General features: G+C 33.2%; 9 protein-coding genes and 3 long non-coding RNA genes across 17 annotated transcripts; 8 read left to right on the forward strand and 4 right to left on the reverse strand.

Moving 5' to 3' along the window:
- Window positions 1-910: 910 nt before the first annotated feature.
- Window positions 911-2376, forward strand: LOC123685460 (BAG family molecular chaperone regulator 2). Its single transcript, XM_045625167.1, has 3 exons — window positions 911-1137; window positions 1206-1427; window positions 1484-2376. The coding sequence occupies exons 1-3, from the start codon at window positions 1104-1106 to the stop codon at window positions 1834-1836; spliced, it is 609 nt and encodes a 202-aa protein (XP_045481123.1). The 5' UTR covers window positions 911-1103; the 3' UTR covers window positions 1837-2376.
- A 180-nt stretch (window positions 2377-2556) lies between these two features.
- On the reverse strand, window positions 2557-6380 carry LOC123685452 (inhibitor of nuclear factor kappa-B kinase subunit epsilon). The gene is made up of 2 exons (XM_045625156.1): window positions 5684-6380; window positions 2557-5002 (listed from the first exon to the last, which is right to left on the reverse strand). The coding sequence occupies exons 1-2, from the start codon at window positions 6105-6107 to the stop codon at window positions 3222-3224; spliced, it is 2205 nt and encodes a 734-aa protein (XP_045481112.1). The 5' UTR covers window positions 6108-6380; the 3' UTR covers window positions 2557-3221.
- An 8977-nt stretch (window positions 6381-15357) lies between these two features.
- Window positions 15358-28704, forward strand: LOC123685467. 3 transcript variants are annotated; one of them, XM_045625175.1, is made up of 4 exons: window positions 15358-15394; window positions 23071-23474; window positions 23573-23615; window positions 28535-28704. In XM_045625175.1, exons 1-4 carry the CDS (start codon window positions 15373-15375, stop codon window positions 28639-28641), a joined length of 576 nt encoding a protein of 191 aa, XP_045481131.1. In that variant the 5' UTR covers window positions 15358-15372; the 3' UTR covers window positions 28642-28704. The 3 variants fall into 3 exon arrangements, with proteins under 3 accessions (XP_045481131.1, XP_045481143.1, XP_045481135.1); XM_045625187.1 differs by lacking the exon at window positions 15358-15394 and adding an exon at window positions 22866-23027 and having other exon boundaries at window positions 23080-23474; XM_045625179.1 differs by lacking the exon at window positions 15358-15394 and adding an exon at window positions 22879-23027.
- A 4106-nt stretch (window positions 28705-32810) lies between these two features.
- Window positions 32811-35036, forward strand: LOC123685488 (DNA polymerase iota). 2 transcript variants are annotated; one of them, XM_045625209.1, is made up of 2 exons: window positions 32811-32962; window positions 33026-35036. In XM_045625209.1, exon 2 carries the CDS (start codon window positions 33085-33087, stop codon window positions 34744-34746), a length of 1662 nt encoding a protein of 553 aa, XP_045481165.1. In that variant the 5' UTR covers window positions 32811-32962; window positions 33026-33084; the 3' UTR covers window positions 34747-35036. The 2 variants fall into 2 exon arrangements, with proteins under 2 accessions (XP_045481165.1, XP_045481155.1); XM_045625199.1 differs by having other exon boundaries at window positions 33085-35036.
- Window positions 35037-35130: 94 nt separating this feature from the next.
- On the reverse strand, window positions 35131-40292 carry LOC123685497. The gene is made up of 4 exons (XM_045625221.1): window positions 40048-40292; window positions 39355-39534; window positions 36244-36345; window positions 35131-35499 (listed from the first exon to the last, which is right to left on the reverse strand). Exons 1-4 carry the CDS (start codon window positions 40198-40200, stop codon window positions 35362-35364), a joined length of 573 nt encoding a protein of 190 aa, XP_045481177.1. The 5' UTR covers window positions 40201-40292; the 3' UTR covers window positions 35131-35361.
- A 5689-nt stretch (window positions 40293-45981) lies between these two features.
- Window positions 45982-47095, forward strand: LOC123685536. Its single transcript, XR_006748319.1, has 2 exons — window positions 45982-46521; window positions 46571-47095. It is a non-coding gene; the product is annotated as an uncharacterized LOC123685536 (long non-coding RNA).
- A 54-nt stretch (window positions 47096-47149) lies between these two features.
- Window positions 47150-47900, reverse strand: LOC123685520. 2 transcript variants are annotated; one of them, XR_006748317.1, is made up of 3 exons: window positions 47809-47900; window positions 47619-47753; window positions 47150-47565 (listed from the first exon to the last, which is right to left on the reverse strand). It is a non-coding gene; the product is annotated as an uncharacterized LOC123685520 (long non-coding RNA). The 2 variants fall into 2 exon arrangements; XR_006748318.1 differs by having other exon boundaries at window positions 47619-47759; window positions 47809-47899.
- Window positions 47901-48020: 120 nt separating this feature from the next.
- LOC123685506 lies at window positions 48021-49379 on the forward strand. 2 transcript variants are annotated; one of them, XR_006748306.1, is made up of 3 exons: window positions 48021-48393; window positions 48443-48583; window positions 48637-49379. It is a non-coding gene; the product is annotated as an uncharacterized LOC123685506 (long non-coding RNA). The 2 variants fall into 2 exon arrangements; XR_006748312.1 differs by having other exon boundaries at window positions 48449-48583.
- Window positions 49380-50023: 644 nt separating this feature from the next.
- On the forward strand, window positions 50024-54440 carry LOC123672891. Its single transcript, XM_045607225.1, has 4 exons — window positions 50024-50739; window positions 50973-50990; window positions 52129-52405; window positions 54189-54440. Exons 1-4 carry the CDS (start codon window positions 50633-50635, stop codon window positions 54438-54440), a joined length of 654 nt encoding a protein of 217 aa, XP_045463181.1. The 5' UTR covers window positions 50024-50632.
- Window positions 54441-58092: 3652 nt separating this feature from the next.
- LOC123685547 (conserved oligomeric Golgi complex subunit 3) lies at window positions 58093-60922 on the forward strand. Its single transcript, XM_045625233.1, has one exon. It carries the CDS (start codon window positions 58304-58306, stop codon window positions 60731-60733), a length of 2430 nt encoding a protein of 809 aa, XP_045481189.1. The 5' UTR covers window positions 58093-58303; the 3' UTR covers window positions 60734-60922.
- A 3429-nt stretch (window positions 60923-64351) lies between these two features.
- Window positions 64352-173341, reverse strand: LOC123685561 (tyrosine-protein kinase Src42A-like). The gene is made up of 7 exons (XM_045625238.1): window positions 173141-173341; window positions 117076-118292; window positions 81463-81584; window positions 79982-80145; window positions 68836-69342; window positions 67298-67454; window positions 64352-66393 (listed from the first exon to the last, which is right to left on the reverse strand). Exons 2-7 carry the CDS (start codon window positions 118245-118247, stop codon window positions 66185-66187), a joined length of 2331 nt encoding a protein of 776 aa, XP_045481194.1. The 5' UTR covers window positions 118248-118292; window positions 173141-173341; the 3' UTR covers window positions 64352-66184.
- A 49264-nt stretch (window positions 173342-222605) lies between these two features.
- Window positions 222606-223064, forward strand: LOC123672901. Its single transcript, XM_045607238.1, has one exon. It carries the CDS (start codon window positions 222606-222608, stop codon window positions 223062-223064), a length of 459 nt encoding a protein of 152 aa, XP_045463194.1.
- The last annotated feature ends 28554 nt before the right edge of the window (window positions 223065-251618 follow it).

Below are 251618 nucleotides of genomic sequence, written 5' to 3' on the forward strand. Positions count from 1 at the left end.
TAAAGGAATTACTTTCTATCAGAATGCACACTTATTTATTTTGTATCCACACAATTATTTTGGAAATTGTTTTTAAATTTCTTGAAAATATGTATGGAACTTCAATATTCTGTTGGGTTTCTTCAAATCTTCGATGATTTTCATTTTATGCAAATATCATAAGACAATAACAGTGTAAACTGTAAATGAATATTTTACATTTTAGGTTAGAAGTTAGAACATAGATAATTCGAACTGCTGTGTTTAAATTTGCAACACTCGAAATTTGAGGTTCAAACTTAAAACCACAGACTACTAGTCTGTATTAGAACTGTCACAGATGAAAATTATTTATTTGAGAATGTAAGGTTAAATTGCAATTCTACGAAATTGAAATAAACAACGATATATTATAAATGCGATATAATAAATGAATGGATATGAATTATGAATATCAGAGCTAAGCTAATATGGGTGGTAGCGAGCTCAATTCGTTATGATTATCGAAAATGAAATAGAAAATCAAGAGAAAAATATTTAATCTTTATCGTCAGTGAAATTGGAATAACTCATTTATTGTATTATAAATACTACTTTCTCAACAAATGGAATGTTAAAAGTGAGTTTATGATGGTTTTTCCAATTTAGTAGCTTATTTCCAAGTTTCAAATTGTATATCTTGTAATTGCGAAAACTTCGGTGTTCCGGTTCCAGGGGTGAATTAGCTCATTATGAAAATTTAAAATGGCTATATCTTTTTAACAGGGCCGAATCGGAAAAAATGGTAAATGAAAAAAGTGTTTCTTTTGACCTCAAGAATCTTCGGTTAAAATATATGTACAAGTCAAAGACTCACCCTGTATAAATTGAGCGGAATGGCTAAAAATCTTTTACTAAGACCAAAATAAAAGAACCTCAAAAATATCTTTTTGAGGGTTAAATATAAATATTGACAGTACTAAAAATTCTAGAAAGTTGTTATTGGTTATTCTTATAGGAAATAATTGGGTTCGATGTTGGTTATTTAAATCTAACATTACTCTTTGATTTGAACTGCGGTTAGTTTGACAGGTTTTCGAAATAAATTCTGAAGTGGCCATTTACATTTCCAGAAGGATACAAGGATGGACGTTGATCCAATTCCTCTAACTCCTTCCAGTAAGTTTCCACTAACACTAGGTTTTCAATGATTCTTATGATTCAATATGAATCCTTCGACTTTGTAGGCAGCACGCATTTTTTTGAATGCCCATTACCTAGAATTGATGAAAATAATACCTTTGATTCTAAAACTCCAAAAGAGCGAGTAATTGAAATGTTGGATGTATTGGAGAGCCATGTAGAAAAGTTAAGAAAAGGAGCCTCTCAATTGGAGGAAGATAGAGATCAATTGTTGTCTTCAATAGATTCTGTTAGAAATACAGATATAATTAGTGAACTTGCAGAAAGTATCAGTTAAACCAAATATATTCTTATTGAAATACACAACTGTATCTATTTTCAGGCGATAGAGATGATATCAATCGCTATGCTGATAGGATTTTGAGTCGTTGTCTTACAGTTGAAGTGAAAATTTTAACTCAACGTGATAATTTACAAGAAGAAGCCCTGCATCAGGTGAATCATCTAATTGATGGCTTGATTATGTATGTTAAAACTGATGCTGATTTTGCCAAAGCAAAATGTCTCTCTTATATGAATGCCTGTTCATCCCATGTAGAAGAAGGAGTGACTGATAAAAACTTTGAATCTGCCTTACTTGGTTGTACAGTAGATGATCAGAAAAGAGTAAAGAAGAGGTTGCAAGGCTTGTTGAATTATTTTGATAAACTTAATAATGTTACTATGATTCCTTAACTTAGTATTTTTTTGATAATTTATAAGTGTTGTTGTATTAGCACTAGATTTCCTTCATAACCATCACTAAATTCTGGTAGAATTTATCTATAATTTAAAATTTACTTTTGAATTGTCTGATTATCAAACCATTCCATTGTGAAAAATTTAATAAAGTTATTTCTTAAAACTTGAAAAACTTAAATTTTGAATATCAAGATTTAGTTCAATATATGCTGTGATCATAATATTAACTTTGTCAAATATAGCTTCCCTATGTAGAAAACATGTTGTAAACAATTCACTTCTTATAAAACTATCTGAATCACCAAGGCTTAAGTTCTGCTTTCACTTTCAACAAAGCCTAGAGAGTAGAGCCTATATCAATATGAAAATTAGTAGATATGTATAATTTTTTAAATTTAGTTTTCTAATATATAAATTCAAATTTGTAGGTTTCTTGAAAATTATTATTACTTCAAAAATTTTCTCAGTAACAGTTTTTATTTGTACTTATAAAATAATTCTTTTTATACTGGAAATATATGGATTTCATCAATATCTGCCTCATTCATTATTTGTTTGCTATTCAAAAATTTAATTTATTGCTCATAAATTTATCAATTTTTTTACGGTGCCAAGATTTTACAGAATTTTTCAATTTAGTTGAAAAAATTCTTTAATGTATTTTATAAATCTCCTTTTCAAGGTGCAAAATGAAATAAAAACTATCAGACCAGCAATAGTACAAGCATTTTATAGAAATTATTATGTAAAAATATGACATCCAAATGCTTGAAACAATTACTTATTTGGAAAAATTTTTCATACAAAATTTATTTCTATTTACAATATTTCTTATAGAGTACCCATAATGACTAAATATAATAAAAAGTTGTCACAGATGATTTCAAATACTTATGGTCAATTGCACTAAAACCCTTCACAATAAAATCAGTTCATGCACTATACTTTTTTTGGTCAATATTGAATATTTTCCCTATTTTTTGTTATCAATATTTACTCAAATGTATGAATGTAGAGAATTTTAAAATGATGAAAAATGGTTTATAAGAGATAAGAAATATTTTCATAATAAAAAATTACCAATGTTCAAATCTAATAGTAGTAATATCCAAATATGCATCAATTCATAATAACGATTTGATGAAGGAACGAAAAGCAATTTTAGTTAGTATATTTTCTATATGGAAAAATGATGGGTACTACAATCAATTGGGCCAACATTTTTCAATTATCTCAAACTAGAAAATAACTGTTTTTTGTCAAGCACCTTCAATGAAGCAGTTATTTCTATGAATGTTAGGGTGAAACATACTTTTCAAGGTGTCATTGATATAACTTCATAGCAATTAATATTCTGGATTATTTAAAAAAAAAATTCTTTACAGAAGAGAATCTATTGCGAATGATTGTGAACATGTTAATTCATGAATTTCATTGAGCAACTCAGAATTTTTAATGAGATCCTTATTAATTTCATTTTTCAACATTTTTTGTGCTTCATACAATTTTCTAATACTTTGATTTCTTTTTCTATGATCTGTACTACTTTGTTTTGTAACATTCAATTGTTCTGTGATAACATCTGTGTATTCTAGTTTCTCAATAGTAAATGATTCTCCAAAGTTTCTGAGAGCTTTGTCAATATTATCAACATCTTTCTTGAGAATCATGGTGGTCTGCAAGTAAACAGTTTGAGCAATCTTGTACCAATCACTCAGAGCATCAGAAAATTGAGAATACTGTGGGTATACCTCTAACTCTAATAAATTTTTCACACGGTTGATAGTCTGTGTTATTTTAATACCCTCCAGTATATGGAATTGTTCATCATTGAACGAAAGAGTTCGAGTAGCTCGATCTCTCACTAGGTGCTGCCAGGAGTCCCTCAAATGTTCAACAAGAGTTTGGGCTTTGGCAGGTGCTTTAGTTTTCCACGGATTTACAGCTGACCTAATTGAAGTATCCCATTCAAGTTTCAAAGTATTTTCGACACTGTAACGCTGATGCAATTGGGCAACTTTGGAAGAACATTCGCTCAAAGCAGGATCAAGTTTTTCTATTTTCTTCGTATACTCAAGAGAGTCACCTTGAATATCTTTATTGCACAAAATACTTCCAATGCGTTTGGATAATTGGAGAATTTCTGCATTATTTTTATGAAGTTTATTCTTTTCAAGTAGATGTTGTGTTACAACATTCAATTCAGTTAAGTCAGAATTGATATATTTGGAGAAATTTTCAACTGCATACTCCATTAGTTGGGAAGCCCATGCATATCTTTCGATGTACCTCTTGCACAAATGACCAATGCTACAAGCTAATTTTGATTGGGTTGCGTCATTTTCTAAATGGACATTATCAGAAAACTTATGAAATATAGGAACTTCTACCGGTGGATCAATCACAACATTATTATTAATATCATTGAACAAAAATAAAGGATCCATTTCCGAAGTAACTGGAAAACCAGATGCTTTTGTTGTATCTTCGAAAAAACTGGAAAAAAGCTTTCCTTGAAAAATCATCAACTGGTTATCTTCTTCAATGTTGGTCTGTTCCTTTATAAAATATTGTAAATTATTATACATTTCATCTGGATGAATATACACTTTCAGTATTTGGGCTTTATTTACTTGAAAAATATTTACAGCTTTTCTAGACAATGCATTTGTAACTTCCTTGAAGAATCTATCAAATGTCCATATCTTATTCAAATCTAGTTCTAGTAAACCAGCTAAAAGTGGTGTTACAATTTTTTTCAAGCCAGCACTCAATTGACAACTTATAGGTAATTCTCTTTGCCATTCAATTGCACCATTTTCTGTAGTTTGAATACCTGATATAACACCACTCTCTTTTTTTGTAGTTATGTAATACATTGTTTCTTTATTTCTTCGTCCACCATAAGGCCTAAAAGGCAAGTTACCTGTAGCTACATGGTATATAGTAACACCAATAGACCATAGATCGATGGTAGCACTAAATGTCTTATTAACTGGTTTTCTCAACACAGCACGTTCAAACATATCTGGGTGTAAATATTCTTCTGTTCCATATAAAGATTTAAATTCTTCGCCTTCTTGAAGTTCCCTTGCTGCACCAAAGTCTGTTAATTTATACACTGTTGTGCCATCATCACAGATGAATTTCATTATGTTACCTGAAAAAATATTGTCTTGTTATATTTTACACCTTGATGTAAGTTAATTCATAGTGGTCAAACTTTTGAATATAAAGAAGATAATAATCCTTCACAGTGATATAGCTTCTAACGATTTTAATGCCAGGGAAAGATATAGTAGAGGACAGATTCAACCCTAAATACACAGTTCAACATTTTCTACATACCCTTGTGGGTACCCATATTATTCTTAAATTCACTAAAAGAAAAACCATTGCCTGACAATTATGGAGTTGGATAACAGGAAATTCAGTCTAGAAAGGTACTCCCAAAGCCCATTGATAGTTTATTGATTATAAACTTGTGCTGGGACAATCAAAAGCATGCACTGAATCAAAGAAAATTTCTGTGTTTGCCTTTATCCAAACAATCATGATTTATTTACATCAGATAATTGACTTAGTATAGAAAAAATAAGATAATAGTTCGCAATTGTTTTTGTGTACTTAGGCTATTTTCAGTAGTGCTAGAAAATAGCCAGCTGAAATTGAGGAATTTAATAAGTATATTACTCAAGTGTTGGTTTTGAAAGGCGCAAGTGACTAATTAACCAATTAAGTAGTATATCCTGAATTCTAATATTTATCTTTAAGTCTTGATTGGAATGAAGGAATCTATAAATATCTGAATTAAAAAGTTTTTCTTATAGTCCATAAATACCTGGTTTTAAGTCTCGATGAACAAGATTATTATCTCTTAAATGTTTCATGCCAGCCGTCAAGTGTTCTAAAACTAAAAGAAATTCTTTCTCTTCCAAACCATAAGTATTCTCAGGATCATCAAGTATATTAAAAAGACTTCCCCCAGTACAAAGTTCCATAACAATCACTTTACTTCCATTGCCTTCTTCTTCCTCAATAGCTAGTAATTTCACAATATTTTCATGATTAACTTTTTTCAACACGTCGAATTCTCTTATTTTCACTTCTTTTGGTCTTAAATGACTAAACTGATTGAATGTTTTCACAGCAACTGGCTCTCCATTTGTTTTGTTTACACCTTGATAAACAGCTCCTGTGGCACCTTTTCCTAGTACACTGGTTGTAGACCAAACATAATTTTGTGATCCTTTCAAACAAGCCATTTTTCAATGAGATACTCGATTCCAGAAATGAAAGTTAATCAGATTAACAAGTTTTATGTATTCCAGTGCTATAACGTTATTAAAAAACCTTTGATGAAAAATCATCTCTTCATGTTGAATTTAATCAGTTCATCAGGTCCAAATGAAATGTAAAATTACGTATATACTACTACTATTACACTATAGTCTTTATACAATGTTAATTACTATAATAACCATCCCATTATTTTTATTGTGGACATTGTGGTATATACACACAACACAATACAAGATCAATGTATTCTATGATTAAATGAAATTCCGAAGAACCACAGAATAAAATATAAAATACAATGAAAATAAAGAGAAAAGCACTGACTAAAATCAGCAATTTTGAAATGCTTGTTATTCAGGCTCCTTGGAAGAACTTTCAATAAAATAATCTGTGGAACGAGAAATCCGAAGGAAGTGGATACAATATAATATAATAATAATAATAATAATAATAATTTATTCACTGACTACATTACAACATATATACACAGTAAGAAAATACAAAACATGAGTGGAGAACATAAATGCTCACATAATAATAAAATCATGTATTATAACAAATAAAGGAGTGAATAAAGTGTTAATCACAGAAGCTTTAGCTACGAAAGCTATTGCTTGTACGTGATATAATCAACCTAGATTTAACTATCCTTTATTGACAAGTGAACGAACAAACTCAAAATACACAACAAAACGAGAAATATTTCTGCTTCCTGTAGTTCCACCTAGAACAGCCTTTGGCTGATCAGAGCAATCAATCCTGATCTTCCGATAGATACTATCCACTTCCTTGACATCTTTCTGAACAAACTTAAACTGTTGAGTTTCTTTATGTACGAGGGTAGCTGATTGAAAACTTTCGGAGCAAGGTAGTTACAGCAGCGCTGTCCTATATTCTTTTCACAACGGGGTATGTTTAAGGAGCTTGATCTATTTCTGGTGTTATAACAGTGGTCAACTGGATCGGAAGTAATTTTCGACTTTTTCATATTTATTAGCATACTGAGACAGAAGAGTTGTCTTATATCAAGCATCCCGGACTCCCTGTACAAACTATCGTTGGAGAACATGAGTGGTTTACCGTAAATAATTCTAAGTATCCATCTTTGCATTACATTTAAGTTCTCCAAATGATTATCATTCACGCCGCCCCAACCAATAATTCCATACGACAATTGTGGCTGCACTAATGCAAAGTACAGCAATTTCAGGTGTTTCAAGTCGAGGTAGTCTTTTAAATACTTAATTTTATATAAAATGCCTCTTAGCTTGTTGACGATACTTTTGATATGCATGTCCCATTTAAGGTGTCTATCGATCGTTATACCCAAATATTTGATGGAGTCCGCTTCCGGGATATGTAAGTTCGGTGTGACCATCAGGGGTCCAATATGTGGTAATCCACTCGAGTACGATGCGAATGGTAAATATCTCGTTTTCTCCAAATTTATCGTCAATTTATTGTACCTGAACCACATATCCAGATTACTGAAGTCCTTCTCGGCCTCAGCTTTCAGGGTGTTCCAAGAATCTGACTCACAAAACAACGCCACGTCGTCTGCAAAACAGAGAACTCTGCCTCTTACTCTGACACTCAACAAACTGTTTATATACAGTGTGAATAAAAGGGGTCCAAGAACCGTGCCCTGAGGCACCCCGTAATTTACATACATTGCTTCACTTAACTCTCCATTTACACTTACTTTTTGTTCCCGATCCATCAAATAACTTCTCATCATGTTGTAAATTTTACCTCTGAAACCGTATTTTTCCAATTTATTGAGTAGTTTTTCATGGGAGACTGTATCAAAGGCCTTAGAGAGATCGATAAATATACATAAGGATTGTTTTTTCTTATCTAGTGAGTTGTAAATACAGGATGTCAGGTGTCTGATTGCATCTTCGGTTGATTTTTCTTCTACAAAGCCATATTGAAATTGTGAGATAATTTTATGTTTCGTGCAAAATTTTATAATCCTCTTTTTCAATATTTTTTCCATAACTTTTGCTATATTGCTGATCAACGATATTGGCCTGTAGTTCTTCATTTCCAATCTACTACCTTTTTTGAATAGAGGTTTTATAATACCTGTTTTTAAACTTTTCGGGAAATATCCTTCATCAAAGCAACAGTTTATTAGGTGAGTCAGAGGTGCCTTTATCTCGTCAGATATATTCTTTAGAGTTTCCGCTCTTATGCCATCATATCCCGGTGCTGTTCCCTGCCGCAGTTTCACAATCGTCTCGTGGACCTCCTCGATGTTCGCAGGGGTGAGAAACAAGGAGCTTCTTACTGTTTTTTCATGTTCTCTATAGTTTTCCGGAACACTTATTTTTTCTGCATACGTCTGACCTAAGTTAGAGTAGTATGCATTAAAACTGTCACAGATCCGTTTCCCAGACTCCACCATTGTTCCATCTGCTGATACAATCTTTTCAATTCCTGTCTCAGGCTTCGAACGATTGCATATGTTATTTACACTGTCCCAGAGTGCCTTGGACTGGTTAACATTGTCCTTTATTAGCTTTCGTGCATAATTCTTCTTCGCAACTTTGATTAACTTTGCCAACTTACCTTTATAAACGTGGTATTCTGTCTTCAGAAGTGAATTATTCGGATCCTTTTGTAAATTTTTATACAGGTGCTGTTTTCTATTTATCGATGTGAGGAGCGCGGAAGTAATCCACTTCTTTTTAATATTTTTTTGTTTTTTTAACCTTATATTTTTAGTTGTTTTTTCGATATATGCACTTATTCTGTCAACAAATTCATCAGCCATTTCATCTATATTATGGACAGAATAAAATTTTTCCCACCTCTCCTCTCTCAAGTTTGTCTTTAGTGCTGCGTAATCTATATATTTTTTATTTCTAGAATCGGAATTGGGCTGTCTCGTTGATGTTGCATCCAAGTCCACAGTTAATGCAATAGGATAGTGATCGGTAATAATATGTTGAAAGACGTACGATTGAATTGGAATAGAAACATTTTCTTTCACATAGAAATGATCTATGCAAGTTTTACTTTCTGGTCGAGTGTAGTCATTTATGTGCGATTCATATCCGTATGTGTTCAAGATATTCTTGTATTCCTCAGAAAAATCTGAATTCGACATAAGATCTATATTTATATCTCCTGTTATAACATGCATATCGCTCCTTTCAACCGTTTGAATATATTGCTGCAAATCAATGTTGAATTTTTTTGGACATGTACTTGGGGGTCTATAGACGGCTGTTAAAATAGCTTTCTTAGATCCAAACTGTGTTGAAACTTCCAGAATGTTTATATTTCCTAGTTTCTTTATTTCGTGTGAAAAACTGATTTCATTCCTAATATAAACCAACACTCCATCGTTCTTATTGAGTGAACCCTCATTGTATAAAATGGTATACCCTTCAATCTGCAGCAAATTCAGGTCATAGACGAAATACGTTTCGGTGAGTACAATAATTTGAATATCGAGCGCAAGTTTATTCAGAAACAAAACAAATTCGTCCATATTTTTCATCGCACTTCTAATATTAAGATGTAAGATATTAAGTGGTGTTTGTATAGGTGGCAAAAAATGATCTATGTCAGGTATAATCTTAGCAATGATTGGTTCGTTCTTATATTCTCTAATGTATGGATCCATTTTGTAGCAGAAAACCCACAGAAAAAGCCAAACAACTTAATAGCCCAACGCAACAAAAATAAACAACAGGACAAAATACAACAAAATCAACTATTTCAAATCCTTTCTTTGTACGTTCAAGCGCAATCTGGTTACTCTTTCTGGCTTTACAATTTTTCTAGCAGTGTTTTCAGCCACTGGTGTGCTTTGCAATCGGTCGAGAACCGAGATCTCCTCGATATTTTCAGGAGGTTGAGCCTGAGTTCGTACTTCTTCCGGGTTATGTATTAGGGACTGAGTCGGGGTCGCCGGGTTGCTGTTAGTCCGGCGGACAGTGGGATGTTTTCGAGCTTCTTCTAAATCGTGGAGTGTATACTCTTTATTGTTGACTACAAGTTTATTTCCTCTAATATGACAAGTTTCTCCTTTTTCTCTTTGCTCGATCAAATATCCCCTAAGCACTCGATATTCGTTCCGCTGCTGTTCCGTCAGATCGTCTCTGATGGCAATACCACTGCCCTTCAATTTTTTGCAATGTCTGATAACCCCAATTTTCTTGAGATAGGAAACAAACTCAATTTTTACTGGGCGATTCGACTTTTTTCCTAGGCAATAAAAATTATTTATATCGCTTCTACCAATTTCTACCCCTAGCAGGTTATTCAGCTCATTGCAAATGAAATCCGAAGTAATATCATCATTGGGCTCTGTCCATCCAAAAACCACGATGTTATTTTCGTTAGATTTTCTTTCCAGTCGGTCTACTTTATCCCTCAGAGACACATTCTCCCGCTCAAGTGTACGAATCTTGAATTTCAAGTTTTCAAGTTCAAGTAATATATTAGATTCCGAAGCTTGTATGCTGCTTTTAATTTCAGTTTTACTGTTCTCAATTTTTTCTAAAATATTTTGTACGGTTTTATCATCCATTATGTTCAATTGATAGAAAAAATTTTATGTAATAGTTCTGTATTAGGCAACTACCATAGCAGGGACACAAACCGAAACAAAAAATGAGGACGTAAGGGGAGACTCACTTCACTTCCTTGATCACTTCAATGATCAGGGGAACCCCAAGCGTGGCACACTAACGGAGAAATTGACAACTGAATAAAAAAATTATTAATTAGGAAAGAAATATAAAATAAATAATAAAAAAACTTGATTGATTCAATTTAAATGTGTGAAAAAATGTGTATTTACTGGTTAGTGGTTATATGTTGAGTGCAGTGTTATTTCATTTTGGAAACTCGTTTGATTTTTTATTGCACGGTTCGTATGAGGCCCTTAAAATACTACAAGGGACAGAATAATATCGATCAATATTAGTTCAATAACTTTGGCGTCCGATAGAACAACTTTTTTCATGAAAAAAAGTCCATTATAAACTTATATCTCAACAAGCTTTCTTTTTCGAGATAGAGAGGTTATTGTTACAGTTTGAAAAAAAAATCAGTTTTTTATTTATAACTCTAATATTATTACATTCATTGTTTCAATTTTTAGGTATTGAAGTCTAAATAATGTAGGTAATGTTTCAAAATGAAGAAGTGTCTCCTGCTAAAATTAACCAGTGGCGTAGATATAGGGGTGCGATGATCATTTTCCTTGAAATTGATGTATTTCTCCATCAGTGTGTACATAGAATCTAATATGAAAAAAAAACAAACTGGTTTTAAATATTATCTTTATTATATCGATTTCAATTTTAAATTTTTAAATTTTAAATTTTTAATTTTTTTTAATTTTAAGTGTTAAATATTACCTATATTCAGCTATCGATTTCGCCAAAATACTTAATACCATCATCAGGCTGTCTGTCATGAAACACATGAAATTTGAAGCTTGTTGCTGTGTTTCATGACAGACAGCCTGATGATGGTATTAAGTATTTTGCCGAAATCGATAGCTGAATATAGGTAATATTTAAAACCAGTTTGTTTTTTTTTCATATTAGATTCTATGTACACACTGATGGAGAAATACATCAATTTCAAGGAAAATAATCTACGCCACTGGATAATTTTTGCAGGAGACAATTCTTCAATTTGAAACATTACCTGCATTATTTAGACTGTCTGTCATGAAACACATGAAATTTGTAGCTTGTTGCTGTGTTTCATGACAGACAGCCTGATGATGGTATAAGTATTTTGCCGAAATCGATAGCTGAATAAAGATAATATTTAAAACCAGTGTGTTTTTCTCTTCATATTAGATCATTTTCCTATTAAAAACCTAGGCCACTGTTTTTTTTTTTCGAGAAAATTATTTTATTTCTGAAATCAACAGCGCTCTACTATCGTTATTATATTTTGGTTTGGGGAAATTCTGTCGACTTCAGTTATATTTTCGATATGTAGAATATGTTAAAAATGAAAATTGTACTACTTATACAGGATAATTCAAATTTCCTTATCACGATTTCAGAGGCGTATTTTTCAGATCAAATTGGGACTTTTTTCTCCATAAACTTGTTTCCGCAAACGCTTCCTTCACCGAACTACTGAGCGTTAAAGTTTGAAGGTTTTTTTAGTTTTTTCTTCATAGCTTTTTCAGTTTTTTAGATATTGAGATCAAACTTGAACTATAGGTCACGTTTTAGGGTGCACATCATCTACTATGCCGAGTGATTGTATCAAGGTACTGGGAGATATTTTTTCAGGGGTGAGGTCCTTTTTCTCCCCATAAATTTTTTCTGTAGTACGCCGCTGGTGAATTCTATTTTATTGAATGAACTCTACACTGTGTCCGTAAAGTATGAAACAAATTCATTTTAGCTAAACAGACCATTTCAAGAAATAATCCTGAAACACGTCGATTTTTTATTTTAATTTACTGTATTTTGAAATAATGATCTAATATACTTTTGAGTAATGAAGTCACCGTCATTTTTTTTAAATAGAACACCTCCATTCTGTCTCAATTTTCGGATTGGGGGTAATTACCCCCCAATGAATATCGAAACCCTGAAAAAAAGTTACCCAAAAATAAAATATTTCATGCAATAATTTCAAATTGGTAATTTCCCAAATATTGCAAATTATTGGTTTTGAATTGTTACTACCCCCTCCATGAAAAAGAGCTATATCCGCCCTTGCGCGTTACTTAATAATCACACACAAAACTATTGTATTTTTGTCCACCCTGTACCAATTGGAATCAACAGGTGATACATTTTTGGAATCAGCTCAGCTAGAGTAATCGGAGAATTGAGACAAAATGGGGGTGTTTCATTTAAAAAAATTACGGTGACGTCATTACTCGAAAGTAATTCACCCTGTATATTAGATTATTATTTTAAAATACTGTAAATTAAAATAAAAAATCGACGTGTTTCAGGATTATTTCTTAAAATGGTCTGTTTAGCTAAAAATGAATTTGTTCCATACTTTACGGACACAGTGTATATTTTGTTCGTTAATTTTTTGTTTCTTGTTATTTTTACGCATCTGCGATCGTTATCGAGAAAAAAGTAATAACATTTGTTGTATTTCGTTACATATGATTGATATTTTTAACTAAAGATAGGAACCTATTATCACCAGCTTCCTTAAACGTGGATTAAAATAAGAAATCTGAATTGGTTCAAATTTGATCTTAATATCTCGAAAAGTGAAAGAGCTATAAATACTAAAACTAAAATAAAAAAATTTGAAACTTTAACGCTCTGTTGTTCATTACTTTCATTTTCAATAATTTCAAAACTGAAAATACTAATTAAACAAGGTGTTCCTAAATAAGAGGTAGGTACAAATGAAAATGAGTGATTCTCCGGATAATTTCAAGAAGAAAAAGTCCTATAAACAAACGCAAACGCTTTGTTTTCAAAATACGAGGGTGTTATGATTTTTTTTTTCAAGTTTTTTTTTCTCATAGCATCTCCAAAACACAAGATATTGAACTGAAATGTGGCATAGTTATTCTAATCAAGGGTGTTCATCAGGTGATTGCCAATTTCGATGGTAAATATACAGGGGTGATAATTTTTTTGGGAGTGTCACCGCATTCATTTTTTTCCAGAACTGTTTTGGTGGATCACTGGTAGTTTGAAAAAATGTGAAAAGAATAAGTTTTTCAATACTAAATTTTTTTGTTTCTTGTAGTTTTGTCGTATCTGCTAGCGATTTCGAAAAAAAATTTCAAACATTTCTCTCGAAATAAAAATAGAATTATATTAAATTCTCACGATATACGCGGAAATGTTTATTACGCACTTCTTCAGCCTCCTCCGACAATTGACCTATTGCTAGCAAAGCTTTTTCAATGATAGTTTCTCCATTATTAATATCGTGGTTTAATTGTTTTTAAATTATCATCACTAGTGTCATAGTTCGATAGTAAGTGATTTTCCAGATAATCGAGTTTTGCTTCAAAATTTGGTAAATTTTGGTCTTTCATTATTCCATAAAGGTAACTCCGGGTAACAGTTTTCACACTTGATGTTCCGGCAGTTTTTAAAATAACGAAAAACAATGATTAGCGAAATAATAAAAAAATTGAAATTTTTGTTGAAAAAAACTATGTCGTTAAAAATCGCCCTATTTTTATCATCTGCAAATTTCTGCAGGAACTTTTTGTGACATTTATACTGAGGAAAGGATGGTACTTCATGATAAAAAAAGAATAATCACGGGGTTTAACGGAGGACTGCAACAAATTAACTTTTGAAGCTTAAAGTTACTTCAAAATTTGTTTAAGAAAACACTCTTTGTTATATACTACGTAAATATACTAATTTTGCATTGGGGCTAAGTAAATTATATTAGAAATGAAGAATATTACCAGGGTTATCGAAATCCATCACTTTCACTCCAAAAACTGATACCGGTAAAGAAATATTTATGTTCAAATTTGTTGTTGTTTCAAACTCTGTGATCTCGAAGAAGAGCGCACTGGTTGATTGGTCAAGTTCCAACTATATCTGTGCACGCTCAGGATGTAGTTGGGGTGGTTATAATGAGTGATTTAGGATTACCTGGAATGTTTTCTAATCGACGATAATTTGTTTTAAATGATTATCGTTAGTTTTTAAAATCCAATTTTGGCCGCGTAGATGGTTAAAATTGACCTATGTGCGTTGTCTACAAAAACATTTTTTCGATTACCCTACCCCTCAAGAAAAAAAAGATCTACGCCCTTGTACTTTGATAAAGCGCGCGACTGTAAGTCCTGTAGGTACCTACCATCGCCCATCGGTACATGTCTAAAACCATTGGCAATGGAATTTTTGAAGTTATCCTATTAGAATGAGTCAGAAAAGGTAAGGTTAGGTATAGCAGTTGAGTTTGTCGGGCTTAATTTCCGATTTTGTAAATTCCTCAAATAACGGTTTTAAATGACCCTTCGTTTATGAATAACCAAGGACCAACGTTATTGGTCAAAATTCAAGAAGTGGGAAAAAATGTTCATGTCGCACAGAATCAGAAATCTTGTCAAGTCGAGGTAGCAGGATACTTCGTAAAGGTAACCACTACTAGTACGAAGTGAAGACCAAATAAGTTCTCTGCTCAAATAAATTTCAGTTTAGGTCGACTAGTGACAGTATTATCTTTTCAAAGACGAGTGTGGAGTGTCCAGAATAAAAAGATAGATTTATTCCTTACTTCAGGATAATGGTGTCTCTCTTGGAAGAGGGTAAATAATTTTCACTATAGGTTTAAAATTGCAAAATTCATAAAAGAGCCTTTGATTTAATAGTATGTTGTTAGGGCTATTATATTACCAAGCAGCCTAATGCTGCAATAGTGTTTTCCTACAACTGCTGGAAAGTAGCGTATTCTTCATAGCATACTCAACTTCAAAACTATGTATTGCTCACACTGTGAGAAATATTATTCCACACGGCACTTTGCCCACACCTCGCTTGGCTTTTGAGTCGTTTCTATGGAAACGCAATAAATTAGCACATACTGTCATTTCTGATTTGAATCAATCATTTGAATTATTGAAATTTGTGCAGTTGTAGGAAAAGTATAGAGTGCAACATGTGGAGAATAATATATTGTGCAACAAGTGGGGAAAGTCCAACTTTTCTCGCGAGTGTGGAAGCAAACACACGAGCGAGAAAAGGACCTTCACCACGTCCACATGTAGCACACTATACTTTTCCTACAACTGCACAAATTTCAGTAATTCAAGTAATGGACTTAATTCAAATCAGCATGGCCTTCGTTGACAGTATTTTCTAATTTATTGCGTTTCCATAGAAACGACTCAAAAGCCCAATGTCATTGGTCTACAAAGCGAGGTGTGGACAAAGTGCCGTGAGTAAGATGTCTAAAAACATGGTGAATGCACTCGTCAAATTTTGAATGCAATGACATTCGACCAAATTGAAAATATTAGTGTTAGTTCGTGGCGGCGCCGCAATGTCATACTTGTCATTTCCGTTGATTTTGATTGGATACATTAATTAAAACCCGATACTGACCAATCAAAAGAGATGTGTAATCGAGTATGATCGTGCAAAGTCGTGAAACAAAACACGAAACGTTTACTGGAATGAATTCAAATATTTGTAATAGAGAGAGTTTATTGGTATTTCAATTACAAGAATTGCTTCCATAGATCATAACTATAATGAAAGATATACATATAGGTACATAATGGCACAAACCTCGTAAATAATAAATAACAAGAATCTTAATTTGTTGATAGCGCTACCTACAGTTGACATAACGAAGCTTATCTAATATTCTCAAAATTGGCAAAACAACAGTTCATACACCTGAATTTTAGACATCTTAGCCGTGAGCATTAAATATTTTTGAAATGGAGTAAACTATGAAGATCACGCTACTTTTCATAGCAGTCATAGAAAAAGTCCTTTTCTCGCTCGTGTGTTTCACACTCGCGAGAAAAGTTGGAATTTCCCCACTTGTTGCACAATATACTAATTTCCTCACAATCATTTATGAATTTGCCATTTCGAAAATCTTTGTTACTTATCAAACAATTGGCACAGGAAAATCACAGAGGCAAATTTGCCATCCTTAACATTCGTGGCTTCAAAAATTTCAAGTCCTCAATGATATTGTTTTTTAATGGGAATCTAGTAGCTATTTGTTGACAGACCTCTATTTGAAATTCCATACACCTGAAATTGAGAAATTTTATTTAATCTATACTAAGATTTTCGTTGCCACTGAGAAGAGAATTCGCAACAGCTGCACCACAATATATATCGTCGATTTCTAAATAATTATTTACGTTTTTGCCAAATATTGTCGGTACAATTGAATAACGAAAATTTTTACATAAAATGAACCAATAATCATTTTACTTTCACACTGTAGTAGAAAACACCTAAAAAAAAAAACAAACTAATACCCAGAATCTCGAAAACAAAGCGTTTGTGGGCCCTTGTTTATAGGACCTCTTTTTCTTAAAATGATCCGAGGAATCTGTCATTATTGTTGTTTTTACCTCCAATTAAGGATCACCCTGTATACTGCGTGAGACGCAAAAATGTTTCGGAAAAAAGGGTGATGGTTTTGAAAGAAACGTCCATTTATGCCAGATCCTTTTCCATTTAATTTCCCCTTGTGGGGGTACGAGGGTCAACTTTGGAATTTCAAATAGAAACATCTGTTCTTTATTGCAGACTAGCTGACCCGCCGAACTTCGTACCGCCCTATAATCAAGAAAAATCTGTTACCTTTTTATCTGAATTAAGTTAATTACTTTATTAAGTATTGCTGTTGGTATATTAATAAATCAAAATTATTCCAAAAACAAAGTGTTAATTATTCTAATGCTTTATGATACACAATATTCTTAGTTTTATTTTCTGGCGCGTATATAAATAGTGTTGTTGGTATTCCGACACGGGAACAGGCGACAAATAACTGGCCATGTGAATAACATGAATTTTCAAGATTTCATTTTTAAACTTAAATGCCTTGCAATATTGAAAAACAACGTTCATTGGTCCAATAGCAACGATATGCAGTGTACTGTAGTAAATTTCTTTGTTATAATTAAATGCAGCTCTATAGGGGTTAAACGCAACACTTCTATTTTGTTGGTTCCGGTTCCATCGATTCCGTTCAACTTCATTCCGCGTTTCACGTTGCTCATCAGTTTGACTTGCTCTTATATTTCTTTGACTTGCAGCATTACGGGTTCTGCGACTTAAGTTTGTACGTCTAATTGTCGGCATTTTCAGAAACAATAATTCAACTGAAAATAAAAAAACTATAGTACCTATTTTTTTGTAAAAGTAAGAAAATGGTCTATCAAAACTTTAGTTTTGTTAGTTAGTTTAGTTTTGTTAGTTAGTTAGTTAGTGTTTGTTAACACTTCAGAAAAAAAACAACCATTGTGAAAAGTACACTAAGAAATGGTATTATTATTATTTGAACTGGGGTCGTTTTGCTTCGGTAAGCCTTCCGGGAACTGCGACCATGCAGATCTTTTGTTCACTACCCTACTCATTCATAGAAACCCAGGGAGGTCGTCAACGACGTTAATGAAATTGACAACATCCCTGGGGGCCTTGGCCATTACCTCTCTGGTATCCAGGACCGGCTTGCCCATGTGAATGGTTCTTAGGCCAGCCAGCTCTGGACACTTGCATATCAAGTGTTCAGCCGTTTCTACTTCCGATCCACAGAGCCTGCAAATCTCGTCTGCTGACTTACCGATACGGTACAAATGATGTTTGTACCGACAGTGCCCCGTCAACAGTCCCACCATCACCCGAAGCTCTGCTCGCGACAGCTTCAGGAGCTTTCTGGTGTAAGTAGGTGAAATTTTCACTAATTTCTTTGCCTGAGCAAGTCTAGGAGTGTTAGTCCAGTGGATTGTCCTACTGTTCAACTCCCATAGCTGGAAAAGTACACTAAGAAATGGTAAATGAATTATGTAGGTATTTTGTTATTTTAACTCCGACCGATATATTTGCTAAGAGCATGTAAACTACTACTTTGTTTTAATGTCAACTACGTGAGTATTACTGCCAGTGACACATTATTTTATTGAAAAAGTTTGCAAAGACCATGTAAACTACACTTCTTTGTTTTAATGTCAACTACGTGAATATTACTGCCATCAGTGACACATTATTTTATTAAATAAGTGAAATGTTCTAGTTTCCTGTGCAACTTTCGTATTTTTTTCTTACATAAGAATCTTCTCCTAATAATAACAAATACAACAAAGAAAGAATTAGTGAAATCGGTCCAGCCATTCAAGCGTGATGCCGTGACTAAGGGCAAAAGGGATTCATTTTTATATATATATATATATATATATATATATATATATATATATATATATATATATATATATATATAGATTCATATTTTATGGTAAAAAAACAAAAGTTTTCTACGAACAATTTTTCAGGAATCGTCACAGATGGATCTGCATTCGAATTAGAATTTTCCGTCGAACGACCTACATACCAAGTTTTCTGCTGAACTGTTTGTTTTCAGAACATGTACCTTTATTGATCTTTGCAAATGGCGAAATTATTTGTTTTTGGTTCAAAATACTTCCCATTCATTAATTAGGTATCAATTCAAAGAAGATTATTTGGAATCTAGTAGAAATCTCTGTCAAGCCGTTTTTTTTTCTGCGCAGAACGTCTTACATTATTTCAACAAATATAAAGGACAATTCACGACTAAAATTTCATGTGAATGATTAATACAAAGGATACATTGAGGTAGTTTAAACGGAAAATTCAAATTTGATTCTGAATCTGTGACGATTCGTGAAAAATTGTTTGTACATAACTTTTGTATTTTTTTGCAAAAGAATAAGAATCTGCAATAAAAAACATGGCATCTTATTTGAAATTCCAAAGTTGACCACACAAGGACGAATTAAATGGAAGAGGTTAAGGCATAAGTGAACTTCTCCTACAAGATCATCAACTTTTTATTCGAAACATTTATCCGTAAGATGTTTCATTTTCGAGATTTTTGACTGATTCAACTTAAAAAAAATTACCCGATATATATTCCAAAAACATTTATTGAGCTCAAGAAATACACAATTTCTTATAGATCTTGCCAGTATTTTTTTCCGAGAAAAGGCGGATAACTCAAGAACTAATCAGGATACCTCAGGAAAGGTACACCAAATTATCTATGAATTAAGAAAGACCTGTGAATATGCATTGAAATAGAAGATTCAATTCGAAAAAGTTGACAGTAAGTGAAATTAAAATCCAGCATTTCTGACAAAAGTTTGGGGGGGGGGGGCGATTGGCCTTGAGTAAATGTCGAATTCATTGACATATACAACAAATACAAAGCGGAACTTATCGACTTCAAACTTCGTTTTAAATACTTGTTGAGAAGAAGAGAGCAGCGAGCTATTGTTTTGTTATTCCAGGACAGGACTCCTCATTCAACGTGTTCAGGTTGAAAATATCTGAAGAATTTTTGTTTTACTTTTCAGAAAGGGAATAAATGCAGCTCAAATAGATACGTGGTATCATTCAATATTATCACACCCACAATTTTTTTATAATTTATTTTCAAATTTGGACTGAGCACGTAAAATTGAATTTATTATGAATAGCTCATGAACGACTAGAAATGAGAAGAAATTCTTCATGAAAAAACTTGTAATATGACCAACATAACTTACTTGGGACTTACTCACTATGGTTGTTTCCGACAATAATCTATAGTCGAAAAAAACTTAAATAAACCCATTAAAAATGAGGTAAGATGTAAAAGGAGAAGAAATTGATTGGGCATATTAAAATGATTCAGTCGTTTGCTAGTATGCTCTTTTCGCGAATTGCTGCATTAGATATAGCCCTCCAAATCATAACACTTTAATCGATAATCAAATCATTGTTTCTTAATATAACCCAACAATTTATTGTTCTCTTCACTATTCATCCATTATTGTTCTCATGGCCGCTCCTCGCGGACCTTGTAAATATAAAAATGTATCCTGAATTATCGAAAAATATGCGTGGACACTCGGAAGGGTTAAATATTGGATAAGATCCAAAATGATTGAAGACAGGTTGAATGGATTGGCATTATAATGCATATACACAGGACCATTTGCAGCAGTCTGAATTTTGAAAATATTATCCAAAGATACGCCAGTGAAAAAAATAGGAGACTAGAATTTGTTTTTAAGTTTTTAATATTTGATCATATGTTCTTATTCGTTAGGTGTAGTGAAAAGAAATCAATTTTTTTCGAATAGATGGCTTTAGTTATCTATATCTCACGTTGTACAAGTCCGATCGGGTTCTACTATACAGGGTGTCCCGTAAAGACCACGTCAAACCGAGGGAGAATGTAGATCAAAGGATAACCCACCTGCTATGACAAAATTCCTATAATAAAAGTCTTACCGTTTTCGAGATATTTTTTTTTTTTAAATAATGAATTTTCGCCCCTTTCAATAGTTTTGCCCTTACGGTTGGTACAATTTTACATCTTTCTGGATAATTTTTTCAGTAAAATATTGCTGAAGAATGATTTTAACGTTTACATTAAAAACATCCTCCGAAAATTTTAAAGGGTGGCTATGAGAAATATTTTTATTGGAAATTTTGGTAGTGGATTATTTTGTTCATGAAGTTTAGCCCATCGTAGTGGAAAAAAAATGTACCGAGCTACTGCTGCACATTACACCAATAAATTGTCTATTTTATAGTGATTTCGAAGAGGTATCACACAAGTCATTTGTTTTTCAAAGAAAAAAGATATGGCTGTTTTTATCCAAATGGGTACGTTTCTGACAAAATCAAGTTTGTCAATTCTGTTTAGAAATCTTCGATGTTGCATTACTTAGTGAACAATGGCAATTGTTTACGTGCGAAAATATTACTCGCATAATTATTCACCTCAACGAAATTCAATTTTGCCGGCAAATTTTGGAAAACATCATGCAGACTTTTATTATAGGAATTTTGTCATAGCAGGTGGGTTATCCTTTGATATACATTCTCCCTCGGTTTGACGTGGTCTTTACGGGACACCCTGTATGTCGTTAAAAAGATGAGATTTCGCACTACAAAAACTTCCTGACAGTTTTGTGATAAGTTGACCGAGTTAAGTTTGAGTGCACCACAAAGATGAATACTAGCAAAAAGAAAATACGCTATATTTTACAGTTTTTTTAGATAAAGGCAAAAATACAAGACAAGCGGCTGAAAGTGTAAATTTTTGAAACGCTTGGTAACAAGTGATGAAAAATGGATGATTTACGACAACGTCAAGCAAAAACGGTCGTGGTCGGAACGTGGTGAAACGTCGGAAACGGCCAGGAAGGTTTTGCTGTGTGTTTAGTGGGATTGGCAGGGAATTATCTACGAAGAGCTGCTCCTCTACGGCACAATTGCAACTATAGTTATCGAACAAAACATCGCATATTTGACCTAAATTGAATAATTCCAACTATGATAATGGATTTCTTTTTACTACACCTTATACTTTCTTGCGCCTGAATTTTTTAATGGAATGAATCTACTTATATTCATAAAATATGTGACTTTTTTTCACTTGTTTTTTCCCTACAAAAATTTTAGAAACTGAATATGATATGATTTACTAAAATCCATATATCTATAGAAAAACACTTGACCCAGTAGATACCTACAAAAATGTTTCTAACCTATAGAAGCCGTGACTTTCTATGACCCCCTCAAACATCGCCTGGATCCGCCCCTGCAACCAAGAAACTTTCAATATACATACAAATTGTTGAAAATGTTTTTATAGGTTTACCAAATTGAAAAATAGTTGTTTCTCAAACAAATGGTCTATTTTCGATAAAAATTCTGGATATCAATTCTATTAAAATACTTGCCAGATCTTACAAAATGAGGAAATTTTACTAATATGGTGGATTTATTATTCGCTCCTACTATTGTGTCATGTGACGTTTCTCAGAATTTGAAAATATTTAAGGGGTTAAAATAGACCTAAATTTATTTTTTACAATTTATAATATCATGTCATAATAAAGTTTAATAGTAAAAATCTGTAAATTTATTGTACCATCATAACTTTAAATAAATGTTTTTTATTATTATTATTATTAATATTTTTTTGGAGATTACTAATAAGTATCATTTCTCCTTGAATGCGCCCCTGTACTGCATTGAATATGTACAAGTTTGGCTTCAGTCGGTAGAAAACAGTTTTTTCAAATTAACACTGATAACCGCGACACTTAAGCGCTGTCTTCATTATTTATTATTATCGTCAAATTCTTCATATAATCTATCAATCTATTGTGAATATAACAATTAACTGAAGTTTCTATAAGATGGAGAACGAAGGTACTGAACTAAATATTGTCAAAATTTCTATTTTTCATTTCAGATTTTCCAGAACCAATTCAAGAAAAAAAACCTGATAATTTTTCATACGTCATAAATCACCCTCCGAAGTATGCATTACCTCCTTATCAGCATCCCAAATTTGCAACTCTGAGTTTGATAGAGCAAGTGCAAGTAATGTGCTCATATCATGATTTAATAGCTAACAATATAACAAGAGAAACAAAATACCGATATCGTGATTTCAAATATCCTGAACCAATTAAATGCCAACCAGACACTCTTCAAGTTTCAATTGAATCATTTAAATGCCAACCAGAACCTATTGAAGATTCAATTAAAGTCCAAGAATACCCTATTCAAGATTTTGCAGAACCAAAAGAAGTCTTCAAAAGAGCTACTCGAAAGAATTTAAGAAAGGTTCATTTAGGAATACGTTCAGATGAGGTACAGTAACTTGTAATTTCTATCATCCTGAAGTCTTGTGTTTTGAGTCAAAGTATTAAAATATAAAATTCTAATAATTACCGATCATTATTTTCTAGGTGGACAATTCTAAAAGATCCAATGAAGAAGAAAAAGTCAAAGGTATAGTAATTACTCCTTCAGTGATATTAACAGGAAATGTGAAGCCAAAGCTAATGAAAATTTTTAATTTGGCTAACATTAAAATAATTTAATATTTTTACAAGTGTTTGTGCAAGAAACAGTTATGAAGTTCGAGCGACCGCGAAGTATCATAGGATTGCGCGTAAACGATGTCAACACTGATGGCTCTGCCCAGAACGCAAGAGACATATGAATAATATAGTTTGAATGATTGACTTCGCTAGTTCGCCCAAAAATTGTGCTTGACATTTCTAAATATTAATTGACTTTTCGCATTTTTTTTCTTGATTTTTTAACGCTTTTGAAATACCCGCTTTATTCATCGCTTTGTCTTTTCGCCTACGCCTTTGTTAGTGTTTTTTCTACACCGCTTTAAACCCAGAAAGTTGGAGCTGATAACCCGCACCAAGGGCCCTGTGAAGAGCTGGGATTTGTACCAGAGACCATTTGTTCTTCAACCTGAAGCCCCATTTGGTAAGTCATCATTGTTGACCGCAATTATTATTTGCATTATTATCAAATATTTCGCTGTCGCTCCAACTATCCAACTACAAACGCACGCAGATATACAGTCCATTTTTCTCTCAAACAATACTGAGCTATCGGACGTAACAACAAGAGATATTTGGATACATAGTAACTGAAGAAAATAAGGCTTTTAGTATACAGGGTGATTCGCCTATTAGACGTTTATGGAAAACTAATCATAATTTTGAGCTGACAATTTTCATATTGGGGTTTGAGACAATGATCTTTCTCCCTAAATTATTTTCAGATCTCTACAACTTCCGGTTATACAGGAAACAGACTACTTCTAACTTATTTCAAATGTCATACCCCCTATATATTATTGCATTATTAGATAGTTTTTTTATGACAATTCCGGCAATATGCCATACCTTGGGTAAAAACTCAACGGTTCATGAGTTGATGGAATTCTCATAAAAAAAGTGTTGGCGATGAGGACTCACATTTTTTCGAATATTTCGGCAGAAAAAGCCGAAAAATTTTTTCTTTTTCGATTCTGCAAATATGTAGTATTATAAGACTATTTGCAGTTTGAGCCAAAAATGTACAGGGTGTTTATAAGAAGATCATGAACTTGGACAACTCAAATTCATCAAAACTCTAGATTTTCAAATTAGAACCTACATATTTCTTTTGTCATTTCAGTCGATTCTACTCTAAAAAGAGGGGGGTTACGTAAGTAAACCCTATATATAAAATGAATACTTTAAGAGTTATCGAGGATGAGAACTAAATTTGACATTTCAAGAATTGTAATGAATTATTCGTAATTGAAAATCATATTGGTTTATGGATTTATCAACAATCGCAACGAAAAATTATTGTTATTTAATTAAGGAAATATGAAATTTAGTTATCCAACAATTTTAGTTTCTTTCTGTGTTTTCCAGAAGTCCGAGACTACTCCACACAGTGAGGAATTGCGGTTTTTCCTCATTTAAGGTTCTTCCTCGATAACTCTTAGGCCCAGTTTCACCAAACAGCACTTGATCCCAGATTGATTAAACTCCGCTTGTTACTAAAGCAGGCTTAACAGTGTTTTCTGTTTCACCATGCATCAACCCGTCCGAAGATGATCGCGATTAACCAAATCGAGATTAAATAGTCTAACAATTTGGCAACGTTGTGAACGAAGGGTTATATAGTGTTCTGTATCGTATTAGCAGTGATGACCACCATTGGCGCTAGGTGTCAGGTGTCATTCATTCATAACTCATAACATTTCAAATCATTTGTCATCTTGTAAACAAAAAACAAAGTTAATTTTTGCCGAAAATGTCGAGTGATGTGCTTCGAAATGTCGAAAACTTGCAGAAGTTAAAAAGAAATTATCCCATTTCACAAAACCACACATTCTGGAAAAAAACTTTATAAGTAATTTTATTAACTTATCTATTTTTATTAACAAGTTGAACTGCTTCATAAATAATATTTCAATCAAACATATCAATAAATCATTCTTTGCAATAAATTTCATAAAACACAAAAACAAAGTTTACGTGTATTTTAAATGGGAAATATTGAGCCTATACATATAGTAATATATTTTGATAAAATTGACCCAAAAATTAGAAATTTCCGGAAAAATAATTACATAGACAAGAGTTCCATACTGATAAATAATTATTAATCTCAACTTGAAAGGTTATAATCCTCCAAAAATGGCCGATTAGTGCTAAATCGCGATTGGTCGATTAAATGGCGCTTTGGAGTGTGGTGAAACGCTACATTACATTAATCGTGATCTAAGGCCTCACTTAAGAGCCAAGTCAAGATTAAAGCATTTGGTGAAACTGGGCCTTAAAGTATAAAGTATTCATTTTAGATATAGGTTTGCTTAAGTAACCCCCACTATTTTTGTACGTAGAATCGACTGAAATAATGAAAAATATAGGTTATATCTTTAAGGCCCAGTTTCACCAAACAGCACTTGATCCCAGATTGATTAAACTCCGCTTGTTACTAAAGCAGGCTTAACAGTGTTTTCTGTTTCACCATACATCAACCCGTCCGAAGATGATCGCGATTAACCAAATCGCGATTAAATAGTCAAACCATTTGGCAACGTTGTGAACAAACATTTATATAGTGTTCTGTATCGTATTAGCAGTGATGACAACCATTGGCGCTAGGTGTCAGGTGTCATTCATTCATAACTAAGATGCATCTTATTCATAACTCATAACATTTCAAATCATTTGTCATCTTGTAAACAAAAAACAAAGTTAATTTTTGCCGAAAATGTCAAGTGATGTGCTTCGAAATGTCGAAAACTTGCAGAAGTTAAAAAGGAATTATCCCATTTCACAAAACCACACATTCTGGAAAAAAACGATATAAGTAATTTCATTAACTTATTTATTTTTATTAACAAGTTTAACTGCTTCTTAAATAATATTTCAATCAAACATATCAATAAATTATTCTTTGCAATAAATTTCATAAAACACAAAAACAAAGTTTACGTGTATTTTAAATGGGAAATATTGAGCCTATACATATAGTCATATTTTGATAAAATTGACCCCAAGATTAGAAATTTCCGGAAAAATAATTACATAGACAAGAGTTCCATACTGATAAATAATTATTAATCTCAACTTGAGAGGTTATAATCCTCCAAAAATGGCCGATTAGTGCTAAACCGCGATTGGTCGATTAAATGGCGCTTTGGAGTGTGGTGAAACGCTACATTACATTAATCGTGATCTAAGGCCTCACTTAAGAGCCAAGTCAAGATTAAAGCATTTGGTGAAACTGGGCCTAAAATCTTGAGTTTTGATGAATTTGAGTTGTCCAAGTTTATGATCTTCTTATAAACATCCTGTACATTTTTGGTCCAAACCGCAAAAACAGTTTTATAATACTACGTATTTGAAGAATCGAAAAAGAAAAAAAATATCTCGAAAAAAGCTTTTCCTGCCGAAAAATTAAAAATAAAAATTGAGTCCTCATCCCCATTATTTTTTCATAAGAAACCCATTAACTCATGAACCGTTGAGTTTTCACCCAAGGTATGGCATATTGCCGAAATTGTCGTCAAAAAAGCCATCTAATGGCAATAATATACTGGGTGTACCATTTGAAATAAGGCAGTAGTAGTCTGTTTCCGGTATAACTGGAAGTTGTAGAGATCTGAAAATAGTTTAGGGGGAAATATCATTGTCTCAAACCCCTATATGCAAATTTTCAGCTCAAAATTATGATTAGTTTTCCATAAACGTCTAATAGGCCATCCCAGTGAATCACCCTGTATAGTAAAGATTCTGATTAAAAAAGAAAAACATTATTTATACTCTTATTAATTTAAGTAAAATAAACTTTTCCCTAAGCCTTATTAAATCTATCAACCTTCAAAATTCGATTGAGTTGAGATTTTGAATTTGAAATAATAATTTTAAGTTGTGTGCTAATTTTTGTGATGATCACAGTAGAGAAACCATGTTTCTATACTGATGTGATGATCGTGATCATCAGAATCATAGAAAATTCACAAAGAATTTAAGAAAATTGTTTTGGTATTCCAGGAATGGACTCTTTCTGTTTTATAATGAATAAAATGGATGATACTTGGTAATGAATGAAGTAAAGAAAAAAAAAGAAGTACAATTTCCAAGGGGGTAATAATATCATACGATAATAATTATCTATCTGGTTAATGTATCAGCATTTCTGTTTTACTTTTCAGAAAGAGACTAAATTAATAATGCAGCTCCAATAGGCATTTGATATCAAATCAGGCAAATTCATCGCACCATCTTTCTATGAATTTTCAAATTTGGACAGCGCCCAAAAAGATAAATTTAATCAATTCAACTTGAATAAAAATAAATAACCCACAGTTGTTTCGGTAATTTCAGCTTTACTGCAGTCAAAATTTTGATTAGTTAACAAACTAATTAACCTTAGTGATGATAAAGTCAAAAACTTTTGTAATGTTTATTAAATCTGAGAGTGTAGAGAACTCTGAAATCATGAAGTCAACTGCAATTTTTACTTAAAAATTCAAAATTTGAGTCATAAATTGATGAAGAAAAAATTTAAACAATCTTGAAACTTTAACGCTGGGTTGCGTGGTACCGAAGCGTTTGCGGACTCATGTTAATGGAAAAAGTCTTATTTTGGCCTGAAAAAACGCACCTGAAATATTGTTACTGAGTTTTGAATCACCCTGTACAGTTTGAGGCTATATTACACAAAACCCATATACACTTATGTGGCCTCTAAATGCACATGAACGACCAAGCGCTGAAAAGCTACTCACTTTCCCCATTTTTTTATAATAATAAAGACCCAATCAATGTAAATTTTAAATCGAAGATTATGCTCGATTTTACTTGATTAAAACCAATCCAATTTTATTTTTTCAGAAAAAGAAGTAGAAAACAACGAGAAATCAAGTACAGAAACTGTATCCACCAACGGAAGCCATCATGAGAAAGCTACTGATGGTTATGAAAAACCATCACCACAATAAAATATGATGCAATGTAAAAGTGTATGTTTAATAGATGTTCCAAGGAGGGATGTGGTCAACGATGTGAGTAACTAATGATGGGTATGAATATTGTGTCTTGAATGAAATCGCAAACATTTTTTTATCCCCAATTTTCATTTTTATTTATTCTTATATTGGATATTATTATTATTCACTGAATCGGAGTCGTTGCGGCTCTGTTAGCCTTCCGGGAACTGCGACCAATTTGATCTTTTGTTCTTAACCCTACCTATTCATACGGACCCAGGGAGGCCGTCGATACAGTTAATGAAACCGACGACATCTTTGGGAGCCTTGGCTATTACTTCGTGAGTATACAGAACTGACATTCCCATTATCTCATGTGAGTGGTTCTTAGGCCAATCAGCCCCGGACACTATGTGTTCGGCTGTTTCTACTTTCTCTCCACAGACCCTGCAGATCTCATCTGCTGACTTACCCATGGAGTACAAAAGATATTTGCACCGACAGTGTCATGTCAGTAGTCCCACCATTACCCGAAGCTCAGCTAGTGGTAGCTTCTGAAGCTTCCTGGTATAGGTCGGTGAAAGCACCACAAATTTCTTTGCCTGAGCAAGACCCGGAGTGTTTCTCCAGAGGGTTTTTCTATTGTCCCATTCCCATTGCTGGACCACTGTCATTGGTCTTTTCCAAGCCCACAGAAGGGCTCAGGACCAACAGGTGTTAACCTTGATGCCCTTTTTGCAAACTCGGCTTTTTCGTTCCCTTCAATACCACAATGCACCGGTACCCATAGTAGAGTTACTTTATTCCCTCTGGCCAATTGTATATGGTATTACGGCACTCCCATGTCAGTAGAGACCCCTGGCTTTATGATTCCAGGGATCTCAGCGTAGCCTTGCGATCCGTATTGATGTAAATAAGCGCCCCTTTGAGGTTTCTTTTGAGACACTGTTGGGCGCATGTATAGACAGCTAGTGTCTCGGTTTGCAAGATAGAGGGCTCACTTACCAGGGATCTAGAGATCCTCGTTCTAGGCCCATACACCCCAATACATGTGCCTCTTTCTGATTTTGATACATCGGTCTTCCAAATGAAGGATTTTTGTCCAAGCGATTTACGAAGTTCATTGCACTGAGACGGTCATCAATGACCCTTTCAAAAGGTATTTCAAAATAGAACATAGTTGGCGTCACATCCGAAGGTTTTGCCAAGAGGTTTGAATATAATTGATTCAATATCTCCATATGTCCAATCAGTTTCTCCGACGGAGATTTCCATTACGGGATATTCTTATTGCTTGCAGTAAGCCACATTTCCTCACATGTAAGTGTAAAGGAGGCAAATCAAGTAAAGTGTGTTTTTTTTAAAGTTATAGAACTTTAAATTGCAATAAAACAACGATGGATTATTCGATTGATATGAATTTTATTTATCCGCAAGATAATCTTGTGGCATTACATTTTAAATATGATTTCTGGCATATGAACGACACGGCTGGCTCGGATGTAGTCCAATCTGGACGTCCAATTTTCGATTAACTTTTTCAACATTTGTGGACGTATATCGGCAATAACACGGCGAATGTTGTCTTCCAAATGGTCAAGGGTTTGTGGCTTATCCGCATAGACCAATGACTTTACATAGCCCCACAGAAAGTAGTCTAGCGGTGTTAAATCACAAGATCTTGGAGGCCAATCCACAGGTCCAAAACGTGAAATTAGGTGGTCACCAAACGTGTCTCTCAATAAATCGATTGTGGTACGAGCTGTGTGACATGTTGCGCCGTCTTGTTGGAACCACAGCTCCTGGACATCATGGTTGTTCAATTCAGGAATGAAAAAGTTAGTAATCATGGCTCTATACCGATCACCATTGACTGTAACGTACTGGCCATCATCGTTTTTGAAGAAGTACGGACCAATGATTCCACCTGCTCATAAAGCGCACCAGTCAGTTTTTCTGGATGTAACGGTGTTTCGACATACACTTGAGGATCAGCTTCACTCCAAATGCGGCAGTTTTGTTTGTTGACGTAGCCATTCAACCAGAAGTGCGCTTCATCGCTAAACAAAATAAAATGGACGTAGTCCGCGATACATATTCCGCACAGAACCTTTATTTTCGAAATAAAATTGCACTTTTTGCAAGCTTTGTTCAGGCGTGAGTCTACTCAAGATGAATTGCCAAACCAAACTGAGAATAAATCACTTGACAGCTGTTAAATCAGTCGCCATCTTGAACAGTAATGCCAACTTAAAGTTATATACCTCGAAAATAAGCACCCGTTATAACCTCAAGCGCTGCTGTGGGAGTTATGTGTATAGCCAATACCTCCTAGAAAACTGTCTAGTAGTCTAGGAGGTATTGGTATAGCTCCCATAACACCAATATACAGGCCAGCCTATGCAGTTTCTGCAGCCGGGTGCGTGTGGTGATCTCTTCAGTTTTTGTGCTCAAGACGCATAGGTGACAATAGGGCGTACTACTGCAGTGTATAACCACAGTACCATATCCGGCCTCATGCTCCATGACTTTCCAAACTTTGCAGATACACATGGCTGCAGTGATTCTGGAAAAAGTCTTATCATATGTTTCCTCGAGATATTTACACTCATTGGAAAATTTCAGAACCGATGGTCTGAGGCTAAGATTCCTTCTTCTAGTGAATGGAATCAGCGTTGTCTTTAAATGATTGACAGTTAGTCCTTCTTCCTCGCGCCAATTCGCAACGCACTCACTCATTTAATCCTCATGCTTACCTCTCATATACACCACTATTGGATAAGAAATACCCACACGTTGATCACAAAACTGTTCGGGTTGAGATTTTGCATATGAAAGGTTAAGATATTTCAACAAAAAAACAATATGGGAAACATAACATATGTCCGATATCAATCATTTAATGAAGTAAACGGCTTCAAAAGTTTCATCCATGTCAATTTGTGTGTTTTATTGATAACAAAAAGTATTCTCAGAAACAAGGGTAAATATACTTTCAGTATATTCATTCAGTTCATTGTCTCTAGGTATATTCTTATTGTCATGTTCTCTTAAACTAAAATTGTAGCAGAAATTTTCTGCTACAATTTTTTCGTTTATAAAGCGGTAATGAAAAAAAAAGTTAGAGATCTCTAAAGCTAAAGTTATCTTGAATTTTGGTTGATTGGAGGGTATAATCTGAATGAATTTCTTATGTATTCCGGTATTTATAATCAGCAAAATATATTCCCATCAGAAATGCTTAATATTACGTCGCACACGTTTTGACTTAATAAAAATTTTCCAGAAAAATGCTGCTTCTTGAGGTGACACCTGAAAATTGGAAAGAAAATTGAGCCAGATATTTCATATAGAGGATCTCAATCCAGGGAAAAAGTTGTCATCGCAGAAGAAAATTAAAATTGCTGTCTAATAAGCCAAAGTTGTCCATCCTTCTTTAATTCTTACTATTAATCACTTATTACTTACCATTAATTATTTTTTTCAATATATAAATTCAAAATGAAATTACCCATTTGTTTTTTTTCCTTACGTGATGATGAATAACGAAAATCAGAAAATGATTTTTTTCTCCGGTTAAGCCAGCGCCCAACTTGTGAACGGTAGTTTACTTTTTTCGATACTTGACAAAACTGGAAATAATAGCATTTTTTTGATTCGATTGTTCATGCCATTTGATTGTTTCTAAATTGGAGGTACGAAGAAAAATGAAAAATTCCTTGAATAATTTTAAGGATAGAATATCCTATACATGGGCTCGCAAATGTTTTGTTTTCGAGATACAGAGCGTTTCTTGTAGTCCTACTTTTTTGTGATGCTTATAACAGTTTATCTAATCTTTATTAATCTTCTCTACAGATTGGGTAAATAAGTATAAAATCTTAAATTAATTACAAATGAACTCACCTTCTATTACATTTCTATTATTTAGAGTTGCTTTTAAATAACGAAAATATTCAGTTGAACTGAGAAAAAAACTGTCTTCATTGTTCATAATATTCTTTCCCGAATAAATAGCACAAATGACCCCGAAATACTTCTATTTATAATGATCTTCCCTACATATGAAAATGAATTTTATAGAGGGCGCAGCCTACCTCTGAATCGGGAATAAATATATTATTATTCTATGGTTGGGTCCTTTGAATACTTTATATTCTATGGTAAGGTTAGTTTGACAATCTGAACCATCAAATGTCAAATACAATGTGAAAAAAAAATTACAAAAACTTTCAATCATTTTTGATAAACAAAAATATCTTTGAAATTCAAAGCAATTTTCAATTACCCTGGGTTTTCAGGAAATGCAAATTCAGAGACTAATTTCTACAAGGTAGGTTCATTCATTCAATTTTTTCCTTCATTTTTCTGATATTGTTTGTAAACTATTTTATAGATGATAAAACTAAAATGAATAGATTATTAATGGTTATTCCGTTATATAATTCATTTTAGATGAACGTTGATGAATACAAAGATGAACATGCAAGAACAATTATACATATTGATATTGACTGTTTCTATGCGCAAGTGGAAATCCTCAAAAGGCCTGAGCTAAAAAATGTTCCACTTGGAATACAACAAAAGAATATTGTAGTAACAAGTAATTATATTGCTAGAGAGTTTGGGATAAGGAAATGTATGTTACTCACAGAAGCAATGCAATTATGTCCAAACTTAGTCTTAGTAAATGGCGAAGATTTAAATGACTATAGAACTATGTCTTATAAAGTGACAACTTTGTTACAAAAGTATTCAGAGATTGTTGAACGTTTAGGTCTAGATGAGAATTTTGTTGATGTGACAAAACTAGTAGAACAGAAGCTAAAAAATACTGATAGATCTGCAGGTGATCCAAATCAAGATGTTACAAATATTGTTGGTAGCAATGATAGTTATTGTCAGTGTGGTTGTGAAATACGATTGAAAATTGGTAGCCTTATTGCTGATGAAATGAGAAGACTCATCCACAACCAATTAGGATTAACAAGCTGTGCAGGAATAGCTCATAATAAATTGCTTGCTAAAATTGTATGTTCAACACATAAACCTAACCAGCAGAGTATGCTTTTCCCAGATAGTGCTTTAGAGTTGATGTTAAGTTTGAATAATGTAGAAAGTATACCTGGGATAGGAAGAGCTACTTCTGATATTTTGAAAAGTCTAGGAGTTAGAACCGTTCAAGATCTTCAGAATGCTGAACTGTCTGAATTACATAGATTATTTGAAATTGACAAAGCAAAGTTTTTACAAAACTTGAGTTTTGGAATAGACAACAGTCCAGTCAAGAAAAGTGGAAAGCCATTAAGTCTAGGATTAGAAGATAGTTGTAAGTTAATTTGTGCGGAAAACGAAGTTAAAGAGAAACTTGGTGACTTATTGAAACGCTTGTTATTATTAGTTGAAGCAGATGGAAGACTCCCAAAAACAATAAAGCTCACTATACGTAAATTTGATAAATTAACAAATACTAGTAGAAGAGAAACTAAACAAACTAATATAAATCCTCAATTTTTTACTTCTGGATGTGTATCACAAATGAATCCCAATAATATTCAGAAAATTCTGATGATATTGATGAATATGTTTAGAAAATTGGTTCGAGTTCATAAGCCTTTTCATATAACTCTTTTAGGCATTTCTTTAGTGAAATTCAATGAAAGACCAAGTTTTAGAAATTCCATTGCACCTTTTTTGAGAAAAGACATTGAAGTACAAAGTATTATAAGTATTGAGAATTTAAATAGTAATGAATCCTCTCCTGAAAGTAGGACCCATTCTCCTTCTAGTTGTAGGGAATCTAGTGATCCAGAATGTGAACCAACTCCAAAAAGAACAAAGTTAAGCATTTTCAAAAGAAATTTTTTGGAGTATGACACATGTGAATCTCCATCAAAATTAAGGGTGCAAGATCTCCAGTTGACCTCTGATAGTGTTCAAAAAGTCAGATGTCCTTCCAGTATAGATGAATCTGTTTTCCGCGAATTACCTTTAGAAATGCAACAAGAGCTTTGGTCAGAATACAAAAACAGCCAAATCGATTATGCTTCATGTGAAAATAAGCCTAAAAAAATCAAAAGTACCAATACAATATTGAATTATTTTGTAAAGCAATGAATTTTGTTGAAAAGTTTTATTTAATTTTGAGTGAAATATTTTCCAAGATCAAACACATTCTAAAGTATTGATAAGCAAGGTTCTGCCTTTGTTGTCAATATTATATTTTTATACTTTTATATTTGTTTTATATGTTATATACAACATTCTCTTTGAAATTTGGAGCTTTTATGAATTTTTCAATTGTTCAAAAGTAGATGACATAATTTCCGTTTATGTTTCAATAATTATGTGCTATTATCATTTATTCATTTTTTCAGTATAATATTTAAGAAAATGAAAATTTTTTACGGAATATTTATTTTTATTTTTGGAAACCTTGTAAACCTCATAATATCCTTTTGATACATTAAGTAATACTACTCACTATAATATATAACAATGTTCTTTGTATATATCTTTAATGAAAAAAGAATTCAATTTTTAAATTTTTCACAACAAAAATGTATTCACTCAATGATTGTTCAAAAAGCAAACTAGCCTTTTTTTCATTGTTACTCTCTATAGTTCAGTTTCCAATCTTCAATTTCATCTTGCCTTATTTTGTTTTTTTAATATATAATTTTTTTTTTCTGTGTATTTTTATGTCTCCAATTCGTTTATGCTTAATAATGTTTAAGCAAAAACAGATTTACGAGGATCCATAGTTCTTCTTGAATTAGGCTGGGTGGGTTTTTCATCAACGAATCTGTACATTAAAAATATGGAAATGCATCCAACAACCGACATGAGATATCCACAAATGCCAACAGCCTGAAAATTCATTCTTATATTTTCGAGAAAAACTTTTTGTGAATTACTTTAAATAGGTTAGTTGACAGTATTGAAGAATCCAAAAAATGTTGAAAGGATTCTAATAACTGATTGTGTCAGTTTAAACATGGAGAGTAATAAAAATTTTCAATAAAATAGAAACAATCAGCCATGTTAACACAAACACCATGAGTAGATATATACGCTTAGAACATTAATATCTATATTCTAAGGATATACGTAATATAATATTCTATATCTATGATATAACCATAACCCTTAGAATATATATATAATTTAATTATTAACATTATTAATGTTCTAGATAGGTATAACCCTACCTCGTGATTAGTATCGCTTTGAAGTTTATTTGTTGCCGTTTCGATTGATTTTTGTATTATTTAATTCAATTGTTCGACGTTCACTCTTGGTTGAGTGATAAAATGAACAATAATGCAATATATCTTGTCAAGTTTTTTCGTTCACCATTACATACAGAAATTACGTCATATGACACCTATATATAAGTGTTTTTGCGCTAGATTAAAACTGAATAGAAAAAATTCCTCGTTTTGTCTTGAAACTTGTGATTATTGCCGAAATGAGGCCTTTTTCGGAAAAGTAGACATATTCTTACAGTACATGTGCTGTAAGAATATGTCTACTTTTCCGAAAATACCTACCTGCAGGTAGGTATTTCAAAATCTGTCATCTAGCCTATTATAAGATTAAAATTATACTCACTCCAATTATAACTTGTGAAAAGTCTCCTTTTCCACAATCACACATACTTGTTACGATAGAAGTTATACCAATGATCGAAAGGGACAGATTCAGTATTATGTCCTGTAATATTAATAAAATTCATTTCAGGATATTTTTTTGATTACAACTGTATTTAACGTTTTATTTTCTGTTTCGCAATCATAAAGAAAAATTCTCAAAATTAAGTATATGATAACATATGCAAAACCAAGGGCGTAGAAATAGGGGGTACGGGGGTAATTAACACCCCCCTCTCCAAGATTTCCAAAATATAAAATTTCAGATTTCTCTCAAAGACGAGGAACGAAAATTTCTCCATAAAATGAACCAATAATCTTTTTACTATTGATTAAAATCGACACGGCAGCAAAAAATCAGACCCTTTACCCTTTATTATTATCGCTTACAAGATGATTTCTTTTATTGCACTAAGAGCACTTCTATGTCCGAGGTTTATTATCTTCTTTTATCTATCCGCTTTGTCAGCTTCTCCCCTTGTTTTGCCATGTGTGATTTTGGATTCGTCATCGGTATACACTTATACCCTTTGTTTTCAGTTATCAGAGAACAGAGTTATGTGTTTCATCTGAATTGCAATTTATTTGTGAAGATATCAGTTTTGAATTGACTATACAGGCTGTTCCTGAATTGGAGGTAAAAACGAAAATGTCAGATTCTTCGGATCAGATGAATAAGATTTTAAAGTTCAAGTTTTTTCTAATATAGTTCGTTTCCTCCACAAGATATTCAACATAAAATGTGCCACAGATATTCCAATTTAAAGTTTTCATCATGTGATCTGGTGATATTTTTCTGGATCTTCTTTTCTTTTTTCCACCAGATTTTTTTTTTTTTTAACTGGTAGTTTAGAAAAATATAAATAGAAAATCTGGTCCAGTGCTAAACTTTTTGGTTTGCAAACAATTCTTCAGTAATCATCATCAGGAAAATTTAAATAATTATACCTAAAGATCCAGTAAGTTGTGATGAATAAATTAATTATAAGTTTTGGTACAGTATATCCAAAATCACTTGGAGGAAGCTGAATATTTCGATTATACAAGGGTTGTCCAAGTTTCCAGGAATTCCCTTGAGACCAGTGAATTTGTTGCCTTACAATACTCAAATAAACCCCGGTTTTTAGCGGATCGCGGTCCCCACTTCAAAGGGCCAAGCATTTTTATGGACTAGTTCAAGTGACTTTGGATATACTATACCTACTTATTTACTCAATCTGTGGAGACGACTAATAAAGATTCGATAAACTGTAATAAGCATCACAAAAAAGTACGTACAACTACAAGAAACACCCTGTGTCTCGAACCAAAACAAAGCGTTTGCGGGCCTATGTTTATAAGAATTTATTCCTAACAGTTTATAGGAATTTGTAAATTTTCTCAGAATCCCTATAGTGAATTGTTTGACATTTTTTCCTCTTAGTCGGTAGCATGCATATACGACAAAACTACAACAAACGGAAAAGTGTAGTACCAGACCAAAGTTTTTTTTTTTATATTATTATAAACTACCGATATTAATAAGGGGTGACAAAAGAGTTCCAGAAAATTATAGAGGTATTACATTGCTCAGTTCGGTGATGAAACTCTTCACAAAAATCATAGAAACTATAATCTACAGATACATAAATATATCAGAGGAACAGCAGGGGTTCAGGAGGAACAGCAGGGGTTCAGGAGGAACAGGTCAACATTGGATTCCATCTTCATACTGAGGCAAATCACGGAAAAGTCAATAGAATACGGAAAACCTGCTTTCCTCTGCTTTATAGATCTCACCAAGGCTTTCGACAATGTAAGACTCAAGGATGTCATGAAAATTCTAAAGGATAAACAACTACCAACACCTATATTAAAGATTGTGAAACAACTCAACACTGATACCTCTACACATATATCTGTAACTGAAGAAATTCGAACTCCTACGAGTATAAGACAGGGAGATTCATTAAGCCCCTTACTCTTCAATATCATAATGGACCAAATAATACATCGCGTCAAGAATTGTGGAATGGGATATAGACTAAGCACAGGGGCTATAAAGATCGTTGCTACGCCGATAATGCGGTGATCTTGGCTGAATGCGAGGATGACCTACAGAGACTATTATATTCATTCTTCCTAGAAGCATGCAACTTCAACATGCAAATATCGATCACAAAAACAAAATCAATGGTCATAAGCAAAGAACCAAAATGATGCAAACTCGTCATGGCAGACCAACCTATAGAACAAGTTATGTCGTTCAGTTATCTTGGCGTGGAGATATCCTCGAACCAAGATAGAACACACGAGGTTCGTAAACAGGCAGATAAAGCATGCAGGGTTGCCGGTGCACTTCGCGAAGTCATATTCAACAACAAACATATGAGTAAACATTCGAAAGCCAGGATCTACAAAACTTGTGTTCGACCCATCATGACTTACGGCATAGAAACTCGAGCAGATAACAAGAGGGCAAAATCCATCCTAAGAATGAAGATACTGAGAACCATATCTGGATACACGCTGAGAGATAGGAAGAGGAACACAGCCATCCGAGAGGAATGCCAGACTCAGGACATAGCTAAATGGGGAAGAAAACGACGACGATATTGGAACGACCACGTCAGCAGAATGGACGCAGGCAGAATTGCTAGGATAGCCCGAGACGGAATCCCAGAGGTACCAGAAGACCAGTCGGCAGACCCCCTAAGCGCTGGAAAGACTCCTGGATATCTACATCCACCGAGGACTTAAGTGGAATATAAAAGCCCTAGGCTTAAATTGAGAAGAACAAGAAGAAGAAGATAAACTACCACTGGTCAACCAAAAAAAAAAGTTCTGGAGGAAAGGAGCGGGCACTGTTCCAGAAAAATATCACCGTGTAGATTTGCTTTCAAAATTAGCAAATCGCATGAAAACTTAACTTTAAGTGAAATATCTTATGAATCAAACATTAACAACCTGTATCTCGAAGCGGTTCCTGCAATGGCGCAGCCAGGATTTAGATTAAATTCAATATAAGGTCAACATTTATAGTTGATATCCAAGGTCATAGAGTCACCTATCTATACTTACAAATGAAACTTACAATTTTCACCCAAACTGTTGGGTTCCTGATTGTGCATCCAGAAGCAAATATAATATACAAAATCAATAAAACAGTTGATGCAGCTGTTACAGAGGAAGGTAATAAATAGGGGTACCATGAAGACGTTTCATCGCATAAGGATGTCCCAAAAAATAATCCTAAACTGGCTATCAAACATACCTGAAAATTTTTATTATTTATTATTATTGTTATGTTACCTAAGTCGATCAATTTTTGAAGAGAGATCATAAATAATTGATGAAAATTTATAATTGGATTTTTTTATTACCTATTTAAGAAAATAACTCTACTATTTGACTGAATTCAAAATTCTTGTTCTATTGCAAGTGAATTTAAAGTTCAAAATTTTGATTGTATATGCCATACTTATGACATAAATAATTGGATTTTTAATGAATTATAATCTTTCTTATACCCTAGAGAAGGAGAATATACCTACGCAAAAGTTGAAACTTTAAGTGTACTCACAGACAATTACATATAAAAGACGATAAAAATCAAAACTCTCATGATACGAATATTTTTCAACCTTAGGTGGCCATTTCGGCAAAATGTTATAAGTATTATATTTTTTTTATTGCGAACCACTTGAAATTTGTCACTTTTTATCGGATACACTCTGTATATACATATATTGAATAATTTTAGTCACAAAAAAAATTATACACTAACCATAGCTCCTAATTTTATGATTCCCGGTCTTGTGAAAGGAAATTTCCCACTTTCCAATTTGTTTTTTATCACTTCATCGTATGTTTCAATAATTGGCGCTATTCTCATATATAAGGACTTTCTTGGTTCACTGTTTTCTTTTGCTTCAGTCATATCGATTGTTTAATCTTGAATTTTCAGAAATAGTTAACGGTAGGTATATGGTGCTATTTGGACTTGTCATGATTATATCTAATCATTCAATACGATATTAAAACTTGGTGAACCAATTTCGAACAAAAATAAATGTTATCTCGAGATACTTGAAATGATAAATGGATTATGCAAAAATTTGATTTTCGTGATTTAAAAATTATGTTGGGTACTAGTAAATCATTTCAATGTTCATGTTGATTAGTTCAGCAGCTATATGGAATAATTAGGTATCATCAAAATTTGCTAGTAGTCCATAGTTTCATTTCGTCAGTGTTCATTTAAAATTTCTCTACTGGAAAATAATCAGGGGTATTCTTAGCAAATCAATTCAAATTATAGTTACAGATAGTACCTAAAATTATTGATATAAATTGAATGTCGGAAAAGTTCAAACATTGTGATCAGTTAAACTTTTTATCTACCGAGATTGTTTTCGAGTTGTTGTAAATTCAATTGATTGGAGGAAAGAGAAAATATAATTGTAATGAAATAATGTATATTCAATTAATGAGCCCCTTGAATATTCTATACTTATCAAGAATGTAAGTATGAGAATTTGGTGTAGCCTGAAAATCCTTTATTATAAGATGGTCTTGGTTTTAGGTATTCTAGGTATATTTTGTTGTCACCATTATAGTTATCTCATTCCTTATGTTCTTTTATTGTATTCATCAATGATTTCGCTGTTTTTCTTAAATATTTGAATAGGTAATAATTATATAAATTTTCATCAGAACATATTATTTATTTTTCAAGATCTGAAGTCATGATCCAAAAATTTTACTTCACGATAGATTGGTGGTGTAGGATCAGAGAAACAGGAAAATGATACTCTGTTAGTTCGCCGACGTTTCGAAAAAATTTATTTCCATCCTCAGGGCTCTACAAAATTTACGAAAAAAAATTATTTGTAACATTGATGAAAGGTGTTTACAAAAATAAAGAAAAAATGTTATTGACTAGAAAATATCACAGAAAAGATGGTCTGGCATAATTAAGACATACAATGAAACATTATACAATTCAAAAGATTTTTAGTTCAGAATAAAAAGTAATATACATACATATATAGGTATAAACAAAGTACTTACAAGCTAGACAAATGTATCATCCCAAAATCATCTCATTCAAATTCAAATCATTCCTCCAATATTTCACGTAAAAAGAGATCATAATAAAAATTATAAATAAATATTGGAGGATTGATTTGAATTTTAATGAGATGATTTTGGGAAGATACATTCGTCTAGCTTGTAAGTACTTTGTTTATACCTATATGTATGTATATTACTTTTTATTTTGAACTAAAAATCTTTTGAATTGTATAATGTTTCATTGTATGTCAGACCATCTTTTCTGTGATATTTTCTAGTCAATAACATATAGTAATGCTCATCTTTCCTTTATTTTTGTTAACACCTTACATCAATGTTATATACAAATGATGTTTTCCGTACATTTTGTAGAGCCCTGAAAATGGAAATAAATTTTTCCGAAACGTCGGCGAACTAACAGAGAATCATTTTCCTGTTTCTCTGATCCTACACCACCAATCTATCGTGAAGAAATTATTTATTTTATTTGTCTGAGCCTCTTGATGGGTGTTTACCGAATATTACTTTGTCGAATAGACCTTATTGCGTATAAAATTGTGTATACTAGACTACTAGAGTGATTCACCGGGATGACCTATTAGACGTTTATGGAAAACTAATTATAATTTTGAGCTGAGAATTTGCATAGAGAGGTTTGGGACAATGATCTTTCTCTCTAAAATCTTTTCAAATCTCTACAACTTACAGTTATACCGAAAACTGACTAATACTTCCTTATTTCAAATGGCACACCCAGTATATTATTGCATCATTAGATAGCTTTTTTGACGATAATTTCGGCCATATGCCATAACTCGGGTAAAAACTCAACGGTTCATGAGTTAATGGGATTCTTATGAAAAAAATGGTGGCGATGAGGACTCACATTTTTTTTTTAATTTTTCGACAGAAAAAGCTTTTTTCGAAAAAATGTTTTTTTTTTCGATTCTGCTAATACCTAAGTATTATAAGACTCTTTGCGGTTTGGACAGAAATGTACAGGGTGTTTATAAGAGAGTTATGGACTTGGACAACTCAAACTCATCAAGATTTTCAAATTAGAATTATCGGTTGATCGAGCACTATTGAATTACCCTGTATAACATGCTTACAAACTAATTTTGAAATGGATTTTTTTGAAGTCTTGGGAGAAATAATTACTATTACTCCAAGCAGTGTTGAATCCAGAAAATTTTCTCAGGGGTGCAGTTTCAACATCTTTGTTTTACAGCGTATTCGACTGGCTGCACCAGTTCGAATTAATTCGAGCTAATTATGTCATTTAGCACTACGAAAACTATACGCTATTAGATGGTGAAATCGGCACTAAGGGGGTTAGGCAAAAATTGTTTTTGATTCAACACTGACTCTCAAAGCGCGTTCGGTTATTACCTCGGACCGCTCGGACTTTTCTGAACCGTTCGTTTATTACATCCAGATTGAGGGGAATACACACATCTGGAGCGTTCGGTAAAGATATCTGAGCAATCAGATGTCAATCTTTTTCGTCGGACGTTTTCGACCTAGCAAAACGATTTTATCCACAGATAGCGCGTTCGGCAATAGCATCTGAGAGCGGACGGATATTTTAGTCACGTGACCACAGATATGTCGGATTTTACAGATTTATCTGTAATAAACGAACGGTACAGACATTGTTTAAGGAGAAGATAGTTAGTTACTTCGGTTCAAATATCATTGGAGGATATTGGGCAATATCGTTAGAGGGCGCCACTCCGGAAGAGGCCCAACATGATGGGTTGCCTATGTGCAATGTTGAAAATTCAGACGAGTATTAATTTTTGGGTATGGTGAACAACAGATGTCTCTAGTGCGTTTCTTGTTCAATCTTTATTCATCTTTCTGTCGTCGAGCAGGCATCCGAAGAAATTCTCTTGGTCGCAATAAAGTTTTATTACCCTTGCCGCATGCCGGCTAGCTGCATGAAAAAGGGTAGAGTAGAGCTATTGTTCGAATCGTATTTTTGGTCATAATATTGTTTTAAAAGCTTCGTCGTCCTACCTTCAAACAGAAATAAAAAAAAAATTGGCACGGGAAAAAAATTAGACATTCTATCTCTGTTGGCAGGTAACAAAATATAACTTTCTCGAAATTACTTTTTTTCCCGGGAAAAAAGTGAGTGTAAAGATTATATGTATAATCAAAAAGCCCAATTACCATATCGTCGGCTAAGAGTGTAAATCTGCTATGTCCATAATGAAAAATTTTAAAGGAGACCAAAAAAACCGTACAGTACAGTGTTATAATAATAATAATAAGAGAGTTTATTCATGAAAATACATTCAATAAACTCTATTGAATGTATTTTCATGAATAAACTCTCTTATTATAATTATGACACTTTACTATACGGTTTTTTTGGTCTCATGTAAAATTGTTCATTATGGACATAGCAGATTTACACTCTTAGCCGACGATATAATGGTGTAGGGTGTTACATTTCAAATTAATTAATTTTCATTATATAATTTTAATTCGGAGCTCCGTAATCAAACTCGATATACTTGGAAATAACGAGCTAGAAATTATTTTCAACAGTGTATACCATATTTGTTATGTGTACACTGAACGAGAAAATCATTGATACGAAATGCTTATTTTCTCTTTTACCGATTAAAAAAACAAAGCAAGTAGTAATCGAAAGTTTAATGTTTGCTGATTATATATCCCCCCAAGAAATTATTCCACAATTTTATCAGATATTTCAATTTCTTTGAAAGAAGGATTTTTTCAATATTTTGTTGTATTTACATAATAAAATATTTCAGACGATTACAAAAATATTGTTTGTATATTAAATTCGTTTTGCCAGAACTCAATCGAGAGCATTCTAATCCGCATTCTCATAAGCCATTGAAAACAAACTCATTTCACACGAATACAAAAAAACTATGTATTTCCCCTTTGATCAAATTCGAGGTATTCTGAAGAAACTGAAAATACTTTTAATCAGATCAATACAAGCAATATCCGAAATTCCCGCAAAACAACATCAAACCCTACGAAGGTTTACCTCCCCCAAAATAGAGATTTCTGTTTTCCTTCAACAGAAACAAATAATGTTTCTGCAGATAGCTCTTACATTGCAGATCTGGTAGATCTTCCATCTATTGATGAGTTTGAGGACGGAAAAAGGAAGAAAATTATGGAAGAAGAAATCAAATCGTTGAAAGAAAAACTACAAAAATCGAGGAAAAAAAACAACAATCTGAAAACCCAAGTGACTGAAGCTAAAAAAAGAATAAAGAAACTCCAGGTTTCAAGAAAAATGCAGCCAGATACAACACTTTTGCCAGAATTTTCAAGAGCTATAGTTGCAATGCAATTCAAATCTCAAAAACGGAAATTGTGGACGACTGATGAGAAGAAAACGGCTCTTAGCATATATTATAAGGGACCTGCTACGTATAAATTTTTGCGTAGGAAAAACGTTGTTTTACCAGCCATTTCTACATTGAAGAAATTCCGTTCCTTTAGTTATAAGAACTTTTAATGTTGACGTCTTTTGTTATCCTGTATAAGAATTTGAAAAATAAATCTTGTTAAAATTTCATAGCTTGGTGTACTTCAACTTCATTGATTGGAAACCTTCCGAGGAATCTGGAATATTATTCAATGCTTAACGCCGATCTGAGAGGGGAAACTTATATGGAATTTTATAATTTTATTTTTCATGAAAAATCTCTTTGCAAACCAAAATTCGATATTATTTGAATCAAATATTCAGCTGAAAAAGTCTTATATGTATATTCATAAATTAAACATTCACGTCCTATCACAAAACAAAAGAGAATAGTTTTTTTAAATCAAATTTTCTTTTTCTTTTGGCAGTATTCCAATATTTTAGTTACCTATTTGAGGTAGATAACCTTGACATGAAACTATTCACTGATAACAATTTTACATAATCAATTAATTAAATTTAAAATTCTCTTTTCGAAAAACTAAAAAATAATCTTATATGTACTTATTTTTCTCCAATCACAGTATTTCTTTTCAAACGCAAATCAGATCATACATTCCCTTCACGATTTTCATTTCAGATAATCCGGTCCAGAGATAACGTGATCACCGCAAAATTGTTTTTTTTTTGCGGAGCTCTAGGAGATCGGCGATAGCAACATTCGCGAAGATTATTGTGACAAATAAAAAATATGTTAATATAAGGTTATTATAATATGTACACCAATTTTCAAATTAATAAATTGAATAGTCTGCGCGAAAAAAATTCTTGAAAATCCGTCTTTTTGAAGCCTTCTAACTGTATGTAAGCCCTCAATAGAATGAGCGAAATCCGATAACATAAACAAACCCCGTTACGACCAAAGCAATAAAATCCCAAGCTCGAAACCTGGGTCATAAGTCATAAACTCAGTACTCAGTCTATTCAACATCGAAGTGTTTCTACTTTACTTGGCTCCGATTATTTACTCTTCACGTCAAGTTTTATACCCAATGTAGAAACCTCTTTACCGACAAATGATTATAGAAATAGCCGCCTAGAGGGCGCATTAGGATGGACCCAAAAATTCTGAGTTTGCCACATACGCACATCCAATGCCCTTTGCAGGGCGAGTAACCAACTATCTTCTCCTTAAACGCTTAAACAATGGTACAGAGCTTCCTGAGCTTCAGCTGTTATGTCAGTTCTTTGATATACGCATGTGGCGCCCTTCGTGGCTAAATGAAATGAAATCATTAGTAAAACATAATCAATATTCATAATATTCACTTTTATTGTCTTGCCTGCTGAAGAGGCGTTAGAAATTTATGCTTTTTTTAACTATACTAAGAAGTTTTGAGTTGATTTTGTTTTCAATATTGAAAAATTCTGAAGGTATGGACTTTAATATTATTAATTATTTACTGCAAGAAATTCACAAATTCATTGCTATGTAGTTGGTTGCCACAATTCATATTACAATAAGAAAAAGTAGCTCGAGAAAGAAGGAAAGATATGGATTATTAGTGTGAGAAGAGTTTGATAAGAATATTTGAGAAATGATAGCAAATGTCTCTCATCTAAAATTTATTGTAGTGCTGATCATACTTTGAGAGAAATGGCAACCTGAAGTATTCCATAAAATATGCAGTGCTCATTTTGTGTGAAACGTGAGGAATAATGGTCATGAGAGAACTTCATTTAACCCAAAGATTTGTAGAGGTTGTTTAAATTATGTTCCGTTTATCTAATCTCATTCTACTCATTTCAGAAGTATAAAAAACGGATACCTAATTCCTCTACAAAAATGAAGAGATATAAAAGAAAAATGGTCTGATCTAGTAGAAAGTATATTTCCAAGGAGGAATCACTTTTAAAATCTCCATTCGTTTTATGAAGACAAAAATGTTTCAATGGAAGTTTAAGGAGGAAAAAAGGAATTTTCATGTCAAATTGATCCAAGTGATTTGGAAGATGATATCTTTTTATTTTCATCAGTAATTTAATGGACTATGGTGCCAAGGGAATGTGTGATGGGATAACTTACTGCCATAGGATAAATAAATGATATGTAAAATCAATGCAGTATTTGATAATAATAATAATTTATTTGCACACAAGAAATCCATGAAAAGATACGCCATCAAAAGTTTACATGGCTTGTCAATCAAAAAATCTTAAACTATAAATGAATAGTATTAACAGTCATTGTAATGAAAAAATAAATATGTTTGTAGTTACAAATTATCAAATAATATTTACAAAAATGATTCCTAAATAAATCACTCAACCTGTATATTGTATGATCCAATAGCAAATCCTTTACTCTCTCACTAATAACAACTGGACTCAAATTTTTCAATAGTCAAGAAGTTATAACATGTATAACTTCAGACATGTATGATTCGGAACTTTTCTTATTCTGGATGGTCTTATTACAGCATAATTAAGGCTTGGAAAAATATCTTTCTAATTGAAAAATTCAAACTTTCATGCTACACAATGTGTAAAGCATATTTTTAAAATAAATCATTTCAAGTTTTAAGAATTATTTTTTTGTGAATTCTTCATCAAATGGCTCACTAACAGTTTTGAACGTCTTATCACCAGATGAGAACACTATAGAGTCGCAATTTTTCAAATTCATAATTGCCATACTTAATCAGACTCTAGCATAATGTTTATTCATTCTTTCAAATTAGCTGGCTTTTCCTCTTCTCAAATATTGGCAATGATGCTCAGTATTTTCAGCAGAAATAATTTGACCTGAAATTATAAACAATTATAAAAATAATCTCTATAACTTACTAGAAACTTACCAATGAATAGACATTTGATTTCCAATAATTTCACTGACTCCCCATTCTTGAAAATAACACCATTCAGAAAAGCAACAAGCCTCGGGTCCAACTGACAAACTTCAAGTCCTTTTCCTGAATATGGTATTTTTTTCTCTGAAACTTCCGTATGATAATAAACTATTAGCTGACACAAATATAGATATAGTACCTTGAATACACTGATCTGGCTTTATATTCCCATAAAAATTAACATTTCGTCGTAGTTTGTATTGAAAAATTTCAATACCTAACTTGTTATACTTCTTTGATTGGATTTTAAATAAAATTACGGGTATGGAATACAGATAACAAATGAATAGGCAGTGTGTATATTTTTGGAATGAGATATCTGGTGGTGACTTTGGAAAATATCATTAGTAAGACTTTGGGGACAGATAATTTTTTCGTGTAATTATATAAAGCGTTGTGCATGTTCAGTTTATTCAGAAGAGCGATGGACATTCAAGCTAGGGATATAAAGAAAAAGGCCAAGCTTTTAAAAAAGCTGACCATGTTTACAATATATGAAGTGGACTGGTTTCATTACTTCTAAAGAAATGAGACAGACTTCAGTGAATTTTCCACCTTATTATATCGAAATTATGTAATAGATGAAGCAGAAGAAATTTACTCCTTCAAGGGTATCGACTGGGACGTCAGTGTCCCAGAAGTATTTTATAAATGTCCTGTTCGCCAATAAATATACCCAGCATGGAATCAATTGGGAATATAAAGCCAGATTAGTGTATTCAAGGTACTATATCTATATTTGTGTCAGCTGATAGTTTATTATCATACGAAAGTTTCAGAGAAAAAAATACCATATTCAGGAAAAGGACTTGAAGTTTGTCAGTTGGACCCGAGGCTTGTTTCTTTTCTGAATGGTGTTATTTTCAAGGATGGGGAGTCAGTGAAATTATTGGAAATCAAATGTCTATTCATTGGTAAGTTTCTAGTAAGTTATAGAGATTATTTTTATAATTGTTTATAATTTCAGGTCAAATTATTTCTGCTGAAAATACTGAGCACCATTGCCAATATTTGAGAAGAGGAAAAGCCAGCTAATTTGAAAGAATGAATAAACATTATGCTAGAGTCTGATTAAGTATGGCAATTATGAATTTGAAAAATTGGGACTCTATAGTGTTCTCATCTGGTGATAAGACGTTCAAAACTGTTAGTGAGCCATTTGATGAAGAATTCACAAAAAAATAATTCTTAAAACTTGAAATGATTTATTTTAAAAATATGCTTTACACATTGTGTAGCATGAAAGTTTAAAATTTTCAATCAGAAAGATATTTTTCCAAGCCTTAATTATGCTGTAATAAGACCATCCAAAATAAGAAAAGTTTCCGAATCATACATGTCTGAAGTTATACATGTTATAACTTCCAGACTACTGAAAAATTTGAGTCCAGTTGTTATTAGTAAGAGAGTAAAGGATTTGCTATTGGATCGTACAATATACAGGTTGAGTGATTTATTTAGGAATCATTTTTGTTAATATTATTTGATAATTTGTAACTACAAACATATTTATGTTTTCATTACAATGACTATTAATACTACTCATTTATAGTTTAAGATTTTTTTGATTGACAAGCCATGTAAACTTTTGATGGCGTATATTTTTATGAATTTCTTGTGTGCAAATAAATTATTAATATTATCAAATACTGCATTGATTTTACATATCATTTATTTATCCTATGGCAGTAAGTTATCTCATGACACATTCCCTTGGCACCATAGTCCATTAAATTACTGATGAAAATAAAAAGATATCATCTTCCAAATCACTTGGATCAATTTGACATGAAAATTTCTTTTTTCCTTCTTATTGAAACATTTTTGTCTTCATAAAACGAATGGAGATTTTAGAAGTGATTCCTCCTTGGAAATATACTTTCTACTAGATCAGACCATTTTTCTTTTATATCTTTTCATTTTTGTAGAGGAATTAGGTATCCGTTTTTTTATACTTCTGAAATAAGTAGAATGAGATTAGATAAACGTAACATAATTTAAACTAACCTCTACAAATCTTTGGGTTAAATGAAGCTCTCTCATGATCATTTTTTCTCACGTTTCACACAAAATGAGCACTGCATATTTTATGGAATACTTCAGGTTGCCATTTCTCTCAAAATATGATCAGCACTACAATAAGTTTTAGATGAGAGGCATTTGCTATCATTTCTCAAATATTCTTATCAAACTCTTCTCACACTAATAATCCATATCACCATATCTTTCCTTCTTTCTCGAGCTACTTTTTCTTATTGTAATATGAATTGTGGCAACCAACTACATAGCACATAAATTTGTGAAATTCTTGCAGTAAATAATTGATAATATTAAAGTCCATATCTTCAGAATTTTTCCGTATTTTTCAATATTGAAAACAAAATCAACTCAAAACTTCTTAGTATAGTTAAAAAAAGCATAAATTTCTAACGCCTCTTCAGCAGGCAAGACAGTAAAAGTGTATATTATGAATATTGATTATGTTTTACTAATTATTTCATTTCATTTAGGCACGAAGGGCGCCACATGCGTATATCAAAGAACTGACATAACAGCTGAAGCTCAGGATGCTCTGTACCGTTCGTTTATTACAGATAAATCTGTAATATCCGACATATCTGTGCTCACGTGACTAAAAAATCCGTCCGCTCTCGGATGCTATTGCCGAACGCGCTATAAGAATTGAACGCTTACAAATCAACGAGAGCGTTAATGCACTATCTATATTCTAAGTGGTGCATAAACCCACCATATAGAGCATAGACAAATATTCATTTATCTATGTCATTATCTACATCTACTTATCTATGGTTGTTATTTCTTCATGAAGAGTGTCGTGGGTATATAAATATTTTTAGTCGGGGAAGAAAAGACAAGCTTCATGCTTACGTGCACATTTCTCGAATTGTACTTGTACATATTTATTTTCACAATTAAGAATTTACGAAGTGTTGAAGCCAGAAATGGAAACATACTCAAAAATTTTCCTAGATGAAATTAATCATCACAGAGTAAAGATTGAAATGGGAGAAGATGATAGCTATGAAAAAGGAAACTCATTTGACTTGGAGTAAGCATTCATTAATTTTTCTTGATAATGTAGGTCAAATTTTGACTTTTTTCACTTTCACTTTTTTCATTGTAAAAAAAGTTATTTCTAGAAAAAAATTGGCATATTGTCTCTTCAGTTAAGTAGATGTGTTTTACGATTTTGAGAGTTTTAATTATTTCTACACTGATCTGTTTTGGTATTAGTTCTGTTTGTAGTTCTCGTTTTCTAATTTTGTCTTGTTCATTTTTTAGCCAGAGGAAGAGTCCAAAGTAAGCTCAAAACTGTAGCAATATAGATCTTTAAAAAAGAATCCATTGTTTGCCTTCAATCCGATTGATTTCACATATCATGTTTACAAGACAACTCCCTATTAGTCTTAATCTCTTGATTTTAATGAAAAATGTCAGAATATATTGACCATCTCTTTTGTTTTGAATAATATAAAATATTTAGTTACAATTTGCTTGGGGTAGAGCTTATTCAAATTGTTTAAACCTCTTGAAAAATCAACAAAAAAGAATCTTGAAAGTTGACAAGAACAAAGTTGCTCGGGACGTCCCCCTAAATATTGAAAAATTGTTTTTACTGGAATCACTGAGATACCATTACGGAAACCTTAAGAGTGAATTTCTAAGATCAGGAAGTGTCACTAGAAACAAGAGTATTCAATTACCTATAAGATACAGGACTGTAAGTTCCAAAAGTAGCATTGTTAGAGCAATAGGTGTTTTCAACTCTCTTCCAAATGCACTCAAGGTTTTGGATGATGGTTATTTCAGGAAGAATAAAATAAAGAGGTGGTTTGCGGCTGAGTTTCATTGAATGTTGTTTATTTTTTTTTATTAAGGCAATTTTATTTCATTTGCTGGTATTTGATAATTGTTGTTACTTTTTCTGCTTTTGTTATTGTTTAGTTCTTGTTGGCTACGAATTGTGCAAATACGGTTGATCTAAATCGAGCTCACAAACAGGCAACTTGATTGCCTCTGTGAGATGCACATCATTGTATTGTGTATTTTCCATCAATAAATAAATAAATTTAATAATAATTTTCTCTATTTTGCAATAATTTTAATTATTAAAATTTATTCAATTTGAAATTGTGTAGATTAGATCTTGAATATTTCAATAATGTCTATGAAATAAAGTCTTATTGATTCCTCTATTATGTGATGTTGAAATTTCTCTTTCAAATTCTCTAACTAGGAAAATGAATGTAGTTTAGCAACAATACTTTTTACAAAGACGTCACACTTTGTGAAATATTCCTTTGAAATATCTTTTTGAAAATTCGATTTTGTAGAAGAACACTTTTGAATGAAAATTTTCAGTGTTTGTTGAAATTGTTTTCTCTTCAAACCTCTTATAATTGAAAATCAAAATGTTACAATTATTTTTTGGTTCTAGTTTTCAGGACACAACTGATTGGGGGCATATTGATGAAAAGACTGAATTCATAGATATTGTTCAGCATTACACTGATGAGAATGGAATAAGATCGTCTATTAAATATGAAAAAGGGGAATTGGCTTTAAACCAGAAAAACAATCTCGAAGGGCATATAGATGCTGTCCATTTGAATGAAAGAGATGATTATGCAGCCAACCATAAAGTTCAACTCAAAATTCATATCGATTCTGTCCATTTGAATAAAAAAAAACATAAATGTTACTTATGTGATTATGCAGCCAACCAGAAACATGTCCTCAAAAAGCATATAGATTCTGTCCATTTCAATAAAAAAGAACATAAATGTCACTTATGTGATTATGCAGCCAACCAGAAACATGACCTCAAAAAGCATATAGATTCTGTCCACTTGAATAAAAAAGAACATAAATGTCACTTATGTTATTATGCAGCCAACCAGAAACATGACCTCAAAAAGCATATAGATTCTGTCCACTTGAATAAAAAAGAACATAAATGTCACTTATGTGAGTTTGCAGCCAAACAGAAGAATACCCTCAAAAAGCATATAGATTCTGTCCATTTGAATAAAAAAGAACATAAATGTCACTTATGTGATTATGCAGCCTACCAGAAATATGACCTCAAAAAGCATATAGATTCTGTCCACTTGAATAAAAAAGAACATAAATGTCAGTTATGTGAGTTTGCAACCAATCATAAAGTTCAACTCAAAATTCATATCGATTCTGTCCATTTGAATAAAAAAGAACATAAATGTCAGTTATGTGAGTTTGCAGCCAATCATAAAGTTAAACTCAAAATTCATATCGATTCTGTCCATTTGAATAAAAAAGAACATAAATGTCACTTATGTGAGTTTGCAGCCTATCATCAACATGTCCTCAAAAATCATATAGATTCTGTCCATTTGAATAAAAAAGAACATAAATGTCACTTATGTGAGTTTGCAGCCAATCAGAAGAATAACCTCAAAAAGCATATAGATTCTGTCCATTCGAATAAAAAAGAACATAAATGTCACTTATGTGAGTTTGCAGCCAATCAGAAGAATAACCTCAAAAAGCATATAGATTCTGTCCATTTGAATAAAAAAGAACATAAATGTTATTTATGTGATTATGCAACCAATCGGAAGAATAACCTCAAAAATCATATAGATTCTGTCCATTTGAATAAAAAAGAACATAAATGTCACTTATGTAGGTTTGCTGCCAATCAGAAGAAAAACCTCAAAAAGCATATAGATTCTGTCCATTTGAATTAAAAAGGGCATATGTGTCAGTTATGTGAGTTTGCAGCCAATCAGAAGAATAACCTCAAAAAGCATATAGATTCTGTACATTTGAATAAAAAAGAACATTAATGTTACTTATATGATTATGCAGCCAACAAGAAAGATAATCTCAAAATTCATATGAATTATGTTCATTTGAATAAAAAAGAAAATGAATGTCACTCATGTGAGTTTGCAGCCAATCAAAAAAAGACCTCAAAAATCATATAGATTCTGTCCATTTGAATAAAAAAGAACATAAATGTCACTTATGTGAGTTTGCAGCCAATCAGAAAAATAATTTCAAAAAGCAAAAAGATTATGTCCATTTGAACATAAGAGAATTACTTATGTGATTATGCAGCCAACCGGTAAGTTTACCTCAAAGTTAATATGGATTCTGTCCATTTCAGTAAAAAAGAACATAAACGTCACTTATGTGAGTATGTTTCAAGCGTGAAAGAAACCCTTAAAAGACATAAAATGTGTCCATTTGATTGAAAAATCTCAGAGGAAGAAAAACATAGGAGTGGCCTTAAACGTAAATGGAGTTATATTGTAATGAATTGTAACAGTAATATGATAAAGTGAGGTAGAAAAACAACAAACCAGCAAAATTGACAAATAAAGGTGCAGTGAACATTCCAGTGGCGTGGTTAATTGTTTCTTAGTAAGGATTAATATTACAAAAATCGATATTTAACTGGAATATAGAATATAAGTGAATTTTTATATTTCAAAATGAAAACTATCAACGGAGCGGAGACCAGAGCTGAAACGTCTACAACAAAGAGGATATTGCGAACAACTGAAAAGGAAGACCCTTAGAACAATAACGGGATACAAACTGGCGGACAGACAGAGAAATTCTGTTATAAGAGAGAAGTGCCAAGTGGACGATGTGGTCAGATGGATAAGGAAGAGGCGGAGAGAGTGGAACCATCATGTGAACAGAATGAGCTTAGACAGAATGGCAAAGTTCACCAGGGGACAACAAACCCCCATTAAATGACCACTTAAGCAATGGTGAGATAGCTGGCAATCCAGGTCACAGGAGACGTAGACCAGAGAAAGCAGGCCATCCAAAGTTTTGAAGGAAGGAGTCATACAATTATGATAATAAGAACATGTGTTACTACAATAATAATGAATACTATACAGCAAATTCCCACTCTTTATAAATATATATATATATATATATATATATATATATATATATATATATATATATATATATAGTCAATAGTATTTTCTTTATTCGGAAGTGTCAGGTTTTTAATGAAGTTGTTTAGTTCATATAAAAAAATATATAATTATACGTTTCGGAGACACTCTCCTTCTTCAGTAAAAATGACTCATCTGATAGTTTACAATATGAAATATTAATTAAAATTGAGCCTGTAAAAAAACATAAACATTTAAAATAGTATACTCAATAGTTTACTTCACAAAATGAGTTAATTAAAATAAATGTATCCCACCTTCAATTTCTCGTCATTTCACAATATTGGAACGTGAATGTCAAAGTCAGTCTTCTTTGGTATGTGTCACGTTTTAGGTCTTGTCTTCTTCTTTTTGTTGTGTCGGTTTTTTAAGGAGTGGTACATAAAATTGACTGAGTTGTTTTACGTCTTGTCTATCATTTACTGTTTTTTCCAAGTTTGATTTTATGTGTATCATCTCCCATATTTCTCTCTGTTTTCGTTTTAGCTCTATTGTTAGTATTTTTGTCTCGTCATAGTCGAATTCGTGTAAACTAGATTAGACTTCTTAGTATTCCGTGCAAAAACTGTGACAAACAATACATTGGACAAACATCACAGAGATTACACGACAGACTCAACGCTCATAAATACACAAAAAACGCAACAACGGCACTAAACAAACAAAAAAACACGAATTCGACTATGACGAGACAAAAATACTAACAATAGAGCCAAAACGAAAACAGAGAGAAATATGGGAGATGATACACATAAAATCAAACTTGGAAAAAACAGTAAATGATAGACAAGACGTAAAACAACTCAGTCAATTTTATGTATTGTATATATATATATATATATATATATATATATATATACAGGGTGAGTCTTTGACTTGTACATGTATTTTAACCGAAGGTTCCTGAGGTCAAAAGAAATACTTGTTTCATTCACCATTTTTTCCGATTCGGCCCTGTTAAAAAGATATAGCCATTTTAAATTTTCAAAATGAGCTAATTCACCCCTGAAAACCGGAACACTGAAGTTTTCTCAAGCATAAGATATACCTTTTGAACCTTGGAAATAAGCTACTAAATTAGAAAAACCATCATAAACTCACGTTTAACATTACATTTGTTGAACAAAGTAGTGTTTATAATAAAATAAATGAGTTATTCCAATTTCATTGACGCTAAAGATTAAATATTCTTCTCTTGATTTCTATTTCATTTTCGATAATTATATATATATAAATTTTTGACCATGTTATTCAAGTTTCGAAGCCCTGATTCGAATCTCTCCATAAGATATTATTCATAGTTTCAGTTTGATTCAGGCAGTGGATAAATTGAGGTACGAAAAAATGTTAAAACTTTCACGTAAAAAACTATATGCTATTGCATTTTTACTGGATGAAGATGAAACGAGAGAAAAGTCAGTAAGAAGATTTTGTGTACACCCAATATTCAAAAACAGAACCAACTTGTTTCAATTTGCCGGCAATTGACCTCCAAATTTATTCTCTTCATTAGTGATTCAGAATTTAGATTATATAGAATTTCCAGCTCACGCACTAAATATATTAATTTTTCGGAATCCATTACCAACGAAAATAACGTGTTCCAGAACTAAGCGCAACTGTCTGCTAATTCACATTATCCGTTCAGACACTTTCCGACATGTTCATACAGACTGGACCCATACGACATCAGACAAAATATTCTCTCGAAGAATACGGAACGGATGGCGAATGACACGATCGGTTACGGACAGTGTGAATTACTCCATAAGAAACGCATCAAATTATATTTGTCGTAAACGATTCGCTTGGTGTCTGAAGCGATACTTGTCGGATAATATGAATCGACCTTAAAGATTTCATCGTGTCATGAAATATCCCAATTTCTCAGAGAAAAAGGTTTGACCTTGCCTGACTCATCATTTCATTTTATTCAAGAATCAATAAGTGTCATTTTTTATTCAACTAAATATTTTCACTAGTCGTATTATGTTATTTTGTCTAATGTTTTGTAACTAAATGTTTGCATCTCAAAATTTTATACATAACTAACTGCTCGCTCTGGCAACCCAAAATGCATAAGGCGATATTCCTTTGATGAACGGAAATCCGCCATTAGTCAACTTTAGCGTTCGTGCCGTCAAAGTTAACCAACAAAACCCATAGACGTATCATAAGGAAAGACAAGGGGTTCTTGTTATTACATTTTTCAGGTTTATTATCTCTTCATTCTCATCATATTACTAGTTAGTTGCGTTATTCTGTAAATGAATATTGATTATGGGACATCAAAGGAAAAAGTCATTTTGTTGATGATTGTTTTTATCAAACTCCAAAGACTAACGTGAGACTACATCCCATTGCTGTACCAACAATTGTAGTAGATCGTTTAAAATATGTAAGTAAATTATATTGACAACCATTTTCCGAATTATATAAATGTTTTACAGTTCCCTCGATTTTTGTATAAGTTTTCATTTCAAGATTTAATGTTTTGTTGATTTTTATTCTGTCCACCCAAGGATATTTCTTTATTTATGATAAAATTTGCTAACCAAAATCATACATTTTTTCTATGTATGTTTGAAAATTATAATGCAATAGTGACCAGACCTTCGAAATGTGTGGAAAGTGCTGTAATGGATCATGATTATTTATATTCAATTACTGGATCCTCAGGTATGGCTGGACCTTCATCTACATCCAAGCTTTGTGGGAATTTTCATTTAGTTCATTTATCTATTTATCATGTTGGGAAAGAGAATAATATATTGGTTTTTAATACACGAATTGTTAATTTTGTAGAATTTGACAACTAAACAATATTATTATTACATCAGTTAGAGGTTAGAGAGCAAATTCTCACCTCTCAAAACCCCACTCTGAGTTACAGAATCTACTCATTATAGCAGCCAAATTTGTTTATCAATTCATTATACCCATAGTACATTTATTAAGTGTAATTGCTCAATTTTTAAATTTATTAATAAAAATTATTTTTATTATTATTATCATTCATTTACCCCATCTTAAATTCGTTCAAATCAATTCCATTTGTTTGTGTTTATCAATTCATTATACCCAGTACATTTATTAAGAATGATCGTAATTGCTCAATTTCTAATTTATTAATAAAAATTATTTTTATTATTATTATCATTCATCTATCCCATCTTAAATTCGTTCAAATCAATTCCAAGCTGTCCTTTACAAAACTTTATAAGATATTACTTCAAAATTTAATATAGAATCGTATATGTGAAGTTTGAATAAACCCATATCAACCAGATTTATTCATTATTCCATTATAGTACATACATTGCTAATTTTTGTAATTTTTCAATTCGTTAATACAATTTATTAATTTATATTAAGTTCAATGTACCCCTATATCTACATCCTTGGTGTCGGTAGCCGCTTTACGTTTTCATACCATTGATCCGATTACAATTTTTTGACTCGGTAGCGGTAGTCATAATGCATAAAGAGAAACAATCATTGATAACCTATAAATTAATTGTTTTCTTGTCAAACTGGAACAAATTTCACCATTTATTATTATGATTTATATCCAAATAGTGCCCAAAATGAATTGATTCAATTACATTCTTTATAAATTCAGTTTATATTGTCTGAATTAGAATTTCAAAAATGAGTAATCAAATTGTTGATCCAAGTGGAGATCAAATTCAAGAGAACATAGCTTGTTGGCAAGATCCAATAAATCCATTGGCACCATTAACTGAGGAGCAACAAGATTTGATTTATCAGATTGAAGATATCATTAAAGAATGTTACTTCGGAGATGAATTATCTGTGAAACATGCAGAATCGCAAAATCAGACTAAACCACCTCTAATAGATTCAAATAAAATGTTTATAAAATGGTTCACACGAGTTGAAAATGAGGTGAGAAATGAAACAATGAATGAATTCCAAAGTTACTATAGTAAATTGAAAAAGCAAGATGCTGATGTGGAGAAATTATTTCAAAATGCCTGTGAATCGAATATATATTTGGAAACCCTCCTTCAAACTCATAAGCAAGTAATCACAAAGACTGATTATCTGCATGATTTAAGTGAAGATTTAATGAAGCAACAAAGACTTCTAAAAACTAAAAAAGAGGAATTGAATAACGAACTGAAATATTTTATCAGACCAGAAGATTTATCAAATGAGATAAACAATGTTAACTCTAAATCGTTCACAGAAACCTTAGATTCAATAATCGATAGTATTGATAACTTGAATATTCGGCAATGTTACAAAGAAGCCAGAATATATAAAATGAGAAATGAAAGTCTTCTGATATCACTATTAAATGAGGTGTACAAATTATTTCATCAGGTGATAACAGAAGCAAGCAGGCAGATTATAGACCCCGAAAATAAATCTATAGGCATTGCAGACCACGTGGCTACTAATGATTTGAATGCAGAAACTTCATATTCTTTGTATTATGGGAAATTTCAAAGTGCAGCACATAAAGTTGCCATAATTATTTCATATCTTGAAGATAATAATGATAAAAATGAAAACTTCAAGAATACTCTCCTTGATTGTCACAAAATGTATCTTTCTGAAAGATTACCTTTATTAACTGCAGCTGTATCTAAAGCTTTGAATGAGATTAAAGAAAAATATAAAAACGATTATAGCATCTTATTTAGATCATGTGGATTATTTGTAATGAAAGTTTGTCAGGATGAAGTTAATTGTTTCCAATATTTTTTTAAAAACTCATCTGAACAATTTGATAATTATCTTGGAGTATTATGTCAAAGTTTATATGATATTTTAAGGCCTTGTTTAATTATAGTCAACCATATTGAAATCTTGAGTGAACTTTGTGGAATTCTGCGAAAAGAATTGTTGAGTGACAGGGTATTAAGTAATACATCCTTAAAGAAATACACTGAAACGATGAATCAATTGTTGGAGGATATAGAAGAAAGATTAGTATTCAGGACAAACATTTTCTTCCAGCATGATCTTCTAGGATATGTTCCTTCTTCAGGAGATCTTGCGTATCCTGAAAAATTAATACAAATGGAAAACATAGCGATGGAACTTCAAGAATATCACAGAACTGAATCTAGATCTTCAGTTGTATCTTTAGAATCTCAAGAGGTTTCAAATATAAATGCTGGATCAGTAAATCATTTCCGGTCATATACTGGTAATTCACCAGCAGATCTTCATGCTATGTGGTATCCAACAGTTAAAAGAACTTTAGTTTGCTTGTCACGATTATATTTTTGTTTAGACAAGGAAACATTTCAAGGTTTAGCTCAGGAAGCATTAGCGATCTGTATCAAGACTGTACAAAAAGCTGCTGATTTGATTTCTAAAAGAAAATCAAAAATTGATGGATGCTTATTTCAGACTAAACATTTACTAATTGTTAGAGAACAGATAGCACCTTTTCAAGTAGATTTCACAGTAAAAGAAGTAGGTCTGGATTTTAGTAATGTTCAAAAAGCTGCCATGCATTTGATAAGCCATCGAGATAAAATATTTTCTTTTGGGACCAATAATGCATTATTGGAATTTCTATTGGAAGGAACACCAAAAGTGAAAGAATACTTAATAGATTCACGTAAGGAAGTGGATAAACAATTAAAATTCTCTTGTGAAGAATTTATTTCATACTGTACAAATCTTCTGGTGGGTGATTTGTTGAAATTTTCAAATAATGTGGAAAATTTTATGAGAGCGCTTGAATTACCTGTAAATAAAGAAAACACAGATGTTAAAAATCAAGAGTGGGCAAGACCTGTACAAATATCTAAAGTAGTGAATGAAACTCAAAAGAATATCAAAATCAAAGTACCAGAAATTCAAAGATCAATGCAACTATATTTAGCTAATCGTGAAACTGAGTTCATTCTATTCAGACCTATTAAGAATAATGTTATAAATGCGTTCATTAATTTGGAACAAATTCTAACAATCCATAGATATTCTTCTGAAGATCAGCTGCTTATAGGGTGTCCATCTGCAGTACAGATAGGTGTTTTGCTTTCATCTGTTTCCTTAACATCTGAAGTTGAGAAAATAGATAGTATTAATAATTGAATTCATTAACAATATTTATGTGTAAATATCTTTGAAATTGGTAAAATTTGTTGCATTTTTGTTATCTATATTGTTCATTTTAGAAATGAAAAAATGAAAAATTAAAATTACATTAAAATAATAAATATTATAATATATGTTATATAATATAAATATATCTATGGGATTAATAAAAGAAAATAAAACGTATAGTCAAGTGTTTTTATTTATTTTCTTTTATTAATATTGAAAGTATATTTCACTAAGGGATATGCGAGGAATCAATTTCGAATATCTATGGGAATTTGATTTTGGTATAACTAATATCTGTGAAAATAACTTAAAATAAAATATTTGTAGTAATATAATATTTCATTGTAACAGTATATCTTGACAATATAAAATAATGATAAATTTTATTAGTTCATTATTATTCAATTAGTTTCAAAACATATTCATTTTTGATCGCTCGTCTCCTGAACAGATCGTTTTATCATTCGGTCACAATGTCTGTAATTTTAGAATTTGATCCAGAAATGGTCTAATAATTGGTATTCTCCATTAGTGAATACTTGGCCGAAAAATTTTTATGGTTGTGTTTATGGCCAGTGGCGTTCGCAAAGGGGAGGGGGGGATATGTCCCAGGTCGAATATCCATTATAAGTCACAACGCCCAATAATTTAATTGTTTGAAAATTTAATCAAAGAATTCATCAACCAGCGGTTATATCAAAAGGCTTGTTCTGATCTGACTATCGTTGGATGATCATCATTTACTTATGGGCTAAAAATTCCAAATTGATGAAATAAACAATCGGATAAAAATTAATGATCTTTATATATCCCCACCCCAAGGCTTAAGTCTGGGTACGCCACTGTTTATAGCAGAAAAAATAGAGAAAAGCGGAATTGGGTCTAGGCAGTCAAGTGACTAAGCAAGTCAAATCTGCCAAATATACAGAGGAAAGAATCACTATGTTTAGTAGATATATGTCCAGGGCAGGGGTGGATACATGATTTCTTCAACTCGAACAGTACCAAATTCTCATGAAAATGAAAAAAGGTCTTTTTTTCAACTAGCATCATTATTACTTCCCCTGTATCCGCCCCTGGTACAGGGTGTCCCAATTTCGATGCTCACTGGAAAAGCATCTCGAGAACTATAAGACTAAGAGAAAAAATCTTTGAGGACCCCTGAGCTCTTTTTTTGAGGAAATCAAAATCAGATCATAAATATACTAACTGACAAGAAACTGCAACACCCAGAAGGAGAATTTTAATTATTTTTTTGATAAAATATAGATAGTATAGCAAGGAGTGAAATGATTGAATTTGGAGAAGAAAATCGCAAAGGGTTGTCATTTCGAGAAATCTCTAACCGTACAAACAGACATCCAACTACTGTTATGAGGTGTTGTCAAGCGTGGTTTGATAATATCGAAAATGGAAAAAGAGTAGGGACTGGACGTCGAAAGGGCACAAATGAAGTTCAAGATCGACGTCTAAGACTTATGGCCATTAGAGACCGATTTGCGACAACTCGATCGAACAAGGCCCTCCTGTAACTGTCGGCATGGTTTACCTGCGGATAAGGTCTTTTGGACTGCAGCATTATCGACCCCATCTAGTGTTACCTCTGACGGTTGAGCATTACAGGCAACGATTACAGTGGTGCAGAGAACGTCAACATTGGAATGTGGAATGGCATCAGGTCTTCTTTTCTGATGAATCTTGATTCTTCCTTGGTGATGGCCAAAGAAGGGTTAGACGACGTCGGGGAGAAAGATGTGAACCTCAGTTCGATGTCATGTATGTTATGGTATGGGGTGCTATTGCACATGCAAGTAGGTCACCTTTAATCCTTATTCTAGATAATTCGACAGCGCTGCATTACCTTCAAGAAATGTCCGACCTCATGATGCCAGAGTTAGTTTAAACCTTTTCGACCTTGCGACCGATGTGAATCTTTTGCCATGGGCGCCCATCAGATCCCCCGATCTTTCGCTCATAGAGCATGTTTGGAACATCATGGGTAGAAGGCTTGGAAATTTACGCCAGCCCCCACGGATTTTGGAGGCTCTGAGACATGAAGTACAGGTAGCTTGGGATAGTATCCCTCAAGAAGGAATAGACCATCTTATTTATTTATTTATTAACGGTACTACCATTATACAAAGAGAAAAAAAAATTAAGTGGATACAAAACATACAAATGAAATATTTCAATAATTACAATTATAAGGCACACAAACTTAAAAATATCATCAAAATGAGACAAAAAGAGCTTACAAACTTTATTGCATCAATGCCGAGTCGTGTTAGGGAGTGGACAAACACATTATTAACACATTTATTAAAAAAAATTGTAAACCCTTCGTCTTTTTCTCCAAATTTGAATCATTTACTCCTTGCTATACTATCTATGTTTTGTTTTTTTCAGTGATTTTTATGGTTTATGTGATACTCCTAACAGATAATGGAAATTAATTACCGTTTTAGAGATATTTTATCAACGCAGTTTTTTTATATTGAATAATATAAAGTTTATTTCGAGATTTAATTCATATTGTGTTCATGTTTTATTGTAATTTAGTTATATAAAGGGTGTTCCCAGAAGAAATTAATTATCGATTCTGAGATATCAAAGAGTGTTTTTTAAATGAGACACTCTATATGATTGGATTACAATTCTACTATGAACACAATGTGAATTAAATCTCCAAATAAATTAAAAATATTTATATGCATATAAGATGTCCCATTCAAAAATTTAGACGATAAACAACAATATCTTCGAAACAGATGACATTTTTGAAAAACCGATAACGGAATATTTTTCGAGAAATCTGCCGCTAAAAAACTGCGTTGAAAAATATAGGGTGTCCCATTTGAAAAAACACCTTTGCTTTATATCTCTAAAATGGTAATTAATTTCGATGATCTGTTACGAGTATCATATGAACCATAAAAAGTACTGCAAAAAACGTTTTAGAATTTGTTGCATATCTCGAACAGAAACCAAGATATACTGGAATATTTGAAACAGTAATTTTTCAGAAACGCTTTTTAACTCTAGAACGAATCAATATATCTATAACGTGCTTCACATGACTCAAAATAAAAATTGTTATTATTATTATTACCTATGATCTGCTTTCTACTTTTCTTCTATTATTTCGAAAAAAGAGCTCTGGGGTCCTTGAAGACTTTTTCTTTACGTCTTACAGTTTTCGAGATGCTTTTAGTGTTCCTTTGAAACAAAACAAGCAGAATATGTAAAAATATTTACTTATTTGGTTTCATTTAGGATTAAGTAAACTTGTTGGTTGTAATTTCTGGTTTTAAATTCTCACCAATTGAACACATCACTTAGATTAAAAGATGATAGATTATTTGTCTATAATGATCTGTATCACGCAAGGACCATTCCATAAATTGTGTGTTATCATCCTTCAAGAATCTTCAATCTTTGGTCAATATTGCTTGAGTCCTCTACGGTTTATCTATCTTCAGTATCATAATTCGTCAACATATCAGGAAGATGACTATATTTTTCACATTTTTCACTCTAATATAGTTTTTAAAACTATTAATTTGAACTTTTATACATCTTGCAAATTTCAAGGGAAATTAAAAAAAATTAAATATTCATTTTTTATTAGCTATGACTTAATGTGTATAATACAAAAAATATTGTATAATGTGTATAATTAAAAATATAAACAATCTAACTCTGTAAAACTAAAAAAGTTGGATGATTGAGAATGATGAAAAAGATGTTTTGAGGTGATTGAACTTTATCCATTTCATTCACTAGATCATAAAGATAAAAAAATAAAGGAACTAAACCAATTCAATCACATAGTTGTAGTTCTCATAATGTTATACAATGTTTGGCTGTAAAACTTCTACACAAACTTCAAGTACAAGCAGATTTAATTGATCTTTTTTCCTCAGACATTTTTTAAAATTATCTGAGTAGTACAATCAAACTCAATTTTAAGGAATGTCCTCCTTTACAATTAAAAATTTAACAATATAAATATTACAGATTGATATATTCCAAATTACAACAAAAATTATGCAAAATCTTTCATGTAAGTGTTTCCAATTCTTTTGTTAAGCAGAGTATTTTTCAATAACGACTGCTTTTTAGAGAAACATTTATCGATAAGAATACTAAAATTGGTTTCAATTTGTCAAATCTATATGAACATTTGTCGGTCAACATTTTAAATTTCATCAATTGTTCAATATCTACATTGTGACCTATCAAAATACCTTGTATAATGTTGTTTATACCAGGAATGTTTTATGTATTGTAGTACACTGAAAATCAGTACTGAAGTATGAAGCAAATCGCAAAAAGTATAGTGGTTGAGAGTGTTGAGGCATTAATTTTGAAATTTTAATATGGGCATATAATATGGGTAGTTATGATACAAATGAGAATTGTTATGAACATCAGAATTACTATGATGATTGATTTCTGATATGATATCAATATTATTCTTACATAAAAATATTGTTCGCAATGAAAATTTCTTAAACCTAATGAAGATTTGCTTCTTACTATAAATGTTTGCAAAAATTATTTTTATTGCATTTATTCAACCATGAACTGCTTCTACCAATATATGATACAAAAATCGATTTCATTTTAGGCAGTTCTTTGTGCATTCATATCAACTCAAAGCAAAGCACAATATTCATTTCAAATGACTCCTTTTTAAGAGCAAAATTCACCACTTCTCCAACTTTTCAACATTAGCAGATTTGGAAGTAACATTTATGATTATGAAGCATTTACATATACTTCAATATTTAGAAACCAAAATAGTATTTTTAAAATTCAATCAGGAGATGAGTCCAGAAATTAAAAAATTAAAATGAGCAAATATAAAATGAAATGTTTTAAATGCTGAATTTTCATGACTGTGTTAGTTCCATATCAGCATATATATTAATATTTCATTCACCATAATATACAATTCAATTTGTAGAGAAAAATCTCAAACATCAAGAAAAATTGTGCTTCACACAAGAGACAAAGATAAAATATATAAGAGGAAAAATAGTGATAAAAAAGGATATGGCAACCCGAATAAAGATAAAATTTATGAGTGACTCAAAAACAAGTGCTTTTAAACAAAGTTGAGATTTGGAATAATCCACTCCATTTGAATTTAAATTATGAAAAGCTTGAATACTTAAATGTTTTCAATGTCCAAATTGACAACTTAGATGAGTAGAAACTTTGCAAAATACATAAACGACAAGAAGAAATATTTGAAGGAATCCACATTGAAATTGGAAAAAAATAACAGTGGTTTGCCACATACCATAGCATCAGTAAAAAGTTTTTACGGAATATCTATCTATCGTCCCACATAAATAGATAACCACCACCCCCTTAATGGTAATGTATATCAATTGAATTACGTAACCAATCAGCAGGGGGGTGGGCGTGACCTCAGTATGCTGATGCTTCTTTGTATTCAGAGCCATCCATTGTGAAGAAGTCTTCAAGTTTCCATTGTAAGGTTTCAAAGGTTGGTCTCTTCATTGGGTCTTTGTTCCAACATTCCAGCATTATATCATAAAGAGCTGGTGGACAGCAGGCAGGTGCTGGCATGCGGTATCCATGTTCTACTTGATGCAACACCTCAGCATTCGTCATACCTAATCAGAAAAAAATGGAATGAGTCATGTGAAAGAATGAAGAAACATTTTGTGTATTACTAAAATGGTATTTTACTGGTATTAAACATTTCTTGATTGTCATTGAATACCACTAGTACCACTACTCTCTGATTTGTGTTTTTGAATACATTGCAAACCATAGTTATTCACAGTTTAAGCCCTTTAGTTAGTTAGTAGTTGACGGCATTAGAAGTGCTATAAGTAGAAGAACTGATTTCTTCAACATACTTTTTTGGCAAAAAATTATTATTACTTCCTTGTTTACTGATCCTGCAAGCTTTGTGAACTATTTGGAGATGAAAAAAATTTTTTTAATTAAATTCAAAATTTCCTCTCGCAATATGCATTTAGGAATATTTTCAACAAAATTGAGATCAACTGATAAACCATATATCCCCATATTGTTATTCAAACTAAAGACTAGTTGAGGAATTTATACAAGAAGGTATTACTATTTTAGCCAATTGGTTCACCGCAGTTGCATACATCAAACATACTGGGGAATATGATAGTGGGCAATTTAAGCAGTTAGCTTCAGTATGACCAAATAGAATATATATTTTTTTTCAAATACGGTGGTAATTTTTTTTAATGCTTGATGATTTTGAAGAAGCAATCTGTTTGATACTCTCCATTATAAAATTGTGTTCAGTTAAGTTGTGCATGAATTGGAAATATCTATTTGTTTTTTAATTCAACAATTTTGTACAGTACAGTACAGTTGGCCTATATACCAAATGTATTTTCAGTTATAAATAATAAAAATAACATCACTAGAATATTTCATCAACAAAAAATCGCAAGAAAAATAAAACAAAAAATTTCAATGATCTCGCCAACCTATAGATTTTTCATTTCAGAAGAAAATTAAATGATCACTTACCTGGATATGGAATTCTTCCATATGTAACTAATTCTGTGAGGAGAATACCAAAAGACCAAACGTCTGATTTGATAGAGAATTTACTGTAGTTTGCAGCTTCTGGTGCGGTCCATTTGATGGGGAACCTTGCACCTACTCTCGCCTCGTATTCATCTTCCTGAAAAAATAGTGATGGAACATTAAAATTTATTCAGAATAGTTTGAAATTATTTCAATATTCTTATCAAAAAGTGAGCAAGGTCCAATATGCAGAAAACAATCATATTTTGCAATTATTAGGCCAATTGAAAAGTCCCCGGTCTGATGCACAGATGGCGGTGCTAGTATAAAATCCATATGTGTAGCTACTTTTGTTATTTGAAAAAAGATGGAGAAAAAATTTCGTGTGCTGATAAAAATTGGCTTGATGAAGAGTTTCCGGGGTCTGCACCAGGAAAACCAACCATCATTGATTGGTATGCTATGTTTAAGCGTAGTGAAATGAGCACCGAAGACGGCGAACGCAGAGGACGTCCAAAAGAGGCCTGTCTCCGACGAAAAAAATAAAAAAAGTTTACAAAATAATTTTGAATGACCGCAAAGTGAAGTTGATCGAGATAGCAGAAATTGTGAAAATATCATCTGAACGCGTACATCATATCATTCACGTATATTTGTACTCATATGAGAAAGCCGTGTGCAAAATGGGTGCCGCGCGAGCTCACAATCGATCGAAAGCAACAACGCGTTAATGATTCTGGGCAGGGTTTGAAGCTGTTTAAGTGCAATAAACCTGAATTTTTGCATCGATATGTGACAATGGATGAAACATGGCTCCATCATTTCACTCCGGAGTCCGATCGACAGTCAGCTGAGTGGACTTCACACGATGAACCGAATCAAAAGCGAGGAAAAACACAACAGTCAGCTGGCAAGGTTTTGGCATCAGTATTCTGGGATGCGCAAGGTATAATATTCATTGATTACCTCCAAAAAGACCAGACCATCAACAGTGATTATTGTATAGCGTTATTGGACGTTTGAAGGATGAATTCGTTAAAAAACGGCTCTTTGAAGAAAAAAAGATGCTCTTTCATCAAGACTATGCGCCGTGTCACAAATCAATGAAAACAATGGCAATGGCTTCTGCATCCATTTTATTCGCCAGATCTGTCCCCCAGCGACTTTTTACTGTTCTCAGACCTCAAAAGAATGCTCGCTGGAAAGAAATTTAGCGCCAATAAAGAAGTAATCGCCGAAACTGAGGCCTATTTTGAAGCGAAAGACAAATCGTACTACAAAAATGATATCTGAAAGTTGGAAGATCGCTATAATCGCTGTATCACACTCGAAGGCAACTATGTTGAATACTAAAATAGAATTTTGCCAAAAAAAATGTGTTTTACTATGGTAGACCGGGGACTTTTCAATTGGCCTGTTAGCTTGTTGGTGTCATAATTTTGTAATACTCGTATATGATGGTTAAATTTTTTTTTCGCACAAATGTCATTACTAAAAATCAAGAAAGTTAAGATAAGTGCAAATGAAAATAAAGTTACCTTGATCAGTCTAGCAAGACCGAAGTCTGCAATCTTCACAACTGTTGTATCTGCTACCAGAACGTTCCTGGCAGCCAAATCCCTGTGTATGTAATTCTGCGATTCCAAATAAGCCATACCAGCAGCTATTTGGGCGGCCATATCTATCAGCTGTGGCAACTTCAAGGTCTTTCCTTTGCCCTGGATGTACTCTAGCAATGATCCGTTTCTCATCAATTCCGTTATAATATAAATTGGTTCTTCTACTGTACAAACAGCGTATAATTGGATAAGTTTGGGGTGTCTCAGTTTCTTCATTATCTGGGCCTCAGCGAGGAAATCTTTGGGGTCCATTGTGCCGGGTTTGAGCGTTTTTATCGCCACTGGCGTTGTGTTGTTCCACATACCTTCCCACACTTCGCCAAACTGACCGTGACCAAGTTTTCGCACAAACTTGAGAGAAGATCTTTCGATTTCCCATTGATCCCTTGTGCGATGAGATAGACCTTCTGGTTGGGGCTTTTCGATCTAAAACGAATAAGGACAATATAATCAAACAGGATAATCATCATATTGAATGAACGATTAGAAGCAAGGCGATAGTGCAAATGATATTTTCAATTTTACGGACCATACGTAGAAAGAAATGAGGAAAATACTGGTGGAAAGTCAGGAGCTTTTAACCGCTCGTTCAATTGTGCGCCCTTTGAAGCACAAGGATATTATAAATTTGGTCGTTTCCAATTGATCTCTTCCTAAATTCCTAGTTTGAATCGGATTAAGGTTCTTGAATATGTATCGACATTCCGGCTCATATTCAGAAAAATAAAGTGGATGAATTTAAATCGTTATATCGTTAATTTAATTATGAGGATCTCCCATTTATTAAGTGTTACTTTCAATTATGATTATAAGTCCCTAGTTTATTCAACTCAACTCCTCAGAAAATGTTGAAAATAATAAATCCGTAAATACTAAATCATTTGAAAAATTAATAGAGTTGGAATTTTCTTGAATGAGTTTATATTTTCTTTAATTTTGATTATTGTAATGCAAATGTATGAGTAAATAAATGTGATAATAATGACTGAAAAAAGCAAAATAAAAAAATTATTTTGTATTGAAATTTTGAAGATTTATAATTAAGGGAAAAATCTTAACCTAACCTAATTTAGCTGAGTTATTCTTTTTAAATTGATAGTATTATTTAATTTTCTAATGTTATTGATTTTAAATTTATTAAAAATAATAACTCCATTAATTGAAATCAAAGTGTACTTAGGTATACTAAAAAGTGAAGAGTTCAGAAAAAGAGTGGTTTAATATTAATAACCTCAATATTCAAGCAATACTGTTAGTAAAAGAGTCAATATTCTCTGTATGAATGTATGAGGTGTGATTAGTAGTCGTTTCTGGAGAAATGGGCCTATTTGGAATATGAAAATTGAGGTTATATCATTCAATATTCTCTACTGAAGTATTTTTGTGAATTGAATATTTGCGTGTAAATTTTAGTAGCACAATCATATCAGAATACCATAATTATATTTCCTCGCAAAATTCAAAACGGAATCATTGAAAAACAGAATAGTTTTTTCTCACAATTTTCGGTATAATATTTGAAACACCCAATGATGATATTTCTTGAAGTCAAAATATTCCTTTTCATATTATTTATTTTATTTCAATTTATTATATTTCCCCAATCTCTAACTTAAGAATAAAACTAGAGTTGAAAAAAAAAACGTTCAAAAGTAAATACTTCAATTACATCACAGAAGAAAAAAATTCATTTTAAGCAAACTGATTTAATTTTCTTCACAACCAGAATTTCTTAGGTGGCAAAAATATTTTAGGTTATTAGAGAATATCGATTTATATAAGAATTCTCAGAATTCAAATAGAAGTTTCTCCAAGAAATTAGAAGTTTTTACAGAAACGTCAAATATGCACTTGGACTTGAGACACCTTGTATTCTTGTATACTTGACTTGATGTCCGTGCTTTCCTCTTTTTTATATTCTTCTTGAATTTTCTATAGTTCTGACGCCGCTATCGAAATGAAATTTTGCACGAAACTTGAAATTGATTTTCTAGGTATGTCCATGCGAAATCTCAATTGGATCTATAGTGAAATATTTTTCCAATATTCTTTTTGAATATTATATGATTATGATAATATGGAATATGCAAAAAGCTTGAAGTTGTTATTTTATACATGTATATACACTCAAAATCTCAACTCCGTCGGTTTTGTGATCACGGAAATATAGGGTATTTTTTCTCTATTTTTCCTTTTTGAGCATGATCCTGACTAGAATTGCAAAACAATAGGGGCTTGTCACCTATCTAAAGGGGATGATCGAACACTCATGCCTTTGCTTTCAAAAAATATTTCCCTCCTAATAAAAATTGACCTGCCTCAGTACTTGAATGAAAGGAAACACGCAACTACACTGTTTTGTGTGGGTCACCTTGTATATCTATCAGAATTTCATTCATAAACTAATTTGTTTTCAATTGAATATTTATAATTTCCAGAACGAATGGAATAACTCAAATAATTTCATTCAAATGTCTGTAAACCGATGTTATACAGGATGTTAGTGAATAAGTGTGACAAACTTTTGGGGTCGATACTTCTTGAAAAAACAATGACATTTTGCTACATAATTTTTGTTCACAAATGCTTCGTATTCCCACATACGGTGTGTTAAATCTGACTATTTATTCATTGATCTCAATTTTTTGAAAGGAAAAATGGTAAGCAACTGAGAAATTTCAATAAAAAATCATTTTTGAATTGCTCGTTCTTTTTGTGACCAAAAATCTCTCATGTCTTCTCAGTATCGGACGTAGTTTTATTGCAAAAAAAAATGAAACATCTCTACTTGGATACATGATCAAGATCTAATAATACAAAATTCGTTAAAGAAATGAAAAATAAGTTTCATTTTTTATTTGCGTGAACGGGGAATTGAAAAATGATTTTAAGATTGAAAGTTCAGTAGGTTTTTTTTTTGGTGTTTCAATATATCCTTCATTTTAATTTTTTATTTCATATTTTATTTTTCTTTTACCATTCATTGGAAATAGGTTATGTGTAAAAAATTCTTTGAGCTAAATGTCGCCTATTTGTATTTGTAATTGGCTTATGTACTTCTTTCTGCATAAATAGGATTATTATTTTAAATATCTCAGTGGCGTGCCGTTTTGTCTGAAAAAAAGAGATCAGTATCCGTATGTGCATCAATGATGAACATGCAATTCTTATTTGCATCTCAATAAATGGACTACCTCTTGAAATTCACCAAATTTCATTCGAATATCTCGATCTGTTTTAGAGCAATAAATAAATAGTCATTTTTTAAGAAAACACGAAGCATTTGAAACAAAAATTATAATTTTTGGTTGCTTATAAGCAACCTTTCATTTTTTCTCCATACAGAATAACCCCATAAAAAATAAATATTTTTTGATTAATAAACTTGACTTAGAGAGTAACTTTTGAACACAGGATTTTCGATGAAAAGTTTTTGGTTGAATATAATTGTACCCAAGAAATATAACACGAACCATTTTACCTAAAATTTGAAACGGAACTGGTTTTAGACCCTTGTTCCATGATCTACTATTCTACATAATTAATACGCAGATATTGTTTCTTATTCCATTAAAGTATTAATTATATGTATGCAAATGCTCACTAAGCTTAAATTGGTTTTGTTTGTATGCAGTTTTTTCAATTGACATTCTACCAACTAGATAGTAGATGCACGGAATATTTTTCAGTTTTAACACTGAGATTTATTTTCTTTGAAACATTTAAGTCTTCAAAAATAATTAGGGCAATAGAACTATGTTGAGTATAATAATTGAATACGTTTCATGATAATCAATATACAAGTTCTGGCAATACATATAATATCTGAGAACTGAAGATAGTTGGCTTCCTAAAAAAAAAGGCCCATTTGTCAATTAAAAACTATTATTCATTCACTAATTTAATAACCTACTAACTAGTGGGAGTAGTGTTGCGGATAAAAATTTTTTTGGATGTTAGATTTGAGATTATATCATGAAACAAATTGATTAAAAAAAATGCCAACATTGCAATAAGATATATGTGAGATCTATTAAAAAATAAAGTGTAATAAAATGAACATAATATAGTGAATCGAAAGAATAAAGACAGCATATAACTAACTAAAAATCATTTAACACTCACTACATGAATACCATAATCTAAACATATTATTGAAACAGTAGTGCCTGCTAATTGCAAATGATATAAAAATCAAATCGATAACATACCTCATAAAAACAAGTACTCTGCGTAAAAGCAAAGACAAAAAAATTAGTTGAAGAATAACGCACAATTTTTTTAATGTACTACATAATCATTTCGTTTGAAGTAAAACTTTGCAATATTCGGATCAAGTAATAAAAGAGTTCAATAACATTTATGTATAAAATTATAGAGTGAATGTTCAGCACATATGAAATTTAGCTATAGTCATCATATTTAGTTAGCGAAAAAAGAACTACTGAGTTCGGCCTAAGGTAGGAATTATTGGTTTGATCTTTTAGGATTTGTTAGTTGATTATATTTGTTTTTGTTCAAAATACATCGCCTTCTTAGTTATACCCCTTTGGTATCAAGTTATCATTTAATATTTACTTTTGGAAATGAATAACAGAAAATTAGTAAGAAGAATACTACATCTTCATTGGACATCAGCCTAGTTTTCAAAAAAATTAAATCTGTGAATTCAAAAGGTTTCAGAATGTATCAATTTTTTTATAATATCTGATCAGATTATTGTAAAGGAAAAAATAGAAAAGTAGCAGACATATTTCTTTAATGTTTTCATTTGAAATTTATGAGGTTGTAATTCATCAACCAGATTATATTATTTCAAATTGTTCGAACTTTCGAAGAGTGGCTTCATCAAATAAGAATTTTAAAGAGTTTATGTTCATGTAATGTTTTTCATCCCGACTCTGATATTTATAGGATTTAAAAAAAAGTTTTTATGAATCTATAATCATAACGAGCGTTCATTTAAATTAGTGGTCAAGTGTGCTGTGGAGAATTTAGAGTGGATTTTTTGTGATTAAAAGTAGCGCTTAGCTTGGACCATATAACTAAAATTTGTTTACATACTTCGAATTTGGGTACTATACACTGTGTCCGTAAAGTATGGAACAAATTCATTTTTAGCTAAACAGACCATTTTAAGAAATAATCCTGAAACACGTCGATTTTTTATTTTAATTTTCCGTATTTTAAAATAATAATCTAATATACAGGGTGAATTACTTTCTAGTAATGACCGTCATTTTTTTTTTAATGGAACACTCCCATTTTGTCTCAATTTTCCGATTACTCTAGCTGAGCTGATTCCAAAAATGTATCACATGTTGATTTCAATTGTTACAGGGTGGACAAAAATAACAAATTAAATCTAAGCAATAATTAAAACATTCACGAATACCAAAAAATTTGTAGTACTAAACTGTCATTGAACACCAGTAATTTACTAAACAAATAATGACATTTCACAAAAAACTAGACGACTATGTTTTTTTTTTAAATTGATAAGAAATAATTTCTTTCATATTCTGTCTGCTAGACCCTAAGTACCAAACATGTTTGGAAACAGCTCACTTTTATTAATCTAAAAATGTAACAAACTACAAGGTGTTAGATTCAAACCAATTTCCGCTAGACAATAAGTATTTTTGATAATATTGTTAATTCAACTAATAAAGAATGTTACGCGTTACTTTATGAGCACACACAAAACTATTGTATTTTTGTCCACCCTGTACCAATTGGAATCAACATGTGATACATTTTTGGAATCAGCTCAGCTAGTAGAGTAATCGGATAATTGAGATGAAATGGGGGTTTTCCATTTAAAAAAATGACGGTCATTACTCGAAAGTAATTCACCCTGTATATAAGATTATTATATTGAAGTACGGTAAATTAGAATAAAAAATCGACGTGTTTCAGGATTATTTCTTAAAATGGTCTGTTTAGCTAAAAACGAATTTGTTCCATACTTTACGGACACAGTGTATATGATACAATAAGCTGAGCGATGCTTGTAAACACAGAAAATCAATTCTAATTTCTCCACAGAACTCTTGACCAATAATTTAAATGAACGCACGATATTACGATTAATCCTACAAAATTCACAACACAATATAAAGATGTTGAATAATATTAAATAATGGGTGGAACTGGTATCAGATTCATTAGCATAAAGTATAAAATAAAGCATATAATAGATATATGGGTCAAAGAGTTGGGAGCTTTTTAAAAACATGAGCAACTGGGTTTGAATTCAGGAGAGCATGCTTAATTTGGGAATTATATTTTATGCCTAAAATAAGTATCTTTTTTTATCAAAAGGTACATGGAACTATGCAAAAACAATTCTAACCTTCAGTATAACTATACCCATGAGATAAGGCACACATGTATTTACCAACATCACAAACTCCAAAATGAATCATCGGAAACAGTAATATGTTCTGCTTCGCTATTTTATCGTCGAACTCGTGGATAATTGTTACCACGGTTAAGACATAAAGGTATCTGTTGAATTGTTAACAATTCGTCGATAGCAAAAGACGATATGAGCACAACCTGGATTTGACGTAATATACATGGTGGTAACTACAATCGGATTTCTTATTTCCTGATTAATTTGTAGTCAGCAGAGCGTCGAAAGAATCGAAGAATTAATTACAAGATATCGAAATGGAGGAACAGAAATTAGTCTTCCACAAACATTATTTCTGCTGCAATTCTGGACACACGGTCATAATTAAGTTGGAAGAAGATTGAGGAAAGAAATTTGAAAAGAGCACACTTCCTGGCAGAAGCGGCGAAAGTGTGAACATCGTTGGAATAATAGTACTCTGAACTTTTGTAGAGACCGTTTTAAGATTTGTTCTGTGGCTGTAAGAATTATATACAGAGTGGCCACTTTTTTAATGGAATTGTATTGGTAACTTTAAAACCATAAGAGTTAGAAGGTCGGTCAAATGGAGAAAAAGTTGCAAGCTCAAATCGAGATTGTTAGGGCCGGTTATTGAGATATCATAAAAAAAGTAAATTCTGTCATTTTGAAATTCCTTTTTTTCCCACCTTAATTCGAAAATTATCAAAAAATGTTACAGGAAAATTTTATTCGACAGTTAATCATTCTCAATTTGACGTAATCAGATTTCTTATCCAACGTTTCGTACTCTCTGGGCCACCCTCAACCTAATTTTTTTCAATACGGACCTGCATATTTCATGACACTTTTCGAAATAACTTTTAACGCTGAATTTAACGATATATCATACAATGTCATTCAAAGTTGATTTTTGGGTTATTTTAACCCTTATCCAAATTTACTGGTGTGTATGTAAGAAAAAACAAGTCTATCAACGATATCAATGTTCTGACCCAGAAAAAAAATCGAGAATTGTGGCCAGTGAATGGAATTTATCAAAAACTGATGTTAATAAAATAGTCAAGAGACGCGAGTACAATGATTTTAAATTTGAATACCAAGCCTTGTAATCATATTGTAATGATCTCAAAATAAAGTTCGATTCTGTAATTTGTTTCAATGGAACAAATGACAAATCCAACAATAGTGATTTCTCGCGAGAAGATTGAGAATGTATTGGAAGGTATTCAAGGAGACAAAGCAAATGTATAAGAAGTATGGGTTCCAGAACCGTAAAGTGCATTTTACAAAATGGTGGACATTTCGAACACTTACTTCATTAATATTCATTTTCTTTCGAATAATCATTTGATTTTTCTTTCATTGAATGATACTTTCGTTTAATTATTATGAATTGAAATATGTGAATAATTATTACTGGTTTCTTGCTTTGATTCTAATATGTTCCATTTAGTTCAAGATGGGTAAGTTGATTTTTTTATCGAAATGTATTGCATGTTGTTAATTAAACTAAAAGTACCTAAAGGTAACACAGATCCTATCCAAAGAAAATTGGATGAGGGTCAAAATCACCTGAAAATCAACTTTGGGTCATTCTTTGGGTCGGATCTGTAGTGAATGCAATTTATCAAAAACTGCTGTTAATAAAATAGTCAAGAGACGCGAATACAATGATTTTAAATTTGAATACCAAGCCTTCAAAACTTATATCATAATGATATTAAAATAAAGTTCGATTCTGGAACAAATGACAAATCCAACAATAGTGATTTCTCGCGAGAAGATTGAGAATGTATTGGAAGGTATTCAAGAAGACGAAATAAGCAAATGTATAAGAAGTATGGGTTCCAGAACCGTTAAGTGCATTTTACACACTTTTCGACACTTACTTCATTCATTTTCATTTACTTTTGAATAATCATTAGATTTTTCTTTCATTAAATGATAATTCGTTTAATTATTATGAATTGAAATATGTAAATAATGATTACTTGTTTCTTGATTTGATTCTGATATGTTCCATTTAGTTCAAGATGAGTAAGTTGATTTTCTCATCGAAATGTATTGCTTGTTGTTAATTAAACTAAAGGTACCGAAATGTAATACAGATCCGACCCAAAGAAATTTGGATGAGGGTCAAAATCACCTGAAAATCAACTTTGAATGACATTGTATGATATATCGTTGAATTCGGCGTTTAAAGTTATTTCGAAAAGTGTCATAAAATATACAGGTCCGTATTGAAAAAAATGAGGTTGAGGGTGACCCAGAGAGTACGAAACGTAGAATACGAAATCTGATTACGTCAAATTGAGGATAATTTACTGTCGAATAAAAAATTCCTGTAACATTTTTTGATAATATTTGAAATAAAGTGGGAAAAAAAATCAAAATGAAGAATTGACTTTTCTTATGATATCTCAATAACCGGCCCTGATAATCTCGATTTGTTTGAACTGCTTGTTAATGCTTCTATGCATGCAACTTTTTCTCTATTTGACCGACCTTCTAACTCTTATGGTTTGAAAGTTACCAATACAATCCTATTGAAAAAGTGGCCACTCTGTATATGTCACTAACTGACAAAGAAACTGCAACACAGTAAAACATAAGTAGTAGGTATAGCAAGGAGTAAATGATTGAAATTTGGAGAAAAAAACGAAGGGTTTACAATTTTTTTTAATAATGTATTTGTCCACCGCGATTATCTATACACTTCCCAACACGTCTCGGCATTGATGCAATAAGATGGTCTATTTTTTCTTGAGGGATACTATCCCAAGTTAACTGTACTTCATGTCTCAGAGCCGTGGCAGCTGGGGTAAAATTCCAAGCCTTCTACCCATGATGTCCCAAACATGCTCTATGGGCCAAAGATCGGGGGATCTGGGCGGCCATGGCAAAAAATTCACATGGGTCGCTTCGAAAAAGTTCAAATTAACTCTGGCATCATGAGCTCGGATATTATTTTGTTGAAATATTGGATTCTCGAGCCGGTAAGGTATGGCTCCACTATTTCTTGAAGGTAACGCAGCGCTGTCATGATACCTCGAATAAAGAATAAAGGTGACCCACTTGCATGTGCAAAAGCACCCCATACCATAAGGCCTACTGTCCGGTGTACATGACACGCTCAACATCAAACTGAGGTTCACGTCTTTTTCCCCGACGTCGTCTAACCCTTCTTCGGCCATCATGTGCATCCAAGGAGAATCGATATTCATTAGAAAAAACGACCTGATGCTATTCCACATTATAATATCTACGTTCTCTGCACCACTGTGATCGTTGCCGGCGATCCTCAACCGTCGGAGGTAACACAAGATGGGGTTGATAATGCTGCAGTCCAAATGGCCTTATCTGGCGGTAAACCAATCGGACAGTTACAGGATGGCCTTGTTCTCCTAACCACTCATCAGCCGAAGATCCAGTTGTCGCAAATCGGTCTCTAAAATGGCCATAAGTCTTAGACGTCGATCTTGAACTTCATTTGTGCCCCTTCGACGTCCGGTGCCTACTCTTCTTCGATTTTGGGCATTATCAACCCACGCTTGACAACATTATAACAGTAGATTTCTGTTCGTACGGTTAGTGATTTTTCGAAATGACAATTCAATAATTCGATCTCTTTCAATTTAACTCAGCTGGCGATAAATTCCACGTACACGTGCTCTAGGCATTCTAACAGCAACTAAACATCGAATTTTGATCTTTTTGAACAGCTGGTTTGTTGTAAAATTTAAAAAACTTTTCAAAAAAAGGACTACAATATTTAAGTAACAAAAATTGTTTATATGAAAAAACCTTCATGATTTTCTTCTCCAAATTCAATCCTTGCTATAGTATCTATGTTCTATCAAAAAATTCTCAAATTTAAACATCTCTCTTGTCAGTTAGTATAGTTCATTATATCAATAATTACAATGGACCACAATGCCATTTTCCATGCTCGTATTGTTCAGAATGTTACCCCAGCATAAAAGAAAACAAAAACGTTCACAGACCCGCAAGGCCGGTGACAGTTCCACAAAGAATAAACTTTCAAATTCACTTAGCTGGCGATGAATTCCGTGTACACGTGCTCTAGGCATTTTAACACCAACTAAACATCGACTTTAGATCTCCTCGAACAGCTTGTTTATTATTTATTACTAAGAATTAGAGGAGCGTAAGAGTACACGGATCACTCTTGAAGGTGAACATGCTGATGAATGTGAATAATTGATTGAAGTATTGCTTTTGTACAACCTCTTTGTACCTCGTATGTAAGATAGGAAATGGGATAAATCTATTGTAGGGTTCTCTACTTCGAGTTAATGTGTTATATTTTATATAATATGCAGAATATAGATATTCTGTGATTAGTGTATGATTTGCCGAAGTTGTATAGCAAGTGTTAACTTGTAATAAAAAACCGATATAACTTGGTGCAGGAAGCTCAAGGTTCTACATATCAAAAAGGATTGATCCCTTCCTAAGTATAAGCATAACTTATTTTGCTGAAGATGTATACCGAAAATTATTGAACACTGAGGAATGCTTTTAAAACACCTACAATACATAGTGGATCATAGCTTCTCTAAGCCTGAATGTCAAGTTGAGCGCATAACATGATATGCAAGCTTGCTTGACCGGATTGTCATTTGTAATATTGCATTTTTGAAGTTCAAAAAAGAAGATTCTTACCTGTACACATGGTTTGCATAGATTAACACATAGGCCATCTGCATCGTTACTATAATGATCGACCAACTCTTGTAGTGTTCTGAATGTTGTTCTTCTGGCAATGAAGAATCCTCCTTCATCCAATTGTCTTATTCTATAATGCTTCACGGTGTCACCGTCGCGAACTGAAAAAAACGAACGAAGCATAACATTATATGTATGTATCTCAGAATAAAAAAGATAGATAGAGGGAGCATATGTCATTTTCTGGAAGCAAATATTGTCCCCAACATGGAACTATCAAATTTGACATGAAGCGCGCGGAACTCAATTTCATTACGATAATCATGGGGATATCCCGGACATAATTCCACATCAACGCCCAAACCGAATATTCACGGATTCAAGGTCATGCTCAGTTTTTCGTGGAATCAGCTCGGCGTAGTGTATTATGAGTTGTTAAAACCGACTGACAGTGATTGTTATCGAACGCAATTAATGCGTTTGAGCCAAGCATTGAGAGACAAACGGCCGCAATACAAGAGAAACATGATTTGTATGTGATTTTACAGCATGACAATGCTCGATCCCTTGTTGCCAAAGTGGTCAAGACCTACTTGGAAACATTGAAATGGAAAATCCTACCCCACCCGCTGTATTCTCCAGACGTTGCTCCCTCGGACTTTTTTCGATCAATTTCATACGGCATGGCTGACCAGCTCTTCTGGTCTTATGAAGAAGTAAAAAATTGGATCGTTTCGTGGACTGCTTTAAAAGATGACCAGTGTTTTCAAAGCGGGACTCGTACGCTGCCCGAAAGATGGGAGAGAGTAGTGGCCAGCGATAAACAATACTTTGAATCATAAATGTATAATCAGTTTTTTAGAATGAAACCTCGAAAAAAAGTTGTACGCCTATGTATTTGTTGTATTATAATATATTTATTTACTTATCAGGGTTTCAACCATTCAGGTAGAAATAAATATGGAATTAAATAGTAAATCGATTGTTCAATATAAAAAAAAAACAAGACAATTGGCAACTATAACACTTTGGTCTTTGAACACTTTGAAAACCTTGTAATCACATCGTCCAGTCAACATCAATGTCCATGTGAATGTTCAGGAGGACAGAAAACGCTCCCTTTATTGTTGTGATGGAATAAATAAAACAGTCCAAGTGAATAACACTCAAAATTGTATTTTACGTGAAATGTAGGCAAAATTTCTGTTACAAGGAGGTTGGACTTTGAAGGCTAAACAATATAACCTCACCTGATCTAAAACACATATGGACCATCATTGGAAAAACCTTTATTCCAAAAATGAATAAGAATACCCCAAATCCTTACTCGACAACCTCGAATTGATTCGAAAGCAGTAAAAAGCCGGGTTGTGTAACATTTTCATTCCCAGAACAAAAGTGAGAAGGAGGTGAAATTGAATTCCACTCAATGGCAATTTCTTTGAATACCACAAATAATTATAAAATGAAATACTGACCTGATAACGAGTAGTCGTTGTGTCTGCTTTCCGAGTCTCTTATAAGGAAAGCACCATGTTCGTTTTCTGGTAAAAGGAGTTTTTTCTCTGCCTCGATTCGTTTGATCTTGCGGAAGTACCATCTGAAACAAACATTTGCATTAATCGATGTTGAACTCTCACATAAAATGTATAGACTATTTTTCTTTTATTTTTCATTCAAACAAATATTCATGAGTAATCATAAATATTCACTAAATATTTATTGATTATTCAATGAATATCCAATGACTATTCAGTGATTATTCAACGAATATTCAAAATATATTCAATGATTATTCAGTTAATATTTATTCGAATATTCCTAGCCATATATTAGTTCTTTATTTCCATATTTGTAACTAGTAACTTCAAATTGAATAAAAAATCTTTTTAAAGATAGATATTGGGAATCGAAAAACTTAATCATATTTATTTGAATGAATACTTGCTTCTACATTCTACATTCTATTGGAAATAAAATATGTGTACTTTTATTGAAGAGATTGATGGAATTCAAATTGTATCACATTAATTTCAATATACAGGGTGATTCATTGGGAAACGGAAAAACTTCACAGGTGCATAGGTGGCACCAGGGCGGTTCTGGAGATACCCCATTTATTGGGTCTTACTGTCTTCGTATCCGAGATACAGGGTGTTTTATGAATTTTGCCCGTTTCTTTCTGAGGCCATATCAAACGAACCTCCTGGTATATTTTCCTCATATTTCATAATTACGGATTCAATATTTTTGATAATTCATTGTTTAAAGTCACTTCAAACCCCTTTCAGGTATCCAAGTTCTTAAAAACTTCACTTTTACGATGAAAATTTGTGCAGTAAAACTGTCTGCGCGAAAATTTGAAGTACACGTCTCAGTTTAGTTTTTAGTGGTGTTTCCGAATATTAAAACAGATTTTCAATATTCCGGTGTGTTGTTTCGAGGATTCAAACGATTCATTATTTTTTGTAAACCCTGACCTGGATTTTCAATGCTGTTATTGCATGATACGTTTGGGCTCTCAATTAGGAACATATTTGCCAAATATGAAGAAAATAAACCGGGCGGTTCGTTTGATATGGCCTCAGTAAGAAACGTGCAAAATTCATAAAACACCCAAGACCCAATAAATGGGGTATCTCCAGAACCGCCTTGGTGCCACCTATGCACCTGTGAAGTATTTCCGTTTCCCAATGAAACACCCGGTATATATAATTTTAAGTGATTTTAGTATTAATAAAATGATTTGTTCATAGTAATTTATAAAAATCCGTTTTAATTATTACAGAAAAGTGAGTAAATGATCATTTAAACTTTCATTAGTAACTTCACGAATGAAGAATAACTACTCATCACTCAAATAACTACTTATCACCAGTCCTATCGAATAAATGAATAGTATCGAATATTCATGAATATCCAATTATTCACTGAATACTCAACTCAACTCGAATAGAGAAATTTTTTTCTTTATTTCAGTATCGTAATGAGTTCATAACTATACTGAAAACAGTGCTGTAATGAACTCATTACACTGACATCCGATCCTATCAAATTTCAACACACGTCAATTGTCGATATAATATAATTTGGATATAGTGAAATGATTTGCAGAATTATTCGCAATTTCTCTCAATTCTGGTGGTGTTAAATCGAATAATTCACGAATTTAATGCGTAATTATGAATTATTTCAAAATTCCGTAATTTGTCAATTTTATTAACAGTCCCGCCAACTGCCAAGATACAATACAAAAGTCACTAGGATGTATAATCTGAATTTTTCATTGAATTTCGACAATATTCCAGAAATTTCAAGTGAAATAGAGAAAATATCGTCTAATACTCGTAGCGGCAATTCCAACACCCATGCGTTCAAGAATTTTGCATTCGTGTTGGAATAGGAGCTCATTCTGCAACTTGTTTTAGAATATACTATCACTAAAGGTAGCATCTGTTCAATAAAGGTATAATGACTAATATTTTCATTTATTGTTTTCGCCCAATTTCAACATAAAGTAACTTAGGGAAGGTGTTATCACAAAAAACAACTTTAACAACAATTAATAAACCCGCCGTATAAAATCATAGAGATAAGTAACTCACCAATTTTCCGTCCGTATAAACAATTTTCTGTGGTTCAGTGCCCTCTGTCGGTTGTAACACATTTCGACGTGCCCCGACTGATTTTTCAGGTAAACGACTCGCGAGTGATGAAAGAGTTATATTTATAATTGATCATGTTTATTCATTCGCTTCAGCCTACCGAAATGGTATTCTGATCACGCCTAATTAGATAGCGAACGAAAGTAAATTCACTAGATGTCCTACACAGCAGTCGCTACAGTAATTCCAACCAACGTGACACGGAAAGGAACTGCCGTCATTCAAGTGTTTCCTCCGATCTATCGTTTTCGATAGGGAACCCCCGGAACGGGCATAGAAAACTCCGCATCAAAAGGTGATGTGATGAACCATAGAAGTTTTCTTATCCATCAATAACAAGCGCGACGTCTGGATGTCAGCACTGTCAAAGGTGTTATAATTGACAATACGCCATTTCAGTTCTCCTGTCAGTGTTCGGAATCCAAACAAACAAATTGTGATTCAAATTAGTACGTTGTCGTTGAAGAAATTGGCTTATTTTGATAAATAAGATTATTTGAGGAATGATTTTACAATTAATTGAAAGACAGAAGGCCAGTAGGTTCGAACTTGAAGTTCAACTAATAAACACAGCTTTTTACAAAATCTGGGGAATGATACAGGATTCAAACTTACTGGTATTAACCTCGTTCCTTCTGTCTATCAATTAATACTGAAATCGTTAATCAAATACTCTTAATTATGAAAATAAGCCAATTTCTTCAACGGCACCGTACTAATTTGAATGACAATTTATTTGTTTGGATTCCGAACACTGACAGGAGAACCAAAAATGGCGGTGTGTGACTGGGTTATATGTATAGAGTAATAAACATAGATAGAGGGAGTATATGCAATTTTTACATGTCCCCAAAATGGTTAGATTACGTTGTCGGGTTGTGATATATTTTAAATCCACAATTTTATAATATCGTTATGAATGTATATTATATTGAATGAAATATATTTATTTGAGTGATTCCCGATTAAATATGCAAATTTGAATATTTGGAATCTGATATTTTTCCTAATTGTCGAATTTATAATAAGCAGAATATTTGTTATTTTCTGTATCTACTCGTACCTGCTGAAATCCAAGGTTTGGCAACTTTTGCTCTCCTAGTGTCATCGGTTGTTTCACGTCGTTTGGCGCGCTTGAAGTTTGTTTTCTGAATTTCTGATATATTTAGGTATTTATTTCAATATATTTTGAGTTGATATGAAACGTTGATTCACTATGGGACATAAGAAGTACGTTCTTTGTGGAGAAACTCGCGAATTGAGTGAAACATCGTATCTCTGATATGTTATTACATTTTCCATCAAAAACACGTCATTGAATCTCTGACGACGCCAAAATCAGTAATTCCTTGATGTCTAGAAATTAGGGATGTAACCCGATTCATAGAAACCGAAGTCGAATACGGAGTTTTCAATTATTGTGATTTTTGGACTTAGGTTTCGGATATAGGCAAAACAAGCTGATTCACAAATGATTTATTTCGCTACAGTTTCGGATCCAATTCGATCCTTCTTCAGGCTGCAATAAAAATTTTAACATATAAGGAAAATAGATTATGAAATACAAGTATTTCATATACTTCCGATTCAAAAGTGTCGGAACCGAAATCGGAAGTGTCATTTCAATCGGATATTCCGAATTTTCGGAATCGGAATCGAAGCTTCGTAACATCCATACTAGAAATACTTGTGTGCCCTGTCAGTCTTGAAAAAAGATTAAGATAAAACTAGAGCCTTTTGGAGGAACCAGCATTCTTGGATTGTAAAGAGATTTCCGGTACTTTATACGATTTCCGCATTGTTTTCTATGGCGCTCACATCGAATTCCGCTGTCGGTTGCAAGGAAAGATTATTATATTCATTACATAGCGTTTTCTAAGGAAATACATAGAGGTTTTCGCTGTCGTTTCCATGGAAATATGGCCATTTTATGAGATAGCGGAAGAAAAGAGTAGTACTGGGATCCCATGTTACTTGATACAATACGTGATTTAGAAATAATTCTAAAAATTACTTTACAAAAGTACTTTAAATTTAGAAGCTAAATATGAAAGAAATTAAAATTACAGAAGGCCTTATTGCTCAGCCTTCCAAGAAAGAAAACATAAAAAAACAATAGAATTGCAATATGGAAATCAAATATGTTCTTCGATGCTTCTTAATGTGACATTAAATGATGGTAAACAATCTCTATTTTCAGTATTGGTAAGGTTAAATTCGATATTATTTCTTCCTACATAGAAGTGAGACTTTGTACGATATGGAGAACACTGGATTTAAAATAGCATTTTGATTGTCTTTATGTTTGTCTCACAAATTCGAGTTCGATGACACTTGATCAATGTATATAATTTCACGTTTTCATTTGTCTAAAATAAAATATATAATATATAGAAAAATATATATAATTTCGATAAATAAAATTGATTTTTCACATTTTAGAGCTTTGACTAGCGGAAAATATTAATCTGCCAATATCTTATAAGAGGTGTATGAGATAGTATCTTTTAACCTTCCCCAAAAAAAAATATGTATAGACGTTAGGTCAGGCGACCATAGCGGCCACCTATTTGGAACATGACTTCAGAAAAATAATGATTATGCTATATTTTTTTTTATCTCTATCGAAATATGTAGGAATATACGGGGTCTTCCATTTAAAAAAAATCATAGCGATATCTCATGAAATATCAGTTTGCAGAAAATGCAATTAACGTCATTGAATTCTACGTAGAAAGTTGCCGCTAGAATGTTTCTACAGAAATGAAAAATTTCGACAGAAGAAAAGTTACAGCAATATTTCTAAAATCAACATTTTCGAAAAACACCCTATAACTATGTAACGGTAATAGCAATGCAGTTGCTGTTTTCGCAAATGAGTTTCCCATGAAAATTGGGCCTCAGACAACGACATCAGTTTCCGTCTATCTAGTATAGAATAAAAAAGTGTGAAAGTGAATTCAAAAGTGTCCAGTTTGACCCACCCTGTACAGCTCAAAGAAATACTGGTTTTGAGGAGTTTTTGAATTTTATAAGTGAAAAATCGAAGCCAAACTTTGATTATATAATCTCTAATTAACATGTCCCTAGCCGTCCAATGAAGAAATGTTTTCTCTTTAACAAGTCTCACGGTAGGCGCTCCATCTAACATTTCACCAATATAATTCATGTGATCGATTCGTCTAATTTCAACATCGTATCATCACTGATTCTCAGATTTGCATACATATCACCAACTATATAGGCTATGCATAATAGGAATTTTTCTCATAGTTGCAAGCCATTTGTTATTGCTCAATATCTGTCTATATGGTAATAAGACAGACGATCGTTCATCAAGTGAAGAAGAAATTTGCATTCTTCTGGACTACATTTCGATAGATTATTTACCTGTTTCAGAGCGTGTTGAATAAAGATTTTTAATTTCGAAGGTCAATAACTTCAATAGCATCTTCGTTTTGTTACAGGCTGGTTAATGTATGGAAATATGTATGAGGAACTTTGTATTGTATGTCGATGGTGTTGTCAATAAATATAAGAAATTGTATTCTACAAGATATCTCAATTTGGTATCAATTTGGACTGTTTCGTTGGATTTTGACCACGATCTTTGTCACTCGACATTGTCATTGTCAAGGGGAGTTTCTTCCTCCTCGCCACATAATCTGCACACATCATTTTCTGCTAGAACCTTTCTTATGAGGTGTTTCCTAAGGCGACAATGCTCTGTGAGGAATTCAATGAGAATTCTTGCTAAGATACTTCTTAGATCTCGCATTGTCAAAATTTCGAAGAAACTTTTTGGAATGATCCAAACCAGAAAGATCCCGCCAGAGTGTTTCACTTCTTTTGGTTTTTTCCTTCACCTGAAACTCTTTCTTGTGTGTACAGGGTGGGAAAATAAGCGAGGTAAGCGGCTATATCCCATAATATTGTAGAGACTTGCGGTGAAAAAATTTACCACTAAAGTGTACAAGAAAACACACTGGAAATTATTTTGAAGTTCATACCTCTACCGCTAGGGGGCGTGTTAGCTATCGTCGATTAGAAAAATGAATTTTACTCGAAAATGTTTCATATGAAGTTGAAGAAAAAATATCATCACTGTAATCCTTGGAAAATTCTCCATCTTTTTGAATTGTCACTTTCGATTTTACGACATCAAATAAGGGTAGGTGAAAGGGAGAAATCTGACTGATTGAAACGCCTGTAACTTCGGTTTGGCTCAACATTTTTGGGCAAATTCGATCTCGTCTGAAAGATAATATCTTGTTGATTGAGGACAAAATATACTAATGTTGAATTAGTTTTTGCTGCTTTCGATAGGGGGCGCTAAGCCATAAGTTCATTGTTTTCTTCATTTTACTTCGAAATTTCAAATGTAATGATAGGATTTTCTTGACAGAAACAGAAATTCCATCAGGTTCCTGCGACCTGCAGAACGCCTGAAGCTATGGCTTTGCGACCTTCTGGTTTTTTCATACAAATTTGATGAGATTTCTGTTTTTGTCAGAACCTAAAGACACAATTTGGTTTTTCGCAGTGCATCAGTTGAAGTATATCTTCTTTCGGCGATAACTTCAGAACGCTTGACTTCAGGTTTTTTCATGCAAATTTGATGGAACTTCTGTTTCTGTTAAGAAAATCCCATCATTACATTTGAAATTTCGGAGTAAAATGAAAAAACAATGAACTTCTAACTTAGCGCCCCCTATCGAAAGCAGCAAAAACAAATTCATCATGAGTATATTTTGTCCTCAATCAACAAGATATTATCTCTCAAACGAGATCTAATTGGCTCAAAAATGTTGAGCCAAACTAAAGTTACAGACATTTCAATCAGTCAGATTTCTCCCTTTCCCCTACCCTTATTTGATGTCATAAAATCGAGAGTGACAATTCAAAAAGATAGAGAATTTTCCAAGGATTAGAGTGATGATATTTTTTCTTTAACTTTATATGAAACATTTTCTAGTAAAATTCATTTTTCTAATCGACGATAGCTAACACGCCCCCTAGCGGTAGAGGTATGAACTTCAAAACAATTTCCAGTGTGTTTTCTTGTTCACTTCAGTGGTAAAATTTTTCACCGCAAGTCCCTACAATACTATGAGTGGATCCTGAGATATGGCCGCTTACCTCGCTTATTTGCCCACCCTGTACATTTGCCTAAACCACAGAAAATTTTCTGGCCAATGAAGGGAGTTTGTGTTCCTTTTCTGGCAACTGTGTTGGCTTTTCATTCCCTCTAATTCCCAGATTAAAAAGACCTTGTTATTTTTTCCTATTTCATTGAGTTTTCTTTGTCACTCCAATACCATCTTAGAATCGATGATATGTGAGCTCAGTGCTTCGATTGCAGCCTGACTATCAGAATGTATCGCTATATCGCATTTCTGATAGTTTCTTGCAAGGTTAATGTCTATACATCTTTCTATTGCAAGTATCTCTGCCTGAAAGACACTTAGACAGCGGACAATCGATATTGAGCATTTGGTTCCAGTACCCGTCGTGGTTTTGGAACCATCTGTGTACCATTTAATAATATTCTTTGAACACTGACTCTGATTGAATTTTATTTTATGTTCTTAGTCTTGATTTTAATTTTCTTCTTGTGATATTTTGTTCAATTGATAACTTTATTATTACTTTATACCAGCATCGGTTATTACTTCATAATTTTTAAATAAAAATATTCCGAAAACGGTACATTGTTTCGAGTTTTACCAGGAGTATCTTTTTGGTGCAGAATTGAATTAAGCTAACTTGAAATTTTGATAAATAAGGGCCAATGGATGGAGTTTGTGTCCCTTTTTTGGTTAGTATGTTGGCCTCTTCATTTCATTAATTCCCAAGTGGCTGGAAACCCAGACTAAGAAAACCTTGTTGTGCTTGCCTATTTCATTAAATAATAAAAATCAATTCTGAACTCCTCGTTCAATTTGTGACAAGAAAATCTCTCACGCCATTCTTTGGAAGAAATAAACAACTTAACTTTTTCATTTACATAATGAATTGTCTTTTATTTGATAGTTCCTGTTTAATTTTTTTTTTCATAAAAAAGGTGCACCATAATATCTAAAACAAAATCTAATCAGTGGACGAACGCACCAATATTTCTAGACATTTCATATATGACATAAATTATAATATCCACCGCTTCAGTGAAAATTTCCTAAGAATTTTCTGAATGAGAAATATGTTCCACATAGAACACCAATCAATGGTAAATATTTTAAAATTCTACAGAAATATCAAACATTTCGTCACATCAACCTTGTGGGTTACGCAGAATATTTTGCAATGGCGATTCGTTGATGCGGACGAAATATGAATAATCGATTTCTTTGAACGATGAAAAAAGAACCGTTCAGTATTGGCTTCGAACCTTGATGGCACTGATCACGCCATAAAGTTATTTGTTTGAACCGCGAAGATTTCCTAGTTTGCGCCACTTCAAGCAGCACAACAACTGTGAAATTAATTGATATAAATGTTTTGTATCTGAGAAATCGCTAGTGGAAAATTTTGTTTTTTCACGAGCTTGCGCAAAATTACACTTCACTCCCGAGCCTAAACAGTAAAAACATACTTTTTGTCAAAAACTAAATTGAAGTTAATGCTCTGTATTTGTAATGAAAACATCATCTCGTTCAAAAATCTACAAGGTCATTCTATATTAGATGTGAACCTTAGAGGACGTCTTAGTATGACTCATTTGGTGTCGTTTGAGCCATATTTAGTAATAACCAAAAATCAAAGGTTTACGAGAAATTTGAGTTCTTGTGATTTTTTCATAAATTTTTTCTACGTTGACCAAATTTTATTTTAATTTTGGATTATTTTCGTGGCCAGCAGTGAGTCCAGATCTAACACCACTAGAATAGACGAAGCAGCGAGTAGATTGAAAGTAAATTTCAGGCGGAAGTAACCAGTGAAGAAATAAGAAAGGCACATGCTTGTATGAGGAATGGTGGAGGTCATTTCCAACATAATTTATGAATACATGTCCTTCTGAAATTTTGAGTTTAATTGCAGTAAAAATATACAATTCATTCCTTTCCTTTCTTTGATGCTTTTCCCTTTCAAATTATAATCTGCTGAAACAAAAGTAGTGCCTGCATTCTCACGAAAACTTTTTAAGGAAATAAGTTTTTGACATAATTTTATAATACATAAATTGTGAAATTCGAAATTCGCAGGTAAATTTATTGGAGAAATTTACTATTTTTTTCTTTATATACCAACTTTAAAATCATACTAATTCTCATTCAACATCTAATACAGCATTGTTTTCCTTTTTCATACATTTCATATCTTTTTCTGATGAAAATATATCCAAACTTCAAATCAAACCTGGTCAACGTAGAAAAAATTGACGAAAATTTCAAAAACCACATGAACTCAAATATCTCGGAAACTGTTGATTTTCGGTTATCAATAAATATGGCTCAATCGACAGCAAATGAGTGATACTAACACCTCTTTCAAGGTTCACGTCTAATTTGGATACACCCTGTATAATTCTTTTTATTCAATAATCGAGAAAAAATATCACGTGAAGATTTTGTGCTTTCCGTTAAGTTTTGAGACAATATTAATTCTTTTCGTACAATATTTGTGCGAAATAGACAAGGAATCTATCCAAATATTATGTTTAGTTCGAAGAGATGAATAGATAGCTCTTCAAGAATTTATTTTAGAGTTGATAGATGTGAGACTTATTGTCGATAAAATAATATTTGATCTCTTATTATAATGGGTGTTTTTTGAGAGCTTGTTGACTTGGTTTTTTTTAATTTGTGTTGTTTTTTGTTGTTAAATTTGGATCTTCATTTTCCATGAAATCATGTTATATTATAAAATGGTTTTTCTCGAGTAATATAATGAAGTGAATCAAAAATAAAAATGTTGAAAAAAATTTAATTTCATTCCAAATTGATAATGTAACTTTTGTAACACTACAGTGTTAAAAATTTCATGAAAAAAAAAGGATATAATTGTGACACCCGATATTTGTATAATAGAGGTTTACACACTAATGTTCAGATGAAAATACCTTTCACTTGAAAAAAAATCGGATATGTTTGACGAAAATGTATCTCAAACTTTTTTCTAATTTTTAGTGGTGTGTTAATTTATTGGCGAAGTGTATTGGGCCAATTGATAAGTCCCCGGTCTTATGCACATATGACAGTGCTAGTATTAAATCCATATGATTTTTAGTTAGTACCAACCTGTGTTAATGATTCTGTGCAGTGTTTGAAACTGTTTGAGTGCAATAAACCTGAATTTTTGAGTCGATATGTGACAATGGATGAAACATGGCACCATCATTTCACTCCGGAGTCCAATCGACAGTCAGCTGAGTGGACACACGATGAACCGAATCCAAAGCGAGGAAAAAGACAACAGTCAGCTGGCAAGGTTATGGCATCGCTATTCTGGGATACGCAAGGTATAATATTCATTGATTACATCCAAAAGGGCCAAAAGGGGGGAAAAGTTGAAATACGGCCCCATTTGAAAAAAAAAAGTGCTGTTTCATCAAGACAATGCGCCATGTCACAAATCAATTAAAACAATGGCAAAATTGCATGAATTGGGCTTCGAATTGCCTCTGCATCCACCGTATTTGCCAGATCTTGCCCTCAGCGACTTTTTCCTGTTCTCAGACCTCAAAAGAATGCTCGCTGGAAATAAATTTAGCGCCAATGAAGAAGTAATCGCCGAAACTGAGGCCTATTTTGAAGAGAAAGACAAATCGTACTACAAAAATGGTATCGAAAAGTTGGAAGATCGCTATTATCGTTGTATCGCCCTCGAAGGCAACTATGTTGAATAATACAATCGACTTTTGCCAAAAAAATGTGTTTTACTATGGTAGACCGGGGATTTTTCAATTAGCCTGTTAATATATTAAGGATGTTGCGTCATATAATAAAATCCGATGAATTTAGGTTTTCCACATAAAAGGCCGTTTTTTAAATAATAAAATAGCATTTTCATCATCGTATTTATTGAATTCAATTTAAGAAAATTGATTTAAATTGTGTTAATTCGTATCGATTAGCTCGTGACTGCAAACGCTAATCAGGGCAATTTGACGTCATACCACTGAAACGTTTAGAACATAGACAAACTAATCATATCTAGAACTAGCTTATCTATGGTTTAAAACGTCAGATGATATAATCAAACCGACTTGACTGTCAATATCAGCTATTATCAGTTCAGTTTGACAGACCGTTAGTACGTGGTGATCATAGATAAACTAGTTAGTTTGTCTATGGTGGTGATTCTTTTATGCAGTGACGTCACCATAATACCGTGACAGAATGGAGCGTTTCAGCGCGAATTTTGAAAACTTTTTTTTATTTACGTTTTTTTATTGGTATTACTTTCTATATTTTACCATGAAAATTTTTTTTCGTGTTTATATAGGGCCATAGTACAAGGAAAGGATAGTAACCCAGTGTAGTGCTTTTTTCGATTTTGTTGATGTTGAGCGCCATCTAGTTGTACTCACGTTTTACTCGGATTTTACTGTCAAAAATTGGTCCGTAAAGTGGAGCCCTCTGAAAAATGCGGTGTTATTTTGAAGAACTGAAATATTTGAAATAGAGTGGTCAGAAGATTTCTATATTTCGATATTTTTTCTGCTCTGTAATAAGCATTTACGGCATTGGCGTGTATTTGTGATAACTTAATAATAACATGAAAATTGTTGGCAATATCATGCGACCCCTTTTCAACCACGCCACTGAATGAATTATCGTATTATTTCTGCGCCATCTATAGCTCATGATTCAGCGCTATCTATTATCGAGTTACTTCTCCAAATCCAACTACAGTAGCGACCCCTGGTGACTATTTCCTTGCCGTCAAACGGCGGTTGGCTTACTATCCTTTCCTTATACTATGATAGGGCTTATCTACAAATTGAAAGGAATTTCAAAATATAGGCAACATCCCTATTAAATCTATACTAAATTGTCATATTGATTCAATTGTATTATATCACCCAACCTCAATTAAGACGTATCGATGCACGTACTCCTAATTAAAAAAAAATGGACAAACAAAGGACAGGCATGTACGGTTGGCCAGATAGGACAAGGACAGAATCGGCGGAAACGAATCCAACGGAACGTGAGCGTACCACCGCGGGAAAAAAACATGGAACACCGTGTACTACCCAGAATACTTCGAGCGTGATTCATGGTAATGTCGACGACTAGAATTGAAAAAAAGCTTATCGTTTCGATAATATCCCGACAATGATAAACGGCGATCATTTATGAATAGGAATGAAGTATGGTTATGATGGGAGGCGACCGACCTTGGACGCGATCTGTCGAAGTGTCAGAAGTATTGGCGCCTTCAATTCTGATAATACGAAATAGAGAACAGAGAGTTCCTCATTCTCCCTGAACCAATAAGGGCGAAACTATTTATTTGATAAATTATTATGTACTCCAGTGAATTGACAACCGTTTGATAGATGACATGAAAATTGACGTTTCCGTATTCTACAGGGTGTTCTGATTTGTTTCCGACAAACTGAAATGGGTGATAGACCACATCATTTTAAGCAAAAAAGTTCCTATGAACATGGGTCCGGAAATGCTTCGTTTCCGAGATACAGGGTGTTGAAGTTGAAAAAATATTTCGCGTTTTCTTTAATATGTTTTGACTGCTTCGAACTCTTTCATGGAATTATTCCTATTCAAATATTAGATTTAAATTCATTTTGAAAATTTCTAAGGCGATATGCATGCGGATTTTCTATTGCCCACTAATAAGTAGAAGTGGTATGCTATGTAATTGTTGTTTTTAAGTGTTCTGAATATTGGGATGCTTTACGAATACTGAGTTTTTATTTTCTTCGAAGGTCTGTAAAATCCTATTTCTCTGTAGATGATTTCTTCTTTGTATGCTTCGTTCGGGCCTTTGGTAACCAATACCATTTTCCTGTATTTGTTGATAAGCTATTAACTTAGTTAACTATAATTATAATTAATGACATCTGAACCTAACACACTTTAAATCTGTCATTGTATATAGCCATTTTAAATCTATTGCCGCAACAATTGTTGAATGTAAAACAATCAATCATTCGAAGATGTCATTTGTGCATTCAACAGAACGGTGGACATTTCGAACACCTTCTTTAAAAATTATTATGTTATTTTGTTTTGTTCTAAATTGTTACTTCTAAAAAATATTTAATTTAAAATTATTACAAATTTGTTTTTACATGTTTCAGAGATTACAAAAATATGGATTTGGCTTTAAATGCGTTTTTCTCTGAAACGGTTGCCCCTAGCAAATTGAATGAGTTATACCTTTTTTAACAAGAAAAGTCAGGGGAATCGACTTTTTTAGTCCAGAATGACGTACAGGGTAGCACAGAAAAGTTGCTACGGTTTAAAGGGGACGAAATGATTGCCAGTGGCGCCCTCTAGAAAATACAACCAAATTGACCACAAATTTGAATTTCTCACCTCAAAAAACCCTATGTACCAACTTTCATGCAATTATTTGGAATCAGTCGAAAGATATTTAAGCAAACGCGAATTATTTTTTCAACTTTATCACCCTGTATCTCGGAAACGAAGCATTTCCGGACCCATGTTCATAGGAACTTTTTTGCTTAAAATGATGTGATCTATCACCCGTTTCAGTTTGTCGGAAACAAACCAGAACACCCTGTATGAGAATATTAGTTTTATATGGATTATATAGGTAGATGAATGGCGGATTCTTCAAAACTTTGATCGATCGGATCACAGAGTACTAAACATGAACGTGTGAAAATTATGAAAACTTGCTACAAAAATAATGATTCAGTAATAAATGTAAGTTTCATGTAATAGGGGCAGATTATGGTCAACATAATGTCGACGTTTTTTACTTTCAAGTTTCTGTTTTTTCTTCTCAATGTTTATCTGTTCTAACTCCACTCGTCCAGATGGTATTTGCATGAAATTAAATAAATGCAATAAAATAATCGTGCGTGTGAATGTACCCTTGGTGAAACAGTAAAAAAATCGATGACACTAGATATATTACTGGTGTATTTATCCCTCGGCGCGCACAACATTTGGGCCTCTGTTACTGCACTCTATAGCATTTCAATTCTGGATTTGCATTTCCATTGTAATAAGATATAGTCAACACAAGAACTAAATCCAGCTAGTCATACGGAATGCGAAGACATATATGCTTGAACAACAACGTTCGTGACGTAATCACATTTTGATATTGGTTGTAATGAAAGGTTAATTTTTCAAGATTCGATCAAAGCTCACCTATAATTGTTGAAAATTGTTATTTACCTGTATTTCACAAGCTGTATTATCTTTTTTCGTTAGATGTAAATAGAACAAGTTCCATTGGACTTATTTGCATATATGCTGATCGGATGAAACTTAACTGATGTTTTTACAATTTGCATTATTTGTTTTTTTTCGTTGAAGTGTGAAAGAAGTGTTTTAGAAGTTGAATTTATAACCTCGGTAAGAACTTTTGTTGGCTTTGCTTCACATTGAAACATCCAAAATGTTGACTAGCCTTTTCTTTCTGGTTTGTATGCATAAATCTACGACTCGTCACCTGTGACGATGTTGTGTACTGCTTTGGATGCACCAAAGTTGTATTTCGAAATAATATTACGGCACTAATCTACACTAGCACTTTTCTAAACATCATTCAACAAATGTGGAATCCAACTTGCACAGAGCTACCGAACACACAAAATCTTATGTACGCTAGTTATACCAATGCTTAAACATCTCTCAATTTCCTGATATGTCACATGACGATTTTCCGATACAACGACTTATTTTGGACGACCTTCTTTATCTTCGCCCGTGAGCGAACTACGTCCACGTTTGAATTTAGTGTACCAGTGATATACAGTAGCTTTAATTAGTGCTTCATCGCCAAAAGTCGAATTTAGTTAATAGATGCATTTTTTTGAGTTAGACCACGTCAAAAGTCAATTTTTTGAATTGAGTTTATATAGTTTGATGTAATTTTTGTTGTAACTCTTGAAAACATTTATCATATAAAACAGTAACTAACTATATTAGACAACAAATTCAAGCCAATTGATTATCTTAAAATATTGATTATCGAATAATTGTAAGCAAAACTTCAACTCTGGAGGTACCAGACAGCTTTAAAATGCTCCTCAAAGTTTTAGACTTTTTCCTATACTGCTTTTTGATTTCCTATAATTGACTTCTTTGTGATGGGTAATCTTAACCAACTTCCTTTTCCTGGGTGACTCATGGAAAAATTTTCTGTGGAAAATTCTACAATTTTTTTTTTTGGTATTTGTGGCTGATTAAACTTCAGCATCTAAAAACGATGTGAATTTCAACTTTCACATATAGGTATACACTATTTGAAAATCTTTGATTTCACTCATATTTAAATATTTCTGATAAACTTCGATGTAGAAAATTAATCACAAATATGTGGGTATAAACAGGTTGATACAAAAAAAGTAGCACGTCAAATTTCATTCCGTGTTAAGATGCACATAATGAATCTTGTTCCGTGTTGCCAAAATTGTATGGAGCACGTATATTGAAGATCATAGATTGTACTTTCGCCATATAAGAAATAAGAGGGGGTGCGCTTTTTTCTTGAAATGGTAGTAAATATTTTCAGATTTGGCAACGCTGACAAAAGCGTAAGCAGCGCCTCTATTAGTGCCTTTCATGACCGGAACAAAGATAGCTCTATGCGAACTAGAATTATATAGACAAAGATAGATTACGAAGGCAAAATCGGATAAAGGACCCCGCACGTTTAGTATGGGAAATGGCTTTCCGTGAATTTGGCTGAATTTTTGATATGTTGTAGTTCTCGATAAACTGATCAGAAAAGTCCTTAGCCACAAAGCTCAAAAATGGACAGTTTTCGAGATATGGAGCTTTGAAAATAGATTTTTTGCAATTTTCGGGGTTTTTGCTTATCAATCGGGGAGCTCTCATTTCTGGTTGGGATGGAATTTGGATGTTCGGCGGCCAGAACCCGACTGAGAAATGATCTTCCCTGGTTATATTAGGCTCCACCATCGATAATTTTTTATACACTGCTCCACATTGGCTATGAAATGAGATACAAAATCCAAGATCTTCCATACATCTTTTCATGCCACAAGATGACGCCAGAATAATACACATGACCGAGAAACGACATATTGTGAGATTTTTTTAAGAGAGACCATAATAACTGAATCCTCATATATCTGATGTCCAATAATATCAAATATGTTAGCCGAAATGTTCATAACCAGGCATCGCGAGCTCTAATGGGGGAAAATGAGAAAATCATAATCATATATCCTCAGGGATAACAATTGTGATCACTATTGATGTCATTTACATATGATATGTGATTTGTTTCTCACAAATCTTGATAATCTGACAATGGGGTGCCAAGATATTTTCCTCAGAATGTCTCGAAATTGATGAAAGCATCTCACAGACAAACGAATCCGTGAAAATGTCTGCAGTTTTGATACAATATAGTACTATCCGGGTAGAATATAGAAGTCCAAGTGTTGGAAGCTAACTATAAATGGAACTTCCGATATTAACCTACGAATTCTTGAAAAATATTTTTTTTTTCTATGAACTTTTTGAACTTCACACATACGAATGAATACTATTTAATAATATGATCGTTGGCAAAATGAATGAGTAGATCAATCAAAAACAATATAATAATCGAATCGAGGGCAAAATTAATGATTTGATAACATGAAACTATATCAACGAACGTAACACAATCACAAATCATCTCAAAAATAAGATGTATGGAAGATCTTGGATTTTGTACCTCATTTCATAGCCAATGTGGAGCAGTGTATAAAAAATTATCGATGGCGGAGCCTAATATAACCAAGGAAGATCATTTCTCAGTCGGGTTCTGGCCGCCGAACATCCAAATTCCATCAAAACCAGAAATGAGAGCTCCCCGATTGATGAGCAAAAACCCCGAAAATTGCAAAAAATCCATTTTCAAAGCTCCATATCTCAAAAACTGTCCATTTTTGAGCTTTGTGGCTTAGGACTTTTCTGATCAGTTCAACAAGAACTACAACATATCAAAAATTCAGCCAAATTCACGGAGAGCCATTTCCCATACTAAACGTGAGGGGTCCTTTAGTGATGGAGTTTACAGTCTCATTGGTTGTCTCTGATTTCACTTGGTAATATCAGTGTTGCCAAGTCTCAATACATAAATAGCCCTCGTATTTCAAATAAAAAAATTGTGTTTTTCGTATCGAAACGCAAAACTTATCGAACAACCTAGTAATATGGTTTAGTACAATTACGCAAGCCAGCCTTCGCTTTAAACAGCGCGGCACACCCTTGTGACAGCCTCCTTGAACTCGCCAACCACCGGAACTTCATCGCTATTCAAACGTCAGCCTCCGGAACACGAGGAATCGTTCTCGGACATACAGAGGTCATTGGCGGATACGTGTGCGAATCGAAAACTCGGCAAATCGATTATCGATAACGGCTGAATATAAATCGCCGAAATTCATTGCGAACCGGAAATGGGCGAAAACGCCATCTCCTCGGTGCAAGGCGCATAGGTGGCGCGATTGTTACGTTTCAGCCTTTGCTCGGAATCATCATTGTTGACCATTTCCGGCTCGATGGAGGTCGGAGATAATTCGATCGAACAATGTCGATATAATTTCAGGTTAGTCGAAATCAAAAAAGTTCACAAAATGATTTTGAATGACCGTACAGAGAAGTTGATCGAGATAGCAGACATTGACATTGTGAAAATATCATCTGAACTTGTAGGCCAATTGAAGAGTCCCCGGTCTGATGCACAGATGGCGGTGCTAGTATTAAATCCATATGACTTTTAGTTAGTACCCTGATGTCTAAAATTCAGGTGTATCAACTGATTAGCTTTTGTTTTGCCAGTTTTGAGAATATTAGATAAGCTTCGTTATGTCAACTATAGGTAGCGCTATCAACAAATTAAGATTCTTGTTATTTATTATTTACGAGGTTTGTGCCATTATGTACCTATATTTATATCTTTCATTATAGTTATGATCTATGGAAGTAATTCTTGTAATTGAAATACCAATAAACTCTCTCTCTCTCTCTCTCTCTCTCTCTCTCTCTCTCTATTACAAATATTTGAATTCATTCCAGTAAACGTTTCGTGTTTTTTTTTCACGACTTTGCACGATCATACTCGATTACACATCGCTTTTGATTGGTCAGTATCGGGTTTTAATTAATGTATCCAATCAAAATCAACGGAAATGACAAGTATGACATTGTGGCGCCGCCACGAACTAAAACTAATATTTTCAATTTGGTCGAATGTCATTGCATTCAAAATTTGACGAGTGCATTCACCATGTTTTTAGACATCTTAGTATCAACCTTCAAACGATACGTGTCAAAATTTGACAGCAGTCTGACCATTAGTTTGTGAGATATTGCGTTGTGAGTGCAGCTATTTTTGTTATTTGATAAAAGATGGAAAAAAGAATTTCGTGTGCTGATAAAACAATGCTTTTTGAAGGGAAAACATACAGTTGAAGCAAAAACTTGGCTTGATGAAGAGTTTCCAGGGTCTGCACCAGGAAAATCAACCATCATTGATTGGTATGCTAAGTTTAAACGTGGTGAAATTAGCACCGAAGACGGCGAACGCAGTGGACGCTCAAAAGGCTGTCACCGACGAAAAAATCAAAAAAGTTCACAAAATAATTTTGAATGACCGTAAAGTGAAGTTGATCTAGATAGCAGACATTGTGAAGATATCATCTGAACGTGTACAGGGTGGGCAAATTTCGATGTTTTAGCACTACAACTTTTAAACCAGATGAGACAAAATCTGATACCCCATTCTCGGTCTCTTTTCTGAGAAACTAACAAGGGTAGTATTCATTTTTGGCCACCTTCTTTTGTTATCGAGTTATAAGCGAAAATTGGAAAAATGGCGATATCGAAAAACATTTATATCTCCGCTAATACTGATGATAGAGCTCTGAAATTAAAACATTATTCAGGCACTTTTTTAAGTAGAATCCAGTGGCATCCTCGTATTTTCAAAAGGGTTTTTGATTACGAAGCTATGACCCAAAGTTATGTTTTTTCAAATGAGAACACTAAATTTTTGTGTCCTTTTCTGAAGCTTGATTTTTCCTGATATCAATAATATATAACATCGTATGATTCGGATCAAAATAAATAATATAAAATGGCTAAAAACCCCTTTTCACTTAAAAGTCTCAATATTTCTATGGATTCAACAGCTCAATTTTTCTGTGCTCATCAACAGTTGAAACCATAGAAATATTGAGACTCTTAAGTAATAAAAGGTTTTTGACCATTTTCTATTATTTATTTCGATACGAATCATACGATGTTATACAGGGTGGCCATTTGAAAACGAAACAGACGAGATTACAGACGAAATAAAGTTTTTCGATAGAAATGCTCGGACAGGTCGATTTCTGTTTCGAGGGGGACAACTTAAGATGTAGGTTACGGACGCATAGCGCTTCAACCCTTGCTGCTACAACCCCCACCCCCAATTTTTGAATATGGAAGATGGGGTGAGTGATACCTCAATTTAAAGGTATTTTTATACTGATTTCAGCACAGTAATTGTTTTTTCATTTTATGCATTAGTTCTCGAAATATTCATGCGTTAGTTAGTTAGGAAGTCATGGTTGTTTTGAAGCTCAAAATGTCGATTTTTCACAAAACACTACAAGTGCCATGAAAACACTACTTCATTTTCAAATACTTAGTTAAGAATATTTCGAGAACTAATGCATAAAATGAAAAAACAATTACTGTGCTGAAATCAGTATAAAAATACCTTTAAATTGAGGTATCACTCACCCCATCTTCCCTATTCAAAAATTGGGGGTGGGGGTTGTAGCAGCAAGGGTTGAAGCGCTATGCGTCCGTAACCTACATCTTAAGTTGTCCCCCTCGAAACAGAAATCGACCTGTCCGAGCATTTCTATCGAAAAACTTTATTTCGTCTGTAATCTCGTCTGTTTCGTTTTCAAATGGCCACCCTGTATAGCGTTATTGGATCGTTTAAAGGATGAAATAGTTTAAAAACGGGCCCATTTCGGCTGAATATAAATCGCCAAAATTCACTGCGAACCGGAAACGGCCGGAAAATACATCTTCTCGGTGCATAGATGGCGCGATTGTTACGTTTCAGCTTTTGCTCAGAATCATCATTGTTGACCATTTCCGGCTCGATGGAGGTCGGAGATAATTCGATCAAACAATGGCGAAATAATTTCAGATAACTCGATATGACAATAATTATTGCGAATCGGCAGTTTGAATTTCTGCTTTTATGAAGTTCGGGAAATTACAGATGTCACTTTAATGATTATGTCGCAAGTATTGTATGTTAACTAAATTATTTTTTAATGTGCGGTATATCGGCTGATGAATGCAGATTGTAGCTGCGACTTTCATATTGGGGAATTTCCACGGTCTCATATTACAGTTTTCAAGAAAAAGGTTGACTTTGGAACTTTGAAGTTCGACTTCTCGATTCTGTTGATCAGGGTGTCCCAAATTTGATGCTCACTGAAAGCATCTCAGTAACTATAAAACACTCGAACTCTTTTTTCTGAATAATAAGATTTCGGAAAGCAGGGAGGCTGTTTGTTTTATGTATAGATGCAGCGTGACCAGATTGAAGTACGGTGAATCTACTAAACTTGCCAAAGAAATCTACTAAAAATCTACCAACACCAACATATTTTTTGACAAAATTTCACAGATGACGCTGCATTAGATTTTAACATTATTCAGAAAACACTTTATTCTAATGTCTCTTATGGTTAAATTTTACTTCATGAATAGGATAAACAGTACAGATGCGTACAGATTCGAAAATAAAACAAGATTTTATTTCAAAATTTAAACGACAAAAAAAAGGAAAAAAACCGAACAAAAACATATAGGATCAAAATAGCAAATATAAACAAACAAATTTATATATTTAAATAAACAAAAGGATATAAATAGAAATAAAAACTAAAATCTTTGGTATAAAAATAACATTAAATAAAGAAATGAAATACTACAGTTGAACATAAAAGAAATAATTGAAAAATCGAAAATATTCTCTTGCATTTGGCATTCGAAATCTGAAATATGCAGCCACCCAAATTTGTCGATGAAATTCCAGTTAAGACATATTTTTTGCACTAAATAGAATACCAAATGTGAGATAATGGTATATTTTCAACGGAAGTTTACACACCATCTGTTTTTAATGAGACACCCTTCGGATATTCCATCATTCTTCGTATTTATTCTCAGTCGACAGCCACCAAAGAACTTTTATGATTTTATTATGTTTAAGTAGGTACGTTCTTCTAGAAACACGTAGAACGTAGGACCTCAATGAGAATGAACAATGAATTGATTCATAGGAACAGTCTAGACATCCGAATTTCCATATTCCCAACCATCTCGGTTATATTTTTTAAAAGTACCAAAATCTACTAAAATCTACCAAAGGATTTCTTCCTACTAAAAACTCCATGAAAATGCGAAAAATCTACTAAAAAAGTAGATTTCTACTAAATCTGGTCACACTGTATAGATGTGACTTTAGATAGAGGGAGCATAGTCATTTTCAGGTACAGTTGACCGTGACCGAGATAGTCATTTTTTTTATTTTGTTTCATTTATTTATTTTTATTTATTTATCATACAATTTATCAAACAAATACAAATCATACAAATCATTTATTTATCGTACAAAAACGTGACTTAATAAACCACTGTGGCGACACACGTTGTCCCGTTTTTGATTGGCTGAGCTCACAGAGTAATAAACATAGATAGAGAGAGCATATTATGTCATTTTCAGTAAGCAAATTTTGTCCTCAACATGAACTATCAAATTTGACATGAAGCGCGCGGAAATGAAAACATATCAGTGAACGATTTTTCACTCAACTCGCGAGTTTCTTCACAAAGAACGCACTTCTCAAGTCTCATTGTGAATCAACGTTTCATATCAACTCAAAATATATTGAGATGAAAACCAAAATATATCAAAAATTCAAAAAACAAACGGATGACACTAGGAGAGCTATAGTTGCCAAACCTCGGATTTCAGCAGGTAGATACAGAAAATAATTAAATATTCTGCATATTATAATTTCGACAATTAGGTAAAATATCGGATTCCACATATTCAAATTTGCATATTTAATTGAGAATAACTCAAATAAATATATTTCATTCATAATGATATAGTTGAATTGTGGACTTGAAAACATATCACAATATAACAACGTTATCTATCTACCAATGTTTATTACTCTATGATATTGACCGATGTCAACTCTCGATCTATCATGACACAATCAATGTGTTATTAATTCTAAAATAATAAATTTCCGATATTTATCGACAACATAATCGATACATATTCAATACTATAATTGTATTGATTTCAATCTAACTTTATGGACAAAATTAAATCATCTTTCTTTATTTCCAGAGTGAAAATATCATGGATTTTACCTCAATTCAAGAAACTACAGTTCTCGATAAATATTGGCAACTCAAAAAATTATAAGTTGAATGAACAAGACTGCATTGATTAGTTTCTCAGAAACATATTTTTGAGTCCAATTCATAAATAAATGAAATAAACTTATTTCAAACCTTGGTTAATACGATCAATAAAGATCTCTAGAAACTGATTGTAAAGTTCAATGTTAAGCAATGTATACCTATATGTTTACAATATTTAAAAATAAATTATGTTCAATGTTTTTATCACGACTGAGCTAGGTGTTTTTGAGACCTCTAGTCGTGAGGTAATCCTTTAAAACGCCGTGTTACATTATTTATTTGGTTTATCATGTAAAGGATAAATAATTGAAAAATCACTTATGATATCGAGAAAATTGGTAATTTCATACGTTAAAATCCCAGAATTCTTAGTACAACCATCAATGAGCTGGAAAACCCACTGAAAAAGAGAAGTTGTTTTGATAACCAATGAAGCAAGGAGTCCTCCGTATTAACTACTTATATTGATATGAATCATCGATGGGTAAAAGCAAGGCAAAGCTAATTAAATCATTTAAAAATTGCATCGGTATCATATTTTAAAGTTATATCCATTAAAACTGGATACACGGGGAGACCTATCTCGGCACTGAAAATGACTAATGATTATGACATAGATAGACTCAATTCAGTTTATCTTCAACCTGCTGAATGTGATTCAGTGTTGGATTTGAATATTTTTCAGGCTATGCTCTACAGTAGTAAATAATAGGATATCAAAGTAGAAAATTTTGGTTTCTACCTGTAGTGGAATTTTTGGATTAGTGGAGAATCTTCACCTTCCTTGGTAGCTTAGTGGTAGAGCGCTGGAGTAGTGATTCGGAGGTGCGGGTTCGAGTCCCGCTCGAGGAGGTACTTTTTCAAGAATTGTTAAATTGTCTGATAAGCCGTGAAATTAATTTAATATAAAAACCTTATATTTTAGTGACAAATGAATATGAATTATCTAATATTTCAGTGAACACAAAAACGATGGATTTGAGATATTGGGTGTTGATCTAAAATTCCAGCTAATCATCATAAGAACCATAGAAAATTTAATAAGAATATTGAATAAAAAATATTCAATATTTCCGATCGAAATGATATTCTGCCTGCATATTTAAAATAATTGTTGATGAGAACCAAATAAAATTCCATCAGAATATAGAAAAAATCTAATTATTTCATTGACAACGCATCCAACTGAGTCAAGATTTTGCAGGCAAATATAAAAAAGACAACAATTTCAAGCTTCACGCAAAATTTTGTGTTGATCTGAATCATAGAAAATGATGAATAAATGAGCGTTTAAAAGCTTATGACTATGTATCAGTGCTTTCCTCATTTTTAATGTACTCTACTTCTTTGCTGGAAGGTCTTATTTAACCATGGTTGGCAATATTCACCATAACAAATATAACAGCAATATAATGGAGGAAATATATTTTTTGACGAGAAGATTGATCGATTCTGATAAATCCATTCAGAAAAACATGTGTACGATGCTATCTTTTTCGCAATACGATTTTATGGTTACGAAAGAGGTGTCAATATTACCGAATGAAAATACAATGTTATGTGATGCATTCTATTGAAAATTTCGATGAGCCATAAGGGTTCAAAGTAAGGTAAATACGCAACCTCGACACATTATTTTGTATACTTTCTGAAGTAACGGTATTTATTGTTTCGTTTACAATGTCTTTCGATGTTTATGTCTAGAGAATGATTATTTTCACATTGTTAAAATATTTATTTGGTGGCTATAAGTTTTATTGTATCATACAGTGCCCATTGTCGTTTACCATTTTAAGAGAAGATGCAAATCCATAAATAAATCCCAATAAAGATCTCAATTGTGATAATTATCCAAATTGATTTGACATTCTCTTCAGAAGTTCAGGAGCATACATTTCAAGCACTTATGTTCAAAATCAGTTCCATTTGATTAATTTCAACTTTTGAATATAAATGAGACAGAGAATTTTTAACCAATAAAAATGTAATTGTAGATGGATCTTTCGGTGATGAACAATTTGAAATTTTATTTTGAATGTTCTCAATATTTGGTGTTATGAGATTTTAAAGTTGGGGGAAGAATACAATTTTTTTCAAATCTACAATGTGGAAATTGAATATGATTTTGATTCTTAAAATCAAGGAGGCTGTGTAAAAAATTGTTTTTCTATTATTATATTTATTGAATTATATATTTCAATAACAATGAACTATTTTTTTCATAAAAAACGAAACAATAGTAGGCTAGAGCCAGAATTGTAAAATAACTTTATGGACAGTTGTTATGTGAAACCATCACATGAGTTTTTTTTTTTTAATTATGTAGAACAATTTCTACATACATTGTAAGTTGTAAGCTATGTTGAGTGTTGGTATCAGCATGATTATGTAAATTGATAGGATATTACCTATCAAATAGGATTCAGGTTTTCACAAAACTCAAGTGATGATTTCACATAGCAACTTAACAAAGTGATAAGTTATTCGACATTTCTGGCATCAGACTACTACTTAGACAAAAAATAAAAGCGGAGTTCAAATTTGCGTAGCTAGACTCGATATTATTGCAGAGTGAGATACATTGTTGTTTTCTTTATCACCCTATAAGGAGAATCAATATGGCGTCCATAAGAAAAAATTGACTATCGCGTTTGTGAAACAATAAAAAAAAAGAAAAAATCTGAAGACACCATTAGAATCTCTATATTGAATAATGGCTACAAACCGAATTTCGTGAAGTTTTACAGAAAAAAAGAGGATCTTGATTTTTAGTTTTTTCGAGATATCTCGGGAACCATTGGAGATACATATTTAGGATGAGTAAATATAGCAACTTATTTGTAATTTAGGCCATTCTGTATTTCTAAGGCCCAGTTTCACCAAATGCTTTAATCTTGACTTGGCTCTTAAGTAAGGCCTTAGATCACGATTAATGTAATGTAGCGTTTCCCCACACTCCAAAGCGCCATTTGATCGACCAATCGCGATTTAGCACTAATCGGCCATTTTTGGAGGATTATAACCTTTCAAGTTGAGATTAATAATTATTTATCAGTATGGAACTCTTGTCTATGTAATTATTTTTCCGGAAATTTCTAATTTTTGGGTGCATTTTATCAAAATATGACTATATGTATAGGCTCAATATTTCCCATTTAAAATACACGTAAACTTTGTTTTTGTGTTTTATGAAATTTATTGCAAAGAATAATTTATTGATATGTTTGATTGAAATATTATTTGAGAAGCAGTTAAACTTGTTAATAAAAATAAATAAGTTAATAAAATTACTTATATAGTTTTTTTTCCAGAATGTGTGGTTTTGTGAAATGGGATAATTTCTTTTTAACTTCTGCAAGTTTCCGACATTTCGAAGCACATCACTCGACATTTTCGGCAAAAATTAACTTTGTTTTTTGTTGTTTTGTTTGTACAAGATGACAAATGATTTGAAATGTTATGAGTTATGAATGAATGACACCTGACACCTAGCGCCAATGGTGGTCATCACTGCTAATACGATACAGAACACTATATAACATTTTGTTCACAACGTTGCCAAATGGTTTGACTATTTAATCGCGATTTGGTTAATCGCGATCATCTTCGGACGGGTTGATGCATGGTGAAACAGAAAACACTGTTAAGCCTGCTTTAGTAACAAGCGGAGTTTAATCAATCTGGGATCAAGTGCTGTTTGGTGAAACTGGGCCTAAAGGTTTTCGGTATCCCTGTAGTGTCCATCTGAATACTTCTAACCCTGTATATCAACTGGTGTTTGAAATACATTTTTTGTATTTTGTAAATTCAAAAGTTATTCAGCTAAATGGTTAACTTTGAAATTATTTTTTTTCAAAATTGGCTTGAGTCATTGACGAGGTTTTTCCCCTGGGATCTTCAATTGCAAACACCTATTTAGAATTCTGTTCCGGTAAATCGGGTATAGTTATTTATAATACAAGTGCAGAAGGCATTGATATTCCTTCTGATATGAGCCTTCTGTACGAGTATTATACATTATTTTCTCTAAGTCATTGCATTTTCATTGAAATTAATGAAATATTTCCATAAATATATTTTAGTGATTTTTGCATTGAAAAATGTTGGTTGGCAGAACTGATTTCTTTAAGGCAAATTGATGAATTGACAGATAAAGCCGTGGCGGAAAGTTCGGAGTGCCAACATAGAATAATAAAATATAACCATGAAAACTGTGCGTTTCTGATATATTCTCGCACGATTTTGTTCTACAAGATGTGGAAGAATGAACGGAATAACCACAGAATTAGAGAAAATGCAAATCCGTTGCATCCCCAATCTCAACCATAACCTATCCCCAAGATCTTGAACTAATCAATCTCCGGTTGAATTTTACATCACTCTCATTCCTCTAGAATTGAACAAATGTTTCGTCCGCATTAAGCGAATGATAAAAATCATTCGCATTCCCGATCGGCATCAGAACATTTGCTGCAACAAAAATAACAATGTAAGTACGTCGAAGCTGGAAAATATGACATGCACATTGATCGATGACGACATAAAGGACAGTCTGAAACCAGACTCGAAGCGGGCTTAGAAAAAAAAAAATGACGCGAGCAGGATTCCATCCTCAATCTCGACCTATCTCGGGAACTGCAGCAAAACCAATCCGATTGAATGCAACAAGAGAGCCTCTCAGACGGACATTAAATGGCGCCATCTAAGAGAGTCCGCTTTCCTCAATCTCTCGATTTAGAATCGTAAAATGGAGAAATCATCAACGGTTCTATCCGATGGTATAAATAACGCAAATTAACTTCTATTGACGAAATTCCAAGATCGGTCAATGAATCTCATCTAGTTACATTAGAAAGGATAGATCTGATGATGGTCGAGAGCGTTGGGGAATTCTAATTGTTAGGAAACGGAGTTGACCAGAAGCCGGATCAGATCAGATTTTTGAGAGCGATTGCATCAGTGTTCATACGAATATTTTTATTATACTATTGTAAAGGGTTTTTCCAATGAGAAGTTCGATTTCGATTCAAAAAAGAACCAGTATATTTTAAGAGAAATCGATAGATAATTCGGAGGAAAGTCAATAGATGTTCATTTCATTGTAAAGACGAAGATATACAGGGTGTTCTGATTTGTTTCCGACAAACTGAAATGGGTAATAGATCACATCATTTTAAGCAAAAAAGTTCATATGAACATGGGTCCGGAAATGCTTCGTTTCCGAGATATAGGGTGTTAAAGTTGAAAAAATAATTCGCGTTTTCTTTAATATGTTTTGACTGCTTCGAAATCCTTTCATGAAATTGTTCCTATTCGAATATTAAATTTAAATTCATTTTGAAAATTTCTAAGGCGAAATGCATGCGGATTTTCTATTGCCCACTAATAAGTAGAAGTGGTATGCTATGTAATTGTTGTTTTTAACTGTTCTGAATATTCTGTTTCCTGAAATATTGCGTTGTTGGGATGCTTTACGAATACTGAGTTTTCATTTTCTTCGAAGGTCTGTAAAATCCTATTTCTCTGTAGATGATTTCTTCTTTGTATGCTTCGTTCGAGCCTTTGGTAACCAATACCATTTTCCTGTATTTGTTGATAAGCTATTGACTTAGTTAACTATAATTATAATTAATGACATCTGAACCTAACACACTTTAAATCTGTCATTGTGTATAGCTATTTTAAATCTATTGCCGCAACAATTGTTGAATGTAAAACAATCAATCATCCGAAGATGTCATTTGTGCATTCAACAGAACGGTGGACATTTCGAACACCTTCTTTAAAAATTATTATGTTATTTTGTTTTGTTCTAAATTGTTACTTCTAAAAAATATTTAATTTAAAATTATTACAAATTTCTTTCTACATGTTTTAGAGATTACAAAAATATGGATTTGGCTTTAAATGCGTTTTTCTCTGAAACGGTTGACCCTAGCAACTTAAATGAGTTATACCTTTTTAACTAGAAAAGTCAGGGGAATCGATTTTTTTAGTCCAGAATGAGGTACAGGGTAGCACAGAAAAGTTGCTACGGTTTAAAGGGGACGAAATGATTGCCAGTGGCGCCCTCTAGAAAATACAACCAAATCGACCACAAATTTGAATTTCTCACCTCAAAAAAACCCTATGTACCAACTTTCATGCAATTATTTGAAATCAGTCGAAAGATATTTAAGAAAACTCGAATTATTTTTTCAACTTTAACACCCTGTATCTCGGAAATGAAGCATTTCCGGACCCATGTTTATAGAAACCTTTTTGCTTAAAATGATGTGATCTATCACCCGTTTCAGTTTGTCGGAAACAAATCAGAACACCCTGTATGTTATTAAAGATGTACAGTTGCCCCGAATTCGATGCTCAGGGATAGCATCTCGAGACTTTGAGGAAAAATCTTCAAGGACCCCGATCTCTGTTTTTGGAACACTAAAAAAAATCAGATCATAGATATATTGATTCGTTCTCTAGTAATATATGAATCGTTTCTGAAAAATGACTTTCAAATATTTCGCTATATCTTGGTATCTGATTGAGATATTTTAAAAATTCTAAAATGATTTTTCAGTAATTTTTATGGTTTAAATGATACCCATAACAGATCGTAAAAAATGAAAAATCTTTGAATTATCAAATGTTGGTGTTCCATAAGGTTCGATACTGGGGCAATTATTCTTTGTTATATACATTAATGATTTACTTTGTCAAGTTAATAAAATAATAGCATATGCAGATCAGATAACAAAGTTTTAATGTTGGATGGAGAGTCCTGGATAGAATTGTCTAATAAAATGAGAAAAATTAAATTACATATATTCATGGCTCTTTTATAATAGACTAATAGTTAATCTAAAAAAACAGTAATTATGACATTTGGAAATTATGTGGATTCAGTTCCGAAAAACATCACAGTTAATATAAACCTCGATATAAACAGTCAAAACCTTAATAGTGACCAATTGCAAATATCTAGGCCTTACACATGACTCCAACTTAAAATGGTACCCATTGAAAATTAAGGAGGAATTCGCAATAAATGAAATAGTTCATCAATATGGTAAATTGAAGATGAAATATAACAGGTGTCCAGTAAATACAAGAAATAGAAGTGTTGAAGTGCCAAGAAATACTTTAACTAAAGGAAAAATGCGTTATATCAGTTAAGCAAAAAAGTATTTTAATGTTTTGCCGAATAGTTTAAAGATCTTGAGTGTTAAAAATAAAGTGTTAAAAAAGCAAGTGAAAAAGGTGATAAGACAAATAAAAATTGATTAGTAAATTGTTGGAATGCAGAAATGATGTTTTTGTGATAGAAAACCCTAAAAAAATAATTGAAATAAATAAAAAAACCAGGGTCACATAAATGGGTGTAAAAGGGAAGAAGTAAAATGAAATATCAAATAAATTTAGTAGTAAGGGCCATCCTATGTACGGGCAACATAGCCCCCTATAGGTCAAATATTATTATGTATATGAAAAGATGGAATAAATTATTATTATTATTATTTCGTGAAACATATCAGTGTGTTTATTCTAAACTGCCATTCAAAGGTTTCTTCCAAAAATTGAAAGAATCGATCAAGCGAGTTCCGCACAGAATCAAAATAAATCTGCACTGAAGAAACTAATGGGAAAGTCATCACCACGTGAAATTCTCGTGATCTGTCAATATCAGAGGAGGAGGGACAAAAATAATAAACTGCCAGAACGATTGAATGAGAAGCAGAATTAAGCAATATTACAATATATTCAGCTTTAGTCGAAAAGAAGTTTTTCACGAGCATTTTTGGGAATTTTCACAAAATTAGAGTTTTTCCTCTTTTGAAATGAGTTTTTGTAGATTGACTTAAAAATATTTTTAAAATACATAAGTATTTTGTAGGAATTCCTCATCATCAATTTTTTTGCGAAAAAACGAAAAATTGCCTAGATTAAGTTAAGAATATTGAAATACTACAATGTCAGTTATCACATAAAGAAGGCACGTGGTGGAGTTCCCTCTTAACGATGGAGAACGATATCAGCCAAATGACCGCCACGACTTGAATTTTTTAGCTCAAATTATGGCAGATTTATGGTGAACAATGTCAACCGTGTTTCAATAATTAAAACGTTTTAGTAACAATCAATATCTTGGTTTGATATGATATTGTTGAGTGAAAACCAATGATCCCATCGTTTAAATTGACAAGAAAGAGTAGTAAAAGAGCAAACAACTTGGGATCACCATTTATTAGTGTTATTTTTAAAACTGTTTCACAATAGAAATTAAACAATTATCACAATTTCATTGTATGGATCGAAGGCTAATCCAATTGATATTGTAAATCAAATGGTTCTGTGAATCTATCAAATTTGTTAAGGATGCAGATCCATATGTAACAACAGGTTTTTAGATCTATTGGTCGATAGAACTACCATTTCAAATACTTAATACATATGAGAATCAATTATAATCTGATTGAAATGATTGAATTACCGCCTTTTCTCACAAATTGTCGTTCATAACTATATACATGTGGAAAAATATAAATGCTACACTACTGGGAATGCCTATCAGACTATCATCACTTTACTGGTCGTTTACATTCTTTGTCTATTACCAGCACTATTACCTATTACTTTTATGCACGGTAAAACAAGTTCGTGTTTCAAATTAAAATGATAGTCCTTAGTAACTGCGCGTTTTCAAGTGAAAGTCTTCTTATACTTCGACAGACGGAATATCTAGTCCCTGAGTTGTGCACGGCCAACTTCAGACATTCTTCTTCAGGTTCCTATTATTTTCGGATGTTGGCAACCATGACTTTGTTGGTCATACACTTCAGACCTAGCCATCGGTTTCTTATTTTTTTATTTTACTTTGAAATAACCTAATAATATGGTCATTCATAAACTTTATTATTTAAATATGAATTCGAATTCGAAGTTCTTAAGCTCTTGAAAAAACACTCATTATATATTGCTTCTGAGTCTAGCGAAGATAGGTAATTTATTGACACAGCAAACTTTCAATACGATTTATTCTGTAAAATGACAATAAATAACGATGTATAAAATTTGTAGTGTACCAAATGCAAATTGCAAATTCAACGATGTTGTACAATCCTTATGAAGAAAATTTATTTTCGCGAAAGGATCGATTTTAAACAATACCATATATCTCCTTACATAATTCGATTAGATGTTGGCTATTAGGTGCTCAAAATGATCTATCTATACGCAAGCATTTGAAAAATGCATAAAGGCATTGTTCCGATGATGTAAGATAATGAAGACATTCCCTTCGACTATAATATACTAACTGACAAAGAAACTGAAACACCCAGAAGGAGCTGTTTAAATTTAAATTTTTTTTTGGTAAAACATATATAGATAGTATTGCAAGGAGTAAATGATTGAATTTGGAGAAAAAAATTGGGAAGGTTTTTTCATGCGAACAATTTTTGTTACTTGAATATTGTAGACGTTCTTTGCAAGATTTTTAAATTTTACAATTAACCAGCTGTTCGAGGAGATCCAAAGTCGATGTTTAGTAGTTGTTACAATGCCTAGAGCACATGTACGCGGAATTTATCGATGACGTATGGCCATTAGAGACCGATTTGCGACAACTCGACCTTTGACTGATGGGTGGTTAGGAGAACAAGGCCATACTGTAACTGTCCGAACGGTTTACCGCCGGCTAAGGTCTTTTGGACTGCAGCATTATCAACCCCATTTTGTGTTAACTCTGACGGTTGAGCATCGCCGGCAACTATTACAGTGTTGCAGAGAACGTTAACATTGGAATGTGCAATGGCATCAGGTCGTCTTTTCTGATGTATCTCGATTCTCCTTGGGTGCACATGATGGCCGGAGAAGGGTTAGACGACGTCGAGAAGAACGTGAACCTCAGTTTGATGTTGAGCGTCATGTATGTTGTGTATGGGGTGCTATTGCGCATGCAAGTAGGTCACCTTTAGTATTTATTCGAGGTAATTTGACAGCGCTGCGTTACCTTCAAGAAATAGTGGAGCCATATATGTTCTCCCTTGGCCCAACCCCCAAGGACTTTGGCAGCTCTGAGTCATGAAGAACAGATAGTTTGTGATAGTATCTCTCAAGAAGAAATAGACCATCCTATTGCATCAATGCCAAGAGTATATAGGTTATCGCGGTGGAAAAACATATTATCAACAAATCTATTAAAAAAAAATTGTATGCCCTTCGTGTTTATCTTCAAATTTAATTCATTTATTCCTTGCTATACTATCTTTTACCGAAAAAAAAAAATTAAATTCGAACAGTTCCTTCTGGGTGCTGCAGTTTCTTTGCCAGTTAGTATAATTTACTGTCACAAGTTTATCGACATATCACAGGTCGATGATTACGCGGAAAATGGAAGTATATTCTGGAGATGAATTGCCTTCAATTACCTTCATCTGTCAGCCTGATGTTGTGACCGTAACCGCAACGTGGTATCAACTCAAGAGTTATTAACCCATCAAAGGTGGTATCGATAGATTTTTCGACATAGAATAGTAAATTAATTCCTGTTTGGTAAACGGACTAAGAGTTGTTAATCGCTAAATGGCCGGTATAGGAATTAATCAGTAATTTAGCCATCAGTAACCGATACCGCTTAAGGTGCTAAATGGCATGTTGTTCGTGCAACTGTTCCATAAATATGCTTCGATGATGGACGAAGAATGATTCTGATCAGTTCTACGTATGAAGTTTATTCTTTGAAGAACTGTCACCGGCCTTGCGACTCTGTGAACGTTTTTGTTTTCTTTTATGCTGGGGTAACATTCTGAACAATACGAGCATGGAAAATGGCATTGTGGTCCATTGTAATTATTGATATAATTAACTATACTAACTGACAAACAAACTGCCCAGAGAGAGATGTTTGAATTTAATTTTTTTTTGGTAGAATATAGATAGTACAGCAAGGAGTGAATGATTGAATTTGGAGAAGAAAATCATGAAGTTTTTCTCATATAAACAATTTTTGTTACTTGAATATTGTAGTCCTTTTTTTCAAGTTTTTAAAATTTTACAACGAACCAGCTGTTCGAGGAGATCCAAAGTCGATGTTTAGTTGTTGTTAAAATGCCTAGAGCACGTGTACGCGGAATTTATCGCCAGCCAAGTGAATCTGAAAGATGTCGAATTATTGGTCTACGGGAGGGGGGGGGGGGTTTCATTTCGAAAAATTGCTAACCATACGAACAGAAATCCAACAAGGTAACAATTGTGGATATGCTAGTTATACCTTCTCAACTTCAAGTTGAAACTTATCACAATCAATTTGAGATTAAACAATTCGAAAATGAAAATAAATAAATAAATTTCTACAAAATGAGAATATTATATAAATAAACATCTACAAAATGAGAATCAACAACTCCAAAATGGTTAACACAATCAAATTGGAAATAAACCCATTCAAATTGGGACTAAACAATTTGATATTGAGAAATGACATTTACTTTTAAATTCAAAAGAATTGTCAAATAATAAAGGTACCAGACAGCTAACTAATGAGTGCAGTGAATACTTAAAAGCAGATTTGTCCTGTTTACAATAATAAAGGAGATTTGAGAGACCGGCACCTAAATTTAAACGTAAATGTCAATTCTCAATAAGGAATTGTTTAGTTTCAATTTGAATGTGTTTAATCTCAATTCGATTTTGTTAACCAGTTGTTTATTTTTATTTTGAAGATGTTCCTTTTCAACTTGATTGTTCTAACCATTTTCCAGTTGTTTTTTCTCATTTTGAAGTAGTTTTATCTTAAATTGAATGTGATTAGTCTCAATTTGAAGTTGATAAGGTATAATTACTCACCTAGAAGTGAAGCAGTCAGTTTTTTGGTAAATTTACTAGGAGAAAAAACCGATAAAAACGCATTTTCACTCTTGGAGAAACAAACGAAGAAATTTACTTTGACGAACCAACCCTCATCCACCCAAAATAAGGTTTTTTTTTCTTCACTCATGAATAGCAATCGCAACCTACATGTGGTTTTATTGCAAAGACTGTTTTTTTTCCAACTGCATTTTACTGTGAGTGATGAACAAATCAGTGAAAGTGCTGTGCTCAAAGGATTAGACAGTATAGAATGAAGGAAGGCCAAACTCTTTTGAACATTAGGAGATAAACCACCAAGGAAAAGTTATTGATATCAAATCGCTTATTACAGTCCACTCATATCTTCCCACTTAAAATTATCGTTTTCCCCAACATCTCTTGCTGAAGGATATGTGGAGGACAGTATATGCTTAAAAGATGTTGTTTCAAAAATGCGTTCCCGCATACCGGTTGAGTCAGGTTTTTCTTGACAGAATGTTGACAACCAGTTAATCCTTTCAGAATTGCAAATTTCATATTAAATAGAATTAAAAATGTTGATAGTGTCAATAATTTGTCAATAAAACTAAGTAATAAGAAATAAAAATTATTTTTATGATAACTTTATACCCAAAGGCCAAAGTATTCAGACTGAGCCCGAGGGCATTATGTACTCAATAACAAACTCGATAACTAAGCAAAAGATCAAAATAACAAACTGGTATCACATGAAATGAATAACAACAGTGATGACTCATTGACGATTATACAGGTTCTATCGGTTTGTCATTTATTAAACTGCCTCCTTCGAGTTGAACCTTAGTTAACCCATAAAACTTATTCGGACAAAAGCAGCCACTGGTTAACCTTAACTTTGAACAACTCGCCTTCGGTAACGGAAATAAAAACGTAGCCAATAAAACCGCAAACAGGTGATAAAACTTACGGTTTATGCAGAAGGTCCCTTCTCTGCAACTCTATGTTGGAGCCGGAGCTCAGTTTCCTTCGATTCCTGGCCCATGCCTCCCTCTGCTTCTTGATCTTCTTCTCCGCCCTCTTGTCGCCCGCGTACTTCAACAGCAACTTCGTCCAGTGGCTCGAATTCGAACCGCCTCCGGAGGCGTCTTCGCCTTCCGATAAACTTGAAGTCGAGCCGAGGCTGCTCTTTCTGCTCGTCAACGTCGAAGACACACTCGACTTTCTGCTGTCACTTTTAACACTTTCGGGCGTCGAAGACGCGGTTAGACTAGACTTTCTACTGACGAACCCCGAAGAACTCGACTTCCTCTCGATCAGACTGCCCTTTCGGCTGTCCGTCGGAGACGAGATCTCGAACGAGGAGTGCCTCCTGGTGGGCAGCTGGATCTCAGCTATGCCGTGCTGGGGATTCTGCTGTTTCAGCCATCTCATCAGGTGCTCGTTGCGCTGGTTCTCTATCGAGTCATCGTTGGGATTTCGAGGCACATCCAGGCAATTCTCGTACAGTTTTTCCTCCTTCGAGGGTATCGTGGTGGGTATGTAGCTCAGCTTCCTGTTCCTCGGAGGCTGAGGTATCTGATCGTCCGGTATCTGCTCTATAGCGCTCACTATCTTCTCGTCCAACGCGTTCTTGCTATACTTGCAATACTTCTTGAGCAACCTCAGCACGATCTCGTCGTTTTCATTAGAAATAAGCTCAGTCTTATCCTCTTTCCTATCAGTCTCATTTATATTCAATAAATTATTAATAAATAAATTTGATTGTCTATCTACAGTCCTAAGGTCCGGCATCGACGGACGACGTTTCTGTTCTACCACCTTATCCTCAGGGATCTGACCCAGACTGGTCTTCCGCTCCACTATCACGTTATCAGTCTGTTTTATCACATTTTTATCGAGAAACTCCGAACTGAAACTGAGCTTCCTCTCCTGCTGGAGCAGCAGCTGCTTGTGCTTCTCCGTGAGCTCCGTGAAGCCATTCTCTTGGAGGATCAGCTCCTTGTTGGCGACCCTCTGGAGGAACTCCGAGACGACGGACAAGTGCGCCTGCGTGAGCGCACCCTGCAGCCTGATGGAGGAGAGCTGGAGGGGGAACCATTTGTTATCCTTGAAACACCACACTACACCGGTGGTCACCATTCTTCAGACTTCTTCATCAAAAAAATCTTCGAATTGCTTTTTGGACTGGAAAAGAGCGTGATATGAGGATATGCGAGATGAGGATCGCGAATGCGGATGTACCCTTATTTCGTAACGGATCTCAAGATGAAATTTCCGAGAGTGTTGCATACCGCAGCATCGGCAGCTTTCACTCTACGCTAGTTCGGTGTGATGATTGATGCCTGGAGATGAGAGGAGACTCGTTCATTTTCGTAATTGATTGATACCACTTTGGTCGCTCTGACTGAACAATACACATCGAATTATCTGTTGGTATTCTTCGACGAAGATAACGTAAATGTAGCTATAATTCCGAAACTATGGGATTTAGTTCTAGGGAACACACGGAAAATATTCAATTGATTGAGGATTTCAGATTCAAACTAATTGCAAGTTTATCTGAGTTTACAATGAAGATTCTACAAGTGGTACATATTGAATTTAGGTACAAAAAAGGCGAGAAAACTAAAGAAGGGTTATAAAATATGTCAAAAAAGGTGAAAACATGTTTTACTATTATGCAAAATATCCAAGATTTCACGTATTATTTGAAAACGTTGAATATTTTGGAATAACACAGTTATGTTTGTTCATTTCATAAAGTAGTAAACATAGATAGTTGGAGTATACGCAATTTTCATATGTCCCCAACATGGTTAGATCACTTTGTCGGATTGTGATATATTTTCAAATCCACAATTTTACTATATCGTTATGAATGTATATTATATTGAATGAAATATATTTATTTGAGTGATTCCCGATTAAATATGCAAATTTGAATATTTGGAATACGATATTTTTCCTAATTGTCGAATTTATAATAAGCAGAATATTTATTATGTTCTGTATCTACCTGCTGGAATCCAAGGTTTGGCAACTTTTGCTCTCCTATGATAGTATCATCGTCGTTTGGCGCGCTTGATATTTGTTTTCTGAATTCCTGATATATTTAGGAATTTGTCTCAATATATTTAATAGTTAAGTTAGTTAATATGAAAAGTTGGTTTACTATGGAACATAAAAAGTGCATTCTTTGTGGAAAAACTAGCAAATTGAGTGGAATATGGTATCACTGATATGTTTACATTACCGCGCGCTTCATGTCAAATTTGATAGTTTATGTTGGGGACAAAATTTGCTTACTGATTATTAATCTGAGGTTCATCAATAATTTAAAAATTATTTCTGTTCACTAGCTTATAAATTTCGATGGATTTAAATAGTTGAGTCTCCTGCCTTTTGATTTCACATGTATAATTTTCATGTTCTCAATAATGAAGAAGGGGTGATTATTATTTTATGCAATGTATTCCAAAGGTGCAGAATCGCTCATTTTTGGTAAAATCCACTCGATGTTCATATATAGTTTTAAATTAACGTCCTGTTTGTCCTATGTATTTCATATTGCAAGTTGAACATGTTGACTGTTTTGATTTACTTGTGTTTGGGGTTGTATCTTTTGCAATGAATAATAACGATGAAATTTTATTCATTGCTTTGAAGGCAAGGTTCAGGTTCAATTCGTAAAGACTATTAGCTACCTTTTCACTTATGTCACCAAAGTACAAAAAGGAAATGATATTTGACATTTTCTGTTTGACTCAATTCTGCCAAATTGCAGGTGAAAGTTTGTAAGTCATTGATCGTAATGCTAAAATTTTATGTTAATATGTGTTGTTTGAAACTAGTGAAATACATTTATCAGTGGATGTGGGTTTTCGAAACACATTATATTCAATTTTTTAGTTCGGATGTGATATTTGAAGGTCTAAGAATGTTATGTGGGAATTTGTTTCTTTTTCCAATTTGAGTTTTATGTTTGGGTTGATATTATTTATTCAATTGGGAAATTTTATTCAATGTTTCTGTACCTGTAATCAGGTTTCTATGAAGTATCAAAATCAGGGCATGCCGTACCAAGAAGACGACGAGTTTCTTCTTTTGTATCTGTCATTTCTTTCTCTAATTCTGTGGTTTTTCCGTTCATTCTTCCACATCTTGTAGAATAAAATCGTGCGAGAATATATCCGAAACGCACAGTTTTCATGGGTATATTTTATTATTATATGTTGGTACTACGAACTTTCCGCCACGGCTTTATCTGTCAATTCATCAATTTGCCTCAAAGAAATCAGTTCTGACAACCAACATTTTTCAATGCAAAAATCACTAAATGATAGTTATTGAAATATTTCATTAATTTCAATAAGAATGCAATGAATTAGAGAAATTATGTATAATACTCTTACAGAAGGCTCATTCTACCACTCGTTCATTCAAAAACTCGCCACTTCGTGGCTCGTTTTTGAATTTTGAACTCGTGGAAGAATATCAATGCCTTCTGCACTTGTATTATAAATAACTATACTAGAGCTAAACCAAAAAAACAGTGCTAATGATTTCAAGTTACAGTCTTAAAAATTTCACATAATTTACTACTAAAAAGATACAGTTATTCGATGATGTTCAATGAATCGATGAATTTATCCAAATGATTTGAAAAAAAAAATGCCTATCTACCGAGAAGGATATATTTTTTTTGGTGATTTTTTTTTCAGAAAATAAAACTCTGTTGATGTTCACCGCAAACTAATATTTTTTATATCAAAAGAATTTGCGGTCCATGCTTATTAGACTTTTTTCTTGAAATCATCTGATTAATCACTGCTCTTCGATTTTACCTTCACTTTATTTAATTTTTTTATTTAGAATAACCAAAAACAAACCGTTAATATTTTCAATGCTAATTCCAAGTTACATCGAATATGCCCCAAAAATTTACTACGATGCTTTAATGTTATGTCAGCAGGAATTTTGAAACAAGCCTTGGAGATCGAAATATCCGAATAAGATTACTGATATTATTTGAACTGACAAATATTCATTACATAGTTAAGATATGTCGATAAATATCCGTTAATATTCGCAAATCAAACAGGTATAATTATGATATACATGCATAATTATCTTCTTACCACTTCATCGTTCGTTTTCACCTGATAATATTCGAATAAAATTTAATGCCTGGGATCAATTCTTATGCAACTTCTGATAAAATTAACAGCTAAAATTTTCGCATAGAATAACAGCAATTATCCCGCGACTTCTTGAAATCATCTGATTAATCACTGCTCTTCGATTTTACCTTCACTTTATTTAATTTTTTAATTTAGAATGACCAAAAACGAACCGTTAATATTTTCAATGCTAATTCATCGAATATACCCTGAAAATTTACCAGGATGCTTTCATCTGTTATGTCAGCAGGAATTTTGAAACAAGCCTTGGAGATCGAAATATCCGAATGAGATTTCTGATATTATTTGAACTGACAAATATTCATTACATAGTTAAGATATGTCGGTGAATATCCTTTAATATTTGCAAATCAAACAGGTATAATTATGATATACATGCATAATTATCGTCTTACCACTTCATCGTTCGTTTTCACCTGATAATATTCGAATAAAATTTAATGCCTGGGATCAATTCTTATGCAACTTCTGATAAAATTAACAGCTAAAATTTTCGCATAGAATAACAGCAATTATCCCGCGACTTCTTGAAATCATCTGATTAATCACTGCTCTTCGATTTTACCTTCACTTTATTTAATTTTTTAATTTAGAATGACCAAAAACGAACCGTTAATATTTTCAATGCTAATTCATCGAATATACCCTGAAAATTTACCAGGATGCTTTCATCTGTTATGTCAGCAGGAATTTTGAAACAAGCCTTGGAGATCGAAATATCCGAATGAGATTACTGATATTATTTGAACTGACAAATATTCATTACATAGTTAAGATATGTCGATAAATATCCGTTAATATTCGCAAATCAAACAGGTATAATTATGATATACATGCATAATTATCTTCTTACCACTTCATCGTTCGTTTTCACCTGATAATATTCGAATAAAATTTAATGCCTGGGATCAATTCTTATGCAACTTCTGATAAAATTAACAGCTAAAATTTTCGCATAGAATAACAGCAATTATCCCGCGACTTCTTGAAATCATCTGATTAATCACTGCTCTTCGATTTTACCTTCACTTTATTTAATTTTTTAATTTAGAATGACCAAAAACGAACCGTTAATATTTTCAATGCTAATTCATCGAATATACCCTGAAAATTTACCAGGATGCTTTCATCTGTTATGTCAGCAGGAATTTTGAAACAAGCCTTGGAGATCGAAATATCCGAATGAGATTTCTGATATTATTTGAACTGACAAATATTCATTACATAGTTAAGATATGTCGGTGAATATCCTTTAATATTTGCAAATCAAACAGGTATAATTATGATACTCGCTCTGCTCGCCGAAGGGGCTCCGCCCCTTGGACCCCGTCACTATGCCGGTAGATCCTTCACTGGGTATCCCTCTAGAAAATAAAAGTTTTTTTTTGGAAACCTTGTATCGTAAGCTGATTTTAGACGATTCACTCGGTATACTATGCTGATTCTAGGGTAAAATTCTATATGACTTCTTTCCTAGAACATACCGTTTCGCCCTTGCTCACATGAAAATATTTGATGCAAATAACTTTCCATGACGACAAATCAAGGGCGGTCCTAGCCTTAAATTTTGAGGGGGTTCGCCGTTAAGGGTTTCGAGTTTTTCTATGGTACCAAATCCCAGATTACACCGATATCAAGCTTAACCTCTCAAAAATATTTATATTTAGATATTTATATGAATATTTATAGAGGTTGTTTCATGTTCGAAGGCCTATTAGACGTTTCTGGAGAACGGGGCCGATTTGAAATCTGAAAATTCAGAATATGACATTGTTCATGATGCCCTATTCAGCTAAAATATTTTAGAAGTTCTGGCACTTCCGGTTATACAAGAATAAAAAAAAATTCTTCGAAAAAAACATTTTTTTTCATTTTATGTCTCAGATATTATCAAGATTTCCATTCTCAATTACTCTCTGCTAAAATTATTGCGTTAGTTCTCATAGTTTTCAAAATATTAAGAAAAAACCTTAAAAAAGAGAGAATTTCCATAGTCAGTATCACGTGAATTATTTTCACTGTGAATATCCTATGCGTAGGTATACTCAATTCACTTTCACAAACTAGAATGATGTTGGAATATCGTGCATATCTTGAATTTGAAAAATATCATCACAGGGTGTTTCAAATATTGTGCCAAAAATTGTGAACAAAATTTGTTCATAACTTTCGATTTTCAAATCTGAACCCTATTTTTTTGTGATTTCGTTGAATTCTACGGTAAAAAATAAGGGTAGTGTTCGAACATGATTGTGCTCTCAAATTCAATAATTCAAGAGTTATTCGAGATTTTATGAATTTATGTTATACGTACTAGGGTCAATTTCATTCAATCTGTTTCTAGAGTGCGTTTCAAATATTCAATTATTTCAAAGTGACAGGTGTACTCCTTATTGAATCTAGTAGATTATAATTTGACGATATGAATCCCCGTTATTCAAATAATGAAATTCTGGATCTATTCCATATCTACGGTGAATGCAACAGAATTGTTTCGAGAACTTGTCGAGCATTCAATCAGAAATATCCACATTTACCATCAATTGACGAGAAGATAATTCGGAAGGATGTTTCAAACTTTCTGTTACTCCCTTTTCATCACCACGCTGATTTTTTCCTGAATTCATAAAATGTATTCTACCGCTTTTTCATATGAATAGAATTGGCACACAGGAGTCCTGCATGATTTTATTTCATTTGGTAGGTAGAGGTTATTTTCTTCTAGGTAGGTTCTCCATCCAGTATAATGGATATTCATGAAGTATGCAACATCCTTCAACATTTTTCAAGAAGATCAGGAAATTTCTGATTTAAAATTTGATGAGTTCTACCAATAATTCTATTGCATTCATCGTGAATATGGAATTAGATATTTATAATACAAGTGCAGAACTTATTGATATTCTTCCAAGAGTTCAAAATGACCGAGTGGTAGAATGAGCCTTCTGTACGAGTTTTAAACATTATGTTCCCGAATTCACTGCCTTTTTATTGAAATTGACGGAAATTTCCATAAATATCTATTAGTGATTTTTGCATTGAAAAATGTTGGTTGGCAGAACAGTTTTGTGTATCACAAATTTGACAAATAATAGATAAATCCGTTCCAGTCTATTTTGTTCCACAAAATGTGCCGGAAAGAACTGATTTGCCACTTAATTAGAGAAAAGTATATCCAGAATTTTGTCATTTGAATATCGGAAATTCAATTCGTGAAATCAAATTAGTGAAGCTTTGATAATGAAAATACCTGTCACATGTAAAGTAATTAGATATTTGAATTTCTATGGTCATAGAGTATTATTGCTAGTCTGTCTGGAAACAGATCGAATAAAATTGACCCTACGTATAACATAAATTCATAAAATCTTGAATTATTGAATTTGAGAGCATAATCATGTTTGGACACTACCCTTATTTTTTACCGTAGAATCCAGCGAAATCACAAAAAAATAGGGTTCTAATTTGAAAATCGAAAGTTATGATCAAAGTTTGTTCACAATTTTTGGCACAATATTTGAAACACCCTGTGATGATATTTCTCAAATTCAAGATATGCACGATGTTCCAACATCATTTTAGTTTGAGAAAGTGAATTGAAATAGGCATAGGATATTCACAGTAAAAATAATTCAGGTAGGATTGTGACTAAGGAAATTCTCTCTTTTTTACGGTTTTTCCCTGATATTTTGAAAAGTATGAGGACTAACACAATAATTTTAGCAAAGAGTAATTGAGAATGGAAATCTCGATAATATCTGAGACATATAAAATGAAAAAAAAGTTTGTTTTGAAAAAAAATTTTTTAATTCTTATATAACCGGAAGCGCCTGAACTTCGAAAATATTTTAGCTGAACAATATCATATTCCGAAATTTTAGATTTAGGCGTACAACTTTGGTCCTGCCGTTTTGCAATAGCTGGCTGTAACGGTAAGTGGTAGTCGAAATGAATATATCGTAGATGTCATACAATAAGTTTAGTTATTTGTGAACATAACGCCATCGACATGTTAGTCGATTTGTTTCTGCATCATAAAGTTATTCACGATTAACCATGTCAGCTTACGAGTCAAATTCTCGTCATTTGAGGAAGGTTTTAATTTTCTACTGAAATATGAATAAATCTGCGGCTGAGGCTCATCGAATGCTCTCAAATATCTATGGTGAGGCCGCTATTAGTGAAAGAACGTGCCGAGAGTGGTTTCAACGCTTCAAGAATGGTGATTTTGATGTCGAAGACCAGCATCGCGGTGGAAGAGAGAAGGTTTTTGAAGATGCAGAATTGGAGGCAATACTTGATCAAGACTCATTTCAAACGCAACAATAGTTGACAGGATCATTAGGACTACAAGCCATTTCAAAATGCCTGAAACTCATAGGAATGATTCAGAAACAAGAAAAGTGGGTGCCGTACGAGTTGAAGCCGGGAGGTGTTTGAACGGAGTTTGTTTGTTTGTGAACAGCTGCTTTCGAGGCAAAGACGGAAGGAATTTCTGCATCGGATTGGGACTGGAGACGAAAAACGGGTTCATTACGATAATCCCAAGCACATAAAATCATGTGGATATTCCGGCCATGCTTCCACGTCGACGGCTAAACCGAATATTCTCGGTTCTAAGGTCATGCTCAGTATTTGGTGGGACCAGCTCGGCGTAGTGTATTATGAGTTGTTAAAACCGACTGAAACGATCACAGGCGATCGTTATCGAACGCAATCAATTGAGAGACAAACCGCCGCAATACGACGAGAGAGTAGATGAATTGGTTTTACTGCATGACAATGCTCGACTCCATGTTGCGAAAGTCAAGATATACTTGAAAAAGTTGAAATGGGAATTCCTACCTCACCCGACGTATTCTCCAGACGTTGCTCCCTCGGACTATCACTTGTTTCGATCAATAGCACACAGTCTGGCTGACCAGCTGACCTATCTTATGAAGAATTAAAAACTTGGATCGATTCGTGGATCGCTTCAAAAGATGACCAGTTTTTTCAATTCGTACGCTGCCCGAAAGATGTGAGAAAGTATAGTGATCAGCGATGGGCAATATTTCGAATCATAAATGTATAACCAGTGTTTTACAATAAAGCCTCAATTTTCGGTAAAAAAATTTGTGCGCTTATGTATTTGTTATATTATAATATATTTATTTACTTATCACGATTTTAGCCATTCAGGTAGAAATTAAAAAAAAAAATAGTAAATCTATTGTTTCATAAGAAAAAAAAGAAGACAATTGGCAAGTATAACACAAAATCTAATTTGGTCTGTGAACCCTTGAAAACATTGTAATCACAGCTTCGTCGTCAACATCAATGTCCCTGTATATGTTCAGGAGGACTAAACTGAATCCGATGCCAATATCGAAAAAACCGGAATAACACCATATGAACTACCATTTATTCATCACGGAAATAAACTTGCCGAATTTTCTGCTCGAATAGCTGTGCGAAAATTATGAGTTTCCATACAGTTTTATAATACGTCATAATCTCAAACAATCTATTAATATGAATTTCCACCAAGTAAAAAACCGATCCCATCAAGAAGATCTGGCATACAGGCAACGTTGCAGATTATTAGACCTAATATTAGGTCTATGCATCTGACACACGTTACATATTAAACATGATGGCCGCCGCCATATATAAACAATCGATAAAACCATCGATTTTGACGAAAAAAGGCATTTTTATTTCAGGGAAAGCTTGAATTGTGATTAATTAATCATTTCTAACGAGAATCAGTTAATAAAATACAAGAAAACTAGCTATTAATGTGGATAACCTCACCTTCATTAAGCCAATTTCACAATAAAAAAAAAAAAAACTAGCTGGATTGAAGAATTTATGACAGCGGATTTGTGATCTAAGACCCAAAATAAGTAAGTCTGCAAAATTTCATCACTTTTGAATCATTATTAAAAGTAATTCTATATAGTAAACATTGTTTTTCTTTTCAGAAGATGGATTATTTTCGTTTGGAAGGATAATTATACAGGATATTTATTTGTCGAATATCAATTAGAAGTATCTAGAGATGTTGGACCAATTCAAGTCTGAAAATTGAGATTAAAGCTTCAAATTATTAACTAATTTGTAAAGAAATACACAATATTTGATCAACAATTATATAGGGTGCATATATTTAAAGTAGTAATTAGACATTTTGAAATTTGAAATTTATAATCTTTCTTTTTTAAAAAGTTTGGGAAAAATGCATAATCAAAATGTGAGAGTTATTATCAGTCAATAGAAATACTACCTGAAAAAGAAACTGCATTCAATGTTTATTTTCAGTTTTGACAAATATTGAATTTACATAATCATTCGATAAGATCTATGAAAAGACCTACAGTGAAATTTTGTTTTAGGAATATTCAGTATAGCTATAATAAACTGAAAAGGGGCAGAATGAATAGATCTACCTTTCAAAAACCCATGGCTAATGTTGCCTTACAAACAATCGTAATAATATCATATATTCTTTGAGAAATCAGGTTATAAGAAGTCCCTCATTTCCGAGGTTCATCAATACTTTTTTCAATTGAGCAACAAATTATACTTCTATTTCATAATTTATTAAGAAATACAATATTCGATCAACAATTATATAGGGTGTATATATTTAGAATACAAGGAAGGACACCTTTTGAAATCTAAAAATTTGGTTAATAGTGGGTTATTTTCCATAATTTATAATATTGAAAGACCAATTGGACATTCCTGAAGAACTAAGGCGTTTTTAGAATCTGAAAATTGTATCGATGAATTTTGCATATTTCTTGAAGGTATATGGACAAAAATGATTTTTGTGGGTTCTGGTGAATGATCAAAGGGATACAGGTAACAATTTCATTAATACCAGTCGCGATGTAGTTATCATAGATAAGGGATGATATAGAAATTTCACTAGATAATTCTGATTCAGTGGAGGACAGCTGAATTCAAGCTTAATCGTGATGGTTCGATACGTTATAGAGCAAGCTTGTAGCTCTGGGTTTTACTCAGAAGTAAATTGAACAGGGCAATATATATAGTAAATGAAATTTTGACAGATATTAGTTGAAAAAGATCAACAATTGAGCATTGTATTTACATAAAATCAAAAAATAACTTGCTAACTGTTGTTGCATTGTACTTAGATGACTTTTTTGTTTTAACAAATGTTAATTCTGAATGAATATATCTGATAGAAAATTTAAGTGATAATTTTATCATAAAGAATTTAGGGAAAGCTAAAAATGTTTAGGGATGAATATCACTAGAAATTATGAAAAAGGTAGTATAGTAATTGTTTATATTCTTCAAATATGTATTGCTATAATTCAACATGTCTAATTGTAAACATATGAAAACTCCTTTGAAAACTTAATTGAAATTTGATTCAACAAAAGAGAGTTGTAATAATAGGTATATACATTTTTATAAAAGTTTAATCATTCATTCATGACATGGCAGGTATTAATAAATAGTTACCTTTTAAAGTATTTTATACCTACATTGAATTGCTGGAAAATTTATACCAATTTCGAAAGTAACTGCCATGTCAAAATTCTTCATATACTGAATGATCCTTCAAATTTTATTTCTGTTGTAACATTTTGACTAGTAATTCAAGTGAAAAATTCGAACTGATTTTACCTATATATGTATTTAGTATAGCTATAAATGAACAACCTGAAAAGAGACAGAATGAATAGACTTGCCTTTCGAATACCCATGGCTTATGTTACCTCATAAGCAAATTTAATATCTAGGTTGAACCTTTTTGAGAAATCGGGTTATAACTTTGAGAGTCTCTTAATTTACAAGGTTTCAGTTGAACGACAAATAATATTATGATAATATAACAGGGTATATATGGTTGAAATTATTCGTATGAAAGATTTCACAACGATTTGATTTCTTCATTATAAATTCAACAGCACTGCACTCAAATTCTTCAAAAACTGATAGGTCACTTATATTTTTGCACTCTTCAGTCGTAAAAGTGTATATTTTAGATATTCAAAAAACACATGGAAATTTTTGAATGTCATCTGACTAACTTGGCTCTTTTTCCAGTAATAAAGTCAATTGTGAATTATCTATAAGGAGTTTTTCTATCTGTTTAATACATGATCAGATGAAGCTTCTGTTCTCTTTTGTAGTTCCATCTTCTGTCGCAATAGATTCAAATTCTCACGAAAGAGAATGTAGTTTTATAGTTTGTGGAAAATAAACGAAAAATTCCTGAAATAAAGTAACATTCATCCAATGGAATCAATAATTATACAAACCCTTCAAACGAACCTGAACTGAAAATGCATTCGATGATATCAATGTTCATTTCCAAATTTTGACAAATATCTATCGAATTTTCGATTCGCCGGAGACTTTGCATTTTATCTGTCGGCATTTATTTAAATATTGAATAACAATTTTGGAAACCGCAAACTTTTTCAAGAACTTTCATATATGGAAATGGAATATTTATTATTAACATGACACTGACAGGCAAATTGTCCACAGATACCACAGAAATATGGGACTTGAAATGTCAAAATGATCCGAAACACCCCGTATACTCGAAAACCGCGAGGAGAATCGAAGGTTTGGGATTTTTCCCGGGATCTCCAGACGATTTTGAGGGGGGTCTTATTCTTGTCATTTTTGCTCTAGATGGTCCCGTTTGGGCTGTGATTTTACGTTTAAAGTTTGACGTATATGTGCAAGCGGTTTTATATATACTTAGATACATGCATAATTATCGTCTTACCACTTCATCGTTCGTTTTCACCTGATAATATTCGAATAAAATTTAATGCCTGGGATCAATTCTTATGCAACTTCTGATAAAATTAACAGCTAAAATTTTCGCATAGAATAACAGCAATTATCCCGCGACTTCTTGAAATCATCTGATTAATCACTGCTCTTCGATTTTACCTTCACTTTATTTAATTTTTTAATTTAGAATGACCAAAAACGAACCGTTAATATTTTCAATGCTAATTCATCGAATATACCCTGAAAATTTACCAGGATGCTTTCATCTGTTATGTCAGCAGGAATTTTGAAACAAGCCTTGGAGATCGAAATATCCGAATGAGATTACTGATATTATTTGAACTGACAAATATTCATTACATAGTTAAGATATGTCGATAAATATCCGTTAATATTCGCAAATCAAACAGGTATAATTATGATATACATGCATAATTATCTTCTTACCACTTCATCGTTCGTTTTCACCTGATAATATTCGAATAAAATTTAATGCCTGGGATCAATTCTTATGCAACTTCTGATAAAATTAACAGCTAAAATTTTCGCATAGAATAACAGCAATTATCCCGCGACTTCTTGAAATCATCTGATTAATCACTGCTCTTCGATTTTACCTTCACTTTATTTAATTTTTTAATTTAGAATGACCAAAAACGAACCGTTAATATTTTCAATGCTAATTCATCGAATATACCCTGAAAATTTACCAGGATGCTTTCATCTGTTATGTCAGCAGGAATTTTGAAACAAGCCTTGGAGATCGAAATATCCGAATGAGATTACTGATATTATTTGAACTGACAAATATTCATTACATAGTTAAGATATGTCGATAAATATCCGTTAATATTTGCAAATCAAACAAGTATAATTATGATATACATGCATAATTATCGTCTTACCACTTCATCGTTCGTTTTCACCTGATAATATTCGAATAAAATTTAATGCCTGGGATCAATTCTTATGCAACTTCTGATAAAATTGACAGCTGAAATTTTCGCATAGAATAACAGCAATTATCCCGCGACTATCACAAATTTGTAACAGTCATTTTAATAACTGCTTTCTTCGAAATTTCTAAATATTAAACTAGACCAATATGACGAAACTGTCGTGCAAAACACCAGACCTCAAATTAAATAATTGTTTTTTTCTCTTCAGCTTCCAATCTCGATTCATGAAAAACAAAAAAAAATATTGAAAAAAAAATTAATTTAAAATTCTTGTGTCACCTCATTTATTTATAAACATTTCGCGATTTATCTTCTCATTAAAAAATTCAATTTTATCCATTAATTATTGATCAATCGAATCCATTCAGATTTCTCTTTCAATTTATTCGATTTATAAAAAAAATATCTCGAGTTTTAACAATATTTCAATGAAACTACTAGTTTTGCCAAAACTTAACCTAATGAGATTTATTTTACTAATACTACTAAAAACAATTGACAATAACTGTTAAATTAAATGGCAGGTATTCTGTTTTCACTATCTGATTATATAAATAGCAGTTGTTTCGGTACACAGTAGTTTCTTCAGATTTTACATTTCGAATAACTAAATTATTCAAAATTAAAAATTTGAAGAATATACTGTGTAGCTAAACAAGAGAAGAATGGGAAAGGAGAAGAAAATAGTCGACACAGTCAAGATCAGAAAATTGCAGTATCTGGGCCACGTGATGAGAGGGGAGAGGTATACGCTGTTGCAAACCATTATACAGGGGAAAATACAGGGTAAAAGAAGTATAGGAAGAAGACGCATCTCCTGGTTGAACAACCTAAGGCAGTGGTACAACAGTAGCTCTGTTGAATTGTTCAGATCCGCAACTTCAAGGGTAAAAATCGCCATGATGATAGCCAACCTTCTTAAAGGAGACGGCAACAAGAGCTAAACAATTTTGAATCATATAATTAAAAGTCAAAAAAGAATTATTATCATTTAATTTCAATTTTAATGAATTTCCATCAAGTAGAGACCGAGTTAATTCAATATTGCTTCATTAATGATATAGTGATGAAAAACGAAGTTTATCATTATTACTCATTAAACATAGATAAACATAATCAATGTTCATATAGTAAAGACCGAATTAATTATATATAAGAAAAAATATGCCGTTTCAAAAGCCAATAACACAAATGAGAGGAGACGTGAAGTCAGGAGAAAAATTCTTATCTCACGAATATGATCTCTTGGAGGTACAAACAGAGAGGTACTATATCAAGAAAAAAGTCACATATTTATGGATCCGTTTTCATTTTTTCTTATTTACATCTTTATTTTTCGAGATACCCTGTTAAAATTTGGATTAATACCTTCCTTCAATCTAATGAAAGCGACAAGGAAATTGGGCGTTTGGTATCGAGCTCTTGTAATGTCTCCAACAAAAGTCTTATCGTTGATCCTTCAGAAAAAGTTCTAGGTTTCAATCTTCCTAGGAAAATTTGGTGTATTTTAAATCGACTTAAGACTGGTCATGGTCGTTGTAATAGTACGCTTTTCGAATGGCGTCCTATTGATATCCCACTATGTGAGTGTGGTGTAGAAGAAACCATTGACCACTTAGTGAATAATTGTCCAATTTTTAAATTTAATGGTGGTTTCCAAGCTATCCATCCAGTTTCAGATTCTTTTTTAGAATGGGTCGCTAACTTCAAATCGATATAATGCAAACTAATATTTAGTACTCCTTTCTGTTTTTTTTTTGTTGTTTTAGGATTCAATTATAAAGTCGTCCAATTTTAGCGAAGAGAGAGGATGGAGAAAATTTTGTTTTGGATGAAGAGGAAACTCTTCAATATAAATATGTCACTTCACCGATACGGGGATACAGAGTTCTTGATGAGGTTTTCATCTGTTCTCTTCTATCATACGTTGAAATGTATGATGCCCCGTTTACATTTCCTCTGCTAATACTGAGATTACATCTACACATTCTTTGTTGTTTGGAGTTGATAATTTTTGTATTGCTCTATCTCAAAAGAATATACCGGGTGTAACAGGATCATGGTACACCGCCCTTATCTCAGTTAGTTTTGAAAGTAATAGATTAAAATTTGGGATATCCCATATACATAATGAGCGACACTTTTTGATCTACAAATGATTTTTTTTTCACTTCCTGTTTCGCCGGAAGTGATGCCAACTTTCTATTCTTAAATGGGACACCCTGTATATTATTACATTTTTGAAATATGCATATTTTTCTGAATCCAATGATACCACATAAGTGACATTTCGAACGTCAAAATTTTTTATAATTTAATTTTTAGTTTTCCATTCAAGTCTGCCATGATGGTTCCGATTCATTACAATTGACCCGTCTAAAACTAGAAAAATCGAAATCCCGTCAAAACCACTAAACTGCGTTTTTTATGAGCAAATAAAGTTCATCGTAATCTTTTTTGGGGTAAAACTCATTTTTTTCTAATGGAACCATGTTGGTACCGTGGTACCATTTATTAGTACTATTAAAAAGGAATTTATTCATACATGTTAATAAAATGTACGTTCAATAAAATCAAAACTACAGCTAAAACAAAATAATTGTATTTTCTTATTTTCTTTTAGCTGTAATTTTGATTGTATTGATCGCACATTTAATTACCAGGTATGGATAAATTCCTCATTAATAGTCCTTATGAATGGTACCACGCTACCAATATGGTTTCATTTGAAAAAATTGAGTTTTACCCCAAAAACGATTACGATGAACTTTATTTGCTCATAAAAAACGCAATTTAGTATTTTTGACGGGATTTCGATTTTTCTAGTATTAGACGGGTCAATTGGAATAAATCGGAACCAACATGGCACACTTAAATGGAAAACTAAAAGTTGAATTATAACCTTTGAAATGTCACTTATGTGGTATCATTGGATTCAGAAAATTATGCAGATTTCAAAAATGTAATAATTTACAGGGTGTTCCATTTGAAAATAAAAAGTTGGTATCACTTCCGGCGAAACAGGAATTGAAAAAAAAATCATTTGTTGATCAAAAAGTTTCGCTTATTAAGTATATGGGATATCCCAGATTTCAATCTATTACGTTCAAAACTAACGGAGATACAGGGGGTGTACCATGATCCTGTTACTGCACCCGGTATAACAACTCTTTAGAAGTCGCGACTGATAAAAGAAGCGAATAAAAAATTTAACAGTTTCTCATTATACTTTTCCTTGGCGTTCTTACAATTTCAGAAAGACAAGGAAAATGTACCTGAAATCGTTTTATCCTAACTGGCAATTAGCAGAAGTACCACTTGATTTGAATCGAATCAAAGCATATAACTTTCACCTTTATTTCTAATCGAACGAGGCCATTGTCGACTGTAACAATTCCCGACTACAAGAATCAATGCCGATATTCTTTGAATTCCCTTAATTGGAATTACGATTCCACATGTAAATCTATCTCGATTGGATCGAAATTATATAACCACAAGTGGATACAGTTAAGTTCATATTGAATAATCGATATTTTCAAAATATCACGCTTGTAATTGCTTATGTAAACCCCGCTAAAAATTTTATATACACATACGTGTTTATTATTTTCATTTCGTGTCATTTCCTCCATATGAAGAAAGTTCTCATCTTGTTGAGTAAAAAGTGGCAAGAATTTATGTTTCCTCTCTCAAGAGAGATGCTGTTATTTTGATTAAACAAAAAATCATTCAGCCTCGGGTAACGATACCAAAAGGTCATTTTCTCTAATTCTGTGGTTATTCCGTTCATTCTTCCACATCTTGTAGAACAAAATCGTGCGAGAATATATCAGAAACGCACAGTTTTCATGGTTATATTTTATTATTATATGTTGGTACTCCGAACTTTCCGCCACGGCTTTATCTGTCAATTCATCAATTTGCCTTAAAGAAATCAGTTCTGCCAACCAACATTTTTCAATGCAAAAATCACTAAATGATATTTATGGAAATATTTCATTAATTTCAATGAAAATGCAATGAATTAGAGAATAGTTATTTATAATACAAGTGCAGAAGGCATTGATATTCTTCCACGAGTTCAAAATTCAAAAACGAGCCACGAAGTGGCGAGTTTTGGAATGAACGAGTGGTAGAATGGGCCTTCTGTACGAGTATTATACATTATTTTCTCTAATTCATTGCATTTTCATTGAAATTAATGAAATATTTCCATAAATATATTTTAGTGATTTTTGCATTGAAAAATGTTGGTTGACAGAACTGATTTCTTCAAGGCAAATTGATGAATTGACAGATAAAGCCGTGGCGGAAAGTTCGGAGTACCAACATAGAATAATAAAATATAACCATGAAAACTGTGCGTTTCTGATATATTCTCGCACGATTTTGTTCTACAAGATGTGGAAGAATGAACGGAATAACCACAGAATTAGAGAAAATAATGTATAATACTCGTACAGAAGGCTCATTCTACCACTCGTTCATTCCAAAACTCGCCACTTCGTGGCTCGTTTATGAATTTTGAACTCGTGGAAGAATACCAATGCCTTCTGCACTTGTATTATAAATAACTATTTTTAAATTCTTCATCGATTACTTCAATACAAAAATTGGATATCAAATATTCCAAACTTTTATAGTTTGAATTTTTTTAAGAACAAAGAATCTCAAATATTGTGCTCTGCATACCAAAGCCCTAAAAACTCAACATGATTTGTCAAAAAAGACTGCATATTATGAATAAATTTAATAGAATTCAAAATTAATTCAATTCAGTGATTATGATTGAGATTTAAAGTAAGATCGACAGGTAATATACTGGGTTAGAACTATTTAGAGGACTACTACAGGGAAATCGAAAACCCGTTAGAAAGACAGGGTGGCTTATTATTCATTGCAAAAAAGTTGCCTTATTTAGGGATTAGTGTGAACAGATTCGAAATATCTCCAATGGTTCCCGAGATATTTCGAAAAAACTGAAAATCGAGATTTTATTTTTTCTTTATAACTCATATGTTTTTGGAGATAACTTCACAAAATTTGGTTTACAGCCATTATCCAATAAAGAGATACTAATGGCGTCTTCAGAATTTTTCTGTTAACCATTGTTTCAGAGACGCGATAGTAAAGTGATGATTTCATATAACATCTCTTCAAATTTGCGTACCTAGACTCGATATTTTTGTAGAGTGTGATACATTGTTGAATTTCTAATTTTTTTCTTCATCACCTCATAAGGAAGACCAATAAAGCGCCCATAAGAAAAAAAAGTCAACTCTGAAACAATGGAAAACAGAAAAAATGACACCATCAAAATCTCTATATTGGATAATGACTACAAACCGAATTTCGTGAAGTTATCTCCAGAAACAAATGAGTTATACAGAAAAACATCAAATCTCGATGTTCAGTTTTATCGAGATATCTCGGGAACCATTGGAGATATTTTGGATCTGTAACACCAACACACTAATCTTTAAATAACGCAACTTTTTTTTTTAAATTTAAGCCACCCTTTATCTCTAACGGTCATCAATATCCCTGATGTGTCCCTCTAAATAGTTCTAACGATGTATTTCCACTTTTAATTCTATCAATTACAAATTGAAATTGTTTCCCTACACAGTATAGCTTCATCAGATTTTACATTTTTAATAACTGTTTTAATAACTATCAAAAATTTAAAATCTGAAGATTTTCTGTAGCGAAATAATTGTCATTTATTGAATTAAAAAGTGGAAATATAATAACTGTCATTTTATTTTCGATTTTAAATGAATTTGCATCAAGTAAAGAGTGTTCCAATGTCATATAGATATGATTAAGATATTCATTATCAACGAATTTCCATACATCTAGTTTCACTAGTAATGGTGAATAATTTCACAATCGGAAACATTTAGAAATGTTAATCGAGTTGGCATTCTTTCCTCAAAAATTGGAGAATATTTCATTGAAACAAAAATCAGAATTCCTGGAAGACCTAGCCTACAAAGTCGAATGGGTAAAATCATTTCAATTCGACATCCTTGAATATCATAAAAGCCTTCTAAATGCCAACCAACATCACCTCTATGGAGACAAACTCATAACAGCTTCATTTGAAAAGATTAAATGTGAGTATTATCGAATCGAAATTCCACAGTGAATCACATAACTCCTTTCAATTTCTAAAAAGTCTAAACCAGATTTATCGAATCATTGACGTCATTTTAAAATGAAGAATGGAACCGTTGGAATTATTAAGTAACACCCAAACATCTACATCTGAATTTTTTATCTCGCAGAATATGGTCTTTATTACACAGAAAGTATTGAGTAAGTTCTTGAAGTGGGTGTATTACGATTGTTGAGAATTGCAGGAAGGGTGACATACGATCTCAATTGAGAAATCAACGAGATCTGTAGAAGTTTCTAATGTCTTTGTTGGGATTTGCAATTTCGAAATATGTCGCGAATAAAATTTGAGTTTTGGAAGTACTATTTAAAAGCTTTTCATATAACTGTGATTTTATGTGATTCATGATATGCGAAGATGTTTGAGCATTTTGAAACGCATACCTATTTTTTGAGATATATTTGCAGCTTTAACGTAAGGGTGTCCATCAACTCAACAATTGTCTGAACTGTCTCAAAAATATATAACAATGTACGCGAGTTATTGAAGAACTTCATGGTAGAGTATAGTATTCCCGTGAATTTTTTAGAGGCTGCAAATAGTAAATATTCAGATTTCCTTCCCGAAAAGTCCAAGATTTTATACGAGAAAGAATATTCACTGTTTTGACATTGGAGAAGGACGGAACATATTCAAGGTTTATCAAGAAAAAAATATTGGATACAAAGTTGGAAGAATAAAAAAATTTCATGACACTGGAAGTCGTTCATTTAATTCTTACAGCCCCAAATGAGGATTTTTTTTATGATGAAAGTCACTTTATCAATCGGACTTGGCAGAGTTTGTAGAACCTAATCAGTCAAAATGTCTACAGACGATCTCGAGATTCTGTAAAATTATGACTAATTGTGACTATTTCAGAAACAAAAATTCACATGAAAAGTTATTTCGCAGTTTCATCTAATTGTGATATTGACACTATGGCCTGTGACATTATTTAAAAAATACTTAAGCTTGCGATCATCTCAATGGCACACAGAACACTCTTTATATCCTATAGAAAAGGTGTAAATGCAGCCTTGCGGTATTCACTTCCTCTAAAAAGTACCTGAGAAAATTGCTAGATCTTAATCTCAAAAATCCAAGCTTGTACACTGGTCATTGTACGAGAAGGTTGTCAACAACATTTCTAGTCAACGCTGGTGGAGCTATCTTAGATCAGCAAGAGCAAGTAAAGCTGTCACAGGATATTTAGAAGAAAATCTAACTAAAAAATTGCAATTGCTCAGAAGATCCAGATGAAAGGCCACCTGTAGAAGTACAGAATGCTTCAAATATTTTCATGTGAAAAAAGTTAAATCATTACTTCTAGAAAAAAATTGTTATGATATTTCAGAGTTTTTCAGTTAGGGCTTACTAAGCTCCTTATCACGTAAACGGTTCAAGAATTTTTTATAAATACTTCAATGCTCTCTATCTCAGAACCGAAGTAACTCCGGGCATATGGACACAGAAACTTTTTTTGAACGACCTAAAGAATCACACAATGAAGTAACTCATATACATAGGCACAATTGGTTTTGATATGATTCAAAGGTATATGTAAAGAAAACCTTGTTCTTTGTGATGACTTTCAGAACTTCACTACCTTGCTCAAAAATTACCGGAAGTTGGTCAATGACACACAAAAGATGTATTATTCATGTGAATTTATTGTTACGCCTACGAAGTGAATGATCCAATCAACAAAATATTTGAACAGATTTTCTGGAATAGACTTCGCGAATTTTCTTTTATGTGTTCTATCGACGGAAAACGAGGAGAACATGGTTGTTTGTTATAAGTTGGTTTACAAATTCATTCAAAGAGGGTTCTTTATTTTTCTTTTCACAAATTTTTTTTTTAAAAGTCTTTTTCGATATAGATTGCTCTGAAATCGTATTTGAATTTTCCGTCTGAACGATCTCGTACTATTTAAAATAACAAGGTTGAACACCCCCCAAGGGTGAAGGTAATGGAAGAGGTTATAACATAAGTTGACTTCCCCCTCAAAATCGAAATATTTTTCCGTAAGATGTTTCCTTTTCGAGATTTTTAACTGATTCAACTAGAAAAAAATCACCTGCTAGACATGGTTAGAACTAGGTATTTAGAGGGACACTACATGGATATCGAAAACCGTTAGAAATACAGGGTGGTTCGAAACGCAAAAAAGCGTGAACAGATCTAAAATATCTCCAATGGCTCCCGAGATATCTCGAAAAAACTAAAAATCGAGATTTTCTTTTTTTCTGTAAAACTCATTTGTTTCTGGAGATGACTTCACGAAATTCGGTTTGTAGCCATTTAGAGATTCTAATGGCGTCATCAGATTTTTTCTGTTTTTCATCGTTTCAGAGACGCGATAGTCAATTTTTTTTATGAAAGCTATATTGCTTCTTCTCTCTACAGCAATATCGAGTCTAGCTACGCAAATTTGAACTTCTTTCTTATTTATTTTTTTTAAATAATAGGCTGGTACCAGAATAATCATGTAACTTGTAACTTCGTTCAGTTGTTATGTGAAATCATCACTTGATTTTTGTGAAAACCTAAATCGTGTTTGATAAGTAACGTCCTATCAATTACATAATCATGCTGATATCAACATTCTAAATAGCGTACAACTGGCATTGTCTGTAGAAACAACTGTCAAGGAAGTTATTTGACAATTCTGGCTCCAGCCTACTAATTAAAAAAAAATAAAAACTTCAAATTAGCGTAGCTAGATCCAATATTTTTGTAAAGTGTGATACAGTGTTGAATTCGTTTTTTTTCTTTATCACTTTAAGTTATCCTCATTTTTGATATGATTCGATTAATTCCATTGTTTATTCAGTTTTTTATTCAGAATAAGATTTAATTTTAAATGTGGCTAGTGTATTATTGTTTTTATGTTAATTGTATATCGCGTATAGGCTTCATTCAGCCTCTGCGATTCATGTTCACAATAAACTATTGTTATCATTATTATTAATATGGCACCCATAAGAAAAAAAAAATGATTATCGCGTCTCTGAAACAATAAAAAAAATCGTGAAGTTATCTCCAGAAACAAATGGGTTAGTTATACAGAAAACAAGACAATCTCGATTTATAGTTTTTTCGAGATATTTCGGATCTGTTAACACCAACACACTAATCCCTAAATAATGGAACTTTTTTGCAATTAGAGCCACCCTGTATTTTTAACGGTTTGCGATATCCCTGTAGTGCTCCTCTAAATAGTTCTAACCCTGTATATCTAACCTTCAAGAAAAATAATGAACAGTTTTTCCAGAGTTTCTTTGTCTTTATAAACCTCGTTATAAACCAAATAATTCAGAGATACAAATAAAAAAATTAAGACATCAATTTTTCCTTTGAAAAAAAAATATTTCTTAATTTTGTGTACTGTACTGTCTGTATTCTTAGAATATAAGACTGTACTCAATCTTAATACTGTCTCTTGTAATATGGCCACCCACTAAAGGTGTAATATTCATCCTCGGCGCATAAAGAATCACCATTTTCTAGTATGAAAAAGTTGTATGCATAAATAAACTGGTCTACACAATTGATAGATGTCTTACCTACGATCAATAGGACTGACAGATCAACATTGCCAATAGACCAAACAAATAAGACATGAACTTTCAAATATAAACCAATGTAAGAGGACAACGATCGAAAGATTTTTCAACATAAGTTCTTGGTACCTTTGCTGTCAGTGGGTAAAATCTAAGCAATACCATGCCGTCAGCTTGGTACATACGCCCACCTCACCTGCGTTTCAAAAGCGTCTAGATTTCCGACAGGCTAGGCGTAGCACCAGCGTGACCAGATTGAAATATAGTGAATCTACTAAACTTGCCGCAGAAATCTACTAAAAATCTACCAACACCGTTCAGAAATCTACTAAAAATCTACTTATATATTTTTTGACAAAATTTCACAGATGGCGCTGCATTATATTTTAACATTATGCAGAATACACTTTATTATAATTTCACTTATGGTTGAATTCCACTTCATGAATAGGATATACAGTACAGATGTGTTCAGATTCGAAAATAAAACAAGATTTTATTTCAAAATTTAAACGACAAAAAAAAAAAGGAAAAAAACCGACCAATGACAAATAGGATTAAAATAGCAAATATAAACAAATTTATATATTTAAACTCGCTCTGCTCGCCGAAGGGGCTCCGCCCCTTGGACCCCGTCACTATGCCGGTAGATCCTTCACTGGGTATCCGGCTAGAAAATAAAAGCTTTTTTTCCGAAACCTTGTATCGTTAGCTGATTTCAGACGATTCACTCGGTATACTATGCTGGTTCTAGGTTGGAATTCTATATGATTTTTTTCCTAGAATATACCGTTTCGCCCTTGCTCACATGAAAATATTTGATGCAAATCCTAACTTTTCATGACGACAAATCAAGGGCGGTCCTAGCCTTAAATTTTGAGGGGGTTCGCCATTTTGGGCTTCGAGTTTTTCTATGGGACCAAATCCCATATTACACCGATATCAAGCCTAACCTCTCAAAAATATTTATATTTAGATATTCATATGAATATTTATATAAGGCGTACAACTTTGCTTCCGCCGCGGCAACGGCGCGCCGTTTTGCAATAGATGGCTGTAACGGTAAGTGGTAGTAGAAATAAATATAACGTAGATGTCACACAATAAGTTTAGGTATTTGTGAACATAACGCCATCGACATGTTAGTCGATTTGTATCTGCATCATAAAGTTATTCACGATTAGCTGCCATACGTCCCGGTACGCCGGGACATGTCCCGGTTTGGACCATTGAGTCCCCGTGTCCCGGTTAGTTATTCAATTGTCCCGGTCAGTAATTTGACCGTTATGAGATTCATATTTCCTTATATAGTGTAGGTGAGACAAAATTTGTTTTCATGGAATCTCAACGGATTCCAGTAATCATAAATCTGAAATGCTGTTTCCGTTGCTCAAACATTATTTTTCAGAAACCGAAGGATTGAAAATAAAATTATTAAAATTGTTCAAAAAAATAGTCTTATGCAATCACTTTATTTTATATTGAATCCTTAGAGTACCTTAATATTTCCATATAAAATATTTTCGCTGTCAGTGCGGTACTTACTTCGAAGTAAAATAAAGGCGAGTTTTTTTTTAATTCGACAATGAAACTATCGGTTGTCCAGCGCATAGACTTCACAATACTGCTTCCACTTCCGCCGATATGATTTTAATTTCTGTGCATTCTATTGGTCTTAAAATTTTCAAATATTTTTCGATATTTTTTGTAAGGGTCGAACGATGAAAGGTTTTCGTGAGTATGCAGAAACAACTTACAGCAATGTTCTTTCTTATTCTAGAATTCGATGGCTTTCACTAGTTCTAGCTATTGAACGCTTGCTGAAGCTATGGGTGCCATTGAAAAAAAATTTCTTAGCTGAAAAAAAGGCCTTAAAAGCTGTAACCGATTTTTTTTGACTCTTTATTAGAACTTTATACTCTATTTCTACACAGTCAAGCATTTCTGATTGACAAACCGATTGAAAGTATTGAAAAATCATTAATTACTGTTATTAAAGATTAAAGTAAAAATTAATTGAGAGGATAGGTACTAAGAAAGAGTTGAATGGAAGATTACTAAATAACTATTTCGGAAACCAAACAAGACAAGTCTACAGGGTGGCCACTTTTTTAATGGGTTTGTATTGGTAGCTTTTAAGCCATAAGAGTTAAAAGGTCGGTCAAATGGAGAAAAAATTGCATGCATAGAAGCATTATAAAGCAGTTCAAACAAATCGAGATTATCAGGGCCGGTTATTGAGATATCATAAAAAAAGTAAATTATGTCATTTTGATTTTTCTTTTTTTCCCACTTTATTTAAAATATTATCAAAAAATGTTACATGAATTTTTTATTCGACAGTAAATTATCCTCAATTTGACGTATTCAGATTTCGTATCCAGCGTTTCGAACTCTCTGGGACACCCTCAACCTCATTTTTTTCAATACGGACCTGCATATTTTATGACATTTTTCGAAATAACTTTTAACGCTGAATTCAACGATATATCACACAATGTCATTCAAAGTTGATTTTCAGATGATTTTGACCCTCATCCAAATTTAATGGTGTGTATGTAAGAAAAAATAAGTTTATTAACGATATCAATGTTCTGACCCAAATTCAATCGAACCCAGAAAAAAATCGAGAACTGTGGCCAGTGAATGGAATTTTTCAAAAACTGCTGTTAATAAAATAGTCAACAGACGCGAATACCTATACATAATGATTTCAAATTTGAATACCAAGCCTTGCACAAATTATATCGTAATGATCTCAAAATAAAGTTCGATTCTGTAATTTGTTTCAACGGAACAAATGACAAATACAACAATAGTGATACCTCGCGAGAAAATTGAGAATGTTTCGAAAGGTATTCAAGGAGACCAAACAAGCAAATGTATAAGAAGTATGGGTTCCAGAACCGTAAAGTGTACCTATTTTACAAAATGGTGGACATTTCAAACACTTACTTCATTAATTTTCATTTACTTTCGAATAATCATCTGATTTTTTTTTTCGTTAAATGATACTTTCGTTTAATTATTATGAATTGAAATATTTAAATGATTATTATAAAAGAAGAACCAAGAAACCAGTATACTGGTTTCTTGCTTTGATTCTAATATGTTCCATTTAGTTCAAGATGGGTAAGTTGACTTTCTTATCGAAATTTATTGCATATTGCATGTTGCCAATTAAACTGAATAAAGGTAATACAGATCCGACCCAAAGAAAATTGGATAAGGGTCAAAATCACCTGAAAATCTACTTTGAATGATATATCGTTGAATTCAGCGTTAAAAGTTATTTCGAAAAATGTCATAAAATATGCAGGTCCGTATTGAAAAAATTGAGGTTGAGGGTGTCCCAGAGAGTACGAAACGTTGGAAACGAAATCTGATTACGTCAAATTGAGGATAATTTACTGTCGAATAAAAAATTCCTGTGACATTTTTTGATGATATTTGAAATAAAGTGGGAAAAAAAGAAAAATCAAAATGACATAATTTACTTTTCTTATATCTCAATAATAATGCTTCTATGCATGCAACTTTTTTTCCATTTGACCGACTTTCTAACTCTTATGGTTTAAAAGTTACCAATACAATCCCATTAAAAAAGTGGCCACCCTGTAGACTTGTCATGTTATGAGTTTCCATACCACGGGCGTAGCCAGGTTTCAATTTCGGGGGGGGTTTTACATATTATAAAAAAAATATTATGTTTTTTTTTTTAAATATATCAACTTTAAAAGAGCCAACCCATTCAGTCTATTTTCACTAGTTTTATTTTTCAAGTATGTTTTGAGGAAAAAAGCATTTTCGAAATCACTTTTTGAAATTTAGTTTATTTCTTTACATCGATTCCTATAAATATATTCAGGAAAAACTACCGTCGTAATATTCATACAACGGAGTACTCAAATTCAAATTTATGACTAGAAAGTTTATATGCAAAAAACCGGTAAAAAATTATAGTTATCACCTTTTTTGCATTTTTTTCAATGTTTTATCATGAAATTTTGGTGGCAAACTTCAGATTCGAATTCTGTACCCCAGAAACAGAGATAATAAATCGAAGAAATTAAAACTATCCCATCAACTGAGTTTTAGCAGAGATAGATATAATACGCCAATTTTGAACTATCGTTTGAGCCAGGTTTTTCGGACAAAAAACTTTATGGAAGAAAACGTCAGAAGATTAAATTTTTTTTGTATTTTTTTTTAATATTCCGTCACAGAATTTTGGTGCTAAACCTCAGATTCGGATTCAGAACCCAAAAAAATAAAGGGTGTTTTTTTAGAGCTATAGAACTTTAAATTGCAATAAAACAACGATGGATTATTCGATTGATATGAACTTGATTTATCCGCAAGATAATCTTGTGGCATTACATTTTAAATATGATTTCTGGCATATGACCGACAAGGCTGGCTCGGATGTAGTCCAATCTGGACGTCCAATTTTCGATGACTTTTCCAACATTTGTGGCCGTATATCGGCAAAAACACGGCGAATGTTGTCTTCCAAATGATCAAGGGTTTGTGGCTTATCCGCATAGACCAATGACTTCACATAGTTCCACAGAAAGTAGTCTAACGGTGTTAAATCACAAGATCTTGGAGGCCAATTGGTCCAAAACGGGAAATTAGGCGGTCACCAAACGTGTCTTCCAATAAATCGATTGTGGCACGAGCTGTGTGACATGTTGCACCGTCTTGTTGGAACCACAGCTCCTGGACATCATGGTTGTTCAATTCAGGAATGAAAAAGTTAGTAATCATGGCTCTATACCGATCACCATTGACTGTAACGTTCTGGCCATCATCGTTTTTGAAGAAGTACGGACCAATGATTCCACCAGCCCATAAAGCGCACCAAACAGTCAGTTTTTCTGGATGTAACGGTGTTTCGACATACACTTGAGGATTAGCTTCAGTCCAAATGCGGCAGTTTTGTTTGTTGACGTAGCCATTCAACCAGAAGTGCGCTTCATCGCTAATGGACGTAGAGCGCGATACGTATTCCGCACAGAACCATTATTTTCGACATAAAATTGCACTATTTGCAAGCGTTGTTCAGGCGTGAGTCTATTCATGATGAATTGCCAAACCGAACTAAGAATAAATCACTTGACAGCTGTTAAATCCGTCGCCATCTTGAACAGTAAAGCCAACTTAAAGTTATATACCTCGAAAAAAAACACCCGTTACATACTATCGAAAAAATCAAACTAACCCATAACTTTTCTCTGAGGGACACATGTGAGCACAAATTGACTGGATTACGTAGAGGTAATTTAATTCAAATTTCACATTACAAATTAATTGAACTGAGAGTGATAATTTCATTCACTTTTTACAAATTCCATTAAAGAATATTTTCGAGATTTTGAAAAAAAAATAAGTTTTTTTGACATCTTTAACATTTCGGGGGGGGGGGGGTTTGAACCCCCAAAACCCCCCCCCTGGCTACGCCCGTGTTCCATACAGTTTTATAATACGTCATAATCTCAAACAATTTATTAATATGAATTTCTACCAAGTAAAGACCGATCCCATCAAGAAGATCTGGGCATACTGGCAACGTTGCAGATTATTTGGCATTTGACAGACGTTACGTATTGAACATAATTGCCGCCACCGGATATAAACAATGAATAAAATAGTAGTTTTTGACGAGAAAAAGCCATTTTTTTTTTAGGGAAAAGCTTGAAATGTGATTAATTAATCATTTCTAACGAGAATCAGTTGATAAAATACAAGAAAACTAGCTATTAATGTGGATAACCTTACCTTCATCAAGCCAATTTTACAAATTTTTAAAAAAACCCAGCAGGATTGAGGAATTTATGTCACCGGATTCGTGATCTAATACCCAAAATTAGTAAGTAAGCAAAATTTCATCACTTTTGAATCATTATCAAAATTAATTCTATATAGTAAACATTCACCTGTTTTTCTTTTCAGAAGATGGATTATTATACAGGATTTGGATGGATAATTATACAGGATTTTTATTTGTGGAATATCAATTAGAAATATCTAGAGATGTTGGACCAATTCAAGTCTGAAAATTGAGATTAAAGCTTCAAATTATTAACTAATTTGTAAAGAAATACACAATATTTGATCAACTATTATATAGGGTGTATATATTTGAAGTAGTAATTAGTCATTTTTGGAGAAATGAGACATTTTGAAATCTGAAATTCTCATTTCTCTAGAAATGGCAATTTCTTTCTTATTTAAAAAATTTGGGAAAAATGCATAATCAAAATGTGAGAGTTATTATCAGTCAATAGAAATACTACCTGAAATAAAGAAACTGCATTCAATGTTTATTTTCAGTTTTGACAAATATTGAATTTACATAATCATTCGATAAGATCTATGAAAAGACCTACAGTGAAATGTTGTTTTAGGAATATTCAGTATAGCTGTAATAAACAAACTGAAAAGAGGCAGAATGAATAATAGATCTACCTTTCGGATACCCATATCTGAGAAATCAGGTTATAAGAAGTCCCTCATTTCCAAGGTTTATCAATACATTTTTCAGTTGAGCAGCAAATTATTCTTCTATTCCATATTTTGTGAAGAAATACAATATAATTGAACAATTTGAAGGACCTATTGGAAATTCCTGACGAACTAAGGAGTTTTTTAGTATCTGAAGATTGTATTGATGCTATGTTATAGAACGAGACTTGTGGCTCTGGGTTTTACTCAGAAGTGAATTAAACAGGGCAATTTATGTCCTATATAGTAAATAAAATTTTGATATATAAAAGTTTCAAAAGATCAACAATTGATCATAGTATTTACATAAATCAAAAAATAACTGGCTTACTATTGTTGCATTGTACATGGATGACTTTTTTGTTTTAACTAATGTTAATTCTGAATGAATTTTCTGATAGAAAATTTTATGATAAAGAAATTAGGGGAAGCTAAAAAATGATTAGGGATGAATATTACTAGAAATTATGGAAAAGGTAGTAAAGCTATCGATTATATTCTTCAAATATGTATTGCAATAATTCAACATGTCTGATTGTGAACATGTGAAAACTAAATTGAATTTTGATTCAACAAAAGAGAGTTGTAATGATGAACCATATAAGAAATTAATAGGTTTATTAATATCTTCAGCAGTATTAACTAGTCCTGATATAGCATACTCTGTTAATTTCTTGAGTCAATTTAATAATGATCTCATTGTTGAACACTGGAAAAGTGCAAAACTCATTTCGAGATACAAAGATAATTGTTCAATTTTTACTTCAGTCAAAAGGAACTGAGTATTTGAAATCGGTACTAAAATTGTATCGGCCAATACTATTGACCCATATGGGTCAATAACTACATTGACTTGATTTTTTCAAATGTTAACTTTGGATCTGAATCAATGAATAATTTAATTCTTACCAAAATGAAAAGCAATGAATAAATCAGTAGGATAGCATTTTTGAAATGGCCATATAGCACCTATTCCTATAACGATTAAAAGATTGGAAACTTTAGTGAACAAATAGGTAGGTATCAACATTTTTATACAAATTTCATCATTCATTCATGACATGGAAATTTTCAATAAATAGTTGCTTTTTAAAGTATTTTATACCTTCATTGAATTGCTGGAAAATTGATACCAATTTCGAAAGTGACTGCCATGTTAAATTCTTCATATACTGAATGATCCTTCAAAATTTATTTCTGTCGTAACATTTTGACTAGTATTTCAACTGATATATTCCATACGTCATTGAAATCAATATCTTCAAAGTACTATTCGAAAGACTTATAATGGAATTTAGAAAAATATGTCTTTCTCAATTTCATAGTCATATATGATATGATGCATAAGTCCAAATTTAATTAATTCACATCTAAAGTGAATGTTATTTTTAGAAATATTCAGTATAGCTATAATAAACCAACTAAAAAGAGACATAATGAATAGACTTGCCTTTCAAATACCCATGGCCTATGTTACCTCATAAGCAATTACCTACAATATCTTATCTTGGTGAAACCTTTTTGAGAAATCAAGTGATAAGTTTGAGAGTCTCTAATTTCCAAGGCTTATTAATACATGTTTCAGTTGTGCGGAATATAATATAACAGGGTATATATAGTTGAAATTATTAGTATGAAAGATTTGACTCATTCATTATAAATTCAACAGCACTGCACTCAAATTCTTTAAAAACGGAGTGGTCACTTATATTTTTGCACTCCTCTGTCGTAAAAGTGTATATTTTAGATATTCAAAAAACTCATGGAAACTTTTGACTGTTATCTGACTAACTTAGCTCTTTTTTTCCAGTAATAAAGCCAATTGTGAATTATCTATAAGGAGTCTTTCTATCTGTTTAATACTGTTTCATAGTAGCATAACTTTTACTCCAATCCAAGACTGAATTGATGAATGAAGCTTCTGTTCTCTTTGGTAGTTCCATCTTCTGTCGCAATAAATTCAAATTCTCACAAAAGGAAATGTAGTTTTATAGATTGTGGAAAATAAACGAAAAATTCCTGAAATAAAGTAACATTCATCCAATTAATTCCAAATAATACAAACCCTTCAAACAAACCTGAATTGAGGAAAATGCATTCGATGATATAAATGTTCATTTCCAAATTTTGACAAATATCTATCGAATTTTTGATTCGCCGTAGACTTTGCATTTTATCTGTCGGCATTTATTTAAATATTGAATAACAATTTTGGAAACTGCAAACTTTTTCAAGAACTTTCCTATATCGAAATGGAATATTTATTATTAACATGACACTGACAGCCAAATTGTCCACAGATACCACAGAAATATGGGACTTGAAATGTCAAAATGATCCGAAACACCCCGTATACTCGAAAACCGAGGGGAGAATCGAAGGTTTGGGATTTTTCCCGGGATCTCCAGACGATTTTGAGGGGGGTCTTATTCTTGTCATTTTTGCTCTAGATGGTCCCGTTTGGGCTGTGATTTTACGTTTAAAGTTTGACGTATATGTGCAAGCGGTTTTATATATACTTAGATAAACGAAAGGATATAAATAGAAATAAAAACTGAAATCTTTCGGATAAAATAACATTAAATAAAGAAATGAAATACTACAGTTGAACATAAAAAAAAATAATTGAAGAATCAGTATCAATCTGCAGTCAAATCATCGTTCTTAACATCCATATATAAATTTTTACTATCCATCGAATCGAGCATATTTTTTGTAGGTTGAAAACGACAACAATCACCTATCTCTTTAAGTCCTTCTTTAGCATGTTATAATAATGCTATATTTTTATTTAGAAATCTGTTTCTATTTTTTGTTTTGATGCGGTTAATAGCCGAAAATATGCTCTTGCATTTGGCATTCGAAATCTGAAATATGTAGCCACCCAAATTTGTCGATGAAATTCCAGTTAGACATATTTTTTTCCACTAAATAGAATACCAAATGTGAGATAATGGTATATTTTCAATGGAAGTTTACACACCATCTGTTTTCAATGAGGCACCCTTCGGATATTCCATCATTCTTCGTATTTATTCTCAGCCGACAGCCACCAAAGAAGTTTTATGATTTTATTATGTTTAAGTAGGTACGTTCTTCTAGAAACACGTAGAACGTAGAACCTCAGTGAGAATGATCAATGAATTGATTCATAGAAACAGTCTAGACATCCGAATTTCCATATTCCCAATCGTCTCGGTTATATTTTTTAAAACTACCAAAATCTATTAAAATCTACCAAAGGATTTCTTCTTACTAAAAACTCCATGAAAATGCGAAAAATCTACTAAGAAAGTAGATTTCTACTAAATCTGGTCACACTGCGTAGCACCTATACGGGTTACCATTTTGGTCAACAACCTCTCAATCCAAACGAAACCGGATGCCGAACAAGGAACAAACGCCGCAAAGATCGGACACAATGAATATCCCAGCAATTTTCAAAATCTAACTGTTCGAACAATTATTCGCCCATCAGTTAGGCGATTAACGCATTCTGAACGAAAGAAGACTCGAAGAAACATAAACCTTGTCACCTGTTTCCATTCATACGTTATCTCTGTGCGCCGTATAACTTTCCTACGTCAGTGGTTCTGTCATAATAATACCGTCATAACTCGGTAACCATCGAGTCGAGCTTATTCATCTGACGTTTGATGAAGGTTGTAAATCCTCGAGAGGAGGCATTAAATCCAAGCCCGTTTCCTCGAGATTTTCTGTCGCCATAGAAGAAGTGGCTCGGATGGTTTTTTCTAACGTTTGTCAATTGCTCCCATTCAGTTTAATTATAAAATACCGTTGTCTAAGCCAGACTTGCCGTAAAGGATATTTACTTATATGGAGTTCTAAATTTAGACTCGATTTTTCTGCGGTACTCGTACTCGGCGAGATGTGCTAGATCGACGGGCATATTAGAGACATATTCTTATTCTGTTCCAACTCTGATTGCTTTCAGAACTTTCCACGAGGCTCTTTTGTGTCGGTCGTTAAAACGCAATATCGAGTTGTTGATAGTCGATTATGATTTTTATTGGCCCAACTTAACTGCTCACGACAGCAAGAAATGGTAAGACCGCTATTAGGCTCTCTTAATTCAGATTATGAATCATAATATTTACATATTATTATTCTGGGAACATACCTACCTTTTTACAGGTCGTATACGAGATTTCGAAATATGATGTAGAGAATACTCAATATTTTTAGAATAAGCCGAATATCAATCTTGATCCATTGAAAAACACAATATTTTTATTTCCAATCACTTAAGTCTCAACGAAGCTTCACAAGAATTCCAATTGTTTAGCCAATGAAGAAATAATGCGAAAGGATATGTAGATTTAAACTAAGAATTCATCAAATAAGCTAGCTTGATATCACTTGAGCTTGATACGTACGAGTCGCACGGCTATATTTCTGCAAGCTGGTGCACGCTTAGACAATCATCTTCAATATATTTAAGAAGGGTTGAAGAGGCACGAAAACATTTTTCCAAGATTGGCTAAAATAGATAACATCTTCATGAATGTAATGAAATAGTGCTTGGAGGTTTCTCAATATTGAGAAACTATTTTTTTCATATTTCATAATGTTTTATTGAGATTTTATTTATTTCCATTTAAAAATAATTGATATTTTTGGGTTTTGTATAGAATAAGTTTCATAGATAAAAGTATTTTTCAAAAGTTTCCTTCTCATTTCATTATTTTTTATTGATGTGCACACTACACAATAAAACTGCTATAAATCAAGTGGCTTGATAGAATGTACTTGATTTTTCAAGTACATTCAAGTTTGCTCAACTTGGCTAAAAGGGCCAAATATTTTTTTATCAACGCCAGCATCTTCAGCTCCTGTTGAAAGAGATGCTCTGACAGAAACAGAAATCCGCAATAGATTAGGCGAAAAATCCATAAGATGCCTCATGTGTCCTAGATCCTGAATTGAAAATGATGTTATCAAAATGTGCTTGGAAGTTTCTCAATATTAAGAAACTATTTTTTTATATATTTTATATTTCGTTAGTTTCATGGTGATTTTTTTTTGTATTTCCATTTTGAAATAGTTGATGGATTGGTTTTCATTTATACATTAAGTTTCATGAATACAAATATTTTCGCAAGGTTTCATTATTTTTTTATTGATGTGCACACTACACAATAAAACTGCTAAAAATCAAGTAGCTTGATAGAATGAAGGTATATACTTGATAAATAAATACTTGACTTGACATTGAAAAACTACTACTCGACTTGAACTTGAATTGATTTCAAGTCAAGTAGATTGAACATCAAGTCAAGCCTCTAGGTGTGTATACAGGGCCGCCACCAGGACCGGCATAACGGATATTTCGCGGGGCGCCAAATTGTAGGGGCGCAAAGTCAGTTAATAAAACAAAACATACATTTGACACCAAAAAAATCTTAGTGAAAGTAGGTTGGTACTACTCTTTGCAGTGAAATGAAAAATTGCTAGGCGCCGCCGCCGATTTTATTGAAATCAAATAGTCGAAACAAGTAAAGCAAGTAGCGTGAATACCAAGTCAAGCCATGAATCTATAGTTGAGGCCTTTCAGATGAAAAATTTAAATCCATATACAAAGGCATCTATGTTGTTTCGTGAAAAATTATTCGTACAAAACTTTTGTATTTTTGCCGTAGAATACGGATCTGCTTTAGAAAACAGAATATTCCATTTGACCCCCTCTCCGTAAGGGTGAAGTAAATGGAAGAGGTTGTATTGTAAGTAGACATCATCCTCGAAACTATCAAGCTGATGGAATACTTCAAGAAATGGCGATTCAAAGTGAATATTTCGAGAACAGTTGCAATCTACTTCGAAGGAACAACAGTAAAGAAAGAGAAAGTAAAAACTGTACCCGCTGCTCAACCCAAAAAGTAAACCTTACTTAGTAAACAAGATGAAGATAATAAAAATAGTGCAAATGCCAAGCATTACGTATGCAGGAGTAACCTGGTATAATACGAAAGACAACAATGAAGATCAATTGCAGAGTACACTAAATACGATTATCAGAACAGCGGTTGGCGCCCCAAGGTATCTAACCAACCAACAAATCAGAGAAGAATTGAAAATTGAAACTATTGGCAAATAGTTAACAAACAAAGAAAGAATACAATAGGGACGCTAAAAGAGCACGAGAATAAGGAATTAAGAAAGATACTACATATCAAAATAACAACGAGAGATAAGAGGAAACACCTCTTTCAAAGAACCAAATAGAAGAAAAAAGTGACATGCAGTAGGGAGAAAAGTCTCTCAATTAGACAACAGTAGAAAATAGGAGAAATTAAAGTAGAGGCGTAGGGAATAAAATTCCAGTCCTTCTGCAAAAAGAAGATCTGAGTGAAACTATCAATCTTTCATTCGAAACATTTTTCCGTAACGTTGTTTCCTTTTCGAGACTTTTAACTGATTCAACTCAAATCACCCGGTATATAGCATTCTGCATAATATGCCTATTCGAAATGTCTTTTTTTTTGTAAATTCAAAACTCATTTTTTCCGTATTCTTTCATATTCAAATCGAAATAGAAACAACTCATAGCGTAATTTTATCACACTTAATATTTTTCAATAACTGTACATGAAATATTTTCACACATTCGCATAAAGTTACTACTCAAATTCCAATGACCCAGTGTTACCAACAGACCGCAATGTACACCTAGCATTACCACAATTCGTACAACGCTCTGCGACCGCTCAGCCAAGCATGATGTTTCTGATACCCGATGAATCATGTGTCAACCATGCTGTAGCCATATTTCATCGATCGGTGGTACGATCATTTGAATACAATTAAAACACCTAGGCGGGACCGCAGATGGCGCTGGGGTCTGTGGGCAGAAGTTAAGCCAGTCGGACACTTGACGATAATGATGAATGAACAGTCCCACGTGTACATTAACCCGATAAGTGAGTTATTTTGCCGATGATGAATGTCGTCGATAAATCAAGTATTCTATCAGGCTAGACGTTCCATTATTTTCTGCAGTTGTTGTACCTTTTTGAACGGTCTTTGGTGTTCGAAAAATGATAAACCTTTTCGCGATTCTTTTTTTAATGCACATAAATGATTTAAGTGATGCAAGAAATAAAAGACTTCTAGGTCAAAAAGGACCACGCACTGCATCAAAGGGAAAATGTCTTTCTGTGAATTTGCTTGATTTTTTATATGTTGAAATTCGTGATAAAAAATTTCTTTATTGCCTATTCGCTCTAAATTCAACCGTTTATATTTTACTGAATTGGCATATCTTAAAACAGTAGATTCTTGAGATAAAAAGGAACACTTTTATCCTTCAACATTTTTTCCGATTCGGTCTAGATAAAAAGATATAGCCATTTTAAATTTTCATGATAAACTATGCCACCCCCGGAAACCTGTACACTAAAGTTTTTCTAACCATAAGAGAAATTCGCTTCAGAATTATAAACTAACTTTATGTATCTAAGAATAATCTGTGCGCCGAGATATTCACACCGTCAAGTTTTAAGGTTATGTTATACAGTACCCAACAAAATATTGAGTAGATTTCATTGAAACTTTTCCACAAATGAGTGCTCGACTAAATACTTGCAGTTTGAAAAGAAATACATAGGTACATTATACTTATAAAATCACTGCAGAATTTGTTATCTTTGGGCTCTCCCTGTAAATCTGTACATGCAGGAATCATTTTTCTCTATAGTGGACTGTTTGAACAATTGATGCATATTCGATTTGGTTAATTAATATATATTGAAGGAGGGTTTGTCAAACCTGGAAGTTTGATATTTTAAGAAACTAGTAGACTTGAAAATCAAGCTCTTGACATACAATTTCATACATAATATCAAGTACTTGATATTACTTGAGCTTGATACGCACGAGTCGAACGGATATATTTCTGTAAGCTCGTGCAAGCTTAGACAAAATAATAATCTTCAAATGATAAAGACAGTGAGTTTGACATCGATCTCGCTAAGTTCATTCAAGATATCTCTTATAGATATTAGGTCAATAACGAGCACATGAAATGGCTTGGCTGAACCAAGCGCTCCCAAACGTTTTTCCGATCTTAGCTAAAATGGCCAAAGATTTTTCATAAACGTCAGCATCTTCAGATCTAGTTGAAAGACAATTTTCCAGAAATTGCAATGACTATTACAGAAATCCGCAATAGATTAGGCAAAAAAATCCATAAAATGTCTCATGTGTCTTAGATCCTGAATGGAAAATGATATCATCAAACAGTGCTAAAGCTATATTGTATATTTCGTTATGTTTTATTGTGATTTTATTCGTGTTCCAATTTTCAATGATTTTCATAAATACAAATATTTTTCCAAAGTTTCTTCTCATTTAATTATTTTTTATTGATGTGCACAATACACAATAAAACTGCTGAAAATCATGTACCTTGATAGAATGTACCTACTTGACTTTTCAAGTACTTGATAAATATCCGGTGTGAATTTGGCAGACCGTTTCCAGCAGACTGTTTGACGGAAACACCCGAAGGCGGTGACCAGTGGCGTGCGGCAAAAAGACGATTTATTATGGAACTATTCACTAGATCGGATACAAATTCAGGAAGTGGGTTCCGTATAGTATTCAGAGTATCCGTTGGAGGAAATATTGATTTTCTATAGATCTCGGGATATTTTAGCAACGTTTTTATTCAAAATATTTTCAGACTAACTTGAAAAATTCATATCTACGGAAGTACGCGTCGGAGCACAACCATATTTGAAATGTAGATAACTATTAGCGATGTGAATGAACTGTGGAAAGATGATTGACTTCCCTAGGGATCCAGGGGTAGTTTTTCCAACCCTTATATTTCGAAAATTCGTAACTTCGTAAATACGCGTCGGAGCATAACTATATTTGGAATATAGTTTACTATTAACGATGTGAATAAACTGTGAAAAGATGATTGACTTCCCTAGGGATCCAGGGGTAGTTTTTCCAACCCTTATATTTCGAAAATTCGTAACTTCAGAAATACGCGTCGGAGCATAACCATATTTGGAATGTAGATTACTATTAACGATGTGAATAAACTGTGAAAAGATCATTGACTTCCCTAGGGATCCAGGGGTAGTTTTTCCAACCCTTATATTTCGAAAATTCGTATCTCCGAAAATACGCGTCGGAGCAGAACCATATTTGGAACGTAGATTACTTTTAACGATGTGAATAAACTGTGAAAAAATTATTGACTTCCCTAGGGATCCAGGGGTAGTTTTTTCAACCCTTATATTTCGAAAATTCGTAACTTCGTAAATACTCGTCGGAGCATAACCATATTTGGAATATAGATTACTATTAGCGATGTGAATGAACTGTGGAAAAATGATTGACTTCCCTAGGGATCCAGGGATAGTTTTTCCAACCCTTATATTACGAAAATTCGTAACTTCGGAAATACGCGTCGGAGCATAACTATATTCGGAATGTAGTTTACTATTAACGATGTGAATAAACTGTGAAAAGATGATTGACTTCCCTTGGGATCCAGGGGTAGTTTTTCCAACCCTTATATTTCGAAAATTCGTAACTTCGGAAATACGCGTCGGAGCATAACTATATTTGGAATGTAGATTACTATTAACGATGTGAATAAACTGTGAAAAGATGATTGACTTCCCTTGGGATCCAGGGGTAGTTTTTCCAACCCTTTTACTTCGAAAATTCGTATCTCGGAAAGTACGCGTCGGAGCATATCTATATTTGGAATGTAGATTACTATCAACGATGTGAATAAACTGTGAGAAGATGATTGACTTCCCTTGAGATCCAGGGGTAGTTTTTTCAACCCTTATATTTTGAAAATTCGAAATAGTGGTTTGAGTGGAATTGATTGTTGCACTTGCTGAAATAAGCTATTTACTATGTAGATATACTCCATAGGGTGCTCTACGTAATAGTTTTGTGTCTGTTTTCTTCTTCCACCCACATGAGCTCATCCCACTTCTACCTGTAAAATATGATAGCAAATAGAAAACCCATATTTCCCATTTTACGAATTAAGGGATGATACAATGTACATTTGTAGATATTTAAGTCTGCTGCAATCACTGTTATATTTATTATATGTTCACTAGTTAGTGTGCGTAATTCTAGTTGAAGAGGGTAATCCCTTTAAACAAAAAAGGTCATATTTACTTTTTATATACTTAACAGTGTATAAACCAGTAAAAAGTTCTTGTTATCAAGTTGAAAAACAATAAAGTAAACTCAGTGTAAGAAATAGTTTCAGTCATATCCTAGACCAATTCTTTTTCACTACGATCATCTCCGCAGAGAGTATCACAGAATCGGTGTTTTTACAGATTATCGATTATATTTGGGTTGTGGCCATATCAATTGGTTACAACAGGCTGAATCCTGGGTGAGTTGAAATTGCGCGATAAACTAATCGTGGTACGAAAACTACCCCTGGATCCCAAGGGAAGTCAATCATCTTTTCACAGTTTATTCACATCGTTGATAGTAATCTACATTCCAAATATAGATATGCTCCGACGCGTACTTTCCGAGATACGAATTTTCGAAGTGAAAGGTTTGGAAAAACTACCCCTGGATCCCAAGGGAAGTCAATCATCTTTTCACAGTTTATTCACATCGTTAATAGTAATCTACATTCCAAATATAGTTATGCTCCGACGCGTATTTCCGAAGTTACGAATTTTCGAAATATAAGGGTTGGAAAAACTACCCCTGGATCCCTAGGGAAGTCAATCATCTTTTCACAGTTTATTCACATCGTTAATAGTAAACTACATTCCAAAGATGGTTATGCTCCGACGCGTATTTCCGAAGTTACGAATTTTCGAAATATAAGGGTTGGAAAAACTACCCCTGGATCCCTAGGGAAGTCAATCATTTTTTCACAGTTTATTCACATCGTTAATAGTAATCTACATTCCAAATATAGTTATGCTCCGACGCGTATTTCCGAAGTTACGAATTTTCGAAATATAAGGGTTGGAAAAACTACCCCTGGATCCCTAGGGAAGTCAATCATCTTTTCACAGTTTATTCACATCGTTAATAGTAATCTACATTCCAAATATAGTTATGCTCCGACGCGTATTTCCGAAGTTACGAATTTTCGAAATATAAGGGTTGGAAAAACTACCCCTGGATCCCTAGGGAAGTCAATCATCTTTTCACAGTTTATTCACATCGTTAATAGTAAACTACATTCCAAAGATGGTTATGCTCCGACGCGTATTTCCGAAGTTACGAATTTTCGAAATATAAGGGTTGGAAAAACTACCCCTGGATCCCTAGGGAAGTCAATCATCTTTTCACAGTTTATTCACATCGTTAAAAGTAAACTACATTCCAAATATAGTTATGCTCCGACGCGTATTGCCGAAGTTACGAATTTTCGAAATATAAGGGTTGGAAAAACTACCCCTGGATCCCTAGGGAAGTCAATCATCTTTTCACAGTTTATTTAAATCGCCAATAGTAATCTACATTCCAAATATGGTTGTGCTCCGACGCGTATTTCTGAAGTTACGAATTTTCGAAATATAAGGGTTGGAAAAACTACCCCTGGATTCCTAGGGAAGTCAATCATCTCTTCACAGTTTATTCACATCGTTAATAGTAATCTACATTCCAAATATGGTTATGCTCCGACGCATATTTCTGAAGTTACGAATTTTCGAAATATAAGGGTTGGAAAAACTACCCCTGGATCCCTAGGGAAGTCAATCATCTTTTCACAGTTTATTCACATCGTTAATAGTAAACTACATTCCAAATATAGTTATGCTCCGACGCGTATTTCCGAAGTTACGAATTTTCGAAATATAAGGGTTGGAAAAACTACCCCTGGATCCCTAGGGAAGTCAATCATTTTTTCACAGTTCATTCATATTGCTAATAGTAATCTACATTCCAAATATGGTTATGCTCCGAAGCGTACTTTCAGAGTTACGAATTTTCGAAATATAAGGGTTGTAAAAACTACCCCTGGATCCCAAGGGAAGTCAATCATCTTTTCACAGTTTATTTAAATCGCCAATAGTAATCTACATTCCAAATATGGTTGTGCTCCGACGCGTATTTCTGAAGTTACGAATTTTCGAAATATAAGGGTTGGAAAAACTACCCTTGGATCCCTAGGGAAGTCAATCATCTTTTCACAGTTTATTCACATCGTTAATAGTAATCTACATTCCAAATATGGTTATGCTCCGACGCGTATTTCTGAAGTTACGAATTTTCGAAATATAAGGGTTGGAAAAACTACCCCTGGATCCCTAGGGAAGTCAATCATCTTTTCACAGTTTATTCACATCGTTAATAGTAAACTACATTCCAAATATAGTTATGCTCCGACGCGTATTGCCGAAGTTACGAATTTTCGAAATATAAGGGTTGGAAAAACTACCCCTGGATCCCTAGGGAAGTCAATCATTTTTTCACAGTTCATTCATATTGCTAATAGTAATCTACATTCCAAATATGGTTATGCTCCGAAGCGTACTTTCAGAGTTACGAATTTTCGAAATATAAGGGTTGTAAAAACTACCCCTGGATCCCAAGGGAAGTCAATCATCTTTTCACAGTTCATTCACATCGTTAATAGTAAACTACATTCCAAATATGGTTAAGCTCCGACGCGTACTTCCGTAGATATGAATTTTTCAAGTTAGACTGATAATATTTTGAATAAAAACTTTGCTAAAATATCCCGAGATCTATAGAAAATCAATATTTCCTCCAACGAATACTCTGAATACTATACGGAACCCACTTCCTGAATTTGTATCCGATCTAGTGAATAGTTCCATAATAAATCGTCTTTTTGCCGCACGCCACTGGTCACCGCCTTCGGGTGTTTCCGTCAAACAGTCTGCTGGAAACGGTCTGCCAAATTCACACCGGTTGATAAATAAATACTTGAATTGACATTGAAAAAATCCTACTTGACTTGAACTCAAATTGATTTCAAGTCAAGTACCTTGAATATCAAGTCAAGCAGCAGACATTTTGCCGGGGCGCCAAATTGTAGGTGGGCAAAGTTAGTTAATAAACAAGACATACTTTCCGACGCAAAAAATACCTTAGTGAAACTAGGTACCACTGTTTGTAGTAAAATCAAAATTTGCTAGGCGCCAATTTAATTGTAATCGAATAATGCAAAGTAGGGTGGCGGAATTTCATTTTGGCAGGGCGCTAAAATGTCTGGCGGCGGCCCTTTGACTATATATTCTTCAGTAGATAAATCAACTTCAGTTTGAACTTCAGTTCATTCTTATTTCATTTTCTTATTTATGTGTGATGTGTCATGTCCCCGGAAAAAACCACAAACATCGATGCTTAGGTTCAGTTGAACTCGTTTTCTTGTTTTATTTTTGAATGACTATTTTCTGTAGATGGAAATATTGAATTTTTTATTACTCTTACAGTGAGTATCTCTCTTCTTTTTTATTTTATTGTTCTTTTTTTTCCATACCATACATTGCTCAATACGCTTTGACGTTGGATAACCTAGTGTAGATTTTTCATTTTTTGTTTTATATTTGAATTCATGTGTTGTCACATTCTTATATGTTTGATGTTTTTTAATTATTTATGTAATCATTTTAATGTACTCATATTCAGTTTCTCCATGATCATATGTCACTGATTGTATAATTTATCGTTTTTAGCCTGAAGAAAGCCTAATAAAGGCCCAAACGTTGTGAAGGAATAGAATAAGACTGGTTAGATTTGTTGTTCCTGAAATATGTTACTTACTTCAATGTTTGAAATCATTAAATGATCATCTTCCGTTTGATAATCGCCTCAAAAAGATGAACCCTAAAAAGAGTAGACCAACACTTCATAGGTAAAAAAAAAGCCTTCCACCATTTTGCAACTTATTCCCGAACGAACAAACCAACCAGCACCATAAATTCTTATTTAATTTAAAAAATCGAATTTATTCGAAATCGAATGTAGTTCATCTCGAAATTTCTCCATCGATGCATCACAACATAAAAAATTCATCCAGCTTGCCTCAGACTTGAATATGCATTAGTATTAGCCTCTATCGACTCGGGTTCGTGGTCTAACGTATCGTTGAAATCTCCAACGCTTCAGGTCGCGGTAGTAAGTGTTCAATGAAAGATCGATTATGTGGGCAATAAATGGAATATCGGAGGTGTAACTTATCTCTTCGTATCGTACACGATTCATTTGTCGTATTGTACGATGTACGAAGGGACGAGGCGAGGTCAGGTTTGAGCGTTTTGTCATATGGCGAGTCTTGAGATTGGGCAACATCGTTCGCTTGGCAAGGTCTTTTTTGGTTATTGTTGAGCGCCTACGTGGTTCGACGTATCGTTGGCGTTATCGATGTGATTCGATAACATTTATTTCGATTCATCTACATGAATAGTGTCAGCATTCTATGGTCTGTCGACCAATTAAGGGACAAATAGAATGATTTTCCTCTAGGTAGAGAATGTGTTATGTTCCTTCTTTATTTCTTTTTTTCTTTGATGTGTATTACTAGTACTAATACAAGTTGTTCAACTTTTTTTGCTTCAAATTTCAATCATTTACTCCTTGCCTTACTATCTATGTTTCACAAAAAAAAAATAAATTCAAACAGCTCCTTCTGTGTATTGCAGTTTCTTTGTCAGTTAGTATCATCGATAACATGTCTTAAAAAATTTGGTACAAAATTCTTCAAACACTTTCAAAAAGAAAACAAGGTTGAACGACTGCAATTTTTCAAAATAGGTTTTTTGATAAGGAAATGGCACAATGTCGTCATGTTTTTGATGATTATTTTGAATAACCTTCATCCAGTAGAGTCTTGTAACTTTTATAATTTTGAAATAGGTTTTATTGAAAAGTTCATAATAAACATCTTTATTTTAAATTAAATATGAAGTCCATGGTCTTCAACAATACGCAGTCTTTTGGGTTCATCTCGCATTAAGCCTTGGACCTTTTGAATGTTATTATCACTAAAAATTCGTCATCTTAACTGTTTCTCGTTTCCCGCATCCCAACCTTCTTTGAATACAAATCAAACTTTAAGACCCAGTATCTCAAAAAAAAAAAACGTTTGCGGTCCCATGTTTATAGGACTTTTTTTCTGAGTATGATCCGAGGAATCCGTTATTTTCGTTTTTACCTCCTATTTAGGAACACCCTGTAGAGTAATATTCAAGTATATAATTGATGCATTGAAATGAATGAAACCTAATATCTAGGTAAGTATAGTTCCTTCAATGGGGACTTCCCATTCTCACCAAATAAATGAAGAGGAAGGACAAATCGTAGTTACCTCCACATGCTTTATCACACATCTTTCCATTAACGTAATCGTTGTAACTTGTAACCTTATACTACACTGCATCCTTAATTATATGAACAGAAAATTTAATCGATACATTTTATATGTAAGTAGGTACCTACTACCTTTGACACGTAAAATGAAAATGTAGTATCACTCATTTCCCAAAGGAATGGAAGTTTTGGGATATTTTGAAAATACAGGGTGTTTATCAGAAACACAGAAACAGGACTATAGTCGCGTTATCAACAATATACTTCGTTTTCGAAGCAAAAACCGTTTCATATTTTTCGACTCTGATTTCATACACTTTCGGTTGGAAAATTTTTTTTCGCTGTAACTAGATGTGTAAAAAAAAATTCTGTTCGATTTATGAAAATTGTTGTTGTGATTCATTTATTTTTATTCAATTTATTAGTGGAGTTTTTCGAGTTCACAGAGAACATAACATTATAATATTACTATAACTATTATACTAAAATTACAGTTTCTCCAAGTAACTTTTATTTTCCTAAGATGAATATAAACCTTTGAATATCCTGTGTACCACTACACACTACAACTTCAATTTATTAGTGAGCGTTTCAATTTCTACTCATTTATGAATAATTTGGCCCAGAGAACGACTGAAATAATTCACACAAAATTTTGGAACCCAATGTTTCAGTAAAATATTTGTCATATCAATCATCGATTATTAAGTATTTTCCAGATGATTGTATGACCACGAAATGACGTAAACAAAAAATCGAAAGAAATAATGACGAGTAAATATAAGTGAAACCTGATCCAAATATTTACACTTTATATCAATGAATTGCGTCAATTGTTTATTCTTCAAGAACTCATACAAACAATTTGGCATTATTAGGACACGGTGTAGCCAAATAATTGCTATTTTTCTTCAATAACGTTCTTCCAATGTATAATTTGAAAATAGTAGAAAAATACCTACGTTATTAGAAATAATTAACTACTAAAATCAATTCGATGTAGGTACATATAAATTAAACTGGATATCAAAAGTAGACTTCTGAAATCCAACGATAAAGTTCATTCAATATTGAAAACACTAAATTCTGCAACATTAACCATAATATCTTTCGATACACTTCTTATCTTGAAATGCCATTTCTTTCTAATAACAAAAATTAATTAATGTATTAAAAAGATGATATTTAATCACAAATTAAAGATACAAATGAATAACTCACTTCGTTCAGATTCTATTTGATATATTCTCTTCTCGAATTTGTGGGAATTATAAAATTATTCTTTTTTATATTCAATATCGAATTTTATCTAGCAGGACACATTTGAATTTTAGAATTTTACTCTACTTCAGAAAATAAGAAAAAAATTCTTTTTGATTTCTTGAATTCTACCATATTTGAAACAAAATTAAGGGTACCTAATTAAATTCGTATTTTAATATTCGACGTATGGAGTTGTTGTGAAAATTAATATGATATAAATCTGTTGCAGAAGTTTTCATTCGCTCTGAAATGACGCTTCAGCTTTCGTGCAAGAGATTCAACTTTTTTGTGATTATCTTCTTGTGTATCCAGGCCAAAATTTGAATGGGAATGCTATTTCGGAAGACACTCAATATGCTAATCCGCCAGACGTAAGCACTCATTTGGAAAAGTAAAATTCTGATGTATTTCAAAATAATGAAAATTTCGTACTGAATACCTTCCACAAACGAGTTTATTTTCATTGTGAAAATCAATAAACAATGTAAATGTATTTTGAATTTTACTTTCATTAATATCGCACTGTCCGTTCATGCAAATATCAAGATATTTGAAAGCATATTTTGATTTGGAATCAAGATAACCAAAAAGTGTGAATACCAACAAGGTCAATCTGTTGATTCACTTATTTTTAACAGTAAATATTTCTACAGAGTTTGATAAAGAAAATGGTCTCTATGCTTTCTCGATTTCCATGTCAATGAACATACCGGGTGGCCCACCACAGAAGAGGTTTTAAGGGTATAAAAATATATTTTGAAAATATCTTTTTATGATGTGTATAGGGTAGTCACAAGCATAATTTAAAATTAATTTCATATTGACAGTGTTCGAAAACAAAATTATAGACCAAATTTAGACTTTTTTCAATGGAGCACCCTGTATATGACTTCAACAATGGAATGGCAAACTCAGATAATGGTGAGTTTCTTCAGATCCCTTAGAAGCACCATTGATGTAGACAATGTTTTCCCAAATAGACATATTGAACTACTATACAAATAATGGCCAAAAACTTTCTTTTTTTCAAATGGCACCTCCTGAAAAACTATAATGTTTAGGTGTGGAAAAATCTAGATAGATAGTTTCGAAATTAATTTTTACGTTCAATAACATACCTAAAGAAGTACTGGGTATGCCATTTGAAATATGAAAATATTGGCAAATATTTGTAATTAATTTTAATATTAATTAGGATCATTCTATATAATTCAGAATTAAAATTTACTTTTCTGTATAGGTGTAGCCAATAAGTATACTCGAAAAAATAGTGTCTGTTTTCGGGAAAAATTGGTTTTTTCATTAATTACAAATTAAAAACTTTTGGCCATTTTCTGGTAAATGATGCTTGTAAGATATAAAGTGATCTAAAGAAACACATTTTTATTTGAGCTTGCCATTGCATTTTTGAATTCGCATACAGGGTGTTACATTGAAAAACTTTGATCTATATCTTGTTTTCGAGTACCTTGTACCGGGTTTTTCACCATAATTTGACCCCCCCTTTAACTTTGTTACTGAAAGAGGTAGAAAAAAATGTTTTCTGCAAAAGTTTCACAAAATCGACTAGTGTTTTTTAAAATGATTTCAAAAAATGAAATATATACAGGGTGGGCAACATATTGATAGCAACTTCATTTTTTCAAATGGAACACCCTGTATATTTTTCTATATTTGACTTGCTCTTATTCCCCTGATTTCGAATATATAACATATGTTTGGCCTATCTCTCTTATTCTGAGTACCACAGAGTTTCAAATTTTAAGAACCACTTGGCAATCTAAGTAATCAGTTTTCAAGTGGAAGGCTGTGATAATTCGAAATGCTCTTTTTTGAGTTATCTCATTGGCAACGATATACGTTTCATACACAGAAAGAGGAAAAATTTGAAATATTTTCACTTTATGTGAAGAACAATAAAAATAAGAAAGCTACAAGGGCAGAATATATGGAGTTGCATCCGAATCATCCAATTGTAATTTATAGTGAAAAGCGTATATCATATTGTTGCCAACGATATAACTCAAAAAAAAAAAACATTTTGAGTAATCGCAGCCTACCACTTGAAAACTGATTACTGAGCATGCCAGGTGGTTCTTGAAAATTTGAAACTCTGTGGTATTCAGAATAAGAGAGATAGACCAAACATATGTTATATATTCGAAATCAGGCGAAAAAGAGCTAGTCAAATATAGAAAAATATACAGGGTGTTCAATTTGAAAAAATGAAGTTGCTATCAATATGTTGCCCACCCTGTATGTATTTCATTTTTTGAAATCATTTTAAAAAACATTAGTCGATTTCGTGAAACTTTCATAGATAACATTTTTTTGTACTTCTTTCAGTAACAAAGTTAAAGGGGGGGTCAAATTATGGTGAAAAACCCGGTACATATGAAAATAATTTTCGGATAACTCCATACAAATAACAAAAAATATTCCCAAAATATCTTTATTTACTCCGTTAAAATGAGATCACATCTGTGGCGGGCCACCCGGTATATCACATAAATACACTGAAGATTTATGTCTTTGTTCTCTGAATAGACTAGCTAATCAAATAGCAAAAAACATACGCTTCTAATCAATAATCGAAGACAAACGAAATTTCACTCGAAATATCGTTATCGCAGCTCGATATTCTTTTGTTCTGTTATTATCGCTTCTTATTCCAACTTATCGTGACTCAAACAACCTTATTTTCTCCGAGAACTGAAAAAGCATTAGCGCCAAACCGGCTTGGATATAAATGAGTGAATTGTTTGCAATATATATATATATATATATATATATATATATATATATATATACAATTATGGAATTCACTGTAAAAGTGGGTTCTTCGTTGAAAAAAGGTTGATAACGATTACAGGTACAGTATCAGTCGTTCTTTTGTTTCTATTTAAGGTTTTTCAGTAAATGGTTGACTAATAGGACCAACTGAACACATAATATCTGAATAGTTAGTCATTATAAATGCAAGAAGATAGCCTAAAGCTACCTGCGAAATTCGATGTGATGTTACTTCATTGCCACACACAATATCTTATTATTTAAGGGTGCTTCTGCGAGGAATCATAATAATTCAAATCTGAATCAATCTGAAAATATTATAGGGATATACAGGGTGGCCACTTTTTCAATGGGATTGTATTGGTAACTTTTAAACCATAAGAGTTAGAAGGTCGGTCAAATGGAGAAAAAGTTGCATGCATAGAAGCATTATCAAGCAGTTCAAACAAATCGAGATTATCAGGGCCGGTTATTGAGATATCATAACAAAAGTAAATTCTGTCATTTTGATTTTTCTTTTTTTCCCACTTTATTTCAAATATTATCAAAAAATGTTAAAGGAATTTTTTATTCGACAGTAAATTGTTCTCAATTTGACGTAATCAGATTTCGTATCCAACGTTTCGTGCTCTCTGGGCCACCCTCAACCTCATTTTTTTCAATACGGACCTGTATATTTATGACATTTTTCGAAATAACTTTTAACGCTGAATTCAAGGATATATCATACAATGTCATTCAAAGTTGATTTTCCGGTTATTTTGACCCTTATCCAAATTTCTTTGGGTCGGATCTGTATTACATTTCGGTAGTTTTAGTTTAATTAACAACAAGCAATACATTTCGATGAGAAAATCAATTTACTCATCTTGAACTAAATGGAACATATCAGAATCAAATCAAGAAACAAATAATAATTATTTACATATTTCAATTCATAATAATTAAACGAATTATCATTTAATGAAAGAAAAATCGAATGATTATTCGAAAGTAAATGAAAATGAATGAAGTAAGTGTCCGAAATGTCCACCATTTTGTAAAATGTTCTGGAACCAATACTTCTTATACATTTGCTTATTTCGTCTTCTTGAATACCTTCCTATACATTCTCAATCTTCTCGCGAGAAATCACTGTTGTTGGATTTGTCATTTGTTCCAGAATCGAACTTTATTTTGATATCATTACGATATAAGTTTTGAAGGCTTAGTATTCAAATTTAAAATCATTGTATTCGCGTCTCTTGACTATTTTATTAACAGCTGTTTTTGATAAATTGCATTCACTACAGATCCGACCCAAAGAAATTTGGATGAGGGTCAAAATAACCTGAAAATCAACTTTGAATGACATTGTATGATATATCGTTGAATTCAACGTTAAAAGTTATTTCGAAAAATGTCATAAAATATACAGGTCCGTATTGAAAAAAATGAGGTTGAGGGTGGCCCAGAGAGCACGAAACATTGGATACGAAATCTGATTACGCTAAATTGAGAACAATTTACTGTCGAATAAAAAATTCCTGTAACATTTTTTGATAATATTTGAAATAAAGTGGGAAAAAAAGAAAAATCAAAATGACAGAATTTACTTTTTTTTATGATATCTCAATAACCGGTCCTGATAATCTCGATTTGTTTGAACTGCTTGATAATGCTTCTATGCATGCAACTTTTTCTCCATTTGACCGACCTTCTAACTCTTATGGTTTAAAAGTTACCAATACAATCTCATTGAAGAAGTGGCCACACTGTATAACCGCAACATGTAAATTTTCAGCTCAAAAATGTGATCAGTTTTCTATGAACTCCTAATAGGGCATCGCAGTGAATCACACTGTATAAAGATGTAGAGATTTTGGCGTAACAACTGTTTCCGCAATTTAAGAAATGAATCTAGGATATCATGAGTGAGCCGTTATTTAACTAGATCGAGAAAGAAATCACTAATGTAACAGACCTAGAATACGAAATAGTTTGTATGTCATTCAGAAAGATGTCTCATTTCAGGAAAGACACATCAAGCATGCCAATGATCTTGTATTTCAAATATTGAAGGGATTATAGTTCATAAAATAATAAGTTAATTCTTCACGATATATTATGTAATATACGAACTATAAGTAATTGAGCAATTAATATTTAATTTTCAACATTTATCCACAGCGCATTGAAATCCTTCATATCCACATTTTGCTAACACATAGTTAGTACTTTCATCAGTTATAACTAGCACAATCAAAGTCATATACAAGTTTAACCAAAATCTACTGAACACTAGAAGAGTTGAGATGTGATTCATTTTCTCACATTGTATAATTGTATTGTCAGATGTTCCAGAAACATTCTCATCACACAATTTTATAAAGCAATAAGAGAATTATATGCAAATTATTCATGTGCGAATCATGTATTGTATGAGTGGAAATCAATTTTTTTCATTGATAATTTCCCAACTTGTCCAGTAAAAAAATCTCAATAGCCCATACATTTATAATGCAATATTGATTGAAAAAAAAAAACTTCAAAATGTGTCAATTATGTGTGAAATCAGTTTCATTGATTATAAATTTTAAGTTTATTATTCTGAATAATAAATACAAATACCTGCAATCGCTTGAAATAAACATATTCAATGACCACCAAAGTTTTCACAATTTTTTCTACACAAATTGTAGAAATTAATTACATAAAGTGAGGTATAAAAGTCAGTGCAATATCACTTGATCCCTCTAGTTTGAGAACCAGATCCAAGAGGTCTCAAACACCTGAGATAAAAACATACTTTCTCGAAAACAATATCAGACACAATAATTCAACCCAAAACAAGTAATGATAATAATTGGTGATAATTTTCCAATTCGATATTATATTTGTATGGGTTGGTTTCAAAGTAATGTTCATTTAGCTCTCAATATCTTAAGAGACAGTACATATCAAGTTTTTCCATCCATCGAATTCATCGAAGATCTTTGTTTTTAAACACGATTCATCACATGACCATGGCCTTCTCCAGCTCTAGCACTTGAATCCTTCCGTTTCTTTAGAAACATTTCCTCATTGTAAAACATCGAAACAGAATAATAAGTTTGACCAAGGATTATTATATTTTCATATACATAATTCTATATTTTGACTGTACATTGAATTTTTCACTTGAACATGTATTCCCGAGTCAGATAGAGGAGTATATCAAACATGATATAATTCAGATTTCTTCTGTTTCGGGTATTTGCTTAAATTATACGAACTGGTTATCGAAAAATGAAGAATAACTTTTACTCATTCATTTGAATTGTTAATTGCATTCTTCGGATGATACAACCTTGACTTGCCAATAGAACTAACTGTTACAAGATATGTTTTCTGAATTTCAAACCATTCATATCCTAATCGGAGATTGTGATAACTTCATATTGAACATATTTGCACAACATTTAAAGAATACAGTTAATATCTCACCTTTTCCTGTGAATTTTTGGATCGGTGAAATCGGATATTTGTTCTCAACTCACATAAATGAGAATTGAATGAGTAACTTACTATATATAAAAAAATATGTTTTTACAATAACTCATTATAGAAAATGGTACTACTCATTCACCTTCATTTCTAAAGATATTCCTAACTCCATAACAAATACTATTAACGAGTCTGAAAAAACCATCTTCAATATTCTCCGGTTATTTTCTCATAAAATTAAAATATATCGTAAATTTCTCAACAGTTAAATGTGATTCATGTAAATTCTTGTTTGGAACCAGGTAATATAGATGGAATTATAGAAGTCGAAGTGCTTGTCTGACCTCGTTCTTCAACAAACGCCCAATACAAAAACAGGTGTTGTTTAAACGTACACAAACGTTAAGGACTAAAAAAGCGAAAGATTCATAACGGAGGTTAAAATTCGAAGAAAAAATCCAAGTAAAACAACAATTGAGCGTGAGGAGTTTTTGAGAGCTTGTTCATTCAAGCGTCTTTTGCACCCTGTACGCTGTGCATGACAATGTTTAAAATTATGTGATGTTATTTATTTTGATGTTATTGTTGTCGGTTAGTTTCTCTAGAAAAAGTTACTAAACGATATTTATGGATTTTATTCCATTAATTTCGATGAAAAAATTAATGTAAGATAATAGTTATTTATAATACAAGCGCAAAAGCCATTGACATTCTTCCACGAGTTCAAGATTAAAAAACTAGCCACTTTGTGGCTAGTTGAATGAACGAGCAATTTAATGAGCCTTTTGTACGATTATTATACCTACATTATTTTCTCCAATTCACTGGATTTTCATTGAAATGAATGGAATACTACCATAAATATCTTTTAGTGATTTTCGCATCGAAAAATGTGGTAATTGGCAGAATTGTTTTCTGTAACACAAATTTGACAGATAGCAGATGAATTTCTGGCAGGAAAGTTCCGAGTAATAATAATAATTAATAATAATATAATAATTAAATATAACCATGAAATCTGTGCGAATCTGCGATATTCTTGAATGAATGGATCACCCACAGAATTAGAGAATAGTTATTTGTTTTACTATAGTCAGCAAAGTAATAGATTGATTGCCGCGGATGATAGTTCATAGCCTCGCTTTGCTCGGCTAGGAATTCAGCAAAGGCAGTCAATCTACTTTGCTACCGAGTTGAAGGTTTGATTTTTTCTTCGATTATTGATAATGATTTTATGTGGGATATTGTATTTGCCAATTATTACAATTGCTATAATCTTTTATTTTTTCTGTAGTGATAAATTTGAACGAAAATAAGTGCCGCGCGAGCTAACAATCGATCAAAAGCAACAACGTGTTAATCATTCTGAGCAGTGTCTGAAGCTGTTCAAGTGCAATAAACCTGAATTTTTCCGTCGTTATGTTACAGTGGATGTAACATGGCTCCATCATTTCACTTCGGAGTCCAATCGACAGTCAGTTGAGTGGATCTCACACGATGAACCGAATCCAACACAACAGTCAGCTGGCAATGTTATGGCATTAGTATTCTGGGATGCGCAAGGTATAATAAGCATTGATTACCTCCAAAAGGGACAGCGTTTATTATATAGCGTTATTGGGCGGTTTAGGCATGAAATAGTTTAAAAAAAGCTCCATTTGAAGAAAGACAATGCGCCGTGTCAAAAATCAATGAAAACAATGGCAAAATTGTATGAATTGGGCTTCGAATTGCTTCTGCATCCACCGAATGAGCCAGATCTGGTTCCCAGCGCCTTTTTCCTTTTCTCAGACCTCAAAAGAATGCTCGCTGGAAAGAAATTTAGCGCCAATGAAGAAGAAACCGCCGATATTGAGGCCTATTTTGAAGCGGAAGACCAATCGTACTACAAAAATGGTAACAAAAAGTTGGAAGATCGCTATAATCGCTGTATCGCCCTCGAATGCAACTAATTGTTGAATAATAAAATCTAATTTTGCCAAAAAAAATTGTGTTTTACTATGATAGACCGGGGTCATTTCAATTGGCTTGTTAGGCAGGTAAGCAGTCACTTCGCTGCCTAGGCAGGAAAAGTAGTACTCTGCTGATTGATATGTGTCTGCAACATTAATATCCACTGTCAATCGAAGAAAAAATAATGCAACATTAGACGATATTTTCTCTATTTCAGTCAAGTTTTGTGAAATATTGTCGAAATTCAGTGAAAATTTCAGATTTTACATCCTAGTGACGTTTGATGTGTATCTTGGCAGTTGGTGTGACTGTTACGAAAATTGACAGATTACGGAATTTGAATCGTAAGTTTCGAATTTAGAAATAATTTATTATTACGCATTAAATTCGTGAATTATGTCTGACGAAATCGATTTAACACTATCAGAATCAAGAGAAATTGCGAATAATGTTGCAAATCATTTCACTATATCCAAATTATATTTTATTGACGTTTGTTGAAATTTGATAGGATTGGAAGTCAGTATAGACAATAACTGAAAACAATGCTGAAATGAGTTCATTACAGCACTGTTTTTAGAATTGTAATGAACTCATTACGATACTGAAAAAAGAGAAAACTCATTTTAACACTCGTTGTTTAAAACCTCGTTTTGGCTCGTTTTGGATTTTCGAATATCAATGCATTCAGCACTCGTATTCATTATAATCTAAGCGGGGCACTTTGTCTTAAAGGTGGAAACTCGCTCTAGAGTTCCTCGATTTGACGATTTTATATTTTATAGACTTATGGTGGGCGTCAGCAAATTTTAATTGCGATCATTGTCGCATCAGAACATACCATACCAAATCAACTAGTTGATCGGCCGATCAAAGATTTATGATCAGCAATCAAAATCCGGTATGCCAGCCGGAGCGACCAAAGTGGCCGAACGATTTTTTTCAGCCGAAGAAATCGTGTGCCGAATGTAGACCGCCGTAAAACAAGGGTACATCCTGATTCACAAAAGTAAACAAGCGGGGCGACATAATCAAGCGTCGACCCAGAAAGAGACAGAAGTGGTACCTTGGAAAGAATTACGGTTAAGTTAATCCTTTCGGAGACTGTCTTTTCGCTGCCGAAGACGGCCGCAATGAGAGCCACACTTGTCACACGACACTGGAACTAACGTACGTTTTTCACACGAGCCCGAAAACGACGCTCGTACTGTTGAAACTCTTCGGCGCGGAGGAGCTTTGCAACGACAGGTGATCGCGACACGACTGATGGCTGTGGCGAGGTGCGCGAGTACGGGAGCGGTGGTCGACGGAGCTGCGGCAGGCTGGTGGGGTCACCGCCGTCGGTGAGGATGCTGGAGGGTCGAATGCTGCGGTGTAGACCGCGATTGTGGCGTGAAGAGACGAGTCGTGTGTGGAATTTTCCAATTTTGAACCGGGAATGGTCTCGAACGATAAAGCTATGATGAATCCGTCATTAAATTAATTTCAAGACATTCAGACAATTTTTCAATTCTGAAAAAAGTACCTCCTCGAGCGGGACTCGAACCCGCAACCTCCGAATAACTAATTCGACGCTCAATCCAGCTGAAGATTCGCCGCAATGAGGAAGCACTAATCTCAGAATCAAGTGTTGATATGCCTAACGAACTATATACACTGTGTCCGTAAAGTATAGAACGAATTCAATTTTAGCTAAACAGACCATTTTAACAAATAATCCTGGAACACGTCGATTTTTTATTTTAATTTACCGTATTTTAAAATAATAATCTAATATACAGAGTGAATTACTTTCGAGTAATGACGTCAACGTATTTTTTTTAATGGAACACCCCCATTTTGTCTCAATTTTCCGATTACTCTAGCTGAGGTGATTCCAAAATTGTATCACATGTTGATTCGAATTGGTACAGGGTGGACAAAAATACAATAGTTTTGTGAGTGCTCATAAAGTACCGCGTAACATTCTTTATTAGTTAAATTAACAATATTATCAAAAATACTTATTGTCTAGCGGCAATGGGTTTGAATGTAACACCCTGTAGTTTGTTACATTTTTAGATTAATAAAAATTAGCTGTTTCCAAACATGTTTGGTACTTGAGGGCTAGCAGACAGAATACGAAAGAAATTTAAAAAAAAAACATAGTCGCCTAGTTTTATGTGAAATGTCATTATTTGTTTAGTCATTTATTGGTGTTCAATGATAGATTAGTACTACAATATTTTTGGTATTCGTGAATGTTTTAATTATTGCTTAGAATTAATTTATTATTTTTGTCCACCCTGTACCAATTGGAATCAACATGTGATACATTTTTGGAATCACCTCAGCTAGAGTAATCGGAAAATTGAGACAAAATGTGGGTGTTCCGTTTAAAAAAAAATGACGGTGACGTCATTATTCGAAAGTAATACACCCTGTATATTAAATTATTATTTTAAAATACGGTAAATTAAAATAAAAAAATCGACGTGCTTCAGGATTATTTCTTAAAATGGTCTGTTTAGCTAAAAATGAATTCGTTCCATACTACTCGGACACAGTGTATATAATTCGCAAAGGTTGTGGAATGTTGAAATTTAGAAAGAACATAATACTGTCAGTGATCATCGCAACTCTATTAACCTTTCCTCTCGCATCGTCGACATATATCGACGCCAGCTTTATTCAGGTTTCTGAATCTTCCGATCAACCGAGCCAGGGATAAATACGTGGATATCGTTCAACGTTTGTGTGTTAATAAATTAAATTAATTTCACGGCATTCAGACAATTTTTCAATTCTCGGTGGCTTAGTGGATTGAGCGTCGAACTAGTTATTCGGAGGTTGCGGGTTCGAGCCCCTCTCGAGGAGGTACAATTTTCAAAATTGAAAAATTGCCGTGCCGTGAGATTTATTTTATTTATTAACACACAGACGTTAAACGATATTCGCGTATTAAATTCTATTCTGTTCGAGCAGAAATAGATAGAAGCATTAAATTATCATGGTGGGTTGTGATCTTGTGTACCGCGGATTAAGAGGAAACACCACCACGTGGCTACTCACTTCAGAACGAAATTAGAGATAGTTCTTCTTACGAATCACCGATTTTTTTTTGAGATTTTCACATAATTTCCTAAAAAATAATTTACATTATAGAAGGTCAATATTTTTTGTTTGCGAATAATAAAAAAAAATTTGTAACTCTTCGTTTTTCGCGAAAAAATTGATGATATGTACTCTGTACAAAGCACTGATATATTTTTGAAATATTCGTGAAAAAACCTAACAAAAATTCATTGCAAAAGAGGTGAAACTTTAATTCCGTGAAAAAAAATAATCGACCGTCGTACAGTGCTGCCTTCTACTTATTTCCTTCGAAAAAAGAAAGAATATGATGTGAACATCATAAATGTTTGGTCGCCAGAGGGGCTCCAAAGTTTGACTGATACGTGAAAAACCACGTGGTGGTAATCCCTCTTAAGTTCGTTAGGGCCGTTCGAAATTTTGGGTCCCTACTAATTTCGAAACTACAAGTTCAATGTTCACTGAAAGCATATCGAGACTTATGAGACTTAGAGAGAAAATCTTCAAAGATTCCGATCTCTTTTTTCTAAATAATAAGATATCAGAAATAAGAGAGAAGGTTTCCGAAGATTCGGAATTGGAGGAATTAATTGATCAAGACTCGTGTCAAACGCAATAAGAATTGACAAGATCATTGGGAGTGACACAACAAGCCATTTTAAAACAGCTGAAAGTCATGGAATGATTCAGAAACAAGGAAATTGGGTGCCGTACGTGTAGAAGTCGAGATTTTGAACGGCATTTGTTTGCTTGTGAACAGCTGCTTGCAAGGAAAAGACAGAATGGCGAGTTGAATAAACGAGTGGTAGAATGAGCCTTTTCTACGAGTATTGTACATTATTTTTCCTAATTTATAATTTTTTTGAAATTAATGAAATGAAATGCAGTGACAGGCTCAAGACCATAAATCTCTATAATGCGAGAAATGTGTTCGAGAACTGCGAAAAAATCAGGAAGGTCATCACAGTAGGTGGCATCCTTTTCGTCGCAATAGTAAGAACATATTGACTCCAGAAACATCATCCATTCTAGCAAATGAGATCAACAAAGCCACAACCACTTCTACTACCACCAAAGTGTACTGCAAAAGTCAAGAGGACGATATAGAACTCGAGAGTTTCAGTTTGGTAGAGGCCATACAATGTTTGACTTTTCTTACTGAAGACGATCTTGGAAAATTTTTGCGTGATGTCTTATGAAGATAAGTTTAAACTTTTGGGGGCTCTGCTAGACGATGGTCGCATAGTTATAAAGGCTAATAGTTTTGAACGCCAGTCCGGTGATTCTCAACCAGGGTCGTCTCATGCTTAATATTATGTTTTCTCAAAATGTATGTTCTTCTGTTCTTGTTCTTTCTTTAATTTGTTCTTTTGATGTCAATTTCCATAAATATCGTTTATTTTGCATTTCATACAAAGAGAATAACACTGGCAAGCAAAAAAAAGGTCACTAATATTTTAAAATTTTATTTTGTTCTTCATCTATCTTTCATTGTAAAATCAATTGAATATTGGCGAAATATAGACATATGGGCTAATAAACTTGATGGAACGAACCATCTTCGGAAAATTCTTCTCGATGAAATCATAGTTTATCAGTTGCATTCAACATTGACAATTGAAAAATTTGTTTTCTTCTAAAGAATTTCATAAAAAAAGTTTATTAATTGAAGATGAAGCGAGAATAGTGGCACTTATTGAAAATGGGTTAGGCAAGAGATCTGTTGCCAGAAGAATGAATGTCAGCCTATCTACAGTCCAAAGAATATTGACAAGGCATGAGGAGGCAGGCAGGCTGACCAGAAGATCTGGATCTGAAAGAAGATGGTGCACATTCTTGAGGGATGGCAGATTCATGGTTACTAAATCGCAATTTTACTGCTGTTGGAATTCAAAATCGATTTATGGAAGTACGTCAAATAAACGTAAGTAAAAGGACCTTGAGACAATGTCTCTCAGAATGGAGTTTACGACCATACAGACCTACGATAGGTCCAGAACTTCTCAGAAATCATCGAATGGACTAGTTTTCATCTTTTTGTTAAGGATTAATTCTAAAAATTTAAGTAAAATGAAACAAAAATGTGGAAGAATCATTGAAATATCTCCGAAAATGAAAAAGTTATGGGACTTTGAAGTTGCGCTTGGAAGAATAATTTCATAGTACGTGTAAGTGTCGTGACGTCACACACTAGATGACTGGTATTCGCAGAGTACTTACGAATTCATTGGTGTACAATCACTTGTGCCGTTCGTGTCGTGTTTTGTTCGTTACACGATGGCTGAAATAACTTACTAGATACATACATATAAATAACTTTTTTCTCTTTTTACTTTTTACTCCTCACATAAATATGTTTTGCCATTTATAGACTTCAACAACCAGTACTCAAATACAAACTGTTTATGAAACGTTTTTTAAATAAATCATCGTTATAAGTTGAACCATGATGAAGCAAACTCAAAAGTAGATACTTACTTGAAAAGTTTAACTCCTTTTATTTCTGCACTAACATAAGATGGATTTGAAGAAAAAACTCCATCACTGCGAATATATCTATTTAAGGCAAATTGTCACTTTGTCCTTTCACGAAGCCTTCTTCCATTATGGTGACATAAAAACAAAACTCAAGTTAAAACTACACTGTACAACTACAAACGGCGCGAGAGCCTTGGCGCGGCTAAGTATTTAAACGTAATTTATAGTGTAGCGATCACAGGCAAGAGCCGTGACGTCACAGACCAAAGACGTTCCGCGCTAAAATACGTAAATTTAAATAATCTATTTCTCAGTCATTTATTGATGGATTTTCAAAATGTTTTCACTGATTCATCAGTTTTGCTCTATATTTTAATTCTATAGTGTCAAATATAGTATTATCAACATCACTAAACTAGTCCATTGCGCTTCTTCAATTTGCACGAGATCAAATAACTGGGGAGAAACTCAGTGGACCCAGGTACTTTTTTCTAATGAATCCAGATTCAGCATTCGAGGAGCTGATTCAGGAGAAGAATACGCCGATGCCTGTATAGAGGTCCCATTCCATGGAAAATCAGTTATGCTCTGGGAAGGTATGTCTTTAAGGGGGCACAGAGTTGGTTTTTATGAATGGATCTTTAAAGGCAGTAAAGAACATAAAAGAAATTATTATGGACGTTGTTGTACCATATATACCATTTGGAAGATTAGGGGATGCATGGCAATGCCCTCCCACATACTGCTCGAATAGTGACAGCGTACTTAGGTTGGAATTTTAAGGTTCAAGGGTCCTGACTTGAATCCTATAGGACTAACTGGTGTCAGAACTAAGGTTTCATCGCCCAATAATTTATAAAAGGTTCCGTGAACCCTTCGTCAAGTATGGGGAGGATATCTCACAGGAGAATATTCGAAGGCTCATCACGAGCATGCGAAGACGTTTAGAAGCTGTAATCAGAGCTAGGGAAGGTCACACCTCATACTGATTTGATGAAATTTTCACAGTTACGAACATTTTTTCAATTTTGAAGTTTTTGGTTTTTCAAAGAAAGCTTATAATTTTTGCACAAATCGAATAAAAAGTTAAATTTTGTTTTTGGACAATTCTCTTTTCCCTACCATTTCAGAACATTAATGAACAAGTGACCCGTTTTTTCTGCTCTTCAGTGTATCATCGTCTAAAAAAAACAGTTTAAAATGCAACAGAACTAACAGTTTGATCGTCCCTACTGTATACATCGATCGAATAAACATTACCAATATGAAGTTATTTTTCTCTTCGACCAAACGACGTAATTCGGATTCTTACGATCGTATCGCATCCGTCAGTTAAGTCGAGAATACTGCAAAAATTCGATCCGTCTTGATTACCCGCCGGCGTCATCACATCGGCCAGGCCTCAATCTTGAACTCGCTTGAACCCCAATCGACAAGATGCGAACCCATAAAACATCCAAGTCTCCAAACCTGAACGGCAGCATATTATGGGAAAATGATCAATCAATGAGCGTACTACACACACACATCCGGTACTGCCGTACTGCAATCTCTCTCTCGTGCGCCAGAATCTCGTAGAACGCGATGTTAACACGAAAGGTCCATACCAAATTCGAAAAGTGGCAACTCGTTTTCGGCCGGACAACAAGATCATTAAGGTCTGACACACTCCCAGATTTATATATAAATATTCGTTCGTTTCGTTTCTTTTACCCCCGTCTCTCATCGTTTAATTTCATGTTGGAATAATTAATTTTCCAGTTTTTGTTTTCCTGCGATGCACGTGTTGTCTTATGGGTGATGTTAATTTATGGTTTGCGCCGTAAAGGATGGGTTGGACGATGGGCATGACGAATCAATTGATTGGCGATAAACAGTTTAAGTCCTCAAATGACAGCTTAACGTTAACCGATAATAATACAATAAAACAGGTTCTAAACTAGATAAAAAAAATGTAGTATAAAAATAAATGAAGATAATAGAACACTCATGAAAATCTACATAACCTCAAATAGAGAAGAATACAAAAAAGAGCTAAATAAACTCAGTCAAAACCCAAAAATGCTCTGAGAACTGAGAACAGACAGATGGAGTCAAAGGGTTAGTGAGCTGAAAATCATTCAGCATGAAATATTCAAAAGTGGTTAGGTTGGGTTAGAATACAAGAAAGAGCTGAATAAACACAGTCAAAAATAATCTGAAACTGGGAATAGACAGATGGAACCAAGCGATTACAGAGCTGAAGACAAAAGTGGTAAGGTTAGGTTAGAATACAAAAAAGAACTGAATAATCACAGTCAAGGGCCTAAAATGCTCTGAAAACTGAGAACAGATGGAACCAAGAGGTTACAGAGCTGAAGACCATTCAGCATAAAATATTCAAAAGTGGGTTAGGTTAGAATACAAAAGAGAGCTGAATAATCACAATCAAGTGCCTAAAATGCTCTGAAAACTGAGAACAGACAGATGGAACCAAAAGGTTATAGAGGAAGTAAACACAATTTTTAAATGTCTCCAACATGGTTAGATTATGTTGTCGGATTGTGATATATTTTGAAATCCACAATTTTACTATATCGTTATGAATGTATATGTATAATATTAAATATACAAATTTGAATATTAGGAATCCGATATTTTTCCTAATTGTCGAATTTATAGTAAGCAAAATATTCATTATTTTCTGTATCTACCTTCTGAAATCCCAGGTTTGGAAACTATAGCGCTCCTACTGTCATCGGTTGTTTCAAGTCGCTTGGTGAGCTTGAAGTTTGTTTTCTGAATTTCTGATATATTTAGGTATTTATCTCAATATATTTTGAGTTAATATGGAACGTTGATTCACTATAAGACATAAAAAGTGTCCTCGTTGTGGAGAAACTCGCGAATTGAGCGAAATATCGTATCACTGATATGTTTTCATTTCCGCGCGCTTCATGTCAAATTTGATAGAACATGTTGGGGACAAAATTTGCTTACTGACAATGACGTATGCTCTCTCTATCTATGTTTATTCTCTGAAGTTGGACCCTAGACTTTCTTGTGCAGGAGGTCATATTCAACAAAATGCGAAAAATTCAGAAAAATTAACCGTTGACAGTTTCTCTATTACGCTAGAGCCTAGTCGATGAATTGACCAATTTTGTCAATGAATTATTCTTGAATTGATCTCATCAAAATTCACAAAAGAACACTGATTTTGATGAAATAAACGTTTCAAACGTTGTTGACGCGTGTATCTTTTCATGATTAAATCGTATAACATACTGAACATAAATGTCATTAAAATGTCAAAAAAATGAAGCACAGTGTTGCCAATATAACAATTTCAAATTGTAATAAATAAAATGGCTGATACTTGGTAATGAATGAAGAAAGTACAAAAAGAAAAAGAAGTACAACTTCAAGTATGTAATAATATCATACCATATTAATTATCTATCTGGTTAATGTATCAGCAAAAATGCCATCAACATAACCATTGTCACACAGAAGATTTCCACGATATTACGTAGGAATCATAATTGAAAGTAACCCAAGGAGAATTCATGTCATCGAGGGAGAGTAGCGATATACCGGTTTCACCCTTGTTAGGGATCATCAGTACCGCATAACTCAACCCAAGATGACAAACAAATTAAATAGTAGGTACCTTATTGAATGCTGGCAGAACGCTGGCAATACTGCTTTGCGCCTGCCAGCGTTCAATAAGGTGCCTACTATTTCATTTGTTTGTCATCTTGTGTTGAGTTATGCGGTACTGATGATCTTTAACAAGGGTGAAACCGGTATATCGCTACTCTCCCTCGATGACATGCATTCTCCTTAGGTTACTTTCAATTATGATTCCTAGGTAGTATCGTGGAAATCTTCTGTGTGACAATGGTTATGTTGATGACATTTTTGCTGATACATTAACCAGATAGATAATTTATATCGTATGATATTATTACATACTTGAAATTGTACTTCTTTTTCTTTTTGTATTTTCTTAATTTCAAATCGTATCATTCTTATTGGAAAACCCTACATCGTCCATTGAATTCCACACAATTTTTCCCACAAACTCCATTCCAAGTAAAATTACATCAAATCATCATTATCACTATTGACATTGGACTAATTCTGATTGGAAAAACCGTATATCGCCGATGAAGGATGTCGATGCAATACATCCGATAGTAATACGTTTCGCCAAAACGTTTCAGAAAGAGAAGCGAGCTGTCATCGATGATGTTATTAGAGAAACCATTCCTTTTTAATTTTTTATTTCTAACAGCGCTGATCGCTGTTTGAAAGCTCGCAATTAGTGGTTTCAAATCGAAAGTGAACTCGGCAATTACCCGAAGCATACTGATTTCACGGTTACTAATGTAACTACAAACGAGATTCGAGGAGCTAACGTCCGAATGAGAAAACACGGAGAAGAAGGGCAATGAAAAATTGGTTCGAGTAAATTAGATCTTGGCTGAACTGGAATTTTCGAAGTTGAACGAAGAGCAGAACCTCGACTTCCTAAACTTTCACATAAATAGATATAATAATAAACACACTTATAACATTCTGAAGGTTCTTCAAGTTAATATTTATCGAATCTTCGAAATGTTTTACTTTTGAAAGCTCATTCAGCAGACTCAACAGTTGTGGAAGAGTTAATATTTTATGAATTTTCTACTGAACGCATTATATCTATCAGTTTCCGCTACGGAGCGGTCGCCATATTTGGTAGAGAACTTATTATATAATATTATATTGTCACATTAGTGATAGTTGTAACAGTGATTTTGGGACAAAATTCAAATTTCAAATATAGCAATAATGAAATATTACTCTGAATACATTTCCCATATATTGAAGAATAAAGAAATAAGAATACCGTAAGCAAACTTGAAAATAAAAATCGATATTAAAACAGAAAATAGTCTCTCATCATAACGTTACCTTCAAGAAAGACTCACAAAACCTATAAACGCTCTATTAGTGTGACGTCACACACCGCCATTTTTGGTTCTCCTGTCAGTATTCGGAATCCAAACAAACAAATTGTCATTCAAATTAATACGTTGTCGTTGAAGAAATTGGCTTATTTTGATAAATAAGACTATTTAAGGAAATTTTACTATTAATTGATAGACAGAAGGCACGAGGTAAATGCCAGTAAGTTCGAACTTGAAGTTCAACTAATGAACACGGCTTTTTACAAAATCTGGTGAATGATACAGGATTCAAATTTACTGGTATTAACCTCGTTCCTTCTGTCTATCAATTAATACTGAAATCGTTCCTCAAATACTCTTATTTATGAAAATAAGCCAATTCCTTCAACGACACCGTACTAATTTGAATGACAATTTATTTGTTTGGATTCCGAACACTGACAGGAGAACCAAAAATGGCGGTATGTGGCGTCACACTAATAGAGCGTATTGCTGTCAAGAAAAGGAGCAACCCGTCCAGCAGAGAATACTAACGTTACCAAATTGATACATATCAGTAGCGGAGCTACTTACGCTACCGATCTTTCTTCTGAACGCGCCCAATGCCTATAATATTCGAATTTTGAGCCTGGAATGGTCTCGAACGATAAGACTCGACTCACTGATGACTAATTCATGGTAAATTTAAGAATGTCCATCTGTTTGGACGTAAATAGGATAACTTGCGACCCAAAAGACATAGAAGCTTTCGGGTAATGTTCGGATCTCCAATGTTCAATGAGGTTCCATAAAAATGGTCCAAAATGTTGATTTCCTGTTATTTTCAACTGCAGATGCCATGGAGAAAATTTGCATCAAAATGTAAAATAATAAATTCAAGCTGCTGCATATTTTCATGTTGATTGCTTCTCCAGAAGCATAGAAAATTAGAAGGATGGTATCGAAAAAATCAACCAATATTTCAGTAACCCCAATTTTAATATACAGGATGTTATGGCAAACCCCAAACTTCAGGGGGCGATACTGAATGATAAAATAATTGCATTTTGCTATATAACTTTTGTTCACAAAATGCCTCGCATTCCTAGATCTCTTTTTTTAAGAAAAAAAAGGGGGATACCACTGGGATATTTCAAGCTGAAATCATTCTTGAAAACCTCAGTCGGTGATAAAAAATCTCCCATATCTTTTTCCTTATGGGACCCCATTCATATACAAAAAATGATTTTAACGCGTATTTTTCATTTCTTTAATACATTATTTATTATTATAGATAGTTCTTGATAATGTGTTAAAGTTAAAGATGTTTTTTCATAGTATGGAATGAAGGCGTGAGAGATTTTCGTCCCCAAATTGAACAAGGAATTCGAAATTGATTTCCATATTGAAATATCTCAGTTTCGTACCATTTTTGTCTTTTGAATAACATATCACGACTCGTATGCGCACCAATGAGCAACATAAAATTCTTGATTGCATATGAGCAATAAGTACCTCATTAAACTCACCAAATTTCATTTGAATATCTCGACCGGTTTCAGAGCAATAATAAATAAATAGTTGGTTTATATGAAAAATTTTGAGATTCCGTGTCTCGAAATACGAAGCATTTGCAAATTGAAGTTATATAGCAAACTGTAGTATTTTTCCATACAGAATAACCCTCTGAAGGTTGTCACAAACATTCACTAAGACCCTGTATAAAAACAAAATTCAAGTTGATCAGGTCATCAGAACCATAAAAAATTCAACAAGAATATTGGAAAATAAATACTAAACAGATTCGAGTATCTAAGCTTTTGAATGTAGAAATAAAACGCTAAATTCAAGTTGAATTGAATTCAAATTTCGAGTTGATAGCATTGTCAAGCCATAGAAAATTGAATAAGAATATCAAAAAAAAATGTGGAAACGTGGCGGCAGAAGCTTTTGAGCGCTCGTTTATGCATGCGCTCATTGCGCTCTATATACATGTCGGTGTTCTTCCAGAGTGCAATCAACTCCTGAATAAACGAGTGTTCAAAAGCTCACGTCAGCTCTCCTAATTTTTTTCCATAAAAATAAGTATGGTACAGAAATTCTTATACTCGTAATCTCATCAAATGTTACTTATAATATGTCCAAAAATAATTTAATTGAAACTAATCGTTGAATACCCCTTATGGTATTCCATAAGGACCCTGTATAAGTTGATTAGTATCAAATTGAAGAATGTATGTTTATTGCAAATCACTTACTTTGCTGCATATACATGTATAATTAAATTCGAGGAAACCATCCAATCAGTTTCAGAAATGGATTCTTACGGGTATATTTCGACAGATATCAAGAAGTGGATCTGTTCCTTCCCCGGTTCTTTCTGAAACCAACGGTTTTTAATCTCGCAGTATATAAATTAGGGAGTTGTTTCCCAATCAAAATGAAAAGGTTGGACATGCCGATCCTTGGAGGATATGGTACTTGATAAGTACAAGAAAAGCACTGATAATGAAGTCAATAGCAGTTGTCCGAATGTACCTACGATGACGATCAAAAGAAAATAGTCACACCTTATAAAAAAAAAATCTAATATCAAATGATACGATATATAACGACTATATGATGAGGTTATGTAAGCATTCCGAACTGATTCTCTTTTGTTGAGTATCATCTTAAGTAATTATAAAATAATCAGAAGTTCCATATATTTGAAATTACATAGGATTATATATAATTTCACCAAATTGTGATCAGTATATAATGATTTGTAAACAAACCCAAGGAAATGCTTTGTAATTCCTAATGCTACGGTAATATCTTTGTTTTAATCGAATAAAAAATAATTCTATAATATGTGAAGATAGATGATTCCCGCAAATATCAGATTATTTAATATCAACAATAATACGTTATTATATTTCTAAGTATGTATACTAAAAAATGATATCTTCTTGAAGTCATAAACTGTCAACAGCTTCAAACAGAAGAGTGAACTGTATATATATTTTTTTTTTGTTCATCCCAAAAAGATATACTCGTATTTGAAATAATTTATACAATGATAACTTTCTGAAACAAACCTCAGAAAGAATTTCCTTTTACTTTTGGAACTACTACCAAAAACCTTGAATTTTTGAAAGAAACCCCAGAACAGAAATCTAATATTCAGTAGGTATTACAATTTCTAAATCATCAGAAATAGTCTTAATTACTTCTTCGGAAAAATATAAATATTTGAAAACCTCAAATCGCTACGTAACCACGTTTCTGAGTCCACACCTATTTAATTAAAAAAAAATACAGTGAAAAAGGCATTTTGATGATTCGTTTGTTTGGAGCGTTTATTTTCAATAATAAGAAAGTTCTTTTTATAGAAATAAGCCAATTTTTATTATATTGGCCAACAATTGAAAAACGGGTGCTGTATTCGTGGTTTTTTTTTTTTTTTTAATTAACGTGTCTCAGCAGCTAGGCCATTGACACAAGGTACAATGTACTTATCCTCTAGGCATTACAAATAATACAGTACATAAAAAATTCACAACAATAAATAAAATAAAATAAAAAAAATTAATAAAATGATAACAATCAAATTTGATCTTCGATTTGAGTTATCGAAAAAAGATTGAAAAAAAATATAAATTTTTTTGTACCTTCATCTAATAATTTGAGAAATGTAACCATAAATGAGCGAAGTCTCAAGGGAATTGAAAATTGCAGTTCTTCGAACGATTCCAACGTTTTATGATCGGAAATAATAAACCAATATATCTAAAACCGGTCTGGTTATTCTTGAACTTCCTGCCTAATTAATATCCATACTTTAAGAGCGATTTACTAACTATTTTCAGTCTACTTATTCTCGTTGTTCGTCTCGTACTGTTAACTTGGTATTTGAGTTGATTCTCTAGCATTTTTTCTACTATTTTCAAAAATACAAACCTGAATAGATACGATATATTTGCAAGACGAATTGTTGGCATTGAAACCTTGATTTTAGAAAACGAATTTATTTAAAAACAGGTGCTGTATTAGTGGTTATAATTTTTTGTTTCTCGGAAACAAGAAGATAATTAATCTGCAACTTTTTCATTTTCAGTCTTTCTCATCAAATTTTGCTTTGAGAACACATTAATAAATTCCGATGGAATGTAATACATATTATTATTACTGAATTTGAAACGATTCAAATACTAAATTTCACTGAAAACATTAAACCAAAATTCTCATCGCCTTCAAGCTCAATAACAATAACGTTTCAATAGTACTTCCTCTTCTATATCTCACGTAAATAGAAAACTTTGTTTATTCTACCAATGCATACAAATTAGATGAACCCCAACCTTTTTCAATGCTACTCGATGGATTCCAATACATTATGGGAACAAACCTGCTTGGTTAAACAGTGAAAAAGATACGAACATGAACGCTCTCTCATTATTTCCAAGAGGGGTCGAATCGATAGTTTTTTCTGCTGTTTACAGATCACCACATTATTTGAAACTTTTTTCAGTCATTATTTATCATTCGGTGAATTATCATGTTGATTTCCAGAATTTAATTATTAATCAATAGACTACTCAATTATTTTGAAGCGCTCGTTTGCCGAAAAGATCGATAATGTCACACTGTCTGTATTCTCAGAATTTTGACTCACTTATGTCGAAACCGTGGTCAAACTCATAGATGTCACTGATGTCAGTCCATGAACGCAATAACGAAAAGAACTAAAAACTTGAAATTTTCATGTTCGGATGTCGAATGCCATACTTAAGTTCTTTAACATACGACTAGGGGTTCCGTAAATATTGCCGTTTGAAATTTTGTATTTTGTTCTGGCTTAACAGCCTTGAGTCAGGGGCTTTCAAGCGCTTGTTCCTTCATGCATCAAGTAGTCCTTGGAGACCACATTGTGGTCGATATTTCTTATTCCGAAATAATTTAGAAAAAATTACGGTCTGAAGATTAATTTCCTTGTGAGGTCATATTGTACTTGATTTTCACAGGATTTCAGGAAAGTGGGTTATCCAAAACTAAATCCAACTAATGCCAACGTTTCGCGGATATATTTCCAGAAATGATTGTACATTATTTAATCTTCGTGAATTTCTCTCTTGTAGCCCTGAAGAAGTGGAAATATATCCGCGAAACTTTGGCATTAGTTGGATTTAGTTTTGGATAACCCACTTTCCTAAAATCCTGTGAAAATCAAGTACAAGAAAAAATTACATTATTCAGTTCGAACAAAAATCGACTTCATATTTACGCACCGTTATTATTATGTTCAAAATATTTATTGCTATTTTTTAGACCACTTTGAGAAGCAATTTAGTTAGTTAGTTAGTATTTTTTTTATAATTTTATCAGTCCAAAATCTCGAAAAGGAAACATCTTACGAAAAAATGATTCCAATGAATAGTTGATGGTTTTGAGGGGGAAGTCCACTTATGCCAGAACCTCTTTCATTTAGTTGTCCCTCCTCTAAACCATCCGTAATTTTTTTTTTTTTTCGTAAAAAGTTTTCTCTTCAAGATTTTTGACTAACTCAAATTAACAAAATTACCCGGTATATTTAAATTCTGTTACATCATGAAACGAAATGTCGCAACTTCTTTCATTACACTCCTGCAATAAAATTGTGGACATGCTTTAAAACTTACTGATAACAGGTTTGTTCACCACCACATTACTGTTACTTACCTGAAAAAAAAAGAAAAAACATTAATAACATCACAAATTATTTTTAATAACTTAAAACACATACATTTGATGCAATTCTTCATTGAAAACTGCAGATTAATTGCATATAAACTATAAATATAACACATTAAAAACTATTCAATAATTTTATTCTTGGAAGAGCATGAGGAGAAACTACAATGAATTTTTAGTTATAATCAGGAAACGGAAATGAATACGAGTACACTCTATAAGATGACAACTAATGCATAAAATGAAAAAACAATTACTGTGCTGAAATCAGTATAAAAATACCTTTAAATTGAGGTATCACTCACCCCATCTTCCCTATTCAAAAATTGGGGGTGGGGGTTGTAGCAGCAAGGGTTGAACCGCTATGCGTCCGTAACCTACATCTTAAGTTGTCCCCCTCGAAACAGAAATCGACCTGTCCGAGCATTTCTATCGAAAAACTTTATTTCGTCTGTAATCTCGTCTGTTTCGTTTTCAAATGGCCACCCTGTATATAGAGGGAGTGTAAGCAATTTTTACATGTCCTCAGATCTTCTTTTTGTTTAAGGTCCGGAATTTACTTTCCCTTCGCCTCTAATTTCATTTCTCCTAATTTCTTGTCTGGTCGGGAGGCTTTCCTCCCTACTTCATGTCACTTTTTTCTTCTATTTAGTTCTTTGAAAGAGTTATTTTTCCATGAAAAATTCGCATATTTTCGATTTTGAAGCATTGGCATAAACCTTATCTTTCACGTAGCCCCAGAGAAAAAAGTCTAGAAGATTTTTTTTGAAACGTCATTTGCCTGTATCTCGAAAACGAAGCTTGTTAGAAAATGTGTTTATAGGAACTTTTTTCATAGAAAAAATTATTCTATTCGACGCCAAAGTTATTGAACTAAAAGCTGGACCACTTTGTATTATATCCTATCCTTCATTTCTTACAAGAAAACAAAAGTTTTCCATATATTAACGAACATAAATTATCGAAAAATATGTGAGTCAACGACGTATCTTGGTCAATTACCCGATCGTTTTCACATAATGCGGTTATTATAAGCGACCGCAAATCCTGGATCCGAAATTCTGACGGACGCCAGTCTCTCTTAACAAGGCGCGGTAAACACATTCCACAACTTTTACCCAAACTACAGGATGAACCAATAAACTCGGCCCGACAAAAAAATCAAATCAATTGTGATAAATCGGCGATGATGAAATTTCTAATACAATGCAAGAAGCCATGATCTAGTAGTTGTAGAACGAACGTAGAAAAGCGGTTTGTTTGTTGCCATCCCGATTGGTCAAGGACACTATCTGGTCGTTCACTTCTGCGACCTTCCCAAGTACGTTCTTCGGCCGTCTAGAGACGGATAGATCAAACCGAGATCAGAATGATTGAGGGGACCGCATTTTCAGCTAATATCGTTCTTGTTGAGCCATCCTCCTAACGCATTAAGGTCAATACCTAGTCGAGACTAACGTCGAAGAAGTTTTTTTTTGGTTTGGTCCTGCAGGTGCGGATCAACAACAATCTCTGCAGATCTAGATCGTTAATAATCTTAAGTGCAACAGTTCGGTTATAATCTGATATCGAATGGTTATTGAATCATTTTAATTATCTCTGGAGATTTATGGTAACGTTCGATAGATTGATTGAAAAATAACGGGAATTTGGTTTCTCTCGTATTCAGTCTTTATTCGGCCACATCACTTGAGCCAAATTTCGGTTTGGAATAATCTCTTTCATCAATGGTAGTTATCAATAAAATGCGCGTAGTGAAAATAAGCTGCTTGTTCTTCTGATTGAAACAATATTGTGCAATATCGCCTTAGTTACCATATCTCATAACAATTATATTTCTATAGCGAAAAATAAAAAAATTTTTATTAAGTGTGCAACTTTGCTTTTGCCCTTCTGGAATAAATGGCTGTAGCGGTAAGTGGTAATCGAAATAATAGATCGTAGATGTCATACAATATGCTTAGGTATTTGTAAACATAACGTCATCGAAATATTAGTCGATTTGTGTCTGCATCATAAAGTTATTCTCAATTGAACATGTCAGCTTACGACCCAAATTCTCCTCATTTGCGGGAGGTTTCAATTTTCTGCTTTGATATGAAGAAATCTACAGCTGAGGCTCATCGAATGCTCTCAAACACCTATGGTGGGGCCGCTATTAGTGAAAGAATGTGCCGAGATTGGTTTCAACGCTTCAAGAACGGTGATGTTGACGTCGAAGACCAGCATGGCGGTGGAAGCGAGAAGGTTTTCGAAGATGCAGAATTGGACGCATTACTTGATCAAGACTCGTGTCAAACGCAACACGAATTGGCAGGATCATTAGGCATTCCTAATGATCCTGCCAATTCGTGTTCATTTCAGACGTTTTGAAATGGCTTATTGCGTCATTACGCAACAAGCCATTTCAAAACGTCTGAAAATCATTCAGAAACAAGAAAATTAGATGCCCTACGAATTGAAGCCGAGAGATGTTGAACGGAAGTAATTTCTGCATCGCATTGTGGCTGGAGACGAAAAATGGGTTCATTACGATAATCCCAAGCGCAGAAAATCATGGGGATATCCCGACCATGCTTCCACTACAACGGCCAAACCGAATAATCACGGTTCCAAAGTCACGCTCAGTATTTGGTGGGACCGGCTTGACTGTATTATGAGTTGTTAAAGCCGCCTGAAACAATAACAGGCGATCGTTATCGAACGCGATTAATGCTTTTGAGCGAAGCAAATATATTTTTTTTAAATAACCCAAAGAATATCCATTTTTTTGTACCTTCAATTTAGGAACACCTTATATATGTTCTCTATAGTATTGGTCGCACCAGCTTTTCCTACTTCTTGAATTTTTAAATAATTATAATCATTAATATATCAAATTGTAAATTGGCAGTACAACATCAAGAGCCCAGGTCAAATACGGTGTGCCACAGGGTTCCATTCTTGGTCCGATATTGTTTATTATATTCATTAACGACTTGGTAAATAATGTTATAGCTGATATGGCTGATTTGTATATGGGCATTTTAAAATTTTCGAATAAATCTATAAATATGGAGAGCATAGAAGGAGAATCAAGAAAAGAAAGCTATGGGCTGGTTGAAAGAAACAGATTATCGTCAAAAGCTGAAAAGACACGAAGACTCTCGATAATCTCGAAACATAGTAGTCAGAAAAAACTATACGACAATTTTATAGGCTTAACTTTCTAAACCAACTGAACATGGGCTGAGCATATAAACTCTGTCGACAACCATCTTCATCAGCAAAAACATAATATTGGGGGGAGAAAAGGCCACTGACAAATTTAAGCAGTTCTTCGGCGAGTGCATCTGGGGTTTCAATTGAAGAAAAAGTACCTTAAAATTAATAACCCGGACAACCAAGTTGCAAGTATCAGAATTTTTACAATCCCAGATCATACTTGAGTGTATAGTATATTTTCATGGACATAGATGACAACTTTCAAAACACTCAAACATTCAAACATATGTAAAAGATTTGAAAAGGTGTTTCCATTTCTGGGTACATAAATGTATAACCACTTATCAGCTGACCCCAACCCAGTTCAAGAAAACAGTAAAGAAATACCAGAGACGAAGATGACAATTTCAAACAGAAAGGGATATCCAGCAAGATCGATGTAAACCTATCTCAAAGCCGAAGGCAACTCACCGTAATCAAACGAAAGAGATCAACAAGGAAGTTGGATAATCCTTTCAGATCTCTCTCCGGTTTCTGGAAATTCCGAATTAAAAACGAACTACAAAAATTTCGAAACTGTCCGGCCCTGTTAAATTCATAAGTGATCGAATTCCACGGCTGAACGTAGCGGATGTTGTCATATCTGACGACGGGCAGCCTTATCATATAATCTGCGAATTTGTGTAACTTTCACCTGTGGCGCCCGAGGAAGGGGGTTAGTTCATCGTAGCTAATTCGATGAATAAATTTGAATAAATGCCACCGATTCTAGAAGCAATCGAAGAAATTCGAACCAGTTATACGAATAACTGTGGAAAATTTTCGACATACCGCACAAAGAAGATAATCGAATATTTAGACTTCGTGAACAAAATTTTTATTATCATTAGGAGGTGTAATAAGAGCTGAGATATACTTTTAGGCGTAGTTAGAAGAAATCCATTATTTTTCCAATATATAGCTTCAGTTATCTCGCGTTGTAAAAGTCCTATCGGGTTCCTTTAGATTACGTTAACAATATGAGATTTCGTACTACAAAAACTTTGCTGACAGCTTTGTGATTAGTTGACTCAGTTTAGTTTGAGCACGCGACAAATATGGACACTAGCAAAGAGAAAATAGACAAGAGTTCATAGGTTCTGCCCGATTAAGGCGAAATTTCGAGCCAGGCGGCTGAAAAGGTGAATAGTGCTTATGGTCCTGATACTGTAACAACCAATCATGCGCAATTTCGGTTTCGTCGATTCCGTTCCGGTTATTTCGATGTCAAAGATGCACCAGGCACTGGAAGAAGTCCAATTGTCGATAAAATCATGGACATTGTTGAGTCCGACCGTCATGTAACCACTATGTATTTCGATTGCTCAAGAGCTAAAGATTGCAAAAAACCGTTTGGAACCATTCGCATAAGGCTGGTCTGAAGAAGAAGCTCGATGTATGGGTACCACACGAGTTAACGCAAAAATTCATGGACCGAATTTCCATCTGCGAATTGCTACTCAATCGCAACAAAATCGACCCATTTTTGAAGCGGTTGATGACTGATGATAAAAATTGGATCACTTACGGCAGCGTCAAGCGAAAACGGTCGTGGTCAAAAAGCGGTGAGCCGGCGGAAGGAAGGTTTTGTTGTGTTTCATGGGATTGGCAGGGAATTACTCGTATCTGAAGGGTGTTCTTTTTTGGGGTATAAAACTTTAAGTTGGCATTACTGTTCAAGATGGCGACCGATTTAACAGCTGTCAGGTGATTTATTCTCAGTTTGGTTTGGTAATTCATCATGAATAGACTCACGCCTGAACAACGCTTGCAAATAGTGCAATTTTATTCCGAAAATAATGTACCGTTGTTCCCAATTTTCATGAGCGAATTTTGTTAAGCGATGAAGAGCACTTCTGGTTGAATGGCTACGTCAACGAACAAAACTGCCGCATTTGGAGTGAAGCTAATCCTCAAGTGTATGTCGAAACACCGTTACATCCAGAAAAACTGATTGTTTGGTGCACTTTATGGGCTGGTGGAATCATTGGTCCGTATTTCTTCAAGAACGATGATGGCCAGAACGTTACAGTCAATGGTGATCGGTATAGAGCCATGATTACTAACTTTTTCATTCCTGAATTGAACAACCATGATGTCCAAGAGCTGTGGTTCCAACAAGACGGAGCAACATGTCACACAGCTCGTGCCACAATCGATTTATTGAAAGACACGTTTGGTGACCGCCTAATTTCACGTTTTCGACCTGTGAATTGGCCTCCAAGATCTTATGATTCAAAATCGCTAGACTACTTTCTGTGAGGCTATGTAAAGTCATTGGTCTATGCGGATAAGCCACAAACCCTTGACCAATTGGAAGACAACATTCGCCGTGTTATTGCCGATATACGGCCACAAATAATGGAAAAAGTCATCGAAAATTGGACTTCATCCGAGCCAGCCGTGGCGGTCATATTCCAGAAATCATATTTAAAATGTAATGCCACAAGATTATCTTGCGGATGAATAAAATTCATGTCAATCGAATAATCCATCGTTGTTTTATTGCAATTTAAAGTTCTATAGCTCTTAAAAAAACACCCTTTACTATGAGCTGTTCGCCTACGGTACTACTGTTAACTCAGAACTGTACTGTCAGCAATTGGATCGTCTGAAATAAGCAATCGCCCAGATGCGGCCAACTTTGACCAATAGGAGAGGAATTGTATTCCATCAGGACAACGCCAGGCAACAAACATCGATAGTGACTCGCCCGAAGCTCCAGGAGCTTGGAGGTTCTTATGCATCCATCTTATAGTCCGGACCTGGCACCAAGTTGTTACAATTTTGCTGGTGAAAAATTCACTTTAACAGGGGTTTGTGAAAATGTCTCAATTTTTTGCCATTAAGGACGAAGGCTTCTATGAGAGAGGCATAATGATATTACCTTCAAAATGGAAACAAGTTATCGAACAAAACAGCGCATATTTCTTCCAAATCATTTTAACTATGGTAATTGAAGTTTTGTTTTCAATGTGAAAATAATGGATTTCTTTTCACTACACCTACAAAAAAAAAGGAATTTTTAATATTCTGATATCTAACAGTCATAACGATTCTTGAAACCATTGAAGATCTCACTACGTTGGATGCATGACGGTTCTAGCATTCGAATGTTCTGTTCGGTAGAAAATTCTCACGAGATGAGGTTCTTAACATCTTAGAAAGGTTCGGTATCGTGTGAACCGAGCCTAAAGACCAGCCGTTCAAGACCATTTTTTGCTCAAAATAAAAAATGATATATTGGTCTTTTCGAAGTACGTCAGCTCAAAATGTGATTGAACTCCTTTAGTTGACTTATTATTTGAAACAGTGGCGTAGGCAGAAACGTTGATCTATTTTATACTTGTCACTGCGTGTGAAATGACAAAAAAATGTCAGGAACTCACGAATCTGTAGATGCCTGTTCCACAGCCGTCATCACAAGTCATTTTAAAACATTCAGATCTTTCTCTAGCGCCTTGTATAGCATATTGGAATAAAGTAACACGAGGAAGTCATAGAATTCGACAAACATAAAAAAGTATATTATCAATGAATTCAATCAGGAAGATAGAATAAGGAATTTAATTAGTTTCGAAGCAAAAAATGTTATCCGGTTATCATCCAATCATCTGATGCTTATCATGGTTACTCGAGTATTTTCCATGTTGGCGTAAGCTCAAAAGTAGGAAGTTGATAAACCTCAAGGATAAGCAGGCAAAAATTACCATTTTAACACAAATTCCTTTCTGTTCTTACGATAGAAATAAAAATTCATTATCCGCATCGTCATGCTTGATGAGAATCTCTAAGATAGACACAATCATTCATATTTCTGCTAAATCCAATTAATTCCAAGCTTTCGAAGGATCTAAAAACCGAAGTTCGAGATATTGCTCTCATTTGGTCTAGCTCAAAATTGTATGTCTTGCGATGTTGACCTTGCTCTTTGTTCTTTCGACATTCGTCTAAAATCTTTGCATTACTCAATACGTTGCAATGAGAAATTAATCAGTAATTCAGAAGCAATCTCTGAAAGTCAGGCAAGTTATTTAGTCCAAGTTCGAAGGTATTTATTATATTCATATTCTTCGAACATAAGATAATTCGCGATTTCAACACCAAAAGTTCCTATTCAATCTGTGAAAAACGATAGCTACAATTTGGCAACCACTCTCAATTATGCAAGTAGGACATCCCATTCTGGACGGAACAAAATCATACCACTATGTCATTTTGAAGAGAAATCATTTTGTATCTGTTCAATATGTTTAATTAACAAAGTCACAACAAATTATGAATACTATATCAAGATTCTTTATTCGATTCATATGAAATTGGCAATTTTGAAAGGAACTTTTGAATTCTAGATGATTATTGTCTGCAACATAAATTCATGTTTCATTGTCTGGTTATCAACTTTTTGTAAAGGAGAACCAGACGCAGAAGGTATGCCTACAAGCATTCTTGAAACCTCATTTTTTAAAGATTTACTGTCCTCTATGTATCCTTCTGCAACGGACCTACTCTTCCCACCACAAGACGTTTCAACGAATTCATACTGGGTCTAGCTTCTGCCAGAGGAGTGACTGATCACTGATGTTCTATACACAGACAGGGACCTGTATATTTTTCAGTATAGTACAAGCCCAGATATTTTGCAATTATATTATATTTAATGCTCACTTTTGCGAAAACGAAAAATTAACCAAACAACTCGAAGAAAAAAAAACTACATTGATCATCAAAATTATCTACTATGTACGTATCTCGAGATGCTTTCAGTGATCATTGAATTTAGAACATTATGTACTATACAGCTATACTTTTGCAACTTCAATTCGAGACTTAACACATTTAAATTGGGACTACATTTATTGCCATTTAATTTGATTTTTCTATAAAATTCGCGCATCTTTTTGTGTCAAAGGAAGTAGCGAACGAATCTATACCAAAATTTAATTCGAAAAATTGCGCTATATCGAGATAAAAGATCCAGAATATTTTCGTAATCAACTTATTGAATGTTTTTTACAGATACAAAAAGTGAAATAATGAATTTATATAGAAATTAATGTTGTCCCAATTTGAATTTGTTAAGTCCCAATTTGAGGTTGAAAAGGCATAGTCGATTTATTAAGAAAAAAAAATGTTTTAACTGTCTGAGTCCAGGACTTTTTGACTCAAGTGTTTCATAAGAAATTACGTGTAATAGAATTATCATACTGAATGAAACATTCTTCATTAAATGAAATGAAATGTACAGGGTGTTTCACGTAAGCGAGTCGCTGGATTTTGTGGTTTATCCTTTGAGCAATATAAAAAATAACCCGTAACAATGATAGTATTTTTCACGGGCTGTCAAAATATGTTATCGAGAAAACTATCTACGGCATGAAAAGTTATTGAGGAAAAACCGTTTTTCCAAAAAAAAAGTTTCGGCAAATTTTGCTGGTTTTGATAATGATAAGGTCAAGAGACTAATTCTCACCTATTTTTTCTTCATTCGAACTTCCGATTTTCAAGAAAGCTGAAGATTTTTTTTGCAAAATATATTTCATAATATTTTCCCATATTTTCTGAATGCTCAATCGATTCGGAATCCGAATATATGTATGAATATAGTGGTAGTTTTATATTCATTTCAAAATATTCCATTCAAAATCAACCTGAGGAAATTCAGATTTCATAGTCGGAAAATATATCCATGTGTTTATGGTTCAATAAATATTTGATTGTCAAATTTTGGAGTTTTCATTCTCGATTATAATAAAAGCTAAAATATAAAGCTTCTATTATAATTTCTCTCCTTCTCCTTCTTTAACCAAAATAGTGGCGCTTCTATTATAATCGAGAAAGAAAACTTAAAAATTTGACGATCAAATATTTATAAAGCCATAGAATACATGGATATTTTTTCCGAATATGCATTCTCAGTTTTCTGAGATTTATTTTGAATGGAATAACTTGAAATAAATATGAAACTTTATTTACATATTCGGATTCAGAATCGATTGAGCATTCAGAAAATATGCAAAAATATTATGAAGTTTATTTTGCAAGAAAAAATCTGTTTTCATGAAAACCGAGAGTTCGAATCAAGAAAAAATTGGTGAGAAATTGTCTATAGACCAAATTTTTTTGAAAACCAGTAAAATTTGCAAAAAAAAAATTTGGGAATAAGGTTATTCCTCAATAACTTTGCATGCCTATGTTCGATAGTTTTTACATATTTGATAGCCCATGAAAAATACTATCATATTAATGGGGCACTTTTCAATGTTGCATGGAGGATAAGCCACAAAATCCAGTGACCCGCTTACGTGAAACACCCTGTACTCATTATTTTCAATGGAATGGCCTTTTAAACAAGTAGAAAAAAACTGTACATCTTCTCTAGCTTTTCTCGGAAGCTGTGAGACGTTCGCCTCTCTTTGTCTCGAACGGTTCCAAAGGTTTATTGCTGAAAATAATGAAACAAAAATCTGGTTTCGCCTGAAAAATTATAATTGCCCATAACAGAAAATCTTGAGTAATGTTATGGCGTGTGAGACCTAAATATTAGTGGTGGCTTTAAGATGAAATATGTTCCAAAATAAGAAATCTGGTAATACAACCTCATCCAGCGGACCATTATAACGACAAGTAGGTAGACCAGTTAAATAATGAACGCATCCTTTATGTTAATGGTCGAATGGAATCTCTACTTAAACTTAAACTTAAGTAGAATGTGTCTCGTTGTCTGTTCGCGATAATCTCAAAAACATTCAAATGAAATTCTTCTACATTATTGATCATACAGGGTGTCCCAGGAAGAATGCGACAAACGGATACAATGAATGAAGGTCATCATGGAGAACTTATATCAAGAGGTTTCAATCAATCTTCGTTTGGGATATACAGGGTGCTGTTTATCTTATGAGTGAAATTTCATAGTTCAATAACTCTTTAACTAAACGACAGAATAATTTCTTATTTTGAAGTTTGTTCACCCTTTACTATCGCCTTCCTCCAATATTTCTGAAATCAAATAAATTAGATCCAGACAAGTAAAATTTTTTACTTTTTCTATTTTCGTGAATATTGGATCACACTGTACGTGAATATTAAGTATGATTTCTTTCGTTTTCGTAACCAAAGAGAATTATTTCATAATAAAAATTCTGAAACTTAGCTTGGCACCGGCATACAGAGTGATAACACAACATTCCTTTATGAAATTCCATAGTTAATAAATTTTGCAGTTCGTCACCCTTTTCGAATGCCTTCCTCAAACTTTTCTCAAATTTTGATGTTTATTTTTACATAAAAAAGAAGCTCCGTACGAAAAAAGACATGAGACTTTTTTTGTCTCATTTGAACGAGTAATTCAAAAATGATTTTTAATTTGAAATATTTCAGTGGCTACCATTTTTTCTTTCAGATTAAAAAATATTATTACCGATATGTGCGCCAATGATGAAAAAAAAATTCTTGATTTGGTGTCAATAAATGGCAATAACTACCTCATCAAACTTCATTTGAATATTTCTATCGGTTTCAGAGCAATAAATGAATAATCAGATCCTAACAAAAACTGACACCCCGTATCAAGAAATATGAAGTATTTGCAAACAAAAGTTATATAGCAAACATCAACAGTTGAAACCATTGAAATATTGAAATTCTTAGAAAAAAAATTTTTTTGACCATTTTCTATTATTTATATTGATACAAACTGCAAACCATACGATGTTATATATTTTTGAAATCACAACAAATAAAGCTTTCGAAAAATGGCACAGAAATCTAGATTTCCCATTTGAAAAAACATAACTCTGGGTCATAGCTTCGTAATTAAAAATCCTGTTGAAAAGTCGAGCACACCACTTGATTCTGCGTAGGAAAGTGCCTGTATATTGTTTTAATTTCGAAGCTCATCATCAGTATTAGCGAAAAAATATTTTTTTTTCGATATCGCCATTTTTCCAATTTTCGCTTTTAATTCGAAAACAAAAGAAGGTGGCCAAAAATGAATACTACTTTTGTTAGTTTTCAAAAAAAGAGAACGAGAATGGAGTATCAGATTTTGTCTATCTCTTCTGGTTTGAAAGTTGTAGTGCTAAAACATCGAAATTTGCCCATCCTGAACATACAAAGTACATACTGATATATCATTAAAATATTCGTGAAAAGAAAATTTTACAAAAGAGGTAAAACTATAATTTTGTGAAAAAAAATCAACCGTCGTGTAGTGCTGTCCTCTACATATATGCTTCGTAAAGAGAAAGAAGATGAAGTGAATGTACAACTTTGTACACCGTACAAAGTTTGGTCAAGGCAGAAGCGCCAGAGGGGAAATGAATGGGTACCTAATATTTTACTGATAAGCGGAAAGCCACGTGGTGGTAATCCTTCTTAAATAAAATCCAGAGTTCACTCTGCACCAGCGTGACCAGATTGAAGTACGGTGAATCTACTAAACTTGCCAAAGAAATCTACTAAAAATCTACCAACACCAACATATTATTTGACAAAAATTTCACAGATGACGCTGCATTAGATTTTAACATTATTCAGAAAACACTTTATTCTAATGTCTCTTATGGTTAAATTTTACTTCATGAATAGGATTAACAGTACAGATGCGTACAGATTCGAAAATAAAACAAGATTTTATTTCAAAATTTAAACGACAAAAAAAGGGAAAAAAACCGAACAAAAACATATAGGATCAAAATAGCAAATATAAACAAACAAATTTATATATTTAAATAAACAAAAGGATATAAATAGAAATAAAAACTAAAATCTTTGGGATAAAAATAACATTAAATGAAATACTACAGTTGAACATAAAAAAAATAATTGAAAAATCAGTATCAATTTGCAGTCAAATCATCGTCTATAACATCCATATATAAATTCTCACTATCCATCGATTCGAGCATATTTTTTGTAGGTTGAAAACGACAATAATCGCCTATTTCTTCAAGTCCTTCTTTAGCATGTTATAATAATGCTATCTTCTCATTTAGAAATCTGTTTCTATTTTTTGTTTTGATGCGGTTAATAGCCGAAAATATTCTCTTGCATTTGGCATTCGAAATCTGAAATATGCAGCCACCCAAATTTGTCGATGAAATTCCAGTTAAGACATATTTTTTGCACTAAATAGAATACCAAATGTGAGATAATGGTATATTTTCAACGGAAGTTTACACACCATCTGTTTTTAATGAGACACCCTTCGGATATTCCATCATTCTTCGTATTTATTCTCAGTCGACAGCCACCAAAGAACTTTTATGATTTTATTATGTTTAAGTAGGTACGTTCTTCTAGAAACACGTAGAACGTAGGACCTCAATGAGAATGAACAATGAATTGATTCATAGGAACAGTCTAGACATCCGAATTTCCATATTCCCAACCATCTGGGTTATATTTTTTAAAAGTACCAAAATCTACTAAAATCTACCAAAGGATTTCTTCCTACTAAAAACTCTATGAAAATGCGAAAAATCTACTAAAAAAGTAGATTTCTACTAAATCTGGTCACACTGCTCTGCATTCGAAACAGTCACAATGATATCCGATACTCAAAAATGATCTAATTGGAAAGCATTTAAAATCTGCCTCCCGCAGTACTCGAATTCTAAGGAATTCTTGAAACGAGCCAGTCAGTTCAACAAGATCGACCAACAACACAGCCTCCACCATGGAAAACCCAAAAATAAGGCCGAACACCTTCGTCAAAACGCGTCAGAGACGTATTGTTTATTTTTTCATCTCGTCGAGGTCCAATTCTTCGAATCGGCAACAGACAAAATTAACATATTTATTGAATCTGGAGTTTCGAGAAGATCGGACGAGACGCGTTAGCGGAATCGAAAGAACGACGATGGTCTCACCTCTTGCATCATTTGGCTTTCTTGCGGATTATTTATTGTGAGGATTCGATGCATGCTGTTCCTACGTAGAAACTCGCCAAGAATCTTCTGGAATTTAGCACAGGAGCTGGCGAAAAGACTGGTTATGCAAGCGCAGAAAAAGGATGGAATTAAAATAACGATGAGTGCGTAAGAGTATCCAGTTCTCTTGGCCTCATATTGAGAGGTGATGAAAATCGTGTTGTTTGGTTTAGTATTTCCGATTCTATAACTTTGAAATCGTTCTTGGAAAACGATTTATCACGCTATCATTGAGCCCTGCCTCAAAAATTTCATAATTTATCTTGAACAAGCTTTTTGTAGATGATTTATTGCTTGTGTACGACTTGAATAACGATAATTTTTTTACTATAATCGGATTTCGACTAAACAAAACCTAAATATTGGTCCAAGCTAAGCTCAATCTACTTGCAAACCTTGCAAACATATTTCAGTAGTTTTTGAGATCAGCGTGAACATGCCATCAGAAATAAAAATGAGGAAAGCGCAGACATGAAGTCAGGAACTTTTGAGCATTCTGACGCCACATCAGTTGTTTCCAAATGGGCTTTGACAATGATTAGCAATTATAAATTTTTCACGAAACTTGAATCTGGCGTTTTATTTCTACACGCATAATCTCAACTCAGTCCATTCTGTTGAGCATTTCTATTCCAATATTCTTCATTCTTCTTGAATTTTTCATGGTTCTAATGATGTGATCCATTTCAGAGCTTCTGTTCATATTGTTCGTTAATGATTTACCTGAACATCTTAATTTTTATGAATTTTTAAAACTGATTTTATTTGCCGATGATACATCTATCGCCATTGCATCTACAAATAATAATGAACTCCTTTCTTGCTGCAGCATACTGATAAGGAGCTTCATGGACTGGTGTAGTGCTAATGCGCTCATTGTCAATGTGGAAAAAACTAAGATTATTTCTTTCGGAATCAGAGACACTGTTCCATTGACCCTCCAGTTGGGAGACGTGAAAATTTCTTCTTCGGAAAAAGTTAAGTTTTTGGGTGTCCATCTCGACAGTACTTTGAGATGGTGTGAACACATTGAAGTATTGAGTAAAAAGCTGAATGCATCCTATTATGCTATCAATAAATTAAAAGCTTGTTTACCATCCAAGTCAATTTTAGATGTGTACTACAGTTTGGTATACAGTCATTTGCAATTCAACATCTTGTTATGGGGTGCTTCAGTTGACGTAAATAGAATATTTTTAGCACAAAAAAGGATAGTGCGATTGATCTTCAATATCAGCCAACTTTCCTCCTGTAGACCGCTCTTTATCAAACATAACATTTTGACGGTCCCTTGTATTTATATTTACAAATGTCTGTTGTTTATAAAACGTAACATTGGAAATTTTATTGGACTGTCGAACTATCATAATTATTGTACGAGAAACTTTGAAACATTGTGTTTACCTCAACATAGGACAACAAAATTTGAACTTTCCCCATCTTATAAGGGCATAAAAGTTTTCAATAATTTACCAGATGAAATCAAGAGATTGAATGAATTGAAATTCAAAAAAACTATAAAACGCATATTGATTGAAAAATCTTATTATAATATAGCGGAATACTTTGCAGATGGCCATTTTGCATAAATTTTTTTGGCTTATTTATAGAACTAGTTTATCACATTTATTTTGATCGGTTGTTTTCATTTTTCTTCTTACTAGGAACTTATCTCATTTTGACCTGTCCTATATATTCTTTTTGTAATGTCGAAGGGATTAATAAAGATTTGTTATTGTTATTGTTATCATCAGTATTAGAGGAGATATAAATGTTTTTCGATATCGCCATTTTTCCAATTTTCGCTTATAACTCGAAAACAGAAGAAGGTGGTGAAAAATGAATACTACTTTTGTTAGTTTCTCAGAAAAAGAGATCGAGAATGGGGTATCAGATTTTGTCTATCTCATCTGGTTTAAAAGTTGTAGTGCTAAAACATCGAAATTTGCCCACCCTGTACATAGAGTGTTCCCACATTCGAGGAAAATGAGAGATTGCTCGGATAATTTTTAGGAAGAAAATCCTATAAACATATAAACTCTTGTGTCCTACTTTTTTGTGATGATAACCGATTATACCAATATATCGAATCTTCATTAATCTTCACTACAGATTGGTTTAATAAGTACCAAAACTTATAATTAATTTATTCATCACTGCATACTAACTCGATCCTTATAATGATTTGGATTTTCCTCGATCACTCTTGAGGTATTCGTCTATAAATATATATTTATATAGTTCCGGGAGTTCCGGGACATTTGCCACCAGCTAACCGGGAGTTCCAATACCGATCTATAGTTCCAAAACAGTCATGGAACTGACTAATGTTGACTTCCAGGACCGAAATGATAGTTCCAAGTAAGATGCATAGAATACCTGGTGTGTTTACTGATTCGATTTTGTTTCAGACTTTTTGAGAGACCCACCTGTTGCTTTGGTGGTCTGCTTCACCAGAGTGCTGTAAGGTGGCGCTCTTTAAAATTTTTCGAATTCCCGCATCTGCCTGGTGCCGTTTAAAAAGGAAATACTGATTTTAGACACTGCAAACATTCACAATAAATTACAATTCAGTTCATATCGAATTTTTACTCAAATGAATGGAATATAATGACAGACCATAGAATATAAAATATTATTGCTCTATACTCAAAGTTCACGACAAGAGCGTAGAAATAGGGGGATACTGGGGGTAATTATACGGTGCTCCTAAATTGGGGATACAAATGAAAATGACAGATTTCCGGATCATTTTAAGAAAAAAAGTCCTATAACATGAGTCCCCAAACATTTTGTTTTGAGATACATGTGTTGAAGTTCAAGTTATTTTCTCGTATAACCTTCCCTTCACAGGATATTCAATATGAATTGGCCATAGATATTCCAGTTTAAAGTTTTCACTATGTGATATGCTAATTTTGAATGCAAATCTACAGGGTGATATATTTTCTGGAAGGATGCCTGCTTCCTTCCTCCAAATCTATATTTTGGTGAATGGCTGTTAGTTTAGAAAAATGTAGAAAAAAACTCTGGTCCAGTACTACACTTTTTGGTTTATTATAGTTTTGTCGTATCTGCTATCGATTTCGAGAAAAATCTCTAGTAATCCTCAGGAAAATCCAAATTATTTTTAAGATCCAGCTAGTAAGCTCTAATGAATGCATTAATTATAAGTTTTGGTAGTTATTTACCTAATCTGTAGCGAAGATTAATAAGTATTTGATAAACTGTACGACACACTAGAAACAACCTGTATTTTGAAAGCAAAGCCTTTGTGGGCTCATATTCATGAAACTTTTTTTTCTCAAAATTATCCAAGTAATTTCTCATTTTCCTTCGTAACTCTTATTTGAGAACAAGGTAAGAACAACCGAATTAGTAACAACAAAAATTATTTCGAGTAATTTGGTTCAAACTTCATTATCAAACTTCTTTTTCTAACATTACAGATATGAATAAAAGTTGTCGTCAAAAATTTTTTTTTCGATTATCCCTCCCCAAGAAAAAAAAGATCTACGCCCTTGGTTCACAAGAGTCGAGAATTGAGAGAAATGTCAAATGTAAACGATGTATGCGCCATCTGAAAAGCCCGCGATCCCTCGAAATCAAGTAGGAATAAGCCGAAAAATCTCCCGTTTTGTCTGAAAGTTTTACAGATATAAGTAGACACACCAGGTATTCTATGCATCTTAGTTCCAAGACAGTCTTGGAACTGATATATGACTAATGCTGACTTCCAGTACCCTAATATACTGCATAGTTCCAGGACGTTTATCACGTTGATATCGTCTCTATTGCGTTTTAATGAAATCTATTCATTCGCTTTCGACTGTCCCGCGTATCAGAAATATCTTTAAACAAGGAATGAAAATGGTTTTCTCAATAAAATTATATTCTTCTCGGAATCGGAATGACATTCTGTTCTAAATGTGCCATTGCTCCGAATATTTCTTGATATATCAGTGGAAAGTGGATCTTTCTGCTTTAGATGGGAAATTAACTATTTCTTCGCATTACTTATTCAGAACTCTGTTACTTTACTGTCTAAATCTAAAAAAAATCTGAAGTATGTGCAAAAATGATATTATCAAATCAACTCCATACATCGAAGAAAAAAAGGGCCTCTGATAAGTATACTTCAATTTTCCTACAAGCAAAGAAAATAAGGAGAAACGTGGGGTTTATAAATGAACATAATAATTATTCTTCAATTCTTCACGTAGAAGTTCACCATATGTATAAATGACATGAAGTAATATAAGATGTCAATATGTAGTACGCAGTTCATTGGGATATCAGGTGATATTTTTGAAATATATATCTCTTTAATGTTGAGTTTCGGGACATTAATTTTGGGTTGAAATTTTTATCATCTCGCATTACGCAATAAATATATTTACTTTATTCGTTCTTTTCTCCATGAAAAATGTAGGTCAGGAATTTGTGCAAATAATATGTGGATATTCCTTTCTATTGCTTATGAGATGCAGATGTACTCGCATTTGAAAAAAGTAATGTGTGCAGGGTTTATATATATTTTTTCGCAATCTTCACATTTTACTTCATAGACTACATTGCTTTTTAATAGTGTTTGAATAGGATCTTTCAATTTTATTTATTTATTTATTACAAACGGCATAGCCAATTTTTCAAAATATACAACATTATATAATTATTAAGATATAATACAAACAAAAAAAATGTTCAACCTTAAAGAAAAAAAATATCAAAGAGAAAAAAAAACGAAAAGAACAGTTAACAAATTCAAATAGTCTCAAAATATCTTTTGAGACTAAAAATAAATATCTGAAATGGATCAATTTCAGATGCATTTGCCCCCTTTATCGCTCTTTCAATAGGTTTGTTCATGGCATAGTTAGTGGGGTTATATTCGACATAAAAGATATCTCTATATCTAAGAATTACACTTTTTGCATTCAGTTTTATCTTAGACAGTAAGTATTCACAGTGAATATAGTTATTAAGTAATTTATAAATAAACATTATATCAAAATTATTTCTCCTTATATACATATAGTGGTTTCATTGATAGAGTCTCGAGTAAAAGGTCATAATTTATTGAGATCTTGGGAATATTAATTTTGTAAGCAACCCATCTTGAAAATTTTCGTTGCACGCGTTCAATATTATTTTCGTGCACCTCATAATAGGGTGACCAGACCACAGATGAGTATTCCAATATACTTCGGACGTTTGTAGAATAAACAATTTTTAAGGCAGAGATATTATTAAAATCTTTGAGTTTTCTTTTAATGAACTCTAGCATCCTCATAACTTTCTGAGTTATAATGAAAATATGCTGGATAAAATTCAGTTTATGATCGAGGTGAATTCCTAGATCTTTAACAATTAGGCTTGAGCTCAGTTTGACATTATTTAGCCTATAATCGTACTGGATAGGTGACTTAATTCTGTAAAATCTCATTACACTACATTTACCGATATTGAAATTTTGTATATAAATTGCCCACAGAAGCGAGGAAGAAACAGAGGAAATTCATTATGCATCAAACACGAATATACATGGATTAACAAAAAAACTAATAAATATATTTAAACATGAAAAAGTGAAAATTGCTATTTATAATAAAAAAACTGTGGGCAATTTATATACAAAATTGAAAGATCCTATTCAAACACTATTAAAAAGCAACGTAGTCTATGAAGTAAAATGTGAAGATTGCGAAAAAAGAAAACAGTTAAAAAAGCCATAGTAGCAACCTGAACGTACGTCACATCCCTCTACCACACCAATACCATCAAATATATATTCCATCAATTTTAAGTTGCGTGGCAACGTGAAAAGATTTCTCCGAAAATGAACTGCTTGGCTTGCACAGCCCCCTATTTTCGGAATAGCAACGGCCTTGCCACCACCATCAGTCCAAAACGGAAGATCGGGCAACAATTCTCAGTAATTCGTGTTCGGGTTCCCAGGAAAATATAATAAAAAAAAAAAAAATTACGAAGATTTACGATTCGACTGACGGCAATGACCTTTTTTGTAGGACGATTCGTATTCGCGGATCGAACGCGTTCGGAGAGATAAATGCGACTTCGTCTTTTTTTGGCAATCTGCAACGGCCCCTAATTTCGAAGAACACGACTGTGCCAGACTCGCTGGGGTATTCTTCAAGACGAATGGCTTATTACTTTGTCTCTTTAAAACCGGATTTATGAACCGATCGCAGAATACGGTCCGGACGCAGTATATTTCAATTAGAAAAGGCTCCACACGCGACCGGATTTATAGGTGGAAAATCAGACTCGGATCTTCTTTTTGTTTAAGGTCCGGAATTTACATTCCCTTCGCCTCTAATTTCATTTCTCCTATTTTATGCTGTTGTCTGATCGGAAGGTTTTCCTCCCTACTTCATGTCACTTTTTTCTTCTATGGGGTTGTCCATTAATCACGTGATCTTTTTTTAGCATTTTTTAAACCCCCCTCCCCCATTGGTGATACGTAGTGAGGTTTAAGACCACCCCCCTCCCCCTTCTCAACATCACGTGTATTTTTAGTACCTACAACGAATCTTAAAATTTTCTGAATATTAACTCAATTCAAATACAGGTATAAACTATAATCTTTCTTCTGAAATTAAGGACCATAATAAAAATGTCTACACCAGGTTTCAAGTTTTTTTTGATTGCCATAACAATAATAATAAACGAAAAGTGTAATCATTGGAAAAACATGTTTTGTACTAGTACATGAATATATTTAATGTAGTCAAGGTCACTACACGCCGCGCCGTGCCGCTTAATATTTGTTTAAAAATCGCGCGTTTGTCGAAAAAATAAATACACGTGATATCTTACTACACCCCCCTCCCCCTTGTGATATTTTCGTGATTTTTATCAAACCCCTCCCCCCCCCTTTCAAGCCTCACGTGATTAATGGACAACCCCTATTTAGTTCTTTGAAAGAGGTATTTCCTTTTATCGGTCTTTCTTATTTTGATTTGTATTATCTTTCTTAATTCCTTATTCTCGTGCTCTTTCACCGTCTCTATTGTCTTCGTTCTTTGTTTATTGAGTATTTCTTCAATAGTTTCAATTTTCAGTTCTTCTCTGATTTGTTGGTTAATTATATACCATGGGGCTCCACCCGCTGTTCTTATAACTGAATTTAGCGTACTTTGCAACTGATCATTATTATTGTCCTTCGTATTGTTCCAGGTAACTCCTGCATACGTAATGCTTGGTATTAGCACTATTTTTATTATCTTCAGCTTGTTATCTGAAGAAACTTTACTTCTAGGGTTGAGCAATGGGTACAGTCTGCCGTGCAATTGCCTTGTCTTTTTTCTGTTTTCTTTTATCTGTTTGTTAAAATTCATTCTTTCATCCAGTATTACTCCCAGATATTTTGCTTCCTTTTTCCATTCTATCGTCTGGTTTTCAATTTTGACGTTTCCTGCTTTCTCTTTCTTTACTGTTTTACATTCAACAATTGTTGCGGCAATAGATTTAAAATGGCTATACACAATGACAGATTTAAAGTGTGTTAGGTTCAGATGTCATTAATTATAATTATAGTTAACTAAGTTAATAGCTTATCAACAAATACAGGAAAATGGTATTGGTTACCGAAGGCCCGAACGAAGCATACAAAGAAGAAATCATCTACAGAGAAATAGGATTTTACAGACCTTCGAAGAAAATAAAAACTCAGTATTCGTAAAGCATCCCAACAACGCAATATTTCAGGAAACAGAATATTCAGAACACTTAAAAACAACAATTACATAGCATACCACTTCTACTTATTAGTGGGCAATAGAAAATCCGCATGCATTTCGCCTTAGAAATTTTCAAAATGAATTCAAATTTAATATTTGAATAGGAATAATTTCATGAAAGGATTTCGAAGCAGTCAAAACATATTAAAGAAAACGCGAATTATTTTTTCAACTTTAACACCCTGTATCTCGGAAACGAAGCATTTCCGGACCCATGTTCATAGGAACTTTTTTGCTTAAAATGATGTGATCTATCACCCATTTCAGTTTGTCGGAAACAAATCAGAACACCCTGTATGTACAGATCTATTGTTTCCGAGGGCGAAATTGATGCAGAGCTTAACGTATGTTCAAAAGCTCCTGATTTTACGTCAGTGCTATCAAAACTGTTATTTTTTGAAACATTGCATTTTTGACCAATTCAATAGTGTTTTCAGTTCTGGTCGAACACGTTGGTAAAAAATTTTTAAAAGACTATTGGAATATAGAGAAATCAGATGATACTAAAAATTCAATAGTGTTTTCAGTACTTGACGAAACAATCAACATTATGACCTAATCAATTGAAAAATACTGTCGTATTTCGATCATATTGTAAGCAATATAAATTAAAAAAATCAGCCGCAATTACTTATTGATTGATGAATTCAATCAGCGACCACGTATCTTGTTGTCGGTGAGTCATGATCGTTATGTTATTGTTTTCATCATTCTGAATGTCATATCTGTGATTAGCGGGATTTTCGATCGTTTTCTCTGAACTTGTGTGATAACGTGCAAAACCACACAGAAAGATTGTGTTCCTATCACGAACAAAAGATTCATGCTTCACTTCCAGCAAATCGATAGAAAGAATAGATTTCTTTATAATGGCTTTCAGGAGTTTCCGATGAAATTTTCAATATGCTGATGGAATGACTTTCATTTGAGATGATCACCAAAATATAAAGAAAACCAAATAAAAATTAGAAAACAAACTAAGATCTGATGAAAACTTATTTCTTGATAGATTTTATAGTTTTAATATTTCAATTTTCATTGATGCATATTTATTATTGTTATTATCATTATCAAACTATAACTTAAGAAGGTCAGGAACTTTTGAACGCTCTCCATTCAAGCGCAAACAACACCCTTGGAGGCCACAGAACCATATCCTATATTCAGCTCTCTGATTTGTGAATTTTCTGTGTAATTTGAGCATGATTGACGAGAGCTCGAAAACTCCTGACTTCACAGTGCTTTCCTCTCAATTTTGTTTCAATATTATATTTTTATAATTCTGATGCTGCAGTCAATACATGAAGCTTCCAAAAGTTATTTTATGTTTTGACCTATCCTATACTTTTGTAGTGTTTTACAGGATCAATAAATTATGTTATGTTATTCACTTGGAAAATCTCAACTCAGTCACATCAAATTTCACGGAATTATCTCAACCGAAGCTGTAATCACGAAAATAATTAGTAATTATGTAGTTTTTTTTCTCAATATTCCTCTAGAATTTTTTATGGTTCTTATGATATTATGGTCAGCTTGAAATTTTTCAAAAATCTCAACTCTCACGAAAATATTGGGAAATTTTCTTTCGATATTCTTCTTGAATCTTCAATTATTCTAATTAAGCGATCAAAATTAAATCTTACACGATACTTCAAATTGTTATTCTAGATCTAAATACAAATTTTCATTTCGCTCAAACCTGCAGTTTCAAAATTCATAGAAACACGCAAATTCGGACGGTTGTATTTAGTGGATCCTTATCGTTTGAGACCTTCCCGGTTCAAAATTCGAAAATTACAGACGTTGTGACGAAATGATAGAGCGATCGGTTCGAAGAACGAGCGCTCAAAATATTTCTTGACAATTGATGTGGAAAAATAGTTCATTTTTATTCTCAACTCAAGTCGTCTCAAGTAATGACGATGTTAAATCTACCAGACTCAAGACAGGTTTCATACTCAGAGTAAGAAACATAGATAGAGGGAGCATATGTCCTTTTCAATAAGCAAATTTTGTTCCCAACATAAACTATCAAATTTGACATGAAGAGCGCGGAAATGAAAACATATCAGTGATAGGATATTTCACTCAATTCGCGAGTTTTTCCACAAAAAGCGCACTTCTAATTTCCCATAATGAATCAAAGTTTCATATTAACTTAAAATATATCATACTTGAATATATCAAAAATTCAGAACACAAACTTCAAGCGCGCCAAACGTCGTGAAACAACCGATGACACTAGGAGAGCAAAAATTGCCAAACCTTGGATTTCAGCAGGTAGAAACAGAAAATAATATATATTCTGCTTATTATAAATTCGACAATTAGAAAAAATATCGGATTCCAAATATTCAAATTTGCATATTTAATCGGGAATCACTCAAATAAATATATTCCATTCAATATAATATACATTCATAACTAAATAGTAAAATTGTGGATTTGAAATTATATCACAATCACACAACGTAATCTAACCATGTTGGGGTAAAAATTGCGTATACTTCCTCTATCTATGTTTATTACTCTATGATTTCATAAACTTTGATTGACCGATCAATAGTTTGAAATCTATGAAATTGTCGAAAATGAACACAGAAATGATTTTATCGAGCAAATCACCACGATAAAAAATTTATGGAACCAACCGTTATTGTATTTAATATTGATGCCTGATGGAAGCGCATAATAATGATATGCAACTTTAAAAAAATCTGTAATTCTGTCCAGGAATGAAAATTAACATGATGATATGATTTCTGGTCATCTTCGAATATGAAATCATCTGTAATAACACCATGAAATTCAATTGGGCATTTCTTCTTTTTTCCTATAGGTCGATAACATCGTCATGTTAACCGTCTCGTGTACGGGTTCCTTTCAGCGAGTTCAGCACTACATTCTGTCATTTCAATTTGGTACTTTCCATCCTGTATTTACGTTCCCAGTAGGCTTTTTATTCGATTTTTGGCGCCACTATCTTGATTACCATACATTAAGCGTCCCTTGAAGATTAATCAATTGACTTGTTGTGTATGCAGGTTCAATAAATTCGCAATAAATCAATTGATTTTGACAATCGGAGATCGTCATTTTCGGTTAACGGTGTCTTGAGGAGCAGAATTGTCCTAGTTTGTGAACTGGTTTTTTCTGTGATTCTAAAAAGTATTTGATATTTAGCAACTCGATAATTCAGAGCGATTTGTTAAGTAGGTATTAATATTTTAGATGGTGCACCCCAGCGTTCTATACTTGGGCTGCTATTATTTATAATTGATAACTCTGATATATTGTCTTATTTGAAATTTAGACTGCGTTGAGTATTGACAATGATCTAAACCTTTTGATTAATTAATTAGAATTAACTCATAGGTAACATTTTGATTAAAATAAATAATCCACTGCTGTCGTTTATAATTTCCTCGTAATATACAGGGTGATTCCCTGCGAAGGCCTTTTAAACGTTTATGGAAAACTGATCATAATTTTGAGCTGAAAATTCGCATGTTGGGATTTTAGACAATGATTTTTCACCCTAAAATGTTTTCAGACCTCTACAACTTCCGATTATACCGTAAACAGATTACTACTTCCTTATTCCAAATGACACACCCAATGTATTATTGCATCATTAGATAGCTTCTTTGATGACAATTTTAGCAATATGCCATTCCTTGGTTTCTGACTCAACGGTTCATGAGTGAATGAGATTCTTATGAAAAAAATTGTGGTGAAATTTTTTAATATTTCTGGAGAAAAAGTTTTTTTGGACTTTTTTTTTCATTTTCGATTCTCCAAATATAAAATATCATAAGACTATTTGCGGTTTGGACCGAAAATGTACAAGGTGTTTATCAGAAGATCAAGAACTTGGACAACTCAAATTCATCAAAACTCGGATTTTCAAATTAGAACCTATAATTTTTATTAGTTCAGTGAATTTTACGTATGAAAAAATGGGAGGTTACTAAAGCAAACTCTATACCTAAAATGAATACTCTGAGAGTTATCGAAGAACTCTAAATTTGGAAAAACCGTAATTTCTAACTGTGTGGAGTATTCTGTGACTTTCGAAAAACACAGAAAGAAACTAAAATTCTAAGTTTCGATATCTAAATTTTACATTTCATCAATTATAATTGAGAAACCCATTAACCAACAAAATTTTCATTAACGAATAGTTGATTTCAGTTCTTGAAATGTTAAATTCAGTTATCAAAACATCGGATATTAGTTTTTTCCTGTGTTTTCCGGAAGTCACAAAGTTTGAGTTTTGATGAATTTGATTTGTCCGAGTTCATGGTCTTATGATAAACACCCTGTACATTTTTGGTCCAACCGCAGTCTTATAATACTACGTATTTGCAGAATCGAAAATGAAAAAGATTTTATCCAAAAAAACTTGTTCTGCAGAAATATTCAGAAAAATATTTCCCGTCGCCACCATTTTTTGTTATAAGAATCCCATTAACTCATGAACCGTTGAGTTATTACCCAAGGTAAAAAAAGCTATCTAATGATACAATAATATACTGGAAGTGCCGTTTGAAATAAGGAAGTCTTAGTCTGTTTCCAGGACAACCGGAAGTTGTAGAGGTCTGAAAATATTTTAGGGATAAAGATCATTGTCTCAAACCCCAACATGCAAATTTTCAGCATAAAATTATGATTAGTTTTCCATCAAAAGTCTGAAAGGCCTTCGCGGTTAATCACCCTGTATCTCAAATAAAAAAAAAAGGACAGGGTAACAAAATTAACAAAATAGATCATAGAAGACTAGAACTCAGGTTCAGTTTCAAATGGGAACCTCCTGTTTTTTATTGGAGATTCGTATTCTACGGAAAAAATACAAGTTTCGTAGGTACAATTTTTCACGAATCGTCACAGATGACTCTGTAATCGAGATTGATTTTCCGCCTGAACGATCTTAACGTACCCGTTTCCTTGAACATTAACAAGAAATTCGGACGTTTTCTGCTGAACTGTTTATTTTCAATACATTTACTATCATTGATCATTTGAAAAAGGCGAAATTATTTGTTTTTGGTTCAAAATAATTCCCATTAACTAATAACGATGTATCAATTGAAAGAAGATTATTTGGAATCTAGTGGAATTCTCCGTCAATAATTTTATATTTATGGGCAAAAACATTTTCCATTGTTTCAACGAATAGTTGGGTAATTTACGACCAAAATTTCACAATGATCAATGGAACGTATACATTAAAATCGTTTACACGGAATATTCGAACTCAATTCCAGAGCCATATGTGACGAATAGTGAAAAAAAAGTTTTGGAATAAGTGGACTTCCTTCTCAAAACCATCAACCTTTTATTCGAAACATTTTTCTGTAAGATCTTTGCTTTTAGAGATATTTGACTGAATCGACTTAAAAGAATCACCCGGTATATTTATACCGGGTGATTTTTTAAGAAATCATATTATCTGAATCCAAATGGATTCAGTAACAACATAAAACAAAATGTTGCATCTTCTTTCATTAAACTCCTGCAATAAAATTGTGGACATGCGTTTTAACTTACTGATACCAGGATGATCACCACTCAATTACTGTTACTTACCTGAAAAAAAAGGGAAAATATTAATTACAGTACAAACTATTTTCAATAACTTATAACACATACATTTGATGCAATTCGTTATCGAACACTTTATCAAAGAGCAAATTGATTGCATATAAACTATAATAAAATATTATTCAATAAGATTCTTAGAAGAGTATGAGGAGAATGTTTAGATCAGGAAACGGAAAAAAATACGAATACAATCCATAAGATGAAAATGAACAAATAATTTTTTTCGATTTGAAATCACATCACACTAGACAATGGAAGAATCAAACCTAATACGAATATTTCAATTAGAAAAAGAACAAAGAAGAAATTATATTTTAGACCTAATAGTAATAACACAAACTATACGCTGTTATATATTTTTTGAATCGGTAAAAATTAAGGTTTAAAAAAATGGTACAGAAATTTAGTGATCCCATTTAAAAAACATAACTTTGGGTCATATCTTCGTAATTAAAAAACCTGATTAAAAAAAAAGCACGCCAATGGATTCTACGTGCAAAAGTGCCTATATAATGTTTTAATTTCAGAGCTTATCATCAGGATTAGCGGAGATATAAATTTCATTCGATATCGCCATCTTTTCAATTTCCGCTTATAACTAGAAAACAAAAAAAGGTGGCCAAAAATGAATACTCTACACTTGTTAGTTTCTCAGAAAAAGAGAACGAGAATGGGGTCCAGATTTTTCTATCTCCTATGGTTTAAAAGTTGTAGTGCTAACACATCGAAGTTTGCCCATCCTCTACATAGTACTATAGATTCGGGGACTCCAAGGGCGCAATAGGCGCATGAATTAACGAATGTTCAAAAGCACCCGACTATACCGAGAAACCGAGATATTTCTAGGTTTAATAATACACTATTCGATAAACTTGAATGGATCACGTTTCCTGCCAACAAATTGCCATTTTTGATAACATATAATAAAATCATCAATGATGAATAGAAATGATACATCATTATTGTATGATTGTATGATTTCAATAGGAAAAATGAAATGAAGACGAGCAATTTGGAAAGAGAGATTAGTACTTTTATTATTAGTTTTAGTCTACAATTTTCAATGATAAACTTTTAAAATCAATGGAAAATTTTTTATTAGGTATCCATCACATTTTCATATACAGGGTGTTAGTGAATTGGTGCGAAAGGTGAAAGGGGTCATACTCCATGAAAAAATATTGACACTTTTACTTTACTATATAACCTGGTAGCAAACAAGTTTTTCTTAAAAACTGACGACTTATTGCTCCCAATTTTCCAAAAAAAAAATTGTACGCCACTGAGATATTTCAAACAAAAATGGGCCGTTTTTATGCAAAAAATAAAACATTTAAACTTCAATACATTATCAAGAATGATCTAATAATAGATAATTCAGTAAAGAAATAAAAAAATACACGTTAAGATGGTTTATGTTTCGCATAAAAATGCATAATACATTTATACAATTGGCGCATGAATGACGAGTGCTCAAATACTCCCGACTTTTCTCATTTTTTTTATTATTCAAAATAAAGAACCAGAATCAACATATAATTGACATAGAACAATTTAAAAAAATTCAATAGCATAAAACTGGTGACAGTGGTTACTGATACTTAACAAGCATTCATTTGAAAAATTCGTTTGTGATTGTGGAAATAATGAATGAACTTGTTCTTCATTTCGAACACAGGATATTGAATTCTTACATCTAGTAAACATGATTTCTCCTTTCTCAGAATATATCTACTTGCCTTGAATTATCCGTTTAATCCTGAAGTATGACTCAATATGAAATTATTGTGCTCTTGCACATCAAGAATAGCATTTTCAATACTCGCTGGTACTGTCAGTGAAACTTAAATATCGGAAAATTAAATAGAAATTTATTATTCGTCATGTGACAAATATAAAAAAAATTTAGAAAATATTTCAACTCATGAAAAATCAGTATTCACAACAAAGAACCAAGCAATGCATCAAAGAGCTTTAGTAGAATTTGCAAGAATTTTTTAAATTTTGTAGAACTTGTGGTGCTGATCAAATGTCTTCATTGCATAACGCTCTAAAATCAACGGTTTAGATTATTTAGGATGGTAAAAATGAACTTTTCTAAAATTTCAATTGGCCATTGTGAAGAAACTTGGGAATATTTAAACCAAATCGAGTAAGCATTGATTTTTCATATAGCAGATTAAAGTCCACTATAGAGAAAAATTATTCTTGCAAGTACAGAAGATATACAGGGTGAGTGCAAATATATCAAGTTCTTTAGTGATTTCCAGAAAATTGAGCGGTAGAATTCTATTCATTTTCGAATATTTTGTGCACAAAATATTCTAATTATTTATGATACTGATGACGTCCTCAACTAGAGATTCACGGCTTGACTTAATATTCAAGCTTCTTGATTTGGCTTGACTTGAAATCAAAGCAAGTTGAAGTCAAGTAGTAGTTTTTCAATAACAAGTCAAGTATTTATTTATCAAGTACTTGAAAAATCAAATATATTCTATCAAGCTTCTTGAAATTGGGCAGTTTTATTGTGTAGAGTGCACATCAATGAAAAAAAATTCAAATGAGAATGATCGAACCTTGCAAAAAATAGTTTTATAGTTTATTTTTTCGAAAATGAATCTAAAATACTGAATAAAAAATATGTGCCTTATTAATGTTTTTCGAGAATTTTTCAAAGATTTTTTAATTTTTAGAATTAGAATTAATCAATTCGATTATTTCTTCGATAAAAATTCAACAATTGAACATATGCTCCCAGAGTCTCATTTTACAGAATTATATGAATCTAAATAATTGAATTGATTGGGAATGTAAAGATATCGTAAAAATTCTCTGTAAAATAAAGGTCATCAACTTTTTGTTATGTGAAATGAATATCTATAAATATGAAATATTCAACCACATTAATTCAATTAATTTGAAGAAATTCCAGATACATTTTTTTATAGGATACCCGATAATTGTATATTTTCAACTGAAATTTACACCTGTTTTTAATGAGATGTCCTTCGTAGATTCCATCACATTTTTACTCAGTCGACAGCCACCAAAGAAGTTTTATGATTTTATTATGTTTGCGTACATTCTACTAGAATCACGTAGAACCTCAATAAATGAATTGATTCAAGAGCACAGTCTAGGCATCCCAATGTTTAGTGATGTTGATAATACTATATTTGACACGATCATATTAAAATATAGAGCAAAACTGATAAATCAGTGAAAAAATTTTGAAAATCCCTCAATAAATGACTGAGAAATAGATTATTTAAATTTACGTATTTTAGCGCGGAACGTCTTTGGTCTCCGACTCGTCTTTGACGTCACGCCACTTGCCTGTGATCGCTACACCATAAATTACGTTTGAATACTTAGCCGCGCCAAGGCTCTCGCGCCGTTTGTAGTTGTACAGTGTAGTTTTAACTCGAGTTTTGTTTTTATGTCACCATAATGGAAGAAGGCTTCGTGAAAGGACAAAGTGACAATTTGCCTAAAATAGATATATTCGCAGTGATGGAGTTTTTTTCTTCAAATCCATCTTATGTCAGTGCTGAAATAAAAGGAGTTAAACTTTTCAAGTAAGTATCTACTTTTGAGTTTGCTTCATCATGGTTCAACTTATAACGATGATTTATTTAAAAAACGTTTCATAAACAGTTTGTAGTTGAGTACTGGTTGTTGAAGTCTATCCATTATCAATGGCAAAACATATTTATATGAATCAATTCTACCTAAGTGGACTTGATATTGACGGGCGTCATATCGGCTTGTTTATGTTTTAAAACATGAGGGAGATAGTTCGCAATGTCAGTGGTGTAGTATGTTGTTTTTTGTGTGTGAATTTAAAGATTTTAATATTGTCGGTAAGGGTTCGGAACGATCTAAATAGGTGTCTTTCCTGAGACAATGCGATTTTACACTAAATAATAATAACAAGTGATTGTACACCAACGAATTCGTAAGCACTCTGCGAATACTAATCGCCTCGTGTAAGTGGCGTGACGTCACACACTAGACGCTGCGTACTATGAAATTATTCTTCCAAGCGCAACTTCAAAGTCCCATAACTTTTTCATTTCTAGAGATATTTCAATGATTCTTCCACATTTTTGTTTCATTTTACTTACATTTTTAGAATTAATCCTTAACAAAAAAAATGACAACTAGTCCATTCTCAACCGTCTCTAAACCTTCGTTTCTCCGTCGCAGAAGCTGATACTCAAAATATTAGATTTCTAAAAATACCAAAATCTATCAACAGATTTCTGCCAAGTAAAAATTTCATAGAAATGTGAGAAAATTACTGAAAAAGTCACACTGGCGATCCCTTCAGTCATCTCTGAGCTCGGGCAATCCCTTTATTTTGTCTAAGCGCGCACGAGCTTGCAGAAATATATGACGAGCGTATCAAGTTCAAGTAATATCAAGAAGCTTGATATAAAGTCAAGCAATAAATATCTCAAATCAATGCAAGTATGTAATTTGTTACTAGCTTGATATTCAAGTCAAGTACTCGGTTGAAATATCAAGCTACTTGGCTTGATGAATCCCTATCCTCAACATAAAATACCTATCCTGGAAATTTCAAGTTTCTAGATATTACCATCCGAGGGTTATCGTTATGTTTGGGGAACAAGTACTCAAAATGTTGAAAAGTGAGATGTGAAGAAGAATAAAGGAACTTCAAAATGAAATTCAAGTAATACATAGCTGTATATTCAATTAATCTGACTATTTCCCTCGTCGTAATTTGCACCAATCAGAAACGCGCAATTTTGAATTACAAATGGTTTCTAGGTGGAAAAACTGTTTGGCAGGATCTGTCAGCAGTTTATTCGCGTTTACCCGCGGCAAAACTTGACAGTTGTTGTCACCAAAAATTACAATACCTTTGAAAACAAACGTAATTATAATCTCCAAGGACACCAGAAAACGACGCTCAACAATTTTTCCTGATTTTATTGTCAAGTGCTAGTTAGTCAGCTTATATCGTGAAAATGAGTCGCTTTGGAAGCGATTCTTTGTCTAATATTGATCTGGCGATTGAGAAAAGTATACCGTATAATACCCTCAGAACTCATACTTCAATATGGAAACAGTTCATGACATTCTGCAAAGCAAAGAACTATGAGCTTATGGAAAACACAACTTCAGAACAACTAAACCTAATTCTGATAGATTGGGCGTGGAATATGAAGAAGGAAAACGGTGAAAAATACAAAGAACTAGTTGTGAAGACAATGTGGAACACCGTTGCAAAAAAAATGCAAGAAATGTATTTTGTGAAGTGGAAAATGATTTTTGACCCATTTAAAGACATTATCTTTAAGTCTAGTAGGGAAGCTCGTGATGCGAAAAGAAGGAATTTGCAGACGTGTGCAAATAAAAGGAAATGCAGTTCTGCTTCATTGAAATGGCCGAAAGTAAATGGCTGGTGCCTAACACGAAGAACCCAACCTTTTGTCCAGTCCGCCTATTTAAAATTCTGATGGTTAAACGTTCATCTAGAATAACAACTGATAGATTATTCTTAACGATTAACCCATCATGGAACAAAGAAGTTTCAAGTGGATGGTACAAAAACACTCCAGTGGGAAAAAATCAACTTTCGAAATGGACTAAGGAAGCGGCAGAGAAGGCAGGATTGAATACAAAAGGAATAAAAATAACAAACCACTCTATGCGGTCGACAGCAGTCAGTAACTTAGCTAAAGCAGGGGTAGGTGAACAACAATTAATTAAAATTACTGGCCACAGTTCAGCCAACTCAATTGAACCTTATCTGCAAATGGATAATGAGCACTACTCCAACATCATAAACACCCTTAGAAGTGACGCCTCAGAACCTCCAGCTAAAAAGCAGAAAACAGAAGATCCTGCAGTCACTCCTCCCGCTTCTCACTCAACAGATTACATTAATGATGTACCTACACCCCACATCTTCAATGAATCGACAAAAGTTTCAAACAATACCCCTACCGTGTACCAAAATTGCAATTTATATTTTAATTGTACCATAAATAATTAAATTTGTAGTATTTTGGATGAAATAAAATTGAGTATCTGTTTTTCAGTTTTCAAATTAATACCTATACATAGGTAATGCATGCAGAATAATCTGTTACTCAGGAAATAGTCTTGTCAAATACCATTCGGGCATCTAATTTTTCCTGTGAAAAAAATCGAAAAAACACATTGCAAAGTAATATTTTTTGACAAAAAGCATTCGTGCAGGTGCAAAAATCCTCGTCTTCAACTCGGATTTTTGTTGCCACCAGCACTCATGCTTCTTGTCAAAATATTACTTAGAAACGTGTTCTTTCGATTCTTTTCGGAAAAATTAGATGCCCTTATGATATTACTTACGATTACCCCGCTAGAGCGTATTCAATAAAACACTTCCTGTACTGCTGCAAGAGCTCAGCAACATTGTGCACATATTCTAAGCCCGAAATGTAAAAACAATAAGTCTCTATCGGGTAACTGTAAACGATCTATTTATCCGTTGTTCCGACACATTTTCTGCGGTCGTAATCCGACTTGGCCAAGCAAAAACGACCAATTTTCACTGCGACCGTAGATATCATCCATTTTTTACCGGGCATCCGCCAGGTCGATGCTCTGCTTTGGAACTGTATTTCGCAATAAATTCATCATTTGTTTCAACTGCAGTTCATTAGCTTTGTTCGAACAGTCCTTTAATTTACTCCGGATGGCATTATTCAAGGTACGAACACTTCTCGTTAGTATACGTGAAGCAGCAAGTTCTTTCTTTTTATTTTCACCCCTTTCGTAAACTGATTTTGGTTTATCTTCCTCGATAAATAAAATATCTCCTTTAGGACGATTTGTATTTTTTGAATTCTAAACCGATAATGGTATCTTACGATGAAGTTTGATTCTGATGACAAATTTGTGGTCAAATAAAAGGTTTTCATATAATGGTGGGTTTATGCACCATTCCTAAGAACTAAGACGAAATCTAATGGTGGATTCGTGCACCGTAGGGGAAATGTGTCTGAGACGGCATAGCTGATGAGATGGCATACAACGTGTTTCTCGGTTGACATTCAGAATTAGGCGCCAGTTCAATGCGCATACTATAGAATAAGACGTAGTTAAACGTCTGCGTGAGTTCTAGTAAATTCCGCAGTAGTATTTGGTCAGCGCATGCGAGGAAAGTTTATCGAGTCGGCTGAAAATTTACAACAGTTAGAGTTTTCGGTGAATATTTGAAAGAAACAGGTATATCGGTGAGTGCAAATTATTTCTATTATTTCTGCATACACTTTAGTTTCAGAATAATATATTTTTTTCATCTTAGTATCCACCATTGTCATTAAAAAAAAAAAAAGTGCTGGTGTTTGCTTCTGGGTGAGTTGGCATACGTGATATGCTGATGAGATGGCGTAGGTATGCCATCTCACTCAGGAACTTTGTTAAGTTTCCATTTCGAGTAGAAAATTCAATTATGATTTTTCAAGGAATAGGGCGTTATCAACGAAAATCAACAAGACATTCCTGGAGCGAAGAGAATATGAAGGAAGCGATAAAGGCAGTTCAGGAAAAAAAATGGGCTGGTTGATAGCCTCAAAGACGTTAAATGTGTCTAGCACCACATTAAGGCGACGTGCAATTAAAAGTGAAGGGTAGAGGAAAAATTACATGGGGGGTCATAAAGTTATTTTCGATGAAACCTTAGAAAAGGAAATTGTTGAGCATTTAAAAACCAACGTCAGAAAGCTTGCTCATGAAGTGGCGGAAGCAAAGAAAATTCCCCCAGATTTTCCCATGTCAAGGAAATGGCAGGATGGGATTGGCTAAAAGGATTCCGGGATAGAAATCCTAGTATAAGCCTTCGAACTCCAGAATCAACTTCATTCGCTAGAGCTAGTGCTTTCAACAACCAGAAGATTCAAAAATATTTTGCCCTTCTTTCTGTTGTACTGGAAAAGCATCATTTGAAGGCTAACGACATATGGAATGTCGACGGATCAGGATTTTCAACAGTACCTTCGAAAAATACTAAAATTTTTGCCATACGCGGCCAAAAACAGGTGGGAGTCCTGACTAGTGCTGAAAAAGGACATCATTTCACTGTGGTCTGCGGTATGAATGCCGTTGGGACTTACATTCCACCAGCAATCATTTTTCCAAGGAAAAATATGAAAAATAAATTAATGGACAATGGACCGATAGCTGCTGTAGGTTTTTCTCAGGAAAATGGATGGATGAATTCTGAAGTGTTCTTGAAATGGTAGAAGCATTACGTGAAATTCATAAAACCATCTCCAGAATGACTGAATGTGATGATACAACAGAAGATCCTTTCAATGGGAATGGCGATGAAAATGACGACATGTATATACTGCAATGACATATTTTCTCGATCTCGTTCCAAAGAAATATGGCTCAAATGCAATGGATGTGACCAGTGGTGTCATGCAGAATGTGCAGGAGTTGACAAAAAAAAATAAAAAATGTATTTGCGAAACATGTACCTAGGTCATAATTTAACATGTACCTATGCCATCTCATCCACAGTGTTGAAGGTGAGATGGCATATGAAGACCTTGTTTGATTGTTATTTTACAATTTCATTTTGTTAATATTTTAAATTTTGAATGAACCATTGAATAGATTATACATTGCACTATAATTTCGTCTGGTCCTATTTTTAAGATATTTATATTAATAGGTATAAACCCAGTTCAAAAAGTATGCCATCTCAGACACATTTCCCCTACCTAAGAACTAAGGACTAAGATCTAAACCTAAGAATTCAGTGGCGTTTATGCACTCTCTTGTTAGTTCTTAGTTGAGTTATGTGCACGTGCTCGAACTACCTTCTATTTGTTCTATACTTTGATGTTCGACATTGATATTTATTGTGAAAGAATTAAATTTAATTTTTTCAAATACTTTTGAAAATGAGATAATTATCTCATAAAAATTGTATATTGTATCCTCTAAAATATTTTTCATTTCAACATTATGGAAAACGTCCTCATTTCTAGTGTCACTATAATAAATATACTAACCATTGGCACATGAAATTTAATAATACTGAAGAAATGACTTCCAAAGCCACTCTCCTTACTGAAAATCTTAAGATATCTACGAAAATTCTAATATACTTTTGAATTCCCGCTGAAATGAATGAAGATCCTAATGGCTTCCTCCTGCGCTGGGAGGAATGCGCGAATTCTCGATTGGAACAAAATTTCAGTTCATTTTATTGAGAGTGTTACTACTGTATATTCTCTATACTGTGCTTTATCGATGTGCGATAAGGATGCAAAATATTTTTCATTATTCTGAACTTCCAATAAATCCAAAACGCTAAAAGGTCTGTATCTCATCTACTATCACGTTAACAACTAGCTAATTATAATCATGAGACCGCAAAAAAAAATAAAATAAGAAACCGATTACCGTGAAACCCTTCATTTGACATGACAGAGACCACAAGACTCTGTCTCACGTCACCGTAGCCTATATTATTCTCTGACAGTTCTCTACTTTTCTTCTTTTTCTCGATACGCTCTTCTCTCGTTCCTTTCTCCGTGGATAGCGAATACTGTCGTGATTAATCTAATTGTGATTAGCGATCTATAAATAGAAAAATAGATTTGACGGAGTGCATTCGCAGGAAAGACAGGCATGTAATTTTCAAGCATATAAAACTCGAAACTAGTTATTAATCCGCAGCCTGCTGCGCACGAATTACAATTAAATCTGGTTCACTGTTTCTGTGCTGCTCACAGGCCATCTAGTTTTTTCGCATATATCTGGCGCCTGTACGGGCCTTTCATGCGTTTTTGCTAACGGTAAAGGGGGCAGCACGAGCTATAATTTTCGGTCGTTATGGGCAATTCCCGTTCGAAGGAGCTCGAATCCGAATTTCCCCCCGTTTTCGGACACTTCCTTCTTTCCTTTCAATCCCAATCGATGTTTACTATTATTTGCATTATGCAATTGATTTCAAAATTAATTTTCCGGATATTCATATCCTTTATGTCATGCTTCATTGGGACAAATACCTTTCATTCAACACACTCTCTTTCAATGTGAAATCGAGAAATGGCATTCAGATTAATAAACAATTCTCGACTTTTTAATTTTAGCTGTATACTTCGCTTTCAGTATGTGGAATGAAAGAAAAATTATGCAAATTTTACGATATGATTCTATTCTAAATCTAAATAATTGAAACAAAAGGTTTCATAAAATTAAATAATGGGTTTTCCAATACCGATGATAAAATTAAAAAAAAGTACGATATATTTTTTTTTATTTCAAAGGTTTAATTGTGTCGTTATGTATAAAAGATGACAAATGACCAGGTATTCATCAAGTAAGTTGACATTTCAACCAACTACTTAACTTGAAAATCAAGCTGATGAAAAATACATACTTGAGCTTGACTTGACTTGAATTTAGATATTTATTGCTTTACTTGATATAACTTGAGCTTGATATGCACGCGTCGCACGGCATATATTTCTGCAATCTCGTGCGCGCTTAGACTAAATAAGGTGATTCCTCGAGCGCTTAGAGACCGAAGCATTCGCCATTGTGACTTTATTAGTAGTTTTTTAACATTTCTATGAAATCTACTGGAAGATTTTGGTAGTTTCAGAAAACTTAAAGCAGGAGCCACATTGAAAATATAGGTTTGAAAAACCATTGAAATTAATTAATGTTTTTATTCAAAAACAAGAAAAATATATAGAATTTATTCAAAAAATATTGCACACTAACATATATGTATTCACATGAAAAACTAAAAAGAATGGATTTTTTTCCAGGAAAAACCCAAACGAATTTCGCCGAAGCGGTAAATATTGGAGGGCAGCATTTTTTAATTTTTCCAAGAAATCCGAATTCCTAGAAGTACCTATGTATTGAATAAATTTATTCAATTTCACAGATAATTTTTCAGATCAAATTAACTAGTGTTGGCCGTGGGCGTATTCGAATTTAAAATAATAGTTCATTCAAGAAATCGGAATTCCTAGAAGAATGGATTTGAAAAATGGCTACCTATACGTTTTACAAATATGATTTATAGTGATTTAATTTATGTTTCTATTTCAAAGAAATTGATCTTTTCGATTTTTTATCCAACAAGTTTAATAAATGAGAGTGTTTTTTGCAAGGTTTCTTCTCATTTCATCATTTTTTTTATTGATGTGACACTACACAATAAAACTGCTAAAAATCAAGTATCTTGATATGAATACATGACTTGACTTGAGATTGAAAAACTACTACTTGACTTGAGCTTGACTTGAAATCGAGTCAAGTTCAAGCCACGTAGCTTGAAAATCAAGCCAAACCGTGAATGCCTACAAATTATCACCACAACTTTTTGGTATGTTCTGTACTGTATTATGTCAACCCAATTTTTCATCACTTTTCCACATATTTAAAATTTTGTATTTCATCAAATATATATATAGGATGTCCGATATTTGATGCTCGCGAGAACTAAGTCGCGTAGATGACACCGGGAGAATCATTTTGGCCTTATGACATACACCTCGTCTTCCAAGCATAATATAGTTTATTCGCCATTTTTGACAAATTTGTATAAGATACATCAATAAATAACTATAAAAAAGAAGAAAAATTATACCCAAAAAGAAAATTAAATCAGACAATAACTGAACTTAAATACTCATTTCTGCTATAAAAACAAAAGTATATACAGCAGGGATTTCAAGATGTATATACAGGGTAAGAATTCTTTAATTGGTGAACACTGGTTTACAAGCCTCCCTTAGTTAAAGATTGAAAATGAGATGAATTTTTTTTTGTGGCACAAAGAGCGAATTGATGTCAGGCGATTCAACCCACAGAATCGCATTGTGATTCAAGTGAGTGTACAGTGCATCCCATTTTGGGTGAGACAGCCAGGTTTCTCGCTTGTTATTTAAGATAGAGCCTTGCGGTTTTAACGTTCCTGTCCTACTTTTTTGTGAAACTCAAGTTGGTTTTATCAGATTTTGCATAACTGTTTCCGTTCAAGAGATACAGGACGATTTTGGAAATTGATACTTTTCGGACCCCTCCTTTATCTCCGAAGTTATTAGGAAAAATGCTGAGGTAAAAACTACGTCTGAATCAGAATTCTGCGTAGAATCCAGTGGCGTACTCAAATTTTTTTTTCGGGGTATGCTTTTGAAGATTCAACACAAACCTATATTTTTTTAATGGAACACCCTATATATCATCACTTCGTTGAATTCGTTATTTGTTTCCCTTCAAAATGATGTATGATACTATATAGGTAGGATGTTCAGAAATGTTAAAAAAAAACACTAAAACATCAAATAATGATGAGTTTTTTGTTAATGGGCAATGGATTTCATATATAAAAAAGAATCAATTGGATAATTTTCATTTGTGATTTTTATTTATAGTAGAGTAAGATAATACACTCATCACTAACATGAAAAACAAAACGTATGTACCAACCTAATAGCAACAAATAAATAATATAAAAATTCATAAACATTGCACAATATCTTACAGATTAAACTGTTCAAATTACTGTCCATTTTCCCTAATACATAATTGACAAAACTTTTCAATACGCCTGAGTGCATTGAATATTATAAAAGGGCGGTTTTGTAAATCCTGGAATACTGCCTCTGTTGATGCACGAAGTTCTTCGGGACTGTTGAATATTTTACTGTAGTATATTATATGTATTAGGGAAAATGGACAGCAATTCGAACAGTTTAATCTGCAAGATATTATGCAATGTTTATGAATTTTTGTATTATTTATTTGTTGCAATTAGGTAGGTACCTACGTTTTGTTTTTCATGTTAGTGATGAGTGTATTATTTTTGTTTGCTCACTCTACGATAAATAAAAATCATAAATTAAAATGATCCAATTGATTTTTTTTTCATATGGGAAATCCATTGCTCATTAACAAAAAATCATCATTATTTGATGTTTTAGTTTTTTTTTGACATTTCTGAACATCCTACCTACATCGTATAATACATCATTTTGAAGGGAAAAAAATAACGAAGTAATGATATATAGAATGTTCCATTAAAAAAATATAGGTTTGTGTTGAATCTTCAAAACCATGCCCCGAAAATAATTTTTGAGTACGCCACTGGATTCTACGCAGAATTCTGATTCAGACGTAGTTTTTACCTCAGCATTATTTCTAATAACTGCGGAGATAAAGAAGGGGTCCGAAAAGTATCAATTTCCAAAATCGCCCTGTATCTCTTGAACGGAAACAGTTATGCAAAATCTGATTAGACCAACTTGAGTTTCACAAAAAAGTAAGACAGGAACGTGAAAACCGCAAGGCTCTATCTTAAATAACAAGCGAGAAACCTGGCTGTCTCACCCAAAATGGGATGCACTGTGCACTAGAGAATAGTATACTCCTAATAATGAGTTCAAAAGCAATATATTCCAAAGCTCTTATAACATAAAAAGAACTACATAACTTCCTACAAATATTATCAACATGAATCCACCAATTAAGAGTGATATCGACATTTAGACCAAGAAACCTTCAAGAAATAAATAATGAGTCTCTTCTACAATATGTGGCAGAATATACGAATTAGCCACATAACTAGAGGAAAGGAGCCAACTTGAAACATATCAGAATTTTGATCTGATCAATTTTTTTTTTATTACTCCCTATAATAACAAGGTCGAGAACAAGGTGCTCTTCTTCAAATGTCACTCAAAGTAAATATGAACTACTAAGCAAGTAGTACTGCCCATATTTGTGGGTATTCATCAATTTTTTTTTAATTTATTGACTCAGTGGCGTGCAATGCTGGCCCCACCTGAAATACCTCATGATTAGAAAAAAACATGAATTCAAAAAAAATCCTGGCCCCACATTGCCCCCCCTGGTTTTGGATAATCATGCACTCATGTCATTCAATAAATAATTTAAAAGTTTTTCTAAAATATTTCGATTGTAAGATGAAAATATCACAAAATTTCAAAAGTTGACTTGCAAATTTTGCTTGAACGATTTTTCAAATGTACTGCTGGGATGGGCAACAGAGAAACTAACGGAGCAACAAATTATTTCAAAATATTCCTTGTATTGATTTCACGTTAGAGAAAGTCAAATTTCATTATCAATAAAACAACAATGAATTTTTTGACATTAATTCCATATATTCAGCATATAATCAAGCCGTATATCACTAGACCCATGAATATAAATGATAACGACAATAAAGTCGCTGCAGGAGGTATTTATTATGAACATCCATCATTTAGTGGCGCATCCACCATAACAACGTCGAAGATATTTCACGAAGTCGTATACCGCCTGAACGCTCCAAATCTGCAACCAACAATACACGAAGAAACACCAATGCTGCCTGCCTGAAATGCAATCCATGGTTCACTGCAGATTTCACTTGCAGTATGTAATTACCCAATAAATATAACAAGAATGAAATCGTGCTTTCTATAACATACAGTAATTTAACAGAGCACGATTCCTTTGCATTGTTGCTGAGTGGTTTAAATGAAACGTGTTGATAAAAAATACGAAAATGGTTTTTTATTAGACTAATCATCAGATAAACAAGGATGTGTATACAGGGGAATTCACCGCTATGGCCTATTAGACGTTTATGGAAAACTAATCATAATTTTTTTGCTGAAAAATTGAATGATTGGGTCTGAGATAACGATCTTTCTCCCTAAAATATTTTCAGATCTCAGTTTTCTTCGAAATAACCTTCTTAATTTTCGATCCTGCAAATACGTAGAAAAACAAAAATTGTTTGCGGTTTGGACCCAAAATTTACAGGGTATTTATAAGAAGATCATGAACTTGGGACAATTTAAATTCATCAAAACTGAAGATTTTCAAATTACAACTTATAGTATTTATTCTTTCAGTCAATTCTTTTTATGAAAAGAGGGGAGGTTTCTTGAGCAAACCCTATACCTGAAATGAAAACTTAAGAGTTGTCAATTTGACATTTAACAAATGAATTGGGTGGAAAACACAATTGAAACATAAAGTTACCAAACCATTCAACATAAGATTATCGTCATCTCCAATAATTAGTATTGATTCGTTCTGATGTTGCTGAACTATCGCGCAAAAACTTTTTTCGGCAACCGTCCGGGAAGTGCTCACTTCCCGGACGTTTTTTCTCTGAGAAAGTAGCATTTCCCGGGCTAGGCCGGAAAAGAATCATGTCGTTTGTGTCATTGTGAATATGAAAATCTTGGTAGGTATATTTTTAATAAATGTAGTTGATCATTGTAGTTGATCTAGTGGTGTTAAATCGATTAAATTCACGAATTAAATGCGTAATTATGAATTATTTTGAAATTCGAAACGGACGTAATCTGTCAATTTCCGTAACACTCACACAAAATGCCAAGATACAATACAAAAGTTAGTAGGATGTATAATTTGAATTTTTTATTGAATTTCGACAATATTTCACAAAACTTGACTGAAATAGAGAAAATGTCGGCTAATACTTGTTGCAGAAAGCAATTCCAACACTCAAGCGTTTCGCATTTGTGTTGGAATGGAAGACCATTATGCAACTTTTTTTAGAATATACTATTAATCCCAGAGCCAATAGAGAAACTTTTTCCACGAGATAAGAAATCGTTGTTAAAAGGTTCACTTATACAGGGTCTTCCATCATTGTTGCGACGTTCTATTAGACGCTGATTTTTTCGAATTTTCTTTCGACACAGTAAAAATCATAAGGCTTCATTAGAGCTACATTCTCAAATTATTTAGAAATACACAGGATGCACAAAAAAAAAGAAGCTAAATGATCAAGCATATATTTTTTTTATGGAACACCAGATTCTCAGATCGTATGGAATAAATGAACCTAAGTTTATTCGAAGTTTCATATGCTTAATAATTACCGTTTTTGAAATATTTCGATTTTTCATAAACCTAATGACTTCGAAATGAATCAATTTGATGGAATGAGATTTTGAAGGTGTTGAGTGAAGAACGGAGGTAGGTACTGACGGGTTTATTCCAAATGGCATATTTTATTTTTTCATTTGCAAGAGAATTTTTCGAGAATAAAAAAATTAAAAAAATAACAAAATAAAATACGAGTATTCCATTTGGAATAAGACCGATATTAACATTTGAATACGTCAGCAATGAATTGCCTCATTTTGAACACCCAGTAGAGTTCTCAATGATGATCCAAAATTCAGTACTCACCTCCATTGTTGTAGAATTCACTGTCAAAATCTCATTTAAATAAATCCATTAATTTCGTCAAAAGGTTTATCCAAAAATCCTCCAATTTATGAGATATCGAAATATTGCGAAAAATGTTTGAAGTATATGAAACTTCAAACAAACTTGGGTTAATTTATTTCATGAAATCTGAAAATTCCGTAAAAAACTGTATTTCATAAGAAAACACATATGCTTTTTCATTCACTCTTTTTTGGTACACCCTGGGTAATTTGAGAATGAAGCTCTAATGGAGCCTAATGATACTGTGCAGAAAATAATTCAAAAATTTTATAGCATAACCGTAAGAGAGCGTCGCGTCAATGTTGGAACACCCTGTATATAGGTTATCGGTTTAAAAAAAAAACAACCTTCATTAGAATAGAAGTTTTACATCAATTTCGGATGATTAAACTATGGTAATAATTCGAATATTTCCATTTTATCCATTTCTGTGTTGGCGTTATTCTTGAAGGCTTTTATCAAGAATCGTTGTCAACTTCTATTTCCGCATATATGCATTTATCACTGACGTAGCGTGATACGTCACCACCGTTGAATACCAACACGCAGACCGTAATTGTATACTGTGGTCATACAAGTTTATAACCACTTCGAGCTGATAGAAATTTTAAAAGAATTAAAACAAACAACATATTGCCACTGAGCCTACTGACCATAGAAGGGCTCTTTGTTCTTATATTCGGAATGAAAAAATAATAAGAATAAGAATAATTATTTGCGAAATGCATTTTAGACCTTTCTGAACAAGTTTGATTTGGTATCTGTGCACTATAGAGAGTTCTCCTCAATTCGGGTTATTACTGCAAATGCATATTTTAACTTGATTTATGGTTTCATCAATATTTTTAAAAATTACAAGCAGAAACTATTTGAATTCGGTGATCAAAAATGGTTAAATCACTCTGTTACGGCTGCACGAAGTGACAACAGCGCGTTGTAGAATAGGTTGTACAACCACCAATCCAATGCAAATTATGATATGATTGGCTCCTAGTCTAACCTGATCTAATTATAGCTATATTTGTTTAATCTGCAGGCGATGATGTTGCCATATTGTCCAATGGAAAAGAATTACTATAAATTTTAAATTTCCATATTTATTTTCCTTTTCAGGTAATTATGATCAGGGAATGTGACATTCCAAGGATATGCCGTAACAAATAACACATTTTTTCATTATTTCAGCTGGTTGAAAAATAGTTAACCTCAGTATTGATTATTTAAGAATTAGCTTAGATCCAATAATTTGGAGAGTCTTTATCAACTGGTGGTAAAATCAGAACTATAAAATTGAAGGCCAATCTAATATCATTTCTAAGAGATGTCTACATTTTTCTCTTTGGGACTCAGTTTTATTGAATTTGAAGATAATATTGGAAATTCAAACATGGATAGAATTGTATGATTCATAACTATTCGTCGATATACCTAACGGAATTTATTGAATCACCTAACATTGGTTTATAAGATATAAATCAAGCAAATATTTATTTTCTCGTACAAGTGCCGGAAAGTGGCACTAAGCAAGGTTAGAGAAAATTTTAGAGAAAAATTATCTTCCCGCAGGTTAATTTTTCCATGAAAAACATTTTCAAGACCAGATTGATCTGAGGAAGGTATTTTGGTGGAAAATATTTTGGGGAGCATAGGAAATAAATAGAGAATTGGTACGAAACCCACATTCCATCATAGATAACATTTGAGCCTATACCAGAGGAAGAATACTATACGGCACTTAACCATGAAAAGAACACAACACCTGGCTATGAAAATATTCCAAGAAAAACTCTGAGGAACCTAGACCCTTTAGTTCATAATATTGTAATCAAAATTTATAAATGCTGTCTCTCTCATTCCCTCTTTCCAAGTGAATGGGAAAAGAGCATTTGGATTACCATCCCCAATGCAAATACTGATCATTCCAACATAGAGAACTACAGGCCTATTACACTTCTACCTACATTGGAAAAAAATTAGAAAAAAAGCAATTAGATAGGAAAATATATACCACCATGTCAATTCGGACTCCAAAGAAGACATCGGCTGTACACCCTTTAATTATACTCAATTCAAATGTTCAAGGCCATAGAAAAATGGGAAATAAAACAGCTGCTATATTTTTGGGACATTCATAAAGCTCTCGACAGTGTCTGGCATGATGAACAATTTCTTTCTAGACAAAAAATTCAAGTACGGGTCAAAGGTGAAACCTCAGAAGAATTCATAACAGCACAAGGACTACCACAAGGCTCACCATTCTCTCCTCTACTCTACAATTTGTTCTGTAGTGACATGTACAGACGATCTGATTCTAGAAACCAGAACATCAACAGTCTGGAATATATTCGCCAATTTGCTGATGACACGACTTTAATATCCCACCACAAAACACTGAAAGAATGTATGAAAGGACTACAGAAGTTGGCAGATGTCACAGAGGCATGGATGAGACGTTGGAGAATACAACCCACCCCACGAAATAACAACTCGTCATTTCAAACCATAAAATCAATGCCAACTCTCCTAATATAAAACTTGGAAGTGACACTTTTACTCCAGCAGATTGATGCAAATACCTAGGCATAAAGATTGACAACAAGTTGAACTTCAGAGCACACTTAAAACATCAAAAGAAAAAAGCTATAACACGAGCTGGGCATTTTAGATCGCTTACCTATAAAAATATGGGAATCAGCACTAAAACAGCTAGTACAATATACAAAATGATATGCAGACCTTTAGTGGACTATGGACATATATTATTCTTAAATTCAACAAAAACAGATCTGAATACAATTGAAATAGCAAAAAGAACTTGCATACGAAAGATTACAAAACATTCATTCCAACAACCCACTCCACAGTGAACAAAAGATCTGCATGGTCGCAGTTCCCGGAAGGCTTACCGAAGCAAAACCCACTCCACAACCCATCCAATCAGCTTTTATATCAGACAACTGAAATACAACCAATACTGGAAAGAATACAAAAACTTAGCAAAAAAATTAATCACTAACCAAAATAATATCAACATAATGGAGTCATTGATACACCATTACAGTAGAGCAACTACTCCAAAGGCAAAGTTGCTAGCTTTGCCACTTTTTGAATACTTGGGATCACTAGGTTAATATTTTGTTTTTTAATATTTTCTAAAAATATGTAATATAAAAATGTATGTAACTGGCTGGAAGACTGCGGTCGATAGCCATTTGATTTACATGATCAATGAATTTAATCTCTCTCTCTCTCTCTCTCTCTCTCTCTCTCTCTCTCTCTCTATTTACCTCTCTATTTTAATTAGTCCTAATATACTGTAAAAACATCACAAATACTAAAAGTTGATTCCCTTGGCATTCGGTTGCTCGAAATCCATTCATTTCAAACGCCACAAATCATTGTGGTCTCAAAATTATGTATAGTTTTTTTCGTAATTCTTTATCTATATTCGTTTCTATGGTTCTGGTCATGCGATCAACATTAAATTCACCAAGAAGCTCGAAATTACCATTCCTCATGCAAGTGCAAATTTGCATCTCGATCAAATGATCAGTTTTGAAATAATCAAAAAAACTAAATTTAGAAAGGTCATATGTGCGGAAACCCTAGTCGGATCTCTCCTTAGACATGCCTAATACAGTTCTGTGGTCTCCTATCGGCGCACGAATGAGTCAATTTGTTTTTGGTAAAATCCGACGAAAGCTTCAGACAACAAAAGTCATATCGATTCGTTTGTCACATCGTTCTATTAGTCACAGTAAAACACAGCGAACAGTTTCAACTCCAGCACTTTCGGCCACGTATTCGCGGCATATACTCACTTCTAGCGTAATACATAGTCGAGTTCAAAATTTTATATGCAGGTGGCACGACAAGATCGACACTTCGCCTTGCAAAGCGATATTAAATTCAAACTTCGAATAGCACCTCACATTGTTCTTTATCGTTATCTACGAATTTCAAGGAATCGTCATAGGTCATTTGGTGTTTAATACACCGCATGTATAACGAACAGAATAGCACTACTGTTAGAATTTCCCTCACTTCGTTCGGCGGGTAATTGAAGGCGAGCAATGAAAAGTCACTTCACCTCCGAATAAAATATGTTTTTTTTTTCAAACATTTTCATTTCATGAAAATCTGGAGATCCAACCTTTGAAAGATTTCTATTAACGATAACGATCGTCAAATTGATTGATCAGTGGAAAATTTGCTAGTTACGACAGACAAGAAGTACAATAGTTGATAGTTTTCATTGCTAGGCTACACTTTTTCCTCCGATGGAGGAAAAGTTGAACCTTTTGATGATCTTGTCAGTCAAAATACGAAGTTGTTATTGTTGAAAAAACACATTCTTCAACTGAATTATTGAAATATATTTAATCACAAATTATTAGGCCAATTGAAAAGTCACCGGTCAGATGCACAGATGGCGGTGCTGCCGGTGCTAGTATAGGGCTGCCATACGTCCCGGTACGCCGGGACATGTCCCGGTTTGGATCATTGAGTCCCCGTGTCCCGGTCAGTTATTCAATTGTCCCGGTCAGTAATTTGACCGTTTTGAGATTCATATTTCCTTATATAGGGTAGGTGAGACAAAATTTGTTTTCATGGAATCTCAACGGATTCCAGTAATCATAAAGCAGAAATACTGTTTCCGTTGCTCAAACATTATTTTTCAGAAACTGAAGGATTGAAAATAGAATTATTAAAATTGGACACATGGCCAAATAAATTGTCTTATACAATCACTTTATTCTGTATTGAATCTTTAGAGGACCTTAATATTTCTACATGAAATATTTTCGCTGTCAGTGCGAATAACTCAAATAGGTACTTACTTCGAAGTAAAATAAAGGCCAATTTTTTTCATTAGAAGAAATTTTTTCCAAAGACATCATAATTATCGGTTGTCCAGCGCACATACTTCGCAAAACTTCATCCACTTCCGCCGATATGATATCAATTTCTGTGCAGTCTATTGGTCTTAAAATTTTCAAATATTTTTCGATATTTTCTGAAAGGGTCGAATGATGAAAGGTTTTCATGAGTACGCAGAAACAACTTACAGTATGAAATGACAAACGTAGAATTTTATATTTATGTGAGAAAAAAATTAATTGGAAAGGCCAAAACTTTGATATATATATAAATGGGCTAAAAAAAATGGCACCGAGGATCAAGCCTAAAAAAAGGGTTCCATACCTATTTGTTTATTGTTGCGACTTTATGTTGTTTTTATTGGGAGTTGATATTATTTTTGTACTTTATAAATTATTTCAGTGGATATGTCTGAATAAATCTTATTTTTTGGGGAATGTGTTATAATTCAACTACTAAGTGCAAAAAAAAACTCAATAATCCTATAGAAACCCTGGATTATCAATGAATGAATACCTCTCAGATGAGGTTTTAATTTTTGTGTGGTATTTCAACCTATTTTTGTGCCACTGTCCCGGTCGATGTCCCAACATTTATGGCAGCCCTATGCTAGTTTAACCATATGATTTTTAGTTAGTACCAACCTTGAATTAGTATATAAGATATTGCGTCGTGAGTGTAGCTCACAAAAAAATACAGTTGAACCTAAATCTTGGTTTGATGAGGTGTTTCCGGGGTATGCATCAGGATAATCAACCATCATTGATCGATATGCTAAGTTTAAACGTGGTGAAATAAACACGGAAGACGGCGAACGCAATGGAGGCCTAAAAGAGGCCGTCACCGACGAAAAAATCAAAAAAGTTCACAAAATAATTTTGAATGACTGTAAAGAGAAGTTGATCGAGATAGCAGACATTGCGAAAATATCATCTGAACGTGTACATCATATAATTCACGAATATTTGTACATGAGAAAGCTGTGTGCAAAATGGGTGCCGCGCGAGTTCACAATCGATCAAAAGCAACAACGTGATAATGATTCTGAGCGGTGTTTGAAGCTGTTTAAGCGCAATAAACCTGAATTTTTGCGTCGATGTGTGACAGTGGATGAAACATGGCTCCATCATTTCACTCCGGAGTCCAATCGACAGTCAGGTGGGTGGACTACACACGATGAACCGAATCCAAAGCGAGGAAAAACACAACAGTCAGCTGGCAAGGTTATGGCATCAGTATTCTGGGATGCGCATGGTATAATATTCATTGATTACCTCCAAAAGGCCCAGACTATCAACAACGATTATTATATAGCGTTATTGGGTCGTTTAAAGGATGACATCGTTAAAAAACGGCCTCATTTGAAGTAAAAAGGTGCTGTTCCGTCAAGACAATGCGCCGTGTCACAAATCAATGAAAAAATTGCATGAATTGGGCTTCGAATTGCATTCACCGCATTCGCCAGATCTGGCTCGCAGCGTCTTCTTCCTGTTCTCAGACCACAAAAAAATACTCGTTGGAAAGAAATTCAGCGCCAATGAAGAAGTAATCGCCGAAACTGAGGTCTATTTTGAAGCGAAAGACAAATCGTACTAGCAAAATGTTATAGAAAAGTTGGAAGATCGCTATAATCGCTGTATCGCCCTCGAAGGCAACTATGTTGAATAATAAAATCGAATTTTGCCAACAAAATGTGTCTACGAAAGCTTCTAACCTGGTGTGGGGCATTTCTGGAATTTCTTTATCCTGAAACACGCAACGTAGCTAATTTTCAAATCCTACAATATTTTATTGAAATAATAATTAAAACTTCCTATTAACCATTCACTTTACCGAAAATATTCAAAGTACTTGGGAAACACCCTGTTCAATTTGCTATAAATTTTCTCGTTATCTTTTTAAAGGATATTATGCATGCATGTCTTTCAGTTCTTGCATTATCTATTATATCGATTACACAACAATTGCCGACAATCGTAGATGGCTGCTGGAATATAGTTTTCAGCGTAACGACAATAATTCAAGGCAATCTAGGTAGGTACACAATAAATTGTAATTATTAATTCGCTCGAATTGTCAGAGTGGGAGCACATTGTCATCCGGTCGGATATGTTTATGATCCAAGAATAACATGACGCTGTGTTATTTAATTTTTCCAGAATTGCTTGAGAACCATTATGGCCGATATACGTGATTGTAATTTTATTGTGCAATGAAACGAACAATTATATCATTTTACCTATCTGAAAGCACTATACAGGATAGTTCAGATTTTAGTTCAATAACTTTGGCGTCGGATGGAACAAATCTTTTCTTGAAAAAAAGGTCATATAAATATATAAGTTCATTAGATATGTATGTACATTTTACCTGGAAAAATTCCGAACCCAATGAAACTTCTAGAGGTTGTTTGAGGGTGCTGTGGGATGACTCTGTCAAGTTATCCAACGCGAAAAACCTGTGCCAACTTGAGGAGGGCCGAAGAACCTCAACATTTTTGGACTTATTTCGGTTATATTCAATAATTATTTTAAATTAATTCTTGGTTATTATTTATTGATTTTACCTTTTCCTATTGAAAATCTACACCATTGTCACTTTTTCTAAAAAATTATTCTATTTCAGAAAACAACAAGGTTTTACAAAAAAAAAAGGTGCCTTGATTTTATTTCATAGAATGTATCGTTTTCGAGATAATCGAGTACAGTGCATCCCATTTTGGGTGAGACAGCCAGGTTCCTCGCTTGTTATTTAAGATAGAGCCGTGCGGTTTTCACGTTCCTGTCCTACTTTTTTGTGAAACTCAAGTTGGTTTTATCAGATTTTGCATAACTGTTTCCGTTCAAGAGATACAGGGCGATTTTGGAAATTGATACTTTTCGGACCCCTCCTTTATCTCCGAAGTTATAAGAAATAATGCTGAGGTAAAAACTACGTCTGAATCAGAATTCTGCGTTGAAACCAGTGGCGTACTCAATATTTTTTTCGGGGTTTGGTTTTGAAGATTCAACACGAACCTATATTTGTTTTCAATGCATCATTTTGAAGAGAAAAAAATTACGAATTCAACGAAGTAATAATATACAGGGTGTTCCATTAAAAAAATTTAGGTTTGTGTTGAATCTTCAAAACCATACCCCGAAAAAAAAAATTGAGTACGCCACTGGATTCTATGCAGAATTTTGATTCAGACGTAGTTTTTAGCACAGCATTTTCTCTAATAATCTCGGAGATAAAGGAGAGGTCCGAAAAGTATCAACTTCCAAAATCGCCCTGTATCTCTTGAACGGAAACAGTTATGCAAAATCTGATTAGACCAAATTGAGTTTCACGAAAAAGTAGGACAGGAACGTGAAAACCGCAAGACTCTATCTTAAATAACAAGCGAGAAACCTGGCTGTCTCACCCAAAATGGGATGCACTGTACAGGGTGGGCAAATTTCGATGTTTTAGCACTACAACTTTTGAACCAGAGTAGATAGACAAAATCTGATACCCACTTCTCGATCTCTTTTTCTGAGAAACTAACAAGGGTAGTATTCATTTTTGGCCACCTTCTATTGTTTTTGAGTTATAAGCGAAAATTGGAAAAATGGCGATATCGAAAAACTTTTATATCTCCACTAATACTGATGCTAGAGCTCTGAAATTAATACATTATACAGGCACTTTTTTACGTAGATTCCAGTGGCGTGCTCGTATTTTCAAAAGGGTTTTCAATTACGAAGCTATGACCCAAAGTTATGTTTTTTCAAATGGGAACACTAGATTTTCGTGCCATTTTCTGAAAGCTTAATTTTTGCTGATTTCAAAAATATATAACATCGTACGATTCGGATCAATATAAATAATAGAAAATGGTCGAAAACCTATTTTCACCTAAGAGTCTCAATATTTCTATGGTTTCAACTGTTGATGAACACAGAAAAATTGAGCTTTCTATAACAAGACCAGTGTCCTTCCGTCAATCTGATTATTTCTATTCTTTTCACTTATTTCTACAAAATTCGAATCTAGATATGTTTTATAAATTTTTTATCTAAAAATTGATTTGGAAATAACGGAGAAACCACAAGATCGAATTTTTCAATCGAAAGAGTTGTATTGAGATGCATGTATCAGAAGATTATTTACATAGGTCTCCAGAATCAATACGCACAAGTACCAATCCATTTTAAACAGCATATGAAACAATGCATATATGATTGAACTCAACATTTTAATTTCGAAGGGACAAACAAGAAATAATATTTAACCTAATAATGACAACAATTGCACAATGCACAGTCGACACCTCTTCTCGATATTTCAATAGATGAATATTTGAAACTGTGTTCGAGCTACCTAGGAAACTTTTTCCAAGTTCGTTCATCTTTTCGAAACTATTTGTATAAAATAAATATAGATTCGAATTTTGTAGAAATAAGTGAAAAGCATAGAAATAATCAGATTGACGGAAGGACACTGCTCTTGTTATAGAAAGGCTCATCAACAGTTGAAACCATAGAAATATTGAGACTCTTAAGTAAAAAAAGGTTTTTGACCATTTTCTGTTAAATATTTTGATACGAATCATACGATGTCATATATTTTTGAAATCAGCAAAAATTAAGCTTTCAGAAAATGGCACGAAAATCTAGTGTTCCCATTTGAAAAAACATAACTTTGGGTCATAGCTTCGTAATTGAAAACCCTTTTGAAAATACGAGCACGCCACTGGAATCTACGTAAAAAAATGCCTGTATAATGTTTTAATTTCAGAGCTCTAGCATCAGTATTAGTGGAGATATAAAAGTTTTTCGATATCGCCATTTTTCCAATTTTCGCTTATAACTCAAAAACAATAGAAGGTGGCCAAAAATGAATACTACCCTTGTTAGTTTCTCAGAAAAAGAGATCGAGAAGTGGGTATCAGATTTTGTCTATCTCCTCTGGTTCTAAAGTTGTAGTGCTAAAACATCGAAATTTGCCCACCCTGTACAAAGCAAACACTAAGTATTCGCACAAATCTACCAATATTAATATTTCAATTAATTTTCTCATAAGTGATAAATGAAAGTACAAAAATCGACTTAGTGTATGAGAAATGTTCAATTAAATGCCATCTGAAAGCGTTTTAATACACTACGTCAATTTATGTACTTTCATTTGTCACTAATGGAAAAATTTTAAATTTGTAGATTTTTGAGGATAGTGTTTGCTTTGTACTTGATTATGTCGAAAACGGTACATTCTATGAAAAAAATTGACGAGATCTTATTTTTAGTAAAAATCTGTTGATTTGAGAATCAATACGAAAAGGATCATCGCACCCCTGTATCTACGCCACTGGATAATTTTTGCAGAAAAAACTCACCTTATTCGAAACATTACATCATCTAGACTTCAACATCTAAAAATTGAACAATGAGTGTAATAATACTAGAGTTATAAGTAAATAACTGATTTCTTTCCGAACTTCAACATCCTTCATCTCGAAAAAGAATCTTGTTCTGATATATGTTTATATGATTTTTTCATGAAAATATTTGTTCTATCCGACGCCAAAGTTATTTAACTAAAATCTGCACCACCCTGTATTTACATCCTTTTTTAGCGCATCGAATTAGAGTAGGCTTTTTTCGTGCGCCAACAAATTTTACGATGTGCTAGTACCATAAGCAGCCTTCTAACATGTCAAAATAAAATGAAAGGTTATTGACAGTTCTCTAGAAATCGCAATTTTTTTTTATTTCCTTAGCAACCTGGTAAATAAAGACAAAATTCGGAGATTTTTGGTGGAAATATTTAAAAATGAATTCACCATAAAAAGAAATATCATCGTAAAGCGGCAAAATTAAGTGAAGAATTACTGCCCATGAAGTCACGTGAGAGATATGAAAACTAGTATCATCTATTTTGCAGCTGGCGCCTACAAAAGAAAGTTGATAATGTAAGTGATGATATTTTCCTCGTTTATTTGTTGTAAAAAAGCAAATGAAATGAATTCTTCAACAATTTTCAATGTAAAGAGTTATCTGGGAGTAAAAGAAAATGTTAATGTTAATAATTTACCAAAAACTACTGCATTTCTCGAACGAGAAAGTGTTGGATACATACAGAAAAAGTAAATGGAGTAAATGGACAAATTCATACTTGAAGCACCAGACAAGAAAATGGTTATTAAGTGAAGTAATTTTAATATTTGGCATATTCGTTGCCTGCCCAAAAGATGACTTCATCTTACTTTGAAAGACGTGGAAGATATAATGATTTCGATGAAAACACCAAAATCGACCCAATTTCGAATCAGCAAGAAGTCTGATCTGCTTGAATTCTTGGAAAAATGTTGATCAAGAGTTTGCTTCACTATTTGAATTATTATGTTTACTAAGTATTGAGTTCATATTTAAATTTTGTACCTATATATGATTCGGATTGAATAATGAATAATTTTTACATGTCTTTCAGTTGATTTACAGCAAAACATTTTAACTCTCTGGTTTTCAAGAAACATTGCAGATTTGTATCCAAAAATAAAGAATTCTTGCTTCTTGCAAATTTCTTGTTTTTGCTAAGGTAGTTCTTCTTCTTGTCTTTTCTTACTACCCTACTTCTTGTTCTTGTAGCAAGAACAAGAAAAAGCAAGACATGTACAAGAAGTTCGTGAAACACTAATGAATAGTAAAATATTATTTAAATTGTGTATCATAATGATTGATGTTTTCAACATGCAGGGTCTCATACAGATTGCTGAACATCTGAACCCAGAAAATTCAGAAGGTCATACTGGACATATCTTAAGATAATCTTCAGCATCTATGTTATTATTATTTGAACTGGGGTCGTTTAGGGTCGGTAAGCCTTCCGGGAACTGCGACCATGCAGATATTTGTTCTCTACCCTACTCATTCATAGAAACCCAAGGAGGTCGTCAATGGCATTAATAAAACTGACAACCTCCTTAGGGGCCTTGGTCGTTACCTCTCTGGTATTCAGGACCGGCTTACCCATGTGAATGGTTCTTAGGCCAGCCAGCTCCAGACACTTGCATACCAAGTGTTCAACTGTTTCTGCTTCCGATCCACAGAGCCTGCAAATCTCGTCTGCTGACTCTCCCATACGGTACAAATGATGTTTGTACCGACAGTGCCCCGTCAGCAGTCCCACCATCACCCGAAGCTCGGCTCGTGACAGCTTCAGGAGGTTTTTGGAGTAAGTAGGTGAAATCGTCACGAATTTCTTTGCCTGAACAAGTCTAGGAGTTTTAGTCCAGTGGATTATCCTGTTCTTCAACTCCCATAGCTGGACCGCAGCTTTATATTGGTCTTTTCCTAGCCCACAGAAAGGCTCAGGTCCAGCAGATGTTAATCTTGATGCACTTTTTGCAAGTTCATCAGCTTTTTCATTTCCTTCAACCCTTCAGTGCCCTGGTAGTAGAGTCACCTTATTTCCTCTGGCCAGTTGTTTTATGGTGTTACGGCACTCCCAAGTCAGCAGAGACTCCTGGCAACACGATTCCAGGGATCTCAGCGTGGTTTGACTGTCCATGGTGATGTAGATATGCGCCCTCTTGAGGTTCATTTTGAGAAACTCCTGAGCGCATACGAAAACAGCCATTATCTCTGTCAGTAGAATCGAGGGCTCACTTCCCAGGGCTTTAGGAGATTTGCCTACTTCAAAAAGGGATGTATGTATGTTGACGTTCCTAGACTGTGACTGAAGCCTACATTGAAGAATCGATAAGCCGAAAGATGGAAGTTTCACCTCGTGAATCGTCATGTAATTTGCCATTCAAGAACAGTTATAACAACGCCAAATATCGAAAACGGAGTAGCTGCTATTTGCAACAACACAAATAGAACCATAAATATTTCAATTGATAAAAATGAATAATACATGTTTTTGTTCGTTAATCTTTAAGTGTTCCTTAACAATCTGTGTTGTCAGCTAGATATAAGGAAAGAATTCGTTCAATGCACGACCATAATTATGAAATATACTATTTCAAGTGGGTATAGCGCTTAAATGAAATCCTATTGAGGTACAGAAAAATCCGCGAATTACCAATACTGCAATAAAGACAATTCAAAACTGTATTTGCTTTTCGAGGCAACCATGGCTCCCTCCTCAGATCCGCCTATGGTTCGAAATATTTCACGATATCGAGGAAAAAAAACCACTATGTAAAATTTACATTGTTTTACTGTTGTGTTTACTGACTGAAAATCGATATGAAGCTTGTTTGCTCTGTGGTATTAGACATTTAATTTCTCTAATTCTGTGGCTAATCCGTTCATTCTAAGTTCTGACACATCTTGTAGAACAAAATCGTGCGAGAATATCGCAGATTCGCACAGATTACTGACCATATTCACCGTCGCCATATTGTTGTGCGACAATACCAACTACCCAGTGTTCCCAACGAAGAAATATTTAGTTAACTAGAAAAATTCCACAATATAAAGTTTATAAGTGAAGTTTATGTGTACCTTTTCTGGCTGCTACGCCAGATAGGCTTGTTTGGGACAATATTTCGCAAAAATTTCACCTTTTGGAAATGAAAACATTAGTGAAAGGTGGTTTTATGAACAATTTAACTGTGGCCGAGTGTATAAATGAAGGCTTCGCTCCATTTTTGGAAATAGTCAGTGGAAGAAAAATCTCTATGGCTGATAGTAATTTTGATATTAGCGGTATTTTTCTAGTAAACTCAATATTTCTCCGTTGGGAACACTGGGTAGTTGGTATTGTCGCACAACAATATGGCGACGGTGAATATGGTCAATTACATGGTTATATTTTATTATTATATGTTGGTACATACTCGGAACTCTCCTGCCTGGGATTTATCTAAGATGTCTAAAAACCAGGTGTATGAACTGATTAGCTTTTGTTTTGCCAATTTTGAGAATATTAGTTAAGCTTCGTTATGTCAACTGTAGGTAGCGCTATCAACAAATTAAGATTCTTGTTATTTATTGTTTATGAGTTTTGTGCCATTATGTACCTATATATGTATATCTTTCATTATAGTTATGATCTATGGAAGTAATTCTTGTAATTGAAATACCAATAAACTCTCTCTCTATTACAAATATTTGAATTCATTCCAGTAAACGGTTCGTGTTTTGTTTCACGGCTTTGCACGATCATACTCGGTTACACATCGCTTTGGATCGGTCAGTATCGGGTTTTAATTAATGTATCCAATCAAAAACAAGGGAAAAAAGATCGAAATGACAAATATGACATTGCGGCGCCGCCACGAACTAAAACTAATATTTTCAATTTGGTCGAATGTCATTGCATTCAAAATTTGACGAATGCATTCACCATGTTTTTAGACATCTTAGATTTATCTATTATCTGTCAAATTTGTGATATAGAAAACTGTTCTGCCAACCCACATTTTTCAATGCAAAAATAACTAAACAATATTTATGGAAATATTCCATTAATTTCAATAAAAATTCGGTGGATTGAAGAAAGTAAGGTATAATACTCGTACAGAAGGCTCATTCTACTGCTCTTTCATTCAAAAACTCGCCACTTCGTGACTCGTTTTTGAATTTTGATGTCGTGGAAGAATATCAATGCCTTCTGCGCTGTAGTATAAATAACTACTCAATCACGATAATATCAAGAACTCATTTTTAATATCTGTCTATTTTATTCTGTTGAATACTGTATTTGCAGATACAACATTTCAAATCTCTAGTTTCCATTTTCACTTTCAAATTCGAAACTCATCACTTCCGTTTTGATTTGATTGCTGATTATGTTACTATCATTGAATACATCGAGCGTTGCGGCGTTTTATTAACACATTCATATGTGATAATATTGCTTCGAATTAGCGGACTGTAGAATGAAAATACTTGAAAGTTGATGGAAATTTGAATATCGAATCTAATAATTGCCAGATATATTGAATTCAGGGTGTACAATTCAAATGGAGGTATAATTATGCGAGAAATTATTACTCCAGTCGAAGCATGTCACATTGCAAATTCATCACTGTTCTCTTGCTATATTTAATAGTCAACTAAATAAGGAAGTTGATGAAAATCTTGGCGTACGCCAATGCGTATCTTCGTGACACTGTCATCTTACTGCTTTTCCTGGTTTCCTCGAATAATTGTTGTTGATATTGCAGCGAAATTTATATGAATTATTTTCCTTTATTATATTCATAAAACCCTGAAAAAAATTTTGTTTTCGGTATTTTTTTTTTTACTAAATTCCTGATTGGGAGTTCCAGGTCAAAGCTGAAAGTTTGGTTATTACATTGAGAGCCCCTCGTCAAAAGCTAACTCACTTATTACTTACTAAAAAAAAAAGAAAAAAAATAAATTCCGAATGAAAAATCAGAAATAATTTCCGAGAGATAATCCCAAAAATAATAATTTGAACTATCCGGAACGAGGATAATAATCAACCCCGAATTACGAGTCACCTCCACCAGGATAACTAAGAGATCTAGTGATCGAATAGCCAAAACGACCTTCGCAACCCCACGTTGGGCGCCAATATATTGTATAACCAAAAAAAAAGGCTCTTTTTTTAGGGTTTTATGAATATAATAAAGGAAAATAATTCTATAAATTTCGCTGCGATTATCAACAAAGAAACCAAGAAAAATCAGTAAAATGACAGTTTCACTGCATCGGGTACACTACACATGCACGAAGATACGCATTGGCGTACGCCGAGATTTTCATCAATTGCCTCATTTAGTTGAATATTCAATATTGCAAGAGAACAGTGATAAATTTGCAATGAAGCATACTACACAGTAAAGCTAACAGAATCAATTCAGATTTTTTTTCGGCCATAATTTTAGGCTAATTTATCACCCTATTGAAGAATGTTCTACTCTTTTATTATGGGAGAAATCGCGGGTTCTGCTAGCTTAATGTTAAGCTAGCAGAACTAACAAGCATATAGATTTTTTACGGAAAATCTGATTGCACCATATGCTCACGTTTGAACACAATGCTAAATTTTTCAATTTACGTTTCAAAAAAAAAAAACTAGATTCTACTAGCTACCACTAAGCTAGCAGACCCAACCATAATGAAAGTCCTCAGAATGAATTACATATACTTACATAGTATTTATTTCAATTGTAAAAAGAATTGGTTGTTTGTTTTCGATTCAATTTTCATCTGCAATACGCATAGTTTTTCTCAATAAAAATTTCATGGATCATAATTAATATTACAATAGACAATGAAACTTCCGAATATAAACTCAAAATGAGTTTTGTAACTAGTGGAAGTATTGTTTTGAGAGTCTGGTAACATTTTCCTTCGACCGCTCGTTCCTTATAACTCGAAAATTAAATTAAAAATTACCGTTTCAGTTGAATTGAACTTGATAGTTAATTGTAAAATGTATTTCACTAGTATATTTGAAAAATAATGTTCTTAACATGTTTGGTATCTCCGAAATTATCCGCCACCCCTTGTTGAAATATTATCGAAACACCGAAAAAATGGGTAGAATGAAAATTCAGCTCTATATAACTTTCATCAGGAGGAAAAATTAGATGTTTCTGAAAATTTAGGGTCCAAATAATGAATATTTCATTTGTCTCTTTCATATGTAACATCAAAATAGGGGAATCAATCTGTTAATGATAAATTCCACAACATTGACTAAAGTAATAGACTTTGTTTTATGAACACTAGCTTTATTGAGGTTTTATTTCAGGTGTTTTATTTTAGATAAGTCATTATGTCTCAACATTTTCATCCATTCTATTTATATTACCCACTAGTTTCAGATGTTTTCAACAATTTGCAAGCATTGACCAAGTGCTTATAGATTTTGTTTTGTGAGCAATAGTTTTTATTTCATTTTTTTTTTTTGAGGATTTATGGGTTATTACGATTGGTAAATTGTATTTTTGTAAGTTGCCCCATATTTTTATTAATGTCCCATATTATTATTAATGTTCATTATTGTTTGATATTGATAGAAGAAATAAAATACCGGCTATGGTTTCACAATTCAATATGAGAAAAAAAAATTATATTTATATTTCTTTTATCAATATTGAAATTGAAGTGATGAGTGAGGAATCAATTTCGATTAATGCTTAAAATAAAAAAATAAAAATTAATATATTTTCATCCCTATGGATTTTATTATATTATTATTTGTAACTGATTTGAGGCCTGGAATGAAGTATTGTTAAAAAAAAATAACTTTGCTTATAAATTGCTATCAACATATGGCAGTGCCCCTGTTGTGTAAATAATCAATAGTGCCATGTACCGATAGAACACATTATTCATTTTTGGTTTGAATACTGAAATGCGCTTCTACAACAAAAGTGAAAAATAATTGTAGTTCTGTAAAATGTATTTTCTGAGCTTAACATTTTGTCTTTCATCACGCCTCAATTGTTAATACCAGTTGCTTTCAGCTCTATTGAAAAACAACATTCTATGTTATTTCTTCTTCTTCTTCTTCTTCTTCTTTTATTGTGCTTGGCAGCGAGGCCATCTACACATGGAACATTTCGTTGTAACTGAGAGATTTGTTAAACTAGATTATCTTTTATTCTGAACTTAGAACAATGTACAATATAATCAATACTATTAGAGGTTGGTATTTTTCCAGCTCCGGGGCAGGGGGAGCGGTACAAAAGACAACACTTGTGGAACTGAAAGGATGAAGGGATTATTAGTATTTTGTAAAAAAAAACATTACAGTTTAAGCCCACATGAATTTAAAAAACCATAAAGTGACCTATATACCAGTACATTCTCAGAGAATATCAAATCTTGAATATTAAGTGGGAAGTTGTGATCAGTGTATATCTTACAGAGGTCATCATATAAATTTCTGCACTTGACATCATTTAGAGAGCACGAAAAGAAAATGTGCTGTAAGTCCCCTCTCTCTCCGCATTCGCAAAGGTCATCATCCCTAACTTGTATTTTAGCCAAATGAGCCGGAGAACAGCAGTGATTTGCTCTGAGTCTGTTCATTGTTGTGATATTACCTCTAGGGAGATCAGCAAATGAGTGGAACCAGGGTTTTCTACTAAAATGGTCAACGTTAATCATGGTCGAATAAAGGTGACCTCTATGAAGAGATGTTTGCTTCCATTCCGTCTTCCATCTTTCCCATATATTACGTTTGAATGAGGGCCAATGTTCTTTTATATCGCCCTTAATAGTAAGGGTATGGGACATTTTACTGCCCTCTTTAGCAAGACGATCTGCTTGGTCATTACCAGTGATGTTTGTGTGGCTGGGAACCCACACAAATTTAATTTGTCGATTAGTTTGGGTGATGCGGTAAATTTTATTTCGAATTGACAGAGTTATGTGATCATTACTGGAATGGGGGAACCAACCTTTTAGTTTTTCAAGAGCGGACTTGGAGTCAGAAATGATGAGGACATCATCAGTCATTCCCTCAATAATGGACAGGGCTTTATCAATCGCGAGGAGTTCAGCAGATGAAATGGAAAAGCTTGAGGGGACTCTCCCACTGAAAGAAATATTTCCAGGGCTATATATACCAATACCAACCTGGTCTCGCGATTTTGAGGCATCAGTGAACAGCAAAGAGAAATCGGGGAATTTATCCCTGCATCTCTCATCGAACAAACCTGAATTGTCTAAGTCCAATTTACGAAGGTTCAAAGAATAATAGGGAACGTCAAGATAGTGGACACACAAGGGAACCTGGAAACAAGGAAGGAGGGGAGAGGAATAGAAGGAGCCAGTCTCTGGAAGCATATTGAGAGCTTCTAATATAGGGGGCATAGGTCTACTACCCCATGCATGACGCCAAGAAAAAAGTTGTGACAGCCTTTGGAGAAGGGGATTTGGAGAAATCTTAGCTAGCTTTGACAAAAACTTGATCGCCAACCAGAGGCGACGGTAGGACAGGGGAAGTTGACCACTCTCTGCGAGGAGGACATTTATAGGCGTGGACTTCATGTAGCCTAGTGCTACTCTGATAGCCGAATATTGGACCCTATCAAGTCGAGAGAGAACAGACTTGGAGCATCTGCCAAGAAAGACAGATCCATAGTCAAGAAAGGGAAGGACGATTGCATTATAAATTGTTAACATGGTTTGAGGGTGAGACCCCCACCATGTCCGACACAACGACTTCATGACATTGATGTTCCTAGTAGCTCTCGAGCACATGTTTTCAATATGGAGGGACCAATTCATGTTGACCTGTAAAGTAACTCCAAGATATTTGGAAGAGGTTTTCCAGGGGATGGCATTATCGAATATATAAAGAGTAGGGAGATTGATCAAGATTTTTCTCTTGTGGAAGCACATTGCTTGAGATTTCTCTGCCGAAATGGTTAGGCCTCTACTTCGTGTCCATTCCTCAACCTGGGCTAATGCCCGGGACATATTCTCAAAGGCTTCCTTGAATGTTTTTCCCGAAGCTTTCACAGTAGTGTCATCTGCGTATTGAAGTACTTCAACTCCTGGGATGTTCAGAAAGGAAGAAAGACCTTTAACAAAGAGGTTAAACAGAGGGCAGCTGTCGGGGGAACCCTGAGCCAAGCCTAGGAAAGATGATACCGGACCAATTAGTTCATTGAGACATGGGTCAAGTAGAAAAATACTTCTATCAACTATGAGGTTTCGTAGGAGATTAATAATCTGGAGGGGGACACCCTCTGCCATTAAAACTGATTTTAAAATATCAAAGTTTACAGAGTCGTAAGCTTGTTTAACATCCAGGAAAACAACAAGAGTTATCTCATTCATTGCATACGCCGAGTAAATTGGGACTGTAATAGCAGTCAGCGCATCAGTCACCGATTTGCCCTTTCGGAAGCCATATTGAGGTTCATTTGATGGCACGTTTAGCTCATAAACTCTCTCCAATCTTGACGCCATAAGGGTCTCAAAAATTTTTAGCAGACAGGAGGTGAGGGCTATGGGACGGTAGCTGTTGGGGTCGTGGGGGGGCTTTCCTGGTTTGCAAATGGGAACAATTATTGTTTCTTTGAGGGATGGAGGAATATTGGGGTCTGTAAATAATCTATTGTATACCTGAAGAAGAACATTTTTGGCCTGAATGGGAAGATGCTTTAACATTGAGTACGTTATCGCATCTTTACCAGGTGCGGAGTCCTTTTTACGATGGATGGTTTTCGACATCTCACATAAAGTAAAAGGAGAGAATAACATGGAGTGGTTACCTGGCGGAGGATCAATGTTCCTAAGAGGGGTTCTATCTTCTTCGTTCAAATCAAGCTGAGGAGATGGACAGAGTCTAGAGAGGATTTCTCTACCACAAGAAGGAGAGGCTCGTCTTGACGGGCTTGGGGAGACTCCAGAGCGAAATCTTCTGATATTTCTCCAAAGATTTTTACTATCTTTTACTGACAGACTCTCACAGAACTCTCTGAAGGATGTTTTCTTCTTTTCTCTGATTTTTCGTTTGGTTGTAGCTTGTTTATGTTTTGCATTCAAGTAATTCTCTAATGTGGGATTGAGGCGGTATTTTTTATAGGCGTCTGACCTGTTTTTTACGTGAGTGGTTAGCTCGTCGTCCCACCAGGGAACCCTATAGCTGGAGAGTTTTTCAGGGTGTTTTTTTACAGGAATTGAACGATCAGCTGCAGATAAGATTATTGCTCGAATATCATCCAGACCTTGAATATCTTGTCGTTCGATCTC

The sequence above is a fragment of the Harmonia axyridis genome, chromosome 1 (genome assembly GCF_914767665.1).
Source record: "Harmonia axyridis chromosome 1, icHarAxyr1.1, whole genome shotgun sequence".
Classification (NCBI taxonomy): domain Eukaryota; kingdom Metazoa; phylum Arthropoda; class Insecta; order Coleoptera; family Coccinellidae; genus Harmonia; species Harmonia axyridis.

What these genes read in the sequence shown, in the direction of transcription:
- LOC123685497 (XM_045625221.1), bottom strand. Translation starts at nt 40,200, where the DNA reads ATGACTGAAGCAAAAGAAAACAGTGAACCAAGAAAGTCCTTATATATG. An exon ending in TCATAAAATTAGGAGCTATG is followed by an intron (nt 39,535 to 40,047) that starts GTTAGTGTATAA and finishes AAAAATTTTCAG; the next exon opens with GTATGTTTGATAGCCAGTTT. An exon ending in CAACAGTTTGGGTGAAAATT is followed by an intron (nt 36,346 to 39,354) that starts GTAAGTTTCATT and finishes TTAATATTACAG; the next exon opens with GACATAATACTGAATCTGTC.
- LOC123672891 (XM_045607225.1), top strand. Translation starts at nt 50,633, where the DNA reads ATGGAAACATACTCAAAAATTTTCCTAGATGAAATTAATCATCACAGA. An exon ending in AATGTTACTTATGTGATTAT is followed by an intron (nt 52,406 to 54,188) that starts GCAGCCAACCAG and finishes CTATCAACGGAG; the next exon opens with CGGAGACCAGAGCTGAAACG.
- LOC123685460 (XM_045625167.1), top strand. Translation starts at nt 1,104, where the DNA reads ATGGACGTTGATCCAATTCCTCTAACTCCTTCCA. An exon ending in AATTCCTCTAACTCCTTCCA is followed by an intron (nt 1,138 to 1,205) that starts GTAAGTTTCCAC and finishes TCGACTTTGTAG; the next exon opens with GCAGCACGCATTTTTTTGAA. An exon ending in AATTAGTGAACTTGCAGAAA is followed by an intron (nt 1,428 to 1,483) that starts GTATCAGTTAAA and finishes ATCTATTTTCAG; the next exon opens with GCGATAGAGATGATATCAAT.
- LOC123685488 (XM_045625209.1), top strand. Translation starts at nt 33,085, where the DNA reads ATGAACGTTGATGAATACAAAGATGAACATGCAAGAACAATTATACAT.
- LOC123685547 (XM_045625233.1), top strand. Translation starts at nt 58,304, where the DNA reads ATGAGTAATCAAATTGTTGATCCAAGTGGAGATCAAATTCAAGAGAAC.
- LOC123685452 (XM_045625156.1), bottom strand. Translation starts at nt 6,107, where the DNA reads ATGGCTTGTTTGAAAGGATCACAAAATTATGTTTGGTCTACAACCAGT. An exon ending in TCATCGAGACTTAAAACCAG is followed by an intron (nt 5,003 to 5,683) that starts GTATTTATGGAC and finishes ATATTTTTTCAG; the next exon opens with GTAACATAATGAAATTCATC.
- LOC123685467 (XM_045625175.1), top strand. Translation starts at nt 15,373, where the DNA reads ATGGTGTCTCTCTTGGAAGAGG. An exon ending in GGTGTCTCTCTTGGAAGAGG is followed by an intron (nt 15,395 to 23,070) that starts GTAAATAATTTT and finishes TTTTCATTTCAG; the next exon opens with ATTTTCCAGAACCAATTCAA. An exon ending in TGAAGAAGAAAAAGTCAAAG is followed by an intron (nt 23,616 to 28,534) that starts GTATAGTAATTA and finishes TTATTTTTTCAG; the next exon opens with AAAAAGAAGTAGAAAACAAC.
- LOC123685561 (XM_045625238.1), bottom strand. Translation starts at nt 118,247, where the DNA reads ATGGTGACCACCGGTGTAGTGTGGTGTTTCAAGGATAACAAATGGTTC. An exon ending in TATGCAAACCATGTGTACAG is followed by an intron (nt 69,343 to 79,981) that starts GTAAGAATCTTC and finishes TATTCGTTTTAG; the next exon opens with ATCGAAAAGCCCCAACCAGA. An exon ending in GTCTTGCTAGACTGATCAAG is followed by an intron (nt 67,455 to 68,835) that starts GTAACTTTATTT and finishes CTATTTTTTCAG; the next exon opens with GAAGATGAATACGAGGCGAG.
- LOC123672901 (XM_045607238.1), top strand. Translation starts at nt 222,606, where the DNA reads ATGGCAGGATGGGATTGGCTAAAAGGATTCCGGGATAGAAATCCTAGT.